General features: G+C 40.7%; 7 protein-coding genes and 1 non-coding gene across 15 annotated transcripts; 1 reads left to right on the top strand and 7 right to left on the bottom strand.

Annotated features, from left to right (window-relative positions):
* Positions 1 to 582: 582 nt before the first annotated feature.
* On the bottom strand, positions 583 to 12119 carry brpf3a (bromodomain and PHD finger containing, 3a). Of its 3 annotated transcripts, none has more exons than XM_063473917.1 (13): positions 12078 to 12119; positions 8150 to 9673; positions 7821 to 7977; positions 6848 to 6979; positions 6304 to 6432; positions 5879 to 6191; positions 5420 to 5758; positions 4658 to 5212; positions 4497 to 4554; positions 4296 to 4378; positions 4024 to 4121; positions 3309 to 3463; positions 583 to 3198 (listed from the first exon to the last, which is right to left on the bottom strand). In XM_063473917.1, exons 2-13 carry the CDS (start codon positions 9652 to 9654, stop codon positions 3015 to 3017), a joined length of 3708 nt encoding a protein of 1235 aa, XP_063329987.1. In that variant the 5' UTR covers positions 9655 to 9673; positions 12078 to 12119; the 3' UTR covers positions 583 to 3014. The 3 variants fall into 3 exon arrangements, with proteins under 3 accessions (XP_063329987.1, XP_063329988.1, XP_063329986.1); XM_063473918.1 differs by having other exon boundaries at positions 4024 to 4097; positions 11793 to 12113; XM_063473916.1 differs by having other exon boundaries at positions 11793 to 12113.
* Positions 12120 to 13124: 1005 nt separating this feature from the next.
* trnae-uuc (transfer RNA glutamic acid (anticodon UUC)) lies at positions 13125 to 13196 on the bottom strand. Its single transcript has one exon. It is a non-coding gene; the product is annotated as a tRNA-Glu (tRNA).
* A 3464-nt stretch (positions 13197 to 16660) lies between these two features.
* On the top strand, positions 16661 to 22450 carry si:dkey-183j2.10 (probable glutamate receptor). The gene is made up of 10 exons (XM_063473920.1): positions 16661 to 16754; positions 16878 to 16967; positions 19593 to 19624; positions 19711 to 19890; positions 20059 to 20282; positions 20445 to 20542; positions 20649 to 20866; positions 20950 to 21169; positions 21276 to 21520; positions 21825 to 22450. Exons 2-10 carry the CDS (start codon positions 16901 to 16903, stop codon positions 21927 to 21929), a joined length of 1389 nt encoding a protein of 462 aa, XP_063329990.1. The 5' UTR covers positions 16661 to 16754; positions 16878 to 16900; the 3' UTR covers positions 21930 to 22450.
* Positions 22200 to 34041, bottom strand: plch2b (phospholipase C, eta 2b). Its single transcript, XM_063473921.1, has 21 exons — positions 33412 to 34041; positions 32324 to 32470; positions 31324 to 31567; positions 31079 to 31208; positions 29467 to 29637; positions 29065 to 29158; positions 28736 to 28939; positions 28520 to 28640; positions 28256 to 28427; positions 26977 to 27087; positions 26806 to 26889; positions 26626 to 26723; positions 26447 to 26535; positions 26149 to 26334; positions 25954 to 26061; positions 25727 to 25851; positions 25549 to 25633; positions 25312 to 25458; positions 23870 to 23949; positions 22700 to 23780; positions 22200 to 22597 (listed from the first exon to the last, which is right to left on the bottom strand). Exons 1-21 carry the CDS (start codon positions 33761 to 33763, stop codon positions 22590 to 22592), a joined length of 3837 nt encoding a protein of 1278 aa, XP_063329991.1. The 5' UTR covers positions 33764 to 34041; the 3' UTR covers positions 22200 to 22589.
* A 3049-nt stretch (positions 34042 to 37090) lies between these two features.
* On the bottom strand, positions 37091 to 67706 carry skib (v-ski avian sarcoma viral oncogene homolog b). Its single transcript, XM_063473922.1, has 7 exons — positions 66443 to 67706; positions 41113 to 41220; positions 40809 to 40912; positions 40450 to 40679; positions 39736 to 40010; positions 39411 to 39641; positions 37091 to 39284 (listed from the first exon to the last, which is right to left on the bottom strand). Exons 1-7 carry the CDS (start codon positions 67334 to 67336, stop codon positions 39063 to 39065), a joined length of 2064 nt encoding a protein of 687 aa, XP_063329992.1. The 5' UTR covers positions 67337 to 67706; the 3' UTR covers positions 37091 to 39062.
* Positions 67707 to 75070: 7364 nt separating this feature from the next.
* On the bottom strand, positions 75071 to 76949 carry tmem51b (transmembrane protein 51b). Its single transcript, XM_063472976.1, has 2 exons — positions 76543 to 76949; positions 75071 to 75503 (listed from the first exon to the last, which is right to left on the bottom strand). The coding sequence occupies exons 1-2, from the start codon at positions 76947 to 76949 to the stop codon at positions 75071 to 75073; spliced, it is 840 nt and encodes a 279-aa protein (XP_063329046.1).
* An 8279-nt stretch (positions 76950 to 85228) lies between these two features.
* Positions 85229 to 226948, bottom strand: kaznb (kazrin, periplakin interacting protein b). 6 transcript variants are annotated; one of them, XM_063473924.1, is made up of 17 exons: positions 226866 to 226948; positions 194800 to 194957; positions 161252 to 161459; positions 122325 to 122432; positions 104942 to 105133; positions 102725 to 102861; positions 101132 to 101302; positions 99662 to 99842; positions 99382 to 99461; positions 97486 to 97609; positions 94770 to 94960; positions 94525 to 94643; positions 92480 to 92711; positions 92127 to 92228; positions 91494 to 91660; positions 91280 to 91376; positions 85229 to 90990 (listed from the first exon to the last, which is right to left on the bottom strand). In XM_063473924.1, exons 1-17 carry the CDS (start codon positions 226939 to 226941, stop codon positions 90829 to 90831), a joined length of 2505 nt encoding a protein of 834 aa, XP_063329994.1. In that variant the 5' UTR covers positions 226942 to 226948; the 3' UTR covers positions 85229 to 90828. The 6 variants fall into 6 exon arrangements, with proteins under 6 accessions (XP_063329994.1, XP_063329993.1, XP_063329995.1 ...); XM_063473923.1 differs by having other exon boundaries at positions 99382 to 99515; XM_063473925.1 differs by lacking the exons at positions 161252 to 161459; positions 194800 to 194957; positions 226866 to 226948 and adding an exon at positions 140902 to 141057 and having other exon boundaries at positions 99382 to 99515.
* A 5324-nt stretch (positions 226949 to 232272) lies between these two features.
* On the bottom strand, positions 232273 to 245881 carry prdm2b (PR domain containing 2, with ZNF domain b). The gene is made up of 8 exons (XM_063473929.1): positions 245780 to 245881; positions 243915 to 244032; positions 242937 to 243040; positions 242506 to 242658; positions 241057 to 241183; positions 238852 to 238956; positions 234186 to 238732; positions 232273 to 234039 (listed from the first exon to the last, which is right to left on the bottom strand). Exons 2-8 carry the CDS (start codon positions 244027 to 244029, stop codon positions 234022 to 234024), a joined length of 5169 nt encoding a protein of 1722 aa, XP_063329999.1. The 5' UTR covers positions 244030 to 244032; positions 245780 to 245881; the 3' UTR covers positions 232273 to 234021.
* Positions 245882 to 255961: the final 10080 nt, after the last annotated feature.

The raw sequence follows: 255961 nt of genomic DNA on the forward strand, positions 1-255961 counted from the left end.
CCATCCGTTCACTTTTTCTGCGTAACACAAAGACACGGCAGGCGAAACCAAACATCTCCGATTTGGACTCATTAGACCAAGATTTCCACTGGTCTAATGTCCATTTCTTGTGTTTCTGGGCCACAAACAAATCTCTTCTGCTTGTTGCTTTTCCTTAGTTGTGGTTTCTTAGCAGCTATTTGATCATAAAGGCCTGATTCACTGTCTCCTCTGAACAGTTGATGTAGAGATGTGTCTGCTACTGGAACTCTGTGTGGCATTTATCTGGGCTCTAATCTGAGGTGCTTTTAACTTGATTTCAATTTTTTCTCTGCTACATTATCATAAATCTTGCTTCATATATTTGATGTCTTCAGTACGTACCTACAATGTAGAAATGTATATGTATATATATATATATATACATACATACATACATACATACACACACACACACACACATATATTTATTAGCAGTGTGGAAGGACGTCTTAGTAGATGATTTACTTCCATTTAGATTTATCTTCAAACAATACATTTAATTTACTAAAACGGATAAAAATAAAACACTCTACGCACATTAAACTGTTTCAAACAGCATTTATTGTTGTGTGAGAAAATATCGTCTCGGGCAGATTATAGATCTTGCAATACAATTTAAATGACAAGATCAAAAATCTCCTGTGCCACCAAGGGAAAAAACAAACAAAACTTGCAGGCAGGCGCGGCAGCTTCTGCCCACAGAGTTAAGGTCTTGTGCCTCCTCGCTTTTAGAGAATATGTTCCATGTTCCACATGTTGGTGAATACCATCACTGTTACAAAGAGCTACGTAGCATCATACATAAATCTTTTCAATATTTAACTTTTTAAATAACACTCTCAACTGCCACAAATTATAAATTAAAATCTAAACTCGATTTTTGCATTCCTTAAATTACTTCATGTAAGCCGATATAAACATACATTTACATATTTACAAAACTATACACATGCACTTTTACTACACTGAGGTTGTATACATGTATGTATAAGCTGTACACACACACACACTCTCACGCACGCACACACACACAAGGTTTTGCCACACATATGGCTCCAGGAGTCACCAATCCAATCCTTAAAAGTAACCATTTGTGCTTTTCAAGTTTCCTCAGCCAGATTTGCATTCAAGTGCAAATTCTTGAGTGAGGATCGCAGTAGACTTTTTTTTTTTTTTTGCCCCTCCCTCCCCCACAAACCATTTCACCTCTGTAGTGACTTCACATCTAACTAACCAGGTAGCTGCACCGGGTACGCCGACATTCTCATATCACCGTACAGTTTCACAATATGGAAAAATTAAGTAAACACTCTAAAGTCTCACCAACGACACGTCATAGCTGGACTGAGAGTTTGGGACCTCGGAACAAATGGAATCACTTGTTCCTTTAATGCTCAATTCAATTTGTTTTTCAAAATATAGTAAAATAAAAAAATATTTTTAGTACTCGTTTCCAAAGCCTCATCCCTGAAAAATTAAAAAAAAAAAAAATCTATTTAAAAAACTTTTAATTTTGTGCTCAAATATAAAACGCTGTTATAACAGATAAATTCAACTCAGGTGACGTGACTCTGAAGTGACCCTTTGCTGGAAGGAGGAGGAAAAAATATAAATATATATCCAAGAATGACTGGAAGATTACAGGATACAGTGAGAGAGCTCACTGAGACTTCCAACTACCTGCAGCATTTAGGTGTAGCCAGATGCTCAGCAATATCAGTCAGAGAACAAATGATGCATGGTTATCGTGCATACACCAGGAAATTCCCAGAACTGCTGAATAAACATGAGCACATGAAAAACAGAGTCCTGGAGTCAAATGTTACCAAAAAAAAAGAAAAGTTATTTGCACCCCTTCTGGTATAGTTTCAATGTGAATGCCTGCAGTAACAGCTTTGATGTAATACCATGAATATTATCCTCCCATGCATTGCTGCTTATCTTGGTCAGAGAAACAAGAGTCTAAGCAGAGATCCCCCCAACCTCCCACTCCCCAGCTGTTCTGAAGGAGACCCTGAGGCATTCTTAATCTCTCTCGTGTGTCCAGGTCCTCCTTCCAGTTGGAAGTGGCCTAAACATTTCACAAAAGAGGCATCCAGGAGGCGTCATGACAGATGCCTGAACCACCTCAACTGGCTCCTTTCAATATGAAGAAGCTACTCCGACCTCCTCTGGAATAAAGGAGCTTCTCTCCCTGTTGCTAAGAGAGATCCAAAAACCCCTCGGAGGAAGCTCTTTACCACCAGTTGTATCCACAATCTTGATCTCACCACCTGCAGCTTGTGGCTGTAGAAGAGGGCGGGAAAAGAAGGTCCACTGATAAATCGACAGCTTCAGCAACACTGCACCAGTCTATCTCTCTGAATATTAATGGAACAAAACTCATAGTAACTGAACAAACAGAGGATCTGAAGGAGCAGCTTATACATCATCTGCAACATGCAAACAACAACATGCAAATGATATTATTATTGTTATTATAGAGAACTCTTGAAGACAAACCCGTGTCCATAGCTGTCCAAGTCCAGATATGACGTGAATGCTGAGTGGGACTTTCACACTTCAGTATACACAGTGACGTTTCAATGGCAAATACAATCTAAATATATTTTCAATCAGGAAAATCCCATTCACGATTAAATAATTACACTTTTCTCACGAAAGTCTCGACTCACTTTGGCCTAAAATAAAATCTTTATATGAACACGTAGCAACAGTGGTTGTGGAAAACAATTTAAAAAAAATGTACACAAATAAATGAACAAGTAAATCTACAAAAAAGCACTTTTTCCCCTCCTCATTTCAAAAATCAGTTTAAAAAAACCTTTTATGCAGATAACCTTCAAATACTACACCTATTGGGAAGCGTTTGTTTTACTTTCCCAAATTTTTTAAGAGCATTGAAGAAGCTTTGTACACACGACCAGGCAGCTTATTTAAGATGATAAAATCTTTAAAATTAAATTTTATATAAATTGTATTTTTTTTAAATTTTATATAAAATTGGAGGGTGTGAAGTTAAGATTTCCTCTCACGTGGTTTAAATGTACCATAGCTCGGTCATAAGCAGTGTGCACAGACTTGCGAACGCTGGGTTTTTTGCCTTCCATTAACCGCAGCTTGTCTACAGTGTCGTCCATTCCCAGCGGCAGTAGTTTGTTACGAGGGAGCCATTGCCTGAAAATGAAGAGGGACATTTTTTTTTTTCATTTTACGTTTTAAATTTAGGTGACAAAGACTAACACTAAAATTCAACATGAGTTTATCCCTGACTGTGTGAATCTCACCAAGTTCTTTTGGTGTCAAAGAAGAGCACTAAGAAGAGCTTCTGGTCTTCCTCCGTTTGCCTCCATTCACCAAGTTTAAGCACCTCCAGAGGAGGCACGGGAATGGGTATGCCATTGTGGAGAAGTCCTTCCTGGGGCATGTCAGGATCAACAATCTGTAACAGCGGATTATGTCATATACAGCACATTTAGCAACACAGGAACAAAGTTTATCTAGACCATGGCTGTCAAACATAAGGCCAGGGGGCAAGAGACTGCCCGACAAAAACTCCAATCCGGTCCATTGGATGGCATTGGAAAATGTGAAGCAGGGAACAAATGTTTGACTTTTCACTGTATTTTCATTAATTTACAACTTTTCCCTCACAGGTATTCATACTACACCCAAGTAATGTGGGGTGGCTGTAGTTTAGGAGGTTGCTCCTTCGTGCCATGTGGGTGATTGTTAGACAGAAAGCACTACAGCATCGAAGAAAGTGCTTGTGTAAATGGGAGAGTGGAAAATCACTACATAAGAATTTAATTTAGTAATAAATAAACACTATCTACAACCATTTTTATAATGAGTAATGAAACTTGTTTAGGTTGATGGAAAGGGGAGTTTTTTTGGTCCGGCCCATTTAATATCAAAGTGCATTGTATGCAGCCCGCGATGTAAAATGAGTTTGACATCCCTGATTTAGACCATGGAGTGTAAGATTGAATGCATCCTCACCATTGCCGGATACGACGGATATCCCCTGCATTTGGCCCAGACTAGGTCCAGTGGTGCAAGTTTGGTCTCGCTATCTAAAGACAGAAGTGTAGACTTTCCTGTGAACAGGATATCCCAATACATGCAATTAATTTGTATTCATGACAGATCCTGAGCCCAAACTGAGAATGAAATGAAATGTGTATTTTTTTTATGTGTGTAGGCTCATAAATTACTAATCTAAACAGAAAACAGAGCCATTTCACTGTGTTTTGTCTTATCGTGATACACACCAGATCCGGAGATGTCTCCGTTCTCGCTGCTAGGAACTTTAGCCAAAGCAGGTTTACCCCGACTGCGTTTGGGAGGGGAGACACTGCAGAGAGGAGTGGAAACCAAAACAAGAAGGACCTTTTTAAATTCAAGTCAAATTTATGGAAAAAACATGCATGCTTCAGTTCAGCACTAGTTTTTCCTGTCCTACTCATACTCACCTTAGGTTGGAGTCGTCTTCATCGTGTTCTGCAGAGCTGTGCTTTCCATTTGTCAGGCCTAGCAACACCACAAACCACATGGTGACAAATACAGACTTTCTTCCCCCTGTTTTCTTTAGAAAATCAAATATCTGTAATGCAGTGATCCATCCGGTCCTTACCTCCTTCTGTGGGCGGAGGAGGGAGTTTGTCTGCCTCACTTTCTGAGCTGTGGCCTCTAGACCTCAGGCGGTGTGAGGAGGGAGAAGGAGGTGCTGGGGAGGCGTTTGGGGTAGGAGGTAATGTGGTGATGTTGTTCACACTGGGTGAATTCGGGCTGGTGGCGGTGCTATCCAACTCGTTGCTTTTAGCCTCAGAGGTTTTACCGTTCTGTTGTGGAAGGGACTTGTTCTTCACCATTCGCGCGCCATTTTTTGCTTTCTTAAACAAAACTGACGTGCGACGACCGACTCCGACCAGAGACAGTGTTGGAGGCGTGCCCAGTGGCGTGACCTCGTGAACAGCGTCTGGTTCCGAAGAAGGCGTTTCTCCGACTTCAGCCTCATCTTCGCCTTGGCTTTTGCTTCCACTCCGGGAGGACCTCTGACGTTTGTAGGAACGTCCGGGTGACCTTCGTCCTCCCGTTACAATTCCCAGGACAGGGGGCTCCAGGGGAGCATCGCCTGGCAGTGGTGATGATACTGGGCAGGTAAGCTCTAGCACAGGTGGAGAGTCATCTGGATAAAAGAGAATTTTTTTTTCATCTTACAAGTAATTCATCACCTAAAATCTTCACTGGATGCAGATTTTCCAGTGTGAGAATTTAACTTTGCTAAATTAAAACTGAAAAAAGCTAGATATTAGACTCTATGAATTATATTAAAAAAACCCAATAATAAGTAATAGTAATTATGTATAAACTGCACAATTACTGGCTTAATTACCTGCTCTAGGGTTTGACACTGCTGTCAATAGTCCATTCTCCACATTTGTCTTCTCCCTTTTCTTTTCCTTCTTCTTCTCCGCCTCGTCTTCCTCCTCCTCCTCTCCCCCTTCTTCCTTTCCTTCATCCTCCTTCTCAATGCCATTCACAGACTGAGCACTTTGCTGCTGGTTCATCTTCTGCCTCAGAGTGTTGATCTCTCGGCGCAGCAGTCTAATGCGCTTGGTGCGGCCGCCGCTGGTACGCATGGATGTGACCACGTCCAGTTTATCCAGTAAGGCCTTTAGTTGCTCCTCTGTGGTTAAGTGCAGTCTGTTCTCTGGGTCCAACAGAGAGTCAACTACAGAGATTACAACCACAGAAACAAGAAGGAGGAAAGGAAAAAAAAGCCAGATGAACAAATGAAGCCTGAGGGTTACATCCAAGAAAAGATGTGATCTATGTCCCGTGCTCAACTCACCATCATCCCATGTACAGTTGTAGAAGCCATGTTTGTTTGGAGCCTCTGGCAGGTGCATGCCTGTACTGGGGTCCAGGCCGATGCTCTGAGACTGCCTGTGGGCGTGGCGGAGAACGGCACCCCCCACCTCCCGCAGTTGTAAGGCTGCTCTGTGGAACATGGTGTCCTTGGAGTTGTACTTGAGGCAGTTCGAGATCATGAGGTCGAAGTCCTCTTCTAGGTCAGTGATGGAACAGTAGGCATGTCCCTCCAGTTTGGTGCGCATAGTGGAGAAGTCCATGGGTTGGGTAATAAACTCCAGGTAATCTGGGACCTCAGCGAATCACAGAAAAAAGGAATGTCAGCAGAGTCACAGTACAGTCAAAGTAGCCATGCTGCTGAGTGAAGAGTGCATTCAGAACAGGCTGCTGTCTAACTGCACCAACCTCTGACAGATTGACAGGCTGAGAGAAGATTTTGGCCGTGTCCTTCTCTTGTAGTTGCTCCAGGGTGGATCTCAGAAGCATCAGCGCAGGAGTCAACTTCAGCTCAAGAGCAGCCTGCTGAATTTTCATCTGAGTGCGGTGACATAATCACACAGGGGAGAATACAAGGTCACTCTGTGGGGTGCAAAAGAATGACAAATGCTGCGGGGAACAGAAATTCATGCTCCCTTGAACTGTTATGTTAATTTCTCCTCATCAGCTGGTGATTTCTTAAATTAAAACATTCAATGTTTGGTCTATAAACTTTCAAAAACAGCAAAATCCTCAGAAAGTTTTTTTCCAACTGTGAAATATGCAGATTTCAAATCATAGATCAACAACTACTTGGATTTTGCCAGAAAAATTAACTCAAGAATATCCCAAACTATGAGATTAACTGTATTTTTTTTTTTAATTTACAGTTGTTTCAGCTCTTCTGCAATAATGACTGACAATATTTGATAATGTAACTCATCTCATGTCTCAGACTTCCTTTTAAACACACCTGTTCTCTCTTTAGCCGCTCCCTCTTGCGGATAAGCTCCACCAAAAGTCTCGCTCTTTCCAGGTCTTGCCTCAACTTTTGCCAGTATCGCAGCTCCTCTCGTGCAGCGCTCAGCTTTTCATCAGGCTCCCTCTGAAAATGATAGAAAAAGCTTTAAAAAAAACCACCATAATTATTCTTTTTGTCTCTCTCTTTAGTTCTCTCTGTCCAGATGAACAGCATCAAGTTTTGGGGATCTACACAACCTGCACATCCAAAGTTGTTATAAAAGTTTAAAAGAAATCGAAAGACCGTGAGTTGAAATAAAGTATATTTACCAACTTAGCAACTGTGAACAAATCTCTTTTATCAGCTGTGTATTGCGTAGGACATCTTTGCCATCTCTGATAATAACTAACAACACATTTTCACAACATTTTACAGGCCATCTCGACACATTGCCCAGCAGCAGCAGCAGAACCATGAAGGATTTTGTGGAAGCTTGCCATATTCAAAATCAGCCACTGCAAAGTGTGATGTCTGGGCTTATGTTGGATTTCAGTGTGTGAGGATGGAGAATAAGGTGTGAAGTGATTTTATTCCCATGACTTGGCTGATTCTGATCTGAACAGACTGGCTCTCTGAAGGCCTCAGACACCAGTTACATCCTCCACTGACAGCAGAACAGAAATGTGCTATTTTTGTTTAATTTTATTTTATCATTTATATAATTTAAACACTCAGCTGCATTCATATTGTTTCTGCTGCTATCAGTACAGACACCAGCTTTACAGAAGTGAGAGATCTGACCACAGTCACATGGGTCAGCGATGGCAAAACCACAGGTGCTTCGTTTGCAGTTACATGTGTGAATGCTAAAAATGTAGATTGTTTATTTTCATCTGTGCTCAGTCATTTACACACCACTGCAGTGCAGTTAGTACTAAACAGTTACTGTTGTGTTATAGGTGCATTTGATGACGTCTCTCCTCACCTGCTCTGCAGTCCTGTGGGCCTGTAGGTGGGAATGAAGCCGCCGTATTAAAGGCATCCCATTTCGCGACTGTCGTTTCAGTAACCAGTAGTTATGAAGCCGCTGCATGAACTGGTTCTTTCTCTGGACTTCAACTCCTGTGCAGATCTTGTTCAGCCTGTTGAGACACAACATGAGAATTTATAGATTAAAATACTAGTATTAACATTATAACCACTGGATAGTGACATTATGATAAGGCTATCTGTAAAAATCTCTCAGTGACATAGATTAAAATCAGACAGCAGATGGTAAAGTATGGAAATTTGTACAGTATGCAAATGACACACCTGTGCGACGGGATCTGAGGCACCAGCAGCACAGGAATATTGGAGCGACGTGACCCACCAGACCCTTTTGAATTCTTCTTCTTCTGTCCTTTGGTAGCTTTCTTGTTTGGTGATGAGGGGGGACTCTGAGTATAAGACCGCTGACCCCGATTACCCCTGCCTCCCACGAGCCTCCCTTCCACCGACTCATCTCCAGACCCGTCTCGCCGAGACCCAACAGGAGAGTGATGCTCACAGAAAGCAGTCTTCTTCACGGAGAAGGTGGTGCCGTTAACACCCGTCTCCCGGACTGGGTCTATCTTCATGAACAAGCCAGCCTTCTGGGCGCAGGTGACGTGAAAAGCCCTGTAACAGTTGGCTTTGTGGCACTGAATGGAGGCTCCCCTGCCTTTCTGCTTACACAGGTAGCAGGTGAGCTTCCAGCGAGCGGGAGGGATGTTACTGACCCCCTCCACGGGCTCAAGGAACACCGTATTGGCAAAGCAAACTTCTGGGATCCATATGGCACAGACAACATGGGCCCAACGCCCATCACTTGTCTGTTTGAAGGCACCTCCTCGGTTGGGACAGAGAACACAGTCTACAGGGCGGGAGGGGGACTGCAGGCAGCAGCGGCACAGCCACTGGCCCTCGGGGACGTAGGGCACACCGTAACACTCCTGGTGGACGGCCAGGTTACAGATGTCACAGAACAGGATGACGTTACTGTTCAGACATTCGTCATCCAAGCAGACGCAGCAGAAGGCATCCTCGTCGACAGCATTCTGGGACAGAGCCTGGCTGCGGGACTCCAAGATGGATTCCCTCTCCAGGCGGTCGATGAGCAGCTCAAAAGTGTCCGGAGATACGGATGCATGGCCATCGGACACCCTCTTCTGGTTCACCATCTCCAGCCAGGCGAGGTCCTCCTCGTCCATGTCGTACTCTGCCACGCTGTCCTGCTCCTCCCCAGATTTTTCTATGTAACGATAGTAGGCTGCCGGGAGAGGAGGCGCCTCTGTGGGGGAAACCGAACTCAGCATGCGGAAGGTCGGCTCAGGCAGAGGTGTTTGGAGGGCCGGCTGCTGGAAGGAAAAAGCCGATCCTGTGTGCTGATTAGAGCTGGAGCGCTGGTTCTGGTTTGACGTGTTTTTACCACTCCTCCTGTTTTTGCCGTTTGCGGGTTTCCTCCACGTCCTGGTTTTACTCTGTGTCTGCTCACTGTTCTCCTTGTTACTGTTGCACTCGGCAATGTCCTGGGCCATCATCTCGTCCTCTGTGATAACTGGCAGAGGATCTGTGATGTTAATCCGATGGAGTCTTCCATCTAGGTCCACTTCCACTATTTTCTGAGCCTGAGCGTATGTCAAAGTCTCCCTCGATGGAGAGAGCTGCAGTCTGTAAGGGGAGGGGGGCCGCAACTGGCCAGATGTACCCCTGCCCCTTCCTCTCCCTCTGCCTCGACCCCTACCCATGCTGAGTCTGCTAACAACTGCCTCGCATTCCCACCTCCTCGTCTTCTGCATGGGACTTTGCACTAGCTCCCTTAGAAATAGAGAAGAAAAATGTTTAATGCAACGATTGAAATTGCAGCGTCAACACTATTTGGTACTTTGTGAAATTATATGCAAAGATTTACTGTAGCTGCTGTATATTTACATCGGAGAGCGTGGAAGATATAAAAGCTTAGGGGAAAAAAAAAACAGAGTGCCTATATTAAGATTTGTGAAAAAACCCCCAAAACATATCACCAAATTTCTTCTAGAAGCAACTTTCACCACTCAGAAGCCACCTTGGTAACTCATTTAGGCAGCTATTTTGATACCCTAATGAGGCAAAATAACTATCATTTCAAAGGGGCATTAAACCTGCATGCATACAATTCACAGTCTGACCATTTTTTCTACAACACATTTGCAAAAATTCAAAACAACACAGCTTCCCTTAAGGATTCATCCAGAGTGCAAACACGATCCGAACACAAAGAAAAATGACAAAGCACACAAACCTACACCTTTGCTGCAAAATTCAATTCAATTCAATTTTATTTATATAGCGCCAAATCACAACAACAGTCGCCTCAAGGCGCTTTATATTGTACAGTAGATCGTACAAAAAGCAAGTAGAAACACCTGCCACGATACAGCTGAAACTATCATGAACCTCAGTCGTGCATGTGCATCAGACAATAAAACAACTGGTTGACTGCCACTTCTGCCATTACAGATTTCAAATCATCTTTGGTCCTGGTTAAGCTCACTAGGTTAAGCAGGTGAACCCTTTGGCATATGGCTAATGTGGAGGCCTGGATTCAGTTTTTGTTGTCTTCTTTCTACTGTCCTACCAAATAAAGGCTAAAAAGCCCCCTACCCAAAATACATATTCTTTTAATGCTCTATCTCTGTCTTATTTAGTCACTGGGATCACGTTGTTTGGATTAACAATGAAAGCTTTTCACATTAAAACTGTCTGTTTAATTTTATTTCTACAAGACAAGCAACACGTTACATATCATGTTTGGCTGCAATTTTGGTAATGTGAAATGTAATTTATGGTGCACCAATTTATGTACAGCATTACCTGTATATGGTTCAAATGACAGTAAAGTGATTTGACTTGATGTTGCACTGTACCGATTGTGCACTAACAATGAATCCAATTTGACAGGGGCCCATTTATTTTTCTATTATTTTCATTATTATTGCACTTTTCCAATATTCGGGAATAATTTGAAAATTTACCGACCAATATAAAGCAACACTCAATAATCTGCTCTGCCAGGTAAAGTAGTTTTTGTATGCCTGTGGCTCTTAATGTGGTTTTGTGTATGTAAATTAAGGGTCACACCCAGCATTCAGACATTACATATATTTTTATCACCACATTTCCAGAGTAAGAAAAATAAAGCCCATAAAACACAAAGCGTTATAAAGACGTAATGAGAATATATAGGTTTTATGTATCCATTAACGTGTTTTTTTTTTAATAATTCTGCCCTAAAAGCTTGCTTTATTCTGTGTATTGGTGTTTTCTTTTTTATTCCTGTGTAAATAATTACAGGGTAAAAGGGGGTCAGCTCGGGTGCTGTGCTCTGTAATAACACAGTAAGCACTCATGTTGCACAAACACAACTACAGTAACTTGCACTGCTTGCATCTCGCCTCTCTCACCATTGGTCAAAAGGGGAGTCCGTAACGCGAGCACAAGTCTCGCCCACCAATAAAACGCTAGCACCATGTTTTTTTTCTACCCCCTTGTTGCTGTGCCTAGTTAGGTTGAAGCGCGCTAAATACCAACCCGAGTATCTAACATCTGTCAGCCATTTTAGGCGCACAACAGCAGAGACAACGACTGTATTGCAAGTTGATTAGCAGCCCAATTATACATGCAAACAGCAGCCAGAGAGCAGGTGCACTGTATGCACCGAGTCCGAATTCATATTACATTGCATGTATGCTTTAGATCACGACAGTGCAAACGTGCAACGTTTTCGGGTATTGCTTTGTAGTCCAGACCCCTGCAAAAAAAAAAAAAAAGACCGTCTCTTTGCCGATGTGATAACGTTTCTCGGTCGGACAGGACACACGGATGCCGTGTGACAGAAAGGCTGATTTTCCTATCAGTCCTGAAAGTGCCCTTTAAAAAACACACCAGAGTTGTTTACCTTGTTCAGTCGTCCTCTGCAGTGCGAGTGCCCGACAGAAAAACTGCACCAAGCTAAATGTCAGCTACTGACAGACTACAATCAAGGCAGACATGCTAGCCGTTAGCTTAGCTAGCCGGTAATTTCAGGAGCGACAGCGTCATCTTCAGCACTCCCGTTCTCCGCCGTGACTGCGCTTAAACACACAAACTCGACCCGGTTTCATTGGTGTGGTTTTAACCTTTCAAACGATAGTGGTCATCAAACTAGGGACACCGAAATCCTGAAGATATCAAATTAATGTACCTTGGATGAGGCTAAATATTCAGTCAAGATGGCTTGAAAAATACGCCCCTTCAGAAAAAACCCACCTCAGCCAATCACAGGGCGCCGCTGCACCTCGCATTCAACGCGCACCGACTTCTGATTGGTCGATGCACTAAAGCGGACTCATCGGACTCGTTCTGGAGCTCATCATCGAAAGAAGCGGTGAGGAAAACAACCGGAAATTTATTGCGCGCCTTCTGGCCTTGTCTCCCATCTCCTCCAGACCAGCGCAATACCTGTTTCCACACATTTTCAAAGGGGAACATGCGGGTTAGTTTGTGGAGCTCGTAGCAGAAACGATCAGTGAAGAAAACACATTGCTGCTACCATCAGGACTGTTACCTATCTATTTATTATTTTCATTTGTGATTGCTCTTTTATTCTGACGGTATGGGTGTTTATGCTTGTTTGTGTGCACAACAGTGCTTCCTTCCTTTAAAGACCTAAGGCTACCTGAATATTGTTGCTTACTGATTTCTTAAACATGACAATGAGTTCGCCAAACTCCAATCACCCCAACAGTCACCAAGCCTCGAGCCAACAGAGCACCTTTAGGAGGATGAGGTGGAAGTGATGGGAGAGTCACATCGTGGCGGTACAGCTGGCAACCATACTGAAATGATCTTCTGCTGTCATGTCAATCTGGACCAAACCTTTTGAGGAACGTTTACAGGACCTTGTTGAATCTATGTCATGAAGACTTAAAGCATTTGGCTTGATGCACGCTCAGTCATCCATGTAAGGATATACCGCTACGTCCAGATGAACAGAATCACCTCTTTGGAATTGGAATTAAGTATGGAATTAAAGCACTTGTGTAGGTAAAGTGGGGTCCAACAACAGTATTCCAAAAACTCCAACATCCAGCAACAACAGCAGGAAAATGCCTCAACATTATATTCTATAACAACAGAAAGGAGCAGAAAACACAACACACTTAGTGTTTACGAGGAGAAACTTTTTCCATCGCCTTTCTCATTGGTAGAAATCTTTAAACCACGTGAGTATGAACAGTTTGAAAAGGAGTTCCCATACCGGGAGTCGAACCCGGGCCGCCTGGGTGAAAACCAGGAATCCTAACCGCTAGACCATATGGGACTTACGCTCACGTAAGAGATGTGTGCGCGTCAAAAAAAAAAAGTTAAATTATGAGGAAACCTCTCCACAGTCCTTCGCAGTGGGTCTAGTGGATTTGTTGACAGTCACTGGCAGCTGTCACTGCTTCATTTAGACCCGTTTGGAGCGATGCTCTTGCTGCTGTGAATTTAAAATTCCGACTTTTTTTGAGAAATAAAAAAAATAACAATAATAATACTACTCCATCACTGGCTAAATGAAGGAAATTTCATTAAATTACTTTGAAGCCACGCCGATACTTTTTGTGCACACAACGACAACCCAACGGACCGTCTCCATGACAACCGAGCGAACTCCACCCACTGCAGATGTAGACTGACGTTTGGCAGCTCTGAATAGATTTGTGTTTGTCACATGTGTAGTTTCAAGACCATATCCACACGAAAGAAAACACAAAGCCTCTTGCATGGGTTATTTTTATCTTATTTTATTTTTACATTTTATTTCCCACCGACCCTTTCTGCATGTCTTTATGGGCTTCTTTCATTTCTCTAATGTGTACCTCCTGGTCTACTCAGACCTGACCTGACCTAGAAGGTCATGTTGAAAGGACAGAGGAGGCTTGATCAAGTATGCATGGGTGTGTCCTCTGGGGGAACATAAAGCCTTTAAAGCGCATTTGTGTGCTTCTTGTGCTTCTGTTATAGCCACTTCCTGTTTTCTGTTGGTTATCACAGTTGCTAGTGAGATTTTTTTTTCTTCATTTGCTTCCTGTCTTTGTTTTTGATCTCTTTTGCCATCCTCATCAGTTTCCCCTGCCATCGTCTTCTTAGTTCTTTGTGTGCCCCCAATCGGTTTCCCAGTTTTTACCAGTTGCTCATTTTCTTTGCTGGTGTTCCTCATGCCATCTAAGTTTTTGGTTGGTTTACTTTGTTGGACCTCTTCACTGCCAGCATCCCGCAGCTAGCCCCTTTTATTTATTTCAGTAAATACCCTTAAACATCAAATCCTCACACCCCACTCTTACATTGGACACTTTCCCTAAACTTTCTGACCTTACATCCTCCTTCTGATGCCATATTTGATTTTATTCATACAAATTATTGATGCTGTCATCAGCTGAGTGGACAAAACCCAATTCTATAAGCATGATTACAGCTAAAATTTGGACCTTCTGGTCCTGGATTTGAATCCAGTCTAAGCAGCTTTTATGTTTTCAGTGTGTCTGAGTGGTTTTTTTTTTTCTTCCCATGTACTTTGGCTTCCTCCCACAACTTAAAAGCATGCATCAGGCTAGTTTTATTGGTGATTCTTATCAGACTGTAGGCTTGAATAGTTGTCTATGTATTAGTCTATGTAAAATGGGGAAAAGTTGTCTCGGTATAAGAAGGAAACAAATCCTTATAGTGCTCTGGAGAAAACCACCACACTCACAGGAAATAAGGTGCAAATAATTTTTTTTCTTTTCATAGCAGACTACTGCACTGGGAGTGCAATTCCGGTCCACAGTCCATGGCCTAAGAACATGGTCTGAGTTATCAGCCTGGTTATAGACAGGAAAAGATGGTCACTCGACGAAATAAGCAGTCAATCATATGTTGATCTTGTAGCTTCCTAAAAGAGTTTCCACCCACCTTCCACTTAAAAAAGCTTTGTGTTGGTGGGAGTGAGTTTCTACATCAAGTCCTGGGAATGCCACTTTCAATCTCTTGGTCTTAGTGCTTCCATCAGGTTGGCCACCTACTAATTGTGCAGTAGGCTTTTCCTCCTTTGACTCCCATAATACACAAGTTGCTAGCATCAGTTCCCAGGCCAGTTTTTTCTTAAAAACTCCACATATTCCCTTAAAAATGGATCTTCCTTCCACTAAAAAAGGACCGGCCAGTCCAGAGTGAAACAATTTGCATTAAAGGTGTGCTTTTCCCCGTACAACTAATTCAACCAGCTCCTCATGTGCTCTCCAGCACCTTTGTTTCCTGCCTCTCCACACCAGAGTTTCCCCCTTTCTGTCCTCCTCATCGAAAAGCGCTCCAAACCCACACTAACAGTATTCAACTTCAAATAGCTGGCAGCTAGACAAGAGGGGAACCTCCCACATGGATGTGGCTAAAGTCCACACATCAAATAATTAAATAAAAACATGCAAAAGAAGAAGAATAGTCCTAAGCCAATAGCTGGCAGAAGATCCTCATAATGATTCCACTATGCCACATTCTACAATGTTACAACATTAGCCCTGCAACAGAAGAGTGACCTGTAGATGGTTTAGTGTTACAGGTTTTTAGGAAAAGGTAGTTCAATCATATTTCAGTCCTGCTTAAATCAGCAATGATTTATTTACTTTATTACTTTATTATTTTGGCAGCTGGCTTCTGTCAAACATATTTATTACTCTTTCTGCATAAGATGAAAGATGAGACAGATTGATTATATAATCACCGGCTTACTCACTTCTTTAGATCTGTTCTACATTTTGAAGCTACAAGACACCCACTGAAAACACACATACATACTGATTCAGTAGAAGAACAAATTCATATAGACAGTTTAGGATCATTCCTTTATTTATTTTTTTAGCATTATGTGTACTAACCAGTTCTTACTGCAAAACTGAAAAAATTAATTGCAGTTTGGCTGCTAGGAAGCCTCTTAGTTCATATTTTAATAAATGTTTTAAGACTGTGTGCATTTTCAGAATTCAGATTCATTTGGGTGTAAATAAAACTTTAACTTCTTAGTTTTCCATTAATAATTAAACCATACTGTAAGATACATGCAGTCAATCAGAAATCCAAACCTGAAGAGGGGGAACAGGTCAAACACTGGTTTTAGAGCTGCAAGGAAAAAACAGTCTCTCACTCCATATTACCTTTAGCACTGTTTCATTTGCACTATTTCAAAGGCTTTCTTAGCAATTTGACACTTCACAGAGCTTCAGATGTCTCTCCAAGGTCAGTGAACACTGTCCAATAAAGCCTTGTTTATGTTCTCTGAGAGAGAACGTTATTTTATCTTCTTTCTGTGTACTGCAACCCTTTGATTGGCATGGTCTCAATTCACCAGAGTGTAACACTGCAAAAAGTCATATTTTGACTCTTTCCCCACTGAGCGTTTTGTGTTTTGTGCATATGTAACATCATCATCTCCAATAACCAGTCAAATATGCCCTAGCTATAGCTCTTTCTACAAAATCCTACTATTACTTTTACGATGAGAGAAATCTTGCTTCAAATGCCCAGCATGCAATTTAAGTATCATGCAACATATGGGGGCTCAGCTTAACTATAATGCAACCTCCTGTGAATCAGATGATGTTTATTTGTATAATCTGTTTAGTCATCATTAGAATGAATCACATTTTAATTCACACAGGAAGCTATATGTTTGTACATTATGCTGCTTGTCTCCACCCCCTTAAAATAATTACTCCACATTCTCCACCCACAAAGTCTTGGTTGGCTATCTCTTGTTTCACTGCAATCTGAAAAACGCCAGTTCACAGTGAGTCACAGTCAAGCGCTGGCTACTGTCAGGGTCAGTTCGAAGCTGACGTGCTGTCAAATCCTGGACTCTTTTCAGGTTAGTTTTTAAGCTTTTTTTTATTGCTTTGATTGCTTTGTTTTTTGCTTTTGTGTTATAAAGTTGATGCATCTCTTCTATGCATTCTCCTTAAACTACTACTACTCTCCTTATAATTTGTAGGTTGCAAGTCTAGATTAAGAGAGATGATGATGTTTGGATTGTTTCTGCTGTCCTTTGGATTTCTCCTGGACAGGGGCACATGTACTGCAAGTAAGAGACTGTTTATTTAGATCACATCTATGCATAAAAGATAAGGATGGATGGATGGATGGATGGATGTCCATCCATCCATCCATCAACAACAACATTGTTTTTGTTAAGTTTGCTTCTACAGACAGATATGTCACAGTTTGACCCGGTCACTGCATTTGTAATCCAGAGTGGTGGCAGCTTCCTTTCTTTCTTTGCCAAATTCCTCATGTTTCCTCCCCAGTAATTGGTAGAAAATTATCATGGCTGACAGCAAACAAATACATAAACTGTCAGCCTTGCTGAATATCAAAGTGTTGCACTACATCCTGTCCAAGAAAGCTAGCCAGCTGACACAAAAAACGATAATAAATCAAGTCCATGGAGCAAACAATGACCCTGTCTGTAAGAGTGGCCAAAAACTGACAGGGGCTTTAAGAGCTTGTATTGGTGTCATCTCTTGAAAAGGAGGATCTGATGGTTGTCAGGGTCACCCTGTGGAGACGGATCCCCTAGGCCTTGGCCTGAATTGAGGCTTTTGATGCTCTTTGACTGCCCTCCCATCTCACAGCGCCATAGCATTGTAATTCTTTGGAATAACACACTGCTCTAAATAGATTGTGGACACTTTTCAAGTAGGCGAGCAGAGCCGCCAGATCTCCAGGATACCGGAAACCACTTGAGCTCAAAAAGTCAGTAGATGGACCCCAAATTTCACCTCAGGGACGTCTCTGTGTGTTAAAGTCTGAAGATGAAAAGCTGCACAAAGGAGTTTTTGATTCTTCTAAATTTAGTTTGGACTCCAACTGTGAAAACATCTGTGATGGTAAAAGCATACAAGGACTTGTTCTTAACTTATTCTTCCCCTTGTGTCTTTCTAATCTTTGAGCTTTTATAAACATGTAAAAATGTGAATATCTGTTAGTACAGCTTACAGACATAAAAGAAAGTAAACTCTGTGTCAATTGTATGGTTTTTTATATGAGGGCATTTTCAGGACACACAAAAAATATCTACTGTACTCTATTGCAGGTTTTAAAATGAGGTAAATCCAGCCAAAGTTAGGCAGATGGCCTCACATTTGTCTCTAGAATACTTTGATATAGAGAAGATTTTGTGGTCCACTTAGTGAGTGGGAGGTGCCCAGGGCCTGTGGCTGCAAAACAATCCCAAATCATCAACTTCCACCACCATGTTTCACAGTTGATATGAGGTGTTGACCAAAAACAGTAAATCAGGTACAGATCTACTGTGTTTGGTTTTGTGCATTATGGCAAAACATCACATGGACAAAGGTTGGGGTACACCCAGGACAGGTTGTTAGTCTGTTGCAAAGGTAACACACAAAGAGAGAGAAACATTCAACCAAATACAATATACACATTGTTACAACCTGCATAATATTATGTTGGTCCCTCTTTTGCTGCCAAAACAGCCTTTATCTGTCAAGGCATGGACTCCACTAGACCCCTGAAGGTTTGCTGTGGTATCTGGCATCAAGATTTTAGCAACAGAGCCTTTAAGTCCTGTAAGTTGTGAGATGGGGCCTCCGTGGATCAGACTTGTTTGTCAAGTGCATCTGCAGGAATTTAAACCACTCCTGGTTTAAATTAACTCAATTTTTTTTTGTTGTGGCAGGCCACATTATCCTGCTGAAAGAGAACACAGCCATCAGGGAGTACTGTTTCCATGAAAGGGTGTACATGATCTGCAACAATACTTAGGTTGGTGATAGGTGTTAAACATCCACATGGATGGTGGAACCCAAGGTTTCTCAGCAGATCATTGCCCAAACCGTTACCCTGCTTCCTTCTAGTGATGCACACGCAGCCGGCCATCTTTGTGATTAAGAGAAAACATGATTTGTCAGACTAGGCCACCTTCTTCCATCACTCTGTGGTCCAGTTCAGATGCTCACATGCCCATTGTTCATGGTTTTGCTGGTGGACAGGGATCAGCAAGGACACCCTGACTGGTCTATGCAGTCCCATACCGAACCAAGTGTAATGGACTGTGTATTCTGACACCTTTCTATCAGGAGCAGCATTAACCTTTTCAGCAATTTCAGCGACACTAGCTCGTCTGTTGTATCAGACCACATGGGCCAACCAATGAGCCTTTGCCACCTATGATGCTGCTGGTTCACCACTGTTTCTTCTTTGGACCACTTTTGACAGATATTGACAACTACAGACCGAGAACACCCCACAAGACCTGCAGTTCTGATGATGCTCTGACTCAGTTGTCTACCATCCAAATTTGCCCCCGTCAGACTAACTCAAATCCTTGTGGCTATTTTTCCTGCTTCTAACACATAAACTTTGAGAACAAAATGTTCAATTGCTCCCTAATATATCCCACCTACCAACAGGTGCCAACATGTAGTGATAATCAGTGTTATTCCTGATTGGTACACATATTATAGGACATTTTCAAACATAAACAGAGACCTGGGGATGCGTGTGCTAAAAATGTGCAGATTTTTTGAGTAGATTTAAAAAATATTTGACAGTAAATAAAATACATGACACTCCAAATAATGTCCCATAAAAATCAGAAAACAGCTGTAGGTGTGCTGTGGTTTTTTAAAATTCATGGAATCGCTGATCTAAAAGATTTTTCCTTATTTTTGTCTCTCAACAACAGTGCAGTCAGAGCTCAGAATCACAACAATAAAGGTACCTAATCTGGCTTTGCATATCTTTGTGAATACAAAATTAAATGTGAAATAAATCCCACTGACTTTCACAATCGATTCTTTCAGCAAGAGCCGTATGTGATGTCCAAAGGTGCTCAGCTGGAAGGCTTTTGCATGGACCTGCTCTCTGAAGTAGCCAAGAAAGTGGGCTTCAAGTACAAAGTGCAGCTGGTGAAAGATGGCGCGTATGGTAGACAGGAAGAGAGCGGGAACTGGAACGGGATGGTTGGAGAGGTGGTGAGAGGGGTGAGCAGCAAAGCACTCTCAAAAGAAGAAGTGAATATGTGGTGTTTTTGAAAGGGTTCTACAATTAAAAAAAAATCAACATGACTTTAAACCTAACTATGTTAAGAAGTTCCAATAAAGTTTGCACATTATATATCCAAACTAGCCAAACATATTTTTATCCTACAGGAAGCAGACCTCGCTATTGCTCCGCTGACTCTCACTGCAGCTCGGGAGAAAGCTGTGGGAATGACCAAACCATTCATGCAGACGGGAATCAGTATTCTGCTGAGGAAGGACATTTCAGAAGAAGCAGGCTTCTTTGATTTCCTTTCCCCTTTCTCAGCACAGACCTGGGTTGGCATACTTATTGCCTATCTGGGGACGGCTGCTTGCATCTTCATAGTTGCCAGGTTGGTCATGAAAGCAGTTCTTTAAAGTGATTATTATGATTAATTTAATAATGATTGATTTAAGTTCTTGAGGGTTTTGAGGTTATATCTGTATTCCTTCGGGCAGTGGGTTACTCTGAGTGCTGTCTCATTAACAATTAACACCTTTGATCCAAATTGCAGACTCAGCCCTTCTGAGTGGAGTCAGCCTCAGAGTGAGAAAAACACGTTCGATCTCCTCCACAGCCTTTGGTACACAGCTGGAGCTCTGACTCTTCAAGGTTAATGGCAAATCCAGACACCACCTAATCCAATAAGCATCTGAACAACAAACAAGTGAACATCTCTCCCTTTTGTGGCACTTGCTGAGCCTTTTTTGTGTTTCAGGTGCCGGCCCTCATCCCAAAGCCCTTTCGGGGCGTGTCATCTGCAGCAGTTGGTGGTTATTTAGCGTTATCCTCTTGGCTTGCTATTTCTCCAACCTCAGCTCCACTAAGACCCCAGAGTCCTCTCACCTGATGGTGAAAGGGTTTGAGGACTTGGCCAATCAGGATGTGATTGAATATGGCTGCCTGGCTGGCTCTTCCACACTTGCTTTCTTTAAGGTGAGTACTGCAGCCCTAAAGTGTCTAGTTCAGCTGGAATTAGAGAGCTTTTCTCTCTAAGCTATTCTTTTTTCTTCATTTAGAATTCAAACAACCCAGTGTACCGCAGAATCTATGAGCACATGGAGCGGACAAAGAGTTTTGTGTCGAGTATGGATGAAGGCATTCGACGTGCAAAAGAGGGCAACTACGCCTTCATTGGAGAGTCTGTTTCTCTGGACTTAGCCGTAGCGCGTTACTGTGAACTAGTCCGGGCGCATGAAGTCATTGGCATGAGGGGATACAGCATTGCTGCTGCTCTTGGTGAGGTTATTTATTTTTAAACTCTAATTAAACAGTTAAGTTTAGATGAAAGATGGTAAAATCAAATTCAGCACATAACCCAAAACTATCATTTTTTTCCTCAAAGGTTCTCCAATCATAAAGAACCTCAGTGTGGCAATCCTACAGCTAAGTGAGGCAGGGGAGCTGGCTTACTTGCGAAGCAAGTGGTGGGCAAGCAGCTGCATAGCAGACATGGGCAAGGTGTCAGCTGTGCAGCCGCATAACCTCAAGGGGATATTTCTGGTGCTTTCCCTCGGCCTTGGGCTGGGAACGCTTGTGGCTGTCCTGGAGCTGACCTTCAAGAGTCGCAGGCGTGCAGCAGAGCACAAGGTACGTGCAAGGTTGTCGCAACTCACATGTCTCAAGTGAAACAGTGTGTGTGTGTTTATTCTTTAAGATTTTAAATTAATTGATGATTTTTTTTGGCTGCAGCAGTTCTTCTGCCATTAGAAGATCTTTTTTTTTTATTGGTTGCAGTTTGAAGCAACATTGTCATTTATTACATGGATTTTAGAAAATACAGATGACTGGAATGCCTACCCATCCATTCATCTGTATTTGCATTAAATTAATAGGTGGAATAAAGTGTTTTTGTTGCACTGGTGTTAATCTTGATTGCATGTCCATCCCACAGAAGACATGTTGCTCTGTACTGACTGAGGAGCTGAGTCTGCGCTTGAGGACCAGCAGTGGGAACAGATCCCAGGAAAATGTAGATAAAGACAAGGAAAAAGCTTAGAAGCCTTTGGGAGAGTCAACTACTCTGAAAAGTTTAGTTTTTAGAACTTTTTATGTTTGATTTAATTATTTTTTTCCATTTGGCTTGATAACACTTGATAACTTTGTTCAAAGAATTTACAGAAATATTAACTCAGTAGACTGTAAACCTTATTATTTACCTTATTATTTACATTTGAACTAAAATGTAAAAAAAGTCCAACTTTTTTCAGATATATAAATTACTGATTTTTCAGTACAACTGCTACTCTTTCAATGAAAAATCAAACACTTCAGTATAAAAAACGTTTTTAATTTCAGTTTACACTTGTAAACTCAACATTTTGCTAACAAACTGTGCACATATGTTTACTTTCTAGGTTTACTGCTTGCAACTCTGCATCATGTATTTTGTACACTTGGCAGTGGCATCATGTGACTTCAGCAATTTCTTTTTAAAACCTACTTCATGCATAAAAACTGGGATGATTGTAAACATTTCAGCAGGATTAGAAAAGAAATAAAAAAAAACATCTAACAGTGTTCTAATGCTTTGCGTCGTCCATCATTCTAGAAAGAAAAGCTACATATCTGACACATATCACTCCACCATCACCATCATTCCTCTTTTTTCTCGTTGTTAATCCTTTTCTTTTTTCAGGAGGACCTTGATCTCTTCCTGTCACAAATCTAAAAAACACAAAAACAGTAAAGAACAAAAAGGCTGATTACATAGAGCCACTTAGCTTTTGTAATCAAACTTCTTTTCATTCTTTTGCAAATGTGACTCACCATCTAGAAAAAGCGGTGATTTACAGCGGATCTCCCTCATCTTCTGGTCAAAGAGGGCCTTCATCTCTCTCTGCAGTGTCCCTTCGTGTTGCTCTGACCCAGCTGATGAGGGCGGGGGCACAAAGTCTAGGCTGTCAGTGCTGCTGTCGCTGCTGCTGCTGGACGTGGTGTCCAACAGGCAGAGACCGTTGGGTATGCGTCTCACTGGGTTGCCGTAGCTGCCGTAGTTTTGAGCTCCGCGCATCTGACAGTGGAAAGTAGGCTTTCGGTTCAGCATCGGTGTCTGAGCAGAGGTAGTCTGTTTTCGAGGGCAACTGCGTGAGCGGCCCTTTGTCCTTATTGGGGTGGATGGCCAGGGGGTCACGGGAGCTTCTAAAGTCCGTCTAACCCTTGCAGGGGATGATGGAGGGACAAGAGGAGAAGGTTTGGCTTCTGGCTGTGGCACGAGCGGAGGCTGAGGGACTGTGTCGGTCTGACTCTGAGCTTCTGGCAGTGGCTCAGGCTCTGTGGCAATGTCATTGCCTGGTTTTGATTCTGGTGGTAATTCCTCAGGTGGTTCAGGCTGCTCTAACTCTATCTGCTGCCCAGCACAGTTGGACTGTTGTAATTCACTGGGGTCATTTTCCAGCTCCTCTTGAATTACTGGATTTTGGCTGTCTGGAGCAGGACTGTCAGGAGAAGAAGTCTGGGAAGAGGTCTCAAGGTCAAAGCTTTCAGCTATCACGCAGGGAGCAACCCCAGTGTGCTGGGAGTCAGTGGAAGACATCCGGCTAAAGATCCCTCTCTTTGTCTCTTGTGGTTCAAGAATTTTAACCCTGTGAGCTCGCCTGACAGGTTCACTCATGGCCCCTTTGTGGATGGCAGCCTTGGCTGCGGGCCCTTGAACCAGATAAGACGTTTCCCCACTCCTGCTGTCCTGAGAGATGGTGTCCAGATCCTTGCGGAAGTACAAAGCGCGTCCATCTTCTGAAGACTGGACAGAAAAATCTAGAGATGGCTGCCTTTGATGGCTCTTCATATGCTTCTGGGCTGCTTTTTGGATGTGTTTCCTAGCTGCTTGCACAGCATTTGCTGGTTTGATCTGTCACACAAAGGAAATCAGAAATCATAAGATAGAGTTGTCAGGTGAAGATGATCTTAGATCTGTAAGTGTATTTTAAAATGCCATACCTTTCCTGCCATGTCAATAATAGCGACATGAACAAAGATCGATGATTCTGCCATTTCCTCCAGGTAGACATGGCGGTAACCTGCGAACAAGCACACAAACACACAACAGGAAAAAAATTATAACAGAGGTTTAGATTTGAAATCCCACTTACACTGGGTTTGGATATGTAGGACATCTTGTGGAGAGCTTAGAGTCAGAGACAAATGAATGCCAGCATAAAACAGAATGCGCACGGAGGTAAAGTTAGGACCAGAGTTATCTTAGTTTTGTTTATGAATTAGTTTTTGTTTTTTTCTGTTTTCACTTTTTGCTTTCAGTTTAGTTTAGTTTAAAATACTCTCAGGGTTTGTTTGCTCACTTCAGTTTAGTTTTCACTGGTTTCAATCTTAGTTTTAGTCTTTATTAATTATTGTTGTATTGTGGAGAGCATAAGTCAGAGGAAATTTATATCATAGGAAAATCAGCACAGGTATTACAATAAAAGCACAGAACATTTGAAAGCAGTTGACTCCAAGTATTTTAGACATCCAATCTCAATAAATACATCAAAGTCTCATGAGACAAGTTTTCATAATATTTCCACCAAATTAACAAATGCTCCAACTCAAGATATTTGCTCTATTTTTATTTTATTTTACTCTAGTTAGATTTCCAAGTTCACAAAATTACTTCAGAATTTTTTTTTGGAAAGGACACTATGTCAGGTAATTTCAAGTATAAAAACAGTATTTCCTGTATTGTACTTAAATGACTAGTTTATGAAAAAAAACATTGCACATTACTGAAATATATATTGCACTTCTGGATAAATCAGATTTTCTGTGTATCTTCGTCAGATAGATACACATGGCAGAGTGATGGCAATCACTCTTGAGTCTGGGAGGAAAGAAGCTGCTGTGGAAGCCTGTGAGATCAGACGTCCACTCTGCTGCCTCTGATGGTTTATGCTGATTGTTTTGGTTTGAGGGGTGTGTGATCTGGACTGGATGATGACATTCTCTAATAATGTGTTGTGCTCTTTTCTTGCAGCGTTGTGTGTATATGTATATAAGTCCACTGATGGAAGCTCAGTCCTTATATTCCTCCACTTTTTTCCCACGTAAGGACTCAAAACAAATCTGCAACACTGGCAAGGACAAATAATCAAATTCATAAAGTTTTGCTCAATCGCTTTAGCACGTTTCTCATATTTTTGATGTTCTGAAGATGCATTTCCCAAATGCCTCATAGTTAAAACAAAACACTAATGATACTCTGCAGAAAGTGGGAAGTTGCCCTAAATCTTTAATTTATTTGTAAAAATGAAGTTTTTGCAACACTGAAAAATTAATAACCTTTCAAAAGACAACAAGGTTTAGATTTTAATTTTAACAGAATAAAGGAGTATGCTTTCAGAAGTATAACTTCTGGAACCAAGCAAACAAGTGTACAGGTACTCCACCTGGCATCATGCTGGTAAAAGCTACAGTCCTCTGTCCAATGAAGTCTCTTCCAATAGGATCGTGATCCCACACCTGGAATCGCACCAGGGCGATTTGAGGCATTTGAATGTTGAAGACGAGGGTTTCCTCCCACATTGGGTTGAAACCTGAAAGAAAGGAATGTCACCAAGACTGAGAAACACAAAGTCAGCTTGGCTTGGAGTGATTTAAACTGCAACGTGGAGCTTCACACGTACCGTTATCATGCACTACTCTAGTCTGCTGCTTGGAACAGTCAACAGGTAGGCCGATAATCTCGACTTCAACAAAGGGATCAATTATCTAAAAAAAATCCAAGAAAAACTTGACTTTAGTGTTAAAAACATATTTTTTGTTGAACTCTTTGACTTTATATCTACTGTATTTTGACCTGACCTCTCCTCTGTCCCCAAACATGGAGTCTTTGGGTTTGGGAAGTTGCTGTCCACTAATGATCTTCAGCACTAACTGAGTTTTTCTGTGTCCTGGCAGGGGCTCCTCCAACACTGGGTTAAAGGCACCTTATGAAAAGCAATAGCATTTATTAGGTCCTGATCCAGGATGCATTGCTCTTCACTTTGTAATCTGCAGAAATCTACTAAGTGTGAGTGAACACCACGTACCTTTACACATGCACTTGGGCTTAAGAATATATCCACAGTTTCCATTGCTCGAGAACTTGGCTTGGTTCAGTTCAAGCATGCGACCTTCTGTTTGATAATTCATGGCAACTAAGATGAAACAGCAACGTGACAACAAGTTAACAACAAACAGTATCACATAACGCTAGTATTGAGTTTTAGTGACTCTTTTGTTACCCATATGGCATCCTGAGTTCCAGTATGGTTGTGGGTTGAAGTTGCTTGAGTCCACTCTGTAGTTGGACGGATAGACTCTTAGAAGCTGGCGCTGGTTGAAACGCACCAGCTCACCCGGTTTAAGCTGTAAGATCTGGTTCATTACTGTCTCATCCAGGGACGATACCTGCCAACTGCTCATGAATGCTGCCAAAAAGAAAATTAAAATGTATGAGACACTCACTCTGAAAAGTTTCTATGAGTTGGGATGTGCTTAGTGAAAACAAAAATGCAGACAAAGGTTTCTAGTTGGATTTACCTTGTGTTTCTATGTCATGCACACGGACAGATTTTGTGTATTTGACCAGATCAGACAGAGCTCGGGAGAGCCTCATTGTTTTCCTTTTTCTACGGAGACAGAGGGAATCATATAAGTGTAATGAGATATGATAAAGTTTAGATAGTCAGCTGTTTTTGACCTTTAGTAACTGGTCTTACTTAGGATGGTAAACGATTTGTGTCCTCTCCCTGCTGCTGCTGTAATCTGATTCACCATCAGACATGGCCTTGTTTTTCACTCGTATTCTCGTTTTTCTCTGAAATAAAAAAAAATCTAATATTTTAAGTCAAAGTCACCCAAAAGGAAAGCTGTCAGATATTGCTTTTATATCAGCTGACCTTTCTTTTGAAGCTTCTCATGATTGATCTCCCAAATCGTCTCTTCTTCTTAGGCTGATTAGTAGAGTTAACGCTATTCCCATCCTGAAAAGTTCAAATTGCAATCTTACTATATTTACCTTCTTTCTTGCTTACTTTGTTTCTTTGTTTCTGTTTAAATGTTTCATTTGCCTGTGGGTTATCATCGTCATCATCGTCCTCTTCTTCCTCATTTCCAGTGTCTTCATCAGACACATCACCCTCCTCCACATCAGGATCAAGGTTTGCTGGCAGCTTCTTCCCCTAAAAACAGAAAATTAACAATTAGACATTGTTGCTTTGTGTGTGTGTGTGTGTGTGTGTGTGTGTGTGTGTGTGTGTGTGTGTGTGTGTGTAATAATATACATATAATCATTTATTTTGTAAACTGCCAAGGATCTGCCAAGGACAATGATAGAGAAAGCACAAAGCTGCACTCTTTCTACTTGCTGTGTGCAGTTTGTAACCTACACAAGTACTGTGTGGGTTACACATCACTGCATGAGGGATAGTGATTGCAACAGACTGGACAGGGTTTACATTTACACCTTCATGTTGTGTTGACAGACTTTGTTACAGAAAAGAAAAAAGACAGTTTTCAGCACTGTGTCTCACAAAGGGAAATGAACACACCTCAACGTCTGCAGAGTCACATTCCTGAGATGTAATGTGAATGAGAGTCTGTGGCCTCACAGGCACTAAAAGTTACCTCATTGTAACTTGTTTTTGAGCTAAACATGAACAGTATTGCTTAATTTCAATTTTCACCAGCCACTTCATTAGGTACACCTTGCTGGTCCTGGGTTTAACCCTCCTTTTTCCTTCATAGCTGCCTTAACTCTTAACGCCATGGTGCTAGAAACATTCCTCAGAGATTTTGGTCCTTATTCTGATGCTCAAGCCCAAAATTTGACAAGAAAATACACCCAGAGCATTGCAACACCACACCAGACTGAACTGTTGATACAAGACGGTGAGGTAATGAGGATTGTCCACGTTTGGCAAGCCCATGTGAACTTTAGCTTCAGTTTCCTGTTCTCATCTAATGGGAGTGGCACCTGGTGTGGTCTTCTGTTGCTCTAGCCCATCTGCTTTAAGGTTCAACATGTTGCACAATCAGAGATGCTCATCTGCATTACTTGGTTGTGATGAGGAAGTATTTGGTTTAAAGTTGACTTCCTATCAGCTCAGTGAGGTATTTTGTCAGCTGGTTCATCCACTTTGCATATAATAACTACAATGAGATAATACTTGGAAGCTTTCAGCAGCAACAGAGAACCGGTACAGCTTTTCCTTTCAGATTTGAGAAATGTACCAACCAAAAACAAAAACAAAAAACTTGACTACCTACTGTAGTCAGGTGAGGTCTGAATAGCATATAGGTGTGTGTGTCTGTGTGTGTGTGATTGTGTGGGGGTAAAAACAACTGTACCTTGACCAAAATCTTTCCTTTCAGGATCTCAGGGGATGGCAGCTTTTTGCATTCATGCACGCTGACATTGCTCAGATCCAGTTTGTCCTGCAGCACCTCTCTCAGATATTTAGCCATCTTTTTCTGCTGAGGCACAGTGCAGTGGTTCTCTATGGACAGGATCACGGGATACCTGGCAGTGAGGTGACAATAACTGAACGACTGCGCAGGTGCACCAGCTCGACAAAATTTAAATCAGCACCAGGAATAAAAAAAAAATCTTACTGTGATTTTGTGAAGGCATATTTGTCAATTGTTTCAATTACATCTTTGAAGAGAATTTTGGATGTCAAGGTATAACCATGATGGACAATGGGCTCTCCATCTGGTCCATCCCAGCAGTCCACTAAGAGAGGGGGAGAGAGCTGACAACCATTTGTAATCTTATAAAAAATCACACACTGAAATAACAGCTCAGGTTCTTGTTGTGTCGGCTCTTACCCTCGACACAGCGACAGCCTGCCTGCAGGACGTAGGCATACATTTCCACTCTAGACTGAGAGAGCAGCTGGTCTCCTGTCAGGTAGGTGTTGTGAGACGTGGCAATGAAGTAGTTGGTTAGAGGCTGCGTCATGTCCTGGTTTACCTGATTGTGCTCGGGGTTGAAGATATCGCCTGCAGGACTCCGCATGTAGTTGGTGAAACCTAAAGGAAGAGAGTTGTTGGAGCAGCTATTTTATTTACAGACTGAAAATTAAATCTGGTCCGACTGACATGTGATAATAACGACGTTTCACCGGCCACAGGCACTTTGAGCAAGGCCCACATACCATCAATACCCAGTACCATACGCTGGAGGTTCTCAGGACACGGCTCAAACTTGGCCACTATGTCCACTAGATGCTCTCTGTTTAGGCCTCGCATCTACAAATAGAACACAATGAACTGTTATTATCTTATTGGATCCAAAAGTTAAAAGCTTTTTGAAAACTGGTATTGGCAATAATTTAATGCAGTCTTTTAAAGCTTGTTATATTGCTTGTTATATCTCAATTTCAGGACTTCGTGTTTGTCTCTTGCACTGCAGTGATTGGTTAAAATACATTTTAGCTTCTTTTTAGACACCATCACTGATGTTAATCTGATACACTTTAAAAACATTTCAAAGAGAGGTAAAAATGGGGATAAATAGTATCAAACAGATGATTGTGATTGTTTTGACTTTTGACTACCTTCTGTTCATTTTCCAGAAAGCGTGCAAGGTCATGTAGATCCAGGACTTCTTTCTGATTGCTGTAGGAGATCAGAATCAGGTAGAGGTCTCTGCGTGTGGAAATCATCTTGTAGAATGAACAAAATTCATCAAAGCCGAGAGAGCCCTGGTTCTCGTCTGTGTCTGCTTCCTGCAGATAGTGGCGAAAACATTTTATGATATCTGTCTCTCTCTCAGTACCTTCTGAATGATATATCTGTCGCCATCAAAACAGAGCTCATTCACGGGTGGGGGAGGGGAGGAAGGGCAGCGAGCTACTGCAACTAAAGCAATATTGCGATACAACAAAGGCCATCTGTGACAACCATATGGGCTTCCGGTGATAGCCTTTTACACCGTTCCAACAAAAACACTGAATGCACATATTTGTCTGCTGGCTCCATCTGTAGCATTTTATGCTTCTCTGTATATAATCATGGGATGATGGGAAAACATGGGAAGATCACAGGGAGAGTCTGCTTAAGGATTTTACATATTTTTTTATTTGTTAATCCACTTTTCAATCTGGTTTCTTTAGGCTGCCCCAGAGTGCAGGATTCATGTCCTGTCATATTTTCTGGGTTTGAAACATTTTACTAGATTTACTAGCTGTCACATTTTTTCTTGCTCTATTTATTTATTTTAGCCATTTTAGTTGCACGGTTTGGCTCTACAAGTATTGGTTTACTTGTTTTGTGCAGGTTTAACTACTGACATGGTCCTCCAGAGGAGGAATCGTGCTATGCTTTTGCTTTGTCACTACCACGAAAGGTGTGGTGTTAAATGTCTCGACAGTGACTGTGAGTTTTTCTCAGAATGTGGGACTTGCCTTCTTAGTGGACACAGACAATGACATTACCAGAAGAGAGACTTACACACCTATGTAGTCTCTCACTTTATGTATTAAACAGAAATAGTCCATACCATTAAAAAAGTAGTGACCCTGAGTTTATGAATATGGAAGCTATTGTGCTAACTTTGCACGAGTAAAAATTCAACTTGGATCTCTTTTTATTTTAAGCAAGGTAAAAAAAAAATAGCGTGGTGCAGTAGGAGGACTTCTTCGGGTTCTGAAGGGCATCATGCCAGAAACACTTTAAGCTACTGAACCTACTGAATAATTTGCCATGAAAATTTGTTCTGATATATACATTTCCCTTCCCTTAGGATCAGTTATTATCAATGCGAATACAAGCATGCCAACAAGGCTGGAAAAACAAAGGCAGTGACTATGACAGTGGCAGCAATGCTCGTGCTCAATAAAGATGAGGCCTGTTACTTACTACATATCATTGACAAATAAACTCAGGTAAAGCTATCACTCAAGTAACCAACATGTTGTAGTTTAAAATTATATGAAACATGTCTGCACTCAAAAAATATTTTCGCCCTAAATGTGGACTTTTGTTATGTAAGTTTGTTATACAAGTACGGTGTAAAACGTTTTTCCTTAATGATTCATTGTTTGAATAAGTTAACCTTTGACCTTATACGTTTCAGGTCAAAGAATCATTTTTTGAGTGTAGGGGAGTAGAGGGCAAGTGTCAATTAGAGGTTACATTCATGTTAAGTCTGTCACGTTTAAGTCTTACCTGAAACATCTCCCTGACTTTCTGCTTGGGTAAATTCACATTGAGCTTGTGGAGCAGCTGGTGAACTTCTCCGATGCTCAGGGTGCCATCTCCATTTTTATCTGCCTCAGAGAAAGTCTGCTGTAACCATGTTCAGCTGCAGTTAAGGCTGAACCATACGCTAAACAATCAGTTTACCAAATATAAAGTGATGTATTTGTGACTATAAACCATGTTGAACAGTTGTGTGGGTGGATAAAGGATATTGATCACGGGTGCGCTGCCTCCGAGCCAAACTATCTTCATCACTGATACCAGCCATGAGGTATTTCAGCCCAGTGATCCAAGTGCGGGTCTCCTCCGCGTTGGTGGAGACCAGGTCCAGGGACTTCACACGGTCCCCGTAGTAAATACTGAAGCAGCAGTTTGGGTCGAAACGGTTGTCTGCGTAACGCCTGAAGACCTCTGACTTTTTCCCCTCACACACCTCATGAATGGAATCAATAGTTACTGAAACACAAAAACAGAGAGGTCATTCATGTCTCTGCAGCATTGAAAATAAATACATTATAGACAATAATATACAGTATTGTGGAAAAGCCTCCATTTCATTATAAATCTTTCCAGGTAAATGATTTATTGAACAATGTGCAAACATACATGGAAATACGTTATATAAGGCAAAAAAAATACAAGCTTCAAAGTTAACATGGCCACCTTTATTCTTCAGCACAGCCTCAACCCTTTTAGATAAACTTTGTTATAATTTCTTTAAATAGTCTTCAGGAACAGTAAAAGCTTCCTGCAGGACAGTCAAGGCAAGCCAAGTTATTTTGGCATCAGGCTGCTATGATAACATTTGACATTTTTATTTTGCTACCTGGTTCCCCTACAGGATTGGGACACCAGTAAATGTCCCAATGCCTAACAATAGAACAGTTTATCAGATGTAAAACATGTCAGCTTTTTAAAGAGCAGAAATCCAATTCTTCTGGTAAATTTGCCATCAACCAAAAGAAACTTTGCCTAACTAACAGGAGTTATAACTGAAGGTCCAAACCAAATATTCATCAAATCAGCTTTTTGCAGCTTTTCCTCAGCTGAAGGGCCACACCTAAAATGTGGTTTCTTTAAGACATCATAATCAGTAAATACAAATATGAACTTTGAGCTGAATTCAATTCTCATGCAATACGAATAGTCCCGAGTGATCGTCCACACCAAAAGTTCTGTGTGATTTCCGTGTGGTGCTAGGTGGTCACTCACTTTTGGCCTTGTCATGTTTTCTGGAGGGTCGCCAGCGGATGCAGGACTTGTGCTCGTCCAGGTAAAAGAATCGCACCAGTCCTTTCTTCTTCCCCTTCATTTTGGTTAACTGAGTGCCAGTTTGCATGGTGCACATACACCTCTCCACTACAGGAGAACACAAGAAACAAATTTATCAAAGGTTTCTTTAGGCTTCTTTAGTCAAGATTGTCAGAAATCCACTGCGATTAATTTATGGACAGCACCACAGGGTGCCCATAGATATCAAATGTTCAATTTAATATAAAATCTTGCTATGTTGGGACCGTGCATGCTGAGGTTATGAGTAAAAATATCATGTTGGTGCCTTACTTACACCACCACCAAGAGCCTTACTGTTGTCATTGACTGAGAATGTTCGTAACTTATGAAATACTACACCACATTATTTTGTGTTGGGAAGTATCATGAGAGCTCAAAGGGATGATTAGAGGTTTACTATCAAGCATTACTTCGTGAGATTACAGGCTGAGTTACACCATGAAAATACACAAACTACTTATTGTCTAAAAAGAAACACCTGTGCCTACAGTCAGATGCGTCACAGTGCTCTACAGTGTCTCTTCTGACTTTCCTTCAATGACTTTCCATGAAATCTTTAATGGTGTGTGCGCCCACAGTAAGTATACTGGGAAAGTGTTTAACAGAACCAGTTTTTTCTCCTAACAATGAAGTCATTATCAGGTCACCGGTTTATGTGTTGTGTGCGAGTAACCTTTGTTTGTAATCTGAAGCTCAGATGCATGTGACGCAACCTGGCACATCATTCAGGCTAATCCTAAAGGATTGTCTACTGTCCATATGCCCATTATCTGCTTCACTGCTTCCCTAATTTGTTATACGTGCGAGCACCTTGTTTTGAAGGCCATTCGCGACAACACGTCACGGCAAATGTTTTAAATTTACAACACCCGGAATAAAAATGTCCAGTAAAAATTTTCCCTCTTCCCTCTCAGTGTGGTGCAGACAGCAAGCACCTCTGCTAAACAGGCTGCTGAGCTTCTGTGATTATTTAAGTATTATTTAGTGATCAGTTGACTTAATATTACCTATCTGACCCAGTCTCCATTTAGGCTGTGCAACCACACTTCCACCAATCCAGAAGAATTCCTCTGCGAGTCGAGAAACGGATGCTTTCTGCCAAAGTTTTGGGGAGCTCATAATAGATGGAGTGGGGGAATTCAGTTGGCTGGAGCCAGGGTTTGCCTGATGAGTGGAGGCTTTAGCTGTAGACGGTGAAAACACTCCTGATGACAGAGATCCCAAGGACTGAAAGGTGGTCTTCTTCGGAGACAGAGATGACAGTGGTGGAGTTCCACTGTGTCCGGGAGACTGTGGTGCCATCGCAGAGCTGATGTTCATCCCTGAGTTGTACATTTGGGTCCGGCTCTCCTGGCCCATCCACACCACGAGAACCCACCTTCTTCCTCCCCACTTTGCTGGGCTCTTCAGACAGGTTTCTTTGTAACACGGGTCAGCATATCCTCATCTTCTAGTTAAAGCATTCCTACATGGGAGCAAAGACCAACATTCCCACCCTGGAAGCTCATTCCTTGACATTGTTTGTCCAGGTTTCCAGTGTAGTGACCATCAAGTGTTCTTCTATGAATGTTTTCATGCAGAGAGGGCTCTCAGATTGGAAGAAGTGTGCACCTTGTCTGTGTCAGTAAATCTTCCTGAAGCTGTAATCCCGGAGTGAGGCTTCAGCCTTGCTTTCATAGAGGGATTTTCCAGTAAGCCTCTGAAGGAAGACAGTGGGACACGGTGGCTGCACATTTTATTTCAACCATACCTATGAGAGTCAAAGTTATTACAGAATATGGACATTAAAGTAGATTTCATAATCATGTTTATGACACACAGTGTTAGGCTTTACCACTAGAGCCATTAAGGTTTTAAGAAGCTTGAAGTATCGTCATACTGTGTGCAGTGATTTCCCCCTAGAGGCAAAAGTCTGACATAGAGCAGACGCTTCTCGAATGGCAGGTGAAGCTGTCAAACCAGTATGTGAAATTCTTCACAATGTTTTTACTTGTACACAAGAGAAAGGGTCTAGCTATCTGCAAATGTTTCAGAAGCTTAAATACAAAAGTCTACAGGTTTACAGTTATTGGTTGTATCTTTGTGCTTCTTTTAAAAAAAATCAAAGTACAAATAAACATGCAGGAGCCTCTTCAGATAAACATTCCTGGAGGCAACAATTCTGCCTTGGAAGAAGAAGAGATGTAAGGATGTGTGTAGGTGTAGCAAGGGCGAGATGCAGAAGAATGCAGAGGGTGGATGTGGCGCACATTGTGGTTCTGGCTTTGCTGCATTGCAAGGGAGAGAATCAGGTGTCCTTTTGGCCACCAGTAAGAACTGGTGTCCAAAGGGACAGAAGCAACAGGCTGTTCAGTGTTGCAGCACCGTTTTCTTACCACAGTACATGTTCTTGGTATTGATGGTCTCCATGGTAATGTTCTGTGCAGTGTAAAAATTTGCAGGACAAATAAAATAGTTTATTTGCGCTTGTCATAAAATGTTAATAGAATAATTGAACGTGAAACCACACAATAGCAGTTAGTCAGCCACAGAAAGACAGTCTGGAACAGCAGGCATTCATTCTGAGAAAATGGCTAAATATTTTGACCACTCATGCTTACACAATGTCAAAGGAACCTGGCGATAACTCATTCAGTGACATCAGAAAAAGCTCATGCATCCAGCAGAACTGTGGTGTTTTGCTAAACGCATGAGCTGCTTTGGGAAATGCATCAACACTTCTGGGAACATCGAAACTGTGTTGAGAAATATTCTAAAGCAACTGAGAAAAGCTGTGAAAGGAACCGTGGACATTTTCACGTTTTCTCAATTGCTTCTGAGTATTTTTGAAACCTTTTTTAAGGTTGCACTACGGAAGATACATTTCCCAAAACGCGCCTGCAGGGAAACACATTTGAGTCAAAATAAAAGCTTTGTGTCAATGAATGGCTTCTGTACTGCTGTGGTGTATCAAAGTGGATAGTCTTCAGGTGTTAATTTTACTGGGTTTTACATTCTACTTTGTATGGCAAAAGAACTCCTTTCATTTGCATGTTACGTGAGCGGGACAAAAAGCACGCTAATGGGGGAAGAACTACAGCGTATGCTTTTGCCATCATCCTTTATTCTGTTGTCTCCCCCTTGATTCACAACCACGCATTCTCTTCTTCACCCATGGACTCTTGAAAGATGTTGTCTTCTCATGCGCCTCCATATTTACAAAGTGTTGTAACTCTCAGGCTCTATGATTATGTTGTACATGTGTGGACTAAATGGAATTTTATGCATTTATGATTTTTCTACGTTCAGTGGGCACTTTGGTAGGGACACCTCACTAGTTCCAAGCTGGACCACCTTTTTCCCTGAGAAACTGCCTTCATTGCACAGATTTAACAAGGTGCTGGAAACATTCATCATATGAATCTCCCCTTCTACCACATCCCAAAGGGGCTCTATTAGATTAGGTTCTGGTGATTGTGGAGGACATTTGAGTACGGTGAACTCACTGTTATGATCAAGAAATCAGTTTAAGAAGATCTGAGTTTTGTGACACAGTGCGTTATCCTGCTGGAAGCAGCCATCAGGGGATGAGTGCACTGTGGTCATAAAGTGATTTATGTGATCATCATTTGTATTAATGAAATAAACAATTCAATTTTATTTATATACACAACAACACCGCTACAGTAATACACAGAAAACACTACTCAATTACACCACTCCCAGCAGCATGTCCCTTTAAATACAAGGCAAAATGGATCAATGTTTTCATGTTGTTTCAGCCAAATTTGGACGCCACTATTTAAGTGTTGAAGCAGAAATCAGGACTCGTCAGACCAGGCGACATTTTTCCACTGATGATGTTTAAGTTATAGCCTCAGTATTCCATTTTTAGCTGACAGGAGTAGCAACCAGTGCGGTCTTCTGCTGACATAGCACATCTGCTTCACGTTTCAACATGCTGTGCATTCAGAGATGCTCTCTTTCATACCTTGCTTGTAACAAGAGCACTTAGAAACAGTCGGCCATTCCCCTCTAACCTCGGGCATCAACAAAGCATTTTCTCCCAGAGAACTGCTGCTCCCTGGATATTGTTTCTTTTTCCATTCTCTGTAAACCCTAGAGATGGTTAAGGATGGAAAATCCCAGTAGTTCATCAGCTTCTGAAATACTTAGACCAGCATGTCTGGCCACATTCAAAATCACTTAAATTGCCTTGCTCCCCCATCCCAATGCTTCATTTTAACATCAGCAGGTCAAATTGACCACATCTACATGCTGAAATGCATTAGGTTGATTAGCTGATTAGATATTTGTATTAATGAAGAGCTGAACAGGTGTACTGAATGAACAGTGACAGCGAGCACTTTACTTTAATATTTTAAATGTTAGATTTTTACCATAAAACTTTTACATGCACGTAGTTTTTATGTGTGAGGCTGATGGGAATTACTTCAGTTTTGCTGCTATTTGCTGAAAAAAAAAAAAAAAAAAAACCTTCCACAGAGCAGAGCAAGACTAATGGCTTCTAGTCATTATCTTCATCCTCTGGGAAACGCAATAATCTCTGTAAATTTATTTTCAGTCTGGAACAAATATGTGGACGCTGCAGACGGATGGACAAAGGTTCCCAAAGTGGCTAAAAGTAAAACCACACACAACAACACACAAAACTTTAACGGTGAGAAAAAACAAAGTTCTCAGAAGAAGGATTGATTTAGATTTTAATGGGTATTATACAAGTCATCCGAAGGAAAAAGGAAACATTGAAACAAGAGGCGAATGAAACCCCAGTTCCAAACCAAAACTACAACATTATCAGCTAACAAAATGGATAGTGCTATTACACTGTACCCAACAAATACTGAGCGAGGGTATCATAATAATAAGACATAAAAGTGTTTTCTTTTCTAAAACATATGAGAGCACCTAAAGTTTAAACCAGGAGAAGGTGTCATTTCTACTCTACCTGATGACGGAGCCGGAGGTGCAAAGAATTAAAATCCATTTTTCAGTTTTTTGGTCTGTAATGTAATATATATATATATATATGTATATATATATATATATATATATATTTCATCAAATAGCAAAGCGCTTTTTAGAAAAAAGATCAACAATCAACAGAGAAATGGTAATATTCTGTCCATGGGTCAAACCCACAAAACTACAGAAGTTCACAAAATAAAAAGAGTGGTTTAAAATAAAAAGAGTCTGTCTGTTCTGGTGAATGCCCCGTGATTGCAATGATGCTCAGGGATCAGCAACAAAGAAACTGCAGTTTACAAATCCAAATATAGTCTATTTTTGGTTTCAAGTAAGAGCAAAAAATAATATTCATAATCAATCAATTTAAGTCTGGAGCAAGCAAACATACCATACCATACCATACCATACCAAACCATACCATACCGATATCTTATTTACATTATAATTGTATTTACATCAGGGGATACTGAGGGAAAGTATTTCAATTTAAAGTCCATGTTTAACTTGTTATTTGAAAAATGTAACAGGGAATACGATGCACAATGCAAGGTTCTTTCTTTAAAAAGTGCAATTCCTTTTTCTTAAAGTAAAAAAATATATCTCCATACTTCTGTATATATGTAGAAATGTTGTTCATATAAACAGCAACTGTTGATTTAAGAGCCCTAAAGCCAGTGACGAAAAATGAATGTGTGTTATCGATAGGCAGCAAATTATCGCTAAAATATAAATTATTTTATAATACTCCATAGAAAATCAGAAGTACCGCATTTAAGCATAAACAGAAACTACTGAGAGTATTTTTTCTTCCTCTCTTTTAGGAGTGTTTATAGATTTAACTAGACTAATGTGGGCAAGTTTCATCTACTTATTGTTTATTTAGCACATGGTTCGGTTGCCAAAAACATTACTGGATAACAGCAACAACAAAAAAAAAAAGAAAAACGTAATACTTCCATAAAATATCTAAGAATAAAACAGTGGTGGACCTGAAGGCAGCCCACAGAACCTCCAATACTTCAGGCTTATAAAATACAAAAGGTAGATAAGCTGGTTTACATGCGTACATGTTTATATATGAATGTTTTTCTTTTTTTCCTTTTTTTTTTTTTTTTTTGTTGCTTGTGGAATAACAGTGCTGCGTAAGCAGGAATTTCTTAAAAAGGACATCCTCTACACAGTTATAAAAAGCAAGCGGATATTAAAAGTAAATAGTGGTAAACTCGTGTCTCTTGTTTCCAGTGGTCTGCAATGACACCTTTGTGTGTACCAGTATATTGTGGCAACAAGAGTTTCATCAACTGCTCACCAGGCGCAACGTGTTTCTTCCCTTCATATTCAAGTAGTGTTATGTAGCTATATTTGCACATCTTAGAATAGCTTATACTGAAATGAAATCCTTGCACGGCGTCGGGTGTCTGACCGCAGGCTCTGACGTCACCGGAAAGATGTGTTTTTCCATCGCTGAAGAAAGTCTCTCGCAGTTTCACGCTCTATTACATGCTCGGACATCGTGCTGCTTTCCAGTTCATTTGATAAAATTCATAATGTCATAATAATAATGACGTATACTGTATCATAATGTATATGACTAATTTTTTTCCCCCTACCAAAAACACTCTTCGTTTCATTTTCCCCTTAACCATGCTCCTTTTACTGAATCTTTCTGTCTCGTTTTAAATGTGCAACTTTAGGATCCATTGGTGGGTTGTGCGGTCTGTCTGTGCGCCTCTGTGCTCGTGTCCTTGCATTCTCCAGGAAGGATGCCGCCGGCCTGCAGGGCCAGCTGGGTTTGCAGGTCTTTGACGACGCTTTCCAGGCTCTGTCGAGCTTCTCTCTCCTGCTGCAGCTCCCGCCTCAGCTGCTCACGATCGGCTTCTGCCTGTTGCAGCTGCACATGAAGCTCTTCGATCTGCGCAACACAGGAAGCAGCAAGATTAAATGAACGGCAGCCAAGGAATGGGATCAATAACCACAGCCGAGTGCACAATATTTTCTAGTGCTCTCGCTGGCTTTGGTCATCTTGGGGGCATCTCACCTGAGTAGAGTATTTGACCCGGAGGCGTTCGGCTTCACAGCCTTTATCGCAAACTCGCAGCTGTCTCTCTCTCTCCAGCTCTCTCTTCAGCCGCCCACAAGACTCCTCCGCATCCCTCATCTTCCTCTCCCAGTCCACGCGAAGGCGTTCGATCTCCTTTCGCAGGTTGCGCTTGGCCTCGATGGCCTCGCGAAGACGCCCTTTCTTAGCCACTCTCACAAACTCCAGCTCCTGCAAAAACATTCGAGTCATCAGAGTTGTCAAAATGAAATCCAGTGAAGCTTTAATGTTATTTAGTTTTGGTGAGATTGGTCTCACAGGTTACCTGCTGAAGGCTGCGTTTAGCTTGAAGAGCAGCTGCCAGCTTCTCCTCCTGCTTCACTCTCATCCTGACAATCTCCTGCAGGAGTTTTTCCCGCGCCTCCTTGGTGTCAAGACCAGCATACAGCATCTGTCTCATGGTGTCCATCTCTGGGCAAACAGTCCCTGGCAGCCAGGAAGGCCTCTCCTGAGCCCGAGCCATGCTCTGAGGAGTCAGAGTCTGAGACACACTGGTGCAGGCAGACGGAGGTGAAGCCAGGGAGGAAGACTGCACTGGACCTGAGGACAGAGAGAGGTTTTCTATTATTAAGATCGTGATTAAACCCCAACAATATTAGTGTTGTGATTCTCAAAGACTCAATATAAAATTGAGATGCTGCAAATAACCACTAACAGAGAAGACAGGCGTTATGAAAAGTAGAAGATCATTGATGTTCACTTGTTCTTTTTGCTTTGCATCTTTAATTATTTGCTATAAATATTTGCATTTTTTGCTACATGAATAGAAAGCTATTATTCCTCTTGTACTTTTCCCCCTTGACACCAGGTGGCGCAGCTGCACAGGAATCACCGTGAACAAGCCTGCTCCTTTACTGTGCAATAAAAGTTGGAATCGAAGAGTCTGTGCCCTATATACGTTTTTTCTAAAGCTCAACTACAGTTTATTTTTGTGATTACACTTAAAAAACCCCCAGAAAAGATGGTGGGTGGTACTCACCATCATCACAGTCATCCACATCAATCTCTCCATCTGTGTCCATGTCTTCGGCTCGGTTGGTGTTGCTGGAGTGGGCCGGCTTTGTTGTAGGCTGTGCGTCACCATTATGCAGCTCCTGCACGGAAATGGCAGCTGTCCCCCTGTCAGGAGTGTTGCTGTCCTTGGGATGGACCGCAGGGGCCAGGTGGGCAAATGCCAAATTGTGTGTCTCCTGATTCCTCGAGCACGACCTGTGAGGATAATAAACACAGCCAGACTTAAAGCATTTAAATCGTAAAAAAAAAAAAAAAAAGGCTTGATTAAACAGATACGCTGTATTTAAAACCAAAACTGTGACATCTTTTGTTTGGAAGGCTCACCTCTCCACCTCATTCTTGGCGGCCGGTTTCTCTTTTTCTGCTGGCTTAGGAGACCAGGGGCGGAAAGCAGAGGGCCTCTGTTTTAGTTGGACCTGTTTCAGATCCTGAAGCAACACAACACAACAAGCTTGGATAAACTCAGAAAACTGCCACTAGAACATTGAATCAGCCATGACGAGTACATTCAAAGGCCCCTCTTTATTTTAAAGAAGCCAGATGAAGAGAGGCCATGCTTTAAAGTCACTCCTTAGATCTTTAACCTTCCAAATTACACATAAGTAACGCAGACGTATAGCGTACAAACCTTGTGTGCAGACTTTGACAGTGACTGGAGCCAATCGGGTTTCCTGTCTTTGTCAGCTGACTGCAATTTGTCGAATTTGGACCTCTTGGCTCGGATGGGGCTGGGAGACTGACAAGGGAGAAAAGGGAAGTAAACGATTAATCGTCACGATCCAGGCGGAGATACGGCACATCATAGACAGCTGAAAAAAAACCACACAATTTCTAAAAATGCTACAGAGTATGACTGTAAATGGCATTATTCATGAGCAACTCGTGGATTTGTCAGCACATGTAGAGATGTTTTACAGTAAAAGAGCAGAAGGTCACAGAATGAGAAAATATTGCAGAGAAGTCTCAGAGAGGCGAGGAGGATAGACGATGCATCTGTGCAAGCGTTCAGAAACAGAGCCTGGCATGTCTGCATGTTTGTGTGTGTGCGCGTGTGTGTGAGAGCAGGGCTTTGAGCTTAGCAGACACTCAAGCTGGTCTGGCTGGCAGCCAGTAAGGCTACATTGCTCCCTGCCAGGCAGGAGAGGCGCCGTCAGGTGGAGAAGATCGACTCTTCGAACCACAGAAATATTGCAATCCAGAGACAGAGGCAGACAGAGAGGAAGACAAATTAAAGTAATTGCACTCAGATCTGACAGGCGATCGAGTAGAAGTGTTCTAAAACGGCTGCACTTTAACACAGAGCTGCCGAGTCATGTGCTGTTTGAGGGCGAGCTGAAAACCTGAGGAGGGGAGAAGCATCTGCCTTGTTAAGTGCCACAAAACACTGAATCTCACAAGCTTTTCCCCCCCTTTATCTATGTCGTATGCGTGTGTGGCAAGTTGCAGATCCATGTGCTGTGATAGCGAACATCCTCAACCAGGTCTGCACTTGTCAGACAGAGGATATGTTTACCTAGGCAAGCACAGAGGCCAGCACAGACCTGCCGGGTTGTTCTCTTGCTCACTACTATGACATCCTGCCTCCAGGAATGGCAAACACTCCCATCTCCTTGTCTGCGCGTGCGATTCGAGACAAACGATTACTCTGTTTACCTTCAAAATCCTCAATGAGAAAACACTCCCTTTGGTGTAGTTGTGCAACCTTTAATCGCCAATTGCTGTGATCACCTGGAGATGGATATTAACAATAAACTTTATTTAGTAGGAAGCCCAGCCGGTAATGAATCACGTCTCACAGATTTGCAGCACGAAGCCAGACTCTGCGTGAGCGAGCGTGTGTGTGCGCACGCGCGCGCGTGTGTGTGTGCTCACACTGCTATGAGTGGGTGTTGGGACATGTGGGGAAGTGGGTGGCTGCGGGTGTAGACACGCATATGTGCATGTGGGAGGGTATGGAGTGAGTGTGCGTGATACAGTGCGGTTAGGGGTGGAGGTGTTAAGTTAGGTCTGGCACTGCATACCTGAACTATAGATACCACGTTTGAATTGGGTTAATTACTGATAGGAAAGAGTTTCACCTATTAGGAAACTGCTTACCGTCACAAGTGAGTAGTTCTCAATTGTTCTAGTAAATCATTTAGGTTGTTTAAGCCTTTGATCTCCGCTTCTATCCCTTTATATCGCTGTAGATTGGTGGAACGTTGACCTTTCGAGTGTTAAATAGACTAAATTTGCAATATAAAAATAATTAAATGAGGACGTGAGGAAATTATGGCTGGAATCTGCGACTCTGACATTTTCTAGACCTTCCCGGTTTGATTTGAGCCTACATTTGTAAGCTTTATGAGGTGTACATGACATGTTTGTCTGGACACTCCCCTCGAGTCTGCCTGCCTTACAAATGTCTCTACCCGTCTAACCAGTCACCACGGCGCGCACACACACACACACACACACACACCCATTTACAAGCCCGCTGGTTGGATTTGCTACTGTAAGGTAATTCTTTTAACCTAGACTAACCTCCTGACTGTGTTTAGAAGTGGTGACTCGACCCCTCACCTGCCTGACTCAAGGCTGGTGGTGTTCTAAGAACTGCTGCTCTGGTGTAATAAGACTCTGTAATTACTGCCGTGACTGTTGTTTTCCTGACAAAGGATGTCTGCCTGTCTGGTACTATTTCTACCCTGAGGTTTGCAGCTCCAGGAAGGCTACGAGCACTAGACATAATAGAGCCAGAAAACAGACACTCCCAGACACCACAAGGGACCTACTGGCTAAATATGACACTGACCTCACAGGAGAGCAGCCGCACGGGCTTTACTCATCACCACATCATAGACATAGCATGGTCATGGAGTCAAAACACCCCCCCTTATACATCCTATTGCCTCGCAGGCCCGGATAGGACATCCATCCCCATTTCTCTCACACTGGAAGGAGAGGGAGACTTCCTCTGAGGAGTTTGCTTTGGCTGCGTCCCCTGTGGGAACTGAGAATCGAGTGGGAGGGGGGAGGTGGGCCAGAAGAGGGGGGACCACAGAGGAAGCACTGAGCTGAAGGAATGTATACTTGAAGGCCAAGTACAGCCTCCCCTTTCAGACTCCATTCAAGCATTGCCCTTTTCAACTCACTATTGTATGATATTTCTTTGAGGCGCTGTAATGAGGGAGCGGTTCAAAGCAAACCTGTAGGCTAAACAGGGTCTAATAGCAGAAGGGCAAGAGCAGGCATGTTTTATTTTTTAATTAGTGCTACATAATGGCGTGGCAATACAAGGATAAGCTCCAGGTTTTTTTCCTCTCTTTTTTCCACCCCACAATCTTATCCCGGCGTGGCAAACACACACAACACAAACATATCGATATCTGTTCAAAGAGCGCAGCGCTCGACCTGCGTGAATCATGATTTCTCGACATCACGCCAACTGGAGCGTGATTTTGATTGAGCCGTTTCTTTCACTTGAACATGGATGTAATCAACAAGATTTGTTCAGTGACTGGTGATATGGGACTGCCGTGCAGCACGAGGGGGAAAAGCCTAATCTTAACATGGTTAACTTGGTCAGTCGACGTCAGCAAGCATCATACTGCAGATGATGGAGATTAAAGTTTAATCCCTTAGTTTCTCCATAGCAGTATACCAGCACTGGAAAAGGACTGCATCCACAGAGCCCCTGTGAAGGGCTATTTTCTCGACGCACGCTTCATCTGCCATTAGTGAGAGACGCCAGAGGAGGAAGTGAGAATGGAGGGGGATGTGAGAGGATCAATGAAAGCATGAATGGATGCGTAGCAGGCAGGAAAGTGGGTGGATGAAGAGGGAAGAGGTAGCTGATTGGAGTGTGTGTAAAAATGTATGACCCTAACTATTGAAGTTTGAAACTATTTCTGGTTGTTGCCATTATTCTAACTTTGTCATTTCTAACATTAGCAAAAACGCACACACGACCAATCAGGCAGGTTGAACAGACACAGGGTTTTAGCGAGATCATCTAAACCGGTGATGTGGCGGTTAAACCAAAAATTATAATATGCAAGTGGCAAGGGTCCAAGTGCAAGTGCTCATGCCATTTTTAAAACCTGTTTCTTTGCATGTTTCTCTGTCTATAAAAAAAGATTAGGTGAGAACAGATTTATTATTGTTATCTGTAGCTTTAGGAATGATGCACAACGAGATGATTATCATCTCTTTCTCTTATTTATCTGTCAGTGAAATATGTTAGCGTTAGAGCCAGTTTCTAGGTAGCTTAGCTTAGCTTAGCATAAAGACTGGGAAGAATAGAAAACTGCTAGCCTGGCTCTATACAACAAAATTACGATAAACAATTTATATCATGTGATTAAGTGAGTGTTTGGGTGCTGGTAAGCAGAGTGGCTAGATAAAAAAAAAAAGAGAATAAAAATGGCATGAATAATCTAATCTCTGAGCAACAAAACAAAACGCTAAGAGCTAATAAGCCTGTTGGATCTGCTGAAAGGGTAAAACTGAAACCCCTAGCATCTGTTGTGCTACTAAATAAACACTGCAATGAAATTATCAAGAAACAAAACATGAGGCAACACTCATATGGTAAGACCAAAATAGCTGAACTTCCTACAGGGCCCCAGTCATACAACACCAACGTATGCTGCATGATAGCATGGCATTAAGAAAAGTGCACAGCAACAAGACACAGCAGTTTCAGATTACGGCCTCCTTTCCCCTCCTAAACCCCTGAATGTAATCCCCAGATCGACATGTGCTTACTGGGGCGCTGTCTCACTCAAGGGCACACCAACTGGCATGGCTCACATGGGTAATAGCCTTAGTTGGAAGTGAAGGAATACTAGTTTTGGTAATCTGATCCCTATGGTTTGGTGTGGACGGTCACAGGGATGCCTTGAGCGCTCTATTCGGCTCTCGCTGCATAAATTGTACGACAGTCCCTTGATTTATATAAAGCCCTGTGGTCACTGTAACAGCTGGGGAAGTATTATTGGTGTCTGCCCAGAATATCCCTGAAACTTCATCCCATATTCCACACAGATACCGGGGGAGCTCTCATTTCCCCTCTCTAAAGCTTAGCTTAATTTATCAATTTACTGTGTCTCTACTTGAGAATATTTTGTTTACGTGGCTGAACTGAGCCATGGCAGCGTAGCCACACAGAGACAGCCGCAGGGCCAGGCATAAGGACAGCATTACAGCGGAGCTTATTGGATTGTCCTAATTGTCTTTGGGATTGAGACTTGATGAGGTCTGAGGAAGATGCAGGACAAGCTGGTGTTCCTAAAGGTGGAAAATCTCATCAGATGCACACAGCCTGACACATATAGCTTAATGGCAGAGGAGCAAAACAGTGCAATATTATCATTCACTTATTAATCCTGACAACGTAACAATATTTTAAGACCCAGTCTTTAAGTTTTACTTCACTGAAAATAGAACAGGATGTTGTACTGATTACAGTTTGGTGGCAAAATGCTTGACTTTGAAGTTGCAATAAGTGCAAATGTGATTTTATGTGGCCACAAGAGAAAAAAAAATGTGAACAAAATAATGATAAAAGTATCTCTGTACTATTTTGCATATTAAGCAATGCTACATTGGGCAAATCCAGACCTGCTGTGTAATGACAATGTTGCTTGCATCCTTACATGCAAATGTCATCTTTTCTTGTTTTGACAGTGCAAATACACGTTTATTGCTTTGACATTTCTGCACGTACTTCACAATGCCATGGCTGTAGAATAATAACATTTTCAGCATTTAGTGGTTCCCTATGGGGTTATTTGAATAGCCAAGCAGTTAGGGTCCCTGTCATTATCTTTCTACTCTTTTGCAGTCGCTGTCCACTGCTGTCAAATAAAGGGTTAAAATGCAGAAAAGAACTGGTTACTGCAGTTCTGTCAGGAGGTGGTTCTGTCAACCACAGGGTGGAAAATCTCTCAGAAAATTCAAACCTCAATTGCACAACCAAAAGCAGTAAAAGGATGGTGCTTTTGCTTCCTTTGATAGGTATCGTGTCCTACTCGGGGAGGGGGAGCGGGTTGATAGAAAAAGTCCTACATCACTTTTAAGAGTTTTAGGAATCTGGCATGGACAGAGATTTTTATAGTAAAGATTGCACATGTATTCTGTTGGGTTTAATTCGCCTCTTTCAATGCCATCATACATCACATGCAAATGCGGATGAAAAAATATTAGGGCACAATAAACTCTCTAATCTTTTGATGACAAGTTTCATTTTAACGGTCCTCATCATGAAAAAACTTGTTCCTGAATGAAGCGAACTGCTTGTGTGCGCATGAAAAGATCATCTCGGTGGTGAGAGCAAACACAAAGAAAGCTTACTGTACTACTGAATGTGAATTCCTAGTCAGGTCCAAACATGGCAACCATAACAACGGGGACTTGCCCGCCGGCCTTTCTTACAGCGGTGTTGACAGCGGTGCCCAAATCACTCTCTCCCTCAGAGGATGACCTCACACTAGGAAGCACTCATAAGTTATTTCAACAGATATGGAAACCCGAGACTAAAAGACGTGAAGCAGATAGCGCTGCAGATTATATTTTATTAGCGTGAGCATGTTCGGTATGGTTGTGAGTCAAAGTTATCTTAGGAAATGAAACGTGCTCTGTGACTGGTGTATTTCTAGACACACATAGTGCCAAATTCAGCAGATAGTTGTCTGAGCCCCCCTGCTGTACTCTTGGAATAAGAGAGTTAGAAATCAGACCAGATCTGAAGCAAGACGCGAGGCAGTATCTACAAACCAGCGCGGGCAAAGAAACACTCACTCTGTGCCACGATCTCACTGGGACATACCACACGTATGCACAGACACAAAGCCTTTATGCTTCTATTAACATTTAGCACACTTATAATAATGTAAGAGCAGCTGCAGTCCGGACCAGAAGGCCTGAGGGGATGAAGGTTAACGAGAAAGACAGAGGGAGGGAGAAGGAGCAATGACTCACTCTATGTAAACGGAAAATAATTTGATAACCAGAATGCGTCAAATCAACATCAAATATATTCACACAACTTTTGAGAGCATCACACATAGAAATAAAAAGGAGTCTATGAGCAATACTCACTACATATGGGTGGACTTGAATGGTACTTAAAGCTTAAAGCAAATACTTTGTCATTTTAAAAAAAAGAGCTGCAACCAGGCAGTTTTATAAGCATCACCCCAGATTTAGATTGTCTAAGTGCTCTGGAATTGATGGGAAAGCTGTGAGAAAGCTTTTGTCCAGCCAACCAAAATGGTTACCAGACAGCCATGTGCTCCAAAGTACTTCCAACACCTAAAAGGAGAAATTCTAGCCCTTTCACTGTTATTCTAACGCCACAAACAGATCAATATATTTCCTAATTACATCATTTAATGCACCAGTGTTGCAGAGAATTTCACTGCGTTAGCCGTATCCCGAGTTTCAGACGTGTGTGCGTGCCTTCACAGAACTTGATCTCTGTTGTACGGCAGTGCCAGCACCGGCATTGCCATGCAAGCTTAATCCCTTGGCATTACACTGACCCTCATCTGATTCTCCGGCGGTGGTGCACTTGTGTTTTTAAGTGATCTATAACCTCGATTTTACGTCACAGTTTGAAGCACGACTACGATTCATTTAAGATGCTTAGTGATATTCTCAAAGATAAAATACTTCTGCAAATATCGCCAACATTTACACCTCTTACTTACCGACAACACTAACGACAATCTGGCGTTAGCTGAGCAGCCCTGATGTTGAACATCAGCGACAGCAGATTTGTTGTCTTACAAGAACAAGGAGGTGATTTCTAAACACAACAGCTGGAATTGTTGAAAATAATTTGAAATATCTAATAAAAAACTGCAATAATTTTCATTCTATAAATGTAAAAAAAAATACAAATCTAAAATTAAAAAACAGTTTATTTAATAACAGCAAGGAATGGTGCTGACATTAATTTTGTGATACAGAAACTAAAAAAAAAATAAAAATCTGTAGGTGTATCAGTAGGCTTCATTTATGGAGGCTTTCCAGCAATTTAAAAATTGCTCGGAGCAGCAGAGGTCAGAATACCATATCTTTTACTCCATAAAAGAGGTACATTGCATGCAGTTCAGCTGTATATTATGGCCTCTCTGTTAGGCCGTGAGCATCTTTCAGTCATCAGGGTCTCAATGTGCTCATTTTCTTGTCAAAAACAAGAAAGACAAAATGGTTTATGCTGGCTGGAAAGTACCTACCATGCTGGATAAACTGACCCTTATATGTTTACAGTTGTTAAATTGTCTCTTTATGAAAATACTTTCAGACTGAATGAAGAAAATAGTTATTTACACTATGTGGGAATAAAAAAAAAGGGGGGGGGGAGGGGGGGGGTCAGTGGAAAATCTGTTGATTTGTGACTGTTGAGCGATGAAAGACACGAGTGAAAATCTCTGATAAAACTGACTCTGTTACTTCCAAAACACTCTGATGTGTTAACAAACATCATCTAATCAGAGGACTGATGTCTTCCAACTGTAAATGCCGATAAGCACATCCCAGCCTGTACCCAGGGATGTGTGCACAGCTCTCTCGCTGTTAGCGAAGCTCTACAGTAAAGACTGTGAGTCCAGTGTCTGACTGGCTGAGTTTTAATCCTGCAGATTAATACTAATGCCACGGCAAAGAAGGCAGATTGACGATTAACATGTCACCGGATAACCTCTCCGCAACCCAAACACAAACGGCTCCAAATACACAGACCATTATATCACTCCCAGTACCTGGTACTGGAAGACTCCACTGCACCTCCCTCACAGGGCAGAGACTGTGAGGTTTGCACAGGAGGCGGCCTGGGAGCCCGGCATCGTTGAGGAAGAGCAAGGCCTCCAAATTGAAGGACCGCTGCTTACATATGGATTTAAATGGAAAAAATGAAAATTACGTCCGAATTTTACATACACAAGTGTCAAATGGGATTTATAGTCACCATTTCTACATTTTATTAAACTACAACAGGGCTGTAAATATCAATTATGAAAAAAAAAACATACATAGTAAATCTTGAGGTATTAAATGGCAATGGGTTGCCAGGTTTGCAGCGGTTCCTTCTTGTCAGTATATTTTATTCTCTTCCAGTCCGATTTTGAAAGGAGATAACATCTGTAAAGATCTGAGTTGGTGCCATGTGCTTGTACTTTCATCCAGATTAGTCTCATGTTTTGCAACATCCAATTTCAAATCCAAGCACGTGGTTTCCATACCGATTCAGGCTGCTTTGCCTCACTTGCTATTTATTATGCGAGATATTTCAATTATTTATCCTTCAGTTTATTCTTTTTCAGCATCCAGCGAGCATCCTCTCCTCTGCTATTCTGGCCTAAAGGCACACATCGTTTCTCTTACTACCATCAGTGCCCTTTCCCACTACAGCCATACCCGTTAATCAATCAGCTATTCTCATTAAACTTTGGTATCTTCCCACCGTTTTCATTACTGACTTGGGTTGGTAGTTATTTATTTCACAAAATAATATCACATCTTCCTTGGATGTTCTCTTGCAGTTCTTCATAAACCAACATTGGATTGCCATCCTTACCTTCTATAATGCAGCTTTTTTTTAGTCAACAAAACATAACACCTTTCCTTACTGAAATGCCCAACTGCCCAGGAAACTTACCTTAGTTTAAGAAGATATTTAATTAATCATTAAGAGTTCAATTTAATCTTTAAGAAGACTTTTGAGGGTCTCCCGAGCTTGGTGGTTTTCACAGATCTGACTCAAAGCCTGGGTTATAATTGCAGCGGTCATACATTCATCTTCATTCAGACCGTTCACCAGGCTCTTCGCTGTGGAAATCACTGAATATCTGAGAAAGACTAACTTACGGCACAGTTACCCGCAGCCAATTTAAAGTACAAGCTGATCATAAAAAGCCAGTGTAACCAATGAGCCACTGAGGGGCTGGTCATTTTTCAAAATTTTAAAGCAGCTCGCTGACCAGCTGAGGAGCGGCTTGCGGCGCCGTGCCTTCACGGTAACACGAGCCACACGACCACATGAGCACATGCCCCCCTGATCAGGCAGCGGAGAGGAGGGCAGGTGGCAGGTTTATTTGGAAAGATGAAAATGGGATGAATACCAGAGGTTAAGAGGTGTGAGGGGACGGAAGGGGGGTGGGGGGGCAGAAGGGGATTTGGGGGAGGAGGCCATAAAAGTTGTGAGAGGGCGAGGTGAAGTTAGGGTCACTGCTCACCCAGGGTCCCATGAGATGTAATTTCACCAACACAGTATACATCCTGAGAAAATGCTCAGGAGCTAATTGGTTGAAGCGAAGTAATAAATCCTGCTGAAATTTATAGATACCATTCTAGGTCATTTAGCTGAAATGCAGCCTTCCTGGTCACCAGCTTAGAGGAGCTAATCTTTGTTCCACCAATGGCGTTTCTATTTAAACAGTGAAACACTATTAAAAAGACACCTGATGGGAATTTTAAAGGCATTCTTTTTAATTATCTTTGAACTTGAAATTTAGCCTCCAAGCCTGTAACATTGTATCATTTGTGACTGCAGCGCTGCATAGTAGGCATTTTCCCAGATGCAAAAGAAACGCAACCAGAAAGCTGCACGATTTGAAATGTGCTAATGGGCCCATTTAAATAGACGGGAAATGGTGAGGGAAAAAAAATAATAATAAAAGAACTCAAATTAACGAGCAATAAGGAGCACTGACGTAACTGAAGAGAACGACTCCAGATGGGGGGAAAAAAAACGCCCAAAACAAGAAAGCCACTAAGTTTTCTACTTGTTCAACTAATTAACTGTCAACCTATTTTCAAAACAATATTACGAGTTACGGCGTCTGAAAATGTTCTCCTCTCGCTGGCAGACTAACAATCTGGCTCAAATGTACGACGACCTCACAGTGAGTGTGTGTATACAGTAATATTTGACAGAGATCAAATAGCATTTCACTTGTTTCCACTTGTTAGAGGAATTGTCTGTAAGGGAAATAGGGGATAAAACACCCACAACATCCGTTCCTAAGATCACACATTCCATCCTTAAACACTGGTTTTGTGTCCCTCCTCCATTCATAGGAAAACATATCTGCTTACAGAAATAATTAGGTGAGAGGGCTCTAGCCGAGCCGCTTCCATAAAATGAATATGAGCGCTCTAAAATGGAGGACTGAAGGGGCTGGGTGGTGGACCGCAGCACCTCATGAATTCTGCGATTTGCCGTCTGTTTCTTCACTCTAAAAAATTCTTGGAAATGTCTTTTCCTGGATGATTTTATTGCACAAGAGCCTGTGTTTTTCTCCATGGCAACCACATAACAGTAGAGCCCATAAGCTCTGACTCAACAAACAGAACTCCACAAAATACCCATTTCAGCGCCAGGGTTTTCCCCCCTCGCCCAGCTTTCCTGCAAAACCCTGCCTGGGACAGCTTTAAAGCAGAGGCCAAATGATCGCACTGACCATGAATGAAGGCACATGCTGGGATTAATCAGGGCGAACATGTGACATAAGCTGCAGAAGATATGTGCGGGGAAGTAGTCTCGCGGGCTCCCGACGAGCCTCAGGTGCTGCACGGGTTCAGCCTTTTTGTGGACTGGAGCCATGGCAAGTGGGAAAGGCAGCAGCTGGGTTAACCTGCAGGAGCTCTGCTTTAAAGCAGCAGCAGGTTCGGAACAAATGCACCAAACAGAGCATTACGTAAAAGTCTGTCTCTCTCTCTCGCTTGGTGGGCTGAGTTGGAAGGACGCAGGCGCTCTGTGGCCCTAATGTAGCCGCTAAAGGGGAGGCAAGCTAGGGATTAGTGTTGCAGGCAGGCACAGGCCTCAGCGGAGGGCATGATGTATGTAAGTATGTAATCTGCATGGCCTTTCCTCAGACAGCAAATCTCTGAGTCGTACTGCAGCACTGAAAACAGTCCTGCGAAAACGGGGCTGTGAAAGCAGTCGGTCCCGTTCTCAAGCTTTATGCAACCACATCGTTTTCCAGCAAATTATGCCTCGTCTACTCTAAAGACAAAGTTACTCGAAGGAGACGCTGTCCTCCCACCATCTGTCCTTGAATCATACTCATCATTTAGCACGCCAGACGAGGACTTAGTCCCCCTGCTTTCTCATTGGTGAGCCGTCAACCTTCATGTCTTGACTGGTTAAGGCCATTCCTAAGAAAACAGGACATGTCTGCTAAACTGTAACTCAAGACAACCGTGAGCTAGGCCACAGTTTCAGCTGCTCTCAGGCAGCTGCGAGGCTACGCGCATGTGTGGTTTCTCTCAAGTCTTGCGAGTCTTTCAGAGGTTTCACTCTTGCAAAAACTCCAAATCAAACAAAATTATCCTTTATTTGTTGCATATAAGGTCATTGCAAAGGGGCATGGGAGGCTGCCAACTTTTCTGTTTGGTTCTCCCATACTCGCCGTTTACCTTGTAGTGAACACAGAGGAGTATGCCACAGGGAGGGGAGGCCCTACACAGGAACTCAATAATAACTTTCAGCAGTCTAGCCAGGAGGCTGGAAGCCCAGACTGCGGCTGTTCCCTCCTGTCCTCATACCTCCCTCCACATAGCCCCACGCTCCTCCCTTTACCCCCCTCCTCCTGCTGGCCTGTGTCTGCTCCACAGGACTGATGCATTCTGCAGACAGGCCAGCGCTCTTAAAGAGACACAGGCCACATTTTTATCCCCTGAATCACTGCAGTGGACGGAACCACTAAAGAAAGAGCAGAGTCCCTCATTTCCAGCCTCTCAATCAAGAGCCTGTGCTTTATTTCACTCCTTTTCCTAATGCTCGAGACGCTCGCATGACGCAAAATGCGAGCTGATAAATAGGCCAAAGTATGCTGAGAGGCTCTCCGTGAATCTGTGGCTGGATTCTTTGACTGCGCCTGGCTTTGAAGGTGCCTTTGATGCTTTCTTTAAAGTTTGGCAAGTGCAATCAATGATGTTGGCATAGAGAATATTTAAGATCATTGTCATGATAATTCTTGGAGACACTTCAATAAATCTAATACTGAGGACTTTGGAATGACAGTAACACCACCGAGGGTGGAGCTTTATAAATTGCAGCTATTATTATTGTTATTATTATTATGATGACTACTACTGTGGTGTCTGCCTCAAAGGGCACAGAGGCGACTCCAACAAGCCACGGATTCATCAGCAGTTTGACTTTTTGTCTGGATAACTGAATAATCAAATCGACGTTATTAAGTGTCCATGTGTGCTTGAAAAAAATAACCTGAATTTATATGTGGATTAATAGCTGGCAACGCATCTTCTATCGACCCACTAATTGATTAATCTCATTGTGAGTGCAGCCCTTAAAAGCAGCTTTAGTTCAGCGTCTACTTCTGCGTTTTGTCGGGAACAAGTGAGAAAACAATATTTTAACTTAACAGTGTCTTTTTTTTTCAAAATCTTAATAAAATAAAAATCCCACTTTTTACTTTCTTTTCCCCCTATTTTATGAATTGAACAGAGCATAAACACTGTGTGAGCAGAGCCTTGTTGAGCGTTATACCACGGCAAGGAAACGATTAAAAATTTAATAGAGCTGAGTGACACAGAAACCTACAAGGGCGTGCCTGCCAAACACGCTCTCATTCTTTCGCCGTCAGCACTTTTCTTGTCTTTGTATAGAGACTGCATGAAGCAGCAGAGGGTCTAAAACCCCAGTGGCAGACTGGTGAGAGAAAGAGGTCAGTATAAATAATTTATATTATAAGCAAATTGACTTTTACTCCGTCTTTTAATTAGAGCGTTCGTATTACGCAAACGTATGTGCACGTTGTGACATGGAAGGGTTGCACAAGGTTAGCATAAGTAATAACAGAGTGGCATATCCCTCCATTAGCTAAATATCCTAAAGGGGCTAAAGGGTTAACACATCTCAGCTGCAGCATAACAACAAATGAAGTCTCTATGGGAGGTATCAGTGCCAGAGTCAGCAAAGCTGCACAGTCCTCTGCAATGATAACCCCGTTCTGGAAAACCTATAAGGCTGGGAATCCAGCTTCAGATGGACCAGACAGCTCCAGCTCAGGCTCTTAAAAACTGGGAAAGAAATCACAACTGAGAGTCTCTGGAGTGTCTTCATCCCTGAAGTCTCCATGAGAATCCTGCTCTCCTTGAGCTCGACCATTTTCAAGGCTTAACAATGTTGTCATTGCCACTTAAGGTAAAATGAAGCCACCACCTGACTGTGAAGCCGTTTCTGGACAAAAGGAGAGAGAGAGAGAGAAAGAGAGACAGAGACCCTGGATCTGCAGTTGTCCAAAACAACTTACTGTTCGTTACTCTGTGGCGAGCAGGGTGCTTTGAGAGGGTGACGCATACCCAAACAACACCATGTCATTGAATCACCCGTGTTTACGCAGCCACATAATCCTGCACCATCTGTAGGACTTCAGTCTCGTCCTCTGTGTAGCATAACAAGTTAACAGACCAGCTGACTATAGTCTCCTGAAACACTTTTAAAAATACAGCGGGCTCATAAAACAAAACGCAGATGTCTCGCACAGAATACATCTCTATTCACAGCAGCAATAGCAACTTCACGGTGACGTCCTCTCCTTTGCCCTCGAACTCCTCACCTCCTCCACCTTACCAGGCAGATGCAAGATGAGAAAGAGGCAATGAACTTCTGACCTGTCATTCAGACTGCAGGGGAAGCTTTGCAGCTCGAGGGCAACCAGAGTCCACCATCCACTCATGTCTCTCCTCCCCTCAATGTCTCAACCCACCATCCCATAAAGCCCCACTAAAAACCTTCTGCTCCCCCCTTTTATGGCTGCCAGATGGTGGGGAGGCCTCCTTGCCTCTGGACTTGCCTCTCTAGTCTAGTAAAACCAGTTGACCTCGGTATCATAACAACTGCTATTTATGAAAAGGCTTGGAAGACAACACACAAACATCCTGCCACCGACGCAATCCAATGCCATCTCATCTCCCAAAGAGCCCTTTTACAAGATGAGATATGTATGGAACTGTACCCTTCCACCAGGGGAGGTGGTGAAGTCCAGATGGAGAGACTACACCCAGGTACTTTTTTTTTTCTTTTTCCCCCTGTGAAGGACTTTTATTTGCGTGTCTTGGGTGTGAGCGCAGGACTTTGGCAGCGTCTAAAATTCTCCCTGAGAAACGGGGAAGCAAAACAAACAGAGCCGTCTGCATTCAGGTCGGAGCTGAACCGCAGAACCACAGTCTGGCCTGCGGTTCACAGCATTCTGTTCCAGCACTGACTTCACCTAAAACAAACACTCTCAACACCCGTCCACCTCAGCCAGAGGCAGAGAGGAATCTGAGGAAAAGTTTAGATTCGAACTCCATTAACAAATGTTCCCCCCCACCCTCTCTCTCACACAGCTACTTCTCGGACCGATGTTTTCACTGAGCGCTGGGCAAACGCAGATCTTTTCACGCACTTGTCACTCGTGTAGGACTTGTGTCCTTTGAGCGCTCAGAGTGAATCCAGTGCTTGACAGCTAACCGAGTGGGGTGGGAAAGAGGGTTAAAAGGCAACCGATCATGTTGCTATAAAAGAGCAGTCAAATTAAAAGCATCCTATTACTGCAAATAATTTAAGGTGATTATCTGTCCTTCCAATAATGGCTTTCTAACCCCTTTGCAAGGCTTGGATGCCCGCCCCCCCTCTTTTATTAATTCTTCTTCCTTTATTTGTTCTACCAGTTGGAACCTACCATTTATGTCCTGCAATTCAACCTGACCTGCAGGCAACCCCTGCCATGGCTGGCAAAGCCATTAGGCTAGCTGTGTCTGTGGGTTATTAGTGTGATAAAAGTTTACTGTTGCTCCAGCCACTCTGCACGGCTGCCATTTAATGCCTCTGAGCAGCAAGTCTATGGGACCTTTCACACAGCAGAATGGGCCTGAGGGCATTTGTTCAGTGGGCCAACTCACGAAACACACCTAAGAGTGAACTATTTTAATCGAACAAGACACAGACGGGCAACGAGGGCAAAGAAACGAGCCTCTTATCCAACCAGCCTACATCCAAGTCGGGGTGATAAATCAAACTAGAGCATCCCTTGTGCGATGGCTTTGTGAAAATATGTAGACAAGAGGGCTTAGGGGGGTGGTGGTTGTCTGCGCTATGTTTTCTCCTGTGCGGCAGAAGTTGTGGGCAGCCCAGCTAACTGCAGCCTCAGCACTTCTCTCCATATTCTCCAGTTTCAGGCCAAGAGAGAGAACAAAGGCAAAGAGCTAAGCTGCTGCAGAGGTAATGAGGACAGAGGCATGCAGCACAGGAGTGTGTGCCCTCAATAATGAGTGCTGCTGCAGTCTGTGATGGAGTCCTGTTGGACAGCAGAAATAAAAATCCATGCAGCTGCTCTGAGCAGCCACTCTGCCTGCCCGTAGTCTGCTCACAGACAGCAGAAACTGACTGACTGTAGCCCACCCCTTTTTACACTGCAGCTCTGTCTACCACAAAATGGAAACCACAGTGTGACTGGAATTTGCTTGGAGGCACATTGAGATCCATGTAGTGAGGCAGTAAAACTACATTAAAACTGTTAATTCCACTGAGATTCCTTAGCGGCACATTATCTGGGCATATTACTGTAAAATGTTTTTAACAGTTAAAATCAGCAGGTTAAAAAAAAAAAAAAAAAGACTGGTCAATGGTTTGAAAAGAAAAAAATTCTGCCCGACTTAAAAACAAATCTGTGGCGAGATGAGTCCGACGCTAATGATGCACTGTGGAGAAATCAAGCAAAACGTGTCAGAAGGCAGAGCTGAGTTTTCACAAATGACACAAGCTCATCTCGAAGAATAACAAACACCGCGGGCTGTGCTGTGAAAAATGTTATAAGAAGAATGGAGCGGCAACAGACTAAAGGGAATCCACATTAGTGCTAGAGGAGAATCCCAATTAAACTCGAGGATGCACCCTTTATCCGGAGCATGTGCCAAAGTCTGTACCCGGCTCACCAGTTGGATTCAATAATGCGGTTAAAAAAAAAAAAAAAAAAAAAAAAAAAAAGCCTATAAGAAGAGAAGAATTTCACAGCAAAAATAAAACTCTGAACAGAGGAAGAGAAACTCCAAAAAGAGTCTTCCGGAGTTGGTACTCATTATGCACTTATCATTGTGTAGGTCTAAACAACGCTTGGTAAGTTTTTTTTATTGCACTTTCAAAGCGTCATGAGTTACTTCAGCTCTGTTCTTGCAGACGAAGCTCCACCTCACTGCAGCATTTCTGGAAAACATGTGCACATCCTATGTGTGTGTGTGTGTTTTTAAAGTTACTAATTATAGCAGTTATTTGTGTTTATTGATTCTTTTTAACAGGTTTGTGTATTCTAATATTATTTACCCCCAAATGGTTTTAATTTTAAAGTAGGAGGCATTCCACAGAGAGGCCGTTTTTGGCAGTTCTTGGCTGTAAAGCTGTGTCAGTGCTGGTCCATGCCAGCCCCACCCCATTAAGGCCGAATCCTGCACATCATGTGTTTCCACTTTACTGATAGGGTGGAAATGACCTCAACGCAGTAAAAGATGACAGGGGTGCTAGCGCTGTTCACCAGATGTGAGCAGAAAAAGAGAGAGAAAAAGGAGGGGGAGGAGGAGGAGGAAGGGGAGAGAAAACCATTCGCCTGAAGAATTTACTGCAAACCCCTGAAGAGCCCTGTGATTGAGGGTTCAAGTCAAGCTCCAGAGGTTCCTGGTGTATCTCAGAGGCACTCAGGGACCACATACCCTCCAAGCTTAGCCAGATACAGAACTGCATGCACATACACACAGAGAAACATACACGTGCGTATCCAAAAAACCAAACTGTCATTCCACTGCACCTGCTTGCAACACAAAAGCCACTTCCTCCCACTGTGTCCGGCCAAGGCCCTTTATCCCATTTAGAGCAGCCTGCACCACAACACAGGCAGAGAAATTAGGGAGTTGCATTGATGACAGGGCGGCTAATCTCTTTGGAGGGACTCATTATATCGGCAGCCTGTACAGTTCAGCAGCTGAAAGGAGTGAATTAAATATGGACATTCAGAGATGGGCGTCTTTGTGAAGATGAGTGCTCCAACAATGCCCTGCTACCTCTGGAATAATTCATACATTCCATATGGGACAGATGCCTCGACCAGACTGTCATCTCTGCTTTCAGCCGACTGGTACAAGGTCACAAGTGAACCGATTTTCTTCCAAATAGATTTGTTTTAATGTCGTATTTTTAGTTCAAAACTGTCTTCCTATGGTTTTTCTCACTCTTGTCTCAAGCAAAGAGTCTCATCAGCTCACGAGAGGTGGCATGACTTTGCACTTAAACACATACTCCTGTGCTGCAGATTAAGGCTGTTGACGGCAAAAGGAAAGGCGATTCTTTTTGATGGTAATCTTTAAAGCAGCTTGATGTTTTTTAACATGATGTATGCACTAGCGCTTCCCTGGACATTGGCTATACACAGCTTAAGACACTGGGCTTATAATAGTCCCCTCATTATAGGATAAAGGGTGGGCCTGCTCTATTTCAGTCCATGGCTGCCTGTGTCTGAGCTCGTCGACTGGCTGGAAATAAAGCCAGACGCTTGTCAATGCTACGAGCACAAGGGAGGCAGTCTGCCCTGCCTAGACAGCCGGCACAGCAAGTGCAGCGCAGGGACAATCTTGAAACTATTAGACACCTGCAAAAAGGTGGGGGGTGTGGGGAGGTAACCTCAGCGTGTGAGCAACCGTGGCCTATCTTTACGCCTGTCTTTTTAAATATAGACACTGGTGTGCTGAAAATAAAGAAAGAACAGACAGCGAGAACCTAGTGGGGCAGGTGGCCAGCTCTTGAGATGGATGCATTTGCAAAGTTACAGTACATTCTGCTTTTGAATGAGGTAATAAACAAGACCGGCAAGGTCAAAGAGGGAAAAGGTCCACCTGACCAAATGATACTGTGGCAAAGAGTGGCCATGACGGGTCCTGGGGTGAGTTTAATACTGAATAAATAACGTTTCTCTACCCCCCCATCACTGCAATAGAGTCTGCTAGGACAGCTGTGCTGAATTCATTTGATACGGGTGCCTGCTGACAATGCTGCATTGCTTCGTCTCTGCAAGACAACATGTTGAGCTGGCCTGAAGAGCTTACGGGGGCTTGCACAAAATGATTGAGCTTCTACGACCCAAAAGCTGTAACCAACTAAGAAAATGAAAGTAAGCGAAATAAAACTCCTAAGAGCCGCATGGTACATGCATCTACTCAGGAAGAAGACACAGTGCTCTTTTACCAGCAGATACACAACATGATAGAGATCTTTCATAGCACACAGCCCATCAGGAGAGAGACAAAAATGTAGAGCCCACTCATTTGTTCATTTAGCAGGCTCTTGAAAGCCTAGAGGATGGTTATGAGGTCATCCTGACAAAGTAGCACTCACTCCCTATCTATCTATCTATCTATCCATCCATCCATCCATCCATCCATCCATCCATCCATCCGAGTGAGACAAGCAGCTTTTGTACCAAAGGAACAGCACAGTGATACATGTGTGGCATACTGTATGTAGGCCAGTCTGAATACAGACTGATACAGCATGTGCTCACTACAGTGGAGGTGGAGATCTAAGTATAATGCAGTGTGAGGGGGAGTGCAGTAGGAGAACTCAGTGTAGGAGAGCCTGTGTCTGTGTCTTTGTGAGTATGTGCATGTGAATGCATGTGTGTGTGTGTGTGTCCTACAGGGTTGAGGAGGTGTCAAACTGAGGAGGTGAGTGATGGTGGCGAGGCAGAGGAGAGAGAAAGAGGTGGTGTCAGTCGAGGAGGTCTCAGTGATGGAGGGGGGGAGGTTTACTCCGTGCTGACCTGTGGGAGAAGTGCATGTGATGCGAAGTGGAGGAGGAGGAGATGGAGGAAGGAAAGCATGAGGGCAGCAGGAGGAGGAGGAGGAGGAGGAGGAGGAGGAGGAGGAGAGAGTTGTCGAGTCACAGTGTGGAGGTCACAATGAAAGAGGATGGGCAGTGAATGGAGACACACCTCTTACAGGTCTCTGTACTGTAAGAGGTGTGTGTGTGTGTGTGTGTGTGTGCGCGCGCGTGCGTTTGTGTGAGTGTGCGTTTTGGCGTGCTACTTTTGAGCCCACCAGCCAGAGAGCATGAAGTTCTTATTTAGCACAGGAAGAGCAGCTCTGCTTAGCAACCACAGGCGCCCTCCAATCACAAGCATACGGCGCAGACTCTGACTGAGGACGAGTCCTTCCTGGCAGTGTGTGGAGTCTGACAGAGGCCTCTAAATGTTGTTCTCCACACCTGCCCACATGCAGAAACATATACAAAACAGATCCAGAGCCTTTTTTTCCCCTCCCGCCAGAACTGAACATGAAGCTTTTATGTCACAAAAAAAGACAAAAGTGCATTTGCGCCCGTCTGAGTCGCCTCGGCTACACCGTCTTCTGAACTTTGCAGAGAACTCAAAGTTAATCTAAACCATCCTAATCCAAAAATAAATTATGCATATCCCAAAGAGCAAGGTAGTCGTGCAAATCCCTAAAACATTTATTCTTCTTTTTGCCGCAGCCACGGCACTGTGCATCACCTCAGCACTGCCCCAGTTATGACTGAACCGACAGCAGCCCCCCGATTGTGATCTGCTAGCCACCAAAACAGGAGGCACAAACAAGATTTGGACCAAATGCTGTCTGAACACTGAGCAGTCTGTTTGGTTTAGCTGCGTGAGCTAATCCTCCTGATAGCTTTGAAGGTGTTTGGTGGGCGGATTGTAGGCGAGAGCAGCATGCCGATTTGTCATATGGCACCAGCAGGGCCTACTTCTGCTCTGGCTGGAGCTCCATTAGCACATCTCCAATGTGGTCTAACAGTTCTGTAGCTTAGATCTGCAAGTCATTATAGAGAGACGAGAAAAAATTGAAAGGGATAAATATTTTCGTGCCTTTTTTTGTCTTTTGACCTCTAATGTCTCACCAGGCGAGCACTTAATTTTATATGTGCAGTTACGCTGTTGGTTGCTCTATGTAATGTGCTCTCTGCAGTATATCTAATTCATGCTCTAATTACGAAATTCCACTGGGACAGGCTATAAATTGAGAGGATACTTTGAGTGGGGAGAAGAAGAAGAAGAAGAAGAAAGTCCACAGCGGAGCCTTTGCACGTTCTGCAAATGCCATCCAGAGAAAACGATGGTTTTGATGTGCACTATGGTCTCGGCATTCCAGTAGTTATGTAGGATTATAAGAGCCTAAACCCCCTTGACTGCAGCAGCTTACTAGCTCAGCCAGCAGCAGATGCAGACTCCAGGATTTCCTGTCTCTGCACCAGATGGGCCTGACTCTTAATCACAGAGCTGGAAATCAGGAGGTGATCGAGGAGGAATTGATGATGATTGTGGAATAACACTAACTCAATACAGGCATCTGTTCTGCCACTAACGGACCAACTGACTGACTGACTGGCTTGTTGACTGCAGTCACAGCCAGTGCTCATCTCCTCCCTCATCTCATCATCACTGATCAACACTAATCATCTTCCTCCCTCACTCCATGAGTTATACAAGAAGTCTTTCACACATTAGCACTGTGCTGTGTCATCGAGGTTCAGAGCAGAAACAAGCTAAACCCCGTCCACACGAAATGATCAGAAAAAGAAACGGGCACTCTTATGTGTCTGAAATACCAGAAATTATTTCTTGTTTAGTTTTAGGGCTTTTGAATAATTGAATTACCTCGATAAGTTGCATGAATGTATTTTATTTATCCATTTTCTACTCCAATTCTTGCGATTTTACTTTGTAAGAAGTCATTATGCGCCTAAACACAGCAGCGAATGCAAGAAACAAAATACATAAAGAACCTCATTTAAAGTATGTATTTACAGTATCCCACAATACACTTCCAAGGAAATACTGCTGTTTTTTTTTTATTAACCCACCAGATTTTCTTGACCTCATTTAAATAGCTTTTGCATACTAAAAAAATCAGCTGAGAAAAAAAATTACCACATGATGCATAGTAATATAATATGGACTGAGGTTAATACTATATTATACCTTTAACCAAGGCGCTGGCTTTGTGCTTGTCCCACAGCTCCTAATACTTTAATTTAAATGCAAAGAATGAATTTGCTTTTACTTGCGGACACTTGAAGTAGTTTGAACACAATGATGTTAAAACTACTGCTGGCATTAATAACTTAGATTAAAGGCATTTGACTTCTGACATATTTTATGCTATTTTATTTATTTATTGCTTCTTTTGTTTGTTTGTTTGTTTGTTTGTTTGTTTGTTTGCGATTATTTTCACAGGAGAAATCAGTCAAAAGTGTTATGGTTTTTTTAGCTTTTCAACACATGGACTGCTGAAAATACAAAAAGATAACCTTTTTAACTCTAATAATCATTTTAATTGTTGTATATATTTGTATAGACAGAGAAAATTATGTCAGATCTATTTGTAGTCATATAAAATAATATATTAATTGCTTCCAATTTAATTTTCTTAAAATAACCCATAAGGCCAAATTCAAAAGACCATAAAATCATTACATGATAATATCAAAAAAGCAATATGATTCTACTGAAAGTCTATTAATGATAACACTGAATTATTGCCCAGTGCTATCTCTATCAGACATGCAGACACCACCAAAGGCTCCACTCTGTCTTTGAGCACATAACTAGGAAACCGGTGACACAGCAAACTCACAAGCGTGGATTTCCCACCCTCGGAAAGGCTGGAGGTTACAGACCTATCCACACAGCGGCTAAAGAAACAGCACGGTAACAAAGAGAAACTGCTGCACTTCACAGCCTCTGAAAGCCTGGCTCGCAAACAAAGGAGGCGGCAGGTCTTTAGCGCACATTACCCATGACAGAACCCCAGCTGACACTCTTTAAACATGGGGTCATCGCCGCTAGAATGGAGGCCACAACCCCTGGGAGCGCCTGATACCTCTTTTGCCTTGACACACCGTCCCCGCTTTGGCCAAAACACTCTGGCCAGCACAGGAGTGTTGTCTACTGCAGAGGGAGGAGGGGGGTGGAGCGAGTTTACGTGGGTGTCAGGACTCAGGCGACTGCACTCAAAAGAATGATGTGTCCAACTGAAACTGCAGTTTTTGATGCGCCGGGAGATTGAGAAATATGCTACCAAACCTGAATTAAATGCGATCTGCTCAGTGTTTACAGCACGACGGTGATACGGGTGGGTTGGGTCTTTAATGAGTGGGTCAGACAGGCCCACCAAGGACCAAAGAGTTATACCACGTCAGGATCCAGGGCTTTACAGAGGTCAGCAGACAGATGGGAATGGAAATGAGCTGGCCGTGAGCTCATTTTAATCTGGCTCGCACAGCTGATCCAGTCATTACACTCGCCTGTTTACATGCAAACACACTTTTATACCTGCTTTACATAAAGACACCTACACACAAGTGCAGATAAAGGCACGGTTACCGGGTGATGAAAGCAGTCGAGAGATTTTTTTTTCTTCATTTATTCATTCACTTCTAAAAACAGCTCATGATCAAAACATGCAACCCTTCAGCCTTGGGCACACACTCTGGTTTACTCCAGGTTTGAGACTAATTGCATTGAGCCAGGAGAACAATGGGTTGAGAAATGGAATAAATTGGCCTCACTTGGGTGGTTTTAATATCCATTCCATTAAGGAGGGTCGACACAGTTCTCCAGAGTCTACTTTTACTCTCCACTCATTCAAATGATTGATTGCATTGGGCGTACTGCTTAGAGCTTTTTTTTTTTTTTTATAAATATATACAGTATTCAAAAAGTTTTTCCCCCTCCAGTTGAAATCCTCTTTCTTGAAGATTTCCATGCTAATCAGAAAAGTTCATATTTAAATTATTACATGCAAAGTTCAGAGCAATGAAGAAAGCAATTTGTGTCTGACTTCAAATTCAGGTTCCCATAAAATTTACAGAGTAATAAATATTATTATTCGTCTGAAAATTGACCTAACAGCTCCAATACGGTGACGTTTCATTGGAAATTGAGCCGCGGCTGAGAAAAAATGTTTTTGTCTGCCAGGTGAATATCCCTCCGTCTTTTATCAGAAAGCCATCTGGCCAGTGAACTGGACACAAGGGCATGAGATTGGATGGTGTAAAAAGAATGGGGGTAGGCTGGGTCAGTGTCTTTGGAGCGAGGTCACAGGTCAAGGCCCTTTGACAACACATATCAAGGCCGGGCTCACACACCCTGCATCTTCTGAATGAGAGTCTGCGCCGTGCTCTCTCCAATCTGCCCTCATCTGCACATTATAGGGCTAAATGACCAAATGCTGCATTTGATGCAAAACAGACACAATGACTGGCCTGGCCAATCCGGCTTCTGCTTTTTTGTGGGCAGAATACTTTTTTTTTTTCCTTTCCCCATTTAGAATATGACTGGGAATACTTGCATGTACACGCACATGTTATCAATAAAAACTGGAATTTTAAATAAATAAATACATTTTAGTCGGTCCAGTAAACTGAGTACCTTCCCCTGGCGGTGTCTGCAGCAACCACCATGTTCAGTGCATGAGGTGGGAGTCTAGACAGATGTTACAGGCAGAGGAGCTAACCTTCGGGGTTGCCTCTTATTAATAAAACACCCTGACATCAGAGGGAGGCTGAGACAGACCGATAACATTGTGTTTTTATTTTATGGGTAAGCTGAGCCAAACACAGTCTGTGAGCCTCAGTCCAGCCTTTCAGCAGCTTGGCCTGTCAGGCTGATGTATAGGAGAGCGCTGGTGTGCAGCTCCCTGAGGACGGGGCCTGTCTGCTAACTGGGACACAACTGACAGTGAACCACAGCAAACAAACAAACACTGCCCCCTTCGTCCCTTTCAATCCATGATGAGCAGGCCCTCTGTATCTCTCGCACACTCTCTGAAAGACTGACAGTGCAGGAATCACCATTTTGTGGAAATATATAACTCACAGGTCATGCATCAAGACCTGCTGAAACATCACAGGTGCAAGACTTAAATACCACAGACAGATATTTCTCGACTGCGGAGAGATTTCGTCAAGAGGCCATCCAATTTGTGGAAAGGTGACATAAATCAGCAGCGAAGAGCCTCAACACAACCTCCTCGTTTCATGTTTCTATAAACCAGCGTCTATTCCCATTAAAGCAAGTACTGAGGTTTCCCTGTGAGACATCTCCTGGCTCCTGCTCAGACTGGAGCAGCGCCATGGTGATGCATACAGAGATGTCCACTCATTAGCAGAGTCCCACACAACAGCTGCTCTGTGACGAAGGAACAGCCACCTCGTCTCCTGGCCCTTTGTCCATACTAAACATCTCTGACCCACGCAAGGAGCCACAATGGGACGCTCACACATAGACAAACATGCACGCACACTTTTCAGATTTCTTATCCTTGTCCTGATGAGCACAAACCTCTTCTCACTCTTTCACACACACACACACACACACACACACACATTTCCATATTCAAGACCTCCTTAAACTCTTATCCCCTCTTCTCCACCTCGTGGCACCATAATGCACTACCCTGCCCCCTCGCTTCTCTCTCACACACTAATAAAATATATCAGGGAGACTCAATTTATCATAAAGCAGCTGCCCTTGGGTAACCCTGGGGGCTGGGTGGGTGAGTTTTAGGTGATGGGATGTATGCTCGGGAGCATTAAGCTGATTGTTAGTCTCACTTTTTTCCACACACAGAAGAAGTGAGTGAACCTCTAAATGAAATGGGACAGGTACAGAAAGGTGTGATGTGACATTTGATCAGCATTTTTACCCAGTTGGGGCATTTGATAAGGCTGGTAACACTTGTGAAAGATACAATCAATCAGTTAATCAAAGGAAACTTGGCAGGCCTGTGAAGAAGGAAGTCTTCTCAGATTAATGCCAATCAGCGCAGATGATGTAGTTCAGATATCAACAGATACAAACAATTCACTGCAAAATTCCTCAAACACAAAAAGCCATCGTTGTAAAACCAAAAAAAGGGGGGTAAACACACAGACTTACTCTGCAAGATTTACTGGACAGTTTTCCCGTCAGATCAAATTTTCCTTTTAACTCTTTGAGCAGCTTCTCCAGGTGACTCTTCTCCTCTTTCCCGGTGTAGTCCGGGTCTAAGAGCACATAAGCCCGCCAGTTGGCGGAATCAAAGCCCCAGTGGACTGTCCGGTTCTCTAGTCTCTTGTGACTGTGGACAACAAACTTGTGAGGTGGGTACATGAGTCTGCAGTCCATGCACTGGATGCAGGCGGCACCCGGAGAGGTGTACAGTTCCGGGACAAACAGGCCTTTACACCGACCAAAACATTCGTGATACACTTTGAAGCTTTTCTCGGTTCGCTCCAACTCCAGAGAGCCCGACTCCTTGTTGCAGTGAGGAGGGTAAGTACCGCCGTAGATGAGCGCGTTGCAAAGCCGTTCAGCATCCGTCTGAGTGATAAGCCCACAGGACGGTGCCGAGAAGGGCAGGATACCCACCACTTTGAGGATCTCTAGCTGGTCCGCCGTGCACCTGGAGCAATAGATGTGGAGATCGTCGCAGACCGAGTTGATCTGCTGGAGGGAGAAATCTCTGAGAACGCTGTTGAGAATCTGCGGTAGGCACAGTCGTTTCTCACCACCGACGACGAAGCAGGAGATAGGTTCCCGCTCCAGCACCGTCTCGCACCTCTCGGTGGAGCGGTCGGACGGGATAAAAAGTGGACCGGACATCACTGGAGGTGTCTGAGCTGGCAGGGTGAGCATCATCTCGATGGATTTACCATCTTTCCCGAAGAGTGAGTCCTGGTGCCATCGAGCGGAGAACGCCGCCGGTCCACCGAGGGAGCGCCTGGAACTCAGATTAAACTGCTGCAGAGTTTGCTGAAGTCCAGGATGGGGCTGGAAGCTCGTGCCCTCCATGTTGTCGGTTAGAGAAGAGAGTTCAAAACTCAAAATGCGAGCTGAAATCGACTTATCGGGTCGGGCGTCCTCAGCATCCGGCTACACGCTCAATAACGCGCACTTCCATGTCACCGGAGAAGCTTCCCAGCGCGTCCATTCAGAAAACTGAGAGCTGCTGAAATCATAGGGCAGTTCCTGTAAGCACACGCAATTAAAGTCGACAACTAAGCGACTCCGAAGTCGTATTATCCAACATACAATCACCGGGTACTATGTTTCTATGCTCCTGCGGTTTTACGCACTCCTAATGTGCGCCCGAAATATGCCTCGTCTGCTCAGTCTGGCGTACATTCAGTCTGCTGTCTCCCCACTCACTCAATGTGTGAGTCGCTCTCTCTCTCTCTCCCCCCTCTCTCTCTCTCTCTCTCTCTCCCTCTCTCGCCCTCTCTGTTTGTTTGTGTCTGGTTCAGTCATTGAATCCCAGCCAGGAATGTGACTGACTCCCCGGGCTGGCTCTTCCCTCAGCCAGCTGTTCCTCCCTCTGCTACAGGGCAGCTGCACATTTAAAAAAAAAAAGAAAAAGAAAAAAAGAAGGAAAAAAAATCTTTCTAAACCCAGGCGAGGGTGGAGCTCTGGAAAATGTAGTTGATACTGGGAAAGCAAACACAAACTTTACTTCAAATGCATACGCCTTGTAGGTCAGCACTGTTTCAGTCGCAGAAAGCGGTCAGCACAAATTTTAACACGATATGGAGGGAAAATTTGTAAGTGAAAACAGTAAAAACATGCAATACTCGAATGCACGCATTCCTTTAATTAACTACTGACTTATGTACATGTTTGAAGTTGGCCGTGTTGTACTGTGAGTGCTTCTGTTGTGTTTTTTTACGATAATTTACATAGAAATATATTAGCCTTAAGTCTATAGTTTCTAAAATATGCACTTGTATACATTGCTGACCTGTAAATGCAAATGACGCCTTCAATTAATTAAAATCAGTGCATTTAAGTTTACTTGTATTAAGTTTTTTCCTGCATACAGGAAAGTATGTTTGCGCACACTTTAATTTCATTATGTGTTTAAAAATGTCTTTCTTACGTGTGCAGGACGCTTCTGTAATTGCAGAGTGCAAAGACCCATGAGACTGTTAATATTTAACTTCAAAACCTTAATTTAGTAGTGTTGTGATCATTATTTCGGTTATGTTGTGTTTAGACTTTGATACTTGCTGATGTGTAATGCAGTTTCCAGTGTTTGTGCAGCCAAGAATAGTGTTAAAGGTTTAGCTAACAACAGGCTACCATGATGGAAACTCGTGCACCATGAATGCCGACCGGCGTGAAACGTCGTTGATCAACTCTTAATACAGCTAAACAAAGTAGAAAAGTCATTTTGCACCCTCATTAAAACACGAGGCAACAATTGTAAGTAAAATGCAACTGAAATATATGAAATCTAAATTTACCATTAAGGAAAATGTGCTTGGTTTAAACCGAATTTATACCAATCAAGCCAATTACAACTGAGTAGATTCAATTACATTTAACAATTTGCATTGTTCTTACGTAAAAGAATTACATGGAAGATTTACATGTAATCACACTACTTTAAGTCTGTATTTGGGGGGTGGGGGTGAGATGCAGAAACGCTACAAAAAGTGAGATCTCACTTTGTAAATCGCCCTACATAGTGATATTTTCTGTTTTTATTTACAGTAAAATTTGTAAACATGACCATGTATGAAGTGTATTAGCTTAAAATTAGAGGTCTTTTGCTTAAGCGCAGTTACCATAATGCGACTTATCCCTCTTAAGTAAGCCACACTCAAAATAAACACCGAGTGTGAGTTGAGATTACTTAATTATTAGTCAACAAGCAAGACAAACTATTAAGTTTTACAGTTTAATGGTGTAATAATTAAATAGACTATAATAGAAATTCTCATAGATAATTTCACAGTGTAGTTTTAGTTATTTTACATCAGCAACAAATCAATTTCCTTATCCAGTTAAATTCAGAATATTTCAGAAAGACTAAATGAAAGTCAGATATTAATTATGAATTAAATTTAGGGGTTAAAGTGTGGTTGTTCATGAGTTTGTGGACCCTTTGCAATTTCCAGGATTTCTGAGCTGATGAATCATCAAATAGGATCTGATATTCAAACAAAATCGGACTAAAATGAACATAAAACATGGTACTTTACATTTCTATTAAACACGCAGTAATCAGGCATAGTGCAAGCTGGAAAAAAATAGTTGAACTGGCAGATTTGCTAATTCGCAGACGCTCCTTTAGCACCAGCACCCTCCCATCAAATGATTGCTTTTGCTGGTTGTGAGACTTGGTCTGTGATGAAGAGAAATTTTGATCCCTCTAGAGAGGATCAAACTTTGCCTTTATTTATACATTCTGCAGGGAAATCCCTAAACCCACCAGTTCCAGTCTCATCATCTTAACTGGAACATTTGACTCCAAGCTTATGGTGAAGTCATTAGCACAGAGGATCACTCTTACTTTTGCACTTTTTTTCAGTTTGAACTTTAAGTCATAATCTCACTTAACAACTGTTTTCTCTGCTCTAAATGACAGATAGAAATGCGTATACTTTCTAAGCTACCAAGCCACCAGGACAAATAGAGAAAAATGTGCACAGTGGCTAACAATATGCTAACAGGTTAAAGGCTAGGGTTATGCTAGCAGCTACGGTAGCAAGCAGCCTTAGCCCCGGAACAGCCTCTGTAAAATCATAACAGTCAAAGGTTTAATGTTTGGTTGTTGTTTTTTTGTTTGTTTGTTTTTTTTAGTTGGCAGTAAAATTGCTATAACAGTTTAGCATTAATAAAACAAAGAAAAAGGAAAAAACTGTCTCAGTAAAAACTTAAGTGATGGTCTGATGTTGGTATTTTGCAGTTTTACATAAGCGACAGCAGTTCACATTGTTTATTACTGTTAGAGTCATGTGGTTTTGGACAGTGCAGTCCAAAACCACACACATATATATGTATATATGTGTGTGGTTTTGGACAGTGCAGTCCAAAACCACACACATATATATGTATATATGTGTGTGGTTTTGGACAGTGCAGTCCAAAACCACACACATATATATGTATATATGTATGTATATATATATATATATATATATATATATATATATATATGTATATGTATATATGTGTATAATTTTAAATTAAACTTCAATCATATCTCAAGACCTCAGCAAACCTGCGTGCATGTGTAATCTTATGCAAATTGCAGCAACATTTTAAATCAGATTTGAGTCTCAATGAAGTATCATAAATCCACAAATAAAAGTGCAAGGCCAGTATTTAACCCAGTCAGTTTGAGTGCTCAGTTGACTGTTTACTGATTATATTCTATTTAAAAACAGCAATGAAGAAGTTTGTTTTTCTTTCCTGTTATTACCTAATAGATTATTATTAGTTAGACTGTAGTTTATTTTAGAAATGACCTTAGTGATATCAAGTTCACATTTTATGCCTTTATCAGTCATGAAATCACTTTATTCCTGACAAGTTACTAACCTCTTCTCATGAGTTTATGATTCAAACGGCAACAGGTGATTCTGACATGGGTCATTGTGACACATTCATTTAACAGGAAATAATGAATAAGATAGAAATAAAAATCTGTAAAAATATAATGCACATTAGATTTATATTTTGCAAACATATGTTGAACATAGTCTTGAGAACAACTGTATGAGTGTGTGCATGTGTATGACAGTGGTGGGGGAGCTTACTGAAAGTTGAGCAGCCTGGTGGTTTGGCTGAAGAAGCTGCAGAATCCAGTTGTTCTGTTGTGGATCCTGCGAGTCTCTTCCCAGAGGCCAGCAGGAAGTGTATGGTGGGGGTGGGAGTGGTCACGTGTGACTTTGTTTGCTCTGGTCAGGCAGCGCTCTTGTGCAACATCCTGGATGTGGGGAAGTGGAGTCCCAGTGATCTTTTCCAGTGTCCTCACCACTCTCTGCAGGGACTTCCAGTCTAAGGCACTGCAGGCTCCTGACCACACAGACATGCATGCGGTCAGTAAGTTCTCTATAGAGCTTCTATATAAAGTGGTGAGCATGCGAGGGGGGAGGTGAGCTCTCCTTAACCGGTGGGAAAAAGTGCAGGCACTGCTGAGATCTCTTTACAAGAGAGCAGAACAGGGTGTCTGTTATCTGTATCCACAGAAACTTGATGCTGCTCATCATTTCCACTGTGTTGTTGGTGATGAGAAATAGCATGTGACTGTACTGGCTCCTCCTAAAGTCAAAGATAGTCCCCTTTTGGGTTTTTTTGACATTCAGAGCCAAGTAGTGTGTGCTGGTTCAGTTGGTTCACTTCCTCTCTGTAGGCCTGGTTGTTGTCATCTTGAATGAGGCCTGCTACCATTGTGTTGTCAGCATACTTTACAATGTGAATCTGGGACAGCAATCATGGGTTAGCAGGGGGTTCAGGACACAGGCCTGAGGAGAGCTGGTGCTCAAAGAGATGAAGTTACAGTCAGATCAGGTCTCTTGGTGAGGAAGTCTTACACATAAGGGTGCTGAGGCCCATGGGAACTAGTTTAGCATGTTCATGCTGTTGAATGATGATCTTAAACGATGAAATGAAGTCCACAAACACCATTTGCATGGGTGTCTTCTTGACCTTGGCTGAGATGTAGTACAGAGAAGATGGCGTCTTCTGTAGAGTGATTTGAGTAGCAAGCAAACTGTAATGAAAACAGTGTGGTCCTTTACCAGCTGCCTTTAAGGTGGGTGCTACAGGGCAGAAATCATTTAAACAAGTGATTTTCAGGGTACTGCAATGATGGCAGCAGTCTTGAAACAAGACAGTAGGACATTATGATCCAGTGACATATTGAAGGTGTGCTGGTTGCTGCATTCCTTGAACATCTAACCAGGTATGTTTTCAGGGCCTGCTGCTTTTCTTACGTTCACTCCTTTCGAGGTCTTCCAGACATCAGCTATTTCAAGACTGCTCATCAGCAACTGGAACATTTTTCTTTACGGGTGTGTTGCTGAGTGCCTTGAACCTCCCAAAATATTTGTTGAGCTCATTTAGAAAGGCTGTATTGTTCTCACAGGGTGGAGGAGCAGCTTTATCGTCTGTGATGTCTTAGATAGTCTGCCACATTTGTCTGGTATTCATAGGGTCATGGAAGAAACTCTGTATTCTCTAGTGATGGTGCTTTGGTACCATTATGCACCATGTTGCCAGATTTAAAGAGTAATTTTGTACTTTGAACATTGCATCTTTCGTCATCCGTGGTGTCTCGCTGGCCTGTACGGTGATGTTCTTGGTGACGGATACAACTTCCATGCAATTGAATGACTGAATGCACAAAGTCAGCATAACCATTCACATTTGTAATGATTGCCAGTTGCAGCTGCTTTGAACATGAATAATCATGTCATCATCATCACCATGAAAAAAGGTCATTCTCAAAAGGTGATGTGAAGTTCTATTTCAGGGTTAAAGCTTTTGACTCAAGTACAGTATGTATATGTCATCTCATACTTCCCCTCTATTTATGGAGGGAAATATTATTATTATTATGTATTGACAAGCATGAATACAATAAAACCATAAATAAATAAAAGAAATTAAATGAAAGCGCTACAATAATAAAAATTTACATTTTGTGGTTTTTATTGTAGACAAAAATGGAATACACGTGGAGGGAGAAAATATGTATTGGAAAAATGTATTCTTTTTAAATAAGAAAAAAAAAGGCTGTTTTTATTTTTGACATGGGGCAATCCTTTTTTGTTAGCTACATATAGCAACCAACCTTCTGACCTACATACAACAACAACATATGTTAGTAAATATAAATGAAAAGTTCCATATTTGCGTTCATATATTGTTTCTCACAGGGAGCTGCAGGGAGTGGACAATGGCTTAACAGATATAAAACAATCAAATCAGTGATTAGCAGCTATTTTGACAATTACGCCCTTTTTTTAAGACAAAATGAAAAAAAAAACAAAGAAATGAAATATGTCATTGTTCCGGTTTTTCACATCCTGCAGTTCCTTTCAATAATTTCACTTAGTTTTCTTCTTTATAAATAATTTATTGGTTAAAAAAACATTGATTTGAAGATGCCAGTTGAGGCTCTGGGTACTTGCGTTGGGCATTTAAAAAAAAATAAAAATTTCTAGAACTGTTACAAAACAGCAAACAAAAAAAAAAAAAAAAAATCAGCCATTTAACTTAATCATCCAGAAAATAGTAATTTAAGTCTTAAAGAAATGATCAATAAACAATTAGGGTTCAAATTAATTGAAGGCTAATGCTTACATTTTGGTATGGGTGAAAGTTTAACTTAAATAACGCTCTAACACTCATCTACAATAATACCTACATTTTCCTGATTTTAGCTGTTTTTACTTAAATAACTTGTATTTTTAATGTAATATTTTTTCAATATGATTTTATATTGCCCACCTCAGCTCATATTAGCAAATATTTTAAAAATTTCCACTTATAATTACTTTTAGACTCTTACCTGCTTTCAAAAAAAACCAAACAAACTGAGGTGCAAAAAGATGACGATGAACTGTGAAATGAATAAATGACCAAATTCAAACACTGGAGGGTGCCAAATATTAACCAGTGAAACTTAAGATGCAAAAGCACAAAGTAATATTCAGGGGGATGGTCATGTTGACACATTTTAGAAAAGAGCAGGTCAAAGCAGGTCGATTTTATTAATCAAAAGTCGAATTACAGTACGTGCATGTTATTTTTTCCCCCAAAACGTATACCAAGCAAATGTAGGAAAATTAAACTGCATCCTAACATTGGATCGTCATACTTTTAGTAAATGTAGTTGCTTTTCTTAATGTTGACATTACATGAGTATTAAATACACGGTGAACTTGTTTTACGGACATTTTGAAACAAAAATATAAAGTTGAACTTAAACAAAATAGAAAAAAAAAACAATTTATTCTTCACTTTTTACAAATAATACAACATAGTTAAAGAGATCTAAACATTTCAACAATTTAAGAGACAATGAATAAAAATGATACATCACCAGAATATCCAAAACCTTTCTTCTGGTTATGATGTGCCAACATATATATTTTTTTCCTTTCTTAACATTTGTCTTAAAGGATAAAGTTACTTTAAGACTTGGAGTTTAAAAAATACACACACACACACACACACACACACACACACACACACACACACACACCCCAATTCAATTTTCTATTCAAATACTAAGTTTAGAATACTTAAACTTAGCATGATTTAAAAAAAAAAAAATTATTCTCGCGTTAAATCGTAGGACGTAGTTTCAACTTCTCCAAACTTCAAAGCAAACCAGAATCAAGACACAGCAATAACATTAAGTCTTGGAAAGGTGAAAAATATGTTACAGCTGGCTAATAAATAAAATTGAAAGACTATCCTCTGTTTGACATAAATTATAACATGATTGTTAAAACGACAGACTTAAATCTGAAAGCGGATCCTTTCACACATATCTAATAATGAATTATAATAGCATAAATATGCAAATTCAGAGCTTTTTGGTAAAGAACAAGATTCTAATTTCAGCAGTGGGCGTGTGTGGCCCCTTTGTTCTTACTGCATTTACCTGCTTAAACCTTTCACATCGTTTTCTCCAGAAATGTTACGATAAATCCACTAAATTCATAAGTGTTACATTAATTTTTTCCTTTTTTTAGAAACACACATTAAGGTAGATGTAGAACGCTTGCCCTACTTAAATTCAGGCATCTTATCTTCATACTGTGGAGGAGGAGTGATGGGTTCAATGGTTACTGGGTTCTGTGTGGGGGTGCGGATTTGAAGGCGGAAGTCCTTCAGGTGCAGTTTGTCAGATTTGATTCTTCTCACTCGGAGGGGCCGGAGCAAACGGCTGGCCCGACTAGCACTGCGGGTTGGCATACTGGGGTTAGATGTAAGGCCAGCGGGTTCAGATGGAGGCTCAGCGGCTGCAGGTTGATCATTAACAGGGGTTTCGTCAGTCGTGTTGTTAGCGGGCTCTGTTCCCTCGTTTTCCACCGCAGCTATGATGTCCTCGTAGGACGGCAGGTGAGAGGTGCTCTGCCGAAGGTTACTCTGACGCACAGGGTACTCACTGCTGCTGACGACTTCCTCATAGGTTGGCACGTTGTACGTAGTTGGGTCGCTGGAAAGAGACAAAAGTTTTGACCCTCACTGACAAATCATTGTAAATTACACACTTTATAAGCCTTCTTTTGGCAACTTTGACAGTTAAAAGGAGCCCCAAAAACACAGCGATGACAAACCAAAGCTGTCAACAACCTTTTGCCGATTGACACCTTCAAAAGGCACCATACAGGCATTCATTTGTGTTTGTGTCCATCTTTTTCAGCTTTGTTTTGGTCCCCATAAACTCTTGCTTTGCTTTGTGTTTTATCTGCTTAATATCTTAGTATATTGACTAGGTAAGTGGTGCCCATGTCTGCTGTTTAAGCCAAAGTAGATTGTCAATGTTACTTTTTGTCTGAAAGAAGCTTCTTGTTGTGGCTACAAGAAATTTATGAGAAACAGCAAAGGCCCACAAAACAAACTCAATAGTCTTTAATGAGTTCAACAAAGTAGTAAAAGGGTGTATTTCTCTGTTTTTCTCAGTTTTTGTTTAAATCACATGAGTTGCCACCTGCTGGCCATTAGAAATAATTCAGGTTTCATTCATTTGTTTCAAAGGAGCCAAACTTTAGAGTTTTTTTTTTGTGTGTGTTAAGCTACTTAAATAGTGACCTATGAATCATTTCAGCGTAAAAAAAGGCAACAAACTCAAGGGATGAACAGATTTTCTGGATACACATAACAAACAACTTTAATTTACAATCTCTCCTATTAAAAAAAAAAGATATATTTTTTCACATTTCTCTTGTTGAATAAAATAAAAATGGATTTTTTTAAATTTTTTTATGGATGGATTATAGAGGTAAATAAAATGCTAAACGTTTACTTAGTCCCTGACGTTACATAATTTGCAGTTTACTTGCAGTGGATCCTTTCCAAGCAGAAAGACGGGGTACACCCTAGGCTATTGCAGAACAAACACATAGAGACAGACAACACCGGTACAACACCTTTTCACACCTGATTGCTAACTCAAGGAATTATCATATCATTTATAAATCCTAACATTTATAAATGATCTAGGAATAAAAATAGAACCAAACGTTATCACTTACGGCTGAGGCTCCTCTGGTATCTGAGTCATAAAGGGGACTCCTGTGGTCACAGGCTCACTCCTTCTATCCTGAGCTCTCTTCTTGCTCTTTAAACCAAGGCCAATGGCTAAGATCAACATCACTGCCCCAACTCCAACAAGCACCATGGCCACTGTTGGGGTCTTTGTTGCTCCTGAATTATTATCACCACCGTTGTTATTAGGTCCTGTGGAGTTGCCTGATGGCTTTGGAGAGGCACCTGAATCCCCTCCAGGTATCACAGTCCAAACAATCATGACAATGCCAAGGGCAATGAGGCCCACTCCAAGGGCACACAGGGCATAGTGGGCGCCTGAACCAGAGCTCCTTGAGCTGGAGGATCTGTTGGGACGGCCGTTGTCACCGCATATACCCCGACTGGAACACATACCTGCAAAACAACCTGCAAGGGGGGGAAAAAAAAGGCTTTTCAGTTTGCACAAGCAGACACCACCTACCCCACCACTCCTCCAGATATTTACCCCCTCTGTAGGAAATGATTTAGATCACAGTATCTGAATTTGTTTTTCAATTTGTGACCAAGTTTCTAATATTATCACATTGTTATTGCCTGCGTCATGGTGCTTCTGTCTGTATTGTCTGTGTATTCTGTTAATAACATTAAGCTTAATTTCTAGTATGTGTACGAGTGGCCAATAAAGCTGATTTTGATTTTCCAGGGTAAGAACGGGCTCAAGAGTCCATATCTATTAGAGCACCACACGTACCACACGAGATGGGCCATGTCAATAAAACATAAACCATTACCAGTTCCGGAACAAAAGGTTAAAATGACAGTTTGAGTGTTATCTCGCTGTATCCATGAACCGGTTTCAGACGCTATACTCTTAAAAACAAAAAAAGGCGCTGAGGCTACATTTTTGATGCATGAGAAAGTAGGAGAACAGGTTAAAAGAAAACGTCAGGTGTGGTGCAAAACAGGTTACAGGAAAACAAAGAGTTCTTTGGTAGTTCCACACATGTCTTAACATGACAAACATTAACCCAAGAGAAGGAAGGATGGAGATAAAAAAGTGACACAAAAGATCTTTGTAATGGTCACAGAATCAAACAGAATAAAGAGCGTTTATAAAATTAGAATCAGATAAACATCTCACAATAACACCATGAACACCTACAGAATAAAATGCATTTTAAATTACTTTCCTGCCAAACAACAACATTTGTGAACCTTACTCTTTAACCAGAGGAAAAACAAAAACAAAAATGCACATAACTGAAAAAATGATGCCATTGTTGGCTCCAGATTTCCAGAATGAAAACCATAGCCGCAGACTGCTCCTCTGTAATAGCTGCACATAAGCGTGACCTGTGCAGATGATTATGAACTAAAGCCGTAATCGAATGTTTACAAGCATGTCCAAGTAATGACATCCTACTCAAAATATCCCTTAAAAATAGCAGACATCATCTACTTAAGCTCTACACCTGTAAGTAGCAATGTTTAGGTTGTACTGGTGTGAATCAGGAAAATGTTCTTTGTAAAGCCACTATAGTTCACACATTCATACAGATGGCTTACAAATTTAAAAGATATGATGCCTTGACACCTGTAGAGAGGGCACTCGGTGGCTCTGTTATGTTTGCTGGAATGGTTTGAATCCAAAGGTCGCAGCAAATCAACACACTGTTACTCAAAGTGCTCATCTGTATCCTATGATGAAATATTTCTGTCCTTGGAATGGTTGGGAATGATCTCTAACTGGATGACAGTTACCCCGTAGTCTATAGCAGAATACTGCATTGATTGATGAGAATGCAAATTATGTAAATACTGTGATATTCACTGTCCCCAGATCTCAACCCAGTGAGAGATCTGGGGACATCAGTGGGAGGTGTCACTAAGCGATCCCGACCAACATCATCAAAACGGCAGATAGAAGAAAATCTTGGTGTTCCATTAGAAACCATCCCAAGACACAATGAAGCATTTCTCTGAGCATGTGATTGTGTGCTAACACATTTTTATGTTAGAGTTTGCTTTAATTTTGTCACCTATCTGTATATTTAAGCACACCAGACAGACATCTCCCTAATTATTAAAGCAACTTTTGAACACTTTCATATACAATCAGGGGAAAAAGTAAGTTCAACTGTAAGGTTTTACATATCATCTGGTCCTTAATAGGTCTTAAAATGAGATAAATAGAACCTCAGATGACCAAAAAACACATGACGTATTACACCAAGTCGCTATTTATTTACCAAAAAATTGTTCAAAATGCCAAAGCAGCAGCTCACAGCCTAAGTACACCATAAGTAGCAGTAAAGTGCTATGCCATCAGTGTGGGAAAGGTTATAAGGCCATTTCCAAACAATCTTAAGTCCATCAATTTTCAATCACAAGTTGAAAACAATCAAGCTGCCAATCTTAAGAGGAGTGCACGTTTCAGCAAATTCATTCCAAACGGGGACTATGCAATGTTTAAAAAAACCCTGCAAAAACCCACGACTTAAACCTCAAACTCCACAGGTCTCCGTTAAAATGTTAAATGGCTTGTTTGAAAGTGCTGCCAGGAGTAAGCCTCTTCTTTAAAAAAACAAAAAAACAAACAAAAACAAAACATGGCCGCAAAGCTTAGGTTTGCAAATTTGCATATGAACAAATCACAAGACTTCTGGAACAACGTCTTTTGGAAAGCAAAACCAAAGTGGACCTGAATGCTTGTTTTGCAGACGCAGGACCTGGACACTGCAGGTACTGAGTTGACTATAATCTCCTCTGTATAACAAAATATTCTAGAGTCAAATATGAAGCCAACTGTTTGACAGCTAAAGCACGGCTGAAACTGGGTCATGCAACAGGACAATGATCCCAAGCACAGCAGCAAATCTTGAACAGAATGGCTGAAAACGCAAAGAATGAAGGTGCTGCGGTGGCCCAGTCAAAGTCCAGACCTTAGCCTGATTGAAATGTCATGGTGGGATCCTTAAGCAAGCTGTGCATAAACAAATACTCGCAGACTGAAGGATGTGAGAGGTGATAAAGTTGAAGACAATGTGTTTACTTTAAGTTAATGCCGTTAAAGGTGGTTGTAAAATCTGCTGACTCACGGGGTGTGCTGCTTACACATGTTAGCTTAGTATTTACAAATTAAATATGACAGGGGCATATTTAAATAAGTTTTAAAAACTTTTTTTTTTTTTTTTTTTAAACCCTGCAGGATTTACTTATTGTGCTAATAAACCTTTTTATAACCGAATTACATGGGAATAGTTTTTCGAAACTAAACTAAAACTAAACTAAAATAGTAAAATGTCTCAAAAAATACCAACCTGCTTACGGAACAAATCCTACTAACATAAATGCAGGGAAATCCAGGAAATGTTTACTTTAAAGACAATTAACCTCCTAAGACCCAAACTCTTTCACGGCATGCATTTTTAATTTCTCTTTGATATTTGGGCATATTGGGGCCCGATGAATGTAAAAACAAAGAATTACCAGTTTTGTTTTGTTTGTTTTTTTTTTACCTTTTTTTTGTTTTTAAGAAAAATAAGAGCCACATATGAGGATATTCGTTTAAAATTTTGATAGAACAGTAGCAATATAATGTCCTCGTAAGTGGATATCAAGCCTTTGTAGAGCAAAATTGAGTATTTTGGTCTAAATAACCCAAAATGTGATGTCCACATATGTGGACACCAGGTCCTAGGAGGTTAATTCACTTTTACAAGGTATTAATAATGAAAACAGTTCTTAATAAATAATATAAAATAAAGCCAAAATTAATAAAACCAAAACAAACAACAGTATTGGAAATTTACTCAGTAATATAACTACTACCACAAAGGCAAAACTTCTTAGAGGAGGTAATTGTATACTTAGTTATTTAAACCAGAAATAAATGACTGAACTCAAATACAAATATTTAAAGATTCAAATGTTTGAAACTTTGGGAAGTCTGCAAAATAACCAGAAAAAGAAAGATGTTTAAACTACAGATTACTGAAATTTACATTTCACGAGTAACTGAAATTTAGAAAGAAAAAGAAGAAAAAAACCTGCAGTTTTACGTCACACTAATGTACAAAAATCTGTGTTTGTTTGTTTGCCCACAAACCTTTACACAATCAAGAGTTGAGCAACCAAAACTGACATACTGGTAGTTATTCAGCCCCTGAAGGCTTTTAGCTGTATCAGATACTATGACCTCATCACGTTGTCTAGCAACCACCTACCAAGTGGCTAAAATGAGCCATTTGTAGTGTTTATGCACCTACAGCACCTTAGTAAAAGCCATGCATCATTTTAATTAATTAATGATACTAACACTGAAATTAAAGTTTCATTATGCTGCAGAGTAACCACCTAACAGAAAACTAAAGTCACTGAACAAACAATACTGCAGCGTGGCCATTTAAGACTAATACATGAAAACAAAAGCATTCATTTTAGAGCCTGACTGATACAGGATTTGTAAGGCCGATACCGATATTTGGCGATTTATTTTATTATTCTGATCATTATCAGACCAATTTTTTAAGAAAGACAAAACATAATTTTCCTAACATTTGTTATGTGTAGTCATTTATTTGCTCATTACACCATGAGCTGTATGTTGTTTTGTGGAATTTCAAACCTGTGTTGCTAACGGGGAAGTTGTAGAGTGCCCCCTGATGGACAATATGAAATGTCAACACGTATAACATGGTTGAAGATCATTTTCTTGTCTCTTATTTACTTTTTTTTAGTTTTCACTTATCGGCTGTTATGAATACTGATACCAGTGAATCAGATAATAGTTGATATCGACCAATGATAGCTACCTACTGATTAACTGGTTTGGTGCTAATTCATTCATCATCTATTAGTCCTTATAGTTTTGGCTATTTGAATATCTTTAAAAAAAAAAAACACATATACATATATAGTAAATAATTTTTTTAACTGTTTTTGCATGATTTCATTTTCTGGCCTAGAAGTGTGGATTAATTAAACCCAACGGAATTCAAACTCTAATCTATGATTTAATCTTTGATATGATACATCCATTTCATAAAAGGTGGAGAAGCATATGAGTGTACACTTCAGGACACTTTGCTGATGTGATGGGATGAACAGTGACTTAACAAACAGCATTTTTCATTTAAAGCAAACGTGTACTCTTTTTGTAATAGCAGTGTGACACAAAACCATATCCCTGTCAAAAAGTATTGAGATATATTTTTGCAAGTATGAGACTAAATTTAGCCTTGCTTATTTAGAAATCTATTTAATATCGGTTACCTTATTAATTTAATAGGTTTTATAGCTTAAGTAGTAAACATTTTTCATTGTGGCATTTTTTTAATTACTACAGAAGTGATTATTAATAGTGCAATCAAAATAATTTCAGTAGCATTTATACCACTTTAATATTGTTTATTATTCACTAGTCTCACTTCAAGTGTTTTTTTCCCCCACTTTAGCTGTTATTGATCATGTATAGTTGCCCACAACAGTTAGTGGAGCATGCTAACCAATTAAAAAAAACAACAAACAAACAAAGAAAAAAAAATAAACTAAACACAGCTTTACATAATGCACAACAACTAAACATTGTTTATTTTACTGGAAAACCAGTTAAAATTGATATACAAGTTATTTTTCATACATTTCTCAGTGTTTTTCTTAAGTATTGTTTCACATTAATGACTTCAGAGACAATTACCCAGCCCTAACGCACATCCTGTTTCACAGCATTACACTCTGAACCGCTCATTCACGCTGTAAGGATCAACTGATACTTATTTAATGGACTGAATATCTATATTAAATATAGTTTCTAGCAGGCACATTCATTAGATAATGGTGGTGGACTGCCAACTACGTTTTTAGTGCCTAATCAATTAAAAAACATATTATTGTGGTGAAAGAAAAAAAAAAGTAATTTAATGTAGTCTGCCTTAGCAGAGGGGAGGCGACTAAATTTAGTATAGGGGGGGGGAAGCTGAATTATTGCATCTCCACTTTGATATTCATGACTTGATTATTAAGAATTATTGAATGGATGCAGTATCTGACCAAGTCCTGGTGTTCCCCTCGTCAGTTATTAAACACACATGATCAAGGACGAAAAGAAGGTGACAGCTGCAAAAGAGGACTACATATAGACCAACGCTGTCATTCATAGTGGCTCTGTGTATGAAAACGTAAATACTGCCCTTTACTCTACATTGCAGGCCTGTTGCATTGCATGGGTGTGTCCCGTTCAACATCAGTAAATTTCCAGCATTAAAATTCGGCTTATCAGGTAATAAACACCGGCCCAGTTGGTCTGTTTTGTGGGTAACATTAACAGATCTATCAGTCCGATATTACTACTGTCAAAGTAAATAAAAACGCTGGTAATGCTTTCTGGTGAAGCAGGAAGGGGAGAGGGTGGACCTGCCCACATGAATTACTCTGTGATCTAAACGTGTCCGGACACAGGTCAGATTGGATTGAACCCCACGCAATGACACTGAGAAAGATTAACAACTCGCGTACTGTGCCTATTAAATCGATAACAGTCCTGGTCACAGTATATACGAGCGTAAGTCAGCTTAGCTCTGAAGTGTAGGCCTTACCTTTTCACCGTTCAGTGGCCAATGACTTCCCTCTTCATCGGTGAGTTACCTGACTCACGCAGGTGTTTTCAGGAAGATCAGAGGGGAAGACAGGGAGACGACATAGACGCAGCAATTCAGGGCCGGTTCAACTTTTTTTCCCTTTTAAAAAGTTTTTAAATCTTAGACGAATTGATCAACACAATGTTTACCGCTGCAGATAAAAACAGAGTTAACAAGAACTTTGCACAAATTCCAGGCGTAGTGAAACCTCGCCACCCCCTGTTGTAAAGTGCGCCCGTGTCCTCTTGGTCCTAGTGCTGCTCAAGTAAACCTCCACCGGGAATAAATTAGTGGTACAAGGAGACGCCCAGAAACAGCTTAATTGGAATAAATTAATTGTATTGTTCAACACGATTAATGTTGGATGTATTAACTGTATTAATTACAGACACACACAATTAGATATTAGAAAAATAAAACTATTGTCTTACAGGAATAAGACACAGTATTTCAGAGCCCAGAGGAAAATATTTATGTTCTGCAAAAATAAAAATAAGCAAATCTTAGTTATTTAGTTGCTGGTGAATTTATTAAGGGTGCATTTATTGAATGGTTGACTAACTCATAATTTTGCTTATAAATATTTATTGTTTAAATTTAATTAAACTGTATTTATATGGCTGCAAATCACAACAACACTTGCCTCAAGGTGCTTTATATTGTAAGGTAAAGACGCTACAGAAATACAGCAAGCACCTGGTAACAGTGGGAAGGAAAAACTCCCTTTTAAGAGGAAGAAACTTTGTCAGAACCAGGCTCAGCGAGGGGCAGCCATCTGCCGAGACCGGTTTTGTGTGAGAGGAGGAAGACAAGACAGAAATGAATAATAACTAATGATTAACTGCAGAGTGGTGTATAAACACATGGTGAGTAAAAATGTGGGTCAAGAAGAAATGCACATGGAAAAGCATCATGGAAAGCCCCCAGCAGCCCTATTGTAGTGTAACTAAGGGAGGGTCAGCTTAGCCCTAACTTGTCAAAAAGCAAAATTTTAAGCATGTTCTTAAAAGTAGAAAGGGGGTCTGTCTCTTGAATCCAAACTGGGAGCTGGTTGCAGAGGAGCCTGAAAGCTTAAAATAAGGTAGGGCCTGAATATTCAAGTAAGTATAAGTAACTACATGCTTTGTCAAAGTATCTTTGGTATCTAGAAGAGAAAATGAGCTCCTCTGATAAGATCCTAAGAGAGCATCTTTATAGAAAAAGGCCGTTTACACACATATTTTAGGTCATAATGTCCACTGTGGAGCAGGTTGAGTCATATCACATGACCTTCAGGGGATTCAATTATTTATTTAAATCCTTATGAAAATCCTAATAATCCTAATGAAAGCTCTAGAAGAGCAGCTGGTGCGGTCGTTTTTGTCAGCTATAGTTTAGAAAGTGTCTTTTTTTTTCATATCTTGGGTCAGTGATAGAGGAGATCCCTAACACTACCAGTGATTTTAGTTTGAGATAATTACTGGGATTAATGGAAATATTTAAATGTGAAGCCTCATACACTTTTGTAGTGGCAGGTGCCTTGTGTGCCAAGGTCCTTGGGATCTGCTCTGTTTAGACGCCAAGAGGTCAGAGTGCACTACAGCCTGTAGTACAGCAATGGCTAATGGGCCATAACGCTACCCTTCAAAATTTGTACTAGTCAGCGTTAACCCTTTCCATGCTAGTAGTGTCTATACTTGGGCCATGTTGTGTTTGTTAAATGGAAACTGCTACCATTTCTTGCCAGATGTGGCACAACCTTCTGGTGCTAAAGTGACACAAATTCATCTTGCTCTCATACGGTGATCTTTGAGCAGAGAATAAGGTCAGTCAGATCACTGCAATTAATAAAAAGTAAATGAGAATAATGTCCATATATTTTTTTATGATGCGAGCTCTTATAATAACCAACTCAACAGGCTAATGTGACCATTCTGAGCTTCTTTTTAAGATAACACAGAGGTGTCGTATGCAAGCAGAAAGATATATTTTCAAAACCCTTGGAAGAAAAAATAATTTACATCTGGACCAACTTTACATTCTGAGTTTGTTAACACAAATTTAATGCATTTCTCCTCAAAAATAACAATAACAGTCTTACATTCTATGCAACAATTTACAATAAATCCACTTTCATGTTGACATGTATGAAAAGCTTGTACTGCTTTGCAAAGAGATGTATATGTCATGTGTTAAAAGCAAATACATTGCATGTCCCTGTCTTCTTTCTCTATACAGGTTTGAACTGGTCTGATCTTCCCGCTTAAACAGTTTTGCTTTGGTGAGTCAAAGAGACGCCCAGATAGAGACAGACAAACCTGTTCTCTGCTATTTGAAGTAACCTCAAGGTTTCAGCCACACTCGGTGTGGCTCTGTGCAAGTCCCAGCGGTGGCGTTTAATGAGTGTTTTCATGCTCAGGAACAGCTGTGCATTATAAAACACGACCAAAACTGTACAGAATACACTGTTACATTCTTTCCATTGACTTCATAGTATAATGGCACAAAGTTTTGCCTTCTTCACAGTTCATACAATACACATATGTGGAGTCTTTGTACATTACCACATTCTTAATCCAACATTCCAAAGATTTATCTACATATCACACTGCATGACTGCATCATCTTTTACATTACAAAAACATAATTATGGGTATACCAGCTGTCAGAAGAAGACACACACTTCACATGTCATTGTTTTTAGTAACATCATCTTACACATTTAGAGCTGATGGCACTTGAGGGCCCTGTTCTTCAATCTGAAGGAATTTAGGCTAAAATACTTTTTTCAGGTTACAAGAATCTGGTTTAGTCTCGTCAATCTAATCTGATTCTCTCAGCCTCCTTTAGGATTGGTTTGTTAATCCCAAATAAAAGTTCAAGGGAAAAGTTATGGAGAGGCATAATAGTGGCTGAATGCTGAGCATATGAGTGCACTAACAGAGGGAGAGGAGCTGAGACAATAGGCTTTTAACAAAAACTGGAAACATCCTTGCTTCTGACCTGTCATTTCCCAGTGATCCCAATTAAATACGACGCGTGGCACAGCTTCATTGTCAGTTCATTGTTTTCTTTTTCTTTTTTCTTTTTCTACAGCCTGCCACTTTATGTTATGATCTCTGGCAGATGATAGTAACAGTGTTAATGACCAAAGTGGCATTACATGACAAGTTAAGCATCATGCTTTTTTTTTTTTTTTTAATATGGCACAAGTATTGTAAAGGCTTCTGCAAAGGACAGGCCTGGGCCTCCTCTCTCCTCCAGATGCATTTAAGGAAGTAAGACTTTGTTGAAGTTGGCTTCTGATCAATTTCTGAGTCAATGGCAGGGTGATTCGGGAGAAGGTGACGAGGTAGATCAAAATAGAGAGATGAGAAAAACCTTTGGGTTTTGTATTTTACTGCCATTCTTCAGGAGTTTAACAGTTTCACAGAGACAAAACACAAAATATTAAACATGAATTCTTGTTTAAAATATGAGTAAGTTTGAGCAATATTCTCCCCAATGGCCATGCAAGTGATTTTTTAATTAGTAATCAAATTCTGTGTCTTGGGGTTGAAACCTCACTCACATGCATGTAAGATATTTTAGCAACGTGAGGTCCACAACTATTCACTTGAATTTGAATCTTTATTCAAAACGTTATGCCTGTTTAAATGCTGTGTTATGTTCTAGCTAACCAGTCGCCAGGTTTTTGCAACATTTCTTTAAATTACCATAAATTTTAAATTTTTGGTAATTGAAAAAAATTCAAAACTGTTTCTGAAAGCAGAGACGCTGCGCTTCCCAGTCATATTAGGGTCATTACGGTAATCCCAGTCGTGAGGTACAGCAACCCCAGGAAAACAAAGGTTGGTTGACCGAAAAGAGAGTGAGGGAGTATAACAGAGCTCTGCAGAAAGTTGACATTTTATCTGATATTTGGGTGTTTTTTTATTGCTTTGTTTTTGCTGCTCTGTGCTGTGTTTTTTGTTGTGATTTGCCTTTTTTAAACTGCGTTTTACCATATTTTTCTACCGTGTTCTTTCTTTCTTTCTTTCTTTGGCTGAGTTTGATACAAACACAAACAAGAATGCTGCAAAAAGTAAGGAAAAGGGCAAAACTTTTGCCTGGAATGAAATAACACCAGAAGAACTACAAAAGTACCTGGGCTTGTTACTTTACATGGCAGTCTGCAATTTTCCAAAAATAGTAGACTTTTGGAGGAGAAACACAATTTTTCACGTTGCTTTTTCTGACACGATTATGTCCAGAGACCAGTTTCTGGCCATCACTTCTAACCTTAATATCAGTGATCCAGAAGATAATGTGGCCAATGAGAAAAAACAAAACAAAACAAGGCACAGAGGACTATGACACACTACACTCGGTCAGACCCCTCCTTGAGATGATGAGAAATCATTGCATGAGTAACTACCACCCAAAGCAACATATTTCAGTTGATGAGAGGATGGTTGCTTCAAAGGCAAGATTAGCCATCAAGCAATACACGAAAGCCAAGCTCATCAAGTGGGGGCTGAAATTTTTTGTTCTTGCTGATGTGAATGGCCACACCATAGATTTCATGCTGTACATGGGGAAATCAAAGTTGGTATCAGGGAAAGGACTCTCTTTTGATGAGGTTACATCACTAGTGGACAAAGACTATCTGGGATCGGGTTACTTTGTCTTCTGTGACAACTTCTACACCAGCCCATCCCTCTTCCAACACTTGAAAAAGCAGGGATTTTGGGCTTGTGGTACATCGACCAACAGCATTTATTGTGAATACAATAAATGCATGGCAAGAGTGGATACATCAGACCAGATGCTGGGAACAAATTCAGTCCATCGCAAAACCAGAAGATGGAACATGACAGTTTTCCAGCATCTTCTGGTCATTGCAGTTACCAACAGCTTCATCCTTCACAAAGAGTTGTGCATCAGCAAGCAACAGAAGCACAAGACTGGCCAGGCCTTCCAGGAGGAGCTTGCTGCACACCTCCTAGGTGTTTGCTTGGATACCAGGCCTGAGTCCCCAAGTCAAGGACACTTTCCTGTCCCTATAAGCACTGGAGATATGGGAAAGAGGCAGAGCATGGGAAGGAAGCAGTGCATTGTCTGTAAGAGAAGCACTCCTTGAAAATGCCAGCAGTGCAATGTAGGCCTTTGCCTGCAGCTTGAAAGGAACTGCTTTTTGACGTTCCACCAGGGGTCAAAAATGTCTGGACTTGCTTAGGAAAAAAAGAGACCCCAGAAACAAACTATAGGGCCAAAGTTCAAATATTTGTCATTATTTCAAAGTTCAAATTGCAAATTCTAAATCTTTTATTCATGTACATTCTGAGTGCCTTATTCAGTAAAAATCTGTTAAATTTCAATTTCGTTTTTTGTGTTTTCCTACTGTTATGGGTGTGTAATAACAACTACCAGATGTTGAAAGAAGTAGTAGTCCTGAAAAAAGGAACAAAAGCACACACTCACGGTAGATTTAATTACACTTTTACAGCTAAAACAACAAAATAATTCCAGGTGGTGCTGTTTAGGGTTTAAAGGGTGAGACTCTCGTGGTTGTCTTTTAACCCATAATTTGGCCATTTGTCTGGACAAACATATTTATCTACTAAAATAAATCTAAATGTCTCAGAACAGAATTTCCTTACACTCAACAGACACTTTATTAGCTACACCTTGCTAGTACCAGGTTGTACCCCGTTTTACCTTCAGAACCGTCTTAATTCTTCATGGCAGAGATTAAACGAGGTGCTGGAAACACTCCTCAGATATTTTTGGTCTACGCTGACATGATAGCATCACACAGTTGCTGCAGATTTGTCAGTTGCAAATCCATGACGCGACTGTCCCATTTCACCACATCCCAAAGGTGCTCTGTTAGATTGAGCTCTGGTAACTGTGAAGCCCATTTGTGTACAGTGACTTCATAGTCATAGTCAAGAAACCAGTTTGAGATGATTTGAGATTTGAGACACGGCAAATTATCCTACAGGAAGCAGCCAGCCAGGGGAGGAAGACAGGACTGTGGAGGTGAGACAGAGATTAATAATAACTAAATGTTAAGTGATTAAAGATGGGTACATTATGGTCAGGGATGGACATGGTCAGCAGCAATACTCAGGAAGGCTGTGGGGTTTAGATGATGCTCAGCTGGTACTGAGGCTGAAAGTGTGGCAGGAAAATATGCACCTGCACCATTATGCCACCGTCACTGATATTACTGATACAAGGCAGGATGGATCCATGCTTTCATATTTTTTATAATAAATTCTGACCCTACCATCTGAATGTCAGAGCAGAATTGAGAATCATCTCATTAGCTTCTTCTCTTAAGTTATTGTCCAAAAACTATTATTATTACACACAATATCAAACAAAATGCTATCTGGGTTCTCACGTGAAAATAATCTCTCTCTTCTTCATTTTAGTCCCGTATGGTCTAGCAGTTGTAGGATTTCTGTTTTTTCACAAAGTTGACACAGGTTCAAGTCCCAGTATGGAATCAGTCTTCAGCATGACTGCTGTCCTGCATGCCTTGGTTGTAAATTGGGTCAAAGCAACTTTTTTGATTCTACTTGGACATGAGCAAGGCTTCTCGTCTTAGAAAACTCTTTTTTGGCCCATTTTCTGTAAACTGTGGCGATAGGGATGACTGGGAAAATCCCAGCAGATAAGCAATTTCTGAAATATTTAAACCAGCCTGGCACCAACAATCATGCCACATTCAGAGTCAATGAAATCACCTTTCTTCCCCATTCTGATGCTTTGGCAGGTCCTCTTGACCATGTCTATGGTCTATGTAAATGAACTGAGTCACTGGGATTGTCATTGGCCGATTAAATATTTGTGTTACTAAGCAGCTGAACCTAACCTAACGTGTACCTAACAAAATAGCTGTCTTCAACCATCTCAAAGCTCTTGTAGTACACCTGTGAATGCCTCTAAAACTGAATACTAATTTACAGTCCTTTGACTTATGATTGGTAATTTAAATGTACTTTGTAAGTTGCAAAAAAATAAAAAATAAACATCACCTTAATCGCACTCCAGATGTCTCTGTTCTGTACAGCTTTCTGTGATTTTAGAAACATCCAGTCAACAAATCCAGCGTTCATGTCTGGTTAACTGGGTTAGCCATGTATGAAGAACAGGGCCCTCATCTATTCTGAATAACAGCTGATATGTGCTGTATCTTTACACTGAAAGTAAGTTATAACAACTTTTCTTTTGTCATTAACAGAGTTTTTCACTTGCAGCTTAAAAAAAACGAACATGTTAAAAAGTAGCAGTAATAAATAGTAACAGTGCTGTGAAGATCATATGGACCTGTTTAATATAAGGCATTAAAAGAGCACTAATTTCAATTATATAACTGTGTGAAGTCTGTTTTAAGCCTTCTCATCTATCATACAAATATGATTTTTCCAATAATATATAAAAGTCTTGGAATACATAGTTTAAAAATAAATTAAAATAAAAAAATGAAACAGGCTATTAAGTTATCTTCCTCTCAAGTCCATCAGGTCACAATGATAAAGTTTGCTTGTCTTCAGTAAATGCTTCTCTAAAGATGTCAGATTACTAAATCGAGTGGCTCAGTGTGAGTGTCTCTCAGCTGTAAACAACTGCAACACAACAAAAATGTAAACAATGGTTAAGATCTCGATGGCTGAGGCTGGTTCAGACGTTGGTGATTTCGACACTCTTGTAGGTGTGCATCGGGCTGCCTTTGGCTCGGGGAACCGCCTGAACTCTGGCCTCTCTGGGCAGAGAGCTGCAGCTGCCGTGGAAGCCCAGACTTCGCTCCACAGAGTGGCTGTTTGCTCGTAACCTCAGCGGACTCTGGAAAAAAAAATCAAAAAGGTTGAAAACAGAATATGGAGTTTCTTTAAAGATGAGACATTTGCCTGTTTATAAAACGTTATCAGCTAAAAAGTAATTAGTGTTTATGATGGTCTTATATCAGAATCCTCAGTTTGAATCTGACCACAAGACTTTAGTAGCCAACTACTGATTCTTCTTTTCTTATTCTAGTGTACTCACATACTTAGTATATATCTAAACATGTGAAATATCAAAAAGGTTCTGCACAGCACTGCACATTTCAGTCTTTATAAAGTTTGTCTAATACCTTTCCGGATCTTCTTATAGACATCCTCTCATCAGCAAAACGGTTAACAGCGACAGGAGAGGAACAACCAATCACCTCAGTGTCCTGCTCGGTATTACTATAAACATAAGGTGTTACAAGACGTTGTTGTTTGTGATTGCATCCAAGAATATATACATACAAATGTATTTATAGGATAGAATATGAAGGTATGCAGGTAGGACTTTTAATCTACCTGAGAGGGACTGCGAGTGACTTCATCTCTTCATACAGGTGCCGATGAAGCATGTGTTTGTTGCTGGGGATGCCCAGGGCTTTGGCCATGGCATCTGTGTCGAAAGACTGATCCAAAGCCATCACTGCACCATGAATCCCTTTACCCTGAAGACTGTCTGCAAACTCCTGAGCAACGCAAGAGAGAAGCGTTGGATTAAGATGATGCAGTTTGCTCAGTGTGCTCATCAGTGAGTGTTAGCTGAAAAATAACTAACCTTGCAGAAATCGCTCCCTGGTCTTAAAGTTTAATTTGGTAGCAATTATAAGTACACAACAAAAAAGCTTTTAAAAACAGTTTTGGTTTGTCTTTGTGGGTCATAATAAGTGTTCACCACATGTTGCCCAAAATAAGTATGTCGGTATATTGCAGAACTAAAAAAAACCCCTCACGCTGTGTGGTCTATTCCCCATTACTGAGTGTACACTACTGTTATTCTTCTGTATTCTTTCAGTGGTGTGAGGCTTCAAAGAAACAAAGCTATCATTATTTTTGAGGGATTCTTAAAAACCCATACTTTGTGGTATCTGGTTCCAGTCTGGCAAAGAAATCTCCAGCACAGAGGGGAATGCCATCACTGACCGCCCCACCCACCTTGAGGTCGATGTCTCTGATCCACTTCATTACTCTGTGACATGTCCAAACAATGGGATCCCGGTTTTGGTGCTCGCATTTTGTCCGCCGTGCCTGCAGGGCCTTTAAAAACACCACACAAAGATAGCAGTGCAAGCACTAATGTGGCAGAGGCCAATGAAAACACAGAGAGAGAAAGATCAGAGAAGGCCAACGACATGCTGAGATAATGGAGCATTACAAGCTACTGTGTGGCTCCAGCTACCGCAGATAAGCATGTAGTTTTGTCACTGTAGCTGAGTGAAAGTCATGTAGTGATCGAAGAAAGATTGCTGAATAACTCCAGTCATGAATCTGTTATCATATAGTCTGACCTCTTTATCAAAGCTGAGCATCTGCAGCAGCTGGATTCCCAGAAGTAGACTGGTCTGATGGAACTGGTCACTGATGTTGAGAAATCTCTCCAGGTCTCTGCGGTTCAAAGAGTTGAGCACTCGTCCGTCCACCAAGTGAGACTGAAAGGTCTGGGAGTACTGAGGCAGTCCGACATCACTCAGCCATGATGTTGCAACCCAGTGATGGTCCATCTCAGATGCTTTTGATAATCTGTGATCAGCAATATCAAACAATAACATTAAAAACAAACAAACATCATATTTCATGCACTCCTCATGTTGTTTTACTCAAATGCATTATATCTATATATGTACATATACACACTACCAGTCACACTAAATAGTATCTATTTTCCTGACTATTTACATTGTGGATTCTCATTGAAGGCATAAAAAGTGTGAAATAACTCAAAACATGTTTAATATTTCAGATTCTTCAAACTATCCACCCTTTGCTTTGATTACTGCTGTGCACATTCTTGGCATTCTTTCAATGAGCTTCATGAGGTTTGTCACCTGAAATGGTTTTACAACAGTCTTGAAGGAGTTCCCAGAGATGCTGAGCACTTTTGCCATCACTCTGCAATCCATCTCATCCCAAACCACCTCGACTGCGTTTAGGTTTGTGGAGGCCAGGCCATCTGGCACAGCACTCCATCACTCTCCTTCTTGGTCAAATAGCCCTCACACAACCTGGAGGTGTGTTTGGGGCCATTGTCCTGTAATGACTCCAATCCCCAGTCCATCATTACTGACCCCAGTAATGATGGACTGTCGTTTCTCTTTACTTAGCTGATTGGTTCTTGACATAATATGAATTGTAACAGTTGTCGAATAGGGCTGTCATCTGTGTACCAACCTGACTTCTGCACAACATAACTGATGGTCCCAACCCCATTAAGAAGGCAAGAAAGTCCACAAATGAACCCTGACAGGGCACACCTGTGAAGTGAAAACCATTTCAGGTGACTACATCATGGAGCCCATTGAGAGAAGGCCAAGGGTTTGCAGTGCTGTCAGCAAAGCAAAGGATGGCTACTTTGAGGAATCTAAAATATAAAACATATTTATAGTTATTCATTATTTTTTCCTTTGCTACATAATTCCATTAATCCTGCTTCATATATTTGATGTCTTGAGCATGTATCTACAATGTAGAAAGTAGTAAAAATAAAGAAAAACCATTAAGGTGGAAAATTTGCTACTTATATTCCTGCCTTTATTTGGGAGCATTTATCAGACTAAGCAAGTAAAACAAGTACAGAAAAGTGTCCTAAAATACACATTTAGGTGTTTATTTTACTTCTCTGTGTCTGAAGTGCATTTATACATATTACTGAATATCCTTTGATATAATACCCATGCATATTAAACTTAAAATTTCAGAAAACCCATCTAAATAAAAGTGACTTGGAAAGTTTCGTGTTGATATCCGTTATTTAAAATATATAAAATATATATATTTTTACAATACATAGCTTTAAAGGCTTCTTATCACACAAGCTTTCTCTTGGCAGACACAGCAAGGAGCTGCTGGGTTCAAAATGAAAGGCCAGCTGAGACCTCTCTTTGTGGAGCTCGCATGATCTCCCTGCACCTGCGTGTGTTAACTCTGTATACTACAGCTTCCTCCCAAAGACATGCATGTTAGATTAATTGGAATTCTAGATTGGCCATAGGTGTGAATGATAGTCCGTCTCTCTGTGTTAGCAGTGCACCAGATTAGCAACCTGCTCAGGGTGTACCTCGCATCATGCTCAGTGACAGCTGGGACATGCTCCAGCCTGAATTGGATAAGTGGTAGAAAATGGATGGAGTTGTCTCTCATACTCTAAGTCAGAAATGTCTGCTTCAGTGGCACATATTTAACCCAAAACGTTCCACTTTTATCCCTGCCTGTATATTTTTAAAGAAAAGTATGCACAGAGAAAATGAAGATTTTGAGGTCATGTTTTTTTTTTTTTTTTAAACCCCCCAAAAACATGACATTAGTTATTCTGCAGTTTTATTTGGCTGTTACTCACCCTTGGTCCCCTTCAGCTCTCCTGTAATCCTCAATAGCCAATCTTATTTTCCTGCGATGAATTGGATTACTGATGCCCAGGCCTAGCTCTAAATCGTCATCCGTCAGGCCTAGAAGCACCTAAAGAGCAGAAATATAGTTCTCTTTCAAACAAACACAACACCTTGACATGTCCATCTGCTAACATCAAACAGCATCACACACAGGTAAACAAACAGCAAAACGCAACATGTACCAAAGGCATACCTTCCCACTTTTGACGTTTTCAGAGCAGGCTCGGATGTACATGGGCATTCCCATGACAACCTCCAGCCAGGCCTGGACTGCACCTGCCCTCCACAGTGACATGCATGTGTTTCGAGTCAGCTCCGCCTGCTGGAGGCGGTCCAGCTGCTCCTCTCCATCAGACAGGCTTTGCTGTGTGAGGCTATCAGAGTCTGGATTGGTCAGGAGAAGTTACGGTGTGGCATACAGGAGAATTTCAGGGTCAGTTGGATATGAAAATCAAATCAGATTACACATCTGGAGACAATCAGAAGGGAGCAGAACAAAAAGTATTGCGTCTACCTTAAAGTGGAGCCATACTGAGCTACATTTGTGATAGTACACTACAGTTTTTTCTGTATATCGAGGAGAAATCTGCACACCAAGATCAATTCATTTAAGTGAGAAAAAAAGAAAAATTGTTATATAACCACTAGATGGCGCCAGATTATCTCACTGGAGACGGCCAGTATCTTTGAATGAACTGTGCTTTGTTTTTTTTTTAAAGTAGATAGGACTGCACATTTGAATGCGTCTAAATAGAAAACAGTAGTTGAATTCAGGAATACAGACATCTTTTGGTTCTTCTGTGACAGTGTGGTGGTCAGTTCTAAAACTACTGCTTAGTAAAAGACGTTACAACACTAGTAACTGAGGCATATGAGGAGACTTAAGACCATTAGGATCATGTATTAGAGACAAAGGGATTATTCATAAAACATCATGCTTCTGCCCATCAGCCCCTCATCTAAAAAAAAACCAAAAAAAAAAAACCACAGGAAACACTGATTCATACCGAACCGACGAATCCAGGATGAACTCTGATTCGTCTCGACATGCTGAAAAAAAGGCTGCATGCAAATCCCACCATCTTTCAAAAGAGTTTTCAAAAAACAAACCACACAAACTGGTACTCTTCAATGGACATGATACGTGATATGAATAATCCCCAGAGTGTAAGAAACAGACAGCTGGTAATCACAGATGAGGAGTTACTCACTGGCAGGAGAGAGTTGCCATTAGAAATGGCAGGAGGAGAGGGAGACACACACGTTAGACTGGGACAAAAAAAACAAACAAAAAAACCCAAAAAACCAACCCAACATTACTCACGAAATAGAAAACTGCCACATTGGATTTATTCAGTTAGTGGTTTTATTTTTAAAATAAGATTTCATTTCAATTATAATTCACTTTGAAAATGCTAAAACCTCCTCGACATCTGGCTGCGACAGCTGCAGCAGATAAATATTTGAAGTCACTTCTTGTTTGTCTCATTTCTTTTAAATAAAATACTTCAATAGATTTAATCTTTTATGCAACATTTTCTAAATTACAAACATTTAACAGATTTGTTAGAGCCACATTTGCAAAAAAAAAAGGAAAGGAAAAAAGGAAAATTATAAAATGAGGAGGGATTCTATACAAATATAAAAAACAAAAAACAGCAAAATAAGGGGAGGATCATGCATTCAAAATGCAAGGAAAAGATAACCTGGTAAAAATGGGTAGGGCTACAAAGGAGCAACACAGGATTGCAGAGATTATTAATTTGGTTGGCAATGAATGGATGTCTAACCAAAGCAACACAGAGGGATCATGCACGTGTTTAATGCACATTCGTTCATCTCGTATAGGCACATGTTAGATAGCTCTGTAAAAAATGAGTCAGACATAAACAATGTTACGAGGCTAGTGCTAACAGTGATGGAGTGACTGAGTCTTTAAACTTTGGCACTTGCACATGGTTTTGACAGCAGGTGAGAGAGGTGCGTCTGAATACGCCTGCTCACATCTACAATTTCTACAGAAGACTGACTCTAGAAACCCTCAATGGCCAGTACGAGAGCATTATTAAAATGATTACTAGATTACAAAATATCCGCAAAAAAACTTCCCTGGTGCCCACAGTGCTGTAAATAAATTATTGTGAGCCAGCATTTATAGGAACGTGATGACAATCCTGTAACAGAATTACCTCTCAAACTAGTGTTTTCAAACCAACAGGAAACCAAAAAAAAAAAAAAAAAAAAAAAAAAAAAGGAAAAAAAATCTGGGCCAGTTAACTAAAGTCTAGTAATTTATCATTTCTATCCTTTAGTAGTAAGATTTGGGCCTGCAAGACTGTGAATAATATGGAAATAAATGTTGCAAAGTATGAAAAAAGCAACTGTAAAAGTAACAAAAAACAAATAGCATTTACAGTAAAACACTAGTTTCACAATAGCTCCTATTTACATATGAACAGCAGTACTTCAAGTCTCCAGTTATATAAAAAAAAGCATAAAACATTAAGACAATTATGATAATACAGCATAAATATGTCTACACAACAGAAAGAGTAATCCATATATATATATATATATATATATATATATATATATATATGTGTGTTTGTGTGTGCGCGCGTGTGTGTAAACATATATACATATGCATACATGTACAACTATAAATATATATCTAATTTACAAACATACAATTTTAGGGCAATATACTGTACATTTATGGTGATAGCAGTGACTTTAAGGGCTTTTCTTTAAGATTCAAAATCCTTCGCCTCCAGATAAATCCACAGACAGTCTTCACTCACAGTTAAAGCCAAGAGGATATCTACAAAAACTCAACACACACATGCACTCACACACTCAGCATCACCAGTCGGCATCCTCCTCTATGTAATAATCAGGGGTGGCTGTACCATCAAACAAGCCAGGATCCAGTGACTTGCGCTGCTTGCCCCGAGCGAACACCCTTGATAGGGATCCCAGTGTCATCTTTTCCTTCTTCTTCTTCCGCTTCTGGTCCTCAAGGTCCTCCATAGACTGAGCAGAGGAGATAGGAAAGCTGGGTTAATCAGCTGCCTTAAAGCCACACTGTAGTTTCACATTTTTATAAACTTTCATGACGAGTAAGGAGAGAGAGAGAGAGAGGGAGAGAGAGAGAGAGAGGTGTAACCAACTGGATCCAGACAAATACCAAAGCTTTTTGTCATTTCAGCCTGAATTTACGTTGCATTTTAAATTTTTATCTTGCATTTGAAGGATCAACTATTTTTTCCAGCATTATGCGTAAAATTAGCCTTACGTCAAAAGTTGTTTATCATTGACTTCTTTGGATCTGGCTGTAAAAAGTGAGTGAATTCAACCAGAGACTTAACTGCTTCTTCATTTAACTTCATGTTAAATACACTATATGAACAAGAGTACCAGGCTACCTGCATATTACACTTACAGGAGCTGCTCAACCATGAAAACCGTAGCCTCGAAGCTCCCGGTGCACAGTTTTTATGCTCCAGAGGAGGAACGCTGGGGGCTTTTATGCACCCATTATTTAAGTTTACATGATCTGTCACTTTGAGGCCAAGTTACCAGTTTGCCATACCAGTCTATAATGTTACTTACAGTTGATTGTTATATATCTAGCAGGGAGGACATTTAACCAGTTGACTTGTTACAATGATGTCATGCTTTTATATTAACAAGCCTGAATGGGACTGAAAACAGAATTCAAAGATAAAGAGGTTCGGCCCAACATTTTCGGTTTTATAGGTTCAGGTTTCTACTCGTCTTAAGAATAAAATTATATTTCATATTTAGATGCATGTAGCTATTTTGATGATGTAATAGCATCATTCTTGTTTTGTCCATTTTGAACAACATTTTCTGTAAATACATTTGTGTCACTGGCTACAAAGTTTGTGGTTACACAAATATTCACAACACTTTGTGACACATTGGTGTTTGTTATGTTTATTTGCTAAAATGTTTGACATTGTGTCAAATACAGAGTGAGAGCGTAAAGCAACAATCGATATTGAACTTGAAACTTCTTCTTAAAACGCATTCTTTCTTTTTCACGACTGCGAGCAAATTAGTTGTAATAATTATTGCATGAACACCAAAATAACTGTAAAGCTATCAGAATGGAGGGATTAATTATTAAAAATGATATTTAAAATATAGTTAATACAGTAGTTAATAACCTTTTTCACCAGATAGAGTAACTTACATTATCAGCTGGATCAACTTACCACTTCACATAGAGCAATTTTAACCACAAGAACATTTTTTAAATGGGCTCTCTTATTATGTAGTCTATTTGAATAAGGCTAAGATTTTAAGGGTTTTTAAAAAGCCCAAAAAAGAAAACATGCACACTAGCATGTATAAATATTTAAAAAGGAATAAAGTTATAGCTTGCTTAATTAGAAACAAATTTTGACCTGGTTGTATGTGCATGTTTGTTTAACAAATAAGGTAATACGTGTTAATTGAAGCTTTTAATGTGCCACTGCTACCCGTTAACCCCGTTTCCAGTCTCCCTGTATAGCTAAGCTAACCAGTTGCTGACTTTTGCTTCATACTTACTCATATTGAAACATTAGGCATGAAATACACAGTGCCAAGCTAGTGCAATGCCAAACTGTTGCGTGTGAAACAACAAAAGAACTCCAACACCAGCACTGAGCAGGCAAGCAGAGCCCATGAAGCTGACAGTACAGAGGAACAGACAAGAGAAGGCAGAGTGGAGCGAGGCACTAACAGAAGATTGCGGAGGTGTGATTACTTGGTCGAGGGGGCCAGGCAGCTCTTACATTGCAGAGGGAGTGGGTCCGGTGACGAGGTGAGTTGATGTCACTTGGCGTTGACGAGCGGTCTCCATCAGCCGCAGAGGCTTCAGAGATCACAGAAGGCTGACGTGAGTGGCAGGGGCTGATCCTGACCACAGCTGAGGCGTCACACAAACACACAAACACACCGATATTGCAGATTCCCACAGTTAGTATGAGAAACCTCCTTGAAAAAACCCTGTGTTAGTAAAAGCAACACCAAGTAGCAAAGAGACCGCGAGGCAAGGAGGAAAAGAAAACCTACCCTGTCTGTCTGTGGTGTGTCCGTGGTAGAGGGTCTGTTGGCTCTGGCGGATGGCGGCCGTGAGCGGAAGGTCGGCGTGCATCACCCACTCCTGACTGCCGTTCACCACCGGTTCTGTTGGCATAGCCACTGAGTGGCGTTTTGGTACGTCTTTAGTCAGTGTGGCCAGAGACTGCTTTGCCTAAGAAGAAAAATAAATAAATAAATAAATAACAGAAAATTAGCATGAGAGTGAACAGGGACAAAGATGTTAACATTACAGGACTAAGTATAATTACAAGGATCAGTATACACGATATAAGATTATACAGGCTATAGTTTATTCCACTGGCTGTGACACTGGACACTGAGAGTCATTAAGAAGCCCACTTTTTTAAGTTGGAAATCATCAGAATTAATCTCACACGACCAACTGAGTACCAGCTGTTTTTTTTTAATGAAACTCTGAAAACATCTTCCTAATATTTTGCCTCTCCGGGAAACGACATGGGACCTCGGTGAGTGGCAGAGGATCCTTCAAGTATTGTGGGTTTCAGGGTGGGGCCTCCGATGATCGGGCTTGTTGTGACACATCCTTCTGCATGCTCAATCGGATTGTTATCTGTTAGCTTTTGTTGCTCTTTGTTGCATTCCTCTTGCCATTCCTAGTTCTGTCATTTTATGGGTGTGGCCGGGTGCATAACCCTGCTGGTGGAGGCCGCTGCCATCAGGGAGCACGCATTTATTCTGCAGCACTGTGTAACTGGGTGTTACCTGTCAAAGAAACATCCATGGGAATGGTGGGAACTGAGGGGTTCCAGCAGAGCGCTGCACTGTGACATGATGATCAGTGCTACGTTGTGACTGATCCTTCAAGTACTGTGGGTTTTAAACATTAGAAAGTGCAACAGGATGGTCTATTCCTGAGATATGGTGACAACAAAAGCTGAAGTTAGAAAATAGCCAGTGTTATAAACCAAATGTATTCATCACTTTCCATAGGACTTTATTTATATATTTTTTTACTGAAAGCCTCTGAGAGAGGACAGACTGGAGAAAGTTGAGTTTAGCGGCAGAGAAAGCAACAACATTTTAAAGAAAAGAAGGAGACAGTGATATTGTGTGGCTGGGCTGTTTGACAGTGATGCAGCTCTGGCACTGAAGTGCCAACAAATGTGATCTGTGATGGAGCGTGATGTGAGGATCTGTGGGTGGCTGTGACTTGCTGAGGGAGGAGAGAGATTAATGACACACAGACTGACAAGTGTACCTATGAGGGACTGACACAGCAGCACAGAGATAAGGCATGAATTTCTTTCTCTCAAAGCATTAAGTTTTGCTCCAGACTGAGGAAGTGGCATATTGCATGCGTCTGAACTGATATGAACATGTGACCTTCTTTGCATTTGTGCCACGTGTACCAGCTAAGAGTTGAGGTGACTCCACTGCAGTTTAATAACTTTAGCAAAGTTGTGACTCCGTCCGACTCACCATTGTGAGCTCGGCCTCCAGTTCTTTAATCCTGTTCTCCTTCATATCCAGCTGAGAACGCAGGACGTTGGCCTGCTCTGTGGATTCTTTGGTCTGCCTCCTCAGGTCCCACTTCTCCCTCTCCAGCACGTCCTTCTCCTTTGCCAGGGCTTTCACTGCATCCTCACTCTCCTGCAGAAATCGCACACATACAGTTATCGTGATTTCACATCAAAGTCACATTGAATGATCCGAAAAAAAATTTGAGTGAAGCAGCACACATCGTGTGTTGCTGTATGGTTTTGAAAAGAGTGGAATTTTAGTAATTCCAGTTACGGACCGTTGCAACTAAAATAAAGTGATAAGCAAGACAGACTGTTATGTGGTTGTGTGGCTTTATAGACATTTTGTAGGCTTTATTCATGTTTTATGCTAGTGTCTATGTTTTTATGAAGCAGTTATTACTGTTACATCGTAGAGAAACAGTTAAACCTGTCAACAGTGCTAATTAATATCCGAAGGTGTTTCCACACCTGCGATGTTTAGTCTGTTTAAACTGAACTATACTATATGCGCACAAGTCAGTAAGGGTTGGCAAAGAGGCATGAAAAGATTATAAATTCTCCATGCTCTCAAATAGTCCAGAATGCAACACCTTCCTGTATTTACGCTTGCTGCTCATGCCCCAGACACATCTGGTCTATAAGCAGACTGAATGTTCTTACGTGGTTTGTAATGACACATTGTGGTTCACTTGGATTTTTCTCTGTGTGAAATGAAACCAAACCACAGGGAAAGTTACAAGGTTACAAACCTATCTGCTGATGGGACCACAATAAAATGACTCTAGGTGTGAAAACACTGCTAATTACTAACTATAAGCTTCAGCTTTAGAATGGAAAAAAGAAATCAGAATAAAATATCCAAAAATGCAGTTCTTCACGTGTGAATCTCCATAGACTACAACAATAAATGCCCGACTTCATAACTAAAATAAATATACTTTGTCCACATAACTAATTCTGTCCTTTATGATAACCGTGCAGAGGTTCATTTTTAATGTAACTCATAATCATCAATCAAGCACATGAATGCTGCTAGTATCCAAGTTTACATCCCATTGCACCATTGCTAACAAGGCTAGCTAGCCTTAACTGATAACTTGCCAAAGTGTCACTTCCAGTTCAAAAAAACCCAAAAAGACCCAAAGTACCAAAATGGCAATACACAAACCATGACGTCACCGTGGCTACATCCATCTTTCATGTACAGTCTATAAATGGGTAGAACTGTAAAAACACTAACTGTTAAAATGGTTTAAAAATACTAAACACTTAAAATCTCTGTACAGCTGGACAAATGAAAAACCGCCCTTTTCACTAGTTTTAAATATAAAATAGATTTGAAGTGAAGTGCTATCAGACTGGTTCAACTTTTTAGAGTTGAAAAACTTCTCGTTTTATTTTGGTAGAAAACAAAATGTAAGGTAGCCATAATTCAAAATACCCTCACGTGTGGGTTGGATTATTATTATTATTTTTTTAAAAATATATACTGACAATTGGGATAGGAATGCAGGCACACAGAGACAGAGACAAAACCTGACAGCGTTACCTTTCGATGCTGGTCGTAGTTGCGTATGAACTCTCGCAGCTGCTCCTCTCTGCTCTCCAGTGTTGTGTACAGCTGCTGCATCTGATTCGCCAAGTCTGCTTTCTCCACCTTCAGCCGCTTACGGTCAGCTTTCATAGCTTCAAAACACAAGCAAACACATTGAGATACTGAGCAGCACATATGTGTCCATCAACAACAGAAAACTGGACAGTAGACAAACAGTAGACAAAGACAAAGCTTTGTAATTACATCAGAGACCCACTAGGTGACACTGTGTCTTCTGTTAATGAGTTACTTTTTCCCTTTCTTTCAGAAGACGGGCCCAGAGAAAATGATGTAATCATCCCTGAGTCATTCGGTTTCAGGTGGCATGTGGAGTCTTTGTGGACTCATCTTGAAAACAGCGTGATTGGATCCGATTCCTTTCAACTTCATTCACTTTCAGCTCAACGGCAGCGATGCAACTGTGGGGCTTTTCTGCAGGTAGAAACAATACTAACGCTCTCATGAGAGCCCGGGCTCACCAGGTAGGCAAAACTGGAAAAGTGGAACCTGCACTTTCCATAACTGCACATGTCATTCAGGGTGCATTCCTCCTGTCAGCGTTCAGCGTCCTCGGATTTATCATACAGCATTTAAACCTGTTTTGCCGCAGTTACATGACGGTTTACAAGCCTGCAGTTTACCACTATGAGCTGTTGAAAGGACCGCGCAAAGGTAGAACATTAAACAACTGCCTGAGTTTCAAGCAGGACTGGCTTTGCTTTTTGTAAAAAGATGTAAACATGGTGGTGTTGCATAATAATAAAAACAGAACACCCCTAACACATCAGTGTCTGAGCGAAGCTCTTCGCTCATGATCGATGGACGTTAATTAAAATGAGGTGAACCTGGAGTTGACTTGGCTGCTCATCAGCTCGGGATGACTAATGTTTCAACTTAGCCACATAAAGAGAGAGATTACCTGCTCATTTTAATTCATGCCCCAGAAGAATCACTGGAATTTTACTATTATGGTAATTGGTCTGCTATTACTTGTGAAGGATTTTGATGAATGTGAAAAATGCTGTTGTGTTAATGATTTACACCCACTGCTTTGATCCATGAATCATTCTTATTTGCTTGAAATAGATGAATCAACATATGTTGGTCTAGTAAAGAGAAGCTAATCCCAAAAAGTAATTTTGATAGTTAATGCACACACACCCACACACACACACAACAAGAATCTGAGAGCCAAAATTATAGTAAACAAATGCAAAAATGGAAAACACCCAGCTATTTGGCATGCTTGTTCTTAAGAGTCGGTAAAGAACATGATAACTCTTAATGTATAGAGTTGAATATAAAACCACGGACAGTAAGAGATATACTGTCTAGATATAAAACATTTAAGTGAGCCGTTTATTCAAAGAAAACCTGGTAGATGCAGAAGTATAAATGGATAAAAAGTTATTTTATAGATTTTCATACAAACTGTGTTTTTTCCTCAAAGCTGTGAAACAGAAAGTAAACACCGTCATTTCTAACGTTTCATGTCTCAGCAAAGATAGATAAAAACATTTCCAAACAATCTCAAGTCCATCATTTCTACAGAGAGAAAGATTATTCACACGTGGAAAACATTCAAGCCAATCTTCCAACAAGTGGACATCCCACACAAATGCCCCCACCCCTCCCCGAAAAAGATTGTGAATTTCAGATTGTGAAACGCTCAGAGAAACTTCAAAAAGGCCAAAAGCTTCATATCAGACTCCCCAGGCCTCAGTTAGCAAGTTAAATATTAAAGTTCATGGCACTAAGACGCATTAAGACAAACCACAAGACTTCTGGAACAATTTTCTTTGGACAGATGAACCTATTGGACCATGCGCACACCACTGTATATGCTGCCTGGAAACATTTAATTGAACCAATTACTGTGAGAAAGCACAATGTAGAAGACGTTTTTGTACGAATACAAAAGAATGATTTTGTAGATCATTTTGATGTCCCAAATGTTTGTCATGTAATGGAAAAAAAATAATTTATACTGTCTGCTTTTGTTTGGTAAGACAAAGTGGATTTCATTTAATTACAAGATATTCTGGCTTGACATAACATCCCCATGAAAGCTTGGACAGCTGTATTTGCTGTACATTTGAAGTAGGTAGGTGCTGGAAACATGGGGGTTCTGGTAGATTAGGCAAGACGACAAGATGTCTGTTTGCTTCTGACCTTGTAAGGCCTCCTTGGCACGGTCCAGCTCCTGCTCCTTGTCACCCAGCTGCACACGGAGCTCAGTGGCAGAAAGCAGATTGGCAGAGCAGCCGCCCTGGGTCTCCTCCAGGTCTTTAGTCAACATGTCCTTCATTTGCCTCAGCAGGTGGACCTCCTCTTGGAGCTGGACCACCTCTTCACGCAGCAACACTGAAGGAGAGAAAGAGTTTGCAAATTTAGATTATGTGTAGAATAAATATGGAGGGTAAGTGTGCAGAAAAAAAATGAGAAAGGAGGATGGAAATAAAAGTACTGGGAAGTCCAAAAGATGCAAAATATGCAACAGGAAATGGAAAAATATGAATTAATAACAAAAGTGATAAAATTCTTCAATACATCAAACCACAAAAGTTACAGCTTCCCTTCAGATGTTGCCAGAGGTGTTGCAGAAATGTAGTTACATGCTGAGTGACAGACTCAGGCCTGGCACTGGTGATGGCAGTACGCAAGAGACAGCAGCCTGATAAGACTTAATAAAATATAAGCGGCACACACTCGGGCTGTGCTCCTCGGTGCCGTATTTTCCCTCAGCTGTGCAATGCCTCATAACCCTCAGGGGAAACAGGCAAGCAAACATGAGCAGGGAACTAAGGCGAGGACACAGCAAACTGAAGAGCGAACGCAGTGGCACAAGCTGGTGGACACATTTGTAAAGCCAGAGGACAGAAACAATGAAAAAGTCCATTGAAGGAAACCCGTACTAGCAAAAGTGTCACGATGATTTATACTGCGCACATAAAGGGTAGAAGGTCTGTTCCAGAAGAACGCAAGAACAAAGACAGATGAAATACGCAGTCAGCCAAAACATTTCAGCATAGAATAAAACCTGCAAACGCAATGATAAATTTGTAATTCCCCCAAAAAATAACTCAATACCATAGAGCGCTGCATAAAGAAAAAAAAAGAAGCTATTTGGATCTTATAAGGGATGATGGGTTAATTAATCACGAGTTAAATAAGCAGAAAATTAGTCAAACAGTTTGATTAACATTTTTTTGTTAAAAAAAAGTGATTTATCACCTTAGTAGATATGCTCGAAAGCATAAGCAACTTTTGACATTTTTCAGACAAAACAAGTTTTGAGGTCTAGGAAAATATGTTGGGTGACTTCTGTTGGGACTCCGACAGACAAAAAATGAATTAACAAATCAGTGAGAAATTGTTAGTTACATTTTAAACAAGGATAAATGTGTGAGTGTGCATTTGTGTGTGTGTGAATTACAGGCATTAGAGTTTTACTTTCTGTTGCATGAATAAGAAACTGCAATCAAGCTAGCGTCACTCAAGGCTCTGATGTTAACTTCAAAGAATAGCTAAATGTCTGATAGATGGCTGTGTCAAAAGAACAACAGCAAATGCACACACACACGAAAACATCATGGGCCTTGGGAACAGGAATTCAGAAGTAACCCTGATTTAACCCCGTGTTAAACTGAGAACACATACACTGGAAAAACGGTGATGATCCAGAACGCATGACTGGAAAAAAACAAACAAACCATGGAAACGATCCAGCAGCTATAGAGTTGTTTCAGCCTGGATCAATAAGCTCAACTAACCATCGAGGGATGTCATTCGTACAGCAATATTTCAAGTAAAGAAGTGGTGTGCTCCCTAATTTTTAAGGCAATGCATTCAAAACTTCGTATAAAACTATAAAGAGAGCCGACGTCAACGTGAGGAAGCCTGCATCAGAGGAAAAAAAGAGAGAAGGTCTCAGCAGGCCTGCAGCCAGACGTTGTGGGGCTGCAGCAGCTCCGATAAGAGAGGAAGGGACAGTCCATCGGTCTCTGTCAGCGCAGGACTCTGGAAGCACAGCGGGCAGCTCTGTGCTGCATGTGACAAAAAGAGTTTGTTTCCCAGAGAGAGCAATCTCTCATGGCCTTCTTGCAGCTTAAATCCATTTATTCATCTGTTTACCTGCAGGCTCTCCTATTTTTGTCACGGGAGCCCGGCAGCTGCTTTTGATGACACTGGACAGAATTGGACATTATTTCTGAGGACGCTTTATATTTGTTTCGCTGCGATGTGGATGCTGATCGACTCTTGTCATTAGCTGTCAGTTTGGAAATCGCTGCATTTTAGTTGCCAAGTGTTAGCATCATTACACGCTTGTGTTATATCCATTAAGCTGTAACTCAATAACAAAGTGTGAGCATTTTGTTCTAAGGGTATCTACGGTGGATTTAGTGAGAAATGTGTTTAACTTACAAAGAATCAATAACATTTCTCCCAAATCCAATTTTGCATTAATTTTCAGCATCATCCTCTTTCACAATTAAATACACCGGCTCACACAGCGGACACAGGCTAAAATACACAGAAATGGACCTGCAGGAGGTTTTTTTCTTTTTAACAACTCAAATTGTGGTAAAACTTGAGGAAAAATAAAAGTTAAGACTTCTTCTGCAGATACTGTATGTGATCGTTTCACATCTCAAAAAGAGTGAAAGGACATAAAGAAAAGTTGCCTCACTGCATACTGACTAAAGGGTGCCGACAGAGGCGAGCCATCCATTGCCTGTACCTACAGATAATTCACCTCCATATACACTGTTTTATGCAATCTAAAAAAGCAATTTAAACTGACAGGAGTCATATAAGCCACACAAAGCAGTATGCGCTCTGAGCTTTGAGTGGTTGTGCAGAGAGCTTGGCAAAGCTATTAGTGTCCTCCCACATAAGAAGAGAACCCACTCTCTTCCTACTCAGCAGCGTCCCATTCAATGAACTTCTCATCCAAGCCTCCCATTAGTTTGTCCATCAAAGCCAGTGAGTAGCAGGTCAATCTCTGTCCCTTTTCCTTGCATAGCAGAGCTATTAAAACCCAGCACGCACACACACACACACACAGCTGAGGAGAGCGCATATAGTAGCTGTAGGCTTATGATGAGGTGTTAGAGAAAGCAGAGGCACCGGGAAGGTTAAGTGGGTGTTGGAAATGTGTTGATTGGTGGTCAAAGACCTGAACTAGTCTCCTGTGAACCATATGCAGGATTAAAGTGGCCTCATTTGTATACATGACTGATCAAAGATGCTTAACGTGCACTACGGTGGAATATTAAACTTGGATGAGAAAGTCAATTTAAAGCTAATGCTCTTGTTGCATTTTAAAAGCAGTTTGTGTCTCACTATTCTCAATGCACGAAAAATGTCCCGGTTAATAGAAGGAGGCCACAAACCGAATAGAAAAAAAAAAAAAATGGTAGAAGTAGTTCCAGAGAACTTTAAATGTGAGGCTTGTGGATTAACTAGAACTGGAAAATATTTCTCATGAGACATCTAAACACATTTTCCAGGACTCATGGGGATAGATATACTCTATTTTCAATTGGGCTTACGATTTTCCTTTTTGATAAAGCATATAGTTAGGGCTGAATCAGATGACCCTGAATCCTCCTTTAGTTACGCTGCAATAAGCCTGGGCTGCTGGGGGCTTCCCATGATGCACGAGTGCATGAGTGTTTCTTCTTCACTCACTATGTGTTTATACACCACTCTGCAGTTAAACATTAGTTATCATTAACCTCGGACTCTCTTCCACAGTGTATATTTTATCCTGTCTTCCTCCCATCACACCCGACAGGTCACAGCAGATGACTGTCTTTCCCTGGGCCTGGTTCTGCTGGAGGTTTCTTCCTGTTAGGGGGATTTTTTTCCTTCCCACTGTCGCCAAGTTTTTTCCCCAGCAGGAATGGATTCATTTTTGGGGGACTTTCTCTATTATATAGATGTTACAATTTTATGATATGTTACATGTTACAATACAAATCCCTTTGAGGCAACTGTTGCTGTGGTTTGGTGCTGTATAAATAAAATTGAATTGAACAGATCACATGATAGGGTGGGGCTAGGCTTCACAATGGGTTCACAATCAACCTTGGCTGATTGTGACCCACACCTTTTTTCACACAGTGTGGGTGTGATTAGGCAGAGGATCAATAAGGGGTCCATGACCCTCTTGGGGACACTCCCATAGGGCTTAAAATCTGGGACTCTCCACCAGTGAAGAAGCTTCTTGGATGAGAGGTGAAACATCTTCAGGGACTACAGACACCTTCTTTCCAAGCTCTTCAGGCTACAATGACCTAGATGACTGAGAACCTTCACAGACGAATTGAACAGATATCTCAAACCTGCAACAGTCCTTGCGGCTAGCTGCTAGCATGGTAACATTTCTGTAATTTGGGTGTACTTGTACCTTTTAACAAAGCACTTTTGTTCTACAAGACATCATAAAGAGCAGCCTCTCCAGCAGCATGGAATATTTTTAAGCAAAACCATTAGAATGACATTTGACAGTCGAGCAGGGCGTCAAAAATCTCTGCAGTGACAGCAGCTAACCATTCTGCCTTGAGGAGCTATGATGTGCATGGTTGTCATTTTTCCGCCTTGGTGTTCCTGTCAATTCAGATTTGTGTAATTTAAAAGTACAGTATACAAGACAAACCCAGAGGCAGTGGTGCTGGCTGTTCTTCTCCTCTAATCTCTCAGGTACAGTAAGTGAAAACAGCTGAGCTGGATAACGAGGGCACACGGAGCTTTCTAAGATCTTTACCACACATGCTGTAGTACCCCACACCTCTCTCTTAAATACCTGCTGAACCTTCATTAAGTAGGAGCGTAGGTGGGTTTTCTGAGATTTTCACTTTAGGCTCTAAGGGATCACCTTTTCTTGTTTAAAAAAAAAAAAATGTAACAAACAAATTCATGTGACAGCTTCATGGCAGAAAAATCAAGAGGAGGCCGTTCAGTCTGGTTGAACAGCTTTAGCTTCCATGGAACGAACATGTTGGCAAGACACTTGTTAAAAATATGAAGGAAGTTATTCCTGCAGACAAAGAAGATCCGGCCAAAACTTTCAAATCATTTTCCTGCATGAGCTCTTATTAAGCTACGAGTGCAGCACCACACAAAGTGCAAACCACAGCTTTGGCTTCTTTTAGACGATTAGTATTGAATTAGAATAGAATAGAATAGCTTCTTATTGTCACTGTTACAAGAACAATGAAAGGCAGTTTGGCATTTCTCCATGTGTGTGAAGTACACAATAGCGTATTTACACAATAACAGACAAATTTACATTTACACGAGAAAGATATGTACAAGTTATACATACACCTGCAAACATACACGCACATACATACATATATGTATATATACATATATGCATCCGTACATACATACACAAACATATTTCCACACACGCGCACATATATATACCCATACACATACATGCCATCTAACTAGCAGGTGCATTGAGAGGTGCAGTGTGATCAGTGATACTGCACATTGAGTGAGGGGGTGCTGTTGGAACTATACTAAATAAGGTTATAATAAATACAGTTTAAAGAGGTAGGGGTGTTGGTTGCATTGAAGTATAAACAGAAATACGATTTATAAATAAGGTGTAATGTCCATGAGTGTTGGCAGTGCAGTTATCCTCCAGTCAGGGTGGCGGTAGGGCATGTTTGACAGCCTGTGGGTAAAAACTTTTGTTGAGTCTGTTTGTCTTTGACCTGATGGGCCTGTAACGTTTACCAGAGGGAAGGGGGGAAAAAGTGAGTGTCCAGGGTGCGATGGGTCTTTGATTATGATGCTGGCTTTCTGCTGAAGTCTGCCAGCATAGATGTTTCTGAGGGGGGTTAGTGAAGTGCCAATTGCCCGCTCTGCTGCCCTCACCACCCGCTGCAGTTTCCTCTTGTCCTCCGCGGTGCAGCAGTTGAACCAGAGTGTGCAGCAGTAAGTCAGAAGGCTCTCGATGGTGGAGCGGTAGAAGTTTACTAGCAGTCTTTGGGGTAATTGGGCCTGACGTAGTTTCCTGAGGAAGTACAGCCTTTGTTGTGCTTTCCCTACCTGGTGGGAGATGTTTGTGGACCAGGTAAGGTCGGCCAAGATGTGGACTCCGAGAAACTTAAAGCTTTCTACCCTTTCTACCTTACTGGTGTGGATTGGTGAACAGTCATGGGTGAAAAGTCAGTATAAGAGGGGACTGAGGACACACCCCTGTGGGACACCCACATTCAGAATGAGGGTGAAGGAGGTGTGCTCTCCCATTCTGACGTTCTGGGGTCTGTTGCTCAGGAAGTCCAATATCCAGCTGCACAGTGAGCTGCTGAGTCCTAAGTTGCTTAGTTTATTAACCAGTTTTTGGGGTTGAACTGTATTGAAGGCAGAGCTGAAGTCCACAAACAGCATTCTAACATAGGTGTTACGACTGTCCAGGTGTGTGAGGGCTGTGTGAATAGCTGTTATTATTGCGTCCTCTGTCGATATATCACAGTGTGTCAACATGTTTAAACAGAGCGTATTACGGGGAGAAAAACTGCAGCTTTTTTTCAATAATCAGAAAAACTGTAGAGCTTCAAGGCATTTTGTTTACTTCTGAAGATCATGCACTGTCTTTTTCCACTCAGTTGAGTCCCTTACTGTTGATGCACAGCTATAATATGATATCTGTAATGCAGGAAATGTGTTGGGTCTATGTGCAGGAGGTGTTCTGGGGAATTGGAGCTGAATGATGAAAACTGTAATGGCTTTCCAGAGAAAGCACTGAGAGATGTTCTGGTGTCGCATTGGAGGGGGCCTGGCTAATATATTGGGACATCAAAGCAGCCCCATTCAATGGCACATTTTTCAAAAGAAAAAAAAAAGAAGAAAAAATTGACCATGCAGCGAATAATAAAGCAAGAAAACATATATCAAAGCTTTCTTTAAACCAAATTTTAAGCAATATGACAAGTGTTTACTGGGGATAAAAACACCTCACTGTAACAAAAAGCTTTGTTGTCAGTGGCAGATATGAGCAGAGCTGTTTTAAACAACCACCGAAGTCTTTAAAACACTCCATAAAAGCCTCCTAATAAGCTCTTCTTTCCTAAGCTCTGCTTGTTGATAAACGTTACCTAGAATGAACTAATAGAAACATCAAAAACTTGTTTTCAGGACAGCAGTCTGCTCAGAGGCTTTATGCAAAAAGAAAAACATTACATAAGTGTGTAGCTGCATTGCAGGTGATTGTGTTGACTCAAACAGTCCCTGAAGAAAGTGAGCTAAAATGATGTCTTATGATTATTAATAATATAATTATAAAATGCGATGTAAACAGGAGTAAAAGACAAAAAAGACATAAGCACAAAGCAAAAACTCTGAAGGTAAATTTAAGCAGAAAAGCTCATTATTAGAGCCAAACAAAGCAAAGTAAATTAAAGAAACCACAAATTGTAACCTTTACATTTAAGCCTCAACTTCAGAAGAGGTAGAAGGGCTTAACCTGTGGATCTAAGCCTCTGACCTGGTTCACGGTGGAACACCTCACATCTAATAAGGTTAATTGGCAGCAGCTCAGTCACATAACTGGGTATAAATAGACCATTTGAAACAACCTGGGGTTTGTTCAACACACTCTGAAAGACTGCATGAGCAAGTTTATAGTTTCAGAATAACATTTCTTCATGTAAAGTTGCAAAGATTTTGCAGTGCTATGTACTGCAAATGCTACGTCTGTGCATTTACGTAGCACAGATCTAACATACATGTCTTTGGACTGTAGGAGAAGGACGGAGCAACTGAAAGAAAACCCACACGCCCCGTGGATAACATGCAAACTCCACACACTAAGGGTCCAGCCGGGGTTTGAATCAGGAACCTTCTTCCTTTGTGGTGACAGCACTAACCACTGCACCAATGTGTAAAATGTTTAAAAGGGAGAAGGCCAAAAGCCTACATTGAATGTCTGTGATCTTCTGATCCGTTCTATATTGTTTGACGTCGGTGATGATATAGAGGTGCTGAACGCTATACACATATCTTTATCTATTCACCATTATGCTACCAATCCAACAATGTTTTTTTTTTCTAAAGGAAGGCTTCTACCATGGTCTTGCTGAAATAAGTAAACTATATTCTGCCCATATTACAGCAGCCAGACTCTTTAACAAAAGGGTCTGGGTGCTGAACTGCCCTCGTTGCAGCAGGGAGCTGTAAAATGACAAAAGAGGCCCATGGGGCTGCTGAAATCCCACATCCAGAATGGACAGGACAACATTGCAGTCTTTAAACTATAAAAATCGCTCAGTTCACCTGAACTATAAATAGCATTGTTAAAGGAAGAATTTATGCAGTAAAGTAGCAATCGTGGTCGTGTCCAAGCTTTTCCTGTAACATGTTATCAGCATCAAATTTGGGGGTGAAAAACAGCTTTTCAGTTTCAATATTTAGTATTATTTTCAATGAAGGGCTTGAATTATTTGCACAGCAATGCCTCCTGTTTTAATTTATATTTACAGTGTCCTGAGTTTCTGAAAATGGTTGCACTTAGTGTGTGCAATTGAGCTTAAAGGTGGCTATTTCTATAGTAAATTATGAGAACAGGCGCACATGCCTGCTGAGCTCTGGCCTTCACTATTTATGGTATGAAGCTCGGGTAAGACTGACATGAGAGAAGACAACAGTGTGATTCAGCTCATACAAGTAACTCTGTAACCTTTAAAGGGAGGAAAAATACACCTTAAAAGAAGTCATGCAAGGCATACAGTCAGTAACAAAACATTAATGAGTGGGTAACTTGCGTCACATTGCAAATAACTTTAGAGTGCTTCATCAGAGTGGTGATGTGTGAATGGTACACAAGAGTATCTGAGTGACATTACTAGTTTTCTTATGGTATCTCTGGCATCTGAAGAACCACTGGATGAAACCTTTACATACTTTTGTTTATGACTAATACTAGGTTGATTCCCATTAGCCTCAGCATATTTGGATAAACATAGGTGTGTTGGCCCCGTCAGTGCAAGTATGTCATCATGGTAGCAACAGATAAAAGGGGCAATGTGCCAAAGTGTGTGGTCTTACAGCTGATTGCATAACTACAGATATATAAAATCAGGAAGTCAAGTTAAAAGAAAAAAACTCCAAAACAACACCTTCCTTTCAATTCCTTTCTCCCACTCAAATAATTCCATCCATCCATAGGATGAGAGACGTGGTACTTCCTGGAGAGGTGGCCATTCTACTGCAGGCCCTACACACAGAAACAGACAATCATTCGAGGCCAACATGCATCTGCATCTTTCTTCTGTGGAAAAAAGCTGGAGTATCTTCAGAGAGCCCACACAGACGCAAGGAAAACATGCAAACGCCACAGAGAGAGGCCCCCAGGTGGCCAGTGATTTGAACACAGGACCTTCTTTCTGTGAGACAACAGTGCTATCTACCATCACGCTGCCTCCTCCTTCCAATTCTGCATTGAACAAATGTCTGTTCAGATTAGTTTCTAGAAGTCTTCTGAGCTTTTTACAACTTCAGACAGAAAAACCAAACCATGTGTTTACAGATTTATTAAATAACAGTAACCAATCAGTTCCAAACCCATGCCTGACACAAAAGAGAGAGAAAAGACTGAGAGTGAGAAGCTTCATAAGTAAATACATTCATTCTTTCAGGGGCACCCTGCTGAGTCAAATTAAGGGGAGGTCGGGTGGGTGGATGGCATAGGTACGCTGCAGCGATTAGTGGCTTTTGTAAAATCATCAGCAAAACTATATTTAGCATCTTTATTGTCAGCTTGTACTATGGGCACAGCAGGAACCTGTGTGGTAATGGATTGGAGATTGTATAGAGAGTGTGGGCTGCATTAAGTCAGATTTGATATGCTTAAGCTACAAATAGCAGTAAAAGCACTGATGAGCTTCAAACCAGGAGATCAAAAAGATGTGAGCAAACACCTTATTTCTAATGCCCTGACACCCGGAGACTCTGAGCACTGTGCTGTTGCATCCTAAAAAGTCCCTGCACGTATGGGTCAGGTCCATTCCCCTGTCAGGCTATTACACCTGGCTTGTCTATAATACATCTGGGCATAAATAATACATGCTACTGACTCTTTAACCTAGCTGACTAAAGTATTTACCATTTAATCGATAATTCAACACAGTTATAGATAACAAATCCAGCTAATACATCAAAAATTCAAATATAAACATACAAAATACTTGTAGTTTTCTAAAATTTGCTAACATAACATAAATTGTTAAGATGATTGTATATGTGCCCATGCTGGCTGAGTACATAAGAATAAATCCAGCAAACATTTAGTTCTCCACGTGTGTATGTAATGTATTTGGACTAGTGTGTGTTTTCTGTTCTTTTTGCTTTTAGGTAACGGATACAACAGCCTGTGCCAAGCTTTAGGTTCAGTTTTAGTCAAAATCAAAGAGAATCATCATATTCAATATTCAGGAAAGGTCAACAGCTGCTGCAGGTCTCATATCAGACATCAGAAGACAATTTCTAGATGCCGTGCCGGTCCCTGAGAAGTTCACTGGACCCACCTTTACTTGTTTGTTGTGAAAAGTCCCTGCCTGTAAAGTCTTGTTATTAGCAAGTGGAATGCAGCTCAGGCAGACTGAGTTGATTCAACTCACTCGACCAGTCGAGAATATTCCGGCTGTTCACTTAAAAAGTTCATTGTTGGGTGATTTATAGCTACGTTTACGATTGCTGTACTGGTGAATGGTGAAATTTCACCCAGTGGGTTCGTTACATTTAGCCAATTCTGAGCACACACGTCGCTCCTGTACATCTCTGATTTATCCCATTGCTTCTGTCAGTGTTGATTCCAGTGAAGCACAGTGCTTGACAGAAGATGCTACTTTGTCACCAACATAGAATGTCTCACAAGTCAGAGATTGATTTCTTTTTATGGGTCCACAGACCTAGTTTCATTTCATGTCTCTTACCCAGGGTTTGCATTTCGTGGCGATTCTTCTAGTTAGGGACACAACATGTTCCCCTAATAATTGACAAGGACACAAGTCTGTTCTCCTTTCCTAGATAGCACTCCTGACATTTAGTGCAGTCATAAACGGGTGTTTGGCCTTTATATGATTTTTTTTTTCTGCAAGCAAACCACAGTTTCTTTCTCTAGCTGACAGATTTTTTCCTTTTTTTTGGTTATTATTTACCTGGATTCTCAAACCTTTACTCCCAGCATTCAGAGACAATTCAACCTCAATTTAATCTCTGACCTGTGCATGATCTAATACTGAAACAATGCACAGCTTCCCAAAATAAAATTTGGATTCTGAACGTGCAACTACTCTTAAACAACTGCAATTTGTGTGCCGTTTACCCTTGTACCACAAAATGCTCAGTACAGCATTAAAAAGGACCATACTAAACCAATCCTACTCAAATTAAATCTTAAACTTGGCACATTACTGTGCTGTAGAACCAGTATTTTATTTCAAGCCTAATGTGCAAAAACAAGGTCTGATGAATGAAAACAGTGTAAGTGTTAAGTTGCTTAGACTCTGGAATGTACATCTGTGCAAGTATACAGTATCTATCAGGAACAGTTCCTATTAATTAATTGCCTGGGGGGGAGGTGTTACATTACAACTGAGGTCAGTGCAAGGATGCCAAGTGAAGATAGCTGTAATTGATTCACGTGTTTATAATGTGCAGATTAGGCACTCTGCCAAAGACGCTCCATTTGGAGGCTCCGAGAACTTGAAAGTAATTTAAATATTTTTAATATGGTCAACAGATGCATTCGCCCTCGATGTCACTTGGAATTGGCATCGTTCCCTGTGCATTGGTTTTGTTTACATAAAGTGAATCATCCAGTGATTACTTAACCCTGCTGGCATGAAGGAACTGAAAAGGGCACTCCTTCAGTTTATGACAAAGGAATAACACTGAAGTGACTGTACAGGGAATGTACTATTATCCAGCTTTCAGCTCAATCAATCGAAATGACCTCATCCCTCTAAAGCTACACCATATATAACAATTTCCCCCTGTTCTAATGTGAGACACCGGAGAAGCCAATCAATCTGCTCAAGCTGTTTTCACTCAGATACATCTGCTTAGATATCAAGCACAAGCTCCTGTGGTAAAGCCACACAGGATTTAACAGACGCTACATAGTCAGGTTGCTATGATATTTCATACTGCATTTATTTTAAAGGCATAGTTTGACAGTTTGGGAAATACTCCTGTGTTCTTAACAAGAGAAGGATTAGAAGATCGATACCACGCTCATGTCAGTATTATAAATATGCAGCTCTGGAGAAAGGCCACAGGCCTGGAAGGAGAAAAATGGCTTGTCCAAGGGGAAGAAATGCTTTCAACTAGCACCTCTAAAAGGTCACCATTAGACACATCACATCTCTTTCCTTGTGTTTTTAATTGTGGTTTTATAGAAGGATTTTACAGTCAAGAAACAGTTTGGCAAACTAAAATTGTTTAATGAACTGAGGTGTTTACCATCAAATTGTAAAGTCACCATCATGCCACCATGTTAGTATCTGAAACAAAGCAACCAGAAGCCATCAAATACTTTGTCAACTCACTTAAGTCCCAAACATAAATGGACTTGTGCATATCAACAACTATGAATCCTGAAGAAGAACAGAAAATACTGAAAATGAGTATGAGGTTGGGTTCATGATGTCGATCGCTGAAGAAGAAAATGGCGAACAACCCTCAATTCGAATCTGCAGACAAGCCTTAACATCTGCTAGGAACAACAGGATCTAGTCTGTGCAGAACTGGAAATCCACATGTTTTGATACACAGCGTCCCTCATGTCCTGGAGCATGCCTGAATAATCTCACAAACTGCAGGTGGCGCCTGCTTGGCTGCAGCTTATGTGTGTAACGTTAAAAGCCTTACTCAAGTTTAAATCATGTAAAACACTGCAATAACTACCCGTTCTGTACTCGTTAACCGTTGCACTTGTTGAGATGCTGAAAGCAATAACGGCCTGTGATTAGCTCAGGGTAGCTACAACTCACAGGGAGATCAAACAGAAACAGGATCGAAGAAATCAGAAAACAAAACAAACAAACTTGACTTTATATGTAAAGATGTGCCACACGCTGTGTGTAACGGCCCCGGTGAATAACTTCACAACAGCGCAGTGAGTGGGACAGCAACAGCAAAAGAACAATCTGTGCGTTGCAGTGCAGTCGGTCAAACTCATTATCTTCCAAATTTCTGAGCGGTGACCTCAGGCTTCAGCAAACATGAGCTCCTGTACGAGTCATGCAACACACTGTGGGATGAAACTCATCTCTATTGATTCATAAACAACCACAACAAGTCCATCTGAATGTGTAGACAGACACAGACACACACCCACAGCAGCATCAAAGAAACCTTTTCATGGCATCTAGGAAAAGATTCTCCATAGCAGAAGATCTTCTCATTTTCCATCAAACATAACACATCTTAATATTTCAGTTTTCTGGATAATACAGTGCGTCTGCTTCCTAAATGAATCCAAACACAAGGGCCAACGTAGCTCTTAGATTATAGGCCAGCTTCATTATGTCTGCTGAGCTACTAAACTCTTTTATACCGAACATGAATTTGATAAAACATCACAGTTCATGCACAATGTAAAAGATTAAAAGATCATCCATATAAACGTGTCATACAGTATGTAGGTCACTTTTACTTAAGTAAAATAAATAATCCCGGGATATGGAATAGATTTAAATTAATCAGCTTTTATAGTGGAGGGAAAAGGCATGTGGTTGTGAGTATTAAAAAAAATGAACCACAGTCAGATCAAAAAGTAAGACTTATAATAACACAGTATTGGGGAAAAACATCAGTTTTATAACAATGTGACTTCAGTAATTCTAACAGCATTTCATGGCATATAATTAATATATCAAAAATATTTGTAATATTCTGCCATGAGAACCACTTCAATATCACAGCTGGCAAGAAAAGAAGCTTGGTTCGATTACGTATTATTAGAGCAGGTGAAATCAGTCAATTAATTTATGATCTGATTGTCAAAACCTAACTAAGCTGATTAACTGTTTACTGTAACTTTTAATTTTAACTACTTAAAAAAAACATATTTTTTCTACGCATTCAAATGTGTATTCTGCTACAGTGAATTCACTAGCTTTCTGTTTGTTCTAGAAAACAATTAGGATTAACCTAGCAAATATTATAATGATCATCATGAATAAAAGCGCCGATTAATCGAGCATTAAAGCAATCCGAGGCGCAGTGGAGTTGTCTTTTTCATTAACTAATGATATTGTTTTGAATAAATCTATAGTCTACCTGTCAAATAAACGTACAAAGTCCACGCTTTACATCGGGACAATAAGTAGGCGCCTAAGTTAAATCGAGTCAAATGTAGCGTACCCTACAGCAGCGCTTGTTACACTGCATCACAAATAATTTCAGTCTCAAACGTGAAATTTCAGAAATTAATCAGCTTTGTTGTAACTTTTATATTCCTATTATGTAATCAGTCCAGGCAAGCACACACATTAGGACACGAACAGTAAACCCACTCACTCACACTCGCCCTCTCTCTCTCTCTCTCTCTCTCTCTCTCTCTCTCTCTCACACACACACACACACACACACACACACACACACACAGTGTTTTTTCACCGTCTATTTTATTTTCTATTGATCACTCACCGGCCTTCCCCTCCTCTTTCTCGGACCTCATGTCCTTCTCGGCACAGGCTATGCTCGGCTCCACTGTCAGCCTCGGTGTGAGCTCTCATAGCAGATTAAAAAAAAAATAATTAAACGCACACCTATGCGCTCCGGCCAGTGCACACACAGACCATTCAAACCTCACATACAAACACACACACGCACACTGCGCTGCCGGTCCGGCCGCTCCCAGCTCTGCTTTCTGTGGCTCCACCCAAACAGGTTACCAGGAACTCATCCCCTGAGAGAAACTCGCTACCTTTCCTGCCCCCTTTCTTACTAAACGAGCCTCTTTCTCTGTGTATCTGCGTAACGAGGTGTCCACGGGCAACTACGACAACTTTCACCCACGCCCACTACCGCTTTTCATTGCCCCCCCCCCGCCACCCCCCGCCTCCTACACACGTGTGGGAGGGTGGAGGGGGCGGGGAATACAAACTGCACCAAGGCCCTCAGGTAATGAGCCAGGTGAGTCAGTGGCGTTCTCACCCCACCTGATGGCCGAGAGCACGGTGAAGCGTGTGCTTTTACACTCCACCAGCTGAACGCAGGAGGATACACCCCTCTGTGAAAGCTATGCACTCTCTGTGGGCCTCTACATGAGTGTACAGTGCTCACTTCCTGGATGTGAATGTGTGTTTTGGCCATAGAAAGGAAAACAAATCCCCCTCCAAACGCAGCCAAATAAACTTCAGTATAAAGCGCTTTAAAGAGGAGAAAAAGGACCACGACAGTGGCGAATTACTTCAAACTAAACCGCCTTACCTCTTCACAGTGAGATTAGAATATTAGTATGAGCAATGCACCTTATCATTAACCCTCCAGGGATGGGGTTGGTCTTTGCCCAATGCTGAGTAAGGACCGACTGTGTCACGTTAGATAGGAACTGGGATGTGTTTGAACAGATTAATAATAAATAAGGCGAAGGCTGGTCCAGTTTTCTTCTCGAGTCTCTTCAGGCTTGAAACCCAAAGGCAGGTACAGTGAGGTGATTTGAAGAAAAGAGACAGGGCTGTACCTGAATTAATTCAGCCTAAAGGGCCCACTTAGATAGAAACCTATGATGGATTTTTTTTTTTTAAAGTTTATGAGCACCTGAGCAGCATAACTAGCATACTAAAGTGTAAGCATAATATTTTTGTGTGTGTAGGAGTGTTTGTATGTCACAGAAACTTCAGCTGAATCTCTTGCATGTAAAGATGTGACGGCAGTTCAGAGCAGCTGCGCCATTTGTCCCGGCTGTCAGAGGTTGATGCTTAGCTTTTTAACTCCGTCCAAAGATCAAATGTGGTCTAACCAGATACTTGTCACATGAGGCAATGGATCTGTCAATCACGCACTGACACCTCAAGGATTACTGCCAGGCTCATTTTCTCTGTCCGATCACAGCTCAGAGTAAAGATTGCAACAGTAACTCTTCATTGGCAGTTATTGTAAGACATCAAAAACAAGGAGATTTATCTCGTTGTAGAGAAAGGCAGATGCTGCAAATGCTTTGGGTTTAGGGTATGGCCTGTATCATAAATCCTTGATTTAGTTTATTAGAACTTTTGAATGATTCAATCTAATAATAATGTAATTGTATTCACTTAGATTAATATTTGAACCTTTCTATATCTGCCTGTTTTCTTTGTCTTTATTTAAATAGATACTTTTTTTCGTCAAATGTAGCACTTCATAAATCTAAAGTCATGGTGCAGCTACACCAAATTTTATTCACAGTATTGCTTTTATTCTGACATCTCTTCAGTCTGAAATTTTCCACTCCTCTGTGCCCTTATTCTTCAGCTCAACTCCCTGTATCACTATGTCATTCATTTGCTTTGCTAACATTAAAGCAAGAAGAAATCCTAAAAGCCTTCTTTTTCTACCCTCCACTCTCCTCTGCTGTATTGCTCTCCCTTCTCTCAGCAGAGAACGGTTGACCTGTCAGTCTGCATTATCAGCACTGGGGAGTGCTGATAGAGAGTTAGGATGAAGTGGGATTAAAATATTAGCTTGCCTACAGAGAGTACAGGCTGTATAAAAAAAGGAGGAAAGGAAGAAAACTCAAAACAACAATAGGCAGTGGGAGAAGCAGGAGAATGAGTGGCCGAGGTCACTAGAGCCGGTGCTCATTGTCGATGGAAATGACATCAGACTTGTCGAACAGCAACCGAGCATGTTCTTCCAGCTTCGAGGGTTTAGACTTGGAAGAAAAGACCAGAATTACAATTACAGTGCAGACTTTCTGGTTTGAGAACAAGCGCGGACAATAGTAGTCATTAGAATGAGAAACACTAACGGACACAAGCAACAATGGACATACAATCAATTGACCTCATGATCGATACCTTTTGTGCCACGGATACACACTGGTCACTTTGACTGCTGCTCTTCAGAAACTGACAGAGGCTATTATCCTGAGCTGCACACGCCTCTTACACTGACAGCAGTGATCGGAGGAGGTAAGTGGCCGTGCAGCCCTGCAATAACTGCATGCTGCATTGTAACTCTAGTGCAATAAACATCAATATAGTTCCATTCAGATTAAAGCGGTTTGCAGAGTGAAATGTTTTTCTCTGAGAATCAATCAAGTCTCCCAATTTGGTGTCAGCACTTCTGTGCCTTGCATTGGGAAACAGAACACGTTATTTAGCTGCGATAAATCAAAGGCTGCAATGGATGGTAAAGCCCTCGTGGTGAGGCACCAAGTGCTGTTATCTGACTGTTCTCACTCCCTTAGCCTGTGCAGCCTTTTGCTCAGCTTTAACCCCCCATTGCACCAACAAGTCAAGCTGACAGCTCTGTGTCTGTCTTCACCATGCTCACTTCCTGCTGTCACCAAGGCAACATCTTGTATTTTGGAGCGACGCAGTACCTTTGCCTAGCGAGCAGTCTGGTGTGCCAAAGTCCATCAGGCTGGATATTTCTGTTGGGTAGCACATGTCTGTCACCACTGTCTTCTGCCTGTGACGCATGGATGGATCTGTAGGAGAAAGAGAAGAAGTTAGATTTTACTGAAATGGATCAATCAAAAAAAAAAAAAAAGCTATATGGCTCTTGTTCTGGAGCGCACACAGAGCAGAGCAGGCATCAAAGCACAAATGTGAGGAGCTGGGGTCGAGGTGGGTTGCAAAGTAGCTTGCCAAACACATGTAAGTATTTTAAAGAAACTCAAATACCACCTCTTTTATGAAATTTGATATTGGAAAGTTATAGTTCTTTACCATGCAGCTGCTGATAATTTGCTGTTATCATCCCAACTGCTGGGATTGTGTTAAGCTCAAATTTTGGACATTTTCATTTTTCACGTGCAAAACTTTATCCTACACATTTAAGCACATTTACACCAACAGCCAATCTAGAAATAACAATTAACCTAACATGCATGTCTTTGTTCGGTGGGAGGAAGCCTGCAGGAAACCTACACAGTCAGAGGAGAACAAATTCCATAGAAAAAAGGCCCAGAGATTAGGAAATTTAAACCCTTTCTTGATGTGGGATGTCAAAGCTAACCAACACACCTCCGTGCCGCCCATGGCGTTTTTAGTCAGCAAAACTCTCTGCTGTAAAATGTTGTTCTCATACTGAGAATATATGTAATGCTGTGTGACTGCCTGTTAAATCAGGGAATGCAATCTGACATCTGAATTTTACACATGTAAAAAATATGAGTCTCTCTCTTACAGATCACTGCAGTTGTGATCCACAAAGCAATTACACTACAGAATGAGTATCAGTAAGGATGCATGGTTGTTGAATTAATACTAAAATTCCACCACCCCCTGCCTATCTAAGTAAGGCCAGAAGACACTGTGCCTGTGCAATGATCTTTTGTGCTCCATACATTGATAAAAGGTTAATGGAACTGCTCAAGGAGGACTCCTGTGAATTGCAGTGAAAGAGACCCATCTGCTCATCATTCCTCCCCTTTTCAAAGAAAAATGGTTTGAGGGAGCACATGTTTGTTTTTAAGTAATCAAAATTCTCCAGTTCACTGCCTTTCTCCCAGCTTCTTCTTCCTTTTTTTCCTGGTCCACCTCTGGTGTCTAAAGCATGAAATGCCATAAAAAATGACAATGATTATGGGAGTCAGCAATATCCTCACTGTACCAGGGAGTGATTAAGAAGAGCATAATTTTTTTCTACAGTGGGCTTATGATCCCACAGTCGGTTTAATATCTTTAAACCTGCTTACCTTATGCATTCTATGGGGCTATGAATATAGGTTCTCCTCTGAGATACAGAGACATACAAATGCATTTTCTAAATTTCGACATTTTCCTTCAGTACTGCAATAACTGTCTACCCTCAGGTGCCTTCTACGGTAGAACCACGTGCACATCCACTCTTCTTCAATAATGGTCTCACTCTTTCCCTCCTAATCTGCATATTTTGACAGTTTTAATTTCACAACCCTATGGTATTTATCTGCATTACCGACCTTCCCCTCCCTTCTCCCCCTCCTCCATCCCCCTGACCCGTCAATAACAGTTTAGGTGTTGTTAAGCTGACCTTTTCTTTGATTTTTAATATGGAGATTGGAGAGCAGGCAGGCTCATGCTCGACCGCTCTTACCACAAACATTAATGAGAGGGATAGATAGAGGGAAAAGATGAAGCTGCTGGCGATGAGACAAATACATAATCTATTCCCATACTTATTTAAGGGTGTTGGCTCGCTGTACTCTTTAAAAAAGATGTCAATACCTCTGCTGGAGCCATAGTATCTCCCTAATTTATAATCATTAACTATTACGCAGTATTTAAATATCTGCTTTCTCCATGTGCATGTTTCATTTTTTGGATATTTGTTTTGGTACTTTATTATATTTTCTGAGCTTTTTACTGATTTAAGTGGCCACCAGTTCCATAGGGGCTTTGGTTAGGTACAGTTCATTGTAATTCAAGGGAACACACCCTGTCATGGCCCAAATGAGCACCACAGAGAGCGATTATCAAATCACTTCATTTCGGCCTGGCTGGACCTCAGCTGTGAGAGGTTAAAGGCTATGGAAATTAAAGGGTCCAGCTGCGCAGGTCCACCTGTAACCTGGCTGCCCAAGCCGAGGCCACAAGGGACAGTCTGTGCTGCCCTTTGTGATCTCGGCCAATTATGTCTTATAAAGTTAATGTTTTTGTCACTCACATCTTTCAGTTAAATGCGATGATACCATCTTGTCATTAGGCCTGATGTTACTATTAAAAAGGTAGAATATTTTAATAACATTTAAACTAAAGAAAAACGTGTTTTTGTTGCTTCAAAACCTGTGAGAAAGAGAGAGTACTGTTTTGCTGTTGTTTGTTATTGTTGGACTGGGAGCTAAGTTTCTCTCTCTGGTTGACCACCAGTCAACTGAATATACTGACATTTTTTACACTGACGAATGGACTGCGAACTTCACTGCATATTCAAAATATAGATGCCCTGATTTTAAACACTGCACATCTGATCTAATCTAACTACGCGTCCACTAGAATTACAGTCAACACTCTACTGAAGTTACACGTAGTCTCCAAACTTCACAAATCAACAAGAATATTGGGTTGCTGTCAAAGGAAGAGCACAGGCTGTGCTTATGACGTGCCTTCCAGGACCTTGAAAATGAAGCAGCTAAGTGGAATTTATCCATTCATTCACTACTTATGTAGATCAGGGTCGCAAGGGAAAGGGAGCCTGTCCCAGCTGCAAGAGGCAAGGCGCTCCCTGGACAGGTCACCAGTCTGTCGCAGGGCTAGCACGGAGAGAGAGAGAGAAAGACAACCATTGGCACTCAAATTCACACCTATGGGCTAAGTTAGAATCACCAACACCAGCCCACATTCCCACTTCTTCTTCTACTGTGAGGCAACAGTACTAACCACCATGTTGGCAAAAAGATTCAATATTAATCACTATTTTCTCTTTATTATTGTAGGGCCTTTACCTTACACTATAAATTGCCTTGAGGGGGCTGCTGTCGTGATTTGGTGCTAAATAAATAAAATTGAATTGAATTATTAAATGGATTTTTCAGAAATGTGGTCTTTCCTTCCTGTGACAGGACAAACAGATGTCACGCAGCTGTGTAGTGGGCCATTGTAAGACATTAAGAGTATTTTGACTATAGACACTATAACTGTTTTGCTCCCAACTGACAGAGTGAGCCACCACTTTTGACAGAATGAGCTGCGTGTTTTTAAAACACTTTTATTCCTGTGGCAGTTCGCTGTTGCAAAAGAGGTTTAAATTGTGAGATTGAGGATCGTCAAGATACATTTTTAAGAAGCCAGTTTTTCATAAATGTGTTTTGCCGGTGTTGCAGGTACGCTGTTGAAAGCTGAGTGACAGCACGGCATTACACAAATGTGGTTCAAAAAACATTTTGATTGGTTATATGCAAACAACGTCTCTTTCTACTGAGATGAATTGTTAAGGACACACCTACAGGTACAGATGCACTATTACAAACTAAAGCCAAAATATATATATGAAATGCAAATTGTTTTCTTTTATGCATTATTTACCTTCTATTAGAAAGCATCCACAAAGCAAACCCATAATACTCCAGCAGAAAATTTGCATTTTTATTTCCTATTAAGCCAAAAGTTATATTGAATTCTTTAAAAATGTAAGAGCCTTCTTTGCAGCGGGGGAAGCACAGCATTACAATGGACTCAGGAACAGTTAATTAGAATATGAGGAGGTGAGTTTGAGAGTCAGAGGAGCTATTCAAACATGTGACCCAACTTTCCCTCTTAGTGAACACTCAGCTTTTGGAGCCATAATGGCATTAACAGTACATGATAGAAAGAGTCGACGCTCAGCAGGAGCCAGTGTAGGTATTGAAGCAGAATGAGAAGACAACTACCATCAGTTTCGAGAGAGCCCACCTTCAGCTAACCTTTAATTATTCTGGCAGTCACTCGATCATGTGGCAGATGCATTTATTCCTGTATCAATCAGTGCACCGGAAAGGAAATAAGAGCTATTAGCATGCTACTGTGGAATACCAACACCCTAAAATACTGTCCTGCTGAGTTCAGACACACAGATCTGTTTTATTATTGCCAGTGACTGACACAAACATGTACGGGCACCACTTGCAGTAATTTATAATGAGCGGAAACACAAGCTGTTGATTGTGTGCAAAGTGGGGCAGAGTTTAAGAGGTGAGTGACTGATCAGTCGCTCATAGAGAACAGAAGCTCATTGTAATGTTTACTGTTTTCACACATTCTCCCTGAAAGGCTTTATGGTCTTTGTTAAGGCAGATGAGTTGCTATCTTAAACAGAGGTTGTCGTGCAGTTTAAATTACAATAATTCAATGCCTCTTTATACATAGTGAGGGGACTTTTTTTTGTTTTGAGCTGCTCATTTTTACTCTGCACATGTACTCTACTCTTTATAAAAAGAAAGTATTATGGAAATCCTTTTTATGTTAAGTAACGCTAGAGCAGAACAAAAATATTCAGGAGATATGAGATTACATGTTTTATGTGCAAAATGAATCAGTAATACAACATACAAGTACTGACAATAAGAGCAAAATTACCTATAGTAATGAACTAGTATTTGCCCTCTTGCTAATTTTTTATTTTATCCACACTTGTCACATTTGAAAAGCTATCCAAACCTACATAACCCTATGTGAAAATGTGAAAATCCCCCCTAAACCTCATAGCATGTTGTGCCGCCCTTGGCACCAAAAATTGTAATCAGTATTTGTGAGAAATGGCAATGAGTCTTTCTCATAAGAGTGGAGGAATTTTGGCTCCCTCTTCTTTGTAGAATTGTTCTTATTCAGCCACATTAAAGGGTTTTTCAGCATGAACGGCCTATTTAAGGTCACACCAAAGCATCTCAATCTGATTTGAGTCCGGCCTTTGACTTAGACCCACCAAAATCTTAATTTTCTTTTCTTTTTTTTAGCCATTCAGTAGTGAACTTGTCATGCTGCATAACCCAAGTGAGTTTGAGCTTTGTAACCCTTTCAAAACTGATAGATAGACTTTATTTCTCTGCTATTTTTGTGTCGTTCTGTTGCTTTTTGGACATTTTAGCCTGCTTCACTTTGTCAGACAGGTTCTGTTTAAGTGATTCAGCAGGACTGACAGTAATCAGGCGTGGGTGTGGCTAGAAAAATTAAACCCAGCTTTCCAAAAAAAATGTGCTTAATCACATTTAATTCATGATTTCACAAGGGGACAGGTACTTTTTCACATAGGGCCAAGTAGGTTTGGGTAGATGTTTTCCCCTAATTTTGTATGTACTTCGTGATCTGAAATATTTAACTGTGACAAAAATGCTGTTTTCTATAGATGTGGTGACAATATTGTTATCAATAACATATTTTGGCCACAATAATTTAGCAAGAATCTGATATAGAATCTGTAACACAATGTGAACAACCTCAAGCAGTATTTAAATGAAAATTCACCACCATGCAGACTTTGAATACATTAGCAAAGCTGAATGAAATGAAGCCTTTTGGATTTCTAACCTCTGGCATCGTACCGAGCCAGAAAACCCCCGCCTGGTTACATAAGACAACAGGATTGAAGTCGGTTGAGATATTTAGTGTTTGAATATTTCACAAGGGAGACTGCTCATCCCTCACCTCAGTGCTCACGGGTCCCTACTGGTATCATCAGGCACAGACACACAGAGTGCTTCCAAATCCCAGTGTACAGAACACTGAAGTGACACTCCCACAGCACCGTGCACCTCCACTGTTAGGTATCATTAACAGCCTCTGACACAGATAGCAGTGAGAAATTGAAAATAAATCATTTTTATGATGGAACCAAATGAAATAAGGAAATGACTGAAAAAATACTCAAAAAAACAAAACAAAACAAGAGAAGAGAAGAGTGAAGAGTTCATAAACTCAGGCTGTAAACATGTCAAATAGTTATATGACAACACTGAAATTCTTCCAGGAAAAGTTGACTTAGTATTCAACACAGTCGTCGCCTTATAAGAAAAGCAACTGAAAGATTTCTCTGGGGATTAAAACTGAAACTGCATGCTATATACTGAAGGTTGAGCTGTCACATCTCTATTATACAACCCCAACATGTAGCCAAACCACTGAAGCAAAATGCCATTCCTCTAATGTTTTTTTCTTTGCCCGGAGCTGAAAACTTACTGTCTATTAATCTGTGTTTATAATAATCCGTGACACAGTGAATCAATACTCCTGGCACTCAAATAACAGAGGCCTGAAAGGCTGCTCCAAGGCTGCTGTGATCCATAGCCTCTGGATGCTGTCTGTGAGTTGCCATTAAGCCAGCAACAGCAGCCTGCCCTGAGGAAACATGGGCGAAAAAGCCCCTTCAGGGACACATCAATTACATCAATGAGGAGAAATTGCCTGGGGAAGATGAGCGTCCAGGGTTACCGGTGTTATGAGCGGTGTTGCTCATCTTAGACGTCTGCAGGTTTGTTGCGTTTTGCTCACTCTAATGATGTCTGTGTGCAAGGACAGAGTCAAGAAAGGTGTGCTGTCTCCAAAATTTCAGAAACCCCTTTCACTAACGTTGAAATGGAACTCCTTTTTTCAGCGCAGGGATTGGCAGGGAGATTTATTCCACAATATAACACACAAATGTTTCCATACCATTGAGAAATTGTTGCTACCCCTTTAATATCTCAGCATGTAGCAGCCCATCGTGGCTAATGCTGCACATCATTGCAGTTTTATAGTGGTTGTACATTTTTGCATTATTGTGATAAAGTTTAATGATCTGTTGGTTACAGTATTTAAATCACTGTGGCAGATAAAACATCTGAACATTTCCATCTGCTTATTTTATCTAGTATATGAGACTGTAAAAAAAATACAGCCACTTTTCTCTGAAGTAGTGAACAAATGATTCGTAATCCATATTTGATATCTTAAAAAAGGAATCCCTCTTAGGATAAGAAAAAGAGACCTTCACCTATTTCCCAAAAACGTACCTGCAGCCAGAAAAAAGCCTCTGAAATCATAAATCCTTTTCTGAGCCTTTTCCCCTCTCCAACTGTATTTTGCAGGGTTGTTTACTCTAATTTCCTGTAGTCCTAACAAGTCATTGCCATTAAAATAAGAAATGTGTGCACTCCACAATGAGGGCTTAAGCAAAGTCGACAAAGACATATGAATGAGCGTCTTTTGAATTACCAATTCAGTACCAAATGCCACACCTGCTCACAACAATATCAGCATTTCAGTGCTCAACCCTGTGATTAAAATGAGCTGCGCTGTTATGTCGAAACCAAAACAGCTGAAGGGCTCAGGAGAACGGAAAGTACCTCAGTTCATTATTCATGACAGTACCATCAGGAAAACAAGGTTATGGGATGATACCTAACCTTGGAGTCACTATGGGATGATTTACAGTAGTTGTGCATCATCCAGTTGTAACGCTGGCTGATGAATAATCACCGTGGAGCTGACCTGCCAGACTGGAATAGCAGGAGACTAGAGCTTAATGACAAGCAGTGACAAAAAAGAAATAAATAAATAAATCCCATCATCCTTCATGATAGCTATAGATGAAGGCATAGGATGGATAGATGACGGTCCATCAAACATTTGTAATAATATTGCAGCATTATTGTGGTGCAGCCAGTGAAAAATTAGGAATTCATTATGGTGTAGATAATGAAAGTGATGTGAACCCATAAACACTCAGTAGAATAGTATTTAATCCATGACAGACTTTCTGAAGAGGAGGATCCAGCGCTTAAGGTTCAGTTGGATTAGTCAGGATCTGACATGGGTCTATCCTCTGTGACCACAAACAAGAACAAACTCTGAATTCCAGGGTTTTTCCCCACAGTACAGCTGAATAAATGAGATGAATTCTCATCTAAATAAAAACATTAATACCCTTTGGACACAACAGACGAATGGAAGAACACAATGACACATGCAAGAGTTTCCTCTCATGCAAACATGCTCAGAATCACATGTGAGCTTGTGCACTAACACACACACACACACACACACACACACACACACACACACACACACACACACACACACACACACACACACACACACACACTGTATGGCTCATCTGACTCTTTGGGCCACAGCTGGCCATTGCAGGGCATCATCCGCCCTGCCATAACCCAAAGGCTTTGCCGGACTAGGAAAGCTAGATGAGGACGGATTTAAAGTGAAGATTAAGCAGGAAAATCTGCCTGGAAGAAATCCAACGCTGACACAACTTAAAAAAAAAAAAAATAAATAAAAAATTCCTCCTATTCCTTGTGCCAATGCCTTCTGATCGCGGCAGCTGGCCAGGATTGGCTTGGGAACATTTGGAAAATATGAGACTTATTTTACTTCCCTCTCCCCATAGGCTTAAGCATGAGTAAAAGAAAAAAAAATCTCATATGTAATCTTGCCACACTACCTATCCCAGCTCCTACAGGAATGAGAAAGAAGACAGAAAGGCTACCATCAAAATATTCATATTTGTTTTAAGTAAACAGGTTATTTTTCCATACTGGTCAATCCAACCAAAGGCTAAACTATCAAAACCTCTGCTTGTAAGTTATAGATGAGTTTGTGAGAGAAAATGAAAACCAAAATGAACAAATGAACCAAAAAGATGAGAAAAGGTGACAGATTGAAGGGCTTTGCTGCAAGACCAGAGCATCTTCTGCAGAGGAAACCACTGCAGCTCTTCAGTCTATTCAGTCTGAATAATACAACACAGTAGCATAGCACTTGGAGGCTGTGTTTGGTGTGAAACACAGAGAGATTTTGTATTAGAGTTGCTACAGTATAATAGCTCTAGTAGTATGTGATGCATAGTACTGACCAAAAGAAGCACAGGCTAAAGTTGTGAATAATACAACTGAGACTGCAATGTTCACTGGGCCCAGACAAGCTGAGTACTGATGCAAGGATGGAGATCACCCACAGTGAAACAGAACACTGTAGCCAACCAGTCAATGAAGAAAGTCCACAAAGAGAATTGAATATATCCTCCAATATACAACAACTCAGCTAACCCCAGTTTAAACCAAGCAGCTGCAGCTATGCTGGGGCAAAAATAAAAGTCATATCTGATGGCAGCATGTTTTATTGATTTTAAAAAAAATGTTATTGTGATGCGAAATATCTTGCTCTTGTTATAAACAAAGCTTGCCTGCTACAGTTGCCATGCCTGTCTATTATAGTTGCTAATTGCACGAGAAAAGCGGAGAGAACACAAACCATGCTGTGCTCCTGGCACCAAGCATAATATGAAAAAAGCCCAGCAAGCCACAAGTGGGTTTTTTTTTTTTGCTATCTTGGAACCAACAACAAAGTCTAGAGCTATTAGTCAAACTGTGCTCTCTTGCTGTAATGATCCTCAAATCGGCAAGCACACAATGATTCTGGGAACCTGACAGATGAGAAAAACAAGCATTTATGACAACGACATTTACCAGCAGGTCTTTTGTCTTTGGGTCTTTTTTGGGGATAGAAGTTATTGTAGATTCTCAAGACTCTTGAGATAAATGTGTGGTATTAAATTGACTTCATTTCACTTTACTTAAAGGAAATTTTACAAATCTGTCTTGCAGTGATACACGGGTGTCCATTTGAAGACCAAAAAAGGTATTGTGTGCTGTAATCATTTCTCTAAATATTAAGATAGCACCCAAAACTTTATCTGAAGCAAACTCAAGGCTGTATCAGTTTTTAAAAACCATGCTGATATCCTCGGAGGTCAAAATGTTTTTGTATAAAATATCCTCTTTGTGCCTTTCTCTGTAGTAGTGAAAGAGCTATAACAAACATGCACTTACAGGTACACCTCGACAGTACTGGGTTGGCCCCCTTTTTACCTTGGTGTAGATTCATAAAGGTGCTCAAAAAATACCTCAGAGATTTTGACCCTTATTGACATGATAGCATCACACAAATGCTGCAGCTTTGTCTGCTACTGCTATACATCCGTGATGTGAATCTTTCATTTCACCACATCCTGTGGTGAAATACTGTGGTGTTTAAAGGCTGCTCAGTTGGTACTGTGTAGCCCAAATTATCCCCCTCAACATTACACCACCACCACTACCAACAGCCTACAAGGCTAAATCATCTTTCTTCTCCATTCTGATGTTTGGTTTGAGCTTCAGCAGGTCCTCTTGGCCAGGTCTGCATGCCTAAATGCAAAGATTTGCTTCCATGTGACTGACTAATCAGACATTTGTATTAATGAGCAGCTGAATGTGAATCCCTGAGAATCGGGCTGATGAGCCTATGGTCTACTTTTTTAAAAAACAGACCCCAAAAAACTGTAAGTAGTATCCTAGAAGAAACTTAAATGATTAACACAGGAGCCCTTCACATTAATTCATTTGAACCATACTGATATCTAAAAAAGGGACGCATGAGTGTGAGAAACAGAAATAGAAAAGTCACTCTATTATTGTTGGTGGATGAAATACTGCATATTATACAGCATTACATCCCTCTGGTGTGGTGATGGATTACACAGTGTACTGGCGAGTTTTACTGTAATGGTGAAACATTCAGCAAATGAAAAATGACCCAGTAAGCTATCCACACCATGACTTCTACTCACAGCTAGTGTTACAATGGATGCTAAAGTCTTTAAGGTCATTGCCTTCTTCTTGCAGTGCCTTACAGTTCAATAAGAGCCTGAATCAGCTTTTTGCTCAGCAGTATGCAGCGCTCAGAATGAGTAATGTCTCAGCACAGGCCCAATCTAAAGAAGGGAGCTGACCACTTTCTTACGCCCTTTCCTAAAACATCAAAGAACAGCAAAGAGTTCCTGTATAGCAAAGTATCCACACTCTATCCTCTCCTCTCTGTCAGTGCTGCAGCCCCCATGAGACTATAATTAGCTGAATGGCAGTAGAAGAGCTAATTAGCATCCCAGCTAAGTTTTACAACTTAACCACAAAGCTTCAAGCACAAGTCACACACACACACACACACACACCACAAACCGGGTGTCTCTTCCTGGCACAGTGCATGTCTACCAATTATTTAAGATTTCCATACCTGCAGCTACAGTGTAAACACTTAGTAATTAATAAAGGTGACCTCCACAGTCAGGGTTGTAGAGATTTGTTTTTGTTTTGTTTTTTTGATGAAATAATGTTCTCCATTTCTATGTAAACATATTCTATTTCAGTTAGTTAAATAAGTCAGACATCTTCCTTTTATGAAAGTACCTTATATTCAAAAATATTTTGTGGAACACACAAAATGAATATATGCTTGGTTACTTTTACAATTATTTCTGCTAACAGCCAAAGGCTGAATATTAGACATAAATGATCAATAAGGGAAGAAATTATACTGAAATCTGTTTTGTGTTTTATGTTGCTCTATTTACTTAAAAATAACTCATGAGCAGTGAGTTATGTGACATTTAACTGCACTTCAGATTTCTTTTTGTGTCCTTATCTGCACTTTGGCTAATGAACAACTACATTTTCATGATATCACAATGATAAATGACACAGGTTGATGACATTCCTCTGATCCCATTTTTTAAAACATCTGTATTATAGCATCACAAATCACCACAGGTTATTTGCACAAGTTGACATGCCTCATAACACCACGTCAGTCATTGTGACATTCAGCCATGTGGAAAAAGAAAGCTCCCCAGGACTTTATGCAGTCTTGAGAAAAACTAAAAACACTCCATGATTCAGTAGATTGTAAAATCACCTTAAGCAAAAGTAACTTGAAGTAATTATTTTCTGAATAATTTTATTAGACTATCACATAACAATTATTTTGGCGGACTCTTCTTTATATTGTTGCTTCAGTTTGTTGCGGTATTATTTATACACAGCTCTCTTAAGGTGCCACCACAGCATTTCAGTCAGGTTAGGGTCTGGACTTTGACTGGACCATTGTGGCTCCTTGATTCTTTTTGTGTTGAGTGATTCTGTTGTAGATTTGTTGCTGTGCTTGGGATCATTGTCCTGTTGCATGACCCAATTTCAGCCCAGCTTTAGCTGCCAAACAGATGGCCTTACATTGACGAGAATACTTTGGTATAAAGAAGAGTTCGTGGTTGACTCAGTGACTGCAAAGTGTCCTGCAGCTCCAAAACGAGCCCAAATCATCACCCCTCCACCGTGCTTCACAGTTGATATGAGGTGTTTGTGCTGTTAAGCTGTGTTTGGTTTTCAACAAACACAGTGCTATGCATCACAGCCAGATCTCTTCACTTTGGTCTCAAAGGACATTGTTCCAAAAGTCTTGTAATTTATTAAGATTCAGATTTGCTGTGCTGTTTTGTTTTTTTCAGATAGAAGAGACTATCTGTTTCTGCAACACGTCCAATCGAGCTGTACTTGTTCAGTCTTTTTCTAACTGTACTGTCGTGAACTTTAACAGCCTGTAGAGTCTGACATGTAGGCTCTTGGGGTTTTGGAATTTCTCTGATTTATTGCACGCTCTAGCCTTGAGGCAAATTTGCTGGAATGTCCACTCCTGGAAAGACTGACATCTGTCTCGAATGTTTTCCACTAGTGAATAATTTTTCTCAGTGTAGAATAATGAACTTCAGATTGTTTGGAAGTGGTCTTATGACCCTTCCCAGATTAATGGGCAGCGGCAACCGTTTCTCTAAGAGCACTGAGTATGTCTTTCTTACTTGGCATTATATTAACATACACCTGAATGCTCCAGACCAACAAACTGTCAAAACGTCTACGTTTATAGAACTGCTGACACTTCTAATGCTAATCAAATCAAGAGGATTTGATTAGCAGCACATGGCTGTTATTTGGCCTCTTAATCGCTAAGCAGTTAAGCATGCTCTTGATTGTGAATGCTTTTTCACATGACTGTACAATAAATGTACACATTTACTTCTGCATTGCAATGTGTTTATTAACAACCACTACAGGGGTAACGTAAGTAGTTATTGAGTATTAATTGCAGTACTATTGCTAAATGTTTACTTTCATTCCAGAAGATACATGATAAAAGTGTAATATTTACCAGTCTGAATGATATAGTTTGCTGTACTTTAGCTTTAGCACTTGTTAGATCCATGATTTTCATCCTAATAGTTTTAATTTTCTTGTATAACAGCAAGAAAACATGTAACACTTTTATAGACATATCTCTGTTTACCTTCTTTTTAATTAACCAGCTAGAAAAACCTGAGAGTCTACGATCCTACTGTACTAGCAGTATAGTTCTTGAATATCTTATAATCTTTAAAGCCCTCGATTCAGAGTTAATGAAAAAATGCAGACAAAGGCCATCCATTAATGAATGCTGTAGATAGTTCCTTTCCCCCCACATAAACACTTCTGAGTAAATATGAGGGAACTTTGTGTCTGACGGTTTTTGCCAGAACATCAGAATGAAACCCGAGTTTCATGTTAGCCAATATATTTTGCCGACAACAGTGCAGAAACAGAAATCGCATTAAGAAGTGGGTTTCACCTTCAGCAGTGGAATGCAGTGAGTAAAGCAATTTAGAGAGACATTATAAGCCAGTGGTGAAAGATGAAAATGTGAAGAAATAATCCAATGTGAAACTTTTATGTCCAATTGAAAGAATACTTTTTTTCTTTCTTTTTTTTTTTTTTTTTTATTAAACTATGTCTCAGTGGAGGATGACACAGCCTGGGACAACAGGCTGATGCAAGCTGGTGCTGAAAATTTCATTCTCAAAGATCAGATAAATCCGTCTTTGGGGGTGAAAATCTGTACCGAATTTCATTGTCTAATGTTTCACTGTGAAACTCTAGCTTAAAGACAGTGCTCTTTTTGTTTGCCTGCACTGCTCCTGCAGACTGTAATGACAATTACTGATAAGACCCAAAGCAAGTAGGCACCTTTATCGCCATCCTGTGAAGGAAGCTGACCTTTACTGTGATACTGCATTTTGAAAGTGCAGACAATAGTCCACTGGCTTAGAGGTACACTGAGTGATTGATGTCACCTCATTAGCTACAGGAGTTTAAACTGCTGAGAGCAACACTGGCTCTCTTTCTCCTTATGTCCATGCCTCTCCTGCCTTTCATGCTATGTGTCGCCGCCAGCTCTGCAATTGTTCAGTCAGTCCAGCAGCCTCCCCGCTCCTTCACTGCCCTCTCTTCTTGCATCCTCCTTCATCAATCAGCCTCTCTTCCAAGTTTTAAAACCCCCAAATCCCTCAACTCATCTACTTCTTTCTCTCCTAGGATTTTTGTCCTCATGATTATTAAGATTCCTTTACTGTCTCTGTACTGTAACTCCTGCAGTGAAAAATTCTCTCGCTCTCTCAGCCTGTCACTTTTTCCCCCTTCGCCTTTAATGCCCCTCCACCCTCTCCTCCCTCTGTTTGGTTCTGCGTCAGTGATCACCATTCGTTCGATCCACTGAGGCTTTCTCCCCAGGAGAGTAACTGCAGTAATAAGAGCAGAGAGGTTCTAAGATGCATATTGCTGGCGCCCTGCAGGGCAGACGGCAAGAGAAGAAGCCATAAAGTGAGGAACATACAAACATAGTCAAACTGTAAAAGCAAAAAGAGAAGGAACGGATTGAACTTTTAAAAAGAGAGATTATTCATTCATTTGTTTTTCACAAGTCATTATGATGCCTGCAACTGAGATCACTGTAGTGTAACATGATGGTAAAATTGTAATCTGAACTACTGAAACAACAGTTTTATGTTCCTGCGTCTCCCCAGGGCACTGCACTCTCAAGGGACTGAGTAAGGTTGACTGGAGATCTTCATTAGTTTCCTCTTCCTCCTAATTAACAGTCAGCTCAGATTCTTACAGCACCACTTTGCTTCCTATTTGCACAGTATTTCTGGAGGCAGGCCCTCAAGACTCTTCTGAGCACCTGGCCAACTTTATGCAATAATCTTCTTTCACTTCAAATAGCCAAAGATAGCTTCTATTTCAAAACCTGAGAACAATTTACCATGAAACTGTGCAAAATTTGTCTGAGGGGAAGCACTCTTAGTCGTGTGGAGGGGAAGATTAGTTTAGAATTCACAGACAGGAAAATGTGTCTGAAATGCCTAAAGGAAATTAATAGTTATAGCTCACTGAAAAAAAATATGAAATTAATTTTATGGGCCATTATTTCTGTTGGTTATGAATACGCTTTATCTACCGACATTATGTGTATTCCCAGATTCAGTTCAGCTCAGCCTTTATGCACACTCAGAAGAATAGTTTGAATTTAAAAACTGTATCGTAATTAAATTCACAAAAACACACACACACAAAAAGAAAGTCAGGGCAAAAATCAGAGAGAAAAAAGGTATCAAAGCACAATAATTTAACAAAAGAGCAAATTACACTCATCATCACAAAAATGTCTTTAACAATAAGTGAATACTGTGAAAACAAGAAAGTACTAGTTAAATACACGACTGTCACCCGGGAGGTTTGGATCAGCATATTTTACTAAGAGTAAAGCTGCGTGCCTGAGACGGCCATATTAAGGATATTTGTTCTCACTGACATACAAATCCAAGGCAATGACACATGAATGGGTATTTTTTTAAACCAGGATCTTTTTTTGTTGTTTTTTTAATCCACATGTAAACACACAAGTGGAGTGAAAATCTTCACCCCCGAAGGAATTTTTCAAAAGCTTTTCAGTGACCTAAAATGTTGTTTTTCATGTGGACGAAAGGCCAAAACGGATAGAAAAAACCCCACAATTTTCCAAAATATTCAAGCATATGTGGATAGAACCCAATAGTAGGAATAACAAACCATTTGAAACTGGATCTTAGAAACAGTCTGAAGGCTTAACCTTTGGCTCACGCGGAGAATAATACATACACTGACCTGATAGTGTAGTTTGTTAGGAAACAACCAAGATAAGATAAAGTATAGCTGTTTTAAAACGATACTATTCCAAGCTACGTATGATGCTCTTTATGTCAAATATAACTGAATAAACTCCATCAGATATCCGGGTTGTTTGGTAACATTTGGTGTAAACCATAATCTCTTTAAAGAAAATGTGAATGAATGTCTAAGAAAACAGGGACACTGAATAATAGATGCCGACTGATAAGTAGAGTTTGGAAGGGAAGACACCAAATGATTGAAGCACTCTGAGCAAACAACATCGCTATTTTCTATTACTGCTGCACATTTGCAGATATCCTCCACTCCACTTATACATTTTCCATTTTCTATAACACTCGTGTCGGGAAATATTTACATCTACAGAAACTTTATGAATCACACATGTACAATGTCCAGCAGCAGGGTTTTCTGAATTGTTCTTTAAAGAGCCAAAAACCCTACAATCTACTAAAATTTAATAACAATTTCTATTTAGTCTGAAGCCAAAAATAATGTCATATTAATTCCAATCCCCACTGACTCCTGTATTAAAAATAACAGCTTTAGAGCCAGAAATAAACACGCTTACAGCCTGATACAAATAAATATCTGACATATAATGCAGAGTGGACTGCTGTGCTGTGTGTTAATTGAACTAAAAGAAATAGTAGGTACCTGTACCTGTGTTATACACAAAAACATTTACTGCACATTGCTAACCAAATTGGCTAGCTTCCACTGCTAATGGCTCAATCACACTAGAGTAAAAATAGGTCTCAAATCTCCTTTTGACTAAGAAAAATCTGTGGTTACCTGGCGAGTGCATTGACCTGTTGCAAACACTCAGATTCTGAGTGTGGAACAGCGTTAACCTGCCTGCAAGGCAATTGCACTGTCTGTCTGCATAGTCTGGCTGGTGGATAGCAACCTGTGTCCAAACAACTGTGGTCCAGACAGACTGGCAAGGTTTGAAAATAACTGCTATCCAATTTATGCAGTTGTGTTCCGAAGTTTACATAAACTTTCTTTCTTTCTTCTTTCTCAATCAGCACCGTTTCAGCCCATGGTGATGTAAAACTGGATAGTGACGCTGGTGTTCCACCAGAATGCATGGCAGGCTTGAGCCTCTGTGGTTCCCAGGTTGTTCCTGAACATGTGAACCCGTTTCCTTTCATCTGATGGTGACAGTTTGGGTCTCCTTCCAGACCTTGGCAAAGTGCCGAACCAAATGAATAATTGTACTTATGTAAAATTGTTTAAACTGATGACAGGAGAATCTGCAGTTGTTTAAAAATGAAAATCCCCAAATTACCAGGACTTTCATTTCCACAACTTTTGACCACAACTGTAAATGCACGCAGATTGCCAACATGCTGCAATCCGTCCTGCAGTCGCTACATCACTATTTATGGAGAAATTTCTGTTTCAGATCTATGTTACTCATTTTGGTCATGCCACTGTTACCCAAGCCACTGTTTTCACAGTATTAGTGAAGCATAACTTGCTGATAACTGACCAAAAACAACTGGCAGTAGCCAAACTCCTGCTTCGTGAGGCAATGGATAATGCCATAATGTAAACATCCATGGGTGAATTGTGATGCCTCTCAAATGCCAAACTACTCCTTAGCAGCGTAACTTTTAAAAATTGAGTCTTGGCACAAGCTATTGACACAAATACGCCATAATGCAGCTGAAGATGAGACTTGAAAGAAATAATACCTTTCAGTGGGACCGATAAGCCTCTTTTGTCCTCCAGCTGCTGCTGTTTTACAGTAGAGTAATAGGACAAAAAGAGATCATAAATATACTGCACCCATCTGTAAATGCATCTAAAACTAAAACAACAACAACAAATAAACAAGCAAACAACAAACAAACAAACAAAACTGAGTCTTTATTGACTTCCTCCAACACCTAAGTGCTCCAAAAATAACAAAGGGTCTGCAGTAACAATAACAGAGGGTCTCAAATTAACCATCTCTCATCTCCAAACCTGCTTCTGTACTAGAAATGTCAGAGCAGCTGGCTGCTGCTGGATCAGCATGACGTGAGCTCAATAGGCTAATTTAATGCCCAAGAATGTCAGGAAATGGCAAAGCCACAAAACTCAAAACATACAGATCTAGGACAAAGCTGAAGATAATAGGCCAAAAAGCTGGTAAAAATAAAAAAATAACTGATAGTGTAAAGTTTAGATGCTTTGTGGAGTTCATCGTCATGAAGGAAAGGTCAGACAAAAGATGCACAAAACCATTAACCGAAGCACCAGCCAGCTACTCATTTACAGTGTTCACTGAGCAACACTATTATACACTATATAAACACTATTACAATTCACACTCATCGACTTCCTGTGTCAAGGTGTCCCTTGTGACACAGACTTAATTAATTTGAAATGTATCAACCAGTCATGTGCATTCGCCCATGTCAAACAATCACATACACACAGGAACTGACCCTTAGAATAGAAGAGACGCCTTGAGTATCAGATGTCCACACATTGCTGATCACAAGGTTAAATGATAGCATGGTATGTGTATATCCATGCATATCTCGTTACAAGGCTGTAGAAACACCACCTCATGAATCAAAAGTTACTGCACTGCAGCTGCACGACACTCATGGAGGTCAGAGGTGGAACATGTTGAGCATTTCTGACCCTGGTGAGAAATGTGCAGTACCTCCATTTATCCCATCTCCGTGCAATTCCCACGGTATGCAGCTGGGCCGCAGCTTCTCCTCATTCCTCAATACATAGGAAAAATCCATAACTCTCCTTCTTCCTTCACTTTTTATCGTCTGATTTTTGCTGTTCCTGCAGCATCAGTTCACTGCTCTGAACATCATAGAAAAGGGATGGGACAGAGATTACCATAGGGATCAGTCTACGCCCTCCCATCATTTACATCCCCCTTCTACCCTCCCTGTTAACTATTATAAAGTACATCCTGCTCCCCCCTCAGATGGTCTTGCCCACCCCCTGCTGGTCTAACCCCACAGATCCTGCACCACCAACAATCCCGCAGCGGCAGATGGGACATTCCTCTACAGGCCAAATACATTCATACTTTGCTGGCTTACAGCCTTTCTTAAGCCAGGACCTTCACTCTTCAGCAGTGTAATCAGACAGCTAAAGCAGACTGTATTAAAAAGCTAATACCTATAGTGACACAGGGACATATGCAAGGCACAAGACAGACTTGGTCTAATCCTTTGATTTCGTCAGTATTAAAGCACAGCATTCACTCCACTCGGAACATACTGTACTGCAGCAACAATGTCTCCACTTCCTCTAATACCAAGAGCATGTTTGAAAATTAGACTCTTGTGGCATAACGGTCATGTTAACAGCCACTTCAGTATCTCATGCCCATGCTGGAGAAATTGAACATTAACAAGCCGTCTCCTCTGAGATAATCTAATGTGTATTGCAACATGATTGCTCTTGTATTTGTGTTTTATTGCTTTTTTCTTTGCATTTTTTCCCCTGAACAGACTCCTACTTAGTTATAAATTTTTAAAAAATTACAGTTTGAATGCTTCCATTTACGTATTTACTTGAATTTAAATGCCATTCATCATTTTCAACTCTTCCCAAGGCATACAATTAAAAAAACCTTCAGCTACAAAGTATTAAGATTTCACCAACAAAGAGAAATTGTTGATGACTCAATGCAGAGTTTACCTCAACAGCTTTTAATATTCCGTTCAGTTCAGTTCAAAACTTGTTTTCTACAATAGAAATCTGGACTATTTTCTTTTACACCCATCTCATGTAAAACTTCCAACTCACTTTGATAAAATATAGATAAAAAGTGGATAGAGTCCATGCTTTCTCTCGCCTCGCTTGTCAGAGCATGAACAAAAAGCACATTTGGGCAATTTGCTCCCACATCATTACTCAAAGCTTGATATTGGGTGCTGATTAGCTCACTGGGTCGAGTAGGCAACCGATATACCATAATGTCACTGTAGAGGCCTGGGTTACAATCTGCCCTGAAGTTATTTACTGCAAATCTTCCTCTGTCCTAATACAATAAAGTCTAAAAGCCCCCAAAATATACTGCAAAAGTTACAGCCAACACTGGAGATGGCTGTAACTTGAGCCTGACTGATATAGGTTTTTTAAGACTGAAATGATAACAATAATTTGCCTTTAAAAAAGAAAATATTTTATTATACTTGTCAATATATAGTTTTCTTCCAGTTACACAAACTGTATAAACAGATTTCCCTAACATTTGTTACCTGTAGTTATTTATTTAACTCTGCTCAGATCAGCTGGTTGTTAGTGTGTTTGTGGTACTGCAGAGCGCCCCCTGCTGGGAAAACTATGCAACATCAACATTCATAACATAATCGAAGGGTGTTTCTCCTGTTCCTCCACTTTACTTTTAACATTTTTAATTATCAGTAATTACGACAGCTGACACCATCGAGAAGCTAATATCACTCCATGGATAAACTGATCAGGCTCCACTGGAAATTAGTCATGCATTTTTAGCTAACGTTGTATACTGTTGGCACTGTAGGGTAGTATAAACATCCTTTGGATTAAAAAACAAAAAACAGACTGTTACGAGCAACTGAAAAAGTTTGATCATCTCTTGTTTTTTTAAAGTTATGTTGCAATCCATTCAAACATGTCACATTACTACAGACTGTCATTTGAAACTGCTCCTTAGTGCTTACATGCAATTCAATGAATCTTTATTTATATAACACCAAATCACAACAGCTGTCACCTCAAGGTGCTTTATATTGTAAAGGTAAAGATCCTATACAATAATACAGAGAAAATCCCGACAACAAGCCACTGGGGGAGGAAGCACAAACTTTTTCAGTATTTCCATTTTAACCATTATTTTAATTTCTCTAAACAATTGCATTACATTTGCTACTTCTAGGTCTGTATTATAAATTACGTTTTCAATCATATATAACAAAGAGAGATTTAAACCTACATGTAGCTACCCATTGCTGAAACAGATGTGCTTTTCTGTTCCTGTTTTATTTGTTTAATATGTAACGCACGCCCTCTTTGCTGTAAATCAAGGATTCATTTTCTTTGAAAATTCATACCAAAGACAGAATTGCACAGTGACAGTGAGTTTGATAAGCAGCTAATCTAAACACTGTTGGTTTGGTTTGTCTGTAACTACTGCTTTATTCAAACACAGCCACAGACGCTGCAATGATAATTTAAAAATGGAAAAAATAAAAGTTAACTATTGTAATTTGAAGTTTCGCTCCAGAATGTGACCACACTTTTAAAGGAATCAAACAGAGATCTATACAAGAAGATTTCATGTTCATAAAAACACACTCAGCCAACCTTGCCTCCTAGGGTTTCTGTCAGCTACATGAGGAAAGACAGGAGCGTGTCTGGAGGAAAGTGACAATTAGTTCTCCCTCCACGGCTTGTCACCTGACAGTCTGCTCATTCACAGCCCGGTGGAAGAGCCTCTCCAGCTGCTCATTCAAACCAATTAAGGTCTGGAGGTGTATTACCACACAGTCATTACCTGTCTCTCACAGTGCTCTGCTGCTCTTCAGATTGCAGTTCACTGGTCTGTTGAAAGCCTCAAAGTTTTACCCCTTTATGTCATCTTGTCTGTTTCATAATCTCTGTTTGTCTCCCTCTCTTTCTCTCTCTCACAGCAAGAAAACAGAGACAGCAGCCCAAAATATTCTTCCATCAGCAGACCTATGTAGAATAGCATCTGTGCCTGTAAACAATTATGAATCAGTTTGGACATATGTTACAGCTTAAGCTATAGTCAGCACGTAGACAAGAAAAATTCAAGAGGAATATGCTCGTGAAACTCATGAGAATTAGAAATTTGGAAATGGACGGCAGTGCCAAAAACAAAACAAAGCAATGCACAGACATCAAAACTTACATGAAATCACAACACTGACAAAATACTTGCTTCTCGACAACTTCCCTCTGTTGCTGGCATCGAACAATGAAACAAAGCACTCAGAAGTTGCAGTGGAAAGGGCTGAAGTCGTGTCACAGACATTACATGTGTTTATATGGACTTGCTTTTTCTGTCCAAACAGTTTATTCATGTGAGATGGATGACATATTTGGAACAACTCAAATTCCCACATTCCCTCTTGCAAAACATTGCGCAAGCCATCTAACCATAAACTTTTAAGAAGGGAGTGGTAATTTTGAAGTGCATTTTGACTCAGCTGTGAGATGGTTGGAATTCCCCATATGACATTAACGGTGCTGGGAAACAGAAAGAGACTATTTCACCACAACAGCTTCAGGCAGCAGAAACTATTTTCACAAGAACACGTTATGATCATTTCCGTAAAAAAAAAAAAGAACCATAATCAGCATTACATCCCACTGTAAGTCTATTAAAGTGAAACCAGCCTTAATAATTACAGTACAGGTCTCCCGCTCACGGTTAGCTTTTCATTTATTCATAAAGGCGGCACAGTGTGAATAGAAATCACTTAAATCCCTACTGGGCTTGTGTTAACTTGTTGAAAGGTCAAAATGCGACTAATAGGAAAAAGTTGCATCGATTTAACAGGAATTAACGGTCACTTGAGCTGAATAGTGAATATCAGGACCTCTAATTGAGTCCACATGGAGCAGCCAGCAAGCCTCATTGGTTATGTTGTTTGGGGTGTTCAGACATTTTTTTTCTGTTTATATGCACTATTTATCTCATTTATCTTACTCTACTTGTAACATGAACATGTTACAGATGTTTAAACCCTTTGCTATACTACAGCTTTTTGAAACTAACAGAGACAGATATCTTGAGTCACCCACCATTTCTTTATATTCTGCTTCCAGACTTTGTTGCAATTTTTAAAAACTGGTCTTGAGTAAAAGTTGTCCAAGCTTCTTGGAGGTTTTCAAAAGTTTTTTCTGTTACATTGTAATTATATTTTCACTCGTTTTCAGTTCAGTCCTTGTACCTGACCATTTCTAGAGGATTTTTAAAATTAGTTTGTTAAGCCACTCAACGCAAAAAAGGATGGATGTGTTGCAGGATGTGTTGTGTCTACAAATAACAGAAACCTTAGCAAAGAACCAAAGTAGTATTTTTGCGTGCACGTGGTGACTCCCAATGACCTATTAGCCAAAACACTTGTCATATCTCGGCATAGTGTGCAGTATGTCCTTTAAACATTTGTAGAACCTGGACAAATGGAGGACCAAAGAAGAAGTGGCGAACCTAAAACACTACTAGCAAATGAAGAGTATCTGAAAGTCATGTCGTTTATAAATATGGAAATAAATTCAGCAGCAACCTGAAACAGGACTACAGAAATTAATCTGGCCTTTCAGTGCTATCCATCTACTATTCATCAAAAGCCTCATCAGAAATGGCTTCAATTAGGGGTTAAAGTGTTCCAGAAAGATCTCCAATGGAGTTCCAGTACCTTCAGTTAATGAGCAATTAAATCTGATAGGCAGGCTACTATTGAATGACTGAATTTTTCATGTGCTATAACCTGACAGTGCTTCCAGTGACAGCATGGAGATACTTTCTCACTATGAGAATAATAATGACATTTTATGATCTGCTTACACCTTCAACACATTCCCTCTTTACTTCTCATCTCTGTGATACGTTCATGGTGCAGATGTAAATAACGTCGCAATCACAGTACCTAAGCATCTAGCTAGAGCTACGGAAGAGGAACAAGAATAAAATAACAAAATGTGTCTGAGAGCTAATGTAAAGTTGCTGCATTTCCCAGTGCAATGTGCAACACTGAAAAATGGAGAAAGATGTAAGAAATGAGACAAGAAAAGGAAGATTGGACTATTTTTAAAGAGAAGGATTGCTCAGCAAGTGACGTTTTAAAAACTGGAAACTTCAAAGCTTACATAGAATGTCCTCATTCATTTTATGGTTTTTAAATGAATGTTGGATCAATGCATGATTTGTTGCTGAATTATGTTTTTGTGAAGTGTCTTGCAAAACTAACAAAAGTACACTTTTGTGTGTTATTAAGAGGCTGCATGAAATTGTACTCAGCACTTTGGTCCAGTTTAGTGACGCTGCACTGGCTAGTTTGCAGTACTGTGGTGAAGTTTACAGTGATGCAGTGCCTTTCAATGTAAGGTTACAGAGCATACGGGCTGATTAGATTCACTCACTGAATTGTAGCTTTTATACTGTACTAGCTTTATGGTGTCTAGGGGTTGGAAGTCAACCATGCAGCTCATTAAACATCTGCTTACATCTTATTGAATTCAGCTAAATCCTCAAAGCTCAGTGAATGTTGAAGCAGCAGCACAGGTCAGCTGATTACAGCCTTACACAAAGAAAACTCTACAAAACAAATTATTTTGTGACTTACTTTTTCTAAGCAATTCATTTCCCTATGGTACAATGCTAATAAAATGGTAAATGGACTGACTCTTATATAGAGCTTTCCTGCTCTACCTGAGCACTACCTGACTTACTGTAGTTATCAGGTCATTTTAGCAGTATGCGTATAGTTCTCAGGTAGCGGCTCATGTGACATCAAAGCAAGAGTTTCATGCTGAAAATGAAAATGTTGTTCAGGTACCCCCTGAATGTAATTAGCTAACAGCAGTGTGACAGAAATGGTCTGGGCTCTTTTCTCTCTTTCTGGAACAGCAGTCATGTTTAACACACCTGTAAATTACTCCCACAGCCCTGTGAGTCCTCCCTCTCTGTACTAATAATGCCATAATGATGCCACTGTTAGTACAGTGCTGAGGCAGTGTGCTTTATGGACTGACCTCAAAATCAATTCGGCAGCACACAGGATCTAATAATGGAGCTAAGCCTGAAACTACCTCTCCTCTCCTCTCCTCTCCTCTCCTCTCCTATTTATTGCCTTGTCTCTCCTTATCTCTTGTTTTCTGCCTGTAGTTTCAGGACCTCACGGTGGACAATAAATTATACACATCCCAGCTCCTCTGCTTCAGTCCAGTCTTTTGACAAAGCAGTGGATGTTGTGCAGCCCTGTGGCACGCATTAACCTCATAAAGCGAAAGTAATAGAACCTGTCTTAGCTGCCACATAATACCCATGAAAAACAAAACAAAACAAAAACAACCCCTTCTAGACCAACGACCTCAACTAGACCCACAGGAAAATGTGACTCATTTAAAACAGTAAAACATACAGGTATGGTAGGTCCCTTCTGACTGACTGTTTAATGCTGTAAAATAAAATGATTGTGTTTTGTTCTCGCTGGATATTAGTTGGAAGTAGGGAGGGCTTACAGAATGGATGGAACAGTGGCATACTTGGAGGTTTAGGAGCACATTCCCGGACAGAGAGAGTAGCTGAGTCTCTTGCTGCGGTTAATTAGGGGGAGTCTGTGGGAAACCCCTGAATCTGAAACATTCTTCCAAAAAACCCCACTTCACTTCAAGTGATGGTGGCCACGCTGAATAGAACTCGTTGTTTCGTGGCCAGAGTAGAAAACTCCATCACATATGTCCATTTGTCGGCGTTGCCATCCTCAACATGAGAGGGCCAGTACCAGAGAGTGGGTGCGGTAATAGCACCAGATGACAGAAGACAGAACAGTTGAAGTCCAACGATGCTTAAAGAAGCAATCTTAAGATTAAGCGTGTCTCAGTGAAATGACTAGTCATAAAGAGTATTACTCAGACTTAAAAAACAGAACTTGGTTAAAGTCAAAGAAAATCTCCTCTATGGGGTTATCTTTGCGTGGGCTTAGAGACTTTTATAAGGAAGGCATTAAAACTGAAAGCTTGAAAGAAACGGTTGCAGGGGTAAACTGGCATGCCTGGGAACGCTGGCAAACGGGGACTTTGGCATGAGTTGTGAGCCTCACTTGATTGGTGCTTATAATACTTTGTTTGGAAGTACAGGATCAGTTGGTTACTATGCTGCCCTTGATTTGCTTTGTGTAAGGGTTTCAGAAAGAGGAGGACCTAAACGTTGGACACAGGAGGCAGAGCGGAAATCCAAAATCCATTTCTTTAATCCAGGCAGAGGTCATACACTTGGAGGCAGTAAGCATAAACAAACAATTCCAGCGAGGCGCTGGGATGAGACAAACTGCAAAAATGGTCCAAAAAGTCACACTCAAAGACATCAATGGGAACATAAGGAAACAAAAAAAAAAAAAAAAAAAAGAACAGGCAAAAAATGAGTAGTATTGAAATTGTTGGTAACCTTGACTGGAAAAAAATATAAGAGGATGTAACCAGCGAGAAGTGAATGGTTCAGCTTGTTAATGCAAATATCTAATCATCCAATCACTGAACATGCCATGGTTGTGGGTGCTACATGGATTTCTGTAACTGCCGATCTCCTTTAGTTTCCCACACAACCATTTCTAGGGCTCATAGAGACTGATCAGAAAGAAACTATCCAGTGAGCAGGAGTTCTCTTGGTGAAAATATCTTTCTGATGCTAGAGGAGAATGGCCAGACGACGGTGAGAGGGGCAACAGTAATTCAAATAACTCATCAATGCAATCAAGTTATGCAGAAGAGCATCTCTGAATGCATAACACAGTGAAAACTTGAAAGCGACGGCCTACAGCAGCACAAGACCACACCATGTGCCGCTCTTGTCGGCTAAAAACAGGAACTTGAGGCTACAGTCAGCAAAGACACACCAAAATTGGAAAATAGAAGATTGGAAGAATGCTGCCTGGATTAATGAGTCTTGGACTTCGCTGTGACATTTGGATGGTAGTTGACAGAAACATCATGAAAGCATAGATCCTGTCTAAGTTCAGACTGCTAAAGTCACATCATGGATGTGCAGCTAACAAATCTCGAGCAACTATGTGATGCTATCATGTTGACATGGACCACAATCTCTGAGGAATGTTTCCAGTATCTTGTTGAAACTATGCCATTAAGAATTAAGGCAGTTCTGAAGACAAAAGGGGGTCCAACCTGGTACTAACAAGATGAACCTCTTGAAGTGGCTGGTGAGTGTATACACAACCCGTTCTCACTCCCAAATCGTAACATTTTACGCTAGGTGACAAATCGTCAACATATTACGTTTTCGGGCACCCAAGGCGTTCCTACGTCACGACATCGGAAAACTGCGGACACATGAGAACCGTTTGGACTCAATCTACACATCTTCGCTTTTTCCCTTAAAATCGCTTTAGAAAACACTATTTCACCTCATTAAAGTGCTGGTTAAGGTTAGGAATAAGGTTATGGTTAGGTTTAGCCATAAGGTTAGGTTTAGGCTTAGGTATACGGTTATGGTTAGGTTTAGGCATAAGGTTATGGTTAGGTTTAGGGATAAGGTTAGGTTTAGGCGTAGGGATACGGTTATGGTTAAGGTTAGGAATAAGGTTATGGTTAGGCATAAGGTTATGGTTAAGGTTAGGAATAAGGTTATGGTTAGGCATAAGGTTATGGTTAAGGTTAGGCATAAGGTTATGGTTAGGCTTAGTGATAAGGTTAAGTTTAGGGCTGCAGTACAGGGCTGGAAACCGCCGCGTACCATAACAACGTGGAAGGTCACCTTTCGCGTTCCTCAGGACGTGACAAAACGTCGGGATGTTACGCCTCGGGAGTGAGAACGGGCTCGTATACACACTGGTTTATTGGCTAATTCAGAACAGATATGCTATGAAGGAGCTATGCTAACTACTGAGCCACCATGAGCACAACAAACAGGAAACAACCTGAAAAATGAACACAGTAAGTATCCACCAGGCACGTATTTAAATAAAAAACAAAACTTTTAAATAAAAATATCAAACTTGAGACTGTCCGATCACAGGAGAAAATTACAAACCGCTAAGTGAGTGGTTTGTAATATGTGAGTGCATGCAGCCTGGAGTCATATAGAAGAAATTGTCCTATTGCTATGCATGAAACCTGAAATGATGTCAATACAATGATGAGTCTAAGTCAGCAATATCCTGATTAGAACATTAATGCAGCTTTCTAAATTCTGGTTTACCCTATTAATCTAAATGGAGACTAGATATGGCAAAGCTTGAAAGAAATGCTGAATAGAATTAAAAAAAACTGCTGATTGTTTAATTTCTATTTTCACTGCAATTTGCATAATTCAGGATCAAACGGCCCACAGCAGTTTCACTGAGTAGCCTTTGTAAAGCTTTGTAGTCAATTGAGAATGATAATTCCATCAGCTGAAATAGATTAGCAGGCTTAATTTTGGTTTGTTTATATTAAAGATGCAGATGTATCCTAATCTGAAGAGTAAATAATGTAATTCTATGCATACAGGAGATTACCACGTGGTTATTTCTGATCCCTTTATGTGGAAAATTGAGTTTGCTTTCTCTCTCTATAAAGCATCTATTTTTCAATCTCTTAGACAATTGATCTGACTGCTTGCCAGGTGTGTGTAACTTTTAAAGGTCTTGTGATAAAGATGCCTCTTTGCTTCTAACAATAAGCTGCAAGAGAAGAAGTGCACTGTCTCCTGGAATATTGATGGAGCACATATGGTTTGAGGTCAAATTTAGCAAGACATTTATTTCAAACAATAATCAGATTTGCAGGAATGCATATACACACGCCTGGCAACAGAGGCACACTGTTTTGTTTTTCTATGTGCCTGGGAACACGGGCTACGGTAATTGGCGACCTGATAAATATTTGTGTAGGACCTCCTCAGCAGGAGAAAACATAGAGCCATGCTTTCAACACTAATGCCTTCAGGCTGCAAACCAAAAATAATTCAGGGATGGAGCCCACTTACATGCCTGATATCAACATTTCAGGGGGCCTGGAGATATGATGATGATGGTGATGCATCAACAGAACATGTAATGTTTGTTGCTTTGTAATAACTCCCTATAGATATATTTTTTTAAACCTTCAAAGAGAATTTGTCCAATTAAACTGCACAACTAAGAAATGTTTACTACAAATAAGTGAAAGTAAAAGAATAAAAAGTAAAAACAAAGTGTGATTATGAGGACTGGAAGGTAGATTCAAAAAGAGCAGTGTTCCTCCAGCAACAGAAGCAGATAAAGTTTCTTTCAAACTCTAATGCCAGGCTTTGTCAGACGTGTGTAATCTCATTTGTGAAATCAGTGTTTTCCCTAATGATACATTCAAAGACAGAACTTATTCATTTTAGAGTAATTGGAAACAACCTGAGCAGCGGCGCTCAGTGGATTCCCCGTAGAAACTAAACAGTGAGGTGTGCTGCAGTGTGAGCCATCTGTTGTAGCCTGGGAGAAAAGGTGTGTAGATGCAACACAGAACGCAAACTACTACTACACGCACAAAACTCTGACTATGCTAACAACAAGTTTTTGCTTTTATGAGTTTTTTTTTGTTACATTCTCAAATATATATATAAAAAAATACTTTCTGAGAGAAAATAAATTACATCTCAAAAGTGATTGTTTTGCATGACGATGGGCAAGATTGACTAAATCGTGGCAGAATTGCATGTGAAAGAAATCCCAAAAGATGTGGTGAGTTTTATGAGTGATTTACAAAACAAAGACATGCTTTTTGTTGGCATGAAAAATCTGCACAATTATCAGTGAACTGTGCGTCATTTGTGTGCAGACTTTATGTCCTCATTATAGTTTGCGGCTTGAGAAAGGAAATCCTAGAAATACATATGCAACAGGATCTGTAATCTCTTACATTCAGTCCTGTCACTGGACTCTTTTTGTATGTATTGACGGTTCCTTTTTAAAAACATTATTATTATTTCTACACCCAAACCTAATTAGCGCTGGCTCTAAAGCGACTGTGTTAGGGTCTTTGGGTACCAGTGATGTAACTGGATGTGAATGCAAGCGTCTGCATTGAATTTGCATTACAGTACACCAACTACACATGTGCAGACTTCAAGTGGACTTTAAAGACGTTTAAAGTCGTTTTTATGCTTGCCGCGTCGCTTGTGTCGCGTGATGATTTTCACATCACATCCTGTGTTGTATGACACAGTTTTTGTGGCATGTCGACTGGTTGTGCACCTCTTGGGTTTTGTAACTTGCCATTTTGCACTGCCAGTGCTGGTTTTTGCCACCATTTTATTGATAATCCCGCACAGAAGCTCAGAGACAAATTGTCACACAGAAGGAGATGTTCTAGCTGTTTGAAAACTTGAGTTTGTGAAACAAACACTTGACAAAGTCTTGGCTTCCGGTTTTGACTTCTTCTCCTCCTTTTCAGCACGTTTGACGTGATAATGTCTGAGTGGTGACACCTATTATTCAGGAGAATACTGCAGCAGCCTCCTGCGCATTAACGGTCAGTGTAAATACAAGTGACTGTTAGATGAGGTTGTGAGATCCAGTCCAGGGATGGCCCCTTTGTTTTCAGTGAGCTCTGTTGCCAGATGGAGGCAGTGTCCAAAGATGTGCTACCACCGGTCTGTGGGCCACTCTTGCTTGTGCTGTTGATGGTTAAATCTGATGGTGAAGTGAGACCAAGTGTTAGAAACTATGAAAAGTGTCCACTACAGCTGCTGTGTCTGCTTTTCATGTTTTATTTTTTGATCTTTGAAGTTTGTTTTTTTATCCCATTCCTCTTGAACTCAGCTTGCCCCCTATTCCGGCCAACTTGTCCAACAGTCAACATTCAGCAGACGTTTATGTGATCTGCTTCCAGCAACTACCAGTCGGGACCTCGGAGGACTGCACGGGAGACTTCTCCCAACTCTGTTTGACCAGAATCGTGTACTCTGATGGAAACACATGCTGGACTGTACAACCAGCTTTAAGACTCTGACAAGGATGCAAAAACAAGAAAGAAATCAGGAAGCTCTCACATGAAGAAGGCTTCAAACTAGCAAATACCTAGCTTGGTAAACCGCATACCACAACTGATTTCACAATGAAATCATTATTAGGATATTATTACTTAAATGTAAGGAAACTACTGGAAATGCTCCTCACACTTTTTAAAGTCCAAGTTATTCTATTTAAATGATGGCTTTGTCCATTTTCAGGTAAGCTATCATGCAAGACAAAGAAAACAGGTAAACATTTATACTTAGAAATGCTACATAGTGGAAAAAACTAAAGAAAATCAAATTGCTTATCATTAATTTTCAGTTGCTGCTCAGTGAACTGCCTAATTATTTGAGCTATAATCCAAACACAGCTTTATGGAGTACTTTTGCAGCTGACTTGAGAAACTCCTACGTTACAAATTTAGAATAATAAAGGATTCATGTAAAAGTTTGATTTTAAACTCCTCATATAATTTCATGTTTACACAAGAGACGCGATAATCACATGATTTGAAGACGTACACATCCTTTGCATTGCCATTTATGGATCGTGTGGGTGTTTAACAGCGCTCAGCATTGTCCCGATGTTCAGGATGTCTTCAGCTCATCAGTCTTGTCAGAGGCCTGCATGAAGCAGATGATTCGGAGAAGCAGAAAAGTGTTCTGCTTATCCTCTGCTCTGCTGGAATGTCACGCTTTGCATCCTCTGGATATAAGAAGGGAGGGGGTCTGCACTTCCTCACAACTTATTTTCCTCCATGCCAAGTCCATTCTCTTCTGGGAATGGATTTAAACTGCAACCAAGGCAACAATATGTACCAGCAGCAATAAAAAGTCTCCACTGCTAAAGCAATGAGGCATTTTAATAGGATGAGCTGAGACTGTTGTGGAAGCAACCAGGCTTTACTCTCTCTTGCTGTCTGCATCTTTCTTTCTTTCTGAGAGTTTCAATTGTTTGAAGTTTGGACTCGCCAGGGATTTGAATGATTTAAGGTGAAAACGAAATGCTAGATGTGCAGAGTGGAGGCACGGAGGAGGCAGAGGAGCCGGGTTCTTTAAGCCTGATCATTATCTGTGCCTCCTGTTGTGAGGCAGCCACAACAGTTTTGAAACACCCCACTTGGGAGAATCATACTAAACAGTCTGTCTGAGCTCTTTTCCTTTTTTTTTTGTATGAATTTCAGTGAATCTCTTTCAATCATTGGCCCAGCGTGTCATTAATGGAGACGCACACTCTCACTGTCCCCTATGCCAGGCTTCGGTCAAACACCTGTACTGATTTTCAAACCTCATCCTTCCTCCAGATACTCTGTCTTCTTCTACCTAGGACAGATTTAAGGAAATCCTCTTAAGAGAACTGCTTGCTGCAGGTTTCCCCATCTCTGATCCTCTCCAGATGCACATGGTACAGATGGAGCATCTACAAGGCCCATAAAACACAACCAGGAAGTAATACTTAATTCCCTCCCCTGACATGTGATGGTGATAAACACAAGATAGTCACTGAAGTTATGCAGAGTTCTCATTTTCAGCAGTTTCCTTTCTGGATGAAAACTCTGCAAAGTACTTTTATGATGAGGGGGCCCCATGTGAGGGAAACTGGCAGGAAAGTACCAATGATAACAGTGAGGAATATCCTCATTAGTCAGTCCCTCTCTCCCGACTCCCCTGCTAATAAAAGCCACATTCACAACGTGCTCCTAACCTGAACCGTGACATAAGACAGGAAATCTATATTAAAATGCCATTTTCCTTAAAAAAAAATCATCTGGGAAAAAAAAAACTGTTTGGAACTTGTGGAAAAGAACCAGTTAAATAAGCACTTTAGCCTTCATGGATATAATTAGCATATGGAGACATATCAGTCTCACTGACAGGAATAATATCTTCTCAGAGGCAGAGTGTCACACCGGAAAGCAATTCAATGCTTCGTGTCATGGTTAAAGTACTCCTCAGTTCTCCTTGAAATGGCTTTCACTGACTTGCTATGTGAAGTTTCATTCAGATAAAGCTGGCCTGGAAAATTTAAGTGCTGAGGAATGTCTGTTTGAGATGTACCCTCTCTGAGAGTTGGCATTTATTTTGCAGTTCCCTTTTCTGGCTCTGCTCCACTGCCTCACTGCCTGTAGACTTCTCTGCCCGCCTTTTTGCAGGCTCATTCGCTTCAAGGTGGCAGTTTACACAACATGGGCCGCATGGTGACAGCTCTGCGGCCATCTGGCGCCCACAGCGAAGGAACGGCATCACCAGCTGGTGTCCGGGGGCAGCAGTTCTGTCACCTTTCCTAATAGACCCATAAGACATGTTGAGGTCAGCTGTCATCTGCCACCTCTGACCTTTTTACAAACACTGCAATGTGAAATAGGTAATGTTCTCCTGGTGAACCACACACTAAGTAAGATTTCAAAGAAACTGAAACAATCCAAGCCCCTTATGGACATGAAAGTGGATATGTGGCGCCCATCTCTCCTTCCTGCTCTCTGCGTAGCTAAATTCCAAAGTGGAAACTCTTGCACAAGTCAAAGTCCACCAGGCTTCTGTTCCCACTGACAGTCTGCACTGCTCTGTCAGTTCATTACTGGGGCTTGCATTCCATTACAAAGCAAAACAAATAACCACAGAGTCATTATTTATTTAAAGCCATTACCTCCGTAGAACAAAGGCCGCCAGTTCCAGTAAGTACTTCTAAGCTCTATTCAGTTGTTAAGCACAGACACTCAAATGCATTTGAAAACAAAATAAACACTGAATGCAAACAGGACCTTAATTATAAAATAACTAAACTGCAAACACTGTAAAGTTCTGGTTTCACATTTGATTGCCTTTCCATGACCTTGTTCCAGGTCGTTTTGCACACTAACAGGTTTCATTTCTTAGTTTTTCCAGCTATTTATTACGTGTTGACGTTTTGGATCATGCATGAATCTGCAACTAAGTAAAAAAAAAAATCTTAATTCGAAGATAATCAGTTTACCAGCATTTAAGAGGAGGATAGTAAGAGGAGCTCTTGCTGCAGTGTTAAAACAGTGCCTCTGTGCCCAACAGCATCACTGTTGTCTGCATCCCTAACTAACAGCTGAACAACCCACTAATGCTGCTGTTTCCACCTGCTGTTGGAGTCCCTTCTATTCCACGATTACTTCTTTTATTGTAGGACGACTTGTGTGGAAGAGTAAGACAGAGGGGAAAATGTTAGGGAAGTGAGGGGCTGCTTCTCCGGGGCTATTGTTTGGACACAGTTTCTCTCACACTGCATTGACCACAGGCAGGGTGTGGCTGAGGGAGCGCAGGCAGGGAATAAAGAAAGGGCTGGGGGGTGTTTGGGTGGTGGTAAATACAGGGGAAAGCTTACATTGCATTGCATACTTGCTCTGATGCAGACAGCAAACAGGAAGGCGGGTGGTCCAGAGAGCGTTACAGGGAAATAGCTGGGGTGAATGGGATTTTGCTGCTGTAGTTTGGCACTGTGTTCCCAGCCCTGCTCTTCTGCTGGATGAAGTAATGAGAGACCTAGGCGTCTAACAAACTCAGGCCAGATGGGGAGAGGATTCTTTTCTACAATTACTCTGCAGCAGAGAGCATTAGAGCCAGTACAGCTCCTCCTCTTTGGAGAAAAGATAATCGCGGGGTCTTTTAGTGAATACTTAATCAGCATGCATGCCTTGCAGTACACTGTGTAAAGTTGTACTGCCACTCTCCTCAATCTCAGAATACATTATTTCGGTATGCAGCATGGGAGCTTTATTAGAAATGCTAAGATGGAAGACTATCTGATTCTGAAAGTATTAGTATTTAAAGTTTACTTTTAACTACACTCACTCAGCACTTTATTGGGTACACCTGTTTAGACAAGCTGGTTTCAGAAATTGCTAATCTACTGTATTTTCCCACATGACCATCTCTTAAGTTTTTACAGGGAATGGTCTGAAAAGGGAAAATATCTAGTGTGCTGCAGTTCTCCAGGTGAAAATGTCTTGTTGATACCAGTGTATGCAGAGGGACATGTCTAAATCTGCATCACATTCAACCTTGAAACAGCAGCAAAAGACCAAACTGGGTGACACTCCTGCCAGCTAAGAACAAGGACCTGAGGCTACAATTAACAAGGCCTGACCAGGATTGGACAATAGATGAGTGGAAAAATGTTTCCTGGTCTGTTGAGCCTCATTTCTCCTGCAACATTCAGATTTCAGGGTCAGAATTTGGCGTTAACAACATGAAAGCCTGGATCCATCGTGCCTTGTATACATGGTTCAGGGGAGAGTCACATGATAGATGTGCATCCAACAAATCTGCAGCAACTATGTGATGCTCTGACGCCAACATGGACGAAAATCTTTGAGGAACTTTTCAAGCACCTTGTTGAATTTGTGCCATGAAGAATTAAGGCAGAAGGCAAAAGGAGGTGCACGTAGAAAAAGGAATATGTATTTAGAACTGACGGCCTATTTCAAACAAGAAGGAAGTTGCTTATCACTCTTATTACTACAACAACATTTATCTTCAAGTGTTTAAATCTATTTATAAAAATCAATTTTACCTTTTGTGTGGTGGGTTGTTTTTATACTATGCCACTGGAGCAGCAAACCTGAACAAAGTGCAAGGACCGGAGCAGTAACAAATTCAGAGCTCCTTAATAGTTACCACATTCACCCCAAATTGATCATAAATTCGAAGGTTAACTTATTTAAACTGCCAAATGGTTCATTAGGTCTCGCTTAGCTTCCACTTGCTGTTGGCAGTACACATAACAGAATTTTAAGCTTTTCTACGAGCTCTGAATTTTTCTCACTGAAAGGTCAAATTTAACTCCATTTCCGTTGCTGTTGACCTCTTACCTTGTGTGTTTAATTTTGTGTCAGCGAGTCAGGTCTTTAAAAACACAACATCGTCCTCCCCAAAAACCTTGAAATGTTCAAACTGAAAGTTGAACTGAAATGTTCTGTCTGTTCAGTTACTTTCACTTTCATAACCTTCATAACGTTCATCACCTTCATCACCGTGAATGTCTGAAATAACTCACTTTGTAAAAGCATTGTCCTAACTATTCTCTTTCCACAATGACCAACTGTGATACTCAAGGACAAATGACAACTGATAGACAATACCCACATCAGTGCTCTCTCCCTTTGTGTTATTGTCCTCTGCTCGTTAAAGTAGCCAAAGGTCATCCATACTCTCCGAGCTGTACGACTCACTAACAGCTGCCTTATGGTTGTGTTTTACAGGCTTATGGATTGCAATTGGCAGATTCCCATGAGTCCACGATGTGCACTTTCTCACCCACTGACAGCAAGGCGCTTATATAAATAATGTAAAACCCCATAAGGGTTACCTAACATTGATTTTAGAGGACAGGATATTTTCATAGCGCTTCTGGTCCCTGAGACAAACTGAGAGGAAGATGAATATGTCTTTTTTCCAAACAACTCAGTGGAACATAGATACAGCAGCAATGCAGTTGATTGTTTAGGGATGTTAAACAAGGTCTTGACATCAACTGGGTCTATCAAGAGAGAGGCTCAATAGGGTTTCATTATCTTGGCAATGAATACATTAATGTCAGCAGCCTGAACAGAATAATAAAGGTCATGTCTAATAGCCAGTCATAGACCTTTCCGTTGAATGCTTATACTGTACTCTTAAATGCCGATAAATAAAGAAAATCTTCTAAAGAGGGTAAGTATAAAAATTATACAAAATGTTTATTAGCAACAGCAAATAACCAAGTTAATCCTGGATCTCTGTGAACAGACTGAAAGTTTTGGTTCATTTAATGCTTTGCTCCTTGTCGTTAGCTCAGTAAGAAGGACTCCACACTGGACTCCAAGGCCATCAGGAACAGCAGGCTGAAGTGCTGTGTTTATGGGCTTATTGGATGTCTGTCAGAGATGCTGTTGTAGCTCCACAGGGAGTTGAAACACAGCAGAAATTCTGACATTTGGCACAGTGTAATATATTTACAGGAAGTCAGTTCATGCATATTAAAAAAAAAAACACAAAAAACCTCTGCTTTGATCCTGCACAGGGCACGGCCAACAAACGGGCAAGCGAACAGCCTGGCCTGGAGAGGGATACACACCTAAAGAACATTTAATCTCACTAAGCCACTGGACGATGGTGCTGGCTCATCACACCCCAAACCGCCTAAACTTAAGAACTTACAAAAACATGTTTAAGCCAAGCGGTTCTCAGTGTGGGTGTGTTTAGTTTAATCAGTCACCTGACTGCGAGCCTGGCCTCTGGGAACAGGAAGTATGACATCACCACCCTGACATTCAGGAATGTGGGAATGTCAGGCTGCCTGTTAACACTGAGAGGGAGTCAGAACAGCAAGCTGGATGAACACAACATGTATAACTCACTGCAGCAGCCACACAGATGAAACACTCAGACTGGGCTTGAACTGACATTTATCACAAAAAACAAACAAACAAACTATATATGCAGCATATATAATACTTCAAATCATGACAAGAATAGATTAAATGACTGCGCCAGAGTAATTTTCAGGATTTGTGAAGCCACTCTGCTGCTTGTGGTTTGGCCATCTGATAAGCATTAATCTCAGATTAATCTGTTTGGATCTTATATCATTTTCCCATTGGTAGTTGAACCATCACGCTCCAGCATTGGCTGAATTTCGAAGAAAAGAGGAGAATCTGTCATGTAGTCCCTGCACCTGATGGTGTGCTCAACTCATAAGACTTACAGGTCAAGAAAAGCTTACCAACTGTAGCTGTCAATGCAAAAAACTCACTTTTAAACATGTTTTCTGAATAATAAAGTGCTTTGTTCACATTGTTTTTTCTTTTATACTCTCTGTGTACCGGGTGGATTGAAAAATATATCTATTAGGCAGCAGCTGAGGGCTAAATCAGCTGGATGAATAATCTCTGTTATGTTCTCTAATTTGCATATTGTAACATTTCTTTGAATGAAAATGGAGTTTTTTGTTATAAATTGTTTGCATTGGAGAAAAAGGAGCAGCAGCAACAACTGCAGCTGTATTTTTCTCTAATAACTGTCAGCTTATTATTACCATTTTCTCAGTGTGTACTTCTTCTTTTACAGCATGCCCACAATGAATGACTACAATGGTTTCGCTTCCATTAAGTTGTGGGATTTGTAACACAAGTATTAGCAAAACCTTTTAGTCCTTTGTAACTTATATCTTGTCTTCATTCATTAGACCTTTTCCTGCTTGGGTAGTCTCTTGTATATCTTTTAAAGTGCATTTAATAGCCACTGTGGCTGGGTATGATAAGATCTCAAAAACATACAGGCTCCCAGATGCATTCAACTCGAATGCAGATAAGAAACACCAAAAGGTGAAAGGTCATTTTTTTCTGTTGCTCTCTTTTTCAGCAAGCCAAATTTTCTGTGCATGCAGTGAATGTAAAATATTATTTGTAACGTTATCTGCCTTTGGAAACTTTTGAAAGTTTCTCACCAAATTATCTGGATAGCTGACACGAGTATTTGCTGTTCTGTTAATGCATTCAAGGCAACAGGAAAACAAAAATTCCCCTTTTATTCTTGTTCCTGTCAAACTCCATAAAAATGATCATTAATGAATCCAAGATGTCGGCGATATAAAAGTAACTAACTCGAATACGTCGTAACAAGGCTTAATTAGACCCAGAACACGGTCTCACACTAGATAAAAATTTCCTGTCAGACATCATTAGTCATGGAATAACTAAATATAAAACAGCGCTTTAGCCAAGTTATTACTTACTATCAATAAGTGTAACAAGAAGCCAAGAGAAACTATTTTAAGAGCAGGAAGCCTCAGTGAGCAGTCCCATGAAAACTTCTCTTTAACTTCTCGTTCGTCATTCATTACATCTTTTCCCCAGCTAAGTGGCAGTGCCATGGTGTCACCGCCCTTCTTCAGAGATGCTGGCATGCAGTTTCTGGGCATGAAGCACAGTTTCTCCTCATAGACTCGGGGAGAGTGCGGAGAAGGAGCCAGAGCTGGAGGGAGTGCAGCCCCAGAGGAGCCCAGCTGCTGCCTGGGAAACCAAACCCTGAGCAACTCTGGCCCACGCTCTCTAACCCCAACCCCTCCCTGCCATTTAATAACAACACTCAGTCGTTCTCTCTTTCTCTCTTTTCTTTCAAGCTGCTGACTTTTCTCATGCTGAGTTTGGGGAAAAATAAGTCAATGGAGGAACGGTGGGATGATATTAGTCACTCCGCTGCACATTCTTAGAATACTTCCCACTGCTGATTTCAAAACACTCACACATGTTCCTGTTCTCGCTCTCTCACACACACAGAGGCACGAGATTACATGTGAGCGCGCACACATTCAGGCACTCACCCCGGTAGTGAAGGCTGTCATCGTGGTGGTTGTGCTGGTGGTGGTTCTCCAAGCCAGGGGGGCTGCTGGCACCCAGCTCTGCCAGTCTACGGCTGGTGGCAGAGAGCTCGGAGCGCAGGTTGGTCACTTCCTGGCTGGCAGACTGGATGGCCCCATCAATCCTCTGTGCCAGCTGTTTGTTGTCTTCCATCATTTTAAGGATTTTCCCCTGAGGACCAAATCCACACAGAGCAGCATGGTGTCAAGAGAAGCATTACAGGAGGTGAAGTTAAGACTCTTTCCTCCTCCGCCACCTCTTATCACCCTCTTCTTCTTCTTCTCCTACTCCACCTGTGCTTTTTCTCTCACAGTGTACTTCGCACATAAAAAAAAAAAGCCGGCAGTACAGGGATGATGTCTACCTGTTACTGCATAAAGAATGTGGCCAAGCACTACAGAGTCAGAGAAAGCATGTGTGTGTGCGCGAGAGGAGAGAGTGAGCGCGGGAGAAAGAGGGGAAGAGAGAAACCAAAGAGAGCAGGAAGAGAAAGAAAAAAAGGCAGGGGAGAAAAAGATGCAGCCCAGCAGGCGGAGGGGAAAGTGAATGCTCCCGCAGAGGAGAATGTGCTGTGAGCAGCTGCTCTCAGAGAGGACCCTGCACACACTGAGATGACATGCAGCCTTTTAAATGGACTGTACCATGTGCAGGAGGACTAGGGGAGATGGTGGGGGTGCAGTTGGACTGAGCTGCTCTCCAGTAACTCGCTAAACACAGAGCGTGGTGTGTACCCCACACCCTGTGGAGTCTGTAAGGAGTGAGCAATTGGGTTTGTAATAGGGGGAAAAAGTACAGATTGTTTCTCTCTCCTTCTTCCTCTCTCTGTATCCCCACACTCAAAGCTTGCCAGCAGTATTGAGCCCTTTGACAAGCACTTGTCAAGCCCTCTATATCTTTTCACTTGGCCTCCTTTGCTCACACACCCGCTGTCTTTTTGTCTCTCCGACCCCCCCTCCATTCCTTTATATATTCTTCTCTTTGTCCTGGGAAAGCTCACCCCCACATCGGTGGAAGAGGAAGGGGGCTGGCACAAGGCACCCAAGGGGAAAACATTTCAACATTCAGAACAAACTTAGTAGAGGACGGAGGAACAGTAAGAGAAGAGGCCTGGAGAATTACAATGGAGTTGTGGCGGGAACACAGTAAAGTTTCACGTCTTTGATCAAAAGCAGTTTGGAGAATTATATTTCGGCTTATCAGCAAGCACAGGAAATAAACGCGGCGGCATTGTTTCTTATCTGTACAGCTGTAAAACTCCATCACGCATCTAAAAGGTTAGAGATGGGTTAGGCTGTGCATCTTAACTTAAAACAATCTGGGATATTGCTGAGCCATCACAACTAAAGATCTGCATTTGACATTTTCATTTTCCAAGTAAGAAAACACATCCTGTCTGGCACGAAACAGAGGCTGATGAGCAATACATCACTGAGATGCTGTCATCCGAGGCTCAGGTGATAACGGCTCGCTGTTCATTGGTATTCACGCAACGGCGCAGAGTGACAAACAAAGATGGGACAGCGGGCTCGGGAGATTGACAACTAAATGAGACACACAACTTGTTAGTTGCACCGGTAGTCTGTTCACTGCATACTGTTTTACAATAAAGTCCTCAGAGTGTTGGTATTGTTGGGGTTATTTGGCCTTGACTCCTCTACTTTCACTCAACTATTTTACTCTGTAAAGCCAGTGTCCGTCCTTTGATGAAAGACGATGAAATTACGCTATACTGCCTGGTCGAAATGAAAATGGAAACAGGATGCTATCCCTTTAAAATCATTAACTATTGAAGATACTGCTGTAGATTAATTAGGACTAATTTAATTAAGACACAAGTGATTTTGAATAACGTGTCTATACCTGTAAGCAGCTGTGCCTCTAAAATTTTAAGAATATTTTTACAACATGTCATTATCTTTGGTTGGAGCAGGAGAAAAAGCTGATTATGAACAAATTAATGGCACGCTGCATTTTTAAAGTTCTGAAGCAGTGAACCCAGCTGGGACTCTTTCTTGGTCTTATGTAGTGCTGACACGATTAGTCAATCAGCTGATAAGGCCATTAACAGAATCTGCACAACAGTTTTGATAACTGATTAAATATTAATGTCATCAAGTGAGAATGCTGCTTTGCTCAAATTTGAAAAAAATGTCTTTTCCAGGGCTTAAAAATTACTGTGCAAAACTCTTGAGCCACAAAATGAAGTTGTTGCCAATCAGACGCTTTCCAAACTGTGGATCAAAATCTGACAGTACTTTTCTGTGTTCATAATTTCATCAATTTTGACAAGATCAACCCTCAACCTTCTCTCCTTGTTTCCCTTCATTAAGAATGGCTTCTTAATACCACTTCTTAATGCCACCTTTCCATTTAGGCCATTTGTGATCAGGCTTCAACAAAGCATCACTCAGGTTTTTGCTGGATATTTTCTGCCTAACTCTTAAGGACTTTCAGATACTGTTCATCTGTAGATTTTGTATCTGTAAGGGTTTTTTTTTTTTTTTTTAGGTCTGCCACTTCTTCCGTCATCCACATGTCCAGTTTTTGCTAATATTTTTAGTGGACTGTGTGAGACGTTCCAAGTTTTTGGCTAAAATGTCTTTTGAAATAAACCTGTTGGTCCATAAACACTATTTTATCCCTATTAAACTGTGTTATCTTTAGTATTTTTCATAGAAGTGGAAACAAATTATGTGTTTTTGTGACAGCTGCTAGTAACAAAGCACCTAATGTCACAATTAAAACTTGGTTCTTAGTGAAAAAGCAGTCAATGTCCAAACAAAAACTTTACAAGGCCTGCAGAAAGCCTGGTGAACTATTGCTCAAGACCACTTTTGACAAATTAAAAGAAAATGTGGCTCCATGGAAGCAGAATATAAAGAAATGAGGGGTTGCTAAAGACTTTTGTGAACACTGTATAATTTTAAACTGAACGTCTTTGCATCTTTAATCATGTTTGCAATTATAACACCTAACATTTGTTGATGAATATTGCAACAAATTGGATATTTGGGTGTAAACTAAATACCAGGTACATATAATGTTAACTCTGGGCAACACACACACACAAAAAAATTATAGGGAAATGGGTTGTACAGTTTCATTGAAGTTAGTTTGTAAATATGCCAACACTAACATTCGATTCACTTTATGAGGGTTGACTTACCCTTCTTTGTACTGCAGCTTTGTATGGATGGGAAAACAGTGGCCTCTAATCTTTTTTTGCAAGGTCTCCCATAATAGCTACTGTTCAATGCACATCTAGTTATTCCCATAGAGAACAATTATTGCTTACAGTTAGTAGAGAAGATCTACGGCAGCACAGACATGTTAGCAGATCATTATCACTGTCTAGACAGTCACATCGCTGCCCCAGTTGGCACACTGGCCCTGATTTGTAGCTGATTATCAAAGAGAAATGTAGCATGGTCTGGAATAAGGATAGGGTTATCAGAGGGCTCTTGATTTACATAGAAGGCTTTCTGTTATTTCAAAATTACTGCTTTTCTAAAAGAATCTCGAAGCTCTTCCCTCATAGTCATAACCACGCTCTGCACTGAGCCATGTGAGGGAGGGCTTTCATAAACCCAGCTGTGGAATGCGAAGAAATTAATGATTTCAGGGTCAAGGGTCACAGGGTGTCCCAGATACACATCAATAACCAGACAAATAGTTTGAGGACACGCAATTGTGCCATGTCCAAAACACACAGCCTCCTCCTCCTCCTTTGTCTCCACAACTGGACTGAGAGCATCTATGACCACAGCCGAGACCTGAGGCCAGTGCAGCAGCTTGGCCGACTGCCTTTGATAACCACTTCTCCGATCGGTGCTTGTATGGATTTGGATCACTTTTCCAAACTTATGCGAGTGTTTGTGTTGTTAGTTTTCTCACTTGTTTGATGCTATTAATGGGAAGTTTAATTAAGTGTGCTGCGGGTGTGCAATTAAAAAGAGGTATTGATAAAGAGTCACCATGACTGTCTGCCTGGGTTAATTGAATATCGACTAATCCTCCACACACTGAAATGCTTTCCATTTTTTCCCAATAACAAAGTGATATAATGCTGTGCTCAACTATTAATACACGTCTTATCAGGGGCTTGGGGAAAATATCCACTCGGCTCGACTAAACTTACTAATATTAATCAAATACTGCAAAAAAAGTTAGAAAGTCTATGAGGTATGTGAGCCTTACCTCTGAATAGGAGGAACTTGGAAAGTTGCATAAAAACTAGAAAAGTTTTTTCAACAACAAGATAGTTAAGAAATGCAGTGCAGTCAGGCTGATGTAGCCCTACTATTCCCATTGTTGTGGTTCACAGGTAAGAGGACAGCAGAGGAAGGCAAAATCTAAAATTATTACCAGGCAAGACTGCATTTAGAGCAAGTCTTTGAGTCCGTGTGAGGCGAATATCAGGCAGAAGGCAAACGAAAAACAGACAAGAGATCATTCAAGGGAAAGACGGGGAATGGCCAACACAATTCCCTGCTGTGAGTGCAGAAACAATCTGCCAGGGAACGAAGTGAAGTATATGTACACAGTGATGACTTATTCTCACAAAGGCAGGAAATGAAAAAAAGGAAAAGTCCAAAAAATGACCTCCTGCTTTCTTTTTCTTATCACTTTACCTTAACCTTGATGGAAAAGGGCATAAGGATAAGTTAAGGTGTGAGGGAAAATATATATCAGGATTTAGGAAAAGTGAAATACGATGCTTTAATAATCGGACTGCACTTGCACCAGGCTCTTTAATAATGTGATGATGGATTCTGGTGATGTGGGCCATGATGAAACTACTATGTGACCCGGACTGCAGAAAGTTCATCTTGTATGCTTTGCTCAGAGTGCTCCTATCAGCTTATTTAATGAAAGACATATAGATAGAAGACATATGTTTTTCATGACAGTAGTGTAGTGTGCCACTATGAATTATGGGATGGCATCTTACTTCCTTTTCTTAAAGGTTGGTCCAGTATCCAGTGTTAAAGGAAGTATTTAAGGAAACACTGAAGCACATTTCCTTACTAGTTAGGGACTTTCCTAAGAAGATTTGATTACTCGACCATTTGACCGGTAAGTAAGTTCAAAATAAAACAGGACATCAAAGTACACAACTATAAGTCTGCTTATTTGCCTAATTCAAATTTTTAAAACTTATTTGGAAACCTATTCCATGACGTTCCCTACACACTCTTCTTGAGCTAATCTAAAGGCCACATGAAAGCTTGGAGGTTTGTAGCAACTAACTCTGCATAAAGTTGGTGACCTCTGCACACTTTGCACATCTGCTGACCCTGCTCTGTAATTTTATGTGGCCTACCACTTTGTGGCTGAGTTGCTGTCGTTCACAATGGCTTCCACTTTCTTACAATACCAATAACAGTTGACTGTGGAATATTTAGCGAGGGAAATTTCCTGACTTGTTCCGCAGGTGTCATCCTATCATGGTACCATACCAGAACTCACTGAGCGCGATCTATTCTTTCACAAATGCTTTTAGAAGCAATCTAAATCTCTCTCTCTCTCTCTCTCATATATATATATATATATATATATATATGAACACAACACTGGTGTTGTTAGGTTTACAGCAGTGACTACAAAAAGCAAACCTTGAGAAATATTTTCAGTTGTTTGCCAGTCTCCTTTTCACATCTCTTTTCTTTTGTCTCCATTAAATCTTGACAGGTATGTCTGGTTCTTTCTCTGGTTACTAAATGTTAAACCATCTTCATCATCTTTGTCTGTCTGTCATGGGTCCTGAACAGATGGAAAACAATGGGTTTTTAGGGCTTGTTTGGATGAAACTGTTCCTGCTGTGCCAGAATGATGATGATAAGAGAAGTAAGAGTGAATCACAATAGTAAAGTTGCTGGAGGCTAAAAGCAAAATGTTGTAAAACGAGAAGCTGAAAAGTACAGGAGAACTGAGACAGGCTCCAGAGTGTAGTGATAACAATTCATGGGTTTATAACATTACATTGCATTAGGCATTTGATACTATGTTAATAAAGAAAATATTGATCTGTGCTTACAATTAGGTAATTGCAGGAAATGTTGAAGGCCTGTGGGAATTGCATTGCATTTTTATGGTATTATTAATCAAATTTAGTTGTAGAATTAGTTTAATTCACAGGATTAGCCAAAAACAAACATCCCCATCTGGCTATTGAAATAAATCTATTACAACAACAGATTTTCCATTTCCATATTGCCCATGACTAAAGCTCATCTCCAGTATTAGCTGGTCAAACTTCATATCTCACAAATGTAACACTCTTAAAAAGCAGTCATTGTTTATGATCCGGGAAGATCTGAAATCTTAAATATTTTTAGGTTCTTGTCACGGTCAAGTAATAATAGGCATATTTTCTTAACCTTCACTGAGAGAAAAAAAAAACATCTTCCCAAGGCGTAAAGCTTGTATATGGCTGAAAGTATATCCCAGCCTTCATGTAGCGCTGCACCGAATCTAAGCAGTCACAGACAGCAGGCCTGAATTTGTAAATTGTAATATGTCACAATATTCAGTCTGCTGTGGTCTGTATCAAAACAGCAAGTTCCAGGTTATTTTATTCTGACATTAAAGGCTGTCTGAGCACACAGCACACCGTCTGCCAACATCAAAGAGTAAAGGACTTTTCATTCTTTACTTCTAGGCAGGTTAATTTGCACTGCATTTAGATGTTACCTTTGTCTGTGTGGCATCGGATTAGTTTGTGTGTGTGAGGGTGTGCCTAGTTACAAATAAAACTAGCATTTTGTGTGCCATTACCACTTTCTTTCTTTTTGCCAACATTTGCAACAAACAAGATACTTCAGACAAATCTGGCCTTTGGCAGTCAGTTAAAAAACACCCAGTTTTTCACAAAAACAAGGCTTCTGCCTTTAAACTATCCTAAGATCATGTGTGCTTGATTCATTGTTGCAGAAATGTGTACTTTGTTACTAAAAAGCACATGCACACTGTTTAAAGTGATGCAATACAAAAACGATTGCATTACATGTGTGACAGGACAGATAAAGCTATAGAAAGCTTGCATGAAGAATGCTGCTTTGAATGCTCCACACACTGCAGAATTACCAAATGGAAATGTCACAGCTGGAGGAAAAAAACAGGGTATTTATGTCTGTGGAAGTGACGAAGAGAGAAAGCCTTTTGCCCCAAGTAGTGACAATCGAGGACAGAGGAGCATTGATGGAATAAACTATGAATGGTGGGGAACGGAAACTCAACTTCTTTCTTTTTGTATTGAGCTTTTTCTCTAATGCTTCTTTCATGTCACTTTTGGTGTATAACAGCCTTGCTCAAAAAACCTTTATATAAGTTTACTCATTAGTTAGAAGCTTTACTGCTTATGAAAGGAAGTATCATTAATGGATAACATGACGGTGTTCAATGTAAAAGGGTTCAACTGACCTGTCTTTGTCCAAAGACTCCAGATAAATTTGGAAGAATCAGGTCCCAGCGCTGTCTGAAGCTGCTCTTTTTCACATGTAGCACACAGATGTGTTTTTGGCTTCTAGAAGTACTTTGTTTGGTGTAGGTGAGGCTGCTGTCTGAGTAGTGTACATGGGAGGCCAGACATACACTCATTGGTCACTTGATTTGTTAAATCTGTTCCTCTGACTATTATATTTAGTCAGCCAGTCACATGAGAGCAATTCAATGCATAATCAAGACAACCTGCTGAAATTCAAATCATCATAAGAATGTGTAAGAAAAATAAGTTGAGTGACTTTAACTTATTGTGTGGGTATTGGTGCCAAATATGCTGGTCTGACTATTTCAGGAACTGCTGACCTGCAGGGATTTGCCCACACAACAATCTCTAGAGTTTGCAGAGAATGCCTTCTTAATACAAGAGGTCAAAGGAGAATTGCAAGAATTCTTTGAGCTTATAGGACAGCAACAGTAAGGTATATAACGACTCATTATAACAAAGGTAAGGAGAAGAGCATCTGTGAATGCACAACAGATCAAACTTTGAGGCAAATGGGGTGCAGCAGTAGAAGACCACACTGGGTGCAGCAAACTGAGGCTACAATTTGCTCATGCACACCAAAATTGGACAATAAAAGACTAAAAAACATGGTCTGGTCTGATTGGTCTTCATTTCTGATGGTAGGGTCAGAATTTTGCATAAACAACATGAAAACATGGATCCATCCTGCCATGCATCAGCGGTTCAGGCTGTTGGTGGTGTAATGGTGTGGGGGATATTTTCTTGGCATAGTATGTGCATTGCCTGAGCGCTGATTAAACACCACAGCCTACCTGAGTATTATTATAATCACTATCCGTTTATGACCACAGTGTACCCATCTTCTGATGGCTGCTTCCAGCAGGATAACACACCATGCTACAAAGCTGAAATCATTTCAGACTGGTTTCTTGAACATGACAATGAGTTCACTGTACTTAAATGGCCTCCACGGTGACCATATCTCAATACAGTAGAGTAGCTGTGGGATGTGGTAGAATTGGAGATTTGCATTATGGATATGCACAAAAATGTTCTAAAGACAAAAGATGTCTGACTTGTTGATAGCAAGGTGAATCTTTTCTCTCCCATTATAGCCATCTCAACGTTTTAAACTCATTCGGTGTCAAATGTTTGATGAAACAATAATTTAAGTTCTAGCAGAAACTTCACAGTTTTTCATTTAAAACCAAAGTGTTAGACTTATCTTCAACAGTAACAGAAGTCAGAGGAACTGACTGAATTTATATCTAATGCAACACATGAAATAAAATGCTTGATCAGAAGTAGCACTCGTCATCTCTTCAGCCCCAGCTCTGCAACTGTCTGCACATGGAGATAATCACTGAATGAACATTCAGGCAACGGTGGAAAAGCCGCAGCTCCACTCCACCTCTGCAGCCTCAACTTTGGCAGAAGGGTAAACTCTCATCACTGACGCTTTTCTAGGCTGAGATAAATCCTGAAGAGAAACACCTATTATCTGTTGTCAAACTCAACACACTTTCCGCCCAAAGTCGACACCGCTCAAACACCTTGCAGCCATGTCCTTCTCCCATCACTGATAGCGTTGTAATAATTGTTTACCACAGTAAACACAGTTAACAGTTTGACAGCCTCTACACTTGGAGATAACAGTTGACAGGGTTACGGATGAAACACACTGCCAGAGGCCTTGATAAGTATCAAGATAAAGGCTTGTCTACAGGGCTCTGAGGGAATCAAAGGGAGAGAGGAAGCATGGGTGAGAGACGGCGGTTTTGTTATGATGAACCTGCAGGATGGGAAATAAATCTGAGGAAATGTGGGTTTTTTCCCATACTTATTCTCTGCTGAACACCATTTTGATTTTTCTCTCATTTCCCCTCATTCTCACTTCTGCTCCCTGCTGCCTGCTTCCTGCAATTGCTTCTCCTCATTGTGCTCACTGTGGTACTAGCCTTATTCTTCCTTAGCTCTACCACATTTGTACTTCTCTCTTCACAATGAAACGTTCAGACATGCAGAGCTGAATATCACAGATATCTCTAATAACATGGATATCATGGTGAGATCACAAACAAAGCCAGTGTTGAAACCGAAGGTGCCTGTTTTTGTGAAAAGCATTGCACACTTGGCTACTTTGCTTCTCTCTAAATGAGATCCTCACCCCTGCTGCCACTCTTCTGTGCTCTCTTCTGCAGGAGACACAATTAAAAGGTGATGCTGAGAGAATGAGATGTGCTCCTGTTGCTTTCAGGTGAGAAAATAGTTGAAGGTGGCGTAATTAGCAACACAGTAACAGCAATTTGAGTAAATCCAAATAATATGAGATTATTGGAGTATCAAGTGGTAGCTTAATCAGGCCCAAAAAAAGCAAAAACAGGTTTCAGCAGAGCAAATTATTCGCCTGTGAGTAATACTACAGGAGGACATCTGTCAAGGTAAAACATTTTCTACTACATACAAGGAAACTCTTTCATTGCCAAACTTTTCTCCATCAATCTCTGTTTCCTTCTTCTTTTAGGGCAGTATAGTGATTTTCAGAGAGCAACTTCAGGGGTAATCACCCTGACAGAGCTCTCCTGGTTGATTTATGATTTACGTTTAGCTGTTCATAGGCTGCTGAGAGCAGGTTGGAGTGCACTTCGAGAAGGTATCTGGGCAAGACTTGGATAGGGAAATGATTGGCACGTCAGTTGTGTGTCTTTTTCTGGTAAAACACCCATCTTCAATCAGTGAAAGAAAAGAAGACAAGGTGAAAGACTAAAGAGCTTTTCACACAGGAGGTCATTACCAGTAATATGGCGACCAGAGGCCATTGATTGTTGGTGGATTCACACCCAAACTTTTCTCAACTTCATGATCCGATATTGAAGCAACCAATGAAAGCGCATATATTGGCATAAGCTACACAGACAAAGTACTGGGGCACAATTCTAAGGCTTTTTAATTCAGTCTTTTGTTTAAAATCAAGCACCTGGTCATGCAGTCAGATGAACTTTTGATAAAGTATGTGTCTTGGAGCTCACTGAATTTTAGTGTGGTACTATAATAGGACGCCCCCGTTGCACCAAGTCCTTTTGTGTAATTTCTTCCCGACTACGTATTCCACAATCAAGTAGTATTGATGTTTTTTCAAAAGTTGCCCTCCATTTTTGATGTGATACGAGTGGTTGCTAGGGAAATTTGTGTATTTTTTAACTGGTTGGCAGTGGTTCCTGGAGGTTTTGGCTCCCTCCTGGGTTGCAACAAAACTGCTGCACCAACAACCTACTAGTCAACATTTTGGTTGCTAGCAGATTGCCAGGTTGCCTGTAGTTTTTAATGTTTCTCTGCAAATACTTGCTACCTATGAGCCCAGCAGTAGTAAAACTTCAAAAAGTGTGAACTAAACCGGATATGGAGCAGGCAACCATTGAAGAACAAAGCAGTCACGATGAGATTTTTGCTAACTGGTTGGATGAATACATGTTTTTCAGGAAAAACCTAAAACCTGTGCTGGAACCTCATGTTATGGGTTTCCATGGCCAAGCAGCTCCTTTAGGTGGTCTAGTACTTTTGTCCATATAGTGCATGACTGAATGATAGAGACTTTAGAATGTTATTGTTTCTCTGCTGGTATCTTTGCTTTGTGGATGTCTGCTAATGTACTTATACATGAGTAAATATGAAGCTACATTCTGTTAGCTTAGCATAGTACAAAGACTGACAGCAATGCTAAATAGCTAGCATTTAAAGTTAGCATCTCTGAAGCTCTCTAGAAACACATTATTTTCCTTCACAATTGTTAAAAAAAGGATTTTGCATTCAGTTATGTGCCTGCAGTATATTCCAGGCGGTTTGCGGCTTAGTGAGCTAGAGGATAAGCTAAGTTAATATGCTAGTCAATATGCTGCTGAGATTAGCGTCACAGTAAACATGCATACATGAGGGTGGTATTGATTTTCCTACTGAAATGTTGTTTGTTCTCTAACCCTGGGTAGTGAACAACATTCAGTAGCAGAGGCTATAGCAGTCTGCAGTAAAAACTCTCAATGTAGCTGAGACCAGACAGGAATTTTCTACACTAAAGACTACCACAGCCAGATTTACTGTAGCACTGCAGGAAAATACCTGACTGACAGGTTCAGGAGGAAAAAAAAAAGTGCAGTCCAGAGGACAGATTAATCCATATCTGAGAAAAATTTTGGTACAGTGCATTGATAAGAAGCTTATCCCCGTTGTTTGTGCAAGTAAAGGCACATCTGCAAAGCGTATTGATTAAGAGACTCATCTCACTCTCATTTGTTCCAACTCTAGTGGACAGTTTCAGTGCACAGCAACACTAGAGACAATGATCACTCCATCACTGCTTTATCGCTGTCACCACACAGCTACTTTGTATGCATGTCAATATTGCAGTTTTTTTCCCCCCATTTCTCCATATCTCAGCAGTCCACCTCTTATGCAAATAAATGCATAATCCTAGCAGTAAAACTGTTCCAAACCTGTAATTGTCTCAGTAAGGTCTTGAAGATAACAGGGCAAAGAGGAAATATATTTTTTGCATAATAGAGTCAAATTCCTGTTCTATTGTTATAGTAATAACTCTGTAGTATAAAGAGGATTCAAAATTGTTCCCAGGAAGTAAAAATCCTTCTGTACTTGAAAATACAGTCTTTATTTGCTAAAGCTTATGCTACAAGATAGGAAAGTCATTCGAACATGTTGAAAAATGAGTAACAAGGAAAGCGAAGCGAAAGATAAATAAGGCAGCGAAATGGAAGGGCACAGAGACAGTGTGAGAAGGACGAGGTCGGAGCCACAACATGTGAAGTTGCAAACTCATTTATTATATTTCAACATTTATCTCTGTGAGAGAGAGAGCCGAGTTATCAGAAGGCCTAAATTGAAAGACATTCAAGCGTGCAGTATAGTCAGCAGGAGGAACGCTGATGACTGGACCTGCAAAAGCTCTCACTGTTCCACAGTAGCATGCTGCTCTGCATGGAAAGCCGTCTGCACGCACGCACACACCCAGACACGCACACACCTGTACTCATACATATGCACCCACAGATAGACTTTCTCAAACATTAAAATGCAAAAGCAATTAAACACAAGCCACAACTGTGCCTAAGAAGTGCCAACCTGACAGCAGGACTTTGATTATTTTAATTAGAGCAATATGGCTGACTCATCCGTGAATATAACTAAAGAAAAAGGTGGCTCATTCGCCTGCTTTAACTGCATTTAAAGAGTGTGACTATGCTTTATGCTTTGGTACGAAAGGACGAAGCACTTATGCAAATGTGTTTAGAGAGACAAACTGTGCTGGTGAGCTACTTTTGTATTATGTCTTTTATTTAATAGCTCTAACTTACTATAATTGTAAATGTATGTGATTTAAATGTGTTTAATAAGCTGACTCCTGCAGGAGCTGGGAATTGCATTAATCTGCATGCTAAATGAGTTTGTTTGAATCCAAAACTTGTCTGGCTCAGGGAGTTTAGCTCTTGTAAGGGATTAGAACAGGGCATTAATACTAAGATCCATGAAAAGCAAAACAATGTAATATTCCTTTCTGCTTCTAAAAAATGCTGCATGTGGGCAAACTAATTACCATAGTACCATTTTACATGCCTCACAAAATGAATGTACTCCAGAGTATGTACCCAACCAGTTTCCCTGCAGAGCATGTGTTTATTATCCTCAGCGACTAGTATTTGTAGATTGTTTGCGCCTCTAATATGATTTTGTTTGTGCTCTTTTTATGTGAACATGCCAGTGAGAGGAGAAGAATATGGAGACAAACACAGAGTCAAAAGAGCAGAGAGGGACTAAAGCGGGAAGGGGGAGGACAAAGAGTATTTGTTGATCACCATAGCTTAAAGCTACAATCAAAGGCAGTTTGTTTACTGAGGATAACAATCACGTTGGACTGCAATTTTTCTGAGACTTAAAAACCACCTTTCATTATACGAACCCTTGAAAGCTTAATGGTCTTTCTGCTTCTCCCTGAAGAGACGTCCTATGGCTAGACATAAAAGGTATAGAAGCTGAAGAGTACGGTGAAGAGCTCTTGCGGTGAAAATGCACAGCTAAAGATTTGAGACACCCGTTGTCTGCAATTGCATCAGTCTGGATAAATGTACAAAATGTTTCCTACCACTTGTCCTGCTTGAATGCGTCATTTTTATGTCACTTGTGTCACAATCCTTGAGTAGATCAACAATGACCAGATCTAAATCCTGCTAGCTGAAGCCCCTTATTATCCTACAGTTAGCAGTACTATTGTGTGTTGACTAAAAGCTCTAGGATTTCAATGTAATATTGAGGTCAGCAGTTTGTAAGGTCACAAACGTTAGCAGTGTTACGTAATGGAAGCACGTGGGCAATTTTCCATATGTACATGTGTGATGTAGTAGCAACACGAGCACCGAGGTGTAGGACATGTCCAATTATCCTAATGAAGATACAGCATATTATATACAGTCAGGTCCATAAATATTGGGACATCGACACAATTCTGACATTTTTGGCTCTATACATAACCACAATGGATTCCAAATGAAACGAACAAGATGTGCTTTAACTACAGACTGCCAGCTTTTATTTGAGGGTATTTACATCCAAATCAGGTGAACAGTATAGGAATTATGACAGTTTGTATATGTGCCTCCCACTTCTTAAGGGACCAAAAGTAATGGGACAATTGGCTTCTCAGCTGTTCCATGGCCAGGTGTGTGTTATTTCCTCATTACCCCAATTACAATGAACAAATAAAAGGTCCAGAGTTCATTTCAAGTGTGCTGTTTGCTTTTCGAACCTGTTGCTGTCAACTGCCAGGATGAGATCCAAAGAGCTGTCACTACCAGTGAAGCAAGCCATCATTAGGCTGAAAAAACAAAACAAACCCATCAGAGAGATTGCAAAAACATCAGGCGTGGCCAAAACAACTGTTTAGAACATTCCCAAAAAGAAGGAACGCACTGGTGAGCTCAGCAACACCAAAAGACTAGGAAGACCACGGGACACAACTGTGGTGGATGACCAAAGAATCCTTTCCCTGGTGAAGAAAACACCCTTCACAACAGTTGGCCAGATCAAGAACACTCTCCAGGAGGTAGGTGTATGTGCGTCAGAGTCAACAATCAAGAGAAGACTCCACCAGTGTGAATACAGAGGGTTCACCACAAGATGTAAACCTTTGGTGAGCCCCAAAAACAGGCAGGCCAGATTAGAGTTTGCCAAACGACATCTGAAAAAGTCGTCGCAGTTCTGGAACAACATCCTATGGACAGATGAGACCAACATCAACTTGTACCAGAGTGATGGGAAGAGAAGAATATGGAGAAGGAAAGGAACTGCTCATGATCCTAAGTATACCACCTCATTAGTGAAGCATTGGGGTGGAAGTGTCATGGCGTGGGCATGTATGGCTGCCAGTGGAACTGGTTCTCTTGTATTTATTGATGATGTGACTGCTGACAAAAGCAGCACAATGAATTCTGAAGTGTTTCGGGCAATATTATCTGCTCATATTCAGACAAATGCTTCAAAACTCATTGGACGGCGCTTCACAGTGCAGGTGGACAACAACCCAAAGCATACTGCAAAAGCAACCAAAGAGTTTTTGAAGGGAAAGAAGTGGACTGTTTTGCAATGGCCAAGTCAATCACCTGACCTGAATCCGATTGAGCATGTATTTCACTTGCTGAAGACAAAACTGAAGGGAAAATACCCCAAGAACAAGCAGGAACTGAAGACTGTTGCAGTAGAGGCCTGGCAGAGCATCACCAGGGATGAAACCCGGCGTCTGGTGATGTCTATGTGTTCCAGACTTCAGGCTGTGATTGACTGTAAAGGATTTGCAACCAAGTATTAAAAAATGAATGTTTGATTTATGGTTCTTATTCTGTCCCATTACTTTTGGTCCCTCAAGAAGTGGGAGGCACATTTGCAAACTGTTGTAATTCCTACACCGTTCACCTGATTTGGATGTAAATACCCTGAAATAAAAGCTGACACTCTGCAGTTAAAGCATGTCTTGTTCGTTTCATTTGGAATCCATTGTGGTGGTGTATAGAGCCAAAAATGTTAGAATTGTGTCGATGTCCCAATATTTATGGACCTGACTGTATATTTATAATGCTGAGCTGCATCCATCAAATCTTCATTAAAAGCATGATTAAAATTCTGGACATTCAGGATAAATGTTAATTTGGAACTTTAAGTTTTAAATTATAGAGAAAATTCTGCAAGTTTGGAAGAGAAGATAGTCCTTATATCTATCCTTTAGGAATGCCTACAGTTATTTACCTGAAGCATCAAAGCCCACAGAAATCAGTTAATTTAATAGCATTTTTTTGATCAGCCACATCAAAAGCCTTGAGTATATCAACAATGAGCAGATCTAAATCCTTATTATCCTACAACTGTAGGTGCTATTATGTGTTGAGTAATGACTCCAGGATAGGTTTTCAGGGGTCAATAGTTTGTGAGGTCACAAAAGTCACTAGTATTATGTAAAGGAAGCACATGAGCCATTTTCCATATGCGAATGCATGATGCAGTAGTAACAGAAGCACCGAGGCGCAGGATGCACGTAATTATCCTGAGCTGTGCAAACTGTATATCCGAGTCTGTGGCAGGTATGAGTGAAATTTTGCAAACTGAAGGAGAGCAATTTTGTGATGCTTGAGTGTTTCCTGTGTGACATTACAGCTGACATGCTAATGTTCAGCATCTTAGTTCAGTGTGTTAGCACACAAGAGTTTGCTGAACACCACTGAGTTTGCTAAAGTTTATAGCAATCCATCAAATAGATTTTGACATTTTTCAGCGTCAAACAAACTGAAGTGGTGGGCTGAGTGACAGATGGATCAACGCTGCCGTCCATAAAAACATAATCCAGGAAGCATTATGTTTTTCCATTTGAATTTATGCCACATTTTCTCAGTTCAAGCTTAAAATATCATTGTAAATATATTAGACTGCATGACAAATTGATTGAAACCCCTCTCTTAAGCAAAGCCCAAATCCATCCATTCATCCATTTTCTTAACTGCTTATCCAGCCAGGGTTGTGGAGGAGCTGGAGCCAATCCCAGATAACACCCTGGACAGACTGCCAGTCCATCTCATGGCTAACAAAGAGACTGAGAACCATTCACACTCATATCAAGTAAAATCACCAATCACAGTAGGATGAACACAGAGCACCTAAAGAAAGCTCAAGCATACACATAACATATAAACTCTACAAGAAAGCCCACAGGTTCAAAACCAGAAACAGCTTGCTGTGAGGCTACGGTGACAAACACTTGACCACCGTGTCTCCGAAAGCCTTGCATGTTTTACAGGACATTAGGTCTGAAATGCAAATGAAAAAGTGCAAAATTTTAAGCAGAGCTCTTATATTCTTTTTTTTTTTTTAAACAAAACATCATGCTGTATTATATCTCAGCCCTCTGCCGTCTGCCCTCTGCACCCTGTTAGTAGAAGGTGGTAGTAAATCTGCACAGTACTAAATGAATGAGTTGGTGTTTTTTGCAGGTTTCATGGTGGTGAATTGTTTTGTGTGGGCAGGACACAAACTCGAACCTTACGGGACACGCCTGGGTGTTTTGTGGAGGTGAAGTGACGGGACTTTACTGCTGCATGTTGTCTGTCACGGACAAGAGGATTACGTTCCTGAAGATATGATGGAGCTCTGGGTGGGATTTTGAAGTGAGGACTGTGTGAGATTGATAGCTGGTGCAGTTCCTTGTGCAAGCAGCGGCTTTGCTTTAGCTTTCAGGAGCAGCTTCTCCTACTGTATATGTAGAGAAATGATCGGTGAAAAGTGAGACTCAATGAAAACACAAACTGCTCTGTAACTCTACTTTTTGAATATCTGATAACTTCCAGATTAGTTTATATCATGATTTTAAATAATGATGAGAAATCCTCATTTTAACCAGCATGTGACACTGAGGCCAATCTCTGTGTTTTCTGAGGGGGGTATAAACTCTGCGAGAAAAACATTTTTAATGTCACTAGTACATGTCAATGCTGCAGTAGTGTCTGGTCTGTGATTTTCAGAATTAGAATGCCTTTTCTTGTTATTGTATTATAAAATGAAGGGAAATTGCGGTGTTGCTTCTGCAGGTAATCACTGAAAAATAAATAACACGCAGTATAAAAAAAATAAACCATTCACACAATGAAACAACAAAGTAATTTGCACAGTAAACCAAGCCCTTTCAGCAGAAGATGATATATAATTATCAATATAAGGGAGTCAAGAATTAAATAGAAGGTGTCACAGTGCATCATTGTAATCCTGATTGATTTAGGACAGTAATTGCACTTGAATAAAAACTGCTCTTTAATCTGTTTGCTCTTGTTTTGATGGACCTGTGGCATCTACCAGAGGGCAACAGGACAAACAGCAAGTGTCCAGGGTGACAACTGTCTCTAGTGATTTTACAGCTTTTGAGCGCTATCTTGCTTTTGCAATCTCTTCCAAAAAGGGAAGAGCACAACCAATGATCTTTTGTGCAGTGTTTATTACCCTCTTATCATTTTTATCTGCTGCAGAGCATCTGACATACCGCACCGTTAATCAGTACACCAGGATGCTTTCTGGGGTGAATGATAGAAGACCACCAGCAGTTTCTCTTCTGCACAATTCTTCTTCAGCAACCTCAGGAAGTGAGGGCGCTCCGGAGCCTTCTTCACTGCAGCTGTAGTGTTAGCAGACCAGGCAAGGTTGTCAGAAATGCAGGTAATTTAAAATCATGGGACCGTCTCTACAGAGTCTCCACTGATGATCAGCGGTTGAGGGGCTCTGGTCTTCTTTAAGTCTATGATGATTTCTTTTGTCTTCAGATTGTCAGATTGTGTGCCAAGCACCAGATGACCAGTTCTTGTAGGCAGACTCATCTCCCCCTGATATGACTCCTGAAAGTGTCATGTCATTAGCGAACTTAGTAATTGTGTTAGTGGGGTGGGTGGATGTGCAGTCGTACAGTAGCGGCCTAAGCGCACAGCCCTGTGGAGAGCCAGGGTGGAAGAGTTATATGGTTGCTGGGCATAATTTGTGGATGTAAATTGATCATGATGTAATAATTCCTGTCTGACATAGATAAGAGCCTTTGGGGCCCTAAGATATACATGTGTGCCAAGTTTGATTTCTCAGCTCCTGATTGTGTAGGGGGGAGTTTGTGAGCAAACAAACAGAGAGTTCATGGATCGTAAGATTTTAGTCCATTTTCCTGGGAAATCAAGATATTGCTTAATTTTCCTACATGTTTATTCATTGAGATCAGCAGGGAGCAAGTTGGTCTTAAAAAAAAAAAACTAAAATAATTAACTGTTTGGAGAAATGTTAGCCATTTAGAGCAGCTGTTCTCAAACTGGTGCTTTTCAAAACAGCTTTACTCCAAATCAATCCTTGATATTTTGCTGGAAACCTGCTGAGCCTCATTTTCTTCTGTGTAATGACTTCAAGCATTCAACCACAATACCTCAAAATAAAAGAAATACTGACATAATTTTTATGACTGTCATTGTTTGCTGCCATGCCAAGGAGAAGATGTTTCTTTCAGCATTTCTTGGAATGTTTCATTTATCAAAAATCTTCTTCTTCTACTGTCGTACTTCTGCATTGCACAAGAAAAATACTTAGCCACACATTGGCCTCATAGATCAACATTTGTTGATGTTTCCTAAAGAACCTGCCTGGCATCTTATGTCATGGTTGCAACAGGACAAGCATCGTATTAAAATATCTTCTGTGGAGTTCATTAAAATACCATCTGCTGCTAAAAAACTGCAGATATTCATGATAGAGTGGGATAGTTCTCCAGAGAACTGTAAAACAACTAAAAAAAAAAAAGGATTCAGTAATCTGGCAACAGCAGTATTAGACCATGTATGATTATGCATGCTGATGGGCTTTTAGTTTAGATCCCTGGAAACATGTTCTAACCAAAACAGTCAAACAATAAGTGGAGCATCCAGGCAGAGCGGAGCAGCCAGCAGCACACACTAACAAATGTATAGATGTGAAACTGTAGCAGAACGTAAGAGGATTCAGAGCAGAAGTTGAGGAGAGCCAATCGTCCTCATGAATACTAACAAGACCGGAAAAGAGCAGAATAGCACATTAAGAACATGATTCATTATGTAAACAGCACAATCAAACCAACTGCTTCCATTTTAGTAATAGGCTTATTGGAACATATCGAAATTGGGTTTTCATTATGAGCATTTATGTTTGACATTTCTGATCCTATTTCCTGCTTTTACACTTCACCATGCTCCTGCAGTTAATCTTTCCATTTAAATGTTTGAGCCTGTTTATGAATCTAACACATCCTCTTTTTCCCAGGAAGTGATGATATGCAGCAGAGAAGTGTTAATATACGAGCAATATGGTAAACTGAGAGTAAATCATGTGGATTAGAGCTAAGTAAAGCATAATATACAGTACCATGCGTCCAGGGCAATAAATAAACAAATTTAAACAAGGCAAATATGAGAGACCCAAGGAGAACCTCCACATACTGAATCCTCCAGATCTTCATTTAAGTTTCACTATAAGGTGGGAGTTATACCATATGTGCAGGCTTTACCTGCTGGCTGTCATGCACTCAACGTACTGGCTAAACTTTCCTCAACCAACACGAAAATGCTCTTAACAAACCATTTAGTCTAATAGCCAAATTTTTTTCCTGTTGCTCATTAACATTCTATTTCCAGAATAAGTGACTCATCAATATGATTTTTTGTTTTTTGTTTGTTCTGCAATGAAATTTTGCAAACAAAATACAGACTGACCAAAAAAATCTCAGGCTTAACATTTACCAACTGAAAATGTTGGGACACTGTGCAAAATATAAATAAAAACAGAATGCAAGAAACCTTTCATTCAATTTCATTCAAAACATAGAAAACATATATATCTATCTATAATATTTAAAATGTGACATTTTACTGTCTCAGAAAAGTTGGGACAGGAGAAATGAAAGGCTGGAAACAGTTTCAGAAAATCCAGAGGAATCTCTGTGTGCAAGGGACAAAGCTGAAAATGAATATTGGATGCTTGTGATCTTCAGGCTCTCAGGTGGCACTGCATTAAAAACAGTCAGGATTCTGTCATTCCAGAAATGCACAAATGCAGGTTAAACGTCTAACATCTAAAGAAGACACCAGCTCATCTAAAAAGTACTGAGGCAAATTTGAAAACTGTTCTGTGGTTAGACAGCTCAAATCTCAAATTCATTTTGGAATGACATAAACATCATTTCTGAGGACTGCTACCATTCAGCTTGTTATCAGCAGTCTGTTAAAAAGCCTGGAAAGCCTTGCATATTAAACTAAGCTTGTACTTTTTTCAAATTGACATTTTACACAGAGTCCCAACTTTTTTTGAATTGGATTTGTACATTTTGCACGTAGATATTTTGAAAACACATAAACAAGTCGTGATCATTACTTGTAGAAGCAGCTGTTAAATAGTAAGCTTACCATCCTTAAAATTTGGTGCACATGTAGTATACGTTTAAAATAATAGAAACAAAAAGCCATAAGTTACACTTGTTCAAGTCTCGGTCAAATATAAAAAATAACTTTTCACCAATTTTCTAGGTAATAAAACTAGAAATATTCTTATATTTCTTTTTTTATTTACTGATTTCCACTTAGCTGAAAAGTCTGGCCTTCAGTTATGCACCACTTGAGCATCTTAAATAAATTTTGCCTTCATAGAATAACTAGAGTTAGCGCTCCAAGGCAGGAAGCTGAAGTCAGTTGCATTTATGAAACCATTACAGAAAACCCAGTATCGTCTTACAGTAGCTATGATTTAATGTGGGACTTTTGATGTGGTGCAGGGCGCCAGGGCAGCGAAAAGCTGGGTCACTCTGTGTGGATGAATGAGGCACTTGTAATACTGGGTAACTGAATCCTGACTACCAGTGCTGAGGTCTGGTCATCCATAACGCCCAGCCTCTCCTGAGCCTGGTTTGCATTGTAGGATTACAGCCAAAGAGCCTCTCAGTTTAATTGCATTACTCCAGATTACATGACCAGATTACAAGATTGTAGGCAGCAAACGCTGAGCGCTGCATGGTTTACACGATTATCATCAGACGGAGGAAGGTTTGTTATTTAAATGATGTAATCTCATGTATTATTTTGGGGTCTGTGGATTAATTGTATTTTTTATTTTTTTTGACAACTCCTAAAATCAGAGAAAATAAGAAAGGAAAAAAATGTCTCATTTAATCTTATATACAGGAAAATGCTGTGTAATTTTATTTTAAATGAAGAGCTGGTGCTCTGGATAAACATATAATAAAATTAATAACAATTAAAAATAAATAAAAAGATTAACAGTTATCTTCTAGCTAATAATCATGCGCATACAACACAATACAAACAACAGTGTCCGCTTTCAAGATGTGTTCTGTGCTCTGGTAGTGTTTGGCCTGTTTGTCCTGTTGGCCTTAAAAAACACAATGACATGGGTCATTTTAGCCCTTTGCTCATTGTTAGGCAACATGATTACATTATAATATATCAAGTATAATTCATCTTTTGTGGATATAACGGAAATTTGATGGCTATAAATGAGATTAAACTGTTTTTATAAATCGGCGTTTGTGCATGAATGCTAAAACCGGTCATTTTAGCCAGTTGCTAGGTGGTTACTAGGCAACCTGGTGACATTATAATATCTGCCTATAAATATAAAAAGATAAAAACATATATATTAAGATGTACCTATGTGCCCAGTTTGGTTGCTCAACTAATTGTGTAGAAGGAGATGGCAGACAAAGAAACTTAATGAGATTTCATGTATTATAGTAATATATCTTTCATTTCTACAGCATTTGTTCACTAAATGCCTCATTCCAATCTATTTCTTTCTAAGCTTTTTCATAGTGTAAAACAGACCAGCTAAAGTTGCAATAGTAAAAACAAACAAACAAAAAGAGGTTTTGGTGTACTGTTTTTTTTTTTTTTTAAAGGTGTCTGAAGCAGATCTGGGCTAGATGCCCACTTGGCCTGAGTCCTCAGAGCAATTGCTTCTGGCAGGGAATCAGATAGAAAGGAGAGTCATTTATATTTCTTGCACCACCCCACAAGCTGTGGAGGCAGGGAGCATTTAAATCTTGACTAAGGTCAACAGGGAACTCACTGGCTTTGATAACAAGCATCCGATCTTTGATTCCACACACTTGTCACCGCTACAGAAATTCTGCCTCTGATGAAGGGTTTTTAAGAAGGTTAAAGTAAACATGACAACGGGGACGACAGTGAATAAGTGTGTTTAAGAGGCTGTGTTGACATGTTGGAAAGGTTGAGAAAAACAAAACAATAGGCGTACCAATGCCGCCACACGTCACATTAATGTCACCCCTCATGCCTGCTTCTGCTGTTTTCCGATGAATTATTCATGTTTCGGTTCTGTGAAGGCTACTCCGGCACTACAAGGAAACTCACCTAAGGATGAATACGAGATAATGGACTAATGGATCAGCTTTCTTTTCTGTGAAAGAGTCAAAACAGAATAAGCTTGATGGAAGCCTCGAAAAATCTCCAGGAACTTTAAGCTTCCTTTGTTTCGCAGAGAAAGACACCAGGAGGACACGAATCTGTCTCTGCGCTCCTGCATTAGTAAGCCAATCCCAGACACTTATCCACATCAGCCAGACACAAACAACCCCTCAAAGACAGGGCTGCAGAGAGTACAAACACTGTCTGTCACTCAAGAGGAGACTGACAGAGGGAAAGAGGCCCTTTCATATCGCCCAAACTCCCTCTGAAATTGAGGTGAGCACCTTTGATCTGCAGAAAGATGCGAGTAGTGATCCGGATCTGCTTTTGTGACGGTGCTTGGGGTTTCCATAGAAACATGCGCGCCCCAAACAAGGCGGACTAAAACATCCTGAACCGCATCAGCAGATGGCTTGTAGAAAGGCTGAAGGATGACGAAGTCTCACTCTGGCATGCATCATTTCATCTGTTGGAGGCCATATTTTCATCTCAAAATATCCACAGCAAAAGTTGGATCCAGCGAATTCTACCTCCTTTACAGACCAAAATAGCATTTGTTTCACCGGATGAGAGATTACCATGTGTGTCTATTAATGTGATGGGGTTTGAGAGGAACACAGAAACGAATGTCTCTGTCTCGTGGCATTTGAAAAACAATCTGATCCGACACGCCATGTCAGAAAATTTAAATCTACGCTGTCACTTTATCCCTGCGCCAAGGTTCACCTAATCGTCAGCTGTCTCGGGCCTGGTTTAAAATCTCTTCGGAGCGCGGCTTCACTGTGGTCAGGTTTTGTGTACTCATTAATCTTTTTTGTTTTTTTGTTTCCCTGGTGTTTCTGTAGTGAGTAGAAATGTGGGGAGAAATGAATACCACTGAAACTGCAGCTGTTACGAAAAAAAGCAATCCCAGGACTTTGAAGTCTAGCCCACACCAGCACACAAGACCAAACACTGAAATAGATGTAAAGGATTAGGGGTGGACTTATTTCCATACAATAGCCTATTAGGAATCTCTCCACAAAGAAAGAGATGAAAGCTGTCGTTTCCTCCGACACGTTCAGGTAATGGTCTTTGTGTCCAAACACAAACGAGATCTTGATAACCCATTTTTCCTGCAGCCAGTAGGAGTCAAAATGGCTGAATAGAAACAACAGACACCACAGATTTGTTTCAGTATGGGGCTACACTTTTGCTGCAGTGACTGGACTCTCTCTTTTTATTGGTCCCCTTCTTATATCTCGTGTATGTCAATATTTTATTCGTTCATTAGGTAGCAGATCAGAACTGGTCAATTTTCTCAACGGCAGCTGAGCCAAGCCTCAGCTCCTGGATAATGAATCTAGACTTATGATCTATTTTACTTACTGGGTTTGGGCCCATATTACATCTTTAATCCTTCTCAAGTCAATAATGAATTAAAAAAAAGCTCAAACACCCATATAAGTAAGAAAAACTGCTTTGCTGCAATCAGCTGCGATTTCTGGCTCATAGCTTCAGTTACATTTCTCCAAACATGTTGCTAGGCTTTCTTTTGAAACCACCGTCACTGTGAAAATATTATGCTTCTCTGAGACCAGGAGAATTAGAGGTGGGAAAGATAAACTGGGCTGAATAACATATATTGCATTGCTGAGTATAAAAAGGTTTCTATAAATTAAAATTAGAAATATAAAAATAGTCTAAAACATTTAAACACAAAGTAGTTGTTGGATGGATGGACGGAGTTGGGCTGCACAGCGGTCCAATGAGTAGTCTGTTGCCTCACAGCAAGCAGGTCCTGGGTTTGAATCCACCTGCCTATTAGGGCTTCTCTGTGCACTTTGTTCCCATGATGCATTGAGTATTTCTTCTTCAGTCACCTTTCTCACTCGCTATGTGTTAATAGACCTCTCTGCACTGAATCATACTTGATATTAATCTCTTCCACAGCATGTCTTTATCCTGTCTTCCTTCTCTCACCCCATCCGGTCACAGCAGATGGCCGCCCCTTCCTGAGCCTGGTTCTACTGGAGGTTTCTTCCTGTTAAAAGCGAGTTTTTCCTTCCCACTTTTGCCAAAGTGCTTGCTCATAGGGGGTCATATGATTGTTGGGTTTTTCTCTGTATGTATTATTGCAGGTCTACCTTATAATATAAATCTCCTCGAGACGACTGTTGTTGTGATTTGCCGCTGTATAAATAAAATTGAATTGAATTGAATTAAATTGAATGCTTTTACTGTACATGGGTTTTCTGGATTTTTCCGACATACTAGAGACATGAATGTTATGTCAATTCTTCTTTTTCTTCCAGCTTCTCCCTTTAGGTGCCACCACAGCAAATCATCTGCCTCCATCTCATCCCATTGCCAGCATCCTCTTCTGTCCAGCCAACCCACTGCATGTCCTCTGTCACAGCATCCATGAATCTCCTCTGTTGTTTTCCTCTTCTTGTCCTGCCTGGCAGCTTCATTGTCAACATCTTTTGTCAAATACATCGTTTATCTGTCCCCTGCACATGTCCAAACCATTTCAGCCATGCCTTTTTAACTTTGTCTCCAAATTGCCCAACCTGAGTTCCCTTTGTGATAGACTCATTTCTAATCTTGTCCATTCTGGTGCCACATATCCAGCACCGTCTCAAACCCTCTAACTCCTGAGCTACAGCCACCCCTGTTTAATGACTGAAACTTGTCAACAGGCAACTATAAATTTTAAGCTCATCCAGTCTAAGAGCATATAAATATATACTGTGGTGGTGTTTCTGTTTGTCTGTTTATCGACAATTCACAAAAATATTCCTGATAAAATATTGGTCAGATTTTAATGATACTGTGCTGTAACTGTAACAGAGTGTGAGCCAGATAAGCTACTGCATCACTGATGCTCTGGTTTAAAACGCAGTAGTTGTTTAGATGTTTTATCCTGGACCAGAATGTCCAGCTAGTTTGGTTAAGACTTTAACAACTCTGAGATGATTAAGTAGACAGAAATGAAGGCAAGTCTAGTGATTGGCGTGAGGTTTTTTTTTAATTATGAGTATTTTTTAAAGAGGTGTATGACTGCCTGGAATTTATGGCACAATTTGTTTTGCATTTGATGATAACAATAATGGAACTTACAGTTCTCTGGTCTGAAATACCATCCTGGCCAAAACGGACCTATAAGCTATGCTCTCAAAGGCCTTAAAAATCTGTACAAACACACAGTGGGGTTTTTTCAAAGTCATTTCTGAGTTCACACTGATGCATAAAGCAACGCTGAGCTGGTTCACTGCTCTCTGTGGCCAGAGTGCACACCCTCAGTTGAACTGCTCATCCTCAAGTCTGTACCATAGCAGCAGTTCACCCCGGCAGCGCTCTGACCGCTGCTGAGGTTGTCAGTAGCTCTGACTTTGACTGAAACTCCAGGATGACATAGCTGTCTGTTTGATTGTGGCAGTGGCCGTGGATCCATGTTGGTTGTCACAATCCTGGCTATGACACATGTATGCAATAAATTTACATGGTTTAGCACGCTGCCGAACTTCAAGCAATATCCTTCAGCCAGCACTGCCAGAAAGAGCAGCTGCAGCTTTGATCACAGCCAGTGGCTAGATATTGTGACAGCTCAGCCTTTTAAAATGAGAAATGAGCAATAAATGCACCGTGTAAAGTATCACATCATCTCTCCTCTCTGTAATGCCAAGCATTTCTCTCAACTGTTCATATGGTTCAGAGGAAATGCAAAAGTTATTGCAAGGTGATGCAAAAATAGTCCAGAAAAAAAAACTCCCAACGCTGACCTTTAAGTTTCATAAAACATTTGAGAATTTGTGCTACCCTGCACTGTTTGTGCAGAGTTACAGACGTTGTGAGGAATTGTTCTGTTTGTGTATTTCCTCTGAACGGATTCGCTGTCTGAGGGTGAAGAGAGGACTTTAAATGAACAGAGTATTGTTTCTGTACATTCATTTGTTAATTATGATGGGCACTGTCTCTTCTGCCACGCCATCATCAGGCCACTATTGTTGCCCTGCTGACTCCTCTACCAAAGCACCTAATGCAGTGCAATGTTCCACGACATCAATTCGCAGCTTCCACACCCATTGAAATGCATTTGATTAGTCACCCCAGCACAGCAACGAGGACATAAATAATTCATCTGTGCAAATGACAAATGAGGCAATCAATTCCGGGACAGCATTCAAAGAGAAACTATTCAAATCCCCTCTAAATTAATTTTCTGCCTTTTAGTGGCCGTTGACTTGAAATCTTAATGTTGAATTTATCAGACGATGTTTTCAGCCCAACTTTCCCAGACACACGAAACCATTTGGTGTCAGAAAACATGCTCAAAAGATCTGCATAAAACAGAAAACGTCAAGGTTTCGTGACTGACAGTAAGCCTTGGAGAGTCCTTTATTCTTCCAGTTCAACAGTAAAGTCTCTGCAGAGCACTGGCAGCACTAAATACTGGACATCAGAGCACGCGGACCTGCCTGAACTCAGCAGCAGGCACTTAAAACACATGAGACCAGACGTTAAAAGAGATAGGCTGGACTAATTTCATATTCAGTCTGAAAGTGGAAAGACTGTGCTCCATGAATGCAAACTCCTCTTGATGAGCAGAGCTTTTCTACATGGGATGAGATCACACTTGACTCTGACCTCTGAGGCTCAGAGAACAAAGAAATGTGATGCATAATTTGGCCAATATTATTTTGTACATAAATTGTAACCCGAGTGATAACAGAGAGACTCCAAACTCAGTCCTGCTGCTCGGATCAAGTACATTAAATACAGAAAACGGGGCTGAATAGCCTGAATTCATTATCAGATCCAGTGGTTAAAGGAAGAAGTTTGGGAGAACTGCAGAGAATTAGACAAGACAAGGGTTAACTGCATTTTGCAGTAGATTGCTTGTAGTTCAACTGGATTTATATTTGCATAGTAATACAAGTAGTTTCATTACTTTTTAGTAGGTGAAACTACAAACAACTTTGGGCTTAACTGTTTGCTAAGCCACATTAACAGTGACCTCTGAATCATTCAAGGCACTCCAGCGTTGGATCCATGAATAAAGCCAAAGATAACATGTTTTCACAGGTATAAAACAGCATTTTTGCAACAGCTATTACCTGAAATATTGGCATATATTTAGCATGTTGTGCATTGTGTCCTTAAAAAAAATCCTGAGTTAATAAGACAAGGGGAGGAGAGAAGGAGTAGCAGGCCTAAGAAAAAACCTACAGCTGATGAAAAGCATATGAAAGTCATGTCCTCGAGAAACTGATAATCCAGCAAAGATCTGACATCTTGGGATTGTCTTGACAGAGAACAGAAGAAAAGGCGGCCAACATCCAAAGAGGAGCCTTCAAGAAGCCTGGAGAACTATTACTGAAGACTAAAAGAAATTAGAAGAAAGCTGCTTAAGTGAGATCAGGCTGTGTGAAAGAAAAAAAGGAGGTCACATCAAATATTGATTTTTCAAGTTTGTTAGAATTGTGCCTTATATACTGTATTTCTATGGATGTTTGTAAGTATTGCTGCATGTATTTTCCATTTTCCTAGTTATTCAGTTAAAAGGACTAGATGTTACAGTCCCTGCATTGCTTTAGATGGAGAGACTCTTGAGGGATGGCTGTTATGAGGAAAGGCAGCCCAGAAACTTTGCCAGCAGCACACATCATTGTGTGCCTCAACTTTCTGTCTTTTACCCAGGCTAATCTGCCATTTTCCGTCCTTGGTTAGGTTTAGGGATTAGAGGTCGATCTAGATTATCATTTTAAATTTGGGACACATCATCAGTAGTGGACCTTGGAATCATCGGGTGTTTCGGCCATTATCACTAGACACCCTCATCCAAGGAGGCCCTGCCAGGGTTGATCAGGCCCTGGAGTGTGTCACTGGTTTATGTTAAATTGTTATTTCCCTCCTTCTTTCTTCTGTTTAGTTTCCTACAGTTTATTTTCTGTCTATTCACTGCAACTGAGAAATCATACTTACCTCTTTAGCATTTATGGAGCCTAACGTCTTCAAAGGGATAGAAAAGGTGATAGAGAGAAGTAAGACAAGAGAGAGAAGATAGGAGAGAGCAGAGAGGAGAGCCGGAAAGGGGACGCCCGATCTGGCTTCCCACACCTCCCCGCCGGGTCGGGCTGTACGCTCTACCTCCCAACTGCCTCCCAGAAAAGGGAAGAAGAGCAGAGGGGAGAAGAGCGGAATATTTCTTTTCTCTTGCGGTTAGCTGACTGCCTTAGCTGTCCAAGTGATGTCAGCCCTTTTTAACCATAGCCAGTGACTGGTCCTCTCAGCAGTGTTAGCTAGTTCTCTTATAGCCTGCCGTTGCGCCTGTCCTCTAATCCCAATCTCTCTAAGTAGTTTTGCTCTTGTACTGGCAACAAAGCCCCTGCACCCCACTTCCACCGGGCGCACCTTGATCTTCCATCCTCTGCCTCAGCTGCCAAGTTGGCATAGCGCAGCTTCTTACGCTCAAATGCTTCCTCAATTGTTTCCTCCCATGGTACCGTCAGCTCAATGACGTACGCAAGTTTTTGGGAGTTTGACCAAAGGACGAGGTCTGGTCGCAGAGTAGTTGTTACGATCTCCCTGGGAAAAATTAGCCTCTGACACAAGTCCACTTGCAACTGCCAATCCCTGGCGGCCTTCAGCGGGCCCAGGTCTGGGTTTGAGGGGCCTGCTCTCGGCTTGTCTCCTTCCCAGACAAATGTTGATGAAAACTGACGCTCCTCTTGGTTCGTGAAAGGTTGAGCATTAATGGATTTTCTTTTGCACTCAACTTTCTCGGCTAGACACCTGAGAACCTGATTGTGTCTCCATGTGTATCTGCCCTGAGTAAGGCTAGTCCTACAACCAACCAAGATGTGCTTGGGTGTTGATGGGACTGTACACAGGGGGCAGGATGGGTCCTGCAGATTTATTGGGGAAGGTAGCACATCGTATGTCGCTCGGATGATGAAACTTAGTCTATTAGTCTGATGAAACTTAGTCTATTATATATCTAGCGACCCTGCTTGGGTCGCTGGATTTCTTTAAATATAAAGAAATGGGAGGTGGCTCAAGACTAATTTACAAAAAGTTTGGACTTGGTAGCCTTTATCATTAATTAGCTACAGCTGCGCTTGTGTTGAGTTTTGCATGTTCTCTCCTGACACTCCTGGCTTCCTCACACAGTCCAAAGACATGCTTGTTTAGATTAACTGGTGGTTCTAAATTAGCCAAAGGTTCAAAAGTGAGAATGAATGGCTGCATGTCTCTCTGTGTTGGCTCTATATGACAGACTGGTGATCATGCCCTATGACAGCTACGACAGGCTACAGCTCCCCAGCGACTGTGAACTGGATGTGTGGTTAAGAAAATGGATGTGTGGCAACTGCTGAAACACATTTGTTGCATTAACTGGTGAAGCAGAGCTATGACAGAGTGTGAATGAGAACTCTGCCACTGAAATGTTTTTTTCACTCCTAATTAACAAAAAGGTGCTTTAGAAAAGTATGAGTTGTTGAGCTTCATCAGCTTCAAATCCAGATATTTCACAAGCCTCAACAGAAACGCATAAATCTATTAATGCTGCCTAGTGTACTGTAACACTATATTTTACCACAAACAGACAACAATGCAACAATGTGTTTTTCCTAAGATTTGAGTTGTCTGTGTCATCTTTTTGGTTTGTTTGTTCATTTTTTGCTCTTTATTCCAGATTTTTCTGGAGCTGTGTCACCCAGCACTCACATTTTTTCAGCTGTCAGCATCTTCTCGATACTTTTTAGGGGTCTTGCATTGTGGAGTAGAATTGTCATTTGACAGAATATTTTGAAATAAAACATAGTGAGTATATAATATCTATTTCGAGGCATGGCTCAAGCTCTAACCTTTAAATAAACAAACATACAGCCGTAGCAACTGCCAGCATCCCCTGGTGATATTTTTTTGTCCTCTTGACAGTTCAGAGTAACAGGCCTCCAGCTGACAGGGGCCTCCATTTGACACTCCACTGAAGAAAAAAAACAAAAAACAGGGAACATGTAAAGGCTGTGGGTGTAGCGTCTGACTAACAAGGCCAAAAGGCAGAGAAATCTGTCATGATGACTGGTGTCTGAGTGCCCCACTTAACATTGAACTACCGGCAAACTTTTTTTTTCCAAGTACAACTTCTTGGAGAGATAATCGGTACTCCATCCACAGGTGAGTTTCCTACTCATCCATCACCTCCCAGTGGTATATTCCTGAGTTTAAAAAAAAGAACAGACTGCAGGCTAACAATCTTTCACTCCAGCTTGCATACCACCGAGCTGAGGCGAAAGCAATGGCCTTTTACTGAATTACCTTCCATTTAATCAATGACACTATGTCTGAGAAAATATCTCCAGGAGAATGGCAGGGGGACTCCTTATCCATCCTGCAGTGGCACTAATAGATAACACAAATCCATCACCGTGTCAAGATTTATCAGAATGTAAAAGGTATATAAATAAAAGGCTGAATGGGAGCAGCATTGTATGGATGAATTATCTCTGAAGCAGAGCAGAGAGAGGATGAAACTTTTAAAAGGAAATTATGCCACATCACATATTTCGCTTTAGCCTAAAGACTTAGTGCAACTCTAAAGAAGAAGAAGCCAAAAAAGAGGATTAAGAAGAAAAAAAACACTCCCTGGTTTGACTGTACATTGTTCACAGCATTGCTGAGGTTGGCAAAGTTTTCACAGCGTTGGCCTGGTTGTGCTAAGGGCAAGGGCGAGGATGAAAAGGCTCTGCAGTCACCCTGAACGGATTTCACACTAACATGTCGGAAACAGAGGCGCCTTTTCTTTTTGACGAGAACGTATGCAGGTATGAAAGAGTGAGAGGAAAAAATTTATTAATCTAAATCCGCAAACTAAAGTGAAATCTTTGAAATAATTTTTTTTTTTTTAAACAGAGAGGTCATGAATGTTTAATTTCTGTATATAAAACTAATGATAAATCCTCAGTTGAGGAAACGTTAATTTATTTATTGGTTGCTATAAAATTTGTAAAGGTTAATACTATAATTCTCTGCCTAGATTTAAAAAATAACAAAACTTCTACAAGGAGCTGAAAGACATTAAAAGTTCTGACATCATAACTTTAACAATTGTCACTTGACCAAGTATTGGTGTTTCTACTCTGTAATTATATTATTTGATTATTGTTGTTCATAGTTTTGGTTTTCTCTTAGCCTGTGTTTAGTCTCTGTTCCTATGTCCCCTCTATTCTTTTCCTGTATCCCACGTTTCATGTCTAGTCATCCTTGTTCCCCACCTATGTTCCCCAAGTCTCCCCAGTTGCTTTGTTAAGCTTGTGTGTCCTGAGTCTGAGTTTCAGTCTGTTTGTTTCCTGTTTTATTTTGATAGTCCTTATCCAACGTCAGTGTATCTAGTTTTGCCTTCCCTCGTCTCATTATGACTGATTTGTCCCAGCTGTGTTTCGACCTGTTCCCCGTCTGCTCATATTCCTGCCTGTGTACTATAGTTCTCAGTCTTCCCCTGCTTGTTGTCGTGTCGTACACCCTCTCCGTAATGTGTTTTCTCCTCTCGTGTTCCTGAGAATATTCTAGCTCCCAGTCCTGGTTTGTTTCTTTGCTCGAGTTTCTTAGTCTCTAGGTTCCAGTGCCCAGTTTAGTTTCTAGTTTTGCGATTGAGGTTTCGTTTTGTTTTTGTGAAAGTCTATTTCCTATAAAGAGTTTTTCCCAGCAATAAAGCTGTGCTTTAAGTTTAACTTTCAGTTTCTGAGTCCTGCGTTTGGGTCCTTCATCTTGGCTGCCACACAGCACTCGACATGACAAGAATGTCCTGTTGACTGTTTCCTTGAAACTTTGTTTTTGAGGTCATCTGTTTGAAAAGGTAAGGATTATACAGGAGTAGTTTAGAATATGAGAGCGGTTTTGTATAGATACAGAAAAAATATTTAATTTTCTTCCACAAACTATGATATTTTATGAATGTTAATTTCTGAAAAATAGCTCAGCAACACCCTAAAATCGTTCTGGTGAACACATAATAAAAAATTGGAAAGGGTGCTTAATTTTGATGCTTAGTTTTCTGTTATTATGAAGGAAATTCTATTGCCAATGTTTTATGGATATTAATATTCTGACCTCGGCCACTTTGATACGGTACACCTTGCTAATACCAGGCTGTACCTCCTTTTACCATCAAAACCACCCTAAATCTTCATAGCATAGAGTTAACAGTATGCTGGACACATTCCTCAGACCTCGCAAAGTGTATCTATGGGTATGACAATAATAAAAACTTTATTCATTCAGCCATTCATCTGTCTGCCCTGTGGACCCTGAAATCCTGCTGAACCTCACCACACTGAGCAGGTAACCGTCCGTATGAGACGGTTTTGGTTTGTAAAAAGAAAAGTGACTCATTGTTACCTGTAACCAGTTATCTGTCCCAGCAGTGTTATCTTTCCACAGCACTGAAGAATAATTGTAGCTTCTTTTGATCGGACAGGTGTCCACTAAGGATGTGTTTGACTTTAAGAGAAGGAGGAGGTTGTACCTGAGCATCCATGAGCAAGTGTTTCATCAGAGTCATAGACTTCCTCAAGGTATCCCTCTCTCCCGGCATGAAGGCCTCATCCTCATCAGTCAGGCTACAAGGTCGAGTGACCATGAACTGAGCAATCTGGTCATTCAGGCTGTTCAGAGACTGGACGGCTGCAAAAGAAGTGTAAAACAAATGTTGAAAATTCATACCACATGAAAACACTAAAAATGTTTTTTCTACTCCTCTCATGTAGGTCAAGAATCTCCTGAGTGTCTTGACAGGCTTGTTTGCATGCTCTCTCTCTAGTGGGATTTTCTGGATCAGACGTGTGTGATCTGAGACACTTCCTTCATCTATACGGCCATGGCTCTACTGTTCTCTTCAGAATAATCCCTCTTTTGGAGTAAAGGGGCATCATTAGGCTAAATCCATAACCAAGACAGAGACTCCCATAGAGCCCATTACATAATCCATTCACCAGGGTTTTGTCAATTAGAAACAATGGCAATACAGCGGTTGCTTCACAGAGCTCTTTGGTCAGACCCTGTGGGCGGTAATAAAGAAAAGTATGATGAACACTGACGTTTCACTGAGACAGCCGTGTAAATTTAAGGCCAGCTGAGTGATAGGTTACTTTTTCAGATGAACACTAGAAAGGGGAACCATTGCTGTACAAGACTTCCTCCTCAGACTGTTATTAAGCAGTTATTCATGTATCTGTTGTTTATATTTTACAGACTCATACTCGTTGATCAAACCAAGAATTTTATTTAAAATTGTAGCCATTTCTATGCTCTTCAGATGATGTTGGTATCTTGTCTAGTCTTGTCTCTGTGTTCCCATTTCTGTCTTTGTGTCAAGTCTGCATTTTTTTTTATGTGTTCTGTTTGTTTGGTTCCTTGTTTTATTTTGACATTCTCCTTTATGTTGTGCTTCTGTTTCTTCCATAGGGCCAAGTAAGTTCCTCGGCCTTGCCTTCTCTGTGTTTGTTGCATTTTGTAAAGCTGTTTTCAGTTTATTCCTCATTTTCCGAGTCATTTTGGGTCCAACTAATTTCTGCCACACAGCCAACCTTGAAAGAAACACCCTTCAACCATGTTTTGAGTGTTGATGTTGCATTGTTTGTCCACCAGAGGGCACCCTGCAAATTTCCTGTTGGCAGTGTTTGAAACAGGACAAACAACAACCAGCTGATCTCGACAGAACAAGCAGCTGTATACAAAAATTTTTTGTGATTAATGAGATCATTTTTAACCTGTATTGTTATATTATCTCAATAAGTACTGACTCATAAATAAAAGCACATAACAAATGCTAACCTGTTTATCCTTCATGTGTCTGAAAAACAAAAAATACATATCCGACATATTTTTAATCACAAATATTGGCTGGGCAATGCTTAGAGGAATATGACTGTTAGTCTGTCTGATCAACTTAATCTTGTACATTAAATTTATGAATATCGGGAAAAAGGAAAACAGTAAGCTTTGATTAACTAAAATCATCATTTAGCTCTATTTCTTGATTACCTACATGGTCAAAGACTACATCATTTTCTTATTCTTCCTGTTTTTTTTCCTTACACTTGACTGTTCTTCAGTGAACCGGTTCAGTTCTGGTATTTGACTATGACAAACAAAAAAGCTGCCACAAATTCTGATTTACATTTTATGACATTTTATCAACAAGACAATTAATCACTTGATTGCATGATAATCAAAATAATCACTACTTTCAGGCCTAATTGTAATTTTCTGTCAGTGAACCAACAGAATAATCAACTAATGAGTTTTTACACACTGCGTAGAAATGTGAAACCATCGGGACTCCGAGTCGAGCATCACTTTCTCTCTCATCCACACACCACTGAGCAGGCTAAGAGGTCAATCTGGGCAAGACTGACAGAGCGACTGAGGCAACGTGTGACTCTCTGATGACAGTCAAGGTCGACTTTTCAACAGAACGATCAAAGATTTATGGCCACACCTTCCAGCCTTCTCTTGAACTGTGGAAGCATAGCAAAGAGAGGCATGTTTACGAGCACACAGCAACCCTGCAGGCAACGCGGCGTACATCAAATGAGAGCGAGATGGGTGGGTGCAGGGGAGAAATAAAATGTTTATGGCAGAGGTTGATGACTGGATTCTAATTTCACATTCAACATTTACAAGGTGTACCTCTCTGCCCCAAAGATGGCCAAACACGCTGGGTAATGGCATGCTGCTGCTGAAAATGACACGCTGTCAAAATGGGATGCGGACACACCCTCTTCCCCTCTCTACTCCGCTTTCAATTTTTATTCAGCACATTCTAGCGCACACTGTGATAGATGATGGAGAAGACAGGTGGTTTTCTACGTTACTTTGATGAGACTGAATATGTCAACATACCACATCTTATTTGAAATGCCACAGGTTTTGGCCAAAGGCATAAAGAAACAGAAATATATTAACAAAAAAATGCACAAAAAAAACCAAGAAATATTGAATTTGAGATTTGTTCAGCCATTTGTAATAACTTATTGCCTCTCCCTTGTGAAATTACAAACGGCTGAATCTCATCGCCAGGCTGCTGACACCCTTGATCAATGCTTCTGACAGTGTTTCAGCTCTGAGATGTACCTCTGAAAGTCTCTAACACTTCCACCTTTAATATTCTTATTGAAGCAAACCAGACAAGGCAGCAGCATATACACAAGAGCGCACCCCAGTCCTCTGCCAAGAATATGTAAGCGAGTCAATGCCAAGCCCTGTTTTCACATTGCTGATTGGATTCAATAGCAAGTGTAAGTATTCAGCATGGCCAGGCGAAGCCGAGCGTTTGTGAATATTTAAATAACGCAAAAAAGATCTGAAGATGAATCTTAATGATGAAAAAGTTTATTGAGAAATGTCCATTTCTATTAACAGTCTGGGCTGACAGAACAAATTTTTGTCCTTGTTTAGCACTTTTTCACTTATCTTTGTAGATAAATTAAAAGAAATGTTGGGATGCTCTGTCAAATCTAAATAAAAATAAAATGAGATTTGCAAATCTCATAAAACCATTTGAAATTCACACCAGATCATAGAAAACACGTCAAATGTTTAAATGGAGAAAATGTACGATACAGGAGGAAAAACAAATGGAACAGGGCCATGTTTACCAGTCTGTAGCATCTCATCTTCTTTTAACAACAGTCTGTTAACATCTGAACTGAGGAGAGCAGCTGTTGGACTTTGGGGAGAGTAATGTTGTCCCATTATTCTTCATTTCACGATAGGCCAAATGTTTTCAGGTGGTTAAGGGACTGAGTGCAGGCAGACCAGTTCAGCACCTAGACTCTGTGTTATTGCAGGGTCTTGCATATTTCAGCAACATTGTGTTGTTGAAATATGCAAGACCTTTCCTGTAATGGAGACCAGGGGTTCCATTACCTCGTTTGCACTGTTAGTAATTAATTGATTGGGAATTTTAAAAAGTATAATAAAGAAAACACACATTAGTTCTTATGAATTCTTTATTAGGTTTATTTGATGTAGGATTAAATTGACAGCTTGTAAAGGTGAAGAGACAAGGGGACTGGCCATCCTACCTGTGTCAGAAAAGAGCCAAAGTTAAAGCTGCTTACATTTAATCATTTGTCAGTATCCTAAACATATGTGAAAAGAGAATTGGTAAAAGTACTCACCTGTCCTGGTTACCTCTTGCAGGATGTGGAGCAAAAGAGTGAAAGCAGCTCAATTACCTGCTTAAGAGCTCCCGGAGCAGACCAGTGTGCCAGGTTAGGGGAGTATGGTTAAGAAGGGTTTTAATTTAGATAGTAATGGTTGAAGCTTATGTTATTGGTTTGTTTATAGTAATATAAACATTAGAAATATGTATATGTTTGTTATGTGCTCTAATGTTATTGTATGTTTGTTTGTGTGGAGGGTTATGTTTTCATTTTGATGAGTTAATCCCCATACTTGGGCTAGTCCGGATGCTCACCTGAAAAGGTAGAGTATAAAAGGAAGCCATTTTGTTTTTGGTTGGTGTTGGTGTTTGTGCTGTTAACATGTGCCTTCTTTAGTAAAGTGCCAGTCCATGGATATGTTTTATTCCAGTCTCGCGTCATATTATTGGAAGGAACCTATGACCACCGGCCAAAACTGACATTTCCCAAAAAGAGACCTGGATGGGAACATGTGTTTCTGTGAAACCTGTATATACCTTTCAGTACTGACAGTTCCTTTCCAGATGTGTAGAGTGCCAAGTTTTGGCAATTTTATTCATTAACATACCCCATATCATCAGGAGACATGCAGTCTTTTGAACTGAGAGCTAATAACACGCTGAATGGTCCATATCCTCTCTAGTCTGGAGGACACAGGGTCCAAGTTTTCCAGACCTTCTTCTTCCTAGCGGTTTATATCCCGCGATGCAGGGTCCACTATTTTGCATGCCTTCCTCCACTTCTTCCTATCCAGGGCGTCTTCTGGTGTAACATTCGTAGCCTTCATATTATCTTTGATTCGGTCCATCCAGCGCTTTTTTTGGTCTTCCTCGTGGCCTGTTTCCACCCAGATCTAATTGCTGGGCTGTCTTTGCGATGGAGTTCTTATCACTACAGACAACATGGCCGTACCATCGGAGCCTCGCCTCTTGCATCTTGTCTGTGATCGGTGTCACTCCCCATCGTTTCCTGACATCTTCGTTCCTCGCTCGGTCAAGTGGTGTGAGACCCAGAGGCCACCTCAGCATCTTCATCTCCATGGTGTGAAGGGCTAGTTCGTGTTGGGTTGTCGCTGGCCAGCACTCTGACCCATAGAGTGCCACTGGGCGCACGATCGACTTATAGACTTTCGCCTTAAGATAGATTGGCATTCTCTTGTTGCATAAGATTCCACTGACCTGACGCCACTTCATCCACGCTGTGTTGACACGGAGTCTGGCGTCTGGTAGAGTTTCGCAGTCCGGGGTGACAAGGGACCCGAGGTACTTGAATTTGGCAACTTTAGTCAGCGGCTCGCCGTCGATAGTGATGGTACTGTTGGTCTGGGGGCCGCATTCAAGGTACTCAGTCTTCTTGATGTTCAGGCGCATGCCGTTTTCGGAGAGCCGGTCTTTCCACGCTTGTGTTTGGGTTTGCAGGGCTAGGCAGTTTTCTGTTTCTGATAGGCACACATCATCTGCATACAGGAGGCTCCATGGATGTGGTGATTGCAGATCAGCCGTCGCGGTGTCCATACAGAGGGTGAACAGCAGGGGCGAGTGGGCCAAGCCCTGGTGGACGCCAACGGTAATCGGGAAGGCTGGTGATGTTCCCGCTGAACATAGGACAGCGCTTGTGACATTGCGATAGAGCAGCTGAGTCCATTTCACATAAGCTTCCGGGGCACCATGAGTTTGTAGTGATCGCCAAATCAGCTCGTGGGGGACCCGATCGAATGCCTTTTCCAGATCCTGTGATTATTTACAAAATGTTCCTCCAGCTGTTTCTTTTTAGCATCAGTTACTTTTCCAGCCTTTTGCTGGGAAGTGTTGCTGCCATCAAATTCCAAATTCATTTTTCATGAAATAGAAAAATATCTTAGTTTAAACATTTGATATGTTTTCTACATTCTATTATGGATCTGTTTTAATTACATTTTACACAGTGTCCTAACTTAAAGGTTGTAATATCAAAAATATTAGGCAAAATTCTATTATTTTCCCAAGTATTAATAGCTGTTTATTTATTGATCCCAATTTTATCCCTGTTTCTTCTCATTTTTTATATTTTTTGGTTCATTTTTATTTTTTAATTTCTATTGTCTTAAATGTCTTCTGTTTCCACATGCAGATGATATGCTGTCATTTAATAAATGTCATAAGATGAACATTTTGCCTATAGGGTGAGAAAAATCGAGTGCAAAGATTGATCACACATGCCTTTCTCCCACTCCACCAGTGATAGGGGCCTACAGAGGTAATGAGATATATCGCGCAGGTCCACATCAGCATTTTGCTTGCTTGTCTGCAATGATATGTAAATAAGTGAAGGCACTATTTAAAAAATAGAAAAATCATGTGTGAAACACAATCTTTAATTTCTTCCCTGGTGTATTTTATGGTTAAAAACTTTATGAAACACTTTGGAAAATTTAGTGCATTTGCATGATTGGGTTATTTATTTCTGATTGAAAAATATTCAGATACAATCATTTAAATCAGAAGGATATTGTATATTTTGTGACGCACACTCCCACATGCAGGTGGCCCAGCGCTGCTGGTGACTGTGAGATGTGGACAGCTCATTACAATCTTTGTAGCCACCCACGGGAGCAAAAACAACATCAACAATGAACTCTAATGAGGCATGTTGGTGTTTTGTCAGCCGCTACAGTCTTTGTGAAAGGAGAATATAATATGCATATGAAAAAAAAAAGAAACAGTCATAAAATGATGTCCCCGCTCTGGGGAAAAAGACCCAATGCCGTTTCTCTGTAAATCACAAAATATGAAGACGAGAGTTTCTATAATGCAGATATCTACAGGAAAATGTATTCAAATGAGTTCAGTCAGCTGTCCCACCAGGAACAGTGATGACAAAAATATGAAAACAACCCTTTTGCTTCTGCTTGCTTTGGAGACCACTGGTTACCAGTCGGGCAGCCTCTGCCAAGACAATTTGAGGAGGCTCCAAAAAATGTCACATTTCGATCCCAAAAGGCCCGAATCAGATGAAAGGAAGTCTGTAGGAATCCAAGTCAATCCCAAGTGAGCGCGCTCAGCTGCAATTCAATTACACCAATGCCAGATAAATACACAACACAATCTTGCTGAGGGACAAAAGCCTGCATTGAACACAGACCCAGGGAATAGCAGTATCTCCCGCAGTCAGGATGAGAGCTAGCAAATTTTAAAAAACATATTACTGTGAAGTTAACTGTTAATTTAGACAGATCAATTATAGTGCACAAAAGTTTGCTTTGCATACAAATAACTGAACCCCTGTCTATATCTAGCCTGTAATTTTCTTGCCTCACTGTACTGCATTACTATCCAGTTTCCCCGCTGACTGTGCAATATAATACCCCAGAGAAACTGGACACGTTTTCCCCAAAGGAAAACTCCAAAGACAAAGATAAGGATACGATGTCTCTCCAAATCAGGTGGTTGTGTAGCTCGATGAGAACAGCATTTATTTGTGGAAAGTTAGTGCAGTCTTGCAAAAAAAATTTTGGAGGACAACCTTTGTGCTGTCTTGCAAGTCTATCCCATTGCACTTTGAAAGAAACAACAGGGCCTGGTTTGTTAATTTTCTCACTGACCCCTGCCAGGACACGCTGCATCTGTGACTGAGTGCAAAGCTGGAGTGATTTTAGATGTGACGATCGTGGCTATAACATGTTTCTTTTTTATTAATTTAATGCTGACAATATGCAGTGTTTAGCATATACTTTCATGACTAAGCTGGCTGAGCTATTGAATCTACTGTATGTTGGTGACACATCACTGAGAGAAGCATCCAAGGACCAAACTATACATATCTACACATGATATAGGAGGTCTGAGGGTCCTCCCTCAACACATTTTGATTTCTTGCATTCATTTGTTGCATTCTGGTCAATTTTAACCTCAGCTACAGACTTTTTCTTTTTGCAGCATTTGCATGCATGTATGAGTGTCATTCTAATTCTCACACGACAGCTCAAAAAGTTTGAATGAATGCTGATCAAGCTTTGTAGGGGTGTGAAGTGGGGTCTTGTTACTTAGTTTTAGATCCACCAAGGTCTTCAAGGTCAGCTTCATGTCTACTGGTTGAAAATTGACAAATAGTCTTAGACAGTACTGTATAAAGATTTAAAATGTGTCAAATTTGACCTTAGACCTCACCTTCAAGGTCAAAGTGATAATGATGCTGCGCAGAGCTGTTTAAAATTGGTGTTAAAGCTATTTTTCTTACTGCCATTGTTTGTATTGATGACACAGAGGCATATGGGGAACAATACATGGGGATTATAAAAATTACGTTATTCTATTATCACTTTGTGATAAACAAATGTCCTAAAAAATTAAATCATGTAAATAAATAAATAAAAAATGTCAGGTATATTAATGTTTTAACAGGCCAAATAACAAAAGCCTGCACTTTGCACTTTTACTGAACTACAAACATGTTAATGTACAAATTACAAAATACAATACTGTTCTCTTAAAAGTAAACACTTCCCAGAGCTTCATTTATGTACAGGAAATCACAAAAATCATCCACAGGACAGAAAAACATGAATTGAAATATGATGCAGCGAGACTCTCAGGCATTCTGGATTGATTACGAATCATTTAACATCATCCCTGAGTAAACACAGATATACAGGCACGAATTACTTTTCTATCCTCTGTCGTGTTTCATTGGTTCCAAGTGTCGGAGCGAGAGGGCTAAGACTACTTTTGTGTGTTTCGTTTGAGGAAACTGACCTGCTTGAATCTCCGCCTGTTACCTGTTTTTGCTCACATAAGGAGTTTTGGAAGGAACACGGGTCCCATGCATCCCCCCTGAAATTTACACCTGCATATCACCAACAGGTACATTATATTCATTCATCCAGTTTCTCTCACTGCAGGAGGAGCAACTGCAGCTGTGCTCACAGCCAGCAGCTGGATACCATCTGAGATCAGCCTTTTAATGTGGGTAATAGGTACTAAATGCACCATGTAAACTGTCATATCATCTCTCCTTTACAGATACCTGCTTATCTGTATTATAACTGGACTGGACCAACACACCAGATGTTCATTTAGGCTAAACGGAAAATTAACCATATAATTTTAATTCCAAAGTCTGAGCATTAACTTGAGTGGGTTGAGAACTGTGCGGGACTGTCAGGAGTCGTGGTGTGGAGCGAGGGAAGAGAGGACTCAAACGCAGGACTCGTTGAGGAGCGACAAACTGAAAGCCGTGTTTATTGTAAAAAGTGGACAAACCGAACATGAGATACTGAATGACTGGTACAGGAATGACGGCAAGACAACATCACATTAACATCAATGACACGACAACGATCGGATGGAACAGAGGTCTTAAATACACGCTGGGTGATGAATGATTAGAAACCGGTGAGTACACAGCTGAACTTAGTCTGACTAATGATACATGGAAATAACTGGAACACAATACGCAGGCGGTATGCTGGCACAGAAAACAGGAAGTGAGAAAGTAAATGTGGCAAACTAAACTGAACATGAACAAACTGAAATCACTGGGTCAACGACCCAGGAACCCTGACAGGGACATTTAATCCTTTAAACACATAACACATTTTAACACCTAAACCTTTGTGTTTGAAAGTAATTGGTCACTAGATACACATGAATTCAAACAAGAGCATCAAATTTAATATTTTACAGAAAATCCTTATACTCTCAGACAGTTCAGCTCTTTGATGTCATGATGTCTTTCTGCCTTTGCTCTATTTTTTCAGCTAGTAGGACGCAGCTCACTTGGACTGAGATGAAATGATTGACTCAGCCAGTCAAAGATATGGCATCTCTTCACCCTGAAAAGCACTTTGGCTGCTTTGTCCTTATGTTAAAGATGATTTTTCCTGCTACATTTTGATGCCTTTATTGTGAGCTTTTTTCATTTGATTCAGTTGTTTGCTTGTTTTTTGTTTCAATACGCCATCAGTCATTCTTCCTCAAAACAACTTTTTTGAGGCTTGGCATTGATTAGCACCTTGATTTGAAATATGTATGAAGAAATAATCTTTTATTTTATTGAGTGTCAAACATTTCCATTGACAGTGTTGTGAAAAAGTATTTTCCCCCTAGATCATTAAACAAATTTTGATAATAGACAAGGATAACCATAATAAATACAAAATGCAGTTTTTTAATGTTTTTAAATACAGTTTTAAAATGATGACTTTGTGGAAATAAAGCTATCCAAACCTACTTGGCCCTATGCAGAAAAAAAATATTTGACTTGCGCAGTCACTGCAGATTGTCTTCTCTATTCTAATGACTAAATGAATGACTGGTAGGCCTGTGCTCATTGGTCCACGTGCTGACATTATTTGCTTTTTGGGCAAGCCTTTGACACACCAATGAACCGCTAACATTGAATCAACACACAGAAACACTTTCAAACCTGCAAAGTCGAAAGCCCAATTTGAAACCTTTTAATCAAGGAGCCATATATTACATTTAATACTTCAATGTCAATAAAAAGCATGTTATCCAGAGTTAGTGATCTCAAAATTTTTATGCTGGGCAGAGAATTAATTTACACTAGTTTATTTTCAGTTTTAGGGCAAGTGTCTGTCATTTTGTGAAAATGGTATTTGCTATGGAGCGTCACCAGGGAAATCACATGGGTTCTGTATTTTATTATCATTGGTTTTAGTACTATTATTATTATTATTATTATTATTATTATTATTAGTTGTTGTTGTTTTTGTTACATTCCCACAGAACTGAAACCCTAAAGAATGAGGAAAAATTGCTGGATCAGGCAGAATGCCGGCTGTCTCTTCCCTGTCCACGTCACGTCCCTCATTTCTGCATCTCACTCTCATCTCCACAGTTCCTGCAGCACAGCAGTCACGTTTGGCTCATTTAGATAGTGAGCTGTATCTAATGCAATCAGATCTGGATGAAGATAAAGAGTAAATTTAATAAGCTCCAGAAAAAAATATCGCCTTGTCTATTGTTGATATGCTGTATCCTGTTTTACTGTAGTTCAAATGCATCATAACTGGTGGTTGATGAACAAACGTATATATGTGGAAAAAAGAAGATCTGAATAGTATTTGTATTGCTAATAAGTCTCACGATGAAAGGCCTTTAGTGTTTGACACTAATAGCATAAACATCTAATAAAATTAATATAGTGTATGATCTAATAACAAGACAAGGAGTGGCAGTTCTTTGGTTTGTTTACTTTTTCACAGTTAAAATTGTTAAAAAAGTAGATGCACAACAAGGCTCCACCTTTGGCATCAACATCAACAACAGAAAGGCTGTAGCCCCATCACAGCAAGAGCATATCCTTTTTATCTGTTTAGGGAGAATCATGGACACCAGTTAGCTTCTGATGGGCAGAACAGGCAAATAGCAAACTGTTTCCCTGATCCTGAAAAACCTTTGGAGCTGAGGATATTTGGTAAATGGACTGATTGTTATACAGCGCTGTTCTACTCTACTAGAGCACTCAGAGCACTCAAAGTGCTTTCTATCTAACACATTCAGATGAAGGCATTAAAGAGCAACTTGGGGTTCAGTATCTTGCAGAAGTATACTTTGACATGCAAATGTAGCAGTCAGGAATCAAAACACCAAAGTGCTGATTATTAGTTGACCTGCTTTAGGTCCTGGGCTACAGTCACCAATGTGAAATCTATACCCCTCTATGATTCTGAAAGATGGATACATTCATCAACAGCCGCCTGCACAAAATCCTGCATATCCAGCAGCTAGAGAAGATCACCAAAGAGGAACAAGAACAAAGCAGAAACAAATAGCCACAATGATCCTGAGAAGAAAGTGGAGTTTTAGTGTCCACGATCTCGGGAAGTATACTAATGAAATCAGGTCTTGACTTGGAATCCACAGGGAACAAGCAACAGGAGAAGGCTCAGGAACACCACATCTCTCAGGGGAAACAAGAGATCTGGAGAAGACTGCTCAGTAGCCTATTGAAGCTTGTTTCCATGGATGAAAAAATAACACAAAACAAATTGGCATCCATAAGTTAAAATCTTGAGTTATTTTTTCAAAATTTAGTAACTTAGTAAATCATAATTATTTTCCCAATTTTTCAGTTATTTCCTTGGACGTTTGTATTAGGAAGTCAAATATTTGAGATACCTAACTCAAAATTCTAAAATAATAACCTGAAATTTTGACTTATGGATGGCTAAAAAAAAAAAAATCCATGGCTGAAGCAAGCTTCCATAGCTCGGAGTGGGGTGGGCTGGCAGGGAGAAATCAACGGCCTGTCCTCTTCATGGGGTAAAGAGGCAAAGGAGAAGTGACTGAGTTTCGTGTCCATGAGGTCTTTAACTCACTTCAGCTCATGGAGTTTGAGGAGGCGTTGGAGAGGAACTTTAAATTCGCCTCAAGGATTTCATAGCAAGCTGTGACTCAAGATGGGAAAACAGTACTTGGTTTAGTCGTTGCACAGCCAGGGAAGAACACTGTAGGCTCAGAGTTTGTATAATCTCAGGTGGTGAATTGTCAGGCAGTTTGAGAAGCTAATGAACCTGACCATCAGGTTGTTGGTGGAAGAAGCAAAGTCTGAAGCCGTGCCCACTACCCAGGCAGCGTTCCTGAAGGCAGTACAGACGCTAGAGGCTGACTGTGATGCTGGCTCCCGTTTTCAAAAAGGGAGATTACTCGTTATAAAGTTGTCTGTGTTTGAAAACTCTGGTTTCTCTGCCTTTTTCAAGATAAAATGGTTCTGTTCATTTCACCAACGTGACCTTCAAGGTGCACCGATGTGTATTTAAGCTGAGTGTGTACACATCCAGGATGAGGATTTGAGTGTACGATTTGCAGTAGATGTCTGTCTCTTGGCTGAGAGAAGAGTTGCCGCCCCAAGAGAAGGAGTATCGAGATTGGAAAATAAGTGGAAAATGAGATGGAAAGTTGTCAACAGTAATGTGGGCATTGTACCAGATTGTTGTGGTGGAGAGAGAGCGGTACTATTAATTGATGAATCCTAAAAAGGGCTGCAGGTGTACATGTAAGCGTGAGTGTCTGCCTGTTTCTGTGTGAGCCGTGTGATGGACCTCGACAACCTCTCCAGAGTGTGCCCAGCCCTTTGTCCACTGTTAGCAGGGATACTTTAGGCTCTAGAGGCCCTATGACCCTAACTGGATAAGTGGTTAAGGGACAAAGGATAGCTGAGGCTGATGGGAATGTACTGCAATTAGTTTTGCAAGCATTTAGTCATAAATGACTCGTTACATCAGCTTTCTCTAAATAAAGGAAACACACATCACAACCTGTAAATATTAAGCTTAGAGATGTGTGCAGAGATGCAAGTGTTAATTCCCATTGCTCCCATAATTCAATCATGTACAAATCTGCAAACTGCTAATGGAGCTGCTAATGAAATAAACACATCCTCACTCAAATAGGTTCTTAATTTTCCTCTCTGCTATTCAGATTATTAAACAAGTGAAAACTTGTACAGGTAAGACAGTAAAGATCTCAAGGGCAGCCTGAAGGAAAACATCTTCACAATGAAGCCTTGAGGGTGGAAAAGTTTCCAGCGTTCCCTGAAGATTCCCCACACTGCACTAAGAAGCATAAATCCTTCTCTGGAAACTAGAAACTTGCATTTTTATAACTTAGAGTAGTTTTGTTGGTCAAATTAAGCATTCAGCTACTTCCAGAGTCTGTTTACAGATCTCCTTCAGTTTATTCTTAGCACGGCATACTCATTAACTCCAAGACAGGCACACATAAATCAAATGACCATCAGAGTACAAAATGCCAAACACTGCAAGGAAGTGAATACTGTAATCACCTCTTAAGACCGCCTACAGTAGCTTATGAGAAATAAGAGGCTGAACCCTATTCTCCATACGTGTTAAAGCAGAGTATTTGGCTAAAGGTATTAGGTCAATGAAACAATGCAGCAATGTCTTAATGTAGCATTAAAATCTGTGAGAGCTGCCTCATTTCAGGTTATACTGAAGGTGTTTGGTTGAGGTGAAGGGTCTGTGCAGGAAGCACCAGTCCTTGAACCAAAATAACTGGTCTGGATCCAGACCAGTTATTTTGGGACCTGGTTCGTGTTTAGATGGGAAAAATGTCCTTAGTTGTTTTGATGACTTTATACAATAATCTTATTGCAATAATGCTGTCAGAAAAGAGCAATTTTTAGCAAAACAGATTGGGGAAAAAATCCAGCAATATTGAAATAGTGTAAGCAGAACCAAGAGCATATTTTATGAGACGACATGAAAACACTGCACTTCCAATTTAAAAATGACATTTCAGACCGGGAACCATAATATGAGTCCTGATTCCAGCCATTTTTTTTTTTTTTGTTGGTGTGTCTGTCTTTCAATCCCCTCGTCGTTCTCCTCTCATTTACTGTCATGTCTCTGCTGTCTGCTCTTTAATTAAGGCATAAAAATGTCAGCATCAAGGTAATTTTCTCAGACTTGCAAAGCTGGCTCCAAAACCACATAAGACTCAATGAAATTTAAAGGCTGGGAATCATGCAGATTAAACTGGCCTCGAGAGTTTCCTTACAAGAGAAATGAAGACCCGAACCTGAAAAGAAATCAAAAACTGGAGGTACAGGGATGTCATGCCGGGCTAAACTGGGAAGATTAGTTCAGACGGCTTCTCACAGAAATCTTAAACCCTTTAGATTATGATGCAATGCCCGATTTGCATATCTGAAAAGACCAGCAACTGGCTAACAGATCAAACACGTCTGAAAACTTGGGATATTGTAAAGGCTTCAGTCCCGATCATTTGCCAGAGTATCTTCTGAAGCAGCTGTGCACTCAGGAATAGTCAGATGAGGTAAAGAAAAAATAAAAACCTCTCCAACTCTTTAAGAAATCTGAATGCCACTGTGATAACTGCTTCTACATTTGAGGATGAAGCTCTAGTGTGGAAGCCGAAACTGCAGGAGGGATTTCTTTTTGCCCACAGCAACATTGCCACCACCTGGCAGCTTTGATGCATGCTGCAAAAAGTAGGACGAAAACCTGCCTCAGCTGTCTCACTGACAGTGACCTGTGAGCTTTTTCTTTTTTACTTCTTCTTCTTGTAAAAGTGAAGTGTTTAAATACACTCATGAGACGCTCACACAAGGTCATATCCCGGCGATATAAATCCCAAACTAAAAAGCCTCAAATGTCAAATGATTCATTAAAGCCATTTTTTTTGCCTTTAATCTGCACATATTAGACTATGTATTAAGCACATATTAGAAAAAAGGTTATCTCTGATCTCACTACTGATGCATAATGAAAATATGGTGCTTAGTTTAATTATACAGAAAGCACGCTATGGCTGTGGAAAAAAACGGGTAAAGGGCCCTCCGCTGACTTTTTCATAACTTTGATCAGTGTGCCACCTAGTGAGGAGTACAACAGACCAGCGCTGAGCAATGTGGGTTTCTCTTTTCTTCCTTTGAGTCAAAGACTTTAGTAAAACAAACCTCAGCGGGAGTGTCAAGCCGTCGGATGAACATAAAAGCCTCAGATGGCCCTTTGATAATCTGCCTCAGGCCACCTCTTCAACACCTCATGAAACCACTCGGAGGATTGTGGCTCTCACTCAAATTCTTCCACTCGGGAACTCACACACACGGGGGTCACACACAGGTAATTAATTTACAGATAACAGACGGTGCTCACTAAAATCTGGTAAATGATCTCTGTTATGGTGAAGAGAACAAGTAGCTATGAGCTTGTGTGTGTTCTCAAGTTGGGGGTTAAAGATGAATTGGTTTTGGCATCCTTAATAAGTCTTAACTCAAAAGCAGCAGAGAAAGAGAGTGAAATCTTGTATAAATAGTGTATAAATTAAAGAGCTTCTCTTATATAATAACACTTTGTTGTTGCGCAGTGCACTCCAGGTGGTTCTGTGTTTTGATTTATTTTATCAGTGCACCTACTTCACTGCAATGTGCCTCTTCTAGTTGTACATCGGCTGGAAACTTCATACCCAAAATCACTCAAGCACATGTTGTTTTCAGCTGTGTAGGTGGAGAAAAATGGCATAAGAGACAGTCGCAGCAGCAGCAGCGGAGACACAGCAGCTGCAGAGAACAACAAAAGCACACTTTAAACCAATAAATCACTGCATCTGCATTGTGATTGTTGTTGGAGAAACTTTTCCCTCTTTGCAAGACAGGTCTCAATGTGAACCTCGTCAGTAATGTTTTGGTAGCTGAAAAAGTTCCCCAGCTGTGCCGCGAGTATCACAACACAATGCGGCAGGAGCTAGAAAGACACAGCACAAAATGGACCCGAGAAAGCAAGGTGAGTCACTTTGAAACTGCTGCTTTCAATAGAAAGTTTCCAAGCAAGAAAACAAGCTTAAGGAGAAACTTTGAAGATGCAACTGGCAGACAGAAGAGAAGAAACTCTTGCATTGGCTGAGATATGGAGGGGAAATCGGGATCCTCTCGTCTTTTTGCAGTCGGGGTAAACATTGCTTGTTAGAGCAGACCTGTGAGAGCTCAAACATGACATTTCAAAATCCAAAGCTGCACGCAGGAGTACTTTCGAAAAGCCGGAGCTACAGGCAGCACCAGTGACAAGGCTGCCTCCAATTAGGACTGTTTGTGAGAAAGTGTCTGAACCCGTCTCGCAGGGCAGATGAAAGTGGGTCAGAGCCACATATCTTTGTGGCGCTGCACAATGGCAGGTAGCACACACAACTCACCAACTTGAAGTACGACAGATGGGGATTAAATATCTGAACTCGGAATTTGCTCTTACATGGGGGTGACAGTTCTGAATCCATTATCGGTATCAGCCACTTTGATGCTCAAAATTCAATTTCAAAACAGGTTTCTATTAGGAGATGACTGTAGACTGCAGGTAATACTGCTATCATTCATTAACACGTTTCGGCGCACGTAAACAACTCGGAGAGTTCAAAGGCACATAAGCTCAACATTTTTACCAAGTTAGACATTCCTGTGTGGGGAAAACTGTTGCCAGCACATCTCGTGGGCTTTTTCACTTCCCTCTCACATCAAAAAACGTGTACGTTCTGCATATTCACATGGCCGCTGCTCGTGAGCTGGGAGAGGAGAGAGCTGAGCGCTGTTTAATGATGCTGAGCATGTCTCTTCAAGTGCACGTCTGTGGAGGACAGCTTTGACCGAAATGACATCAGAATTGTGGTGCAGAAAGCATTTGACATAATTGCCAATCCATAACTAGGAGGAAGCCTCTGATTTCTAATATGTGTTCAGCATCTCTGATCTTGCCTTTGTCCATAAGTTTGGTAGCAAGAAGAGGGACAAAGTAAGTGTTTATACAAACTGATCTTAAGCTATAAAGGTCACGTTAGGTTGCATTTTTGCATTTGCAAGTCCTGTTTTAAAATATCACTGCAGTGTTCATATTTACTGTCTTTGGTTTACATGTGCAGTTTTAGTTTTCTAGACATACTAGTACTGCGTAAATGTCTTGAGCCACCCCTCATTTCTTTATATTTTCCTTTCAAAGACCCAGACACGCCTACAGGTTTTTAAAGTGGTCTTGAGGAACAGTTCTCCATCCTTTCTGAAGGTCTTTCAGAGTTTTTCTTTGGACATTGGCTACTTTTTCACTCATTTTCAGTCCAGTACTTGTACCTCACTGTTTTCTGAAGAATGTTTTTGTTTAGCCACTTGACACTGACCTATGAATCATTCAAGCATAAAAAAGGCACCTAACAGCACCAGTATTGTGTCTACGTATAATTTTAATTTTAATTGTAATTTTGCACCAAAAAGGTGATTCCAAAGAGTTAATACTTGGCATATCTTTCCAATGTGTGCAGTGTGTCATTAAACATTTTGATTAAATGGAACAAGAGCACAAAAGAAGATGTGGCAAAACTGAAAAACTATCTACAGCACATGAACAGTATCTGAAAGAAACAGGGAAAAAAATCCAGGGAAGACCTGATGAAGGATCTGAGAGTTGCATCTGGCAGTGAATCCGTCTAGCGTTCACTGAAGCTTCATCAGACATGATCTCAGTTTAAGGGCGGCTGTCAAGAAGCCATTCTTAAGGAAGGAAAGCAGGGCTGAGGTACGCCCCATTACACAAGAACTCAACTGAAAGTCCGTGGCAACGGGTCTTATGGAGTGATGAATCCAAATTAGAAATTTTTTTTTTCAAATAGTTTTTTCATAGCATGAACACAGGAGGTACAACAGTGTGTTGTCAGCCAGTAGTGTTGCAGATCTTTAAAAATTGATGGACCTAAGAATGTAGAAAGGTACCATCAGTTTTAATACCATCTGGAAAGTGTCTGATTGGCAAGAGCTTCATTTTTCATCATGACAATATCCCAAATTCACTGCCAATGCAGTAAAAGCATACCTGGACATAAAAACACAAAATCGAATACTATCAGTCATGAATCGGCCTCACCAGAGCCCTGACTTCAACATAACTGAAGAAGAGCGGGATCATCAAAAAGGCATTCCAAAGAAGAACACTGTGCCTAATTCCTATTTTCCCAGCAAAATATGAAGGGTGACTAAAGACTTTTGCACAGGACTGTTTCCCCTTTGCATATGAATAAATATCTCAGAATTAAGAAAAAGTGCTATCAAGAATTGAACACCAAAGCTGCAACCACTAATCAAATAAGTAATTAGTCTATTGACAGCCTAACGTTCACATCTGAAATGGAGGCTATAAAAGTCACGGGATTGATTTTTGGTGGCTAACAAAGGTCAAAGGTGAAGCCAGTGGATTTTCCCCACTGGATGTCACAGTGGGTGAGGAATCACAGATGCACTGTGATACCACAAATGTTTATATGATCACACGTAATTTTTTTCATTTTTACCAGTGTTTTTTGAATGATTTACCTTCACTTCTCTGCATCAATCTGAGAGAGATACAAGTTAGAACGGACAGCTCTGCAGACTTATGCAGAAATCACCCAGGACCTTTATAAGAAGATTACGTGTCTTACGTGGCCAGCTAATGTAGCACAGGCCACATGTGTGACTCTTACAGACATTAAGACATATTATCCAGGGGCATGTGTAGAAAGCAGGCACTGAGCCTGATATCACTGTGGTGGCGGACACGGAGACGCACTACTCTACAAACGTACACACACTCTTCATTTCACAACCGTCATGTAAACTCTGTCCCGCAGTGTAATGGTGTTTCACAATGAGTATTTTCTAACTAAGAGCTGCTTATCGCGAGCTCTGGAAAAGTGAACCCGACTCCTTTCTTTGCGCCACACTTTGTAGACATCTTAAGAAACTGTTGGCATTGAAAATGCTGCTCCTTCCTAAATTGGTGGCAAATCACATGTACAGTGGAGCGTCTCAGCTCAGGAGAATATCGGATTAACAAGGCGTAGGCTCAAACAGTTCTTCTCATTAGTGTTTACAGTGTCAAAACATCACTGATCCCTCTGAAAGTTACCAAAAAGTGCTACTTTTTCTCAGCGGAGACGACAGAAACTAAAGCCTCTTTTTAGTAGAGAAAAGCTTCCAGATGTTGTATGTTTTAAATTTCTGATCACATGCAGGGAGCGAATCCAGTGAAAAGTGTCTTTAGCACAGATATACATGCAGTATGCAGTGTCACTCCCATCCTTTAATGGCGTGCCCTGCATGTTAAAGAGAGGAACCCGGGAGAATCGGCTATATTTCATCACCACAGGAGCGCCTGCACTAACTAGTGATGCATATTTATACAGACTCAGAGCACACCAGATTCTTCTTTTGGCCGACGGTGCTGTGAGTACCGAGGAGTGGGAAGCCTAAATGGAAAAGGGTAGTATTTGCTGAGACGACCCCTGCCTGTACTCGCAACCTTTTCTTCTGCATACTGTGTATTTGTAGATAGAGGTGGGTGGATCGCTCCATATATTGATAATATTGATACAAATGCTGGTAATGGTATCAATAATAGGATCAATGCCTGGTTTATAGCATCTAAGTTCAGTAAATAGCCCACTTATTTATTTTTATTTTATTTTATTTTTGGAAAAGAAAAAATATACCTGAAATGTACACTATAAAAAATACCTTAACATTTTTGTGTTAACTGTCACGTCTAGTTTATTTGTAGCATATAGCACTAACAGAAGCTGACCCAAAGTGCTTTAGAGACAGCCACATCTACACTAAAGGTATCCAAAATACCAAGTTTCAAAATACATGAAAAACTGAAAGCTGTGTTTTTATTGTGTTAAATTGTTATTGTTAAGTAAAAAGCACAATTGCAAATTGATGGTGGTGATGTCATGAATCATGACATGCTGGTCTCTCCTACATAAGCTGCCGTTATAGGTTAAAAGTATCAGTACTGGTAACGGTAACAATGACCCTGTATTTACTTACCATACCAGCTTTATTTATAAAGCACTTTAACATAAAACCAGGGTTCACAAAGTGCTGTACATATACAAATAGCTTAAGCAAAGTAAAATAAAGTAAAATAAATAACTAAATAAATAAAATAAAATAAAACATCTGAGTTTTAAACTCAGAAAGAGAAGAGCCCTGCCTAACGTGCAAGGGCAGATCATTCCACAAGTTTGGAGCAGCTACAGCAAAAGCACGATCACCTCTAAATTTAGACTTAGTTTAGTACTTGGTATCATTAGATGCCAAAATAGTCCACAGCAGTAATTGTAGGTCCCTCGGGGGGATTGATCAGGGCTCATCATAATTGCTTATGTCATGCGTCAAATTTGCATTTCTTAGGTTTCTCACACACATTTCCACTCATGCACATCCTACGCCGCTGATCTTACTGATTTGCACACATCATTAGTTTTGTATGTAAGTTTCCTTCATAAATTAAGCTGCTGAACAGTGTGCTCACCCTTTTGTTGTTGCCTTGTGACATTACTATCATTTGAAGCTGTATAATAAAATATGAAACATTTCCAGCTGGGTTTTTATATCTGCCAAAGTGGCACTTTTCTTAATCTACACCCCCCTTTTTTGTTTTGTTTTTTCCTTTTTGAAATATATACTTATATATACTTATAGGTTTTCCATGTGAGCATTGTGCTGTAGCTGCTGTTCCGTGCCACTGTGTCTCCTTCTCTTTCTGTTTCTTTGTCTTCTCTGTGGTGGATTATGACAAGATTATGAGACGAACACTGATGCTTTGGGAAGCAGCTCAGCGTTTGTGTAACTAAGGAAGGAGAGGGGAAAAGAGGCCAGATGTAGTGGTTGTGCTGAGGCAGATATGCACATTCAGCACTCAGGCAGAGAGCTCAGTGATGCAGAAACCACGGGAGGGACGTAAACGGCAAATCAGAAAATGCTCTCTAGGTGTACAAATATATTAATATCATTTTTCATCCGAGCAGTGCTGAGTGTTTTGTTGTTTTGTTTTTCTGTCCACCACTTGCGACTTCACTGTGTGTTTTTACCTTGTTTGGAACTTGAAAATCCATTTTGATGGATATGTGCAGCCACAACAGTTTAAAAAAAGAAGAAAAAGGATGCACACAGTAATCATACAGATGCCAAAATGAGCAGGATTAGCTTCTCTGTGAAATCCGCTGTTGTTCATATCTTAAACACTCTCCTGGCACTTCAGTGTGTGCACACAGGAGATCGAGCAGTGACAAATTTAGCCACTTTAAAGTGGTGGAGATGAGTGACTATTAAATCCAAGTGATGTGCTCGCTGAGCGCGCAGTATTCAGCTTATGTGCATCCACTTAAAATTTTGCAATAACCCCGCGTTTCCTGTGAGGGCGTGTATGTGTTTTTGCAAGAGAGCAACAGGGAGAGACAGAGCAGATTACGAAAAAGAGGGCAAGAAATGCATCAATTCAGAGTGTGAGAAATGACTAAAATCCTTACAGAATGAAACACTGTACAAACAGCAAAGCACTTTGTCCGGGAGACACATGGAAACACAGGGGTTTGTGGTATCGCAGGAATAAATTGGTTTTCTTGCTACAACCTGAAATAATAAAGCAACATCCAGGCTGGAACTACTTTTGCTCTGGAAAGTGAAGCACTACCTCCTTTCTGAAAGGCATATAAAAACCTGAGTTATACATAACGTTGTTTTGTTTTTTTTACTTTGGAAGTCAGTAATTGACAAAAAAAAAAGTTACCTGTTTGCAGCTTCTTCCCTCCATAATTTTTTACCAGTTTCTTCAGGCCTGAAATGGAAATCCACACCATAGTTTGTGGCTCACTATAGTTTTAAACATTTAAAAGGGGATTATTACAACATGAATTTGAGAGTTTTGATATATTTTTGCATGATTTGCATGTTCCTTCAGTGATATATTCTGGTGACTTGAGATTACCAAACTACACCACATTCGCGGTAGGGTATATACACATCAGATGTCATGAAAAAAAAATTAAAATGAGATACCGTCATTCATCCCCTGAGTTTATTGCATTTTTCCATCAACCTTACACAGGTTTTGTAGACGCATGACAATTAAATTACATTTTAAATTTGTCCACGTTTGTCATAATCATGGTGCCAGTCTAGGGTCAAGTGAAGAAGGCCTCAATCAAACAAGCCTAGAGACCGTCTGGCAACCACCAATCATAAGGAAAAGTCTGTATTCCCCATTTGGCTGTCAGTGGGTGGAAATAGGTTGTAATGAGGACTCTGCACCCAAAATCTCCTTATGATTGCTTTGGTTGCTGTTGTCCACAGTTAGCATGTAATGTGCAAACATGTCACTGGCCTGCTACTCTAGTGAAACTGTGCGCTACAACGTTTGTCTTCAGAGTAAAGGATGGGCATTTTCAAACATGTTGATTTCAACATTAAGGTGCTTCTGTGCAAACTGCAGGTTTCTGTGACAATCTAAGGAACCTCTTTGCAGCCAGATACCCAGAAACCACTGGCTAGGTAGTCAAGGAGTACACATTTTTTCTTCTTGTGACTGGTCGTTACATGTTTAGTATACAGACTTCAAATAAAGATGGATATGGCAACCATAACATCACGCGGTGGTTTGTGAAGTCCCACTGTGAAGGCTTAAGCTTTAGTTTAGTATAACTGAAAACCTCAAAACGCTACATGCTCATACATTGGCCTCTCATAACCCGAACTCCAAAGAAGTTGGTTTGCTGTGTAAAATGTAAATAACAACAGAATGTAATGAGTTGCAAATTTCAAAGACACATAAGAGAAAACATATGAAATGTTTAAACTGAGATATTTTACTATTTCATCAAAGATATTACCTCATTTTAACTACGGTGGCACCAACACATCTTAAAGAAGCTGGGACGAAGGGAACAAAAACTGGTAAAGTAAGTGATACTAAAAAGAATCAGCTGGAGAAACATTTTGCACCTAATTAGGTTCACTGGCAGCAGGTCAGTAACATGATTGGGCATAAAAAGAGCCTCTTAAGTAGACTTTTTTAGAAGTAAATGTAGGCAGAGGTGCATGCATGAACAAACTTGTGGAACAATTTCAGAATAATGTTCTTTAAACTAAAATTGAGATTAAATTAAAATGTCACAATATCACCAGAATGTGACGAAATCTCAGTGTGCAAGGGACAATATTGGATCAATCTGTGATCTTTAGATCCTCAGTGAGCAGTGGATTAAAAAAAGCATGATTTTGTTATGGAAATAACTGCATGGGCTCAGGAACACTTCCAGAAATCATTTTCTGTAAACACTGTGACATCTGTATACGCAAGTTAAAGCTCTTTCATGCAAAGAAGAAGCCACGTGTGAAGATGATCATGCCACTCTCTTCTATGGGTCAAAACTCATTTAAAATGAACTCAGGCAAACTGGAAAGCTGTTATGTGGTCAGACGAATTGAAGTTTGAATATTTTTTTAAAAACCTGGACCCCGGGTCCTGTGGACTAAAGAGGAGAGCAAGCAACCAGTTTGTTTTCAGCCTTCAGATCAAAAAGCTTCATCGCTGATGGTAGGGGGTGCATTAGTTTCTATGGAATTGGCAGCCTGCACATCTGGAAAGGCAACATCAGTGCTGAAAGTTGTATGAAGATTTTAGAGCGACATATGTTCCCATCAAGACGACATCTTTTTTAAGGAAAGCCTTGCATATTTTGGCAAGACAATGCTAAGCCACACACTGCATCTATTCCAACAGCGAGTCTGGGAGCTGAATTGGCCTTACACCAACCGAAAACATTTGGCCCATTATGAAAAGACAAACATAACAAAGAAGACTGGGACTGTTGAGAATCCTATATCAGACAAGAATGGCCAACATTTCCTCTCTCCCAAGTCCAGCAGCTGGTCTGCTCAATTCACAGACGTCTACAGCATGCTGTTCAAACAGGGGACGCCGCACAGCATTAGCATACCTGCTAAACATTAGCATCCTGTGTTGCTGCCAAGTACATACAGTACAACCTCAGAGGGCCTCAAGTATAGACTGATAATAAAAAGTAATAAAAGAATATAAAAGGTTGCTGGTTGTTGCATTACAGTAAGACTATGTGGCTCAGGAAAGTTCAGCATCTACTAATTACACCATCTTCAGCCAATGAGCAAACTCCCGCCACTCAAACATGTTGATATTCTCTAATTCCAGACAGGCTGATTGTCTGAACACACACTGCATTAAGTGAACAGCCATTGGATTATTGATCACCCTGAGGGCAAGTCTGCGAATACAGATGCATGTGATTCCTGCTCTCCCAAAGACCTAAGGAGCATTATGCAGATAAATTATGCACAACAGTGCAGTTCACAACATTGGACTACATATTTTAAACCTGGTTTGTAAAAATGAGTGAATCCCATCAACTAATAATTAACCTTTAATGAATTAGCAAGAGTGGCTGATCTGGAATGATCCAGCTCCTCTGGCCTGAGGCTCACTGTGATAGCAGATATACTGACCAAGAGATTAAGACACGTCCACTGGTCTCGGCTCTGCTGAGCTACTTAAATCCAATATAGGGATAAAAATAGGTAGGCAGATCTAAATTAGGCTTGTAATGACTCTGAGGAAGTGATTTTCAGTGCTGCTGGGGATATCCAGGGAGTTAAGTAGGATCAATAGAGTAAGTAAGAGTATATTAACAAGTGTGTAGGATGTATCACACAAATTTAGCAGCAGTGATTACATTGTTTGCATTGCTTAGGGTGTTTAATTTATCAGGAATATTAAAAATAAGGCAATTTTGTATTTATCTTATTGGATTTACTGTTAGTAGTTTGTAATGTATGGTCAATGATGAGCAAATCTGGAGTTTAGAGGAGGTCCCCTGACCTCTCTTAGCAAAGATAGGGGGATAAATCTCCACAATAGGAAGGATGAAGATATTCAGCTCTTGACATCTGTGGACCTACTCTGTGGACGACACTGCAGACGACCTTGCACTGTGGCTGTCCTCACATCACTTTGGTCCAGTGGAGCAGAAAGGTGACTGAAACCACTTCACTGTGTCAGGACACAACATTCTGGCAAGGAGCAGAGCCTGAGCTTGTGGGGATTTATGCAAACGTAGCAATAGCACTCGTGAGGCTTTTTCATTGCCGCAAGCAATTTGAAGGAAAAAAGTAGGACAAGAATTATTTCCAGAAAAGTTGAGTTGCTCTGTAATTTATTCATATTTAATTGAAAAAAAGTGAAGAGAACATAACAAATGTTGAAAATGTTGAAAATGAAAGGTTGTATTGGTTTTTTGAAAAATTTGTTCCCATTTCATGCAGGAAATATTGACAAAAAAGCTGGAACAAGGGCAGCAAAAGACTGGAAAAGTTGTGCAGTGCTTAAAAAACACCAAGTGGCCTAAACTCACACATAGTTTGCAAATAGTAAGACATTTTCAGAGGGTTATTTTCTAAATATAAAATTGCAATGAATTTGGAGATTTCAGCTTCTGCAGTTCATAATTTTATTAAAACATTTGGAAAATCCAGAGAAACTTCGGTGAGCAAGGCCAAAAACAAATATTGAATAGTCGTGATCGTCAATCCCTGAGGCAGCACTTCATTAAAAATCGACAAGACTGCAAAGCAGAAATCACTGCATGAGCTCGGGAACACGTTTCATAATTATTAAAAGTTCACTGCTTTATCTGCAAATGCATTACGCAAAAAACAAGTTCCAGAAAAGCTGTTACACTCTTTGGGACTGAGGTGAAGTGGAAAAACAGTACTGTGGTTTAATACATAAATCAAAATTCGGAATTATATCTGGAAAGAATGAAAGACACAGTCCTCCAGGCTAAAGAGGAAAGAACCATCCAGTGCATTGGTTTGCATGGTATGGATAACTTGCACATATATGAAGGCCCCAGTAATGCTCAAGAATATATAAGCTGGCACCACATACACGATATTGCCAAAAGTATTTTCTGCTATCACACGTAGTTGAAATTGAGTGACATCCTATTCCTAATCTATAGGAATATGATATATGATGTATTTATGTTCTTCCAGAAGCACATTTGTGATCAGACACTGATGTTGGACGAGAAGGCCTGGCTCTGTCGGGTTGAGGGTGAGGACTCTTCTTCCACCGCAAACTCACTCATCCATGTCCTTATAGTTCTTTCTTTGCGCACTGGTGCGCAGTCATTTTGGAACAAGAAGATACCATCCCCAAACCTTTCCCACAAAGTTGGGATCGTGAAATTGTCCAAAATGTCTTGGAAGCATAAGCATTAAGAGTTCCTGTCACTGGAACTAATTGGCTGACCCCAACTCCTGAAAAACAGCCCCACACCATAATTGCCCTCCACCAAACATTTGGTGAAATGCAGTCAAGCAAGTACCTCCTAGACCTCCTAGAAACCGCCAAACCCAGACTGGTCAAACTGGAAACCCCTTCCCTGAAGCTCTCTATGCACTGTTCTTGAGGCCTGTAGTGGCTGACTACAGAAAGTTTGCAACTCTGGCACTGAGCATCTTAGCATCTGCTGACCCTGCTCTGTGTCCTACCACTTCATGTCTGAATGGGTGTTATTCCCAATCACTTCCACTTTTTTATAATATCACTAACAGCTGACTACAGAATATTTAGTAGTGAGGAAGTTTCACGACTGGACTTGTTGCACAGTACCATGATGGGGTCCAATGAGCTCGTGAGAGCAAGCCAGCAGTCAGTAGAAGCAGATATATATATATATATATATATATATATATATATATATATATATATATATATATATATATATATATATATATATATACCTCCTATATACATTTGTGTGTGTGTGTGTGTGTGTGTTCCTGTCTAGCTATCTTTGTGAGGACCGAAATCTGCATTCTACTATACTTGTGAGAACCAGCAGTCACTTGTGAGGACACACAATCCGGTCCTCACATTTTTGAAGGCATTAAAAGGCATTTTTGAGGCTCAAAATGTGGTTTTAGTGCCAAGGTTACAATTAGGTTATGGTTAGGTTTAGGGTAAGGGTTAGGGTTAGGCATTCATTTTTAATGGTTAAGGTTAGGGTAAGGGGCTAGGAAAACCATTATGTCAATGAGGGTCCTCACTAAGATAGCTGAACGGGGTTGTGTGTGTGTGTGTGTGTGTGTGTGTGTGTGTGTGTGTGTGTGTGTGTGTGTGTGTGTGTGTGTGTGTGTGTGTGTGTAAGTAATACCATGACTGTGTAGTAAAACAGTCCACCTCTGATCACCCACTGAAAATATCTGGATATATCTGTATCAGATAGATATATATTCAGATAGAATATAAAAAAATACAACAAAGGTGGCCCTGAATTGTCTTGATGCATGTTCAGTCATGCAGGTAGGCACATCCCAGTGAGTTGAATCTGGTCATCAGGATGTAACATTTCAGTGGGAAAAACATTGCATCACTCATCCAAAGGAAGACTGAGAAAGTCACTTGGATGAGTGATGAAATCTTTCTACCGAAACATAACATCCCGATGACCAGAACTGACTTTCTGGGATGCTCCGAATTGTTAATTTACCAAAATCTTATATCACCCAAGAATGAAAATCTGTTTCACTTTCCAAACTAGGCTGACTGATTTCTTCAGTTCCCAAATGCAAAGGCATTTAACGGCGAGTGTTACTACAAGAAGAAATGATGCAACACGGTGGTAAACCTGCTCCTGTCATTTTTAAATGTCTTGTTGCTAATTCTATCGATTCAGAATCCACCTGTAGTTTTTCTAAAATAATAAAATGAGTTTCGATGTCGAAGGTTTATGTGCCATTTTCAGGCAAAAATGGGGTTTAAACGATTCGCCGATTGCTGCGTTATCTTTTTAATTCCCCACCATGTCCACAACTTTGGAAGCAATGTTGTAAAAGCAAAAATGGGGGAAAAAAAGAGAGTGAAGAGTCAACACAAAGAGGTTAAGAATGTAGTGAATAATGCATGCAACTCTGAGAAACAGAGGCTTCACTTGTCATTTATTCAGGGAAAAGTTAACGCTCTACCTAGAAGCACAAGTGGAAAAAATGCTGTTGGAACAAAAGGACAGACTTGCTGCAGTTTTACATGTTGTCTGCACTTCACACTTCTGCTGCTCTGCAGAGGAGGAGAGACTTTTATCTCATAATGACGCAAATTATAAAACACCTAATTTTACAATCCTGCTGTACTTGTATACTAACAGCTCTTGTTCGTCATCCAAAAAGTGTTTTCTCACAGGATGTCATTTTATCTTTTTTTTCTATGAAAAAAATCACTATGCATTTAGCCAAATCCAGCTCATTACAACAAAAGACAACAGCCTGGAACTGTGATTTGCATATCTGTTAGATTAGTCTCTCTTGTAATTATACCCACTCTGACAATTAACCCATTCATTGAAACACAATCAAGTAGAACTGGATAGTGGAAACACATCATACCAAACTCGTGAGACTTCTCATGGTCAAACAAAATGAGCTGAGTGAAACTGAGACAGGAAACAAAGAAAGAAGAAGAAAGAAGATATTTCTGGGTGTGTGTGGCGTCTGTTCAGGTCACAGTATTAAAATAACATCAACTAGAAAGAGAATATGGCTCACGCTATGAGAGAATAGCTGATTTTTGAGGTGAAAAGAAGCAATATAGCCTGTATAGCAGATGTTAAACATCGTCCTTTCTTCAAATATTTGTGCCTTTATTTAAGAAACTGAAAAAAACTAGTACATGATGAGAACACCCTGTGTAACATGTTGAGATGTAACCACAAATTTTTAGCAATGTTCAAGTAGGGATGTGTGAGAGCTGTTAAAAGTCTCTGCTTGCAGCAAAGGGAAAACCTATGGAAGCTTGTTATAAATGCTGACAACTTCGCACTCCACCCTTTCGTGTGTATAAGGCGACTTCTGACATCACAAAACCTGAAGCTTCAAAATGCCTGATGTCAAAGTGGCTACATCCATCTTTTGTAATATTTATGAAACTGCATGATATTTATCAGGAAAATGTGTTGCTATATCACTGCAATGTGCTTCTAATTGTTTCCAACCCCATAATTATTAATTGGCATCTTCAACTTTTCACTCTGAGCAAACTTTTGGTGATCGTCGCCACAGAGTTTAGTTTTAATTAAAATTGTCCACAAAAGTTGCTTCCAAAAAATTTTGCTTTACAGATTTCCGCATTTGATTTCCGTGATGAGGATGTAGGTAGCATTTCCCTCTCTGATGTTTGTGCATCAACCCTGCACAGTGGAATGATACAACGACGCTGCTGCGTCAGCTAAACCTTCGTACAGCTGCTTCACACTCACGGGTGGCTTCTACTTTCAGCCCAGCAGACGTGAAGTCTTCTTGTTCTTTCAAATCCACATTGTGACTTTCACATGCATTAATGGCACTTCAGGCAGTGGAAATTGCAGGCTGGAGGCACTTTGATATCTTTTTATAGCCTTTATAGCCAGTGGCCACCGAGAAGCTGCATTTTTATATGGAAAGGTTGCTGAGCGTTTCCGGCCTTTTCAGGTTTACAGAGTCAGAGAATTTATGAGCTCTTATCTCAAAATATCTAATGCCAAATCTTGACCTGCCTTATGAATCTTAATGATTCAAAGTTTTAAGATGCTCAAAAAGTTAACACTATCCCTGCAAATGATGAAATATCCCATCAATCAGTGTTTCCACATTGTGTGATAGTGTTAAAAATCTGAATTTCTTGTCTTTCTTTATATATTCATAGTGAAGTGGTTTACACATTCAACTAGCAAGTCACAGATCCCCGTTAAATCCTGGGAGGTGACACAAATCCCTTTGGGGTTGCGTCAGGAAGGGCATCGGGCATAAGAAAAATAATAATCTGCCAAAACAAACAGGTGGCGCTACCTGCTGTGGCAGACCTTTGTTAATAAGCAGATAAAAGTAACTATTCACGAAGAGGTCTTGAATGATTAGTAATTCACGAGTCACTTGTAAATTGTTAATAGTGAAGTAATATTTGAAAAAAAAAAGGACATCAAAAACATTTCATCTTTTTAGATCTTTGCATGCCAGCCAGTGTATGCAAAGGCTTTGGCAGATTACATGCTGATAAGTTGACTTTATACATGCTGCATGATAACAAGGCTAAGATCCACCGCCATGTGCTACAACACAATATAATCTGCTGCTTTTTATAATTCAATTTTTCCACTGTGTATTCTGATGATGGAAAGAAATACTGAATTTTATTGTGAAGGTTTGGCTTGCCTTGCTGTCATCCATGATCCAATGTGATAAGACTCTTCAGCACTGACACACCCTCTCCTTGTTTACATCCTTTTATACTGAGATGCCCTCCAGATAATCTACTGATTCAGGGCTACGAAGCATTTGTATTCTGCATACATTTGCATTCTGCATACACATGTAGCTGTCATTATATGTTGGACTTATCCGGCGTTTTGTGCACACTGTTTGCACACTAATCCAGTGCATTCTCTGCTTGCCATAAAAACCTGAAACCAGAGAGACGACCAGCAGCTCAGCAGCTCTTAAAGCCACTCATTTAGTGAAGAAGCTTTCAGCATCGTGCCCGTCTGAAGCAAAATATTAATCAAAACCCTGCAACCCCTTCACCAGTAATATGCTCTTATCAACGCAAGCCCGTGGATGCATTCAAACAAATTGCATTATTTATAAAAGAGTGCTCTCGTGTAAAGACAACTACAATTCACTGCACCGCATCTGCATATTTATCTTCCCAAATAACTCCATGATTCAAAAATCCCAGCAGATGAACTCCTGCAACACAGCCTTACTAAGTAACACGTGTCAAGAAGCATGAATTTTACAGCACAGGGAAATGACTGATGTGTTTCCATTATTAGCTCCACTAAGTGCTGTCTTAGCTGCGCTCGTGTTAATAACACTTGCTTTGAAACTCTAATCAGACGCCCCTCTCTGCAGGTGGCAACGACGAGAAACAAAGGCATTTAAAATTGATGTGACAAACCCAATACGTAGGATAAAGGCACATCTGTTTTGAAATCCGCCCGGGCTCTCCTCATTATCCTTCATAACACCGTGTGAAGAATCGCTATGCATTTAAGGCCGAGCAAAGGCATCAAAGGCGTTGACTAAGTTCTCGCTGCATGACTCCATGAGGAGAAATACCAGGCCAGTTATGGGAGGATGCAGCTGACACTTTGATTGTGGAGACAAGTCAATCTCTGCTCTATTTTTCCTCTTGGGGGAAATATGTATTCTGACCATGTGCGTTACATAATAAGATATCACTTGAGCATGCTTTATATGCAGCGCTCCAAGGTTGTGTTCAGTGTGTCTGCACCCCTGAAAATCTTGATAGATTCCCTTTTTAATAATTTAGCTATCAGTCTGAACTATGAGAGCTCCTCAAATAGTGTCTCACCCTGACAAATTCAGTTTCAATCATATTGTGAATAACACTGTGCTGCAAAGTATGCATCCAGATCTGCTACTTAAGACTGCAGAAATTACTAAAAACATACAGAAATATTAGCCAGCACACCTGGTCTGTAAAGAAAGCTGTCAGTTTCCAGTTTCTCTTTGTGTTCAAGTACCTCTAAAGCGCTCTTTTAGCAAAGTGTAACTCCCAACACAGCTGAGCCACAGTCCCAGGTTAATCCCGCGTGCTGTCCAAAAAGCTTTTCAAGCCACCTCCTTATAACACAGTGCTGCACAAGTTAATCCTGCTGCTCAGAAACTTGGGCAGCACCACAATGACAGTCACACAGTTTGTCAAAGATGAAAAAAAGGGAAAAATATAAGATTGCTTCTTTCCTTTAACATCACCGTAACGTGTGAAAACCCAGTTTTGTTTTCCTGTCATCTCTTTGAAAACTCTCTGCTTTGTGCAAGATTTAAGGCGTGATAATGCAATCTCATTGATGCGCCTCCAAGGGTCAGATGAATTAAAACAGCAGTAAGACTCAGGATGCGATCATGTGGAATTGCTGAGGGTGGAGATCAGTTACGCTGACATGTAAGGCATGCATGTGATTAAAGATTTATTTTGGGGGGGGGGGGATATGGAGAGAGTGAAACTCACTGGCTTGCATGAGCTGTCCCTGGCGTCCAAACACCTGGGAGAAAGTGGCATGGCTGCAGGTGAGGGTGTCCTCCATGGCTGTCCCACTGGCACACGCTGCTGAGGAGAAAGAGAGTGGGGGGAGAGAATGGGGAAAGGGAAGGTCAGCATCACTGCGTCACATTCAGATGGGAAAAAGAAGGAAAGCGAATGAAGAGAACAAGAGACAAGGGCTTGCCTTCAGTTGGAGCAGCTGCTGACTGATCTCTGGTGGTGACTGCTCTTCTCTGGACCCGTCCTGTGTTGTTGCTGCTGTTGCTGGTGCTGCTGCTGCTGCTGCTGAGGAGCAAAATGCAGCCCCTCGCTGCTCGCACCAAAATGAGCAGAACTGCTCGCCGCACAGATAATAATGGGAGGGGGGGGGGGGGGTGTATGTGTGTGTGTGTGCCTGCCTGCCAGCCTGCCTGTCAGCATGTAAGTGTTCGCGCGCGAGAGAAAGTTCTGTGAATGTGTGCATGTGGGGCGAGAGAGCGATTGCAGGGTGGTAAAGCAGGGAACGCAGAGCTGTAGGCACACTTGCTCTGCCAGCACTCTGATCTTGTGCTTCGTCTGTACGGGCTGACAGTCCTCTGCGGCTCCAGACAGGCTGGATAGAAGAGAGGGGTGGCGAGGGGTGAGTGCAGCTTCTACATCAGGTAAAAGTCAATCCTCCCTCTTCCCCTCTCACTCTCAGCTTAAGTAGATGGCAGCGTCTGTCCTCTGGGCATAGGACAGGACTGTTGTTTTCTGATCTGTGTGAGTGTGCCCCCTTTTCACTCCTCCTACCCCTCCTCTCCTCTCTTCTCTACAGCCCTCATTTGCTGCGCCTCAGCAGTAACATTTCTCCTGTTCTCTCTCACATCTCTTACTAACTCTCCACCCCGCCCCATGCAAATCCCCTCGATCCATCTTAAAGCTCGGGCCGCTGCTGGGAAACAGATTCTAGCAAACTCGAGTGCTTCATCTTCCCCCGGTGCTCAGGGAGAGGAAAGAAAAAAAAAGGAGGATGAGAAAGTGGAGAGGTTGTATAAAAAGTGAAAAGTAGGGCTGGTACAGTTTCCAGAGGCTTCATCTTGAAAAGGAATTGGAGAAAACTGCTGAGTATAAAATAAAAATCAGCTCCTACTCCACCGAAAATGTAACTCCTGTAAACTTACACTTGCCTCGATGTGTAGTGCAGCAGCTCTGGTGGAGAAGTGAAAAATGAGGCTGTCTGAAATCTTCACGCTGCAGCAAAGGGCTAAATGAAGGTGTCGTAATAAATATTAACAACACCACAGGAACAAAATGAGCATATGTTACGAGATCTTAAAATACCCTCCCAGACCTTGGAGGCACAGTTGTATTGTACCCAGTGTGCAGCGGTTGGCATGGAGACCTCCACCACAGACGAGACCAGCACAGTGGTTCCAGCACATTATCGCACTCAGGCCATTTTTGCAATGTTTAACCTCTCTGCAGCCTGTAAACCGGTGTTAAGCAGCCAATTTCCTCCCAGGCACAGAAGAAAAAAAAATCAACTTTGCCAGGAAGCAGCATTGTCATGGAGCCATCTCTCACGCCATTGCTCTGCAAGGAGAGCTCACCGGGGACCTGACCACAGCACTCACATCCTCACATCACATCCTCCTGTTTTGAAAGGAAATGACAGGAAGCTCAGTAAACTGCAGTGGGCCGGTTTAAGCAGGTGCTTCTGCAAGTAAAAAAAAGTAGAAGAAGAAGAAGAAAATGTCCTGCACTGAAAGCCTGTAAGCAAGTGATAGTAAGTTTGTAGGTTGGAAAAGGGTTAGGTAGCTGCAAACAGCATGTGGCCACGTGTAAACCCAACTAAAAATCTGCAAAATGCTGAGGTCAAAGTGAAGCCTGGCATTTCATAAACAGTGAGAATACGCCAGGCACGCCTTCACTTTCAAGTCAGAGAGACTAATGCCCTGCAGAATACATCTCCTCTCCACCTTCATCAGCTTTAATGCTATTCTCTTTGAACAGGAAATAGAGGCATAGTGAGGTTTTTTTAGGAGGCTGTAAATCATTGTGTATGAGCAGCTGTCATTCCCTTCCACTATGTATCCCGTTACTGGCAATTTTCTTTCTCCTGGGGACAAATAAGTGTATATTTTATTTTAATCCAGTCTAATCCAGATTTTTAATGTTCAACTATATGTTGTGGTAGATAAGAAGTAAACATCTCGCATTAGTAAAGCTTGATCTTATTACTTTAAAGCTATTTAATTTATTAAAACTCATTAGCTTTAGGATATCATTAATGAAAATAATTACCAGCTCACATGAACATTGAAAGGTTCAGAATATCGATCTGTCCACGCTCTGCCACAGATGTTTATTTTTAGCATTAATGTTTGCCTTACAGGAAGCGCTTTGGCAAAGTTATTGCCCTCTCTGTGTGTGTGCGTGCAATGGAAGTTTGCATCTTTTCAGACTTGCTCTTATCTCTTTGACATTTTCAGCCGTGCTAGTGGGTCTGCGGTTTGCTCGCGTCAGCATGTTGTTCGATCCATCCGCCACGCTGGTCCAGGCTGAAATATTTGCACAGACGTTTATGCCTCCCTCAGGGGGAATCTCCGACTCTCCCAGCATTAGGTCAAAATTTCAAACTCTTCCCAGCGAAACAATAACAACATTCCTACCACTGCACTGACAGCTGAATCGTAGCATGTCATGACACTCAGCTAAGACTTCAGAGCACAAAGACTTGTATATTTAAGCAAATATTACACTTGCTTATCTCATAGCTGCAAAAAAACAAAAAGTCTGTCTTTTGATCAGCTGGAAGGGGGCTAACTTTTCATAACTTGACTCTGTTGCTCTCCATCGGCGTCTCCACACAAAAACATCTCCTCACAACTCCAGATTGTAGTTTTCACTGAGAAGCAACCATACCAAATAGAAAAGGTCAACCTGGAATATATTTATCAAGATGTGAACTGAAATATTGTATTTTATTTGATGCTGATGCCATTTATTTATTTATTTGAAATTACATGCTTGTCCTGAATTGTATGCATGGTGTAATTGAGAGGTTGAGATGGGTAATCGCTCCACTCTTTTACATCTTAAATCTGCCTCTCTGGAATGTCGTAGTTTATTTTGTCAAGTCAGGCACAGTACTGCATGGAATTGCATTTTTATGAATAGGGCTGAAGCACCGTACACAGCAATCAAGAGAGAGTGCAGCGATATTTCACCCTGACAGCATGAGTATGGTGCAGCACTCCTCCAAGTGCCCACCCCTCCACACACACATACACACACTCACTCACATAAACTACATCCAGCCATAAAGTATACCATCATGGCACTGGGGCAAATAAACACGTCTCCACATCCCTCTGAATAAAGGGATGCAGCCTGTGGATCAAATCCAACAAACAGATTACATTTAATTCATAATCTCATCCATCAGGATGTCTTCTGTGAGGATCTGGTCCACGCCACAGTGCTCTGGTGAAGATTTGGAGCGCACTCTCCATTGGCCGGCATTGATAGTTCATTAGGTTTTTAGGTACTGGGCTACATAAGTGAGATGGATGAGGTCTGTCAAAAAATAAGCTCATCAGATGCACACAAGCCAGATGAGACCTTGAAAGATATTCATAGCTACACATCCACCCTGAGAGGTTCTGAGAAGCTTTGGTCTTCCATCCAGGCTAATATCAGGTTTCGTAGTCTTGGTTTTGCTGACCGATGAAGAATACTGTGCAGAATGAAGTGAAACTAAAAAAAAACTTTAAAAAGATGAGAGATGTTTACTTTGGCTCGGGTACAAATATAGATTTTATTGAAAGGGTACAATTTACCTGAATATATGTGAATTATGAATTCTTTTTTACAACCAGTTTATTACACTGCCCACACTGTCACATCCTCATAAACACGACATCTCAGGAATGTCTTGAGGGAGGAAATTTCATTAAGGAGTTGAATACAAACAGTTGGTGAAAGGTCAAGGTGCAGAAAGTGAGACTCACTAGACCAGGCAATGTTTTTTCAACCTTCTGTCGTCCAGTTTAGGTGAGCCGTAGCCTCAGTTTCCTGTTCTTAGTTGACAAGAGTGTCATCTGAGTCAGTATTAGAAGACGTTCTGATTTCAGAGATGTTTTTCTGCATACATTGGCTGTAACAAGTGGTTATGTGAGTTACCACTGTCATCTTCACAGCTTGAAGCAGTCTGGCCATTCTCCTTCAACCTTTGACATCAACAAGCAATTTTCACCCAAAAAACTGCCGCTCACTTGACATCTCCTCTTTGTTGGATCACTCTCTGTAAACCCCAGAGATGGTTGTGTGGGAAAAAATCCCATCAGTTTCTGAAATACTCACACCAGCTCATCTGACACCAACAACCACAGCACACTCAAAGCCACTTAAATCACCTTCAGCTCCATTCTCATGCTCAGTTTGAACTTCAGCAGGTCGTCTTGACCACGTCTGTGTGCCTAAATGCACTGAGTTGCTGCCCTGTGATTGGCTGATTAAATATTTGTGTTTACTTATTGCGATAATTATTGCCATGTAACAGACACTATTCGTAAATAAGAAGCAGCGGTGTGCGAGTGACAGAAATATCACAAATATGCACAACACTGAATTATTCATCATAGTTCGTGTGCACACTAGTTTTGTTTCACTGCCTGTGCATGAGCCCTGCAAGGATTTATGACTGTTACTTATCAGTGACCATTCAGAATATATAAATGCACACCTGGATGGAGGACAGTCAAACCTGATTTAAAGTACACTACACTTTATATTTTATAAGATTAAGTTCTAAACTAATTATTTTCAAAGTCCATAAACAAAACAGCCATATCTGATGCGTACTGTGTCCAATAGGCCTTTGACTCATATATCTGTTACACAATTTGCTTCCCATTTCTATGCCGACCCACACCACAGAGGCAAAAGTTTAAGGTAATGCACGACTCACATATCAGCCACCTGACTAGCAAACTGCTCCCAAAATAGATACAAATCTTGCAGGAACCAGCTGACGGGGTCCCCGGGTCCCCTGTCCCAGTCGTAGTCTGCCAACCCGTGAAGCAAAGGCGGCGACTTCACATGATTTATGCAAGATCTTACCTTCTATCAAAGTCAAATACAATGAAAACTAAAATTCATTTTTCATAATTGGGTGAAGTCCCTGCCAAACTCTAAGTGGAGAAGGTAATCAGTAAATGTAATGTGAAAGACTTTATTACAGCTCCAATGGCAGGGACATCTATTATGTTTGAAAAAAAAAGAAAGAAAAAGGTCTCAGTATATAAAAGGAGTCAGACCTGCTTATGAGTTCAGTTAATCAATCTTTTCTGTCTACATTCACCAATTGATTTTTTATATCAGTACATACCATGATAATGCACAAATACATATTTTAAATTAAGCCCAGTGCTGCCAATAACAACAAAAAAAAATTCCCAGTCCTCTCTATGCCCAAATCTCAAAAATCTGCGTATAACTGAGAGTCCCACAAGCAAAAGAACAAATAAAGCTTTACACAAATTGAAAAACGTATTTTAATTATGTCAATTACAGCAACGTTTTACATGAGGTCATTTGGGATTTTTGTCTTTGTTCATCCTTAAATACATAATTCATGAGACTGAAAGGCAAAGCATGAAGATTTCTCATGGAAATATAAATTAGCTTTTAATCATATTGTTCAATTTACTTTCCCAGAACATGCTACGAGCGTTGAAGCACTGCCTGCGTGTTTGCCGTCGGATAACTGGATGCGAGTGGGAAAGGTGGGTCGAACACTGCAGAAACAAACGTTTTCACTTGCAGGGCCTTGATGAGGTTTTCATGAAGTACACATGAATTCACTGAAACAGAAATGGCACAGTCCTCAAAAAAAAAAAAAAAAAAACTTCGGCTGCACTTCTGTGGCTTTAGCGTGAGAAAGAACACATGAAGCGACTTTGTATACGTTCGCTTACAAAAAAAAGAAGTGTATCATGCATTTTGGCATTTAGGGAATTATCAAACTTCTTAATGATAACAAATAGTTTGCAGATGTCTTTGCAAAAAGGCTTAAAAAAAAAAAAAAAAAAAAAAAAAAAAGAAGTGCAGCAGACCTGAATACATTCCATTACGCGCATGTTTCTTATAAATAGGCTTTCTGATCCAGCTTGAAATTTTGGCAGTTTGTTTTAAAGTGCTGTAAGAACACTGGGCTTAATGCTTGATATCAAAATTATTTTCATTATTTATTTATTTTTTTAAAGAGGAGACTCCGACATCAGTCCCATCACATTTTTACAACAGGAATCACCTGCTAACACCAGATGAACAAAAGAAAAAGCAAGTAAAAAAAAAAAAAAAAAAACATGACACTTGACATGAGATTTAAACCTAAGGAAGAGCTGTCATCCAACCGTAACCATATACATACTTACCACACGCATATACAGTGTTCCTGAGGACCAATTGTTGCAGTAAACTGTACTGCCTTTTTTCATTTTTGTTTCCCAAACAAATAAGATATATTCTACAATATAAAGACTACAAAAAAAAGGATATTCGAACGTACATACTTTGCAAATCATGTATAAACTGAAGTAGGTGCCCACAAGGAGAGGCACGGGTTTAATCTAGTTTTTAACTCTATACAGCTCATGCATTAAGAGACTCTGGAGACATCCAAATAAAACAAACAAACAAATAAAAACAAAAAAAAGACCTAAAAGGGGGGAAAATAATAATAATAAACAAGTTTCCCTAACACTAACTGATACATGATTGCCATTTGCAATATGTCAGCTTTCCAAAAATAACGGAGCCCTAATCTTACTGTTTTGGGTCAAGTAAGGACACACATTGAATATATTAACTCACTGTCATTTACAGTTTCCTTTTTTTGTGTTTTTTTTTTGTTGTTGTTTTTGCAAGGCTGGCTAGAAATCGAGGCTCAGTTCAGTTCATAAGATGGATGAAAGATAAAGAGTTCCCTCCTTAAATCCAGCAAGGCAGTTGGGATAAGCAGACTTGACATGTTTCGAGTAGGAAAAAAAACCAAAAACAACTGAGCAAAACGTCACAAAGGGCGTCCTCGGTTACACGATGACTCCAGAGTGCTGCCTGATAGGTGAACAGAGGGAGCTCAATAATGTCACATGGCTCACTTCGTCACCACCTCCTTCGGGGGGGGAGTAAATAAACAGAAACAGCACAATGATTGGTCAGTTATTTGAATTGCTTCAAAAACATGACAAACAAACATGACATCAGTATGATAATCGGTGTGACATCAGTGTAACTGCAGTAAGCCAACAGATAACTCACCTGAGTGTCTTTTGGCTCTTGAATTGGTGGCTCATCAGTCTTCGGCTCAGCAGCAGGAGCTGTGCTGGCCATCTGTAAGCTCCTGGTGACGGGACCACCAACTCTCTCCCGTGTTCGAAGAGAGAACCGCTCCTCCTTCTTCACTTGTTGTTGCTGCTGCAGCTGAGTTGTTGATGGCGGTGATGATGATGATGACTTGGCCTCCGTTAATCTCTTGGGTGCTGCCTCTTTGCCCATACGCTGCATTCTCATGGCTGGCCGTTGTGAAGCCTCGCTAGGAGTGTCCGCGGCTGAAGGGGTGGGAGGTAAATACTGAACTTGGCCCTTTTTAGTTCTCTTGCTTGCAGGAACCAGAGCTGGGAAGGAGGCGGGCCTCTTTGGTCGGCCCACCGCAGCAGGGGTTTTCCCTTTTCTTGCCTGGAGACGTTCGGGGTCTGCACCACCGGAGCTACGAGCCCTGGTCTTTCCCAAAGGTTTAGATTCAGTGTCTGCATGTGCTTCACCGTCAGATGCTTTTTTCCTCAGACTCGTGTTTTTATCTGCCACAGACCCTGGCTCTTTTTTCACCTCCGCGAGACCTCTTTTGCCCTTTTTAACAACAACAGGCTTCATGGGGCAGCTGACCGCCATGTGCTTAGTCAGACTCGCGGTATAAGTAAACACACGACTACAGTGGGGGCAGACATTAGAGGTGTGCTCTTCTTCCACTTTGATGGCAGCCTTCTTTGCATTCGTGGCGGTTTTATTTTTCTGCGAAATTGCCTTCTGCACCAGCTCGTGTTTCTTCTTGCTCAGGGCACTCATTTTTGTTTTGCCAGTGTCTTGATTAAAGTTTAGTCTCTTTGGCTGACCCATTCTACGGAAAGCACTCTGGCCTGCAGCGGCTGCTGTGGGGGACGCCACTCCGTTTGGACTCTTCACTATTTGCTTGAGAGGGATGGGGTTTTTCTTGGGAGTGTAACGCTTTTTATCACTGGCGCTGGCACAGACCAGTATGTGTTGGTGCAGTTCGGGCATGTTGTCAAAGCTGTTGCCACACTTGGTGCAGCGAATGGCAGTGCTAAAAGTCTGTGGTATGTTGTGGGTGGTGAAGTTTGTAGCCGAGGCCACAGAGCCAGCATGGGAACGGCTATGATAAGGAAATGGGGGTGGTTTATAACTGGGGTAGTGCTGATTAATGCCAAGGCGGACATCAGGACCTTTAGGCTTCCCTCCTTCTGATGCCATGATCTTTATTGTAGTGTACAGCTCCTCATTGGGGTCCTCTGCCCCCTCCTCTGCATGATTTCCATTAACATCTGGCTCTTCTTTTAGTAAATGAGAGTCGCTGGGTGGCGCATTTTCATCAGCCATCTCAAGCGCTGGTGTTGAGGGACTGCTTTCCTCTTTGGCTCTGGAAGGATCGGTATAATTCTGTGGCCTAAGTTTCCCACTCTCTACAGTAGTATGTGAGCATGCTTCATTTGGATGCAGATCCTTCTGATGCTGCTGGAGGTTACAGAGAAAGGCAAACTCTTTGGAACAAATGGAGCACACAAAGATCTGGCCCACTCCATGTAGTGCCGTCCGATGAGCAAGCAGGGCTGGAGCGTCACCAAACAGCTGGACGCAAAACTCGCACTTGAACGGCCAGTCTGCGGCGTGCTCTACGATATGTCCGCTGAGCTCTTTGATGGAGCCAAACGGCTCTTCACACACATTACACACAAAAGTCTTGCAGTACGTCATGTCAATTTCCTCGGGCTCAGCAGTTTTATCAGTCGGTTCAGGGGCAGCAGGGAGAGCAGCAGCAGGCTGAGGAGAAGAATCAAAGCCACACGGAGAGGCATGACTAGTACCCAATAACTCATCTATACAGTGCTCAGGTTCTTCTTTTATTGTAATCGGATGGGGAGACTGCGAAGCTTGTGATGAGGATGAATCACGTGACTCAGAAGGAGATTTTGAAGAGGATGAGGATTCTGGTTGGGACGAGATAGCAGCAAAGTCAGGTTTCTCAGTTTCAGAGACAGTGTCATGGTTCTGATTACCATTAGGCAGACTGTTGGAAGTTCCAGTCTGCGATACATCATCCTCTGTAGTGGGCATATCGACTGATTCTGCCTCCGGAGGGCTCTGTGTACTTGAGCCATTTGAGGGACCTTTAAGTGAAGTGTCTGGGGAATCCAGCAGCTCAGAGATGTGCTTCTCCTCCTCATCTTTGTTTTCCTCAGCTGAGAAGCTCTCCTCCTCCAAGTGGGATTTCTCTTCAATTGATCTCGGAGACATTTTTGGCGAGAGCACAGGCAGAGGCCTCAGCAAGGATGAGTCCGAAGGCTGAGAGAGAGGAGAACTAGGCATGGCTGGCGGAGAGGGTATGGTGGGTAGTACAGGCGGGGGTGGCGTCGGGGATGTGACGCTAGAAGTCCCGGGTGAAGAGGGAGTCATGGTCATGGGGGTCAAAGATGGCGGAGAGGGGTTGGCTGAATCGGATGCAACATTAGGAGAGTGAGAAGGGAAAGAACTTAGGTTCGCCAGAGTCGAGGGACCCTCATCTCCCGGCAAATTTAGACCAGCATACTCGTTCATTAGGACCTTTGCAAGCATGCTGGTGTTAGGCTTTTTCTTTTTGGTTAGTGGCTGTGGTGCTGCATTCCCCTTTGATTCGGGCTCACCTGTGGTCTTCCGATGGAAGCTTAAATCAAGAGCCGAGTCCCCGAGCACCTTGTTCAAATTCTCATTCTTCTTGCTGACAGAGCTTGACAAATCCAAGGGCTGCTGATTACAGGAATTTCCTCCGCTACTAGAGGAAGGTTGGTTATGGGTGGCATTTCCAGAAGGGCTCAGAGTTTCCCTGTCATCTTTGTCCATCAGGCTCTCAGAAGGTGATGCGGTCTGGCTTTCCAGCTTCGGTACCTTAAGAGCGTATGAGCTTGCCACTTCAACTTTACCGCTCTCCTTTTTACTTGCAGGGCTGAGCTGCGGAGACGACGAAGGAGGAGAAGCCGTTCTTCTTTTAAACTTCCCTGAAGACCCTTGCAGCGGCATGACAGACAGCTGCGAGGCTAGCTTATGGCTGTCTGTTATCAGAGTTACGGTTGATTTCTGAATGTCTTGCGCCTGAAGAAGCTGTTTGAGTTTCGGCGAGAGGTAAACGTTTTTCTCTCGCTGAAAAGCCGATGAATCAGTGGCCTGTTGAAACAGGCCTCCCACTAACAAGTTGGATGAGGAAGATGTGGAAGACGATGATGAAGATGACGCTGAAGTTTCCGTCTCCACTTTAAGGCTGGGAATAAGGGGGGGTGTAGATGTTCTCCTTTTAGCTGCAGGCTGCCCAGTGTTGGAGGTTTGCTTTGTGTTAGTTGTTCTAGTCTCCACCTTCAGCGCTTGACTGATCTGAGTTGGGTTGAGGATGACGGTGTCCAGACCAAACAGAGCTGCAGATCTCGAGTCCACTTCTATCACTTCGCAAGTACTCACTGCGCTCGTGGACACGATCTTGCCATCAATGTAAAAGCTCAAATTCTCAGAGATGTTTTTGGATATGTCAACCGCGTAATCGTCCCTGTCTGCCTCGTCTTCCGTGTCTGCACTGGGAACGTAGACGGTCGGAGGGCTCATGCTGGGGGACCCGTCAGGCTGCCGCGCTGCCTCTTGCTGCAGCATAGCTTTCCTGCGAACTCCCTTTGGTAACAAGTGTCGTTCGTGTATTCTGCGTTGGTGTCTGCGCATGTTAGTGTGTGTGCCAAAGGCTTTATTGCAGTACTTGCAGGGGTGGAGTTCTTTTGACTCCCCGTTTTCATCCAACATAAAGGGACGGTCAACTTGAGGCCCCAACTCCTTTCTCTGCATATCAGAGTTGTGCAGCTGTCCTCCTGTAAACTGGGATCCTGTGGCTATATAGTGAGTAGTTGGGCTGGTGCAGTCAGGGCTTGAATCCGTCTGCACCACAGGACTGGCAGGTCCAGCCAGATAGCCGGGCCTTTTCTTAGAGCCGCTCTCATGCCGTCTCTCGTGCCGCCGCCGTCCCACCTGTGAGCCAAAGGATTTATTGCAGTAGCGGCACTTGAAAAGTTGTGCTTGCTGGTTGCTCATGGCATGAATGTGTATGTGACGCTCCAGGCCCTGTCTGGTGGTGAAGTGGCGCTCACAGTGCTGACAGGGATAGGGCTCTCCTTGTGGATCACCCTCAAGGTCACCATCAGGGTCAAGATCGGGATCAACCTCTGGCTCTCGCCCTGCTAGGGAGGAAGACTCCGACTTTACCTGTGCATCCCCGTGGCTTTCTTCGGGGCAGGCTAGTTTGTTTAACATGGAATCAGTGACAGTTAAATGCAGAGCAGCTTCTGAGTCTTCCACATCATCACCATCCTCCTCCTCTTCCTCCTCTCCTTCTTCTTCTACTTCATCATCCTCTTCATCCTCCTCTGCCTCCTCCAAGTCTCCTCTGTCTGTTAATGCTGTTGACATGTCATGTACATCTTTATGGTCAGTGCTTCCCAGTGAATGCGCCGTCTTGATTTCCTGCACGGATAACGGCGTCCCATCCTTCTCCGTCCCCTTCACTCCTGCAAAACATATCAAAATTAATCAAATGTTTTAAGTAGTTGCAACACACAGGTAGCAGTTAATAAAATAAATAAAATAAAATTGTTTAAATCGACTACTTCACAATAAGCAAACTTACCTCCTTCCCCATCCCACATCTCCTTGACAGTAGGTTTGGTTCCACTCGTTTTCTTGAATCCACCCAAACCAGCCTGTCTGGCTTTCTCCAGCAGCTTTCTTCTGGCTGCAAGTACAAACACACACGTACACATCACTTTGTATAAAGCTCAATCACTGATCACACACTTTAGTCAAGAAAAGTTATCTTAATATCCTGTAATATCCTTTCCTCTTGATATTTTTTTTATTGCTGCCAGATTACTTTAACTGACTTTAAGTTCTACACCAAAGTCAGCTCAAATATTTCCTCAGCGATTGCTCAGTTCTGTACAGCAAATCTTTCCGTTTGTACACACTATAATTTACAGGCATGATAAGCATGCAGATTACACTTAAGCACACTTAAATTGTATTCCAATTATGAGCTCATATGCATCAGTCATTTAAATGTGACAATTACCTAATGATTGAGGCTCACACTAAGCCCAGTAGGACATATTTTGAATGCCTATGTCTAGTTTGACTCAGGAGTCTCCCCTGCACCTCCTTGTCACTGAAATGAGTCAAAGGTCATCTGACCTGGCCTCCAAAGCCCAGTTCATAGCAGAGAAACACATGCTGCAGGTCAGGCATCTGACCAGCAGGGGCAGAGCCATTCTGCCAAATCCACAGCAGCTGCACCACTGCCCACTTTTGTACAATTTATCTTTGTGTACATTTGTGTAAACTATTTTTTTTAATCCAGCAGTCACTCTACAAGTACACCACACACAGGTTAGGGAATATGGATCATTGCTGATCCAAAGGCAGGATGGTTAATTTACTGAGGTTCACTTCGCAGTACAGTGCCATTAGGGGTCACAGCATACTGCCTGTAGAGTTGTATAGCTCACAATCCTCAGATTTATTTTTTTCTGATGTTATAATGAAGGATTTGCGTTTCTGTCCGCTGAATGTAGCTATTAATTACATGTTAATAGCAAGTCAAGTCATTTATAAGACTATATATCAAATGTGGGCAGATGTACTCCATTATAGTGCACTGTACTCTTGTAATAATATACATTTACAGCAGAATATAAAGCAAAACAGTCCGCACTGACCAATTTTTGACATTGCACACTGCATATTTTTAATAATTTTGCCTTCTTTTTTGTAGTCATGTATTGACGACATCTCATGACAAGGTGAGAGCTTGCTGTCTTTTATGGAAATAACATGTTCAAAGTTCATGCTGGTAAATGGAAATGTGGCACACAACACAACAGCCAAGGTTACCGTTTCTTGGAATTTATCAGCTGCGCTGATGGTACTAGTGCTTACTTTCACGTTTTTATACGTTATTTATTTCAAAGTAAGTGAGGAGAGAAGGGGGAGAAGGCACAGAAGTTTGGTTTTGTTTTGATGTTGTGTCACGGAAAGTTTCTGTTTGCCAACCCGGAATATAACACTGCCTCGACCTTTTACATAGTGGATGCCTGTGTTTTCACCGCCAGCGATAAGTTTTTAATAATAAAATTACCCTCCACACACACACAGTTTCCCTTCTTTTCCTGCACACCGAGATGTCCGTGCGATCACACCTAGCCCTTTAGCTTACTGCTAGCACAGAACACCAAGTATGACAACTCGATGAACTGGTTATTCTGGACCCCAGCGATGTATCGCCCGATTTCTAACACTACATGCAAAAATACAACCGCGATATTTCAGCTTGCTACCCTTTCCTTAGATGGGCCCCTCGATCAGGCTCTGCTTGGATAAGGAAGCTGGCTAGTTAGCTAACCTGCTATAGGCCATCATCAAGACGAGAGGCTCGCCGATGGATGGCTTTCACGCTTTAGGAACTCAAGGAAGGTCACATCCTCGACAACGTCAGGACCCAGATGAGGAAAAGCTGCTAAAAAAAGTTGCTCGGAGTCTCGCTTGAAAGCTAAACAAGTCATCTCACGGACCGTGTATAGCCACTTGGTCGGCGTTTAGAGCCAAATCGGCCGCTATGGGCGAACGTAAAGTCGGATACGAAAGTAAAGAAAAGCCCCGCACATCGCGACCGTTAACGTTAGCTTCCACTAGCCTTCCTTCATTTGTAGCTCGCTAGCTCGCCACTTACAACTTCGGCTGGGCTCCACAGCAAAACAATCCCCGGCTAATTTGCGTATCTGCCACAAGGGAGAAACAAAGCGCTCAAATGTCATCATGGTTATGAAGTAAAAGGCCTCACCTCGCCTCGCTCTGGCTGAATTTTTCCTGCTCAGACTGCTGGCCCTTTCTTCCTCTAGTGCAGCTGTTATCTCAGGGTTGTCTTCCACAGTGTACCACACCAGCAGCTCCTCTCCCGGCCCGATAGGCTGCAACAATGAGAGATGAGGTCGCCTACCAATCACAGCCCGGCTTGCTGAGAGGCAACGGGGATATTTGGGCTACTGTGCATCTAATCTGTCTAAAGGCTTAGGGTATTTGACAGTGTTTTAAGCATAATCTCAATAGGAACAAGCATGCAACATATAAACTTTGTCATTTCAAAATTAACGCAGTTAATTACCACTTTGAGGTTTATAAAGGCTTTATAAATCACACTACATCTAAACTTTCAAATTCAGTTTTTTGTAATAGTTCGAAGGGGTATCTTAGAGGATAATTACAGGTGTTACCGTCATCTGAGCCCTTTGTTTGATAACCAATTTAATGCTTTTGCTTTAAATGGTAAATGTACACCTGTACAATCCAATACTACTCACTGAGGTAGTACTTTTTAATAAAGCCCATTAGACATGTAGACATTATTCATATCAAATATAAGAATGGGAAAGAAAGGTGATTCAAGGTGGCATGGTTGCTGGTGGTCGATCCCCTCATTACAAAGCTCATATCATCTTAAACTGTTTTTTTTTTTTTAAACATGACATTGAGTTCACTCTACTTAAATAGCCTCCACAGTCACCAGATCTCAATCCAGTAAAGCACCTGGGCAATGAATGTGTTGATATGGGAGATTCACATCATGGATGTGCAGCTAATGAGGTGTACCTAATGAACTGTCCAGTGAGTGCGTGCTACATTAGACTGTCATTACTTATTCATCAGTAATAATAAAATACACACACACACACACATATATATATATATGTGTATATATATATATATATATATATATATATATATATATACACACACACATATATATATATATATATATATATATATATATATATATATATATATATATATATATATATATATATATATATATATATATATATAGTTTCATGTTGCTGTAACAAATAAATACACAGAGTTTAAGTTTAGGGTTTGGGGGGGGGGGGGGGGGGGGGGGCGGTGTTTACTGTTAATTCTAATCCTCCACAGAAACATCCAGACGGCTTGAGAGACACCATATTGAGCCGCTACACTCCAGCAGAAAATCATTAATCAAAGAGAGGCAAATCAATTACACCTTTGCCTATATTTGTGGTTGATGATTAACAACGGCTGTTAAGTGACAGGTTACATCAACTCTGCAGAGAGCAAGAGGGCCAAAAACAATGTTCCCGGGTGTCTCAAGTTTATCCAAGTTCATCTAACAAAAACCATCCAACCCTGAGGATCTTAATCAGCAGTACATTCATAGTCACACATGCAACGCGCTGACACGAGAATGTGTTTGACCTACCCTTAATACTTTGTAGTGAATGGCTCTGTTGATTTCCAGTGGGAAAAGATTCTGCTCTTCACTGGAGCGGGCCCAGTTAACGTATCGCAGCCAGTTCCCCTTCATGGGGTCTGTGGCATCGATACACATCCAGCCCCGTGTTGGGAAATAAACCTACAGAACACAAGCGGGAAGGTGACGTTTTAAAAAGCAAATAAATAAATACATCTAAATCAGAAACAGAGATGCAGTAAAGAGTTTTTTAATTCTGTGCCTCGGAAAATTTCAAATGTTTATGTTAACTTGCTCACGGCACACAGAGGACTTCCTAAACTCTTTTGAACTGCTGCTGCTTAAAGAATGCAGCTGGGCTCGTTATTAGCAAGTATCACAGAAAAAGGTGGCTATGCGCATTTTTAGGGAAAAGGAGCCGGGGGAGGCCTGCAACATACCTCCCACATGTAAACATTGCTGGTCACCTGGGACCTTTTCTTCTTCTCTCCAACAAACGGACCAAACTTCTTGCCTTTAGGGATGACTCGTGTCGCCCAAACACCTGAAAATAATAAAAATAAATAAATAAAAAGCAAAGACACCTTACTCATGCCACATCTGAGAGTTATATATTAATGCATTTATTAATAATGCATGGAAATATGTGAGCACACTTATAAAATAGAGCCACAACTGATATATTTTGGTAAACCTTAAGAGTCTGTGTTGATAATCGTAAGGATAGGCATGATACGCTATGTAATAAACCTCAGTGAAGTCATTTTGTTTTGGGGGGGGGGGGGGGGTCATTTTAGGACTGATTTAGATGTTTAAATTCTAACTTTGTGCACAGAATAAATCAGTTAGCAGAAGCAGGCGATCCAATAATTATGCAACTATATTTCAACCCGGTGGATTTTGTGTCAGATAGGAGATCAAGGTGAGCAGTATCATATCCTGGTTTGTCCTTGCTTTGATTTTTTCCCCCTCTTTGATCAGTTTCTTCATTATTATTTTATTGCATTTGCTCACTTTGATTTCAAATACAGATCAATACAACCCACACTTCTTGATTTAATGCATGTTTGCATGTCCTTATAATGTATCTGTCTAGCTGTAAAGCACGGGTGTTTAGCACCACGAGATGTTTATGCATCTAACAGACTCTTTGAAGGAGTAAGCATGCACGAGGCATGTTAGAAAAAACACTCAAAGCCTTTGACTCAGATGACTCGCTTCATGTTTGTTTAAGCTCTGATTCAGTTATCATTTTCAAGTTTCACTTTCTGGCCCAGCCTGGTCTTGCTTTGCTCCACAATCATTGGTTGCTGGAAGTCTGTTTCAAGGTTATATAGCCGTGAGATTCAAATGAAACTCAACATGTTGCCAGTCCTAAAAGAAGTTGTTACAGTTATGAAATGAGACCGGCTACTCACCAATGCGGCTCTGATTTACAGCAGAAGGCCCCAGATTCAGATAGTCAGGCAAATCTTTCCACACATGAGCTGGAATTTCATTCAAAGACTCCACTGTACCTCCAGTAATAGCCATGACCTGCAATAAGTGACATGAAGCAGCACTCATTGATTGTCAAAAGCACCTGGCTCATTAAAACATCTGCAGTTATATTCAAATTGATTAAAACACTGTGGCACACTTCAATGTACGCTCTCAAACTGAATTATCGCCAACATGTAAAATGCTGCGTTTTTACTTGTCTGTGCATAAAACTGAGATCCAATAGCAGATAAAAGCAAAACCTACGATCTCTTATTATCTATAGTGATCCATTTCCTGTTCTTGAAAAGAAACAGCTGTTCTTTTTTCTGACATGGAAGTTGCAGCATGCAAATCTGACCACAGGTAGACAGCATTTTGGAGATATTTCCTCGTCAACTTCTGTTACAGAAGCCTCTTGTGGCTCTGAATAATTATGCAGCCATTTTTATTCCCCAGATGCATAAGCAGCTAAAAGGGTTATGCTTCAGATTCAGTAAGGCTGATTTACAGGAATTTTAATATTTTAATATTTCTCAGTGGTATCACGATACAGCAGTATATTGTGCATATGAAACAATCATTTATTACAGACCTCAGTCAGTGTGCAACTGAGGGAAAAAACACCCATGAAGAGGCAAAAATCAGAGATTGTGTACTTGTATGTGTGTAATATTATTCCTTTTCAGTTTAATAATGTAGCTCTCAGGTTTAATTGTCAGTGCCATTTGTTATTTCCACCCCTCCAAGTTTCTTCTTCAGCACAAGCTGGTGAACTTCCATTCATTTAGTAAGCATCATCTTAGTTCACTTAGACCCTTGCAGGCAGCAGCTTTTTAACACCTTTAGTGTCAGTGGGCAGAAACTGTCACAATCATGCATATGCTGTGCAAGTTAACAGAAACTTTTCAAATTACACTCATAAAAAGTAAAAGAGATTGAGGAAAAAAAGCCAAAATAATCTTTTGTTTGTTGGTTTTAGAGGTGGGGGTTTTTTCCTGTCTATTAACTAATAGCGGAATTAACTTTCAGCTCAGCAAATTAATCCTGCAACTATTTCCATAACAGGCACATACTGAGCTTTAAGTCTCTCGCTTTGTATCCCAACTGGCAGAAAAGCCATTTGTTAGGGACAACAATAAGCAGCTGACCCATGTGTGGCTCTGTGGACCAGGGATACGCATTATTACACTCAATCCAATAAAGAGATATAAAACCCGAGCGGTTCACTAGCAGATATTTTGACCTTAACGACTGTAACGTGACATAATGATGAGGTTGCATTATCTCAGTAGCAGATAAATGGCATATCTGAGACAATAAACCTCACTGTCTCCACTTGAGGCACTCGAGCTTGAGCTATTGATGCCCCTTTAAAATAAAGGCTAAAATGCTTAACTTTTTATTGGCCAGTCGGTGTAGATTGATTATATATTTTTTTCTTTTACTACCACCGGCGTTCCTGGAGTTGTGATCAGACATGTTTAAATCCCCCCTAGCTGAAGTTCAAGCAACAAACAGCAAGAGATTTTAATTGGGGTGTGTGCGTAAAGCGCATTTTAAAGCGTTTTCTCTCAGATCGTCAAAGAAAAAAAAGTTGATCCAAGCAAACAAAACAGACTGGAAGCCTTACACTAAAGCGCCTGGAAGATGCAGTTTATTGTTACCCTTGTAGGCAAACCGTCCGCTCCCCTTATTCTTCCCGATGCTGGCCGGGAGTAAGGTGGTTGGAGCGGTTTTTCTCCCTCAATATTTCCCGTCGTAAGGTGTTTATTGGGTTTAGGATACTCATACGCGCACTTACCTGCTTTATTTCACCGGGAACTTGTGATTTTTTGTGCTCTACCTGCTGTCAATCTGTTGAAAATGGCGGATGGAGGGAGGCTTGAGTCGAAAGCCTTTTCAGTGACTCGAATCGCGGTGTAGTGGAGTTGGGAGAGGCAGCCTCTCAGACCCGTGCTCACACACAGCGATGGGGCAAATATAATTCTCAAGTCAGCCTGCGAGGAAGGAGGGGGGTGTTTTGGTTTTCTTTCTTTCTTTCTTTTTTCTTTTTTTTTTGTGGACGACCAGAGCAAGGCTCCCTTGCTTGCCTCTCTTGCGAGCAGTGGTCCAAGTCCTGTCCACACTGCAGCCTAACATGAAACCATGCCAATTAAGTACCTTGCTTAGATTCATCTGCGAGCATAATGGGCCTGTAGGCTGGTACCATCTGTGCATCCATGAATAGCAGAGAGGAACTCAATAAAAGCAGTGGAAATGCAGGCAGAAGGGTGTCAATGCATCCTCTGTTTTTATGTATTTTTAATTTTAAGTAACTGAGCTGTTGCTTCCTTGTTGCCATATCTCTATTGCAGTTATTCTAAATCTATTAGGCCAGTATTTTAGAATTTAAATAATATACTTCATTTCAAAATGAGGGAGGTACATCGGGGGGGAAATGGGATTTAGTGTTTCCAAAAGCACAAGCACGTGTTGGTTAATTTATTTTGTTAAATTATTAAGATTATTAAGATTTTTTTTAACAGAATAATGTAGAAACAAGTTCAAATGAGAGCCGAGTGAAAACTTTTTCAGAAAAAGTAGACTTAATCAGAATTAGAATACGTTATTAATCCCTCAGGAAATTATGTATTGTGTGTGTATATATTATGTATGTTAATTGAGGAAGCAAGGCCTTACAATAGCTGGTTTCATCAACATCAGTATGAATATACATATAATGTTATATTGCATGATTCAGTCAGTCAGTCTGATTAAGTAAAATACAAGACAACCTCTTTTTTTTCCTTTTTTTTAGATCATTTAACACCTAATAATCAAAGCGCTAGATCACCATAATGCTAAATTAATAATGAAAAAAAAATGGACTGGGTGGGGGGTAAACAGCTAAAGCAAGCAACACAGTTTCATTTGTTGGAGTTCCTGTTGGACTGTAGTGTAACCTCACAGATATAGTAAGTGTACTGGTTCCTTTGGAGCAAATTGGGTAGACGTGACATTTCTCACTACTAACAGGAAGTGCCTGTGACCACTAGAGGCTGCTGCGATACCACATACTGGTTGTCCATGTGGAAGCTCCTGTACAAGCCTGCAGATCTGTGAACTGTGACTGTAGGAGATGGAACTGGGCTGGGGTCAGAGCAGCACTTTAAATTATAAGTACTGGCTGAGTTGTAACACTTGTGATCAGATGTGCAGGAAAATTTACCACCTCTCTGTGCACAGTGCAGATGTCTCTGTCTAATTTTAACAGGAAAAAAAGGTAACACTGTTCCTGCTGTTAATGATCATGAAAGCATCCGGTTGGCAGCTTATTAAGGTGTGACTTTGTGCCCTTATTAGTGCACATAATTGCATGCTTTTACTTGATCACTCAGTTCACCTCAGGACACTCAGCCAGAGTTTCTATTTTAACTGCACTTCCTCTTCCACTTCTTTCATCTAGTTTAAAATATCTCAGAAATGCCGTTAGACAAGAGGAGTCACACTGTGAATCATCCAGGTCCTCACTCCACCTGCTTCTTCACCCGTGGTCACCATGCGTTAAGCAGATGTGCTGATTCATGTCTTCACCTCCACTACCCCACGGACACCTCCTGCACCACCCCGGTTCCCATGTCCACCATGTTTACAGCTGTTGCAGCTCCTCCTGCTTTCTATGACATCTTTCAGTCACCTCGTCCATCATCCTCCAGTGTTCTTGAACAAATCCTGCCAGATTTAATTAACTTTAACAACAGAAGCATTTACCTTTAAAACAAGCTGAGGAAGCTGTCACTTTGCCAACACTAAGGGGAAATATAATTACTGACAAAGAACTGGATAAACTGTCACTTTCAGTTTATTGTAAGTAATCAGTCTACGAGGGCAGATATCTAAGACTGGATTCCAAAGAGACAACTGCAGCTATGGAGCATAAATGATGACAGCAACAAATAAATGACAAAAGACATTTTAGTTATGTTGATTTCTCACATTGCAGCAGACAGAACATGTAATTAGAAACATCTGGATGGCACCCAGTCATTTCAAAGGTTTTGGGAGTTTTAGTTAATCATGGCAAAGTGCAAGACAGCATAACAAGAACAAATTTTGACACCTGATACAGACATAGCTAAGGTTTTTAAAAAGCAATAATAAACCACCGGATAGGAAAATATTAAAATATATACCTGACGCTTTGTTTGATGTTTGTTTCTATGATTTCTGACTCTTCATAGCTGTCAGATCCTTTCATGGATACACATAAAGTCACGTGAAAGTGGTACTTGGATCAGAGTATGCGCATGACAGGATCAGCGGAACATTTGGTGATTAGAGGTGTTTTAACGACCACGTGAAAGAAAATATCCAGGATACTTGCAGCAAAAAAATAAATAAATAAAATAAAAATGTAATGACCCCCAGTCAAATGGCTTATTCAGCTTTAAACTTTAACTACAATGATTAATTAAAAATATTTAGAAAATCTTATCAAATGCTTCCATTTAGCCACACTCCTACATAATATAGGCCAAATATTTATTACAGTTTTTTCTCTCCTGTTCAATCAATGATCTCTGCTTATAATAACCAACAGCTAAACTTTGACAGAATCAGTAACTGAAAGACTACTGAAGCACAGTTTAGTTGTATTTCACATTAGTATTTCTATGAGCCAACGATGTCTGCAACTTCATATTTCAGAGGAAAATATTATATTTTTTGCTCATCTGCATTCATTGCACAGCTATAGCTGCATTATAAATTATAGTTTATTGAAATATATAATTACTGCATTAAATATTATGATTTTTAAGGTTTAACCCTTTCTCCCATAAGGATGACATTTGATGACCTTCCCTAGACAAGTTTTGAGAGCTCAATATAGTTGTGGTTTGATGACCTTTACAATAGTTTCCAGATTTTTCTAAGGGTAGCTGCATAGGGGATAGACCACAGTCACTATCCCCCTAATGCAAACCCAGTCATTTTGTTCTATAGGCAGGTCTGAAATATGACAGCAAGCAGTCAGTTTGGGTTACTCCTAGTATACTTTCGAGGGATAAAGAGTTAAACTACCCAACACCTTTTATGAAGTCAGATAATTTTAGATAATCCCTATTTCCACCAACCAGAAAAAATGGTGCAAACACATTAATGCATTGTTCTACTATTGTTATTTTTTATACTTCAGTTATATTTTGCTGATCATATCTCCACATATTCACTTAGCTGAAAGGTAAATGAGGTTCATGTTTATTTTGTAAGGTGCTTTATTCTGTAAAATAACGAACAAAGCACAGGCTAAAACATGCACAGTGGGGAGTGGAAGAGAAGTCCCCAGTGCATGATGGGAAGTCCCCTAGCAACCTGAATCCACAGCAAAGAAACCTCTTTTGGGATAATATGGCACTTGCAGGTCTTTAATTGGGGCCTAATCATTCAGGACTTTGTATGCGAGGAGGAGAAGTAAGATTTTTGGGGTGTTAACAAGGAGCCTATGAAGAGAAGTTAATCAGAGAGAAATGTGATGCTTTTTTCTACCACTGAAAGTTTTTCAGCCATTAGAACAATCTCATTGTTCAGCCAGAGGTAACGAGTGCATGGACTCATTTCTTCAGCATCACTCTGAGAAAGGAAGTTTCCTATTTTGAGACTGTTATGCAAATAAAGGACACATCCTGGTCAAAGTGACTCCAAGCTGTACCCGAGGCCAAGGTGTTACCTGCACCATGTTTCTCAAGAATTTAATCTGAATTTAGAAACAGGCCTATGAGTCATACCTGTAACTCTTTGTCTCAATTTTATTGATAGATAAATATGAATAATATGATAGAGAATCATCTGCTGTTTGGCAGTGTACATGTCTGAAGTGTTGTTTTATTGTGTGGAAGTGTGTGTGCTGTTGGCTGAATTGTTAATTGAGGCAGGTTTTTTTCTTGATTTATGGGGCCGGCTGAGGTCAGTTTCCAAACTGAATGCATATTATTACTTTTTTTTATTATTCATAGGTAGATAATACCTAAAGCAACACTTGCCTTTTCCTGCCCGAGATTCTGTTGACTCACAATCTACCTGTTATGTAACATCAAACACAGGTTTGCCCTCACTAACCGACAACTGTAATAACAGCAGGAGAGAACTGAATAATAACATGCAGCACCAGGGATTTATTTTAAGAGTATTTTGCATTTACATAACTTTATGCATTCAGTATTTTTCAGAGAGGTAGATTCTAAGGTGGCTTTGAAATGTTTTCACATCATGGCTCTGTGAGTCTGTTCAGAGCTTTCAGTGACCACCACGGGAAGACAGTTCAGAGCAAAGATGTCTGACTCATGTGCTACACTTATATGAACATTTGGGCACAGAGTCAACAGCAGGAGGGGAAACTTTGAACATGAACCTACTCGAGCCAGAAAAATTATCCTATAAAGGTGTGGCATATAATGTGTGATCCCTATAGGATAATGTGAAGTATCACACTGCATGTAGACTACATGGAGGGCTGCGTGCTTAAAGACAAAGCTCCTGAGATTTGATCACATGAGCTATATCACAGCTCAAAAACATACATAATGTATTTTTTTTTATAATCAGCTCTGTTAAAGGGGGGGGGGGGGGGGGGGGGGGGTGAAGTCACATCAATGCATGACTATTGACTAGTGTTGTTTATGGTATGAAAATGTAAAACCACACAGAAATTGAAATGTTTAGGTCGAATAGATTCATTTGATAATTTTCAATTAAAATATTGTAAATGTTAGTTTTTTGTTGTGTTTAGACCTTTGATTGTTGTGGACATGTTTTGTGGTTTCCAGCGTTGGTGAGAACAGTGATAAACCTTTGATGCCAGAACCATGAAATAATTGAAAATTCAATTTTTTTTTTTTTTAAAAAGTGGGTTCTTTTTTCCTTTAACATTTTTTAAATGAAATAAATAGTAATTTCCATATATGAGTTTAAATTTTCATCATAAATGTAATTGTGCATTTTATTTACATTTTCAGTGGGGATCACACTGTTGATGCAGAAGTCCCAAAACCTTACAAAAACTCACATATCAAATATGATATATTAATCATTACGCGATTAATTCAATTAAATTTTATTTATATAATGCCAAATCACAACAAGAGTCGTCTCAGGGCACCTAATATGCAATATTATATTATTAATACGCAATAACACAGAGAAACTGCAACAATTTTCTTTTTTAAATCAAACTGAAATTAATTAGTGAATATGGCAAAAAATTCTGAAATACAGAGGAAAGTTACGTAGTTTAAGCTTTTGCTAGTTTGGTAAAAAATGTATTGTAGCTTGTGCGATGAGGCATTGATGGACGTATTTATTGAGACTCTGGAAGTGTAAAAGACTGAGCCAACTGCTTTCAGTGTTTTTATTGTAATACCTATATGCCTCTGACACGTCCTACCTAAAATAATAATTAAAAAAAAAAGACCAAATGCAAAACTGTAATAACTCTGGAATACACCAGCACGCCTATAAAGGTCGGTTACAAGTAGACAAATGAAAATTGTGGAAAAGGTGACGTCTTGTCACAGTTGATGAAGAGAGCAAATTGAATTTAGGCTACAAAAACAGAAAAATGTAATTATTTTATACAGAAATTTTATACATTGTATACAGAAAAGTAAAAAAAAATTTTAATTTTTTTATTTTACATACTACTACTATTAAGTGCTGTTGTTGCGTATAGAAACAGTAAATTTCCCTTACTTTATTACATACAAAATAAAGTTTTGCTGTAATAATTTTTGTTTTCTCTGTTTAGTGAAACTCTCTTCCTGCTCATACAATATTCAGCCAATTGTACAGCTTTTTTTTTTTTTTTTTAAATTCTAGGTATTCCCATAAATTTTGATGTAAAGATGTATCATCCTTTAAAACTTCCTTGATGTGAAGTAGAGTTTGAAAAATGATAAAACTTTGATGGGCAATGAGCATACCCTACCCTTCACATTTAGACCACATTAAACCAATGGCCTCTTTACACTGACAGTTCTGCTTTGGGAATGTAAAGAAGTTTCTGTGTGTCTGAAAGTTGCTCTCATCTACATTTCTTTTATCATAGCTTATGCACCGCTCATAAAATTAATCAAGTCATCATCACTTTATTACAAGTCAGGTCAACTTCATGGATATCAGTGCATCCAGGTAGGAAGCATAAACCAATCTGAATGCAGTTCACCTGCTTTGGTGCAAAACAAAAGTGATGACAGTATTGTAACATGGTGGTGCAGTGTGTAGCAGAAGGTTTCTTGTTTGAACCCCAGCTGGAGATTTGTGGAGTTTGTATGTTCTTGCTGAGAGTGTGTGGGCTTTCTCCAGGTGCTCCTGCTTTCGACCCCCAAAAATGCATGTTAGGTCGTGGTGGTGATCAAAATGAGCCTGGTAGTGTATAGAATAAAACACTGTATGAACATGTGGCTAAAATGTTGCTGTGAGTGTTCATTGAGACTACAGATATATATAAATGCAGGTGTGTTACAGATGCACTAGTTAGGCAACAGCAAGACAACAGAATGGCTTTACAGGTGGCGCCGGGAGATCTTTGCTCTCCATGGTCCGATTGAGACTTCTGCACATAACATGACGATAGTTCAGCTCTCATGATGCACTGAGTGTTTCTTCCTGTTAAAGGGGAGTTTTTTTTCTTCCCACTGTCACCATTTGGTCAAATGGGCTTACTGATGTTGTCATTTGGCGCTATATAATTGAAACTGACTTGAACTTGTATCACTTGGGACACAAGTGATACAAGTTGCTCAAATTATGTGGCAAGTAAAACAAATGTCTTCAGATTATTTATTGTAAATAAAAAGAACTCATCTCCTATGGGCTTTAAGATTTCAGAAAAAGCTCAAACAGCACATTATTCCACAGTGAAGTTACCATATTTTATTTCTTTAAGTGCCATTCATGCATATTGGGGAAGGGGGTGGGGGTGGGCGGTGGTATCGACAATTCTAATAACACTTGAGTTATTTTACAGCACTAAACGAATACAAAGAGTAGCTGTGTCACCTCATCGGACAACAAAAGTAATAAACCGTGCAATAAACAAAAACAAAGACAAATATAGGAGGGAAAAAAAATTACAAGAAATGACAGAGACAAAATCAAAAAAACGGAAAAATAAAAACACAAACCAAATATATATTATCAACACTGAAACACTGAATGTAGAACCATAGTACAAGTAAAAGGTAGTGTCACACAAAAAGCCAACGCATTTTTTTTATCACATATATACAATATAGATATATACATACTGTCACCCTCTGATTGGACAATAACAAAATACTCTATTCTTCTCCCTTCCTCATTCATGGATAAGACCCACCCTCTGCCTTGATACCCCACCCCCAAGAGGGGGGAAAAAAAAACAAAAAGGGAAGGGGGGGATGATTGAAGACATATATGTACAAGCACAACAACACCAGCACTGAATAAAACAGGCCCCAATCAGCAGTAGATGTTGGCAGTTCTCTCCCATTTTGTAACAAGACTTTTTTTCCCATTATCTTTCCCCCCCCCAATAATAATAATAATAATAATAATAATAATCTCTCTGGCAGGTACATGTCCAGCGGTATTTAAAAACTTAAATCATCATCTTGGAAAAAAAAATAGAACTTAAACTCCCACAAGCGAACACACTCACTCAGACATAATGTAAAACTGATTGTGATCCAGTCATTGTCAACACCGTTTTCTTTTCCCTTTCATCCGCTCGATCAAATCTTCTGCTTTTCCTGTTGGATGATGTGCTTTTATAGTACTATACGTGTTCACCGTCTTCGCCTGGAAGAAACGAAACACTCCATTTTCACTCCAACCAATGGCTCGCTGGATGTTCTCCATTTCAGGTCCTTAAGATCATCAAAGAACAAACACGATTCTCCTTTTTTGTTTTTATTTTGTTGCTGCTGTCTTCAGTTGCAGTCCTTTGGCCCACACTCACCCAAAAGAGTCATGAACTGGTTAAATCAGGTGGCTTAAGCGTCCTGTCTGAGTCCTAATTTTGAAAATTCCCGGCAGTTGAATAAAGTGATCCTCCACAATCAGCAGACATTTGATAAACAAAGGGAGAAAAGGAACATGGCAAGAATGATGCAAAAGTATACAGGTGTGTGACTGGCAGGGGAAAAAAAACAAAACAAAACAAAATAATAGCTGAAATTTTAAAAAAACAAAAATGTAATAAAAAAAATAATTAATGGCAGTATTATTAGTTCAAAGAAAAGAACTCAAGTTCTTCTGCACAGTGCAGCTCTGGTCAGTTTAACAGAAGGTCTACAGTATAAAACCAGGCTGGTAATAGATCCAAAAAACAAAACAAAAACACACCTACGTATTCAGAAGCATGGCTTTCCACCATCCAATTTGGGGGGAAAAAAAAGAAAAAAAAAGAGAGACTTGAAAGTGCCTTTTTACACAATAAGAAAAAACATTTCGCAATATCATAAAATCATAAAAAAGAATCCATGATTGTCTTCCAAGTATAAAATCAAAACTATGCCTACTACTGCAGTCTTTCTTGCTAAACTGTCTTGAAGAAATCGTTTGAAATTCTGGGATAGTTTGACATCTCTTCCACTTTCTAGCCAGGTTTGATGAGAATATTACGCGTCCATATGGTAAATATGATGCCAGAGTGGAAGATTTATACGGTGGCCCTGAGAGGTCAAACACACTGCAACTTAAGAAAACCGGCACAAAGAAAAATCTTGAAATCTCAAAACACAGCGCAAACGCTTTTAGGGAGAAAATAATGTGAAGGATCAGCTGCAGAAGTGACAGAAACCAAAACAGGCCGAATGCACCGAGACGTGTTTAAAAGCGGAGGATTCATCGGTGTTGTGAGGGAGAAAAGGATGCAGCTAATGTGTCACATGACTCATTATAGGATTCTCTTCCACAGGCCTTTTGTGTCAGAATGCCTTCCTCCTTGAGCCTGGTTCAGCTGGAGGTTACTTCCTGTTAAAAGGGAGTTTTGCCTTCCCAATGTTCCCAAGTCATTGCACATAGAGGGGGTTGTATGATTGTTGGGGTCTTAATCTATATTATTGTAGGGTCTTTACCTTACAATATAAAGCACCTTAAGGTGACTGTTGTTGTGTGGCGCAATATATATATAAAACTGATGTGAATTCAATTAATATTGAATATTAAGATACACGTTTACTCTTAGCCGTCTACTGTCAGCTTGTCACTGCTGCAGCTGTTTCGTCACATTACTATGTCCCAAAAACACTTCCACTGCGTTTCGTGAGATTTTTTTTTTTTTAATCTTTGTGGCATTTTTCTATTGTAGTTGTGTTTTGTGTGCTTTAGCAGCGTTTTTCTATTTGCTGGCATTTCTAAAATTGCAGTGCCTTTGACCACAGCAAACTACGAAAAAAAAAAGTAGTGCAACAAATCTTTCATTAGCAATGAATGATGTCGCAAAACCCAGGAGACAGAAAGTTGTGAAACGTTTCTAAAAAAGGTGTTGGACAAGAAGTAGCAAAATTTCTTTTGGTGCAAAACAACTGTAATAATTATCTGAACTCCATAAACTGGGAATATGTACAAAAATGCAAAAATATTGTGTTAACTACCAGCATTTCTGTCTCGGTAGCTTCATATTTACCATATTTAATTAAGGTTGGTATCAATTTCAACTTCCCAAAATATAGTGTCATAGATGTAGAGAGGACAAAAATAATCCAGTTCATTGTTTCTAGATGTCAGGAAGACTAAAAGTGAAATGATGGATAGGTGAATGAATGACTGAACTAATAAGAATGATTACTCGACCCACACGGTTCTTTGCAGCTTCAATCAGATGAGTAAACAAAAAGTGTGTAAAGGACTTGAAAAAAACATAGTGTCTCTAAAGTTCAGCGCCTGTCTGATTAAGGAGCCACTTGTTACAGGACACAGTGGACAGGTTTCCAGAACCACCGATTTCCCTGTTCTGTGCTTCAGA

Source organism: Pelmatolapia mariae, linkage group LG5, assembly GCF_036321145.2.
Source record: "Pelmatolapia mariae isolate MD_Pm_ZW linkage group LG5, Pm_UMD_F_2, whole genome shotgun sequence".
NCBI classification, from domain to species: domain Eukaryota; kingdom Metazoa; phylum Chordata; class Actinopteri; order Cichliformes; family Cichlidae; genus Pelmatolapia; species Pelmatolapia mariae.

Excerpts from the sequence above, each read along its gene's own strand:
- brpf3a (XM_063473917.1), bottom strand. The coding sequence starts at position 9,654 with ATGCAGAAGACGAGGAGGTGGGAATGCGAGGCAGTTGTTAGCAGACTC. Across the intron at positions 5,759-5,878 it reads CAACTGTACATGGGATGATG|TTGACTCTCTGTTGGACCCA; the intron begins GTGAGTTGAGCA and ends TAATCTCTGTAG. Across the intron at positions 4,555-4,657 it reads TCCTCCGCCCACAGAAGGAG|GCCTGACAAATGGAAAGCAC; the intron begins GTAAGGACCGGA and ends TGGTGTTGCTAG.
- si:dkey-183j2.10 (XM_063473920.1), top strand. The coding sequence starts at position 16,901 with ATGATGATGTTTGGATTGTTTCTGCTGTCCTTTGGATTTCTCCTGGAC. Across the intron at positions 21,170-21,275 it reads CAGCATTGCTGCTGCTCTTG|GTTCTCCAATCATAAAGAAC; the intron begins GTGAGGTTATTT and ends TTTTCCTCAAAG. Across the intron at positions 21,521-21,824 it reads GGCGTGCAGCAGAGCACAAG|AAGACATGTTGCTCTGTACT; the intron begins GTACGTGCAAGG and ends TCCATCCCACAG.
- plch2b (XM_063473921.1), bottom strand. The coding sequence starts at position 33,763 with ATGGGCCAGGAGAGCCGGACCCAAATGTACAACTCAGGGATGAACATC. Across the intron at positions 31,568-32,323 it reads AAAACATGACAAGGCCAAAA|TAACTATTGATTCCATTCAT; the intron begins GTGAGTGACCAC and ends TTTGTGTTTCAG. Across the intron at positions 25,634-25,726 it reads TGTTTGGGGACAGAGGAGAG|ATAATTGATCCCTTTGTTGA; the intron begins GTCAGGTCAAAA and ends GATTTTTTTTAG.
- skib (XM_063473922.1), bottom strand. The coding sequence starts at position 67,336 with ATGGAGGGCACGAGCTTCCAGCCCCATCCTGGACTTCAGCAAACTCTG. Across the intron at positions 40,913-41,112 it reads TGTCAAAGTCTGCACACAAG|GATCTGAAACAGGTCCAACT; the intron begins GTTTGTACGCTA and ends GTGTTGCTTCAG. Across the intron at positions 39,285-39,410 it reads GGGTCAAATACTCTACTCAG|ATCGAAGAGCTTCATGTGCA; the intron begins GTGAGATGCCCC and ends TGTGTTGCGCAG.
- tmem51b (XM_063472976.1), bottom strand. The coding sequence starts at position 76,949 with ATGTGTTCCAGTCGGGGTATATGCGGTGACAACGGCCGTCCCAACAGA. Across the intron at positions 75,504-76,542 it reads ATACCAGAGGAGCCTCAGCC|CGACCCAACTACGTACAACG; the intron begins GTAAGTGATAAC and ends GTCTCTTTCCAG.
- kaznb (XM_063473923.1), bottom strand. The coding sequence starts at position 226,941 with ATGGAGGACACCCTCACCTGCAGCCATGCCACTTTCTCCCAGGTGTTT. Across the intron at positions 99,516-99,661 it reads ACACACCACAGACAGACAGG|CTGTGGTCAGGATCAGCCCC; the intron begins GTAGGTTTTCTT and ends GTGACGCCTCAG. Across the intron at positions 94,961-97,485 it reads GGATCCTGGCTTGTTTGATG|ACTCTGATAGCCTCACACAG; the intron begins GTACAGCCACCC and ends TGACCAATCCAG.
- prdm2b (XM_063473929.1), bottom strand. The coding sequence starts at position 244,029 with ATGGCTATTACTGGAGGTACAGTGGAGTCTTTGAATGAAATTCCAGCT. Across the intron at positions 242,659-242,936 it reads GCAATGTTTACATGTGGGAG|GTTTATTTCCCAACACGGGG; the intron begins GTATGTTGCAGG and ends TGTGTTCTGTAG. Across the intron at positions 238,957-241,056 it reads TTCAGCCAGAGCGAGGCGAG|CCAGAAGAAAGCTGCTGGAG; the intron begins GTGAGGCCTTTT and ends TTGTACTTGCAG.